Source organism: Athene noctua, chromosome 15 (genome assembly GCF_965140245.1).
Source record: "Athene noctua chromosome 15, bAthNoc1.hap1.1, whole genome shotgun sequence".
Taxonomy (NCBI): Eukaryota; Metazoa; Chordata; class Aves; order Strigiformes; family Strigidae; genus Athene; species Athene noctua.
Genome location: NC_134051.1, coordinates 19,002,047 through 19,224,874, shown reverse-complemented (window position 1 = coordinate 19,224,874; position 222,828 = coordinate 19,002,047). Strand labels below are relative to the sequence as shown.

General features: G+C 55.0%; 11 protein-coding genes and 1 long non-coding RNA gene across 29 annotated transcripts; 7 read left to right on the top strand and 5 right to left on the bottom strand.

Moving 5' to 3' along the window:
• Window positions 1–3,375: 3,375 nt before the first annotated feature.
• On the bottom strand, window positions 3,376–44,589 carry GRID2IP (Grid2 interacting protein). Of its 2 annotated transcripts, none has more exons than XM_074918747.1 (22): window positions 43,404–44,589; window positions 40,612–40,766; window positions 29,641–29,895; window positions 28,182–28,267; window positions 27,727–27,796; window positions 26,487–26,581; window positions 24,895–25,078; window positions 22,136–22,290; window positions 20,149–20,250; window positions 17,607–17,704; window positions 17,038–17,155; window positions 15,925–16,250; window positions 15,276–15,689; window positions 13,215–13,302; window positions 11,949–12,038; window positions 11,057–11,253; window positions 10,314–10,469; window positions 8,649–8,735; window positions 8,019–8,148; window positions 6,500–6,618; window positions 5,873–6,037; window positions 3,376–5,453 (listed from the first exon to the last, which is right to left on the bottom strand). In XM_074918747.1, exons 1-22 carry the CDS (start codon window positions 44,010–44,012, stop codon window positions 5,382–5,384), a joined length of 3,771 nt encoding a protein of 1,256 aa, XP_074774848.1. In that variant the 5' UTR covers window positions 44,013–44,589; the 3' UTR covers window positions 3,376–5,381. The 2 variants fall into 2 exon arrangements, with proteins under 2 accessions (XP_074774848.1, XP_074774849.1); XM_074918748.1 differs by having other exon boundaries at window positions 11,949–12,026; window positions 43,404–44,588.
• On the top strand, window positions 39,540–45,611 carry LOC141966286 (uncharacterized). Of its 2 annotated transcripts, none has more exons than XR_012634573.1 (4): window positions 39,540–39,715; window positions 43,087–43,284; window positions 44,634–44,775; window positions 44,955–45,611. It is a non-coding gene; the product is annotated as an uncharacterized LOC141966286 (long non-coding RNA). The 2 variants fall into 2 exon arrangements; XR_012634574.1 differs by lacking the exon at window positions 39,540–39,715 and adding an exon at window positions 42,251–42,347.
• A 3,651-nt stretch (window positions 45,612–49,262) lies between these two features.
• ECI1 (enoyl-CoA delta isomerase 1) lies at window positions 49,263–55,940 on the bottom strand. Its single transcript, XM_074919602.1, has 7 exons — window positions 55,836–55,940; window positions 55,453–55,581; window positions 54,351–54,478; window positions 53,551–53,697; window positions 52,126–52,247; window positions 51,287–51,465; window positions 49,263–49,788 (listed from the first exon to the last, which is right to left on the bottom strand). The coding sequence occupies exons 1-7, from the start codon at window positions 55,876–55,878 to the stop codon at window positions 49,622–49,624; spliced, it is 915 nt and encodes a 304-aa protein (XP_074775703.1). The 5' UTR covers window positions 55,879–55,940; the 3' UTR covers window positions 49,263–49,621.
• A 528-nt stretch (window positions 55,941–56,468) lies between these two features.
• On the top strand, window positions 56,469–58,450 carry PTX4 (pentraxin 4). 2 transcript variants are annotated; one of them, XR_012634599.1, is made up of 3 exons: window positions 56,469–56,685; window positions 56,832–58,242; window positions 58,382–58,450. XR_012634599.1 is itself a non-coding variant. In XM_074919433.1 (2 exons), exons 1-2 carry the CDS (start codon window positions 56,557–56,559, stop codon window positions 58,074–58,076), a joined length of 1,374 nt encoding a protein of 457 aa, XP_074775534.1. In that variant the 5' UTR covers window positions 56,469–56,556; the 3' UTR covers window positions 58,077–58,328. The 2 variants fall into 2 exon arrangements, 1 of the variants encoding a protein (XP_074775534.1); XM_074919433.1 differs by lacking the exon at window positions 58,382–58,450 and having other exon boundaries at window positions 56,832–58,328.
• A 545-nt stretch (window positions 58,451–58,995) lies between these two features.
• CLCN7 (chloride voltage-gated channel 7) lies at window positions 58,996–80,155 on the top strand. 3 transcript variants are annotated; one of them, XM_074918751.1, is made up of 26 exons: window positions 58,996–59,189; window positions 59,505–59,513; window positions 66,628–66,699; window positions 67,905–67,976; window positions 68,205–68,270; window positions 68,879–69,011; window positions 69,356–69,465; window positions 70,226–70,306; window positions 70,720–70,782; window positions 71,335–71,418; window positions 71,570–71,663; window positions 72,077–72,141; window positions 72,614–72,730; window positions 73,059–73,113; window positions 73,670–73,730; window positions 74,507–74,645; window positions 74,913–75,006; window positions 76,340–76,509; window positions 76,841–76,892; window positions 77,214–77,341; window positions 77,520–77,605; window positions 77,896–78,028; window positions 78,147–78,206; window positions 78,569–78,745; window positions 78,850–78,930; window positions 79,051–80,155. In XM_074918751.1, the coding sequence occupies exons 1-26, from the start codon at window positions 59,043–59,045 to the stop codon at window positions 79,135–79,137; spliced, it is 2,436 nt and encodes an 811-aa protein (XP_074774852.1). In that variant the 5' UTR covers window positions 58,996–59,042; the 3' UTR covers window positions 79,138–80,155. The 3 variants fall into 3 exon arrangements, with proteins under 3 accessions (XP_074774852.1, XP_074774851.1, XP_074774853.1); XM_074918750.1 differs by lacking the exon at window positions 59,505–59,513 and having other exon boundaries at window positions 58,996–59,177; XM_074918752.1 differs by lacking the exons at window positions 59,505–59,513; window positions 66,628–66,699 and having other exon boundaries at window positions 58,996–59,177.
• A 656-nt stretch (window positions 80,156–80,811) lies between these two features.
• Window positions 80,812–82,883, bottom strand: PERCC1 (proline and glutamate rich with coiled coil 1). The gene is made up of 2 exons (XM_074919529.1): window positions 82,720–82,883; window positions 80,812–81,660 (listed from the first exon to the last, which is right to left on the bottom strand). Exons 1-2 carry the CDS (start codon window positions 82,743–82,745, stop codon window positions 80,919–80,921), a joined length of 768 nt encoding a protein of 255 aa, XP_074775630.1. The 5' UTR covers window positions 82,746–82,883; the 3' UTR covers window positions 80,812–80,918.
• A 1,909-nt stretch (window positions 82,884–84,792) lies between these two features.
• Window positions 84,793–104,880, top strand: LUC7L (LUC7 like). 4 transcript variants are annotated; one of them, XM_074919015.1, is made up of 11 exons: window positions 84,793–84,940; window positions 85,719–85,789; window positions 86,892–86,986; window positions 91,932–92,030; window positions 92,736–92,846; window positions 93,517–93,660; window positions 94,096–94,272; window positions 95,137–95,225; window positions 99,666–99,695; window positions 100,642–100,806; window positions 103,230–104,880. In XM_074919015.1, the coding sequence occupies exons 4-11, from the start codon at window positions 91,935–91,937 to the stop codon at window positions 103,369–103,371; spliced, it is 954 nt and encodes a 317-aa protein (XP_074775116.1). In that variant the 5' UTR covers window positions 84,793–84,940; window positions 85,719–85,789; window positions 86,892–86,986; window positions 91,932–91,934; the 3' UTR covers window positions 103,372–104,880. The 4 variants fall into 4 exon arrangements, with proteins under 4 accessions (XP_074775116.1, XP_074775115.1, XP_074775113.1 ...); XM_074919014.1 differs by lacking the exon at window positions 85,719–85,789 and adding an exon at window positions 101,821–101,882 and having other exon boundaries at window positions 103,230–103,366; XM_074919012.1 differs by lacking the exon at window positions 85,719–85,789.
• A 141-nt stretch (window positions 104,881–105,021) lies between these two features.
• On the top strand, window positions 105,022–125,287 carry FAM234A (family with sequence similarity 234 member A). 5 transcript variants are annotated; one of them, XM_074919134.1, is made up of 13 exons: window positions 105,022–105,072; window positions 108,047–108,201; window positions 111,235–111,543; window positions 112,613–112,729; window positions 112,927–113,115; window positions 116,639–116,769; window positions 119,146–119,275; window positions 119,720–119,858; window positions 120,142–120,282; window positions 120,661–120,739; window positions 121,168–121,320; window positions 122,183–122,285; window positions 122,443–125,287. In XM_074919134.1, the coding sequence occupies exons 3-13, from the start codon at window positions 111,279–111,281 to the stop codon at window positions 122,652–122,654; spliced, it is 1,659 nt and encodes a 552-aa protein (XP_074775235.1). In that variant the 5' UTR covers window positions 105,022–105,072; window positions 108,047–108,201; window positions 111,235–111,278; the 3' UTR covers window positions 122,655–125,287. The 5 variants fall into 5 exon arrangements, with proteins under 5 accessions (XP_074775235.1, XP_074775239.1, XP_074775237.1 ...); XM_074919136.1 differs by having other exon boundaries at window positions 105,034–105,072; window positions 108,092–108,201; XM_074919135.1 differs by having other exon boundaries at window positions 105,036–105,072; window positions 108,051–108,201.
• A 1,156-nt stretch (window positions 125,288–126,443) lies between these two features.
• Window positions 126,444–131,351, bottom strand: RGS11 (regulator of G protein signaling 11). Of its 4 annotated transcripts, none has more exons than XM_074919099.1 (17): window positions 131,250–131,351; window positions 130,644–130,740; window positions 130,263–130,313; window positions 130,075–130,181; window positions 129,913–129,964; window positions 129,770–129,828; window positions 129,523–129,599; window positions 129,324–129,405; window positions 129,146–129,214; window positions 128,465–128,494; window positions 128,320–128,381; window positions 127,959–128,072; window positions 127,728–127,843; window positions 127,285–127,372; window positions 127,025–127,163; window positions 126,879–126,961; window positions 126,444–126,805 (listed from the first exon to the last, which is right to left on the bottom strand). In XM_074919099.1, the coding sequence occupies exons 1-17, from the start codon at window positions 131,307–131,309 to the stop codon at window positions 126,679–126,681; spliced, it is 1,413 nt and encodes a 470-aa protein (XP_074775200.1). In that variant the 5' UTR covers window positions 131,310–131,351; the 3' UTR covers window positions 126,444–126,678. The 4 variants fall into 4 exon arrangements, with proteins under 4 accessions (XP_074775200.1, XP_074775202.1, XP_074775203.1 ...); XM_074919101.1 differs by having other exon boundaries at window positions 128,465–128,488; XM_074919102.1 differs by having other exon boundaries at window positions 130,644–130,713; window positions 131,250–131,297.
• Window positions 131,352–132,027: 676 nt separating this feature from the next.
• On the top strand, window positions 132,028–135,943 carry ARHGDIG (Rho GDP dissociation inhibitor gamma). Its single transcript, XM_074919051.1, has 6 exons — window positions 132,028–132,180; window positions 133,266–133,451; window positions 134,389–134,472; window positions 134,549–134,625; window positions 135,251–135,314; window positions 135,404–135,943. Exons 1-6 carry the CDS (start codon window positions 132,108–132,110, stop codon window positions 135,601–135,603), a joined length of 684 nt encoding a protein of 227 aa, XP_074775152.1. The 5' UTR covers window positions 132,028–132,107; the 3' UTR covers window positions 135,604–135,943.
• A 244-nt stretch (window positions 135,944–136,187) lies between these two features.
• On the top strand, window positions 136,188–139,509 carry PDIA2 (protein disulfide isomerase family A member 2). Of its 2 annotated transcripts, none has more exons than XM_074919355.1 (11): window positions 136,188–136,407; window positions 136,779–136,985; window positions 137,258–137,391; window positions 137,469–137,606; window positions 137,680–137,796; window positions 137,873–137,998; window positions 138,081–138,275; window positions 138,627–138,747; window positions 138,918–139,099; window positions 139,190–139,273; window positions 139,429–139,509. In XM_074919355.1, exons 1-11 carry the CDS (start codon window positions 136,188–136,190, stop codon window positions 139,507–139,509), a joined length of 1,605 nt encoding a protein of 534 aa, XP_074775456.1. The 2 variants fall into 2 exon arrangements, with proteins under 2 accessions (XP_074775456.1, XP_074775455.1); XM_074919354.1 differs by having other exon boundaries at window positions 139,190–139,276.
• A 733-nt stretch (window positions 139,510–140,242) lies between these two features.
• On the bottom strand, window positions 140,243–217,036 carry AXIN1 (axin 1). 2 transcript variants are annotated; one of them, XM_074919404.1, is made up of 10 exons: window positions 216,981–217,036; window positions 213,911–214,882; window positions 174,083–174,223; window positions 167,125–167,221; window positions 159,173–159,310; window positions 151,796–152,349; window positions 149,318–149,494; window positions 147,879–148,124; window positions 142,866–143,036; window positions 140,243–142,047 (listed from the first exon to the last, which is right to left on the bottom strand). In XM_074919404.1, exons 2-10 carry the CDS (start codon window positions 214,786–214,788, stop codon window positions 141,921–141,923), a joined length of 2,529 nt encoding a protein of 842 aa, XP_074775505.1. In that variant the 5' UTR covers window positions 214,789–214,882; window positions 216,981–217,036; the 3' UTR covers window positions 140,243–141,920. The 2 variants fall into 2 exon arrangements, with proteins under 2 accessions (XP_074775505.1, XP_074775506.1); XM_074919405.1 differs by having other exon boundaries at window positions 142,866–143,033.
• Between the last annotated feature and the right edge of the window lie 5,792 nt (window positions 217,037–222,828).

The window sequence follows — 222,828 nt, the reverse complement described above, 5'->3', positions numbered from 1 at the left end:
TGCGCTGGGGGGTTCCCAGAGCCACTATCAGCTACACGGGCTGGGTCTCACTTGGGATTCAGCCACGTGTGTGAGACCCCCCGAATGTGTGCGGGTCTGGGGCAGAGCCCTGCAGGCATTTGTCCTGCCTGTCAGTAAAGCAAGAAAATGTGGGATTCACTCCAGGGGAAATTCCCAGAGCCTGGTTAAAGCTCCTCTTGCGGCTCCCGGAGCCGGGGGTGAGGCTGGGCATTAGAAAAATGCAGTAGGCTCAGTTGCTCTGATTTCAGATCTTAACTCTGCCACAGCCCAGTGGAAATTTTGCCCGTTTTGTGAATTCAGCTCACAGCCTGGTCTCCCTCGGTTCCTGGCACAGGCGGCTGCACTTTCCTCGCCAGAGATTGTGAGGAAGGAACACCCGTGGCATTGAAATGAAGCCGCTGAAGCCAGCCCTTTATCAATGGTGCCGGGAGAGACGCAGCCCACGTGGGTCTCGAGTAACCCATCGGGACCGTACTGCTCTAAATGCCTCCACAACGGGATTTTTTTAAAGCATTCTCAGGTCCATCCACCTCCTAAAGACACGCTGCTCACCGGGGCTGACACGCAGCCCAGCAGCAGCCCCAAACCCACGCGCCGACCGGAGCTCCCCGGCTCGAGGTAGAAGCTGAAAGAGAACTTACTGCGCTCAGCTGGGTCTCATTCTGTTCCCTGCGCCGGGCACCACCAAGCCTCTGCCAACGGACAGGCAGCTTAAATATTGCCAGAGAATCGGGGTTTGCCAGCGGAGCTGTTAACGGTGTCACAAGGAATGAGAAGGAATATTTATAGTCAAAGTTAAACTAATTGCCCAGAGTTACTCTTTCAGTCTCCCATGGCTCTGGTGAGAAGTGTATTATTTTCACTATCAGGGCTCATGGGTCAAACTCCACAGAGTGCCATTCTCTTAAGCAATCTGCACAGCTAGAGAAGGGACAAGTGACAATAAAAAAAAATCTGTGCTGATGTCCTCTCAAGCTGACAGCCCATGACACAGGGGGGAGCTGACAGCTAGTCCTGCCTCTAAGTTTATGCCTACACCTTACAGAGAGCAGAGTTCATCCGAGGGCTGGAGCTCACAACTCATTTCTGTCTGTAGGTCAATCCCAGAACCGGGTCCTCTTCTGGGACCAGGCTGGAGGTTTTGGCTTCGGCACCATCTGTCCGAAAAACCTGGTGAACACTTACAGTGAAATACCGCTCAGAGAGTGATGCTGAAGAGCTCCCGGCACAGCGAGAGACCTGGCAGGAGGCAGCTCATACCCCCCCCAGAAATCGGGGTGCCCAGAGCCCGGGGCAGCACTGCCGAGAAGCCCCGTGTCTCTTGCCAGGCAGGTAGCCCAGGGCTGGGAGGGCAGATGGAGCGTGGGCACTGGCCTAATCCACGTCCCGACGGTGGAGTTATCAACTCGAGTTCTCCTCTGTGGCATCCCCTAAGGGCTTGTTTTACTGGTGGATCCTCAGCTCTCCTGCAGTGCCCGGGTGAAGGGCTCACCCAAGCAGGGCAGCCCCCGGGCAGCGCCGGTCCCGCATCGCTGGCCGCGCGTGAGCAGCATCTCTTGAGCCCAGGTGCTGCTTTCGTCTCTCTCGCTCACTGCTTTTACCAAAGGGTTTCTGCAACTTGCCCCTTCCCTGACAATCTCAGCTGCTAGAACCAGAAATTCAGCTCTCACCTTCGCTTTTGGGCTTTTGAGATTGACAATGGAGACAAGTTTTAAAAAAAAAAAACCAACACCAAAATCAAAAGACACCTCAGAGTCTAAGAAACCAGAAAGCAAAGTGGGAAAAACCCAGTATCTGTATTTTATCTCATTGTTTCACACTCAGCTACAATTCTGATGAACATGAAGGCCTTTGGATCTTGTGATTGGGGACACTTTAATTTGATCTGCCAGAATTTAGAAAACCCAGATTTTCCTAAATTGTGTTAGAACAAGGTGGATCCTCAAGGGCTTCAAATTCAGCATCCAGGTGCCCTGTGCTGGCTCCCAGTCTGTGCCACTTGGTCCCGACTTGCAGTACTTCCAGTCTGAAGCTGAGACCTCTCTTTGTCTCTTTGGCATCATTCATGGCACCTGGAAAATAATTACAGACCGTGGCCCTTCAAACCACTATCAAAATACTTAGAGGGAGGGTTCATTCGTGGTTCCACTTTGGCCTGGAGGTGCCAGCCTGGTGCTGGTTTATCCCAGCCAGTGAAGCTGCCATCGTGTCTTCACCCCAACTTCACTAACGCTGCTCATTTCCTCTTTGAGGTCTTTTTTTCCCGATTTCTTGCAGGAAAAAGTGAAAATCTTTAAATAATCCGAGGTTTGGAATGTAACCTGGGATTTTCAGGGTCACTGTTTCCCTGCCTCTGTCAGAGGACGGACGTGGCACCCCGTGGAGCAGGAGCCACGCCATGGCTGTGCTCCCCGCACTGACCCCGGGCTGCTGCCTGAGTTATTATTTCCTTTCTAAGGACAGGCTTTCCTGAGAAGACAATCCCATGCTCGAGGCTGATTCAGGTACTCTGTCCAGCCTAAAAGGAGAGTGTCCAGCCAGTGCACTGATTCCGGGGAAAAATTACCTAATGCTTGCAGTTATCAAGAAAGAGCAAACCCAGCGTGAGCAGTGAGTGATGCCGAGTGCCGTAGGTACCGTGCTCCAGGTTATCGTTTCTGTAGCGGTGTCTGGCCGCGCTGGTGGGAGCTCGACATCCCCGGGGCTGCAGAAGAGCCAGGCTTGATCAGCCAGGAGGGCTAAAGGAACATCAGGAGGGGTTCGAGGGCTTAAAATGTGTCTGCTCAGTGAGGAACTTCTACCGTAACGTTCTTGTTAACTCTGTTCGGAGCCGTTTCAGAGTTGCGGTGCCGTGGCCTCCAGGCAGGGCCCAGTGATTGAGCAGGTGCTGTAAACAAGCTAAACTACAACCAGGAAATCTGATACGGAGCCCGTCCCTATCTATCTGCTGTAGTGTAAAGGGAGATAAATTGCTCCGGGGATATAAGCTCAACCTCAGCCAAGAATTCCTTTTCAGAGGGAAACAATTCACTGGCTCGTACGCTCATTAGATGTTTTCTTCTGAAGGTTGCAGAAAAAATCCATACTATTTTAAGAATTTGCTGCTCATATTCATCACACTAGCCTGCACGCTGGCACGCAAGCAGGTCTTTTCACAATTATGCAGTTATTTTCCTCATGCCAGCCCAAACCCGGCAAGGTCAGATCCTGCATCTCTCTCCCGTAGGCATGAGGGGCCAACACTGAGAAGCGCAGCCACAGAAGTGCCCGATGCAGAATTCCTCACACCTCCACCTGCAGCTGTCGTACAAAGCGATTTATGACAGAACACAGAGGGACGCGCAGTCAGGAGGCAGAAGGCAGCAGCTTTATTTTAGGAATAGCACATAGGCATTGGGTAGAGACTGAACTGTGAATATACATAGTCCCATTATCAAATAATATAACCATATGTCAGAAGTTCTGGCTCTCTGAAAATATTCACATAAAAATACCAAAGGAATTGGAGTTCTAACTATTTTGGAAAGGTACAACATGTAGCAAAATCTATGTACAGCATTTTCACATTTGTAATGACAGTTTCAAGTGGTTGAGTATTGAGTATGTTTTTAGAAAAGAGGAAAAAAAAAAAAAAAAAAAAGAGAAAATCAGCTGAATGCAGTGTGCAGCATCCAAAGTGGAAAGAGGAGCTGAGTGAGCATTGCCCTGTCCCCAGGCAGAGACAGACAGGGCTGGACCTCTGGGAACACGACGCTAGAAACTACCTGGCACTTGAAGCTGTACAAACAGAGAACTCTCGTGAAAATACGCTTCACGTTCTACAGCGGGGTTTAAAAAAAATACTGAAAACCAAAGGTTTGATGGTCACAAGGTCTCCCGTAAATAATGCACCGGTTGGTGATTGTGGAGGTGAGCAGAGGCTGCGGTGAGAGCTCTTGCTCTGGCAACGGGCTGGGGGGAGGTTTCCTATGCTACGGCTCGCTGGGGCGCTTCCGCGGGGCAGGAGGCTGCAGGTTCGAAAGGCAACGGGTGCGTTTTGCAGGGAGCAGCGCCCGGCACTGGGGGGTTGCCGCCCTAAAGCTCTCGGGGCACGGCGGCGCCCGGAGAACGCGTGCACTGCCCACGGGATGCTGCTAGCCCTTTTGTCCCAGGGGACGTCTCAGAGGGAGGTAAGTCATCCAAATTACAACCAGACGTTGCCGAAGGAAGGATTTGCACGCTTGGAGAGTTCCCTGGGTGTACGGTAAAGGGACTCTCAGGACTCCAGCCCTCGGAGTCGCTAAAGGAGGGCAGGGGCTCTATTTCTTGCTGGTCTCTGCTGTGCCCCGGAGGCAGTGCTCAGGGCTGCAGAGGACTCCCACTCATTTTCAGGCTACCAGGGGCTCTGTACTTTCCAAGGAGGCACCAAAACGCTCAGGGATTTATGTCTCATGGCAAGTTCAAATAAGCCTAGAGCTGATGATGTTAAACTCTTGGGAAGACTTCAAGACCTGCCAGTCTCTGCCACAGCTTTAAGCAAAGCTGAAGGCTAGGAAGGACTCCGGGCTTTCCTTCCTCTCCCACGCAGCTGGGTAGAACCAGACTGGATCCGTATTTGGGACCACGTGGACGTGCCGGAAGGGTTCTGCAAGGTTGTGTTGCTTTCCGTTGCCACTGGCCAGCAGCGGTGGGGGATTAAAGCCTCCGGGCCACCTCTGTTGTTACAGTCTCTTCGGGTGGAGCCCCAGCCCCTTGGTGCACCCCTCAGGGGCAGGAGGGCTTGGAGAGGGGCTTGAGAGGAGCTCAGCAGAGTCGCTCCTCAGGGTCCTGGGGCAGCAGGCGCTGGTGGCATCCCTCCTTCTCATCCCCCCTGCGCTCCCTTCCCTGCCCGAGCTACAGGGAACCTGCAGCTGGGCTCTATCCCCGGCCCCGAGGCTGGCGGGGAGGAGCCGGCCTGGGAAAGTTGTATCCTGCGGGGGCAGACTCCTGGCACAGCCGTGCTCGGGCACTGCCCGTGGGGACGTGGGGAAAGTGTCCAACTTCTGGTGCCAGTTGTACGTGTTCTGGAAGTGCAGGACAGCAGGGTTTTACCCAGATGCATCTGAAATCCTTGACTCGGTAATACACCAGAAATGGAGGACGCTAAGAAAGCTGTCGTCAAGACCAGCACGGTGTTCACCTTCAAGTCCCTGTGCCTCCCCCTCGCATCCATCCACTACCACCTACGGTGCCTTTCCAGCGTCCAAACTGCCCCAACCCCTCGGCCCGTGGTTCTGCTTGGTGGCAGCAGGTGACAGCAGCGTATTTACAACCAAACTCAACAGGAGCAAATTGCACTTTGTTGGCAATAAATTGTTGCACCTTGCATTGCCGCAGGCCCATCACCAGGCAAGGGGGGAGGTCATCCTGGGGCTGCGCTGGCTCTCGCCGACCTGCACATCGCTGAGCGCCCGCTGCGGGAGAGAGAGCAAAGGAGCTGAGGATCAGACACGGGCAGCGGGTGTGGACAGGGAGATGTTTCAATGGGACTGGCCACTACAGACTTAATTCTTCCCTGGCTTCCTACTGGACAAGCCCTGACAGTCCTTGCACCTGCTTTGTGGTGCCACAACCCAGCCTTCACTAACCAAGAACATCAGACCGTGACAACTTCTGCTTTACCTTCCACGGGGCTGGTGCACCAGCCCTCACCTCAGCCTCCCGCCCCGGCCAGCCAACTTGTACGTGAGAAAAACTGCACTTTACAGCCACTCAGGTACACACGTGCTCACAAAAAGCTCGTCTCGTTCCCACAGCTCACACGCAAGTGAAACGCTTCACTGACACTTAACAGGAAACCGCTCCCTGGCTGGTTTTGCAAAGCGCGACTCACCTCAAACTTGCTCATGAATTCTGCAAAAATGCCGAAGAAAGCTTCAGAAGTTGTCATTTTCGAGTCTTCCCCAAAGAAGGACAACACCTTGCTGAATTCTTCCATGGCCTTGTGCTGCAGGTCGTCCAGGGATCGCATGGCAGGCTGGGCGCTCTCCAGGAAGGACTGAGAGAACCGGCTTAAGGAAAACCAGCCGCACTGTGGGCCTGGCACAGGTCAGAATCACTTCTCAAATGCCTGGGTTTCCTCTCAGGTCTAAGAAGGGACCTGCTGCAAACGCAGGCTGCGGCCACATGCGAAGGGAGCCCGCTGGCACGCTCAGCTGTCCCTAACAGCACCTCTCTGGAAGGAAAGACAACTCAGAGAGCTTTCTGGCCTCATGGCACAGGGTTTCTGCCACACAGAGGCATGTGCACCAGGGGTCACCGCAAAAGCTGTTTCCCCTGCTGGCTGAGCGAGTGGAGGGTGGAGATTTCCACCACGCTCCCACCAAGTGCTGAGGTGGTGCTTTCTTACCAGCTGGACACAGCCCTGCTGCTTACCAAGGAGACATAGAGACAACAAAATGGTTTTACTGGGAGAGGAGTTAAGTCCCACGGATGGTTTTCCCCTTTTACAGAAGGATACAGTCATCACAACTGCAAACCTGTCCTCTGCGGTAGCTGGCATGTTGTGGCAGGCCAGCTGTATGTCACTGACGGTGGTGTGCAGGTCCTTCAGGTCAGCCGTTAGTGTCCTCTGGTTCACTGCAGAAGAGAGAAGTCAACAGCGTTAGGAGACTTGGGCTGGCTCGTTTCCCGTCGCAGAGCGAGGGCAGCGAGCGGGGCCGTGGGGCAGGGTGGCTCAGTCTGTCTGTCGTCACGGCTCTGCACGACCTGTCCGCGCTGTGGTGGACCACCAGAGGTTCCTGCTGGCCGCCAGCAGCCCGTGCTGGGTGCTCGGGCCAAGAGATGCCAAGAACCTTTAAAGGAGCCTGGGACGTGCCAAGTTCAAGGGGCGTGCAGGGCTCAGCAGCACGAGGGCAGGGATGGATGCGCAGGGACCTGACTTGGGAGGGAGGGTACAGGATGGTGGGACACGGGCCGACATCCCGGCTGCCCTCGTGGCATCTCATCACAGCACCAGCGCTCCAGGGAGTGAGGAGCACTTCAGAATCCTTCCTGCCTCGGGCAGCCAAGCCGTGGCTCTTCTGCAGGCAAGGGAGAAGGTGAGCTGCAGCACGTCAAGAGGGTCGGGGCTGCGGGCGGCACCTGCCTCGCTCTGTGGCCTGTACGAGAGCAAAGCTGGGCAGCCCTGGATGGCACGCGGTCTGAAACTAGGTGCAAAGAGGAATGAGTTTGGGCAGCAGGGAGCTGTTATCTAAGGTTATCAGAGTGTTATCTAACAGGCCAGATACAAAATCCAGCTAGGAAAGCTACAGGTCCAGACCTTCATCAAGCAGAAATTTACATCTCCAGGCCTGAACTTTCTCCTTTGTTTCTCAGTTGCAGCACTAATTCCCAAGGGAATTACTCACAAACAACCGGGGACGGCGTGCAAGGAGACCGCAGCCCACGCTTTGCCTGCTGTGACACCACCAACACCAGCGGACGGATGATAACCCCCCCAGCACCTACAGGACTGTTTTTTAATCACAACCAGTGAAGCTGAGTGATCTTCGTGTGTCAGCACGACGTCCCTGTGACTGGACTGTGAACTCCTAACACGGAGGGTGCTCTACACCCCGTACCACCCACGATTGCAGGCAGTGATAACGCCGGCAGCCACGCCACGGAGGATCACGCTGGGGGTGGGAGGGGGCAGAGCCTGGGTGGAGCAGACCCGCTCCTGGCACTTCCCTCTCCTCTGCCTCGTTTGCACTTCCAAGACACCTCTGAACTCGGGAAGTGCTTTTCCAAGTCAGAAGGAAGGTTCAGGTCAAGGACAGAGCCTTGTCTAGGCACTCCCATGTGTGGTGGGAGCACGGGACGGGTGGGACCTCCCCTGTCACTAAGCTCGTCCCTTCCTAACCCCATCCCTCACTCAGGACCACCCCTCACTTGTTTCGGGTGCCAACGCTGCGCAGCTCATGGCTGATTCCAGACCTGTACAAAACCGAGAGAAGTGCAAGGAGACACGAAGCCTGCAGATGCTTTTGTTCCTTTACCTTTGGCAGCAAGCGGCACTGTAGGAAGATCCTTGGCAAAGCCCAGGAGCTCTGGGAAGTGTTGGCTTAGTGATTTGGCAAGAATGTGCAGGAAAGTGGATTTCCCATCCACAGTCTTGGTCGTGTTCAGCTGCGGAGAAGCAAAACAAGGAAGGAAGTTCCTCTGCAGAGGGTTTTGCCAAGCACCCGAATACACGGGGGCTCCTCCGTCCTGCTCAGCTCACCCCGCGTGCACGTGCCTGGCAATTCCCAGCCATGCTACGTGGATTAATGTTTAAATAGGACATTTAATGTTTACACGGCACGTTACGCCCAGATTAGCGGCATCCAGATGCTAAGCAATGCCTCCCTCCCACAGGTCAGGCCTCTTACCCCGTCCCCCACCCCTCAGGAGTCCCACAGTGACCCACGTGGGATAAAAACCTTCGTCTCCTCCCACCCCACAGCCAGAAGGGCTGGAGCTCAGGTCCCCACGCACTGAAGCACCAGCCCACTGTTAGAGCCTCTCTGAAACCAACCCTGCACACCCGTCCCTGCCCTCCCTCGGGTCCCCCAGGTCCGAGGACGGGCACCCTGAACCGGGCACTTGGAGCTCCTGCACGGGAACAGAACAAGGATGCTTCCCCTTACCTCGGTGAGAAAGTTGATTTTGAAGCCTGTTGTTTTGCTGGTCTTGGGTTGCCCATTGTTCAGATAATTTCCCATCGCCAGCACAAACTGCAAAGAGAAACCTCAGTAGCGACTGGCCAGAGACCTCCCGCACTTACATCGTCCCTTCGCCTTCCGTCCCCGCTTGTGGGTCACAGAGACCTCCCGACGGTGGGGTAGGAGCAGAGGGAAAAGGCCTCCCTCGCTCTACAGGACGGTGGGAAAGCACCTTTTTTTGGGTCAGGTCACTTCTGCTAAGTGCTCATAAAGCGCCATTAATAAAAGCTTCTCCGTTCGTTCGCGGGGTTAGACGAGGCGGATGAAGGCACGTTACAGGCAGAATCTCACCCCATCACCCACACCGGCCAGGTCCGCAGGGAGCCCACGGCACCCCCTCGGCTGCTTTGCCACTTCCAGACTGACGATGCAGGTGCCCAAGCTTTGTTAATGTTTAAGGGGGAGGGATTTTGTCACCTCTTACAGCCTCAGGCTTTAGGCCGGCACAGTTTGGTGTTGCCTTTTTATTTCAGTCATCTTTTCTTGCAGGACCAGGGCTAAGTCTGGAGGTGAACCCTGAGAGCTCCTGGCTGTGGGACAAGGACTCTTGCTGACTGGTGAGTGCCTGAACTCTCCTCTCCCCAAAGCCTCTTGTAGCCATTATCTGCAGGTCCTTAGGGGGACATTTTACAGGGAACAGTGACCCAGCTTTCCCCTCCAGAACGCTCCAATTCCTTGTGCTGTGGCTCTGCAGCCCTGGGGGCACAGCAGGACCCCAGACTGAGTCCTCACATCCCTCCTAGGGCTTGGCAAGGAGCGGGGAGCTCAGGGCTGCCCAGATTTCAGCCTGGGGCTCTCCAAATTTCTGTTCACCACCCATTAATGTGCAACCAGCCATTGCCCCTCAAGGACTTAACGAGATGTTGGGGCTTACTGGCCAGGAACCACTCATTTCTAATCTGGAACTGCCTTTTGTCACATCATGTCCTCATTTATCCCACCTGCTTTTTTAAAAAGCAAACCTGAATGAATTAACATTAATTTGGGGCAGCTCAGCAGGGTCAAGGAGGAGCTGTAGAGGGATTCCTTCTCTCCTGCAAGTGCAGTGCCCCTCTGCCAGGCACAGCCTGTCCTCAGGACCCCAAAAGCCCCAACTCAGAGGGACAGGGGCATGTTGGGACCCCTGTCTGCACCACAGCAGGGCTGGTAAAAGCCCATGGGCTAGCACAAGCCCACAGCATGCAGAGGGACCAGCCTGCAGTGCTCCCTGCACGAAACACGCACACAGTGACTGCCTGGGCAAACCCCGCATCCCCCAGTGCCACAAACCCACATCCCCCAGCTCCATCTCAGCCGAGGGACGACCTCTGGGCTCTGCTGTGTTACCGGGCGGGTTCCTGGCTCCTGCAGCCCTGCTGCGGGTGGGTGCGGGTGGGTGCAAGGCCGTCTGTGACCTGCCCCCCTGCATCCTCCCCGTGCCAGGACCCCCCCATGCCAATACCAGTGGGAGATGCCCGGGGATGGAGCCTAGCCAGGCCAGGAGCCCAGGGCACAGCCGTGGGGCTGGCGTTGCGCCCGGCTGCCTGCGGGCACGCCTGCAGACGCGGGGGACCCCCGGTGGCCGTTACCAGGAGGAAGGACTGTTCTGACCTCCAAAATCTTGGCCAACTTCTTGCTGCTTTTCAGCTCTAGAGAGGCCTTGCAGATGCACTCATAGCTGGCTTTGATCTCCTCTGTCTTCTCCTGCAGAGTGGTCTTAAAATGCAGGCTGCGGAGCCGGATCTTGTACTCTGGTACTGACAGCATCTGAGAGCAAAAGGAGAAAATTACTGCTACCGCCATCAGCCATAATCCCTCCCGTACGGCGTTTTTCCTGACATATCTCCCTGCACGTGAAAGCAGGATGCACGTGTTAGCGCCAGCGATGCCACGGAGCCGCTGGGACGGCGGCTGGAACCCGCAGACGGGCAGATCGCTGCCACGGGAGAGGAAGGTTTTGTGCCAATAACTACGGGGACTTTATCAACAGAAAGTAAGTCAGAGGTGGGCAAAGTCACTCTTACCGTGGGGTAAACATTCTGGTATGGTTTGACTGTAAAACAGCCGCTGTGGGAGCTGCAGACGCCCCGAGCATCGCTCGCCAGCAGTCCTTGTGACCAGGGCCACCAGCTCTGCCCACCCACCGTTTTGAGAACAGTCAGGTAATGGTTGGACGAGATGATCTTCAAGGTCTTTTCCAACCGAGATGATTCTGTGATTCTGCATGCATCAGCAGAGCAGCGTCCTGCTGTTCTCCTCCCTGCTGTGTGTTTTCCTCCCCCCCGGCTCGCAACGGGACATCCCAGGGACGCATGCAGAGCCCTCGCTCCCAGAGCACGGCCCTGCCCAGTTACCTGCAGCACAAACTGGTCGGGCTCGCTCAGCTTGCCGGGGTTCTCCTTGTAGCTCTGGAAGCGCTGGACTTCCTCCCCGTCCGGGGCGTACAGCAAGAGCTGCTTGATGTGGGAAGGCTCCAGGCGGTCGGTCTCCATCGTCATGAGGATCTGGCGCAGCTCGATGTGTGAGAGCTTGAGGTGGGCTATCAGGATGGCTGGGGGCAAGGGAGGTGTGTCACTTGGGAGGGGAGGGCGACCCGATCCCAGGGGCTGGGGTGGACAGGCAGCCCGGCAGGATGGGGCTGGGAGGCGAAGCTCCATCTCTCCACGGCGTGAGGGTGACGTGGACTTCTCCACGTGCCCACGCTGGCGCAGGGTCAGCGCTGAGGAGGGGAAGGACTTTCTGCTCCCCAAGGCCCACGGGGACCCGAGGAGTCACTCTGGTCCTGCAGACCCCCCTCGGGCATTACACACACATCAGGCTGGAAACCACCCCCAGCGCCTCCTCCTCTCCCACGTCCCCCGTGGCCAGGAGCCCAGGGGCTCGCAGGGTCCCGCCAAGCCCTCCCACTCTCCGTCCTACCAGAAGCACGTCCTGGAGAAGCAACACAGAGCCTTCCCCGGCGGGCGGCAGGGCAGGATGGCCCCCCACATCCTCACTGCCCCAATCCCTCCCCAGGCCAATGAGTCACATCCCACCTCCGTCCTTTTTTATAAAGCCACTTTCTCGCCCCTGCCCAGCGCTGAGCCCAGCCTGGAGGAACAGCCCAGCCCAGCAGAGCTGTGCTGGCATTGCGCTCGTGGGATTGTGCTCATGTAGCCGCCTTCCTTTTACCTTTCCAGTTCTCTACATCCCCGGCCCCATCTCTGGGCCTGTTTTGGGGGTACATTCACCATGATGTTTACTTACATGTGTTGTAGGCCTTTTTGTGGGACAAAATTTCAACCACGTCTTTCTTTTTAAAGTTTTCAGGCATGAGAGTTGGCTCTGGAAGAGAAACTGAAAGATTTAATCACAGGTAAGGACAGGCTCAGCCAGCTCCAGCAGGAAGAAAACTGTCCTGAAAACAGTGAAACCATGAATGAAAGGGAGGAGAACTGATGCTTTGCACACAGCAATGGCTCCGGGAATCCTTGAATTCTGCGATTCAAAGATCTCCTCAATGGAGGACTCAGCTGGAGCTGAAAAAGGTAAAACAAGAGATGAAACACACAGAAAATCCCAGACTGCCCAGAAACATCCCGATAAAGACAGCCCCTGCGAAGAATCCTGCTTCACCCCACTTCCACTGCCAGTCCCCTGTGTATCAGCCTGCTCTAGCTTGGCTCTGCCCACGCTGCCACCGTGCATCACGTCCCTTGCGGGAGAGCTCAGACGTCCCACTGGCATTTCACTTTTCCCCATTGGCAGCGCCCAGAGACCCCGGTGGGTGGGAGAGCCCCGTCGCTGGGGCTGCAGGCGGCCCCGGTTCACGAGCGATGGGGGAGGCTGCACGGCAGGCAGCTACAGACCCCACACGTAGGTCTTGGGGGGAGCTCACTGCTTACAGATGTAAAAAGACAAGTGTTGCTTGTGACAGGCTCTATGGACAGAGAAATGTTTTTGTGGCTGTTTCAGGGCTCAAAGCAGCCGAGCTGCCATCGGGGCTTGCAGCCGTTCCTGCGGCTGCAGCACGAGGCGGTGCCCGTGCACGCCGGGGCCCGCCGACGGCTGCACTGCACGGACCGTAGCGAGCAGGGGCCCTGCACGGGTCCTTATAACGTGTGGGGCAGCTTCGGGCTCTGCCATGCTGCCGAGCAGGGCCCCCGTGGCACCGGGGAGCGGAGCCGGCGCCCCGCGTTCCCCTGGCACTGGCGGTGGTCGGGCGGGTGCAGCAGGAGCTGGGAAGCAGCATCGAGCGCAACAGGGAGCGAAACCCTGCGGCTGAGTTTCGTTGCCCCGATCGACTGCAATGCGGAGAGAAAACAGATAATGGCAGCGAAGAAAATTAAGGGAGATTGTGAGACAATCTCTGCCTTAATGATCTGCTGTGCCACCAGTCACAGGATCCTGAGTATGAATGAATGGTGTGATGCCAGGACCAGGCACTGCCTTGCTGCCCATCTCGCCCCGTGTCCTCCCAGCACCCCGACCTCCAGCCAGTACCAGGACCTGCCCTGGGGCTCAGGTACTTACTCGTAGGCTTCTGCGTCCCAAAGTGCAGCTCCAGGTCGAGATATTTGACCATATCACTCAGCTTGTCGTAATCCGAGTCCTCCCCGAGCTGCAGGAGGAGGAGAAGTCAGGAGCCGCGCTGGTGCAGGGGACAGCCCGACACTGCCCGCCTGCCCCGGGCCACCTTCCCTCCACCCTACACTAGGCTCTGCGTCCCTAGAGGAAACCAGGACAGGCTGATGCACTGTCCTGTAACTGGAGACTCGGGCATCATAAACCCCACACAGAAACCAGAGCCTGGTGAACCGCTCACCTCTGGAGAGACAGTTCCTACACAAGTTCCTAAGCTCACCCGGTGGGACCTGTTCTCATTTCAGAGGAAGGAAGAAACGCAGAGGTTTACCCCATCAGCATTTCCTTACACCCTGCAGCTGGCAGCGCTGTGCCCCGGATCCATTCAGCTTCTGAGACGGCTGGAATCCCACAGAGCACTACTGTGTGCTTGCTGCTTGGGCACATAGCTTTATGGAAGGATAAAGTGGGAATTCCAGAAACTTCGGGAATTTTTTGCATATGAAAAAAAATCACTACGAGGAAGCATCTTGTTCTCTGGGGAGAGGGACCTGCAGGATTTCAGGTCTTTGCTATGAGGTGGGTGCCTGTGGGACTGGAAGATGATCCCAGCACTCCCCTCCAGCTGCTCAGGACATGAAGAACAGCACACCCGAACACATTCATCACCGTGAGACACCAGGGTGGGAAGTTACACAGAATCCCAGAACCATCTGGGTTGGAAAAGCCCCTGAAGCTCCTCCAGCCCAACCATGACCCTCCCCCTGACCGTTCCCAACTCCCCCAGATCCCTCAGCGCTGGCTCAGCCCGACTCTTCAGCCCCTCCAGGGATCCCGGGGACTCCCCCCTGCCCTGGGCAGCCCATTCCAACGCCCAACAGCCCCTTCTGCACAGAAATCCTTCCTAAGTTGAGTTAAGCTCCAGGGAGGCCAGATTCCCCCCACAGGGACTCGAATCTACCTTTAGGGTTCTTCATCTCTTCGAGTCTATGACGCAGAAGATTATCACATCTAGCCTCACTCCTCGCCTCTGCTTTCCCCCTCCAGTGGCCTCCCCTGCCTCGGTGCTCTCCTCCTCACTCCGCTTTCAACCATCCTCACTGTTTCCCACCGATAAACCTCCTACAGCTGCAGAATGCATCTGAAGACACTCCTGCCTATGTCAACCCAGAGGGCTGGAAAGCAAATGCTGCCCAGGACACTGCCACCAAAACCGGCATCTCAGATGCTTTCCAGAGCCTCTTCTCATCCCAGCAGTTTTGGACCAAACATTTGAAAGGGTGAAAAGAAATACGAGACTTTCTGTAACATGGCATCTTCAGAGTTCTCAGAGTCATCAAATGTTTTAGGTTGGAAGGGACCATGATGACCATCCAGTTCCAATTCCTTGCCCCGGGCAGGGCCACCTTCCACCAGCCCAGGGTGCCCAAAGCCCCGTCCAACCTGGCCTGGAACCCTTCCAGGGAGGGGGCAGCCACAGCTGCTCTGGGCAGCCTGTGCCAGGGCCTCACCCCCCTCACAGGGGAGAATTTCTGCCTCAGATCTGATCTAAATGTCCCCTCTGTCAGTTTAAAACCCTTACCCCTCATCCTACCCCTACACCCCCCAATCAAGAGTCCCTCCCCCCTTTCCCGCAGCCCCTTTCGGCCCTGGGGGGCGGCTCTAAGGTCTCCCCGGAGCCTTCTCTCCTCCAGCTGAACCCCCCAACTCTCCCAGCCTGTCCTCACAGGGGGGCTCCAGCCCCCCCAGCATCTCCGTGGCCTCCTCTGGCCCCGCTGGAGCAGGTCCGTGTCCTTCTGCTGTTGGTGCCCCAGAGCCAGGGACAGTTCATTCCCTTGGCCAAGGCACTGAGTGGAAGAGGTCAGGACACGCTGCTCCGGGGAGGGGACAGCCCCCGCAGCGCTCAGGGCAGGGGGGAGGGCAGTGCCCACGGATGTTCCCGCTGACCTGCGCAGCCTCGGCGCCAGCAAGGTTCAGACCCTCACCCCCTGCCCCACTCCCCGGCCGTACCTGCCCCCAGATTGTCCCCTCCGAGTTCTCCACTTGCTCCCACCGCAGCCTCTTGACGCTCATGTGGTTGGACTCGCTCCTGCGGTGCAGCAGCCCCCGGTGCAGGGGGGGTGCGCAGGGCACCGGCGGGGGGGGCGGGGGGGGCGGCGGGGGTGGGATGGGGTGCAGGTGGCTGACGAGGGACTTGGGGGCAGGCGTCGTGCTGGCCTTCGTGGCCTCTGCTTTGGTGGGGATGGTCTGGGGGTCGTGGAAGGGCAGGGGGGGCGGTGGCGGCGGGGGGCTGAGCGGCGGCGGGGGGATGTGGTCCGAGAGCGTGGAGTAGGTCAGGGAGCTGCCCTCGTCGCTGCTGCTGATGTACTCGCTGCTGCTGACGTCGTTGGTGACGTAGCTGCCCTGGTCATCGTGGAAACTCATCTAGGCGAGGGAGAGAGGGGAGGCCGAAGGTGGCACCTCATCCTCCACCCACCCAGCCAGCCCTCGGGGGGGTCCTGCCCCAGCCATGCAGCCCTCGCCCCCTCCGCCACCCGCAGAGCCCCGGGACGTGGCCCCAGCGGCTCCGTGCCCGTCCCGCTGCGGCGCAGCTGCCCCGGCCTGGCTCCACAGCCAGGGCAGGCAAAGGCCGTGTGAGGCAGCCCTGTGCCACGCTCACCTCCTCGTAGTCGTTCTCAGGGGTGAGGAAATCATCCACGATGGTGACCCGGTGTCCCAGCTGCTCACTGAGGGCATCCAGGAATCGGTCGGTGTCGCGGCTGCGCGGGGGCCTGGAGAAGGTGAAGAGCTTCTTCCGTCGCGACAGAGGGCTGAGCGGGTAGTCCCGGTGCTTGGGGGACGGGGCTGGGCTGCTGTCGAGGCTGACGTAGGGGTTGGACTCGGTGCTGCTCGGGGAGGCCACGCTGCTGTGCAGGCGGTAGTAGCACTGCTGGGAGGCCAGAGGGTCGCTGGGCCACGAGATCCCCATCCCCGGCTTGCGAGCACCTGTGGGGGACAGAGAGGGTCCTGCGCCGGGCGCTCCCCGCAGCCCCCCACCACCCATGGGCTGCGGTGAGCCCCAGCCAGCGGAGAGGAGAGGGAGAGGGAGAGCGAGAGGAGAGGGAGAGGAGAGGGAGAGGAGAGGGAGACGGAGACGGAGACGGAGAGGGAGAGGGAGAGGGAGAGGGAGAGGGAGAGGGAGATGGAGACGGAGACGGAGACGGAGACGGAGATGGAGAGGGAGAGGGAGAGGGAGAGGGAGATGGAGACGGAGACGGAGAGGGAGAGGGAGAGGGAGAGGGAGAGGGAGAGGGAGAGGGAGAGGGAGAGGGAGATGGAGACGGAGACGGAGATGGAGACGGAGATGGAGAGGGAGAGGGAGAGGGAGAGGGAGAGGGAGAGGGAGAGGGAGAGGAGAGGGAGATGGAGACCGAGATGGAGAGGGAGAGGGAGAGGGAGAGGGAGAGGGAGAGGAGAGGGAGAGGAGAGGGAGATGGAGACGGAGATGGAGAGGGAGAGGGAGAGGGAGAGGGAGAGGGAGAGGGAGAGGAGAGGGAGATGGAGACGGAGACGGAGAGGGAAGATCCCCCTGTGCAGGGGATTCACCACCCTGCAGACGCAGCTTCGCAGGAGCCATCGCTGGGCTCACACGTGGCAGCCTCACCGCTTCCTTATAAAAGAAGGGCCCCAAGGGCAGGATGTCTTCTCCTCCACCTGCCCGGCCAGCACCACCCAGCACCACCCACGGTGGCCTGAGACCCCCCAGACCCCGCCGTGGGAAGCCGGACGCTACCTGCGGCGTGCGCCAGCTCTGGGGCGGGAGGAGAGGCTCTGTGCCGGGCAGCGGGGCCCATCTTGCTGGCAAAGCTGCCGATCAGGCGGTTTTCTAATTCCGCGTAGACAGCCGACATCTGCAAAAAAGGGCAAAGAGCTGCTGTCGTGCCCGAATCTAGACGGGGCTTGTGGAGCCCCCAGAGACTGCCATGTCCCGGGGACAGGACCGCCACCGCAGACCCTTCAGCCCCCAGTCTCTTGGTGCTTCACCCCAACCCAACACTACTCTGCTTTTCTGAAGCTCCCCAAGAGCCTCCCACCCCCAAGGAAGATGCTGACAGACACCAGCCTTGTTAAAGCTGACCAGTTACCCAGGGAAGTGATCCCGGAGCTGGGCTCTGAGGCAGGGATGTTGTCAGCCACCAGCAGGTATTTATGTGCAGACACATCCTTCCCTGTTCCCTTTTTTCTGCTTTCCTGTGTTAACATGAATCAAACTCGACCCTCCCTGTGAACGCAACGGTCCCGCAGACGTTGTTAAAGCCCTTCCCAGAGGCATCCCCCCGCCCCAGCCCCACGAGGTCGCACCATCTTGGGGTTGGGCGTCTCCGGGAGGGATGTGCCATCGCCAGCCTGTCTCTCTCCGGGGATCAGGCGAACTGGGACCTCCACAGTGTCACTCTGGCCTGCGGGGGAAGGCAGAGACAAACCCATCAGGATCCCCCCCTTCTGCCTCAGCGCCCCAGGGCTCCCGGCAGTCCCGGCCCATCTGGTCCTGCTGGGACCGGAGCCGCCAGCGCACAGCGAAGCGCCGGGAGCTCCGGGTCTGGGATCCCGAGGGATGGGTACAGGGCGGGCACGGCCCCACGCAGGGGCTGCCTGGGGTACAGGGACCTCTCGCCACCAGCTTCCCCAGACGGCAGCATAAAGCACCCAGAGAGGAAGCATGACACGTGCTAAAAACCAGGCACAGCCAAGGAGGAAAAAAATCCCCCTACACCTTGCCCTCTACCTCTCCATATTGAGCTTCTTTCTCTCTAAAATGAGGATATTATTCATCTCGCAGTCTACCCGGTTGGTAGGTTTGGAAGCTGCCTGTAAATCCTCAGCAGCCGAGCAGGGCTGTGACTGCAGCACGGGCAGCGTGTTCCTCCCTGGAGCCGCCCGCGGGGGACAGAGCCCAGCGAGGGGGTTCCAGCACAGTATTTCAGGGGAAGAGACGTTACCCAGGGACCCGCGGGAGTTTGTACACTGAGAACTCTCCAGATATCAAGGGGCTGCAGTGCCATGGGTGGGGTTTTTTTCTGGGTTTCTTTTCCTTCAGCCTCCCTGGTAGGTGCTGGATGCCAGGACAGGGTCACCACACGTGGCAGCCAAGGTCACAGTTTCCAAAATCGGGTCCTTTTGGTCGCAGATGCCTGTGCAGCACCAGCCGCCCCAGCAGTGTCCCCTGAGATGGGGCTCTGCAGGGGACGCGAGGAGGGAGGGAGGTCTGAAGGCACAAGGGAGATCACTTCGAGTGACAGTATTTGACCAGCTCCAAATTAAACTCGTTTTTTCCATTATGTCCTTGGAGAGCTTCTGTTTGGAGGTTACAGAGTACAAGCTCTCAGAGAGGTTCCAGATCCCCGACTTATCTCCAAGGGGGTGTGATGAGCTGCTGGGAGGAAGCAGTTTGCTGTCCTTGCCTTTCCCCCGCTGCTGGAGGGCAGCTCGAACAAGTCACATTCCCTTTCAGCCACGATATTTCCACCCAGCACCCAGGGCCGGGCCGAGCACTGGGGTGGGCAGGCAGAGCTGCGGAGAGCCCGGCGGAGAGCTCTGCTCACACCAGCGTCAAACCAGACCCGAGTGCTCAGAGTCTGGTGTTTAAGGGCAACAAATAAATTAAAACCCGGGATGGACATAGCTGGCTGTAAGGAGAAAGGGATCTGGAGTGGGGCTTTCATCAGGAACAGGAGGTGTAGCCCCCGGCCCTGCATCACCCCCTCTCCAGGACTGAGGAACTTTGTGTGCTTTCGATAAATAAATAGTCTGTGCAGGGAGGTGAACTAGGAGCACCCGGGGTAGGATGTGCCCCAGAGCCCGCTCGGGTGAGGTCAGCACAGCGGGTCAGAGGCTGCTCTGCTCTTTCCGCAGGGCAGGTGAGGACGAGGCTGCTCCCCCAGAGCTGGCGAACATCTGCCCGGGTGAGCGGCTTCCCTCTGGCACCCGGAGCCGTCGGCCGCTCTCCGTGCTGAGATCACGACCAGAAATGCTCCTCGGGGGCAGGGTAGAGGATATTCCCTGAGAAAATGTCTTTTGAGTTGGCTGCTCTGGCAGGAGCCCTCCCCGACAGCTGAGGAGCACCGCGCTCCCGGTGAGAGGTGATGGGAGGGAGCCTGGCTGGTCGGGATGGGGGGACATCGTGCTCAGAAGCCGTAAGCACAGGTCAAGGGCCCTTCGCAATCAGCTACGAGCGAGAGAGGAGCAGGCAGGATGCCTTGTCCTGCCATCGGGGAGAGGAGGGCAAAGACCCAAAGGACTGGAAACACAACCAGTGATCTGGAGCGGTGCCGGGGGAGAGGGTTAGAGCCCCGGGGGCTGGGGGAGAGCCTGCAGCAGTCCCGGGAGGACGGGATTTTCAGAGGAATGGGGAGATATGGGGCTTGTCTCTGAAAGGAGGGAGGGTTTGTGCCGTGAGGGTAGTTCATCAAGAGTCTCAAAGTGGTGCTGAACTGTGATCTTCTCCCTCACATGGATTTCACAAATGCTGTTTTCCCTGCGCATTTGACAGCGTCCGAGAAAGTTCGCAGAGAAGCTAGAAACGGTGCACCCCCGAAGGGAGGGCTCAGACCGGCAGGATCAGTTCACACCTGAGCAGGGCAAGGGATTGGAAGCAAGGTTCAGCCTCAGCCCAAGTGGCCTCTTACTGAATTGCTTTTTTCAACTGCTCCTGAAAACACGGATTTCCTGCCAAAGCCCCTGTGCTGGCTCTGTGCTGCCCTCCAACTTTTCCCACCGTTCATGCTTAGGGATAGGTCAGCATTTTGGCTTGGGGCAGAGCAGAAGGACACTACAGGCACAGTCAGCAGGACCCAGCTCCCTCCTCCCCACAGCGGGAACCCCGGCGCAGCCCCCTATCACCCACCTGCTGCCCCCCCATCTTCGGGGCGGGGGGTTCGGAGGCTGCCCCGGCACAAGGAGGCCCCTCGGACGGAGCTGCGGTAGCGGTCCTCCGCTTCTGGCTCAGCTGCAGCAGAGAACACCCTTCGTCAGGCATGGCCGGTGCGTGCCAGCCCCCGCAGCTCCCCCATTCCTCCTCGCCACGACACGGGAGCAGCTCCCCCAGGCCCGTCGGACTCGCAGCTGCTCTCTGAGCCCTGTCCTTGACCGTGACCCCGGGCGCAGCCTGGCTGGCCCTGCGGCTGCCTGTTCCCCCCTCCCTGGTCGCTGCTCGCCCCGTTGCGCTGTCCCGGGGAGTGGAGCCGGTTACAAATGCTCCCGCCAGCACAGGGCAGGGGGGTGGATGCCCAAAGATGATGGGACATGCAATTGCCTTTTCTAGCAGGATCGGCATCCACCAGCTCCTGGCGCACATGAAACTCCAGCCCTGAGCTCAGCCGGTCCAGCGGGACCCAGCTCATTCCTTCCTGCCCTCAAGGGACAAGATGGGAGCGGGGGCCAGCACTGAAATGCTGCCTGGAAGAACCCCGTTGTCTGATGGATGGGACTGTGTGCTCAGAGAGGCTCAGACTTACAGCAGGATGGAGATACCAGAGCATCGGTCTCCGTGGGATCTGACAGACCAATGCTCGGACACACACAAACATCAGAGATCGCTGCCGAGTTTGGAAGAAGCCCAGATGAAGGACTAGCCCAAATTCAGAGATCTCTGGCCATCGCGTGGACACGCACGGCACGCACCGGAACAACCAGAACTTCACAGGGTCAGAGATCTCCCCCTTAGCCTGAGAAGCTGAAAGGACCCAGGGACCAGCCTGCAAACCGGGGACAAGTCTGAAGCAGCCTGGTCCTGGGAGATTTCCTCCTGTCCAGTGCCTGGGGATACCTGCCTTGTATTCCCAAAATACAGCTGCAAGCTGCAGTATATCCACTTCCCTCTGAGATCTAAAGTTTATAAACTAATTCTAAGGTCTACACTCCTGAGAGTATACAACACATCAGGTAGGGCAGGCCATGATTCTGCACACACAAAAGCAACGATAATTTAAAGTGCAAATTAGGTGAGCAAATACCCAGCAGGTTTCCATGCAGAGCGGGGGGTATTTGCACCAGGACTTGGAGCTGTTTCTCCCTGCAAGGCTGTGCTAAAATAACTGTGTTCCTCCAAAAGTCTCTCTTCAAGCAACACCTTTTACCTAAGTTGAGTCTAAAATAAACACATCAACACAAAGCAAATAGCTTCGAATAGAAGAATCTGAAAGCCATTAAGAAGCTTAAATCCAAAGATTAAGGCATTTCCCTCCAAATTTGCCGTCACTTTTCTGCTGTCTGACTGCAAACCCGTCATCCTCAGCAAACCACAGCTGGGTTTTGTGTCAGGGCAGCCCCAGGTGACGGCGAGGGGAGAGGGGGAGAATCACCAACCACCTTCCAAGACTTTCTGGGAGCCGCCTCCCCACGTCCTCTGACCACGGGTGCCTGCGCCCGTCTGGCTGCTGGAGCTGCCCCCAGGGACGCTGCCCTCACCGGTTATTTTGCCTCGCTGATCTGAACACTGCCCCTAAACCAGCATTTTCCTTTCCTAACCTGTAACAACCCAAGCAGCCTCCAAAAGCCTTTGCTCCCAAAGACACCTCTCAGGTGCCACCTCTCCTCTCCGCGCAGAGTTTCCTTCCAAAACTACACAGCTCCGTGGTGCGGAAAAGGCAACCTCCCGCCAGACATTTACAGATCGACCTCATCGGTAACGGGAGCTGGGAATTCCTCCGTGCTGCTCTACATCCCACACGGCCACCGGCTCCGTGCAGGCAGCGTGTGGGCAGGAGCCGGGCAGGGCAGAGCTGGCGGCTCCCTCGCCACCCCAGCCGGCTCCCAGCGCGATGCACCGAGGTTCCCGGGGACCCGGCGGGACCCGGCGTGTCCGTGCCGGAGCGTGGGGCCTTTCCTCTCACCTGCCAAGGACTTGTAACCAAGAAACCTGGCAATCTTTTGCTGGCAATGCTCCTGCTCTTCGTACGTCAGCAGCTGGTAGATAAACTGCCAAATGACTTGCTTGGCCGGTGTGTCCAGCACCGGGTACACATCCACAATGAGAGTGTCAATATTCCTGCAAAATGGGAAAGAGAGGGCCGGGCAGTGAGCGCGTCCCCCGGCACAGCCCCCCACGCCGCTGCCCGGGTTCCGGCACCTCCCCGCCTGCCGCCGCCGGGCCTCGGCTGCCGGGTTTGCCTCGCAGTCTTCGGCACAACCGGAGGAATTTCCAAGCAGAGGTGCCGGGCTCCTGGTGCGGGACAGAGCGCTTTGGGCAGGGCGCTTGGGCAGCTGGTGCTAACGGGGCGAGCAAACTCCCGGGGAGTGGCGGCACCTGACAGCCAGGTATAAAACCTGGTTCGTGAGTCAGCTGGGGGGAAGTGAGAAAGGTGGAGGAGCAGCAGAAAGAAGCCTTGGAAGAAGCTGGATTTTGGCCAGCAGCAGGTAAGCAGGCTCAGGGAGGGGTGGCTGGGCTGGAGGCTTGGTCTCGCGTCGGCTCTGTGGTGTGCAGAGATGGTGAAGGGGTTGTTGAGGGTAGCAGGGCTGAGCACCTGATTCCGGGAGGAGGATAAAGCAGCCTGGGGGAGGAGGGCTGTCCTGGGTCAGAGAGCAAAGGTCAGGCTGCTTTTTGCTCTGAGAAACTGAGGCAGAGATGGTGGGTTAAAGCTCACAGCAACTATTGCATCCTTAATGTAGAATAGTAAGAACTTCTTAAAGAACTGAAGGAGATGGCATATCTAGGAACAAATCTGTTGTCTTGAACAGCCCCTTGCTGCCTTCCAAGGAGCAGGGACCAGGCACACAGGGGAGAGCTGAAGGGGGAAGAGGTTTGGATCTGAAAGGACTTTATCAGTGAAGTGTCTGGGGGGCCCTCGTGGGGGTGAGGAGCGGTGGGAGCCTGCCACAAGTCACCTGCGAAGCTTCTCCCTAGGTTGGGGCTCATATGCCTCTTCTGTGGAGCTGGACACAGCTCTTGGCTGTCAGAAGCCTCTTTCCCATTCTGAAAAGTTAAAAGTGCGGTGGAGGAGCCGCCGAGGCAGGCGGCTCTGCCCTGAGCAGCCTCTGCTCCTCCTGGGCCGTGGCTGGGGCCGGCTGGTTTGTCATGTGCGAACTGGCCAGGGGTCAAAGCCCAGCCCAGGGGTGTCCTGACTCCATCCCCTGTGCCTGCTGCTGGGAAACGCTGGGGTCTGCGTGTCGTGGTGGCGAGCAGACTTAACGTTTGGGGATTTCCCTCCCTGTCGGAGCAGTTAGAGGCCACAGCTGCCCATCTGGGACAGGCGTGCAATTAGGTCATGAGGAATTATTGTTAAATGGAGCAGCAGCATCTGCATCGAGCCTGTCGGGTGGCTACGGGCAAAATGAGATGGCTGGAGGAGGGGGTGGGTGTGCCATGCTCCTGCTGTGCCTCGCTCCCTGCAGCCAGCAGCTGGGGGGGCAGTGACAGCCCCCGGTGGATCACGGCTGGCGAACGGAGCTGCCCCGCGCTGGGAGGGGAGCCTGGCGGCCTGATTCGTGGGACTGGGGTTCCCCATCCTTGTGCCGCTGAGCAAGAGCAAATACCCTGCCAAGATCGAGTCAGTGTGAGGCTCGTGGTCGCACTGGATGATCTTCAAGGTCTTTTCCAAGCGAGATGATTCTGTGAGGCTGCGTGTCCCAGGTGCGGACCCCAGGGACCAGCTCTGCCCCCACAGCTGCCGCTCCTCGGCTGGGGAACCCTGTGGAAGCTGTGCAGCCTCAGGAGAGCACAAAGCAAAGACTTCTGCTTTACCCGGGCAGTGTCGGTGATCGCTGGGCCTCATGAGGGTTCACCCAGCTGGTGCTGGGGGGATTTACACCTCCGTGCCTCCCCCAGCACCTGCAGGCACAGAGGCAGCCTGACCTCGCTGCAGGATGCTGCAGCCCTCAGCTAGAGCCACGGCTTTGTACTTGGTAGTTTCTGTCCTCCTGCCTTAAATACTGAGGGATTTATTGCATTTTCTCTTCGAACTGAGTATTTGGATCCTCTGGTCTTTACACCAGCAGGCTGCTGCACCATTGCAGCCACTTGCCTAGCCGTGGGGGTCCTGGGGGCAGCCCGGTCGGCTCGGCCGCTGCGGGAAGAGGCAGCGAGTATCTCCCTCGCCCCCAGGGATGGCTTATTCACTGTGGTGCAGAGAGGTTAAAGATCGAGGGCAGAAAACAACGTCACTGCTGCAAGTCTGGAGTCTGCCAGGGAATGTGTTTCGCCCCTCGCAGCGGGGCGGGGAGGATGGGCTCCACGGCAGGACGAGGGCTCTGCCAGCCGCTGCTGCCCGGGGAGTGCTGAGCCAAGGCGCTGGGAAAAGGGAAGGGAAGGGTGAAAGGCTGTGAGATTTGGTGAAAGAAGTGGGACAGGATCTGCGGCTGTCAGGGACAGCCAAACAGCAAGAGAGCCCGCCCTGCGGGGAACCAAGGTCACTTTATGAGGGATTAAGGGGTGACTGAATTAACCTCAAAAGCTCAAGAGGCTGCCCTGCCCTCAGGCAGGAAACCTGGCGATGGGTGGGCTTGTGCCCTGCGGACACACACGGGGAAATACCCAGCTGGGGACACCGAGGACATGCTGGCAGCCTCGCAGCCAGGGCCTGCCTTCTGCTCGGAGACCGACTCTGACACGGGCATGGGTACCAGCATTAGGGGGATGGAGCTGCTAACAAGTTACCGATGTTGGAAGAAGCCTTCCAGGGCTTTGCAGGTGGTATAGCGCTCGGGCGGGGTCAGCAGGTGCTCCAGCTGCTGGGTGAAGGTCCTTCCTTGGATCCTGATGCTAGAGGGGAGTATCTCTGCGACCCACTGCAGGGAGGTGAGGGCAGAGGAGGTGCTCGGGGAGTCAGCAGAGTCAGAGTCTGCAAGGTGCAGGTAGAAACAAAAAATAAAATTCAACAGACAAAGGGTCTTAACCACAGGTTTAAAGGCTTGTCCTGACACCAGGGGTCCATTGTGGGGACAGCCGGGGCAGCTGCACAACAGGTGCTCCACAGAAACACAAACCCTGATGTGCCAACACAGACATTTTTCACCCCAGCAAAACCAGATCCCGGTCACTGGAAGCCACGGGGACAAGGTGAAACGGGTCATCTGGAGCTGTGCCTGCCCCTGCCTTCCTCCCACGCTCTGCACCAGCTGCTCTGGAGCTCGTGGCTGTTCCAGTGGGTCCATGGACCTGCTGGAGGGGGGCGGGGGTGCTTGGGATGCTCTCTGGGATCTACCTCTTCAACCAGGCCGCCTGCAAGTCCTTTCTGTGAACACACACGGATGGTGTTCCTTCTCTGGCTCCCTAAAGCCTCTCCTCAGGTTTCAAAGCTCTTTATGATAATGACTGACCTCAAAAGCAGCGTCAGTCAGGGGTCACCTGTGAGGGGACTGAGGCACGGGAGGTCATTTGCTTTGCTGTGTGGTCCCTGTGCTGCCTCCGCAGTGAGTGCAGGGCGATGCACCCAGCTGGGAGAAGGGACCTGACTGAGACCATGGGATGCACTTATCCACGTAGGAATATGGCCAAGGTAGTGGGAGCAAAGAATTCCATCTTTTCCTGGTTCCTTTTGGGGGCAGTGAAGCAGTTTGAGTGCCGCTGGCTCTGTGCCGTGAAGCAGTGAGGTGCTCGGTTTCACTTCTAGTGCACGTGCAAGAGCGTTGGTATCACAGGACTCCTAATGTGAAGCTCAGGAGAACCCATCGCTGCTCTGGAGGGAAGAGCCAGTCCCTAATTCCACTGCAGAGCAGCACCCCAATACCACACCGACCCTCCTGCCTTTGCCCAGCTTTGGAAACACAGCAGCGACCGCGCTCTGCCCCGGGCTGCGGTCCTGCCCCTGCTGAAATCGTGCTGACAAGCTCCCGCATCGCCCCAGACACCCTCGTCCCCTGCTGACTCGCTCACCGGCAGCAAGCTAAATTATTCATCACAGCAGCAGTTATTGTGAACAGCACAGTCCATACACAACCGTGGGATTTGCACAGCGACCGCGGAGGCACAGGCTTGGATTACTTCGGTCAAGTACATGGCACAGCCCGCACGTAAAGGACACCGGCAAGGACGATCACACAGTAGGATGAATTCTTCTGGAGAGCAGCCAAGCCAGAGCTTAAGCCTGATCCCAGAACGCGTGCCCCGGTGGGAGGAGCAGCCCCCCGGCAGCGCGTTAAACCTGCTGAGCCTACGGACGGTGTTTGGCAATTCCCTCCTGCCAGGGGGACTGGGGAGCGGGCGGGGGGTTCCTGCCGCTCCAGGCCCTCTCCTCCCCGCGCTCTTACCGTTGGAGAAGTTGACGATCCCCTCTTCCACCACCAAGGTGGGCATCGCCCCGCTGCCCTGCAGCATCGACACCACCTTGTCGTGGGAACAGTTCCTGCGGGGCACAGGAGAGCGGGGTCAGGGCTGCCAGGCGGGAGAGCGGCCGTGAGACGGGGTTGGCAGCTTGCAAAAAGCCTCATCTCGCTGCTCAGAGCCAGCGTTGGGCCCTGCTGCGATTCCCCTGGAATCTTTGCGTGGTTTTTATCTGCTGCGCAGAAAAGAGCCTCCCTGAGGGAGAGCCCCAGTCCCCCCCGGGAGCGGGCGCTCGCCTGTGCCCGCAGCACGGAGCAGCCCCGGGGCGGCCCCGCCAGCGCAGCTGCGCTCAGACCCAGAACTTCCAATCTAAATAACAGTGCTGCAGGTCTCTCCTTGCCTGTCCTAATTCTGCATGGAAAGAAGACCCAAGGTGGATGTAAAATGCTTTTTTTTTTTTTTTTTTGTGGGAAAAAAAAATAAATCTTGGAGTGCCCTTGAAGAAGGGTACAGGCCGGCCTGGACCAGTGCCTGCCAAAACGTGGGCTCGGAGGACAATCTTCAACCCGGTCTCCTCTATGTTCTGGGAACGCTGCATCAGGCAGCAGTTTGCTGGATCAGCTGAAACAGGAGAACCTGAGCGCTGACAGAAGCAGCATCAGATGTTTAACCTTTAAATATTCATCACTCTTTTACCTCCTCTAACCCTTTGCTCTTGCTTTTTGTGCAGAACACGCTCTGGTTTGGTGGCTTTTGTTGTGCACAAATAACATAGAGAAGAATTAAATTCTGGGTGGAAACGCGATTGCCCGTGTGGTTTTAAGCTTAGGATCCCATCCTGGGAGTGATTCGTGGGCCGGCTGGTGCTCTGCTCCTCCCAAAAGCAGAGCCCTGGGTGCTCAACATATAAAACTTAACTGAACTGGGGTCTGGGGGGGGTTGCAGTCAGGACACCAGTTATATACAGTGTGTTGTGCATTATATGTGGTTATTTGCACAGAGAAGTCAAAGGAGGAGCAGGGACGGAGCTGAAATACTACTCTTGGAGCCAGTTTTTTTGAAAAGCACAGTAAAGGAGATGTCTGTGGGGCAGAACCCGTTGTGCACCTCAGCACACAGCTCTCGAGGAGAAGCAGCTCTTGTTTTTCTTGCACAAGAGTGAACAAACGAACACGTGTGTCTCAGCTGCCCAGCACCCCCCGGGACCCCCTCTAAAGAGCCTCTTACCTCATGTCCAGGCCATTGAGGAACAGGATCCGGTCTCCGGCTTTCAGAGCAGCCTTCTCAGCCGGGCTCCCTAGTGCAGAGGGGAGGAGAGGGGCTTTAGCGGGCGGGCCCCTGCTCACAGCGATGGGGTCCCAGGGGCAGCCCCTGCAGCTGGAGGGGCTGGGGGACAAGGGCTGTTGACGGGGCACAGTGATGCCAGTGCCCAGCTTGCACTGGAAACGTGGGGGTGATTGCAGGCTATTCACTGAACACGGGCGTTTTCCACATTTCAGAACGGGGAGTGCATAAAGTCGAACTAAATAGTACCAAAGTCACTAGTTATTCAACTCAGGGAAACTGTCACTGAACCTTGTAAAAGTTCCTTTTGCTATTTTCTGACAAACAGCGGGTACTTAAAGGTTTGAGTTCAGAGATAAATAAGTGTCTTTGGATCTTGTGGCTGGAGGTTTCCTTACCTGGGAGAACAGACTCGATCCACACCGGGGCATGGCCACGTAGCGTGAAGCCAAAGCTTCTGTTGCCTTTATAGACTCGCACGGTTCTGCAGGTGAAAAAAGCAAATGGAAAACCAGAGCCTGATATTTGGTTCTTGTTTCCTTGCCCAGCCCCTCCAAAGCCCCGTGAGCCCGGGTGTCCCCTGAGTGCCCAAGCCCGCGACACTCCCTGTGTCCCCAGCAAGGTCCCTTTTGATACCAAAGTGTCGCTCAAACGGGAGCCCCTGAGACGTCCTTAGGGATGGAGGAAGATGTGGGAGGGTTTGGTGGCCCTGCCCGTCCTGCCAGCTCTGCCTGCCTGCAGCCCGCCTATGCCGGGGAGCAGAGGGAGCCCGTGGTGCTGAGCCAGTGTGGGGTGGGGAGCGATCTGGAGGGGCTAGAAATGGCCCAGGCAAAACCTCGGGGAGGGCTGGGGGGAGGCAGGAAGAGATGCCACTCTTCTAGGGGCAGAGCTCTTGAGCATGGCCTCTTGCTCTGCATTAATTGCCAAATTCATAAAACCACTGCCCCATCCTTCAAATCCATGTTATTAAAGTAGAACATGGGATGTAGCTTATATATTACATAGAATAAGAGCGACGATGTGTTTCAGAGGGCAAAGGTCTCACAGGCTGATGAGAGAAATTAAATTCAGCTGGGAAATTTTGGAAGGAGCATTAGGAAATTTCCCTACTGGGAGTTGTTCCCTGCAGGGAGCTGGGGGAAGGCAACATCACCGAGATCGTTTACAACTAGAAAGATTCTTGCAGGGACCGATTCTACGCTGGCAGGGAGGGAAACTGCTGGAAGTGAGTTTTGGACAAGTCACACCCAAAATTACCCTGGCGGGAAGGTGGGCTGCAGCCAGATCCCTTGGAGATAGCAGCTGGAGGCAGGGGAAGAGCTCGGGGCGTGCCTGTGACAGCACAGTCCCCCCCAGGAGGGTTCCCCGCCCGCGCTGACGGAGCAGACCCTGCTCCCTTGTTTGTGAGACGGGGCTGGGGCAGGACCCCCCGTACGGGCAGTGGGAAATGGGTTAATCCCCCGTGCACCAGGGATTGCCCGTCCTTCCTCCGGCCGCCTCGGCCCCGGACACAGCCTGCTCCGTGCCCAGGCTCCCCCCATCCCGCTGGCAGGGCCGGGGACCCTCCGTCCCTCCGGCACAGGAGCCAACCCCCCCTCCCAGCCTGTAAGTGCCACCTCAGCTCCTCACACGGCTCGTCCCAGCAAGGGGGCAGAAAGGGCGGCCCAGAGCTGGGACAAGGGGCACAAACACACCCAGGCTCTGAGACGGAGAGGTCTTTGTTCATCCTCAGCCCAGGAGGATTTCACCCGCTCTGCACACCCCGTTTCCTAGTGCCTCTCCATCCCTCCCGCTGCCATCCGCACCAGAGCAGAGGCTGCCGCCCGTGAACTCGAGGGCATCCGGGAGAGGTGTTACCTGCGGGCAGCCCCCGAGGCCACATTGCTGGTGATGAGCGAGGTGGTTTTCCGGAGGCTTTTGCTGGTCTCCTCGTGGCTGCGGGGCACGGAGCTGGCGCGGGTGGAGACGAGGAGCCGCTCCTGGTGGTCCTCGCTCCGGCTGCGCCGCAGCCGGTTGCTGTGCTGCTCGCTCTTGGAGCGGCAGAGCTTGCTGATCAGGCTCTGCGACACCACCTCGTCAAACCGCTGCCGGTGCTTCTTGGGGATGAAAATCCTGGAAAAATGAGACGAGGGAGGGGACTGAGGAGCAGGACCAAGGTAGCTGTGATGCCGAGCTCTGCATCCAGCCATACCTGGGAAACAAAAGGTCACAGAGCGGCCCTAGCCCCTCGTGTGCCCTTGGCCTCGGTCCTCCCAGAGCTGCAAATGCCAGGGCTGGGGACACCAGGGATGCTGGGGACGCCAGGGACACTGGCTGCATCTCTTGCCCCATCCCCTGCACAGCTCCATCGGGGTGAGGATGTTGGACCCCTCCACAGCGCTCACAGACTGGTTCAAACAGCTCACTTTCTCCTCACGTGTCCCATCCCAGACCCCTTCAGCTGGTGATCCCGGTAATCTGGACATCCAGTCCCAGATTAATTGCCTCCCCCGAGCTGACAGCCAGTGAGCCAGCTGGGCAGGGAGGACCCTCGGTGCCCCCACAGTGCCCTTCCCGCTGTGACCCCGCTCCTCCCTGCCAGGGATCCCAACATGCAAGTGCTCCCCGTGTTGCCGGTGTCAAACCACCTCCGCCAAACCTGCTTCTTCCCCAGATGTTCTGGGACCCCCAAAATGCTGCTCCCCATCTCCTGCCCCAGCCCCTGCACTGGGAGTGCTGGACTCTGCTCTCCTGTGCTCCAGCCTCGGCTTCTGCCACCCGCCAGCTCCCGCCATGGCCAGGCAGGAGCCTCGTGCCCCTTGGGATGAGGACGGGCACGGTGATGCCTCAGGCAAGGGGACACCACTGGGAACTTTCTCCATTGCAGGTCACCTCCCCTCTGCTCTGCCACAGCCAAGTGGCCTTTGTGCCCCCCAGACGGACCCCCCAGGACCCTCGGGGATGCACAGTGAGCGCAAAGCAGGATCCTGGGAGGGAGCAAGGAGGGTGCATCTGAGCTGCTCCCACCCTGGCTGAGGGTTCACCCCTGTAACAGCGAGAGACAAATTTTCTTTTCCTTCTGCCATCGCAACAGTGAGACGCTGACACTCCGCTCACCTACTCCTACCCTTCCATTTGCACGTTCAGGGGCTTCTGGAGGAGCTGTTATCTCCCTGTGTTTCTATAGCAACTTCTCCCTGCACCCATACTGGGCTGCCTGTCGCAGCTGCATTCGCTCATTAGACACCACCATCCTGTGGGGTTCATTAGTGCTCTTCACCTCGTGGCGCGTGAGAACACGCTCCCTACATTAACACAGACTCCGATGGTTGTGGCGGAGGAGGGCTGCCAGCATCACTTCCAAACCGCCCAGGGACCCCGTCTCCCGGGGGGGCACTAACTGGGCCAAACCCACCGCTGGTGTCGGAGTGCCCGGTGGTGACGGGCGGCTGGTAACGGAGCGCGGCTGGAGAGGCCGAGGCTGGCGGGGGGCTCCCGTGGGTCTCCCCACTCCCTTGGGCAACTTCTCCAAAGGAACGTGAAAGCCTGGGTGAAGCCAGAGGAGAAGGAAGGCGAGGCTTCAGATCCCAAATCTACCAGAACCAGGACATCTGTATTTCCCCCCAACAAATGGCAGAACTCAAAATAAGAGCCGAGGCTCACGCTGAGCAGGAGCAGACAGATCACAAGCCGTCCCGAGGCCGACATATGCTCACGCGAAGCATTTGGTGACGATTTAAAATAAGTAACACGTTGGTACCGCTCACGGTCAACCTGTGATTAAGCAGCAACTGGAAAAGAGTGAAATCGTGCTAATAAATAGTTCCCGCAGGTGTAAGCAGGCTCCTGTGGGACCGCGGGCTGCCGCAGCCCTGCGGCAGGGGAGGACGTGGCGCCGCAGCAGCGAGCCCCGGCGGGACCCCTGCCCCGCTGGGCTCCTGCCAGGGATCGTCCGGGCGCCTCGCCGGCAGAAGGAGCCCGCTCCCGTTTCAGGTGACCAGATTTAAGTTGGCTGCTCGTGGCGGCGGGGCTGTCCCACTTAGCGTGGGCCGGCAAACATCGGGGCTGAGGAGCCAAGTACGGCTGGCCCGATAGCCCAGCACAAGGACGGGCTCAAGGGGCTTCTTTACTTTTAGACTCAGCACTAGAAGTAAAACGGTGTCTTAGCACGGAGAGGAACCAAGTGACTGGTAAAAATAATCGGTTAAAGCATGCAAAATAGTTTCCTTCTGTAGAAACCTTTGAGAGAATTTGCAGCATGACCTCGGGGAGCCTGGGATGGCCCCGTGCCGCGGTGCTGCTGGGGCTGGAGCCCCCCAGCTCCCTGACACCCTGCGGGTCAGGGGGTGCCGGCCTCCAGGCTGTGTGTGCTGGGGCTGGTCCTCGAGGAGGGACACACCGCAGGTGCAGGTGGCGTGTCGTTACGCAGCACTGAGGCCTCAGCCTGTCCTCTGCCGCCCGGGCAGCACCACCGGGGCCAGGCAGTGGGAAAACTGTGGCTCTTTTGGCAGGTCCCTGTGGATAAACCCGGCTCTGCCCATCGCCGTGGCACTGAGGAGCAGCACCCGGCCGGGGTTGCCCTCTCCCAGCAAATCCCACTGGGGCGCAGGGAGCACGGATGCTCCCACCCTGTTTGCAGCCGTCGGCCTGCGCCCAGGGGCAGCCCCCCTGCCCCAGCAGCCCCTCAGGCTGTTCGTGGCCCTGGGAGGGCTTGGGAGGTGTGCAGTGCTGACCTCGCCTTCAGCTTCCTCCTCCTCCTCGAGTGTTCCAGGGCAGCCCTGACTCTGCTCCCTGTTGAAGAGGGGATGGGAAAGGCGTCCCCAGCCCAGGCACTGCTGAGCCCGGCTGCCCTCACCCTCCTCTGCGGCAGTGCCGGGAGGATTCTGTCCACTCTAACGCAGAAATTCAGGGTGTTTTCCAGGCCAGGAGAGGCCCCGGAAGCCACAAGATGCTTTGCCTTCACACCCTCTCCAAAGCAATCCGGCCGGGACACTGCTGTGGGGTGGGAAACCTCCCGGCAGGAGCCCGTCTGCCAGCACGCCCGTCCCCAGCCGCTCGGCCCCCTGCTCCAGGGCTCGCTTCGACAGAACATTTTCGTCTTTGTCACACTGACTCATTTTAAAGCTCCCAGACAGGTCACCCGCAGCTCACCTCTGGGCAGCCAGTCGCATTTCTGGCTGACAGCTGCCTCTCCCCAGCCCAGCGCCCTGGAAAACCACCTTTGCTGAGTGCACCCATCCTGCGGCGGGCGCTGAGCTCGCCCAGAAGGTCCCACCCCGGGATGCTGAATGCTGAGACTCTCCAGTGCAGGATGAGTCCCCCTTGAGCAGGGTAGTGGTGGCAGCTCTGGCCCAGCTAAAACCAGCCTCAAGTTTGCTCAGAGCTCACGCTCAGCCAGGGCTGGGAGCGAGAGGTCCCCAGTCCTCGCTCCATCACACCCCCTGCACCGTGCAGCACCCCCAGATCCCCGTCCTCACCGCCCATCCCTCCGCTGGACTATAGTCATGGAGACAAAGCAGACCCAGATGGGCTCTTCCCACCTCTCCCCCAGCCTCCCACCCCAATTTTTCATCTGAGCTTCGCTCGACTCCCCCCAGCAGCTCTCGCCGCCGCTGCGTTGGGCACGGGCCGGTGCCCGCAGCTCAGAGAGGCAGGAGAGGCCCCGCGGGGTCGTCTGCCAGGGCGCGAGGCTTTCCCCGCTCACCCGCCGCCACACGCGCCGAGAAGCGGAGCGGAGAGACGTACCGAAAATGCCGAGAGAAACTCCGGTCCTTTCCCATTTGTCAGGGTGCGGCGGGAACAAAAGGGAGACGCTTCAGATCCTCATGCAGCTGAGTCCCAGCCTCGGCTCACGCCCACGACGCGGCCGGATCCAACAACCAAACCGCGCGCCAGCCGGTGCCCCGCTGCCACTTGGCACCCCCGCGGTGCGTGGGGACCGTGGCCAGATGGGCCGGCTGGCTGACAAACCCTACCTGGGCTGAGCCCCTGCCTCCCTTCACCCTCACCTCCCCGCCGCGCTCTCAGTCCCAGGCGGAGGTTTACCATCTACCCAGCACCTCCTTTTATCAACCGGGGCTTTAGCGCCTGCTCTGCCCTCCCTGCTCCGGCTCTGCCCCGGCTCGCAGCGCCGAAGCCTCTCTCTTTCCCTAAAAACTGCAGTCGCTGTAATTTCCAGCTGGAACGATCTCGTAACAGAAAGGAGGGCACGGCTCCGCGCCGAACTCCGGGGGGATGCCTCCCTGGTGCTAATTAGTTGACTTCTAAAGTGCTTCTGTTTAAATTACATGCTGCTGTAATGGGTGAGAAACCTTAAAGGCAAACGGCAGCGGCGGCGGGTGTGTGGTGCTGAGCGTGCAGGTGGAGCCGCCCCGGCCGGACCAGGACCAGGACCACGGGCCCAAACCTCCCCCCGAGCCTCAGAGCATCATTTACCCCCAGGGTAACACAGCGGAGCTTTGCATTAGGGATAGAAGATAAAAAACCCCACATCTTTAATTTAAATAACGCCATTTTTAAACACAGCGCTCGCGTCTGATGACGAGGATGTGAAGCTTTCCAGAGCTGCCAACATCAGATACAATCTCCAGGTCGCAAAGGAAGGAAAAATGAAAAAGGGATGGTTTATCCCCAAAACAGCTTGTAAAGATCCGACCTTGAGTCTGTCGGTTGTGCAGAAAAATGCATCCCAGGGTGGATTCACTTGGATTATGCCTGAACTGTGCTGTGCAAACAGCTACCAGTCTGGAAACGCACTGCTGCCCCAGCAGCATTCCACAGCGCTAAAATTCACTCACTTTTGGGGAGAGAAAACCCTTGTGCGGCTTTACCCACATAACAAGACTTCTGCTCGTCAACCCGGACGGATTTTTCTCAAACCTGATCTACCTGCGTGCATGGGGGATTGTGTCGGCAGCCTCCAGCCCCGGCAGCCCCGGCGGCTGCGGGGGGTCGCGGCCCCTCCGAACCCTCGGGTGCGAGCGGGACTCGCTCCAGCCCGGCAGACCTGGGGTTGCCCCAGGGGCTGTTATCCCGCCATCTCCAGTAACGGGAGGCTCTGTAATCACCCAAATGGCTGCAGATGTTTTGCAGATGTGACCCTTATCATTAAATAGGCATGAAGGTGTTTTCCCACCCGAGAGTGCAGACACGGTGGGGTGCAGTGGCCGTGCACCGGGGCCGGGAGCCCCTCGCAGCCCTTCCCCAGCCACCCCACTCATCCTTGGGGCTGGCCCACAACCCCCAGCTCCACACAGCAGCTTTTGGGGAGGGTCACCCTCTCATGACACATCCCTGCACCAGCTCCAGTAACGACTGCTGCATTATCTGCAATAATAGAGCCCTCCCGGAGCAGCTCCACAGCCTGTGTCTGCCTGGGGCCACCTTCCCCGTCAGCAGCCGGGGCCCTGGGGTGCTCTCTCCTCTCCCAAACCCAGTGTCCCTGTGCCCAAACCACACTGCGCGCCAAGAGCCAGTGGCTTTGTCCTTCCCCTGGCTGGGTCAGGCAGCCCCACAGCTGCCAGGGACACAGCGACCTTCAAAAAACCCCGCAGAAAGGCTTTTTTCTGGAGCTTCCGTCCTGCAGGGCATCACCTGCCGGGTATTGGGGATGGGGGCCAGGTCAGTGGGTGCGAACGATGCAGCCCCGGCCTCATGGGCTGCGCACCCCATGTTTGGTTTCAGATACTGGAAAACTCAGACCAAGTGGCCGCTTCCCAAAACAAAAGTTGTGACTCGGAGGTGGGGCGCAAGCGGGCCAGGCGGATCTCATCTGCCTTACAGCCGTAGTTGGATTTGTCAGGAGAAATTAATCCCCTAACAGGAGATTTTGCACCGAGGCATTTTGGTCATGACCTATTTGAACTCAGCCAATAAAAAAGGAACTTCGCTGCCGATTGTTTTCACTGGTGGCACGTTTTTTTCCTGCTGCCCTAATTCCCTTTTCTGGGCAGTTGAACATATGTTGGGCTATCAGATCAAGGATTTTTTTAAAACGGAAGCAAACAAGAGCTGCTTTTCCTTCCCCGTTCTCGTCCCGCTGCCGGCGCGGTCTCCGGGCGGCTCTGCCCAGGCTCGGGCAGCAGGACAGTGGCTGTGTGCGGGTCGAAGCGCTGCGTCAGGCAGCAGCCGGAGCGATGCGGGTCTGGGGGGGGTCACCCCCGCTGCAAACCTGCATCAGCACCCGAGAGAGCCGGGAAGCTCCCCCCCAGCCTTGGAGGAGCGGGTACGTGACGGGGGGAACACGCAGGGAAGCAGCACAATCCGTAATATGTAAATCCTGGTGGTTAAAATGAAATTTCTTATCCAGAGACAGTCACAGATGGCTGGAGTATTTTAATACGGGACCATGCCAAGCGATTTTATTGCCGTGCAAAACAAGCCGAGGCAAATAGATTGTGTTGAGGGCATTATTAAAATGAACGCGGTGGAATTTCTCCCGTGATAAGGGAACCCCCGATGGGCAGCGGGTTTATCTTTGTCAGGGATCAGAAGTGACTGCAACCAGCAGCGCTCGCCTCGGCCCAGCAGCCTCGGCTGCTTCGGTTCTCCCCCAGGAGCTGAGACTGTTCGGGATGCAAACGGACCGTAACCAAAGCAGCGAAGTCTCAAACTACCCCGAACTATTCTCCCTGCGGCAGAGGGAAGCGCAACACGGCTCGAAGGGGATCCGTGACAACACAGAGCAGCCTAGAGAGTGATCACCTGAGGAATTAACGCGGCCAGGGGCAGGGGGTGGGGGTGCTCCGGAGCACACGCGCCTCCCGCTCCCCAAATCCAGGTTAATGGGACGTTGTTCCTGTAAGAATCAACGCCCGTGTTTGATGCCCCAGCTTTGGTGACACCGAGGGGCAGTGGCGAGGAGGGGATCTGCGCTTCCAGTGCTCCCCAATTCTCCTGCAAAGAAATGTTTCGAACCGAAACGCCGCGGCCGGGAGCTGGTGCAACGCTGGTACCGCCGGTGGGGAAACGCACGGGGCAAAGGGAGATGGCGCCCGGTGCGTGGTGGGGGGCAGGTGCTAAACCCCTGCGCCACGGGGGTGAGGATCCTCCCGGATCGCCTGGCCCGGGGGGAGGCTTTGGCCCCCCGAGTCCAGGGAAAACGCGGTGCCGTTGCGGCAGCGCTGCGGAGCGCTTGGGTGCAGAGCTGGCACCGCTGCGCTGCCGGAATCGCGGCTCTGCCCTGGTTTGAAAACAGCTCAGAAATAAGAGCAGCGCCGAGAGGCGAACACCCCTGGGACCCCGACCTGCCCGAAATAACCCAACTGCCCTCCCGACACCGGCGCGAGGCACACGCAGCCCCTGCACACAGGCCGGGCACGGCCGCGGGGAGCGGAGCGCAGACACCCCCCTGCTCCCCAAGGGCCAGACCCAGGCTCCGGCGTTGGCGGGTGATGGAGAAACACGAAAGAGCTGCGATGCCTGCAGAGTCCCTGACAAGAGCAGTTCTGATGCAATACGGATGCTAAGAGTTAATTAACTTTTAGCAGATCTCCTTTTTGCGGTGCCAGGAGTTGCTAGATTTGAGAATTATCCTGGTTTAAACCCATTCCCCTCCCAGCCCCCTCAGCTCCCAGGAAAGGTCCGTTTGCTACTCACCCGAGACAGCTCATCTTTCCCCCTCGCTGCCGTATTTCATCATTCCCGAGCAGAACTACAATTGTGCACTTTTACTACACACACCAGCCATATGGGCAGGGGATGGGAGCGGGGAGGACCCGGCGCAGCACGTGCGTTATCGCTGCTATCCACAACCAAACGGATGAAGAAAATGTCAGCAAATTAAAATCTGCAGGAGCTTAATTCCGGGCAAATGGGATGAAATCCATTTGAGCTAAAAACGAAAGGGAAAAAAAAAAAAAAAAAGAAAAACCACAAAAAAAGACAAGACTGGAAAAAGCCCAGCTTGAGGACAGGCGAGGTGTCTGCAGCCCTGGGGGGGATCGGTGTGCTGAGTCCGGGGGGGGGGTTCTTGGGTTACGTGGCGCCACAGCACTTTGCAGGGAGCCCGTTAAAACCCGGGGGGAGCCCGGGGAGGGAGGACAGTCGGCAGCAGCAACAGCCAGAAAATAAATATAGCCAGTGCAGAGGGAAGATCCAATCAGGCCAGCGCGAGGGTCAGCGGCAGACGGGGATGTACTGGCCGCCTGGCTCTGCCTGGTCACCCACGGCCCAGGGCCACCAGCAAGGCCAGTGTTGGGGACACTTGTCAGCATCACTCTGGCATCTCCCCCAGCGATGGGGCTGGGGCTCGCCCCTTCCCTCCCCAGTCCCTGGGCGATGGGCACGGCCGTGCCCATCGCCCAGGGACTGGGGAGGGAAGGGGGCTCGCCCCAGCCCCTTGTCTCTCCTCCAGGTTTGCAGGGCAGGAGGCACGGGTGGGTTTGGGGTGTGCAGGATTGTCCCCCGCATCTTGGGTGGCCCCCGGGGAGCTGGGCACAGCCTCGCAGGGATGCCCGGGCTGGCTGATGGGTACCCACATGGTTTCAAGCCCATCCTCACACAGCTCCACAGGGTTGGTCCCTCAGGATGCTCCATGGGCCAGCTCAGGGGGGGGCTGTGGTCGCCCAAATTACCCCAAGGTGCCATTTGGGCCACAGACCTCAGATCCCTCCTTAGCCAGCAACAGACCGAGCGGGCTCGAGCCGCGTGGAAATCAGTCACACAACCTCACAGCATTCCCCCCCCCCTAAACCCAGAGCACCCCGGAGCCGCTCACCACCTTCCAGGGAGTTATTAAAAGCATTAAAATCTCTGACTCGGCAGCAAACCGAGGGGACAGCCCGGGATGAGCACTCAGGGCAGCACACACGGCTCTGCCCCCGCCTCCCCAGCACCCCCGCAGCTGGGGAACCCGCTCTCCGAAGCACCTTTTCCTTTTTTATTTTCTTGACTTCATTTCATTAAGATTAGATGGTAAATCTTTTCCCTAAGCTAAATATTTCGTTTTCGTTAAACCGAGATTAGCTGCCTGACTCACAGCTCCTCTTGCCCCTGCCCTGGCATTAACCTTTCACTCAGGGGCGCGGGGTGGCTGTGGGGGTTCACCCCATTCTCGGGGTGCTGAAACACGGCGCGGCATCGCGGGGCCGGGCACGGGGAGAGCTCTGCACCACGCTCTCCTCCACTGACATGGGGGCCACAGGGATGGGGACAGCCTGGGGGGGGGACACCTGCTCTGCCGCTTGGGTCGGGAGGAAAATTTGGACACTTATTCAAATCCCCTCTGTGGGGAAAATAATCCCCTGTAACTCCCCAGGGATGAAGAAAAAGTGGGTCTGCAAGATGTTTGAGGCATTTCCACGGGGAAAAGATTATTCCTGAGCTGTGGGTGGTGGGTTTGAGGGGTTTTTTTGATGGGGACTAGTTGAGGGTGACGGCTCAGGCAGGGCTTGGTGCCATCCGTCCCTGCCCCCAGCTGCAGCCGTTTGCGGGACGGGTCCCTCCGGGATGTTCGGGGAGTTGTCGGTCCCCTCCGCGCCCTGGGTCTGTGCTCACCCCACTGAGGTTTGGGGGGGCCCCGGGTGGTCCCTGTGCAGCCGCAGCAGAGCAGGAGGACGCTGCATGACAAGGGCCACCGACCCACTCCCCCCATCCTCCCCACTGCTGGATGCGACGGAGACCCCGGCACGGGGGACGTTGTTATGGTAACTGTAATATCCTGCAATTCCACTGATTAAAGCAGGAATTGGAAAGCCGGGCCCGGAGCAGGGCCAGATGGAGACCTGATTCCCTAATGGCCACCGTCTCAGCCTGGCCGTAATCCCCACCACGTGTCCCTGCGCCAGCGCTGGCCACGCTGCCAGAAGTGCCACCGACCGGCTACGCCGGCCGCACCCCCGCGGCACGACGGGGGCTCCGGAGGTGCCGGGGACCCCGAGCCCAAGCGGAGCTTTGCCAGAGCACCCCGGGATGTGTGACCAGAGCCCCAGCACCCCGGGGGGCTGGAGCACAGGTCTGCTGGGGAGCGGCTGGGGGAACTGGGGGGGTTCAGTCTGGAGAAGAGGAGGCTGAGGGGAGACCTCCTGGCCCTCTGCAACTCCCTGCCAGGAGGGGGCAGAGAGGGGGGATGAGTCTCTGGAGCCAAGGCCCCAGCGCCAGGCCCCGAGGGAATGGCCTCAAGCTGCCCAGGGCAGGGTCAGGCTGGCTCTGAGGAAGGATTTCTGTGCAGAAGGGGCTGTTGGGCGTTGGAATGGGCTGCCCAGGGCAGGGGGGAGTCCCCGGGATCCCTGGGGGGGTTGAAGAGTCGGGCTGAGCCAGCGCTGAGGGATCTGGGGGAGTTGGGAACGGTCAGGGGGAGGGTCATGGCTGGGCTGGAGGAGCTGCAGGGGCTTTTCCAGTCCAGATGATTCTGTCATTCTGTGATGCTGAGGGCAGTGCTGGCCTGGAGGCAGCCCATGGCCCTGACAAAGACCCCCGCAGCCACCCCTGCTGCTGGCAGCCCTGGCCGACCCCTCGCCTGCCACCAGCTGTCACCTTGCAGAGCTCGGTTTATTTCCTAGCCAGGCTCTTGGAGAATCACCAGCCGCTGGCAGCTAATCCCATCCCACAGAGCCACGGCCCGTGCTGCAGGCGGAGGTGGTGGCTCCGCGGGCCGGTGACCACCCCTTCCTGCAGGGATGGGGACGGCAGCAGTCGGTGCGGTGCAGCTCCCCCTGTCCCCCCCCGGGCAGGAGAGTCACGCAGGCTGGCAGGCCCAGGGGTGCCGGGCTGAGATCTCACCAAGCTCAGCTCCTGTGCCCCTGGGAAAGGGGGTCGGCATCTCCCCGGCAGGAACCTCCCGCACTGCTGAGCCCCCGCAGGCAGGCGGATGGTTCGGGGACCAGCACGGAGGTTACTGGCACCCAGTACCTGATGTTCTCAAGGAGGTGCTGGTGGGACTCGTGGGTGAGAACCATGCAGAGGGCGTAGGCCAAGTACTCGACCTTCCGCTCCGCCGCGTACTGCTTCAGCACGGTGAACACCTTCTCCCTGACCTCTGGCTGGTCACCGAGGATGTCGTCCACCTGCAGCACGGGAGCCAGGAGAGAAAAGGGAAGGGGCGGTGAGTGGCAGAGCAGTGACCTGCGCTACAGAGGCACTGACGCTGCGGAAAACCTGTCTGTCGCGTTGCAGCACACGAAGGGGGAACCTGCACGAGAGGGAAAGAGAAACTCCAGGCCTCGGCTCATCACACAGCACGGCTGGGGCCTCACACTCATTGTGTGTTATAAACATTGCACCGGCCCCACGGCGTGACCCCAAACCCCGAAACTCCGCTGGCTCACAAGTGGCCCCGCAGGAGAGGCTCTGGCGTGGCTGGGCTGGGACCCGGCCCTTTGGTCTGGAGTCTGCCTGGCACAGGGCACCGTGAGGGGTTTGGGGAGGTATTTACGCCTCTAATCATGCCCTGATCCAGCACTGTCCTGCCACTGACCCTGGGAGGCTGCAGGGAAGTGGGACAGGGAGCACGAACATGAGCACCAGCCCTGGAAACAGCATCAGCAGCTGCAGCCACTGCTCTCTCCTCCACCTGTGACAGCCGTGACAGGCAGAGTAATTAGCTAATTACCATCGAGCCAATTACCCTGCATGGAACCCTCCTTATTAGCCTCTTCCCGGGCCAGGGGGCTGTGCTGGGCAGTTGCTGCCATGCCTGCAGCCTGGCCACATGCAGTAAATGTGTGGGATGCAGAAAGCTCCCTGCGGCCGCTCCGCAGCCCCTGTGCGTTGGGTTTTCCTGCCGGGTGCTGGTTCTGTGCCGGCAGCAGGTTCAGCTGCTCCCTGCCAGCTCTGTGAGGACGAGGGGGAAGCAGCAGTGAGGGGGAGCAGAGGCCCTCACCCTTCCCTGGGGTGTGGGGGTGCCCCCCTGCACCAGCCCGGTGAGTCCCTTGCCCAGGGAAGGGGAAGAACCGTTTCTTCTGGGTGCTCTGGGTCCCCCTTGGCAGCTCCCCGGGGAGGGCCGGTGCTGTGACCCCCCCCGGCACAACCCTCCAGGTGCCGCTGGGTTTGCGCAGCCGCCAGGCGAGCGCCGCGGGGCTCCCGGCAGCCACGCTTCAAGGTGACTGGATCTGGGGCAGCCCAGGCAGCCGCCTCCCCCGGGCAGACTCGTGTGCTTCACAGCCCCGAGGCCCAGCACAGAAACGACCGACCAGGGTGTTCCCGGCGGGCCGAATCCCAGGATGCTGCGGTTAAATTTTCGCCCAGGTTGGGACCGCTGGGCTTGACGGTGGGGATGGGGGTGCTGCCACCCCTGTGTCAGCGCAGTCGGTCCCTGAGCACATGGGGGATGGGAGGAGGTGTTGCCCTGGAAGTCAGGCCGTGGGCATCTCCGTCGCTTTGGGGTGACGCCCCGAGGCTGCCGGGGTGCCCGGCTGGCACAGCCCAGCCCTGGCCCCGCTGCCACGGATGCAGCCACGGCTCTGCCCGGCCATCGCCGCTCCCACAGCGTGGGATGCACGCGGGTGGGAAAAGCCTCCGCAGCTCCGGTTTGTGAGGGCAGCACAGGCGTAAAACGGACATCACCAGCACCCCTGACCTCCCAGCCTTGCAGCGGGCGGGCGGGAGCACCCGGGTGCTTGCAGCACCTACCAGAGCCGAGCTTTCAGGTAAGCGAGGGGGCAAAGCACCCTGCTGGGTTTTACTATTTTCTGCATCATGTAAAAATAAATGAAGTCACTTAAAATCTGCGCCATTAACTCCCTCTGGAGAGGCGTTTGCCAGCCGAGCTGCGCTCCAGCACCTGGGAGCCAGCAGCACACGCGCTCCTCAAACCTGATTCTGCCCAGGCTGGCCGGGGTGACGTGGGCAGCTTTGCTGGGCGGGGAAGGGAGGTGGCACGAGGTGCTGCTGCGGGAGCTCTCCGCATCGCCATCAGCTTCCTCGCTTCAAAACCGCTCCCTTGTGACCATCCAGGAAACCTTTACTTGGTTTAATGTGACCTCGCGAGATGGAGGCAGCGTGGAACAACCTCTCATCCCCTTGTTAATCTCCCGTAATCAGCAGGTAGCTGTTCCACTGCGATGCTCTGCCTTATGAATCCAAACCTCAGCGCGTGTTTGTGAATCTTTAATGTAGAGGCGGACTGAGGGGATTCGGCTGATAGCCACGAATCTCTTTATGAATGTCTTGTTCCTCTATTAAGTCAGGATCAAAAAACCACAAGCCTGGTTATTTTCATAACAGCATTTTAAAAGGCTACTTCGAAATGGAAATTAGAAAGATTAAAAAAACCAACCATGACCAAATTTATAATTAGCACGAGGCGATGTGTTTGGTAAACTGCCCACTAGGCAGCCTTCAGGAGCACAATGAAGATGTAATCACATCGATGTTTTCCCTTTGCAGCAAAATAAGAGTGGAAATGTCTGTGGGATGACATGCTCCAACTCTGAAGGGACGTCCAGACACGCAGGAGGGAGGGATCTGCCCCCGTGGGTTTCTGCACGCCCTTGTAGTGCCAAGGAGTAAGGACTTGGAGTCGTCCCCAGAGGATCTCCAAACTCTTCACAGCGTCAATCCATTCTCCCAATGATTTTTGACCAGGTAATTATCAGACCCTTCCCTCGGGCACTGAAGCCCCAAATCCATGTGGGGATTCCCCAGACCGCTGGGTGCAGGGGGTGCCCAGATCCCCAGACGCTCCCCCCACACCCCGGCCTTACCTTTTTGCTGAATTCCTGCGCTTTCTGCTTCCTCTCCTGGCGCACGGCATCGGGGCGAGGGAGGGGGTCCCACGTGCTGGCCCCGCGCCGCGGCCGCAGCAGCCCCAGCCGCAGGGAGCGCCCGTGGCAGGACCCCACCAGGGCGGCCGCCGCCTCCTGCACCAGCACCGGCACGCCGCTGACTTCCAGCACGTAATCCCCCGGCTCCATCCCGCAGGCTGCGGCGGGCGACTCCGGGCTGACGCTGGCCACTCGGGGGGGGCTGCCGCTCGCCAGCTCGAAGCCGAAGCATCCCCGGGGACCGGGGGGGATGACGACGTGCTGCAGGCGGGAGACCACCCCGATGCTGGGGGGCACGTTGCCACAGCGCCTGGCCAGCCCGAGCAGCGCCTCGCAGCCCAGGGAGGAGACGGGCTGCCCCTCGATCTCCAGCACCTCGTCACCCGGGCGCAGCCCCGCCGCCGCCGCGCTGCTGCCCTCCTGCACCCAGAGGATGTAGCACGGACCCGTCCCGCTTATCTTGAACCCGAAGGCCTCGGGCCAGCCCTGGTTGGTTGCCGGCATGGCTGCAACTGGAAAAGGAGAGGAAAAAAATGAGTTGTGATGCATTTTCCATCCTCACCGTTAGCTCCTGTAGGTGCCACGAGGATCTGAGCAGGTGTGGGGGCTCTAGTCTGTGCTGCACCTGCCCGCCATGGGGAGAAATGCCCCAAGAAGGACACTCTTCCTCTATATTTCCCTAAAAAACAGCGTTTGTTCTTCTATCACCAAGCTGCTGGCAGTGCCAGTGCTGTTAGCGGTGAGGAAGCTGTGTTGGCTGAAGAGGTCGGGGCTACCTGGGGCACCCGGACCGTGGCCCTGCATGACCCTTGTCTCGCCCATGGGTGGCACCTACCTGACCCCCCTGTTCCTGGGAGATGCGTTTAGGCCCCTGCTTGTATTTATTTGTCTAGCAAAATGATTATTTCATTCTCCTGGCATGCCATATTATTGAACAAATAATCTAATGACTTAAGACAGTCTTATTTCAACCATCCCTTGTCAATACTCGGTATTTTAGCAGCTTGCAAACTGCAAAATTGCTGCAAATACATCAGCATTCACCAGAGCCTCTCAGCTCTCCCAGGAGCATTTCTTTGTGCCCTCCCCATCCTGTGTAGAGCATTAACCTGCGTCCTGAAAGGCAAGGATGAGGATTTCCAAAAGGACTTGTTTGTGGTTCATTTCAAGGGTTAGGACCGGCTCCGTGGATGCTCAAGGAGAAATCGGGCACGTCAGCCCTAAACATCTGCAGAAGGCATCCTTGCCAGAGGTAAATCGGGCCAGCTGATCTACGCAGCTCACTTGGATGCCCTTTTGATGCCCCTGATGTGTAAGTGTCTGCATCGTCCGCTGACACTTGCTAAAATAATTTCCACGTAGATTTTTCTCTTTGTTTGACCTTAGCTGTCTGTGAAAATGCTTTTTACTCCCATCTGTGTTACTTAACACGCACTAAGCACTTACAAAAATGAAACACAGGCTATTTCACCTGGGCAAATTATCTTACAGAACCCGCGAGGACTCGGAAGCGCTCAAGAAATCATCCTCACAAACACACCCTGAGGTTTGTGCCCTGCGGATCAAAAAGTCTCAAGCACAGGCGCAGAGCTCGGCAGCTCTTGGTGCGTCCCCCCCAGCAGCTGCTCCCCCCGCCTGGGCAGCCCAGAGGGTCCCAGTTTGTTCCAGTCTGTGCTCCTGCCAGCACAGCAAAGGCATCGCTTCCCGCCTCCACCTCGCTGCTGTCGGGGCAGCTTGGCTCTCCAGGCTCTGAATGACAGAAAAATATTTCTGCTGCTCCTTTGAGACCCGGGAGATCTTGGTCAAAATCCAGTAGCACTGAAAACATTGTTTAATACCCCATTATCGGCCAGAGAGATGAAAGGAACTCTTCTCATGTCCATTTTCAGCAGAGATAATAGGGATCAGCTTGCTGTGGGAGCCGAATGGTGGGGATGGGCAGGGAACAGAGCATTACTGCAGAAATCTGTGTTAATAACCTGAGCCTGCCCTGCTGTGGCGAACAGCTGCTCGAGGCTGTGTTACACGAGGCACTAGAAGTGCTGCCCTCATAAGGAAATATTAAAAAGGACCAAGCAATATGCTGTCACTAACATTATAAGTGTAATAATCTTGTCCTCCGTACAGCAGTGCTGATTAAAATGCTACATAAAGATGAGGAATGTTGTTATTTAAAGAGGAAACCAAGCTGTTGCCCGTGTTCACAGGTAGAGATGCCCAGGACCGGAGGGTGAAGCACGGGGCACGTCTGGCAACAGCAGGGTGGGATCCATCTGCGACCGCGCCGCAGGGCTGCGGGGCACCAGCTTTGAGGGCTTCGGCGAGAGCCCGCTAAGCGCCAGGACGGCCCCAGCACCGCTGCTCTGGGCTGAGCTCTGCAGCAAAGCCACCGCCTTGTGCGGGGAGCTGCATCACCCCCTTCCACCTCCTCAGCCCAGGGCTCAAGCACTTACAGAAGCCTGCAGCCAGCCAGGGGAGCTCTCAACAGCCACGGGTTTGTCCCGTTAAGGGGTTGAAGCTTTCTTAATTCTCCATCGCCCCTGGAAGCGGGTCCCACCTACCTGCCAGGCTCCCGAGGGCATGTCCCCGTCCTCGCTGCAGCCCCCCTGGCTGCCGTGCCCTGGTGCTGGGACAGAGCAGGGGCAGAGGGTGATTGTCCCTTCCTGGGCTTCTTAATCGAGCCTTGTGTCCTTCCAGCCACCCTGAGCCAGTGCCAGGCACTCAGAAAGGTCTTCCTCGCCTTTTCCTGTCTTAATTAACTTTATTTCCATTGCGAACTGGAGCACAGGCAGACTAATTGCTGGCTGAGGCTGGTGCTGACCTGAACCTGTGGATGTGGGGGAACTAGGAGCTTGGAGGAGGTAAAACAGATTAGTGCCTGTGGAGGGAAATCCCTTAACCACCGGGAAAATCCTGAGCAGCAGCACTCTGCAAAGCAGCAGAGGTGCAGCACACGGTCGCCGCTCCCCAACGGCAGCTCGTGGGCCGAGACCTCGCTGGCTCTGCCGCCGATTTGAGTAGGAAACCAGAGATTTTGGGAGCACACGTCCGCCAGACAACGCCCGGTTTGCTGCGGGGAGTTGGGAATCTGGGCTGACTTCTCCAGGGCTTGCCCGGGGAGCTCTCCCCAGGCCGGGGAGCGGGGGCCCTCGCAGCGGGGAGCCTGGGAGCGTTTCACAGCAGAGACCCCCATCCTGTCACTGCCTGTTTGTTAAGCTGCTATTTCTGATTTTCTCCTCTGCTTCCTCGGCACTTAGGGATCTCAGGGCTTAGCACACTAAGAGGTTTTAGGGTATTACACGTCCTGCTGTGGCACCATCGGGGGGGCCGTCTGGATCCCATCAGAGAGCACACAGCAGTCCCTGGGCACAGGCTGAGCTGTCAGCAGCGCTGGGCTGGACGGGGAACAACCTCCCCAGGAAACCCAGAGACCTGACCTGGGATCGGGTAAAGCCCCACGCAGGTGAGCTGCAGGGTCTGCTCTGCCCGAGCTGAGCGCGATGCGGTGGAGGGTCTGCCGCTCGCTCGTGCCCTTCATGTTCCTACATGTCACTGCTGCGAGGGACTTGGAGACCCCCTCCTCCTCCTCCTCCTCCTCCTCCTGGCCTCTCCAGCCCTGGTGGTGGTGGTGCTCTGCTGGAGACAGGGCATGGCTCCTTTCTTGCAGGTTCTGCACAGCACAAATCTCCTCCTCAGCAGCTGAGACCCACAGGAACACGCTGGGGGGAGCGTGCCCTGCCCTCCCGTGTTGACACAGAAATGCACGCGCCTTCCTACAAAACATCAGGGCATCTTCTTCACTATTCACCGCCCAAACAGGCAGGCAAAACTGCAGTGGATATTCTTTTTTTTTTTTTTTTTTTTTCAGTAAGTGAAGTCATTGCTTCTTTTCCCTCCAGTTTTAAGTGACTTGAGTACTTTAAAGCACTGACAGTGAATTTTAATCCTTGCAGGGCCATAGTTATGGGATTCCAAGCTAACGAAAAGATTGTTTCCTTGAAGACCTTCTGCTAGACTTTGATCAGACAAGACTTTTTCACTGATTTTCACAGCACTTGGCTTGAACGCGCTTCATCTCTCTCAGCCTCAACCTGCTGTTGAAGTCTTTGCTGGCTGCTTTGACCTCAAGCACAGCCTGGAAGGCCACTCGGAGCGGTCGTTGCTCCTCGCTGGTGCCGGTGCCCTGCTCGGCAGCCCGGGCTGCAGCTCCTGCCAGAGGCGCAGGCGGCCCCGCACTGTGCGCAGGGACTGCACTACACAAACCCTGCCCACCTGCCCGCAGCCAAATAAACCAGCCCCTGGTCCCAGGGCCACTTCTACGCTGCCGAACTTGCCAGGTTACACCCGGTGTCCCAAACAAACCCACTGTGGTACCTGGAGCAGCGCAGAAATTTTGCTGGATCAGTAGGAAGGGGAAAAAAATTACTTTTTCACTATGTCCTCTCTCAGGAGGTAGGTGCCTCGGGCTGCACTCTAGGGTAGCTGTGCCCTGGTGATATTTTGGCCACATTCCTCTCTCACAAGTTCTGGTTTGGTGTGTTGGGAGCCAAGAACTTACCGTGGCAAAAAAAAAAGGTTCCCTTCCTGAAACTCAACCTCATCTCCTGCCACTGCCTTTCGACCAAGCCAATTAATTTCCTCTCGGTGCCAACGCGGCCCGAGCCCCCCTCGGAGGGCTTACCTGTGGTGCCCGAGATCCAGCCAGCGCCCGACGGGGACCCAGAGCTGGCAAAATCATCACAGCAGCTTCGCAGCTTTTGGATCAGTTACCCGGCGGCAGCAACTGGCTGAGTTTCTATGGCAAATTCTACCCCGGCACCGTAACCCAATCAGCCGCTCATTAGCGGCGTGCTGGAGAGCGCGGACCCGCCGGCTGCGGGGAGGGTTTCAGTTGACAGCCACCGCGTAAGGAACCAGCACAGGACTTTTATTTCCTGCAGCTTTAGTTCGCCTCGGCCCGGCACTAGACAAGATCCCTGCGGGTACTCGAGCAAACTCACCCCGACTTCTTACAGCACCTGGGACACGGTGGTGTGAGCGGCTCCGTGTTCAAAGGGAATGTAAGTGCTCTGAGCGTAGGAGACAAGAGGATTTTGCTTTAGAGTTCAACAAAGGCAACAAACCTGAAGAAATTTTTGCAGCTTCCTAAGAAATTACTCGAGATGCACCATGGCAGTTGGCCGTGTTACACAGACCCTCTGGAAACAGAAGGAAACTGCACGTCAACTCGTACAGTAACGGGCTGCCCAGGGCGGTGAGGACCCCACACACAACTCCGGGTTTGTAAAAACAACTTTATTTCTACTGCTTTAATCTTCGTTTTCTGCAGCCAAGGATGGACTAAGGCCATGAGGCACGGCTCTCCCCACGAGCCTCAGCTCCTTCAGGAGGCAACGGCTGATTTCTCGCTCGGTTTGGAGGCACTTCCCAGCGAGCCCCATCCCACCACCACCCCCCAGCTCCCCTCAGCCCGGGGTGGGCCCAGGCGGGTGCTGGCCCCCTTCCGCTCCCAGGGGCAGCCGCCAGCCCCGAGCCGACCCCGCTCAGGCGCCACCTTCCCACCGTGGCGCCCGCTCCCGCGTGGCACCAGGCACAGCAGCCCCGGCCACGAGCCCTGTGCAGGGGGTGCTCCAGGCCCCCGTCTGGAGAAGGCTCACAGCCAGCCGTGCCCACACTCCCCAGTCCGCATGGCTCACGGCAGAGCCCCCCCAGCCCACCACGAACCAGAGCCCGGGGACAGGCCACCAGCCAGCAAGTGGTGACCACAGACAGGCTGGGGAATGAAGCATCCATCTCCTACCTCATCAAAGACTTTATTGACAATCTCATTTCATAATTTGCTGCTGGACAGGAGGGAAGACAGCCAAGGAGGATATGCAAGGAGGATATCCAAGGCTTGAGCCACAGTAGTGTCAAGACCCTCTCCCTGTCCGTTCCTCGGGGGAGGTGAGCAGGCAGCTCTCCCTGCTCTCAGGAAAGGCAGTGGTGGTGTCAGGCACTCTGCGGGGACTAAGGGGAAGGGGTGGTGGGGGCAGCCATGGGGGCAGGCAGCACAACTGCTGGCGCTGCAAACGGCTTCACCGTGAAAGTCTACAGCAACTGCAGTGTTCCAGAGGGTCACTCGAGCTCCTGGGACCGGGCCCCGGGCAGCGGGCTCCTTAGCTTTTCTTCTTCTTCAGCATCTCCATGTACATGCGAAGTGACTTCTGGATGGACTCTTTTGAAATGAAGTTGACGAAGTTCTGAACATCTTCCTCCCGGTGAGCAACCAGGCGGTCCAACACTGCCTTCCTCATCATGGACTTGGTGAGCTGACGGGCATGGTCTGCGGAGAGGAGAGCAAGGATGGGGAATGTGCACCATCCTCACCCCTGACCGGCTCTCAGCCACGGCCACCGTGCGCAGGTGCCTCCAAAACAGGAGGTACCACACGCCGAAGGGCTCTTTAAACCAGCAGGGAAAGGTGTAAGGAAAAACCCGCCAGCTGGGAGCTGAACTGGATAAATTCTCATATGCTAAATTATGATCTGTACCGCTCAGGAGGGAAACAACTGATCTACTGGGATGGATGACAAGTTGTGCATCTCCTTCTTTTTGCCCCCTCCAGAGCTCAGCCCCCACCCCAATCCACACTGCTGGGCTCAGGACAGCAGTAACTGAACAAAATTCTCTGCTATTTGTTCTATCTCTAAGCTCCCCCAGCCCAATCCCTTTGGCCTCTGGCAAGACAGTCTGCTCATGCCAAAGACGCCGTCCAAAAGCCAGCAGCACTGTCCCCTCGAGCTCACCCCGACAGCAGGCTCTGGGCCTGGGCCGGGGCTCACCCACACATCTGCTCACACACGGAGCCACGCGCAGGCGTGTGGCAGCACAGATGTTGCACAGATGTTGCACGCGCGCTCTCAGCGCGCTTCCACTGCGACGGCGAAATGGTGACCAACCCCTGCACTGGGAACCCCGAATCGCTCCAGCACCCCAGTGCTACAGACACCTTCACCCCGACAGGCTCCTCCGGGCTCTGATTTAGGGCTCTGGGGAAGGATCTGCACGGTGCCTCCTGGAAGCCAGGAGAGAACACAGCTGAGATGTGCTGCCCACGCTGGGGGGCTGAGGTGTCACCCTGACACCAGGACAGCAGGGCAGGGAACTGTTTAGGGCCCCTTTTCCAAGGCTGACAGTCCTGGGACCCCTCCATTTCTGTGCAGTTTCGTTCAGATTTCTACAGAAAGAGCAGCCAAAGGGCAATATGCAGTTGCACCTTCCTGCACCGCTCAGGAGGTGGCACGGGATGGGATAGCTCAGATCTGGCCCTGGCCGGCAGAGAGCCCTCTCTATGAGCAGCCCAAACACGCATGGGATGTCTGCTGCCTGTCCTCACACCCCCATCGCCACCCCCAGCTCAGCAGAGTGCTGTGAGCTGATCCAGACCACAAAGGCGGACTGGCAGCCACCCAGACACTGTCACCCAGCCTGTTCCCTCAACTCCACGACAGCTTTCCTGGGGTAACACCTCCACTGACAGACACAGAGATTCAGTCTGTATCTGGAGCTCAGGCACCTCCGGATTGACTCAGCAGGACTGGCAGAGCGAGTCCAGCTGGAGCCACATGCCCTGCACACCCAGCACGGTGTCCTCCAACACGGGGGCACTGGCAAGCCCATCTCTGGTAGCCCAAGGCTGCCTGGACCCCTGTGCTGAGCTTTCCTACCTCCCAGGCATCCACACCTTCCCTTTCCAAGGAAACTGTTACGTAGCTCCCAGGTACCAGTCCTTCCCACCCAGACCAGATCCCCTCTTCCTCTGCCAGTGGTGCCCCCCTTACCGGGAAGGGCCAGCCACTGTGCCATAACGGCCGCGGCCTTCTCCTGGAGCTTCACCTCTGGCACCAGCTCATCCACGAGGCCAAGCCTGTGGGCCTCGGATGCAGAGTGAAGGGAGCCCAGCTGGAGGGAGCGTTCAGCAACACGATGTCCCACAGTGTTCACAAATGTGTCCTTAAACCTAGAAGAGACGGGAGGAAAAGCCACAGTCAGGGAAAGAAACACCCAGACATCAAAGCTAAGAGGACACTTGGTCCCACCCTCAGGCACGGGGCTCTAAACAGCAGCTACGGGCTCAGCCACGCTGTGCTAAGCCAGGCGAGCAGAGCCATTTTCAGTAACACCCCAACAGTTTCCCCTCCTCTCCACGAGAGCTGCTCAGTGCACGGGTTCCAGCTGCGTCCACCCGCTGTGAGACGAAAGCTCCTTTCCAACAGTCCATCTACACGTTCTTAGGGCAACCAGGGGCCTGTGTCTTAGTATAATAGTTTCTCTACACTTTCAGAGATCTCCACAGCTATGGGATTTTGCAGGTACACAGTGTGTATCCAGAGAAAAACAAATTCCCAGACTGAGCCTGACCAGGGAGACCTTCCAGCACGTTTTGGAACTGACTGCAGAGCCAGAGCTGAGGCCCTCCCTGGCGAAGGATGTGAGGACGTTCTGCAGCCTCAAAGCCTTTCAGATACCTGCAGGATAGGACAGAGAAATGAGGTGCTGTCTCCTGCAGCTGCCCAATCACTGACACATAAAACTACATCTCAGCAGCCAAACTGATGAATAAACTACCTGGAGATTAACTGTTTTTAGAGACCTACACAAGTGGGAAGCACCGGCCTACCAGAAGGGAGCCACAATGCCCAGCTGGGCCTCGTTCAGGCCGATGATGAATTTGGGGTTCTCCACCATGATCCTGTAGTCACAGGTCAAGGCAATGAGACAGCCTCCTGCTGGGCTGGACCCCTGGCAAAGAGAAGGAAGGAGTGAGTCTAGGTCATGGTTACAAATGGCCCTGTGCCCCCAGCCTCACTGCTCCCCCCAGAGCGGGGAAGACACAGGGTGACAGAGCAGATGTCCCTCAAGTCTCTGATTACCTGACTCAAAACAGCCCTAAAGATTTCTGATGGGTTTACCAGGGTTTATCCTTTCATTTTTCAACGCTCTTTGTTTTTTTGTGTTTTCCAGCATCTAGTTAACTGACCTGTGTTACTCAGGTTGCAAACCCTGCAGTGGAGATTTGATATAACATTTTCTTGCAACCCTACATGAGCTTTTAACCCTACCTGAGTTTGTAACCCTAAATGCCACAGAAACAGTTCTGTCCAGGGGCTTTTTAACACCTTCTGCCTGTAGAACTTCCATTTGTGACCATCTTTGCCACAAGTTGGTGCTTGCTTAGCCCTGCACAGGACGCCTGCAGGAAGCCACTCAGAGACCCAGCTGCCTTCAAAGAGTCTATGGCAGACACAGAACTGTGAGCTGCCAAACTGGCACTGCGCTGAGAAATGAAAACAAGACAGTAAGCAGGTAACAACCCACCTACGGACACTGAGGTTCAGACAGCACTCCCCTGCTGGGCAGGGACCACGGCTGGAGGAGCAGAACCCGGTGAAGAAAGGGCTCACGACAAACCGCGCTGCCCGGAGCACCGCTGCCCACGGGGCCGAGGACAAGCCCATGCCGCTGGGCAGGGCTGCTCCCATCCCCTCCCCTCCAGCAAAGCAGCACAAGGGCCAAGCAAGCGACCCTGGGTGACTCCTACAAGTCTCGTCAGTGCGGAAGCAGCCAGCGGGCATGCGACAGGCATCCTCTGGGCTCCTCTGCGCCCAGTGCTCGGCTTCTCCAGTCCTCGTCTGCCATCAGTGCCCCTCTGGGCTTTACCACAGGCCTACAGCCCTCCTTCGGGTCCTCCAGCCTAGAGGCCAGACTCCCAGTCGAGTTCTTGAGGCGGGGTATGGCTTTGCTGCCCCTCAGCCCCCATCGGCGGGACGCGTGCCGTGCAAGCTGTCCCCTGCCCCTGCAATGCTGCTCTGCCCACCAGCGCCTGCAGCTTACGTGGGCCCTGCACCACCCCACGCCTCCACACCTCCCCAGCCCCGACGCGCTGAACCCACTCACGCGGACTTTGTCCAGACATCCCAACAGACACATCCCTGTATTTGTTTCAGCACTGACAAGCCTGACTTTTTTGCCCGTCCCTTCCCATGCTCTGCAGCAGGTGACAGACCGCGCGGGGTGACGAGGAGGGCGGATACAAAGGACATACGTTGACGGCAGCGACTGTCACCATGTTGGAGCCGTACAGCCGGAGCCACATCTCCTGCACGGCTCTCCAGAACTCGGCGTAGTGCTCCATGCTCTTACCACACATCTCGGTGATGTCCAGGCCAGATGAGAAGATGTTGGGGACAGCCTGTAATCGGGAAAACGCAAACGTCACTGAGAGTCGCTGCTCAGGGATAACCCGTCACCCCTCTAACACACTCGGCCTGGCAGCCTGAGGAAAGGGAAAGCAATAATTAAATATGACATAAACCAGGGTCCTTTGGAGTTCTGAAACAATCTCCCCAGTGCTCCCACAGCCTGGATCACCACAACACCACAGCCTGCAGGGCTGAGACTCTTTGCTTGCAGCATGATTTCTCATTATCAGGGTCCCTGTGCGGGTACATCCGCCACGAACCACAAAACCTGTCCTGTCCCATCCCCAAGCACCACCTCAGACCCACATAATGTGTGAAAATAAACACTGGCGTTTCCTCTCAGCTCCCTCTGAGCAGTTCAAGAGATCTCAAGGGATGTGTCAGGTTTGCAGATAAGCAGCTTAGATTTTAATGACAAATGACAATACATGGTTATTATTCTTCTGCTAGAAAAGGGCACAGAAGAGCAAGCAGAGCCCTTCCAAGAACCCCCTCCTCTCCTTCCAGAGACAACCAAAGCTGCCTCTCGGCCCTTCCATGCCAGTGACAAGGAAACCAAGAGACCACACACGAGCAAGGGAGAGGCACCTGTGCCTGCCAAATTGCCCCACAGCTCGCACCCCGAGCTCAGGACAACACGTACAGATGTGATGATCACGCCCCGGCATTCCCGGTTATTCTCCAGCTTCTCCAGGCTTATGCAAAACTCAGTGATAAAGTCCAGGCTGAGGCTGTTGACCGGGGGGCTCTTGAACTTCATCGTGGCGACCCCTGTGCCATGGTAAACACAAAGACATCAGAGCCTCCTGCCACAGCAGCATGCACTGCCTTGCGCGAGGGAGCTTCACCCACCTCCACCGCTGGCTCTTCAAAAATTCCCCAGAGCAGCAGGACCAAGAGTAGGGCCCTGCCTTTGCCCAGCTCTGCCTGCAAGCCAGGCGCAGTCCGTCAGTGGCAAACCTGAAGCATGAGCGAGCACACATGCAGTGGTGTGCCACATGTCCCAAAGTCCAGCCACCTTCAGGGTCAGGCTGCCCAGCAGTTCCCTTCTCTCTGGGCTCACTGGATAAGGTTGAGCCTCCAGCTTCTATCACAGCAAACCCCTGCCAGGGGATCACACACCTTTCTGAGCCTGTCAGCAGCACTGCCATGCTGGCCAGCACCGCAGGAAGAGCTCTGGGCCCTTGTTCTCTCCCAAACACCATCCTACCCCAAAAGGTCCTCATGGAGCGCTTCGTGTGGGTGCTGCAGCTGTGCCCAGGCTGGGGGCACTGTGAGGACGTACCCAGGGGCCTGGGAGCTGACAGCAGGTCCTGGGAAGCCTCCAGAAGAGGCTCTCTTTGTTCAGCGTGGGGACGTGGCCCTGTGAGTTATTCCTGGCAGCCAGGACAGAGAAATCCCCAACAGCTGCTCCCTGGAGGAGCACCTGCCACTCCACCGGGTCCCCAAAGCAGGGATCCCGCAGAGGGGATGACACGCAGGCAGGGGACAGGGCACGAGGTCTGTCCACGGCGACACCCCAGCAGCACCCAGCCACCTGAAGTGCCCACGACCGGCGTGACTCCCGAGCCCAAACATTTCTCTCCGAGGGCCCTAAGCAGCTGAAGCTGGAACATCTGGGGCTTTGGTGGCTCTCCATGCCCAGGGCCACACGTGCCATGGGGCAGGCTCGGGAGGGGCCCTGCCTGCGCCCCACAACACCCCGTGGGTTGAGGGTGACACCGCAGAGGTGCCACCAGCCCTACCTGAGCTCTCGTCCAGCTCCACCAGGATCTTGTTGTTGCTGAAGGGACGACACAGGGCGAGCGGGAGGCCGGGGGGCCGCGGGGCCGCTCCGCCCCACGCCGGGGGCCGGCGGCAGAGGGGCTGCACAGCTGGGGGGACAGAAGCGTGTCAGGCTGGGCAGGGCACAGCCCCGCGCGGGTGGGGTGCGCCCCCCAAAACGGCTCTGCACGGACCGGGCGGGGACACGGGGACAGCCCGACCCGCTGCGGGGCGACAGGGGGACAGCCCGACACACAGCGGGGTCACCCTGACCACGGACACACCGGGAGGGACCGCGGGGCCGCCCCCACTCGCGCCGGGGGGACGGGGACAGGGTGACCGCCAGGCGCGGGACCGGGCGCACCTGACCGGGCGATCCGGAAGCCGCGGGCCCGCAGCGCCGCCATCTTGTGCCGCCGGGTCACAGGTACCGGGGGGCCCCGGCGCGCGTCAAGGACCCGCCCCCCGCGCCAAGCCCCGCCCCGGCCTCAAGCCACGCCCTGAGGTCCTAAAGCTCCGCCTACGGCCGGCGCTGCAGCGCGCGCGTGCTGCCGCCCCGTGGTGGCTCTGCCCTGCCCGACCCTGCCCCTGCCCCTGCCTGCCCCTGCCCACCCTGCTCCTGCCCCTGCTCCTGCCCCTGCCCCTGCCCACCCTGCCTGCCCCTGCCCACCCTGCTCCTGCCCCTGCTCCTGCCCCTGCCCCTGCCCACCCTGCCTGCCCCTGCCCACCCTGCCCCTGCCCCTGCCCCTGCCCACCCTGCCCGCCTGCCCCACATCCCACGCGTTATTCTGAGGCTCCCCACCGCTCCGAGCACCCGCAGGCCGGGCCCACAGTGGCCATGTCCCCACACCTTCCCCCAGCCCCTGCCTGGCCCCTGACCCGCGCAGCCGGAGCTCCAGGGCCGGGGCCAACCGCCCCCACAGAGCACCTGGCCCGGGGCCGCGGGGCTGGGAGCCCCGGTGCTGGCAGCTGCTGGGGCATGCCGGCGGTGGCTGTGGATCTCATCATGGGGGAGGCCACCCCGGGGGACACCGCAGGGGCCAGGACTGGCCCTGCTGTGCAGGCAGAAGGCATCCGGCAGCAGCATGGCGGGGACGGCGCTGCCCCTCTGCCTGCTCCTCGCTGCTGCCCTGCAGGGTGGCCTGAGCCAGGCACCGCGGCCCAGGGCCCGCCCCAGCCTCTTGCTCCTGCGACTGCAGCGGCTGGAGGAGCAGGTGGGTGCCCAGGGCGGGGAAGGGGCACAGCCCGGCCTGTGCCAGGGGAGCACTTGGCATTTTGGGCTGCGCCGGGGTTCAGTGGCGCCAGCACAGGCCCAGCACGGGGATGTGGGTTCATCCTACCTCATCCTGCTTCCTTGCAGCTTCACCGGCTCCAGGAGGTGACCCTGAGCCATCTCCAGAGCATCGCTGGGAACTACAACATCTCCTACAATATCGATGGACGCTTCCAGGTGCTGGCAGAGCAGGCAGAGGTGGCCGCTGCTGCCCAGGCTGCCCTGAGCACCGAGCTGGCCCGTTTGGCCACTGCCAGCCGTCGGCTGCGCCGCAGGCTGAAGCGGCTGGAGGGGACAGTGGGTGCCCTGAGCCTGGTCACACACCCACCAGGTGCGCCAGTGGAGGCTGGCACCAAGCTGCATAGCCTGCTGGATGCTGCCCAGAGCTGGGGCACTCAGATGGAGCAGAAGCCGCAGGGCTGGGTGGCCCCCAGCACCCTCAGCCCTTGGCGCCCAAAGACAAGGTGGTGGCAGCAACGCCGGCAGGAGAAAGGGCGTGGGCTGACAGTTGATGCTGAGGCTGGTGGAGTGCCCAGGGAAGACGTGAAGCCCCCTCGCAACACAGCACCAGGAGCCCAAGCCATGGCACTGGTGCTCCCCACCATGACCACGGTGTCCCAGGAGCAGCCGCTGGCCCCCCAGCAGCCAGGAGAGGGTAGGTCCAGGCCCCCTGCCCCGGCGCCCTCCTCCCCAGCCTGCCGCACCGGCACTGTCCTGCTCTTCCCCAACACCGCTGCCGAGCGCGGGGCTGTCCTGGGGCCGGGGCTGCACCGGGGGCTGCGGGCGCTGTCGCTCTGCACCTGGCTGGCCACCCCAGCCCCCCACCTCGGTGTCTTCCTCTCCTACAACACCCAGGACGGCAGCAGCGAGCTGGCTATGCGTGGCCATGGCGGGAACCTCACCAGCTCTGCGCGCGTCATCATTGGGGACAGGCAGTTCCGGGAGCTCCCGGTGATGCCGCTCCTGGATGGCAAGTGGCACCACCTCTGCCTCACCTGGTCCTCCAGCCAGGGCCAGTTCCGCTTCTACGTGGACAGGCGGCTGCTGGCTGCCGGCTCCAGCTTCCAGCAGGGCTATGAAATTCCTGCTGGTGGCTCGCTGATGCTGGGCCGGGAGCAGGGCTCCCCTGGCAGGGGCTTCAGCGCTGCAGAAGCCTTTGTGGGTCACCTGGCTGGCTTTGCTCTCTGGAGCCGGGCTCTCCTGCCTGGGGAGGTGGCCAACATGGCAACTGGCCAGGGGCTGCCTCATGGCCCCCTCCTCACACTGGCCGACGCCTCCCTGCAGGGCGGGGTGCGCAGGCTGGCGTGCCCCTGCCTCCAGCACTGCCTCTGAGGAGCCTGGCAGGGGGCACGGTGCCCAGCTGTCAGGGCGGGCTCGGTGCCGATGCCGGGACGAGCTGTACCCTCCTGCGGCGATGGGACGGTCAGCAGAGAGGGCGACTCAGGACCGGGACCACCAGAGCTGGGGAAAAGAGGTTTTGGCAGCCGGGATGGCAGAGGTGGGACTCGGTCCTGGGGCCTGTCCCAGGACGGGAGGTTGTCAGCTCTTGCTCCCAGAGGACGTACAGCCCAGTCGTTCCTATTAAAATGCTCCAGGCAGAGAAGAAAATTTATTTCTGGCCTTGTTCTTCACTGCAGTGCTTGGTGCCACTTAGAGCCGGGCAGGAGCCCCAGGCTGGGTCACGCGTGGGTGACCGCTGCCAGTCCCCTGCCACCGCCAGCATCTGCCACTGAGTCAGAGCCGGGGGAAGCTGTAGCACGGAAAAGCCCGTGACCGCGGTGAGCCAGAGGGGCCCGAGCAGATCCCGCCGGGAATCCCAGCCCCCTGCCCCAGGGGCTCCTCGCTCGGCGGGAGGGTTGGGCCTGGCCGTGCTGCTCCGGCAAAGCTCACAAAACGCTCCCAGACGGCTGCCCCGCGAAATTCTCTGCCTGGAGAGCGGAAGCAGCGCCGGCTCCGGCCGCTCCCCAAGGGCGCCGCGTTCCCCGGGGCCGGCGGGGCCTCACCGCCCGGCCGTGGCTGACAGCCGGGGGCTGTGCGCGGGGCAGGGCCTTGCGGCGGCCCCGCTGCCTCCCGGCCGCTCCTCGGCGCCGCCACGCCCGCGGCAGAGCCCGGTGCCGGCGGGGGCAGCCCGGGGCCCGGCCCGGCCCTTTCCCCGGGGACCACAACTCCCATGATGCCGCGGGGCGGGGCGGCCCCCGCCGGCCGCCGTAGCGCTCACGTGAGGGCGGCGGCCCGGCGGTCACATGACCGGCCGGTGCGGCACGGGCCGGCGGAGTGTGTGTGCGGCCGCCGCCCCGCATGGCCAACGTCGCCAAGAAGGTGTCCTGGTCCGGCCGCGACCGCGACGACGACGACGACGAGGACGGGCGCGCGGGCGAGACCACCCCGCTGCTCAACGGCACCGGCCCCGGCGCGGCGGCGGCCGCCCGGCAGGTGGGTACCGGCGCCGGGAGCGGGATACCGGCCCGCGGTGCGCGGGGGATTTGCCTCGTCCCAGGCCCCCCTGCGCCGAAAGGCCGCCGGAGGGGTGGGGGTTGAGGTCGTGTCCGCGCCCCCCTCCCCTGTAGCTGTTAACCGTGTTTGTTGTCCCGGGGCTGGGCAGGGGCTGCCGGCGGGGAGCCGCGGGGTGCTGGGGCTCTGCTCCCTGCGCAGCCCCGGCGGGGCTGGGGGCCTGTCTGGGCTTCCCCAGGCCGTGGAAAGCAGAACCTGGCAGGGGCCGGCGCGGGGAGAGGCTGGGATGGAGCCATGGCCGGGGCACAGGGCCCTCGGGTCACTTGTGAGGGAAGATCTGAGCGTGGGGTCTGACTCACCGTGCAGCGGGGCGCTCCAGCCACAGCCGCCTCCCGTCACGAGGTGCCGGTGCCTCACCAGGACCCCACTGCAGCTCCGTGGGCCTGGCTCCTGCCCACTCCTCAGCTGCGGGTGCAGCCGAGCAGCTGAGATGTTCCCTGTCCTTGCTGGACCTCGCTCCTGCCTCCTGGGGCTGCCCCCTTCGTTTCTACTAAAAATGGCGTTCTGTGACAGAGCGCGTTGCCTGGCACACTGCTGCTGCCCAAACCAACGCGTTGGGCTCAAATACAAGAGCTTCTAATGCCGGCGAGGTGGTGGATGGTGTGTGCTGTATGTGTGGAACTGCACTGGCAAAAAGCAAGTCCAGGGTGGGCCACGTTACAAGCACAGGGAGACCAATTCCTTCTTGCAAATTAATTTGGGGTAATTAAGCAAAGAGAGACTTCTCTCCAGTGTACCTGGAGGCTGTGACTCAGGTAGCCTGCCTAGCAGCCTCTCCTCCACATGCAGTGTGGTTAACTGAAGCACACCATGGCTCTGGCCCAGTCACTCAGCGCCTGTTAGAGAGCGGAGCTGTGGCTGGGCGAGGGCTGGGGTCTGGGCAGGATGTCAAGCCGGGTCCACAGGGCGCTTCTGTGCCAGCACAAGGTGGGAGAGGAGCTGCCTCCAGATGATGTCCTCAAATTTCCGATGAAGAGTTTGCTGGGACACTTGCACTTAGACGGGGAGGAGCAGTGCCAGCCTTTGGCAGCTGTTAGCAGGGACATCTTGCCAAGCATGATTCTGTGCTGCCCTGCTTCTGGGCGAGTCAGAACAGCAGACTAATTAGAGTGAAATACAGGGTTCGTTAGGCTGGAAGTGCCTAGCGTGGTACTGTGGGAGTGGGGCATGGCAGCTGGGAAGAGTTGCCTGTGCCATTGTAGCTGTTCTGGTGTGAAAATAAAAATAATCTTCCTAGCTGGTGTAACAGGACCCCTGTGTGTTTACAGCGTAGGTTATCTTTAAAAAACCACGTGGTGAGTTCTGCAGGTCTGAAGGGTGTTAAAATAGGGATTAGCCAGGTCTCGTGGCTGTAGGTCAGGAACAGGTTTTCTTGGTGGCTTGGAAGAAATGCCTGAGCCCTGCCACAGCAGGGGCAGTTGGTGGTGGAGACCCAGCTCTGCCAGTCTGATTTATTGTCACTTTGTCCCTTCACAGCGCAGACAGCTCAGGTCCCAGCTGCTGACAAGGCGCTATGTGCCATTTTCCTTAGCAAAGGAGGAGAGTGCCTTGCCAGAGCTCTGAACTTGTGACTGCTCAGACCATGCATGCCCTGGGCAGTGGCACTGACCTGGCAGCGGCACCTGGGTTGTCACAATAGTGCTGGGGTTGCCTTTTGGTGTAGGGCAACTGCTTCTCCCCCTCGGACGGTCCCTTGACCTAGATGTCATATAGTTGTATAGATTGAAGCAGGAAGGCAGGACAGCTTTGGCAGAGAAACAAAGACAGTCTGGAGCTGCTTAGCTCACTGGAGACTTAAACGTGGGTTGTGGTAATACAATAAAAATGTCCCCAGCGGAGCTTCTTCCCTTTTTCACGTGCTTGTTTAATGGAAATGAAAGCGATCTTAAAGTGATAAAAGGAAACACGGGTCTGCAGTTTCCCGGCTGACTGGGGCAACAGACTGAGATTGAGGGCTTGTGGGCGGGAGGTGAGGAGGGGCTGGATAAACACACCCGTGACCATAGAGGAGATGCTACAGGGCTGTGTTTCTTCCTTCTATCTAATCTAAATCCCCCCTCTTTCAGTTTAAAACCCTTACCCCTCATTCTATCCCTACCCCCCAATCAAGAGTCCCTCCCCCGGTTCCCGCAGCCCCTTTCAGCCCTGGGGGGCCGCTCTAAGGTCTCCCCAGAGCCTTCTCTCCTCCAGCTGAACCCCCCAACTCTCCCAGCCTGTCCTCACAGGGGGGCTCCAGCCCCCCCAGCATCTCCGTGGCCTCCTCTGGCCCCGCTGGAGCAGGTCCGTGTCCTTGTGCTGTTGGTGCCCCAGAGCTGGACCCAGCCCTGCAGGGGGGTCTCCCAGAGCGGAGCAGAGGGGGAGAATCCCCCCCCCTTGCCCTGCTGCCCACACTGCTCTGGGTGCAGCCCAGCACCTCTAAATGTTATTGGTCTTGGTTTTTTTAACTTCAAGTAACAGGGTGCAAGATGTAGCCTTTGTGGCCGGGTGGCGATGCCGGGGGGCTGCTGCGCCTGCTGCAGTCAGAAAGTCTTGGCAGGGGGCGGGGCAGGGAGAAAAAGAGAAGTCTGCTGGGTGAGCCCCGATTCCTGGCAAAGGGGCTGCAGGTTTTGCCTCCCTTGGGTACCGGCAGAGAGGCTGCTTGTCCCTGCCTGCCCGCTGCCGGGGGCCTGGAGCTGGCATCCTCAGAAAGCCCCTGCCCTCGGGTGGGGGCAGGAGCTTCCCCAGGCAGAAGGGTTTTAGCAAGTCCAGACCCTTCTGCTGGGTGCTCGCAACGTCGGGGACTGTGGTGACGCTTTAGCCTGGAGAAAGGCAGGTGGGCCGAGACAAAAACAGCATCTCCCAGCCTCGTGCAGGTGAGGGGCAAGGAGCAGCTGTGTCCTGGAGTGCCAGTGGGAAGCTGGAAGCAAAATCGTAGCTGAGTGGTGACGCCACGGCGAGAGTCTGGCCGCTTTCTCTCCCATTATGGGCCTGGAGGTGAGGAGCCTCATTCTCTGCTGGTGTGGTGCGCTTTGGGGATGATGGCTGTGTTGGTTTGAAGCCTGGCACAGCTGTGGTTGTGTGGCAGAGGAGGGGGGTTTCAGAAGCTCCCAGCTCATCTCCCCCGTATGCTGCCATGGCCGCTGACACAGCCTTGCAGCCTGGAGCCTTCCCACCCAAGCAGGTATCGGGGGGCTCCTCAGCAGAGTGCACTGGGGCCAAAAGGGCCCTGGGGGCTGGAAATCCTCTTCCTTCCCTCCCACTGCTTCTGCAATACCCCAGTGGACTCCTGATGTGGTCTGTGCAGCGCTTTATCTCGTTGATAACGGAAAGCCACGTGCTTCTAGTTCGTTAGTGAGCAGCAGGCTGGTGATAAGGGGCAGTGTATAAGAGATGTCTCCATGCCAGGCGGTGATCTCTGGGGGTGGGTGATGTCCTGCAGGGAGCAGCCTTGCTGGCTTGTCCCTGTGGAAATGGGCTGTGCAGCAGTCAGATGCTTCCTATTTATGGGTTGGTTTCTGCGGTGCTTTAGCCTCAGCTGAAGTTATTCTGCTATTCGCAAACAGGGATTATGCTCGGACTGCTCTGCTCAGAGGTAAAACACTGCTGTGGCATCACGTATAGCAGTGTGGCTTCTTGTCACCTTTGCCAAATGGAGGTGCTGGCAGCAGTGCTGCTGTCTCCCACCCTGACGGGCGATGCTCCGGGCTGGTGCTGGTGTGTGCATTCAGCTGCTGCTGTCTGACCTGGGAGATGATCCTTTCAGGGCATGAGGTGGTGGTTGAGATCTTCTGCCAGATTTTTTTTCTTGTTGAGACCGATCCTGAATTTGCTGTCACCCTTCTTGCAGCAGTGCTGGCGCGGGTGGCAGTATGGTGAAGGGGGAAGGGGCCTCGGGCAGTCTCTAGCCCAACCCCTGCTAGGAGTGGATCCCTTAGACCAGGTTGCTCAGGGCTACACCCAGTGGAGGTTTGGGTATCTAACAGGGACGGAGACTCTCCACCCTCTCTGGCCCCAGGTTCAGCGGGTCGCCATCCTCAGGGTGAACGTTTGTCTCTGATATTGAAGCAGAAGTTCCCTTGCTGCAGCTTGTCTGCTGCTTCTTGTCCTGTCAGTGTGAGTCTTCAAGGAAAGTCTGGCTCTGTCTTCTCTGTAACCTCTTGTTAGGTGTCTGGGGATGGCAAGAACATCTCCATGAGAAGCACCAGCTTCTCCTTGTACGTTTTACCACATGCTCCAGGCCCCGAGTGTGTTGCTGGACTCACTTCTGTGTCTCCGTGCCTTTCTTGTCCCAGGGACCCCAAACTGGCCACCAAGTCCCAGGTGTGCTATCGCAGGTGCCAGGTGGAGGCGTGGGATCCCTTCCCCGTACCTCCTGGCTGGGGTCTTGCACCACCCAGGAAGTAGTCGACCACCTCCACTGCAGGTTTGTGCCACCAACTCCTCTTCAACTCATCCACCAGCTCGCTATAAGACTCTTTCAGCAAAGCTGCTTTCTAACCACTGGGGCACGTCCATCCCAGGTGCAGGGCTTTGTATTTGCCTCTTTTGAACTCTGGGGGCTTCCCTGCAGACTGGTGAGGTCCCTCAGTGGAGCAGCCCTGCCCACCAGTGTACCAACTGCCCCACTGACAAAGATGTTAAGCAGTTTTGGTCCGGGTCAAGGCTCTTTGCAGAGCTTTTGCATCTCTTTGCAGAGCTCAAAATGGGTAAGGAATTAGCTTTACCACCCAAATGGGGCGAGTGCTGGGTGCCATTGCTGTTTGTCAGAGGCAGCTCAGCTAGCCCAAAAGCCTCTCCTGAGACAGGAGAGCTGTTAACCCATCTGTATCCTCTGGGTTTTAGCAACAGCACGTGTTATGTGGAGATAATCTTACCACAGTCACACCAACATCATATGTACCCGGGATCAGCAGCTGTCTTGGCCTGAGTTTGAAAAACATCCAAAGGAGGGGAGTGCTGTCCATGTGCTCAGAGAATCTTTGAGCTGTGCACAAATAACCTTCTGTCTTGGCTCCTGGTTGCCTGAATTCCTCCCTGTCCCTCTTATAAAAGTTGGGTGCCACTGGAAGTAGCTTTTTCCTGTCCTCCTGACATGTGACCCCTGTGCTGGGTGAGACGGGAGCCAGCCCTCCATTCACAGAGCAGCTCGGCCCATCTGGATGCTGAAGGGATGCCAGGACCTGGGAAGAGGAGGGGCAGATTAAAAATGTGCTGCTTGTCTAACACAGTTCAGCTTCAGATTCAACTGCAGCTTCTTTCTCTTTATCTGCACCTGGGCCCTGCTGTTACCCAGTCCATCGGGAGCGGAGCTGCCATGCCCTGGCCGCTTGCTCCATGGGGAAGGGGTGTAGGGGAGGGTGCCACTGGTTCAGCCACGTTTGGTCTCTGAGGACTCCCATGGCTAGCAGAAGGACAATTTCTCCAAAGGGCTGGTCCTGTCTGAGGTCCTGGTGCCTGAAGTCTGAGCCCAGGCATGAGCAGGGAACATGGCATGAGTGATCATTTCCATCTTGTTGTCTTGATCTTGCCCTGGACGCGTGGCATCTAACAGGAGCCTTAAATCTTGGTGCTTCCAGAAGCCAGGTGGAGGTGGGTTCCCTTGCACGGTCTCACCTTTGTCCCTCCCAGGGTTCCAGGGCAAGGACTGTGTCCTCTCCCCCTCCCCAGGGTGGCAGGGGCCCAGCTGGGTACCAGCGGGCACCGCAAGGGGCAGTTCCTGCATCCAGCTCATAACTCTGTGTAAGTTCCCATCCCTCCCCCGGGGAGGTGACAGCTCTGGGTGCACCCAGCTTGTAGGAGCCAGTGGTGATCCGCTCCGACTGCCAGGAAGAGGGTCCGCATGGATCCTTTCCACAGGGATTGTGGAGTCATCACGGACCAGAACCAAAGCCCAGGCTGGCCTCACCAAACCAGTGTCTGAAAATGGCTGATGGAGCACTTGGCTCAGCCCCTCCTGTGGGCTCAGGCTGCTGGGGCCAGCAGGACACCGGAGAGGGTTTGCGAAGCTGGGGCAAAGCCCGCCTGCAGGTCAGGAAGTGGATGAGAACCTGCAACAGACGGAGAAATGGGAAAATAGGTCAGGCTGCAAACACAAAGGGATATTCTTCATCTGCAGTGACGTGTGTGGCTCCCAGCCGCTCCGGCCTGCACGTTCTGGGCAGGATCGGTGGGGATTAGAGCACCAGGGGCTCGATCTGGGATCTGCTGGCTTGTCAGCAGAGAGGGACTGATGTGCCGGGGCCGCGCTGTTGCTCGCCATCCCTCTTCTTCTCCAGTCCTTTACCCTGCTAGCTGGGGACGGATGAGACTCTGGAGTGGAATATCTTAATGTTGAGAAATAGTGTTTGGGCTGTGTGTAGTGACAGTGCTGCTCACACCCTTGTGCATCCCCGTGTTTTACAACGGGAGGGGTGACGGCAGCTCGCCTGCTTCTGCTGGCTCCTCTTGCCGCGCTGCCCAGCGGGAGGCCGGCTTGGCTGCAGCCCCAGCCCTTGCCTGCATCAGCCAGGAGACAAGAGGGGTCCCAAATAGTCCAGAAACTCCTGTTACACAGTTGTGCTGCCAGTAACAAGCCTGAGTGGTCACCAGCAAAAGGAGAACCTGCTGCCCAGAGAAAGATGCAAATGCTTCTTCCCAGCATTGCCCTGGGGCCAGCTCGGAGAGGCACCAGTGTCCCCAAGACTGTGTGGGAGCAACGTGCCCCCTTTCTCTTGTGTGTGCTGGCTGGCAGCCGGCCCGGCCATCGCTCTGCTCTTGGCTGCTTGGAGGGAGACGAATACGCCGACGTGCTCGTGTCCCTGGCTGGGAGCTGCTCCCGTGGAGCAGATGGCAGAGCCAAACGTGCCTTCAGCCACCCCTTAGTGCTGGCTGGGTGTGCGAGCCGAGGGATGGCCCCAGCACGTCTTGGTGTGCTTGTGACTGTGGAAATGGCACTTTCTGTTCAGGGGGGTCTGTCCCTCCCCAGCTCCAGGGGGTGTGGAACGTGCTGCTCAGCACGGGTTTGCTGGCTGCATGGCTGCAGTGTTGGGATACCACGCTCGTTGGCTGGAGGCTGTTGGTAACTCGTGCCAGCTCTTGGGGCGCGGATGAGCCGCTGCTGGCTGGCACCTTCCCCAGGTGAGCCGGCTCTGCCAGCCAACAGGTTGGAGCAGCTTGCCCAAACCTCAGCAGACAGCTGCTGCCTTGTGCTCCCTCCAGGGTGGTGGGTCCCCCTCCTCAGTGTGTCCTTCGAGAGCAGTCTTCTGTGGGTGCTGCACTTCGAGGGGCTCTGGCAGTGGGCAGGTGGTGGAGCTCAGCGAGGGGGCAGAGCACAAGCACCTACATGCCAGTTCCTTCCTTCTGCCAAGGCTTGCAGCACGCTCAGGAAATGACCCATTTTCCCTTCTCTCCTCAGCTCACTTCTTCCTCCTTCCTGCGCATTGGGCAGCTGAGCAATGTGGACCTCAATGAGGACATCCGTGAGCTGGTGAGTGGCACAGAAAGGGGCCCACCATTACCGAGACCCCTTCTACTAACAGCTGCTTTTATTCCCCTCCCTCACATCCCTCGCATCACAAGGTCTCTGGTGCTTCCCCCTGGGCTGGGTGACCTTCATGGCATGGGCAGCTGCCTGCTGCTCTGCCTCGACCCTCACTGCTTGCCCTTAGCCGCAGCACTGGCCCAAGGACACTGCAGTCCCTGCACCTCTCTGGGTGGCAGCACCAGCCCACCAGCACAGGTTCCCTCCCCCCCTCCCCTCCCCTGCAGCAGGAGCACAAGCGGGTGGGCTGGGAAGGGTTTTCTTCCTTGTCGCCATGAGAGGTCCTTAAAGCTGCTTCTCTTGCCTCTTGCCCAGCTTGGTGTGAGGGCAGGGGAGGGGACGTGCGGTGTGACAGCAGCTGGGGACAGGGCTGGCAGCAGAGGGGGCATCTTGCAAAAACTCTCAGGTTCCAAGTTATACCCCCACTCCATGCACACCTGAAAAGCTTTTCTTCCCCAGGCGCTCCTGCCTCAGCTCCAGAGCTGTAGGAAAACAAATTACTTTTGCTGAATATTTCTTGCAGAATTCTTAAATTGGATGGAACATGTCTTAATCCTGCGCCCCGGAGGAGAGGCTGGGCCTGCTTTGGCTGTAGCTGTCATGTGGGGCCAGGGAGGGGTGTGGGGTGCTGCTGCCCCAGGGGCCCCTCCAGCATCCTCAGTAAATGCCCTAATTCGGAGCTGGGAACAGCTTGCACAGTCAAAGGCTTTTGGGAAACAGAATCTGGTTTCTGCCAAAAAACGTGGGCCTGCTTGAAATAACTCCTTGCTTTCAGCCAAAGGAATTTCCTGCCGAGGTGAGAGGTTGCCCTCGGCCGGAGCACGGAGCTGCTCGGAGGCAGGGCCAGATCAACATGGCAGTGTGGCACCCAGCTGGGCCAACTCTCCGTCTGCTCCGGGAAAGGTCCTGCCCTGGGGGGGAGGCGGTGGGTGAGGGTGCACACCTGACAGCCCGTTCCAGCTGCCTCCGATCCCGTGCGTCCACCAGCCGGGGGAAATCATTGCAGATCCCGGCCTGCCAGGCAGCTTGCATTCTGCAGTCCTCCCTGCCTCTCCCGAGCGTAAAAACTAGTGTTAAACCAGCAGCTACGTGGCAGAGAGGAGGGTTGGACTTGGATGTGGCCGTCCTGACTTGTGCATTGCATCCTACAGGAGACCGAGCTCCCTCGGCAGCATCCTAACGAGATCCCCCATAATGAGAAGCTCCTGTCACTCAAGTATGAGGTAAGCACCAATCTCCCCTGATCTCAGCTCTGCCCGCTGGGATGCAGCAGGTGAGGTACGTGGGGTGCCCAGCTAGGGAGTTTTCAGCGAGGAAGGAGTGGGATTGAGGGAGAAAAATGATTGAGGGGTGTGGAGGGGCAGGGGTGATGGTCTGAGGGCAGCCCTCTCCAGCACGGGCATCTCCTCCCCTGCACTAGACAATAACAGCATCTCCCTTTCCTGCACTAGAGCCTGGACTATGACAACAGTGAAAACCAGCTGTTCCTGGAGGAGGAGAGGAGGATAAACCACACAGTGAGTCTCACTGGGACCTGGCTGCCCACTGTCCCCTGTAGCTGGGCTGGCCCAGGGAAGCTGTTCCCCCTGCCTGGCTGCTGGGGGGCTTTTCCATCCGAGGGAGGTTGTGCTCAAAGCAGTGCTTGAGTCAGGGTGGGTTTATGGGCACTGACCAGCTTGTGATGAGCTGTAAAACCTCAGGAGCAAGGACCCAGTGTAGGATGGTTGCAAAGGGAGCTCACCTGGGTGCGCCCGGTGGCGTTGCTGGGGGGCAGGTCCCTGAGCAGAGGGACTCCTGGAGCCATGCAAAGCATCTGGCCTGGGGGCTTGGGCAGTCAGTGCTGCAGCAAGAAGCCAAACAGGAGGGGCGTGACAGAGGCAGGCAAGCGGGAAAAGAATGTCTGCTGTTAGGGATCCCACAGAGCAGCAAGGGCACTGACTTAAAATAAGTGAATTGTGGCCAGGCTTTGCAGTCATGGGTCAGCTGGCATTGGTTTTCCCTGGGCAGCTCTCCTTAGAGAGCTTGGGGCTGTGTTGGAGAAGGCGGCCAGGTGGGTTGGAGTCCCCCTGGTGCTGGTGGGGACCAGGTTGGGGACAGTGGGCTCTGATGCCTGGCTGTCCCTCAGGCTTTCCGGACGGTGGAGATCAAGCGCTGGGTCATCTGTGCCATGATTGGCATCCTCACCGGCCTCGTCGCCTGCTTCATCGACATCGTGGTGGAGAACCTGGCTGGGCTGAAGTACCGGGTGGTGAAGGGCAGTATCCTCCCACAGAGCTGTGGCTGCCAGCCAGCCGGGACCTGCGGGTTTCTGCTCCCGGTAGCCATGAGGGATGCTGGGGGAGAGGGCAGCGCTTCCTCGCCTGGCTTGGGTGGCACAGACCCTGCCACCCAAGGTGCTGCCGAGTGCCCAGCTGCTCTGCAGGGCCGAGCTGTGGCTGGGCACTGCCCTAACGGAGGAGGCTCCTTGCAGCAGCCCTGCCTACCCCAAGTGCACAGGATCTGCTGCGCTGCCACAGCCCAAGAAGCATTTTAGCAATGAGTTATCACGGTGGGAGGGATGGTACCCAACCAACGCTGGCCTTTCCTTGAGCTGCTTCCTCAGACATTGACAAGTTCACCGAGAAAGGGGGCCTGTCTTTCTCCCTGTTACTCTGGGCCACCCTGAACGCCAGCGTGGTGATGGTGGGCTCAGTGATTGTTGCTTTCATAGAGGTAAGAGTTTGGAACTGGTCTGGGTTGGGGTTTCTCTGTGCCTCCTGCCCTGGCTCTTTACATGGGGGAAACAAGATCATGTCTCCCAAAACCATGCAAATTTATGTAATAGCAAATGTTTTTCTGCCCAGTTGGCTCTTGTAGCCCCAGTTCCTCAGCGCTGGCTCCAGCTATGCTGTCAAGTTTCTCTGGGGTTGTCAGACTGATGGGATGTGCTGCCCTTCGCTGGCAGCCTGGGGCAGAGGGTGTGCCCCAGCCTTGGGTGTGGGTGCAGCTCTCACAAGCCTTAGCCTTGGCTCGGCCTCTCCACGTCGGGCATGTGTGAGCACTGGCAGGTCGGGTGCCTCGGGGACACGCTCTGGAGGACAAGCCAGAAACTGGGGCTGGTTATGGCTAGGAGGGAGCCACAGCTCCCTATGGGCCACTCTGAGTCAGCGGTGTCTTCCCTGTGGCTTTGCCCCTGCTCTCCCTGGCCACCAAGTGTGAGCACAGGGCCTCTTGCCATGGCACCATGGTGGAAACACAATCGTGTCCCCCAAGAACCCAGCCAGCTCCTTCTCCCTGGCCCATTTGCCCTTAGGGGCAGTGGGTGGGTGCCTCCCTCAAGCCCACCTCCAAAGCCTTTAGAGACTTTGGCCTCATCTCTGAGCCTCCTCAAGGGTGTGCTCAGTGTGCCCTGTGCTGAGAGACAGGGGTGAGGTGGCCAGTGTGTCCCCATCCTGTATGTGGCAGCCACTCACATTCTCCCTGCTCCCTGCAGCCCGTCGCGGCCGGCAGTGGCATTCCCCAGATCAAATGCTATCTCAACGGTGTGAAGATCCCACACGTTGTCCGTCTGAAGGTAGGAAGCGGGAGGTGGTGGGATGAAGGCCTTCTGCTCGTGATGGGCCTGTTGTGTCCTCCTGGGATGGTCCCTGCCCGTGCTGCGGCAGGGGAGGAGCTGGCACCAGCTCCTGGCCGCTCTGCTGCGCTGCCTGGCTCTGCAGCTGTTCCCTCTGGTGTCGAGAGTTAAACCTCCTGCCCTGGGATCGGCAGCAGGTGCTGGGAAGAGCAGCTTTGGGTAGTTCTTTGCTCTGGCCAAGAAGAAAATTGGCCAACCCCATTGCCACAACGCGGGGCTGAGAATCACGAGTTCTCCGGGGTCTCTGGCTCCTGCCCCTGCGGCTGGCTGGGTCTATGTCCCCTGTGGCTGCTGCGGGCGTGCTCCTCGTGCCACCCGTGTGCTGTGTTGTGCCTGTTGTCTCTGTTTTACAGACCCTGGTGATCAAAGTCTGCGGGGTCATCCTCTCGGTGGTTGGCGGCCTGGCTGTTGGGAAGGTGATGTGCACAAAGCGCTCTCTGGCACGCTGCTGCCCTGTTGTTTTCCACTGCTGGCACATGTGCTGCAGCCCGTCACCAGCCCTGTGCTGGCCAAGGTGACCTGTGCCGTGGCCAGTCCTGGGGAGCCCCTGGGGCGCACGATGCCAGCCCCCAGGGTGTTTGGTGGCGCTGAGCCAGCCTGTGCGTGGCTCGGCTGAGGGCAGGAGAGCAGCAGCCTCCATCCGTTGGTAGTGGTCCCTGCAGACGTGAGATGGGGGAGACCTGGGTGCCCCGTTGGGACCTTTCCAGCTTGCTGGGATCCAAGGCAGGCAAGGGAAGCCCCTGTCTGCTTGGCAGGAGGGAGTGCTGGTGGGAACAGGAGGTGGCCGCAAGAGCCACTTGCTAGAACGAGGATTTAAGGGGTAAAAAATGTCAAGGTCTGTGTTTCCTGGAAAGAAATCCTCCCAGCCAGCTTCATCAGGGCTGCAGCATGGTGAGCAGCATTCAGCCATCCCTCACTGTCCCTGGGCTGCTTCCTCCTCTGACCGGACTCTGCTCTGCTGCCCGTAGGAAGGGCCCATGATTCACTCCGGAGCGGTGATTGCTGCTGGGATCTCGCAGGGAAGATCCACGTCTTTAAAGCGAGACTTTAAGGTTGGTGTGGCACTGAGGGGGGCTGTGCTACAGGTGTCCCTCCTCTGCCCAAACTGGGCTGTTCCTCGGGCTCGTGTATGACATACCCCGTGTCTCCCCTAAACTCATGCCTGTGGCCAGCCCTAAGCCTGCCTTTGCTTTGTGGCTTCAGATCTTCGAGTACTTCCGCAGAGACACGGAAAAGAGGGACTTTGTCTCGGCTGGAGCTGCTGCTGGCGTCTCGGCTGCGTTTGGTGCCCCCGTGGGTATGTGTCTTGGCGCTCTGACGCTGGGTGGTACCTGCACGTGGATCTCATCAGGACGTTGCTCCCACATGCAGGACACAGCTGTCGTGATCTGCTTCGGGCACTGTAGGAGCCCTCTCGCAAAATGCCCAGCCCTGCTCCAAGCTGTCCTGCCACGCCACGCAAGTCTTGGCAAGAGAGGAGAGGGGGGAGTCATCTGTCTTGGATTCCAAATGTTGCCTCCCTGGGGTGGAGGAGGGCAGTGGAGGGGCTTCACTGCTGTCGGTACATCACTGATGGCTTGCTGGAGCCTGTGAAGTCTGGGGCATGTGGGCTGTGATGAATTTGGGCACCTTGGCTGGTGCTGTGAGCCAAGGGTCTGCGGCATGCCCCCCCCCCCCCCCCCTGAAGGTGTTTGTGTCTCGCATTTGCAGGGGGTGTCCTCTTCAGCTTGGAGGAAGGGGCTTCCTTCTGGAACCAGTTCCTGACGTGGAGAATTGTAAGTGCTGGAAAGCAGGAGCAGTAAATTGAGCGCTGCTGGCTCCAGCATGAGGCGTTGCCTTTTCCTGATGCCCTGCAGCCTCAGGCCTCCTGCCATCCCTGGCCCAGCTGGGCAGCCATGTATAACACATCCCAGGGAACAGCCTCCCAGCTCCCCTTCTGTGCCCTGCTCCTCAGGAGCTGAATTTGGACCTGGCTGAGCTCCATCTTGCTGCCAACTCCTTTCCAAGGGAGCTGCCTTGGGCTGTGCCCGAGGGCAATGGCGAGACAAAAGGAGGAGCGAGCCCCTGGTCAGTGTAAGCTGCACAGGGTGCTGCCACAGGGAACGTGGCCTCTTGTCCCCACCACACCGTGGGTACCAAGCCCTACCCCAGGGCCTCACAGGGGTGGTTCGGGGTAGTGCGGGGTGCACATGGTGAGGGAGTGGAGCTGGAGGCATCTGGCAGTGACTGGGCTGCGTCTCCTTCCAGTTCTTTGCCTCCATGATCTCTACGTTCACTCTGAACTCTGTCCTGAGTGTTTACCATGGCAATGCTTGGGATCTCTCCAGCCCTGGGCTCATCAACTTCGGCAGGTTTGATAACGAGGTACGGCACAGGTATTGCCCATGCAGGGCTCTCTGTGGGGGTTAGAAGCAGCTCACAGCAGCTTGGGGCCACCAGTCTGTCTTAAAACATCCCCCAGGGGCTGAGGCAGACTGTGGGGTCTGGCCAGATCCCAGCTCCACTCACCCCAGCAGGAGCTTTTCTGCAGCCACTGCTGGGTCTGGGGGCTGCGAGGTGTCCAGGGGAGACTTTAGAGCAGCTCTGGGAGCTGCTCACCAGCGCGGGCTTGTGCTGTTCCAGCAGACAGTGACGAGCTGCCAGGCTGCAAATGGGCCAGGAGATCTGAAACCCGTTTCTTTTTTGCTTGCAGAAAATGGGATACACGATACAGGAAATTCCTATCTTCATCTTCATGGGAGTGGTTGGTAAGAAAGTGCTGCTCTTTCAATTTGATTAGTCTGAATAATTTCCTCTGTTCTCTGTCTGGGTATAAAAAGCTTTGGGATCCAGTTTCCTGGGGAGAATGGGAAATCCATTAAACTCTGGAGGAGAGGCTGCCTGTGGGGCTTAGTCGGGGGTGAGAGCTGGATCCTGGCCCAACCCTTACCCTTGTAGCAAAGGCCAGCCCCTTTAGACCACGTACTGCAAAGGCGTGGTGTGGGGTCAGTGCGTTGCAGTCGTGGGCAGCCCCTTGCTTTCAAACAAGTTGCCCTTATCGCCGCAGAGTCAGCCTGTCCCTCGCTTGCCTAGTGCCAGCGCTGTGACACTGGTCCCTGGCCACCCCGCTGCTGGTGCTGGGCTCCTCTTGGTGTCAGGTCCTGGCTGTCTCTGCAGGGACAGCGTCCACGTGTCCCAGGGCTGCCGGTCACGCTGGATGGGTTGTTGATGCCTCCTTGAGCTTTGTGGGTTCCTTGTGTCCTGGGCAGCCATAAGGAGAGCCTGGGACCTTTGTGCTGAGCTTTTCCTCTTCTGCATTTGCAGGCGGGATCCTCGGGGCCCTGTTCAATGCCCTCAATTACTGGTTAACGATGTTCCGGATCAGGTAAGAGCTGGTGGGTGACGAAGGTGATTGACGTGGGTTGGCTGGCGCCTTCTGCACTCCCTCAAAGTGGCATTCCCAGCCAGAGCCAGGCTGTGATCTCACACTTAGCGTAAGCAAAAGCAGCCCCTGGAAGCTGGGAGCCGAGGTGCCACCTCCCTCTCACTGCTTGTGGTTGAGGCTGTGGTGTGCAGCATCCCACCGTTCCTCTGACCCTGCTGAGTGTTTCTCTTCAGTGACTGGAGGGCCCAAAGAAGGGCAAACACTGTGCAGACCTGACTGTTACGTGCTTCTGAGAGTAACGGGAGAACAGAGCAAGCTGCTAAAGCTATCCGAGCCCAGACTGGCACAGCCAATACTTGTCACCAGCTTTTCAAACACCAAGACCAGCCTCATGGCCTCAGGGAGGGACGTCCTGTGGCGGTGGAGCGGTGAGGGGCCTGCAGCAGCTTCCAGGGCATCGCTCCTCATGGGCCTTCGTAGGCTGCAGCTTTCTGGGCTTGGCTCTGCACTGTCCCCCAGCCAGATCACATCAGCTTTTCCGTGGGGGCTGTGCCCAGCCCTGTGCAGGGGAGGCAGGTGGCTCTGCTGGAGCCGGCTGGGCAGAGCTGCTCCTGCCACTGCCTCCCGCCCCAGGTCCCCAGGACAGCTTTACCAGAGGACAGAGTGCGGGACAGCCTGGCAGGGCCTGGGTGCCCGATGTGACGTGCCAAGCCAGGCTGCGGGTGATCCTGCCCGTGCCCCTGGGTGCCACCCTCACTCCTCCCCTCCCTTTGCAGGTACATCCACCGGCCCTGCCTCCAGGTGGTCGAGGCCATGCTGGTGGCAGCTGTGACAGCAACTGTGGGGTTTGTTATGATTTACTGCTCGAGAGACTGCCAGCCCATCCAGGGGAGCACGGTGGCATATCCCCTGCAGGTAGGAGATGCTGGAGAACAGCCTTCTGGAGTGGGGGGGGTACCCCGAGCCTGGGCAGTGGCTGAGGGCTGAGCAGGGAGACAAGACCCTGCTGGGTTTTGTGGCACTGGACCTCACAGTCAGTGCCCTCCGCTGCAGGCAGAGCTGGAGACCCAAGCGTGGTGTTGGTGTGCTTGCTGCCCAGAGCTGCCTCCTCCGTGCCACGCGTCCCCTGAGCCTGGCAGCCTGGATCTGCCACTTGTAATTCTCTCTTCTCTTCCCCCTCAGCTTTTCTGTGCTGATGGAGAGTACAACTCCATGGCCACTGCCTTCTTCAATACACCTGAGAAGAGCGTTGTCAACCTCTTCCATGACCCTCCAGGTCTGTACCCAGTGAGCGGGTGCTGGAACATGAGCAGAGAGGGGCTGGGCTCATGCGAGAGGGCTGACCTGTTCCCTGGCCACTCGTGAGGGGAGACGAGGTGATCAGCACAGCCCTGTGAGGGCAGGATGGGATCCAGCCAAGCACCGGGCCTGCTCTTTTCCTGCGGTGGTGGAAGGAGGAAGGAGGGGTGCTGTGCCTGGTGGCACCTAGGAGCTCAGCCGAAGGGCTGTGGTCAGGAGCCTGTGGATGAGGACCTGGTGGTGTTTGTGCATGTTTGCAAGCTGTCGCTTCTGAGTTGCGTGGGAACGTGTCTGACCCTCGCTGGCTGTCTGAAGTCCATCCTGGAAATGTCCCTGGCTGTTTTCTTAATTAGCGCTGCCTTTTGCCCCAAAATGACTTTACCTTCTGGGCAGGTTGCGGAGGTGGATCTTGGGGGTTGGATTTGCTTGAGAAACACAATTTGGTTTCCAGGTTCCAGCTCCCATTTCCCTCAGACTTATGTAATAACAGCTTGCCCTCTGTCTGCTGCTCTGTGTTTTGTGCCCAGCTGCATGTGGGCAGGGAGCAGACAGCTCTGAATTTCTAGACCCTCATCCCAGAGAGCGTAGCTTGGCCACCTAAAGCCCAAGGGATGACTGTCCTGTGTCTTGGGGCCGCTCCCTGCAGTGCTGGATCCTCCCTGGCTCAGGGCTTTGGTCTGTTGACCTCTCTGTGAAGGAGAAGTTGCAAAGTACCTGCTTAAACTAGACTGAGCTGCTCAGCAATCCTGAAATAGTAGTCGGCCGAGTCCTGGGGACAGCAGGGTCTTGCTGTGATGGCACAGCCCATGCTGTGGGGCAGCTTGGAACTGGCCAGAGCAGCCGGGACGGGAAGGGGTTTGCAGAACCTGCTGAGCTGATCCCGAAGCTGGCGGCAGGACCCCTGCCAGCTCCCCAGCACCTCTGTCCTCCCGACCCTGTCCTGCAGCACTGGCAGTCCCTTGGGCTCTGAAGTTCGTCACGCTGCCTGGAGGGAGGCTGGGAACGGCAGGGCTGGGAGGGGATGGGTCATCACGAGTCGCGAGATGGAGGAAAGGCGCGTGCTGGACTCGGTGGGGTGGGAGGGCTTGGGATGGCACCGGCCGGCTGGCCCTTGATGGGGCAGAAACAACCTAAAGAGCTGTTTGGAAAGGCTCGTGCTGCCAGGGGGGAAGGTGCGCCCAGTGAGAGGGGCTTTCACTGCTGGGAGTGGAAGTCATGGGACTGCTGCTCTGTTCCCCTGAGGCCGCAGCCCATCGCGGTATCCTCTGGGCCGCAGGACCAGCACCGACTCTCCATTCTCTCCACCTCAGGTTCCTACAACCCCATGACACTGGGCATGTTCACGCTGATGTATTTCTTCCTGGCCTGCTGGACCTACGGCCTCACGGTGTCTGCAGGGGTCTTCATCCCCTCCCTGCTGATCGGCGCTGCCTGGGGGAGGCTCTTTGGCATCTCCCTGTCCTACCTGACCAAAGGCTCGGTGAGTCCTTGGTGGGAAGGGGTGTTGGGCAGTGGGAGCCACGGTACCCAGCCCCCTCCCTCACTGCTGGGCAGGCAGCATGTGCATGGAGCTGGCTGAGAGCTTGGCACAGCTGTCTGGAGTGGGTTGGCTCCTCACTTGATGTCTTCCTGAGCTGGGGTCTGAGCTTTCCCATGTCCCGGTGGAGCCCTGCCAGCAGCTGGGCTGCGCAGGCAGCCTCGGGCACTCCTCCCCGCTTTGGAGGGGGGTTTGGGGGCCAGGGCACTGCTCACTGTCTTTGGATGCCCTGGAGCCAGCAGCTGACTCGTCCCCTTCTCTCTCCTGTGCTCAGATCTGGGCTGACCCCGGGAAGTACGCCCTGATGGGAGCCGCTGCACAGCTGGGTGAGTTCCCCATGGCACGGTTTTGGCCACCTCCCGCTCATGTCGCGGTGAAGGTGGCATGGGAAAAAGCAATCCCTGCTTCCCTGGCACAGCTTCTTCCCCAGCTGAAGCCCAGCCTGGCTGTCAGCTCCCTAACGGCCCTGCCACACACAGGCAGTGCTGGGGCACTAGCGAGGGCTGGGCTCATCCAGGGCAGCCCTGCCTGTGCGGGCAGGCCTGGACTGCTGTGCAGAGACTTGGGGGCCTCGAGTGTTCTGCTATCCCCTCACCCCATGTTCCCCTTTGCCCTCCCACCCCAAACCCCTTGGGTCTCTCTCGCAGGCGGGATAGTGCGGATGACACTGAGTCTCACAGTCATCATGATGGAGGCAACGGGCAACGTCACCTATGGCTTCCCCATCATGCTGGTGCTGATGACAGCAAAGATTGTGGGAGATTACTTTGTGGAGGTGAGGGCTGGTGTGCTCACAAGCACATCGTGAGAGGCTGTGGGTCAGGGTTGGTGATGCTGGGGAGCTGTGGGAGGGCCAGGGCAGGAATGTGCTCCCTCTCGGAGGTGAGCTGCTGCCTGGCTGTACCTGTCGGCATCTCGCCAGGCTTCTCCTGATGGCTTGGCTCTCGTTTCAGGGGCTCTACGACATGCACATCCAGCTGCAGAGTGTGCCCTTCCTGCACTGGGAGGCCCCGGTGACGTCCCACTCCCTTACGGCCAGGTAGGTGGGCTGGGGGCTGCTCGTCACTCCTGGGGTGGCAGCTTTTGGACCACATTGTTGGCTTGAGCTGATGGTGTAGGTGGTGGCACACTTTGGTCCCAGGAGCCTGCTGTCCCTTGGTGCCACCAGCCCAGCTCCTTCCCCAGCAGGGCCTGTGGCCTGCAGTACATTCCCTTCCCATGTCCCTGGCAGGTTTTGGGGACAGAGGAGGTATCAGGGCTGTGGAGGCGTGGGTATTGGGAGGATATTTGGGGCGTGGGGCTGTGTTTCACACTGAGCCTTCCCTGCAGGGAGGTCATGAGCGCTCCTGTCACCTGCCTGCGGAGGATCGAGCGAGTGGGCACAGTTGTGGACATCCTCAGCGACACCTCCTCCAACCACAACGGCTTCCCGGTGGTGGAGAGCAACCCCGACGCCTCGCAGGTGGGCTGGGTGCTGCCTGTGAGGGGTCAGCCGTGCAGGGGCTGGCGGTGGCGTGGGCCCCTCGCCCTTGTCCCCCCGCCCTTCCCAGCCCCGTCTCACGCACAGTGCTCTGTCGCAGGTGGCAGGACTGCGGGGTTTGATCCTGCGTTCCCAGCTCATCGTCCTGCTGAAGCACAAGGTGGGTGACGCTGCGTGGAGGCCGGTGGGGCTGTGTCTGAGCCCCGGTGCCCTGTCCCACTGCTGCCTCAGGCCCCTTGCTGCCTGCCCTGCTGGGGAGATGCTGGCAGAGGGTCCCTGTCATCTCAGGGGACAAGCTTAGCTGAGGAGATGGTGGGGGCTGCTGTGCTGGGGTTACCCCAGCATCATCCTGCACCCCACTGGGCTCACAAACCCCGAGTGAATGGGAAACACGCCGTTCTTCTGCAGATGGTCCCTCTGCCCGTGCTCCTGCCCTCTTCTCTCCCTGCTGCTGTGTGTTGCCCTGGCCCCAGTGCCTGTCGGTGCTGTGGGATGGTCCCTGACAGTCTCTTTCCTCACAAGGTTTTTGTGGAAAGGGCCAACCTGAGCCTGGTGCAGCGGCGACTGAAGCTGAAGGATTTTCGGGACGCCTACCCACGTTTCCCCCCCATCCAGTCCATCCACGTCTCCCAGGATGAGCGTGAGTGCATGATCGACCTCAGCGAGTTCATGAACCCCTCGCCCTACACCGTGCCTCAGGTAATGGCCAGGGACCCCTCCGCACCCCAGCATCCCGGGGTCGAGGGTGGGCGATGGGTGCTGGTGGGGGTGCTGCAGCCCACGAGCCCCGCTCTGCCTTGCAGGAGGCATCTCTGCCACGTGTCTTCAAGCTCTTCCGAGCCCTGGGGCTGCGGCACTTGGTGGTGGTGGACAATCGCAATGAGGTGAGTCCCCGCCCGTGCGGGCAGCCTGGGCTCCTTGGGGCGGTGGGGGGACAACATGCTGCCCTTACCCTCCGGCTCTGCCTGCCAGCGTGGGGCTGTAGCCTGTCCCTCTCCTGGCAGGTGGTGGGCATGGTCACCCGCAAGGACCTCGCCAGGTACCGCCTGGGGAAGGAAGGCCTGGAGGAGCTCTCGCTAGCCCAGACGTGACGCGGGGCAGCGCTGCCCACCAGAGACACGCCCTGGCCCCTGGGAGCCGGGGCCCCCCTTTCGCGGGAGGCAGGGAGAGGCCTGGGCCAGCCTGTGCAGGCATCGCGGTGCCCGGGACACTGGCATGGCCGTGCTGCCCCGGCTCTGCTGCCCGTCACTGCCTTCCCACCTCTACTCTCTCCTCTTCTCACCCCTTTCTTTGCTTCACCGAGGGATCAAAACACACCCTTGGCTCTGTTAGCTCCTGGCATAGGCTCTCCCTGAGGATTGGGTGAAGGCTGGAGGGTGCCAGAGGCAGCAGAAGCGCCCTGCTGCGTTGGGCACAGTCCTCTGCCGTGGCACGTGGCCTCCATCACCTCCTGCACCCAGCCTGGGCTGTCTGGGACCTGGGCCTGTGTGGGGAGCGGGAGGGGACATGGTGGTGGGGCTCCCTCCTGCTCCCAGGGCCCCCTGCCCTGTGCTCCTGCTGGGTCAGGCTGAGCCCTGGGGCAGACACTTGCATCTCTGGCTGGAAGAGGGGGCTGTGCCCTGCTTGGCTGTGCAATAAAAGGGTTCCCATGGTTCAGCAGCTGCTGCCTCTTGCTCTTTCTTGGCTCCCTTGGCCCCTCTGACCCCAACCTGCCTCTGGGGAGACACCTCTGGGCTTTGGGGCAGGGATGGGGAGGGGAAAGCTGCCTGCTCTGGGGCAGTGTTGGTCCTGTAGCCTGTGCCCCTCCTGCCCTCCTCTCACCATTGCTGCTGCCTCTCCCCTTGGCCTGTGCCAGGTACCCCAAAACCCACCACCAGCCCTGAATCTGGCTGGGGGGAGGCAGCAGAGCCTGCACTCCCCTGGGTGCTGAGGAGAGCTACAGCCCTGGCCCATCAGCTCCCTCCTCTCCCACCATCCCTGCTCCTCACCTTGGCATTGCTCCCTGCCCTTGGGGCTGCTCCCTCCTCGCTTGGGCAGGGGCAACCTGGTGCCTGCAGGGGCTTTTGACTGCGGAATACTGTGCTGAAATAAAGCCTGTTTGTACTTTTATTGGGGTGCTGCCTATTTCTTGCTTCCCCTCTTCCCCCAGTGCCACTGCCCAGGCTCAGAGCCGTGTCTCTCGGGGTCCCCCTCGGGCTGAGCTGAGCCCCATCCCCACTGTTGGTGCTGGGGGGATGCAGCTGCCCCTTCCTGGGTGCTTTTCCTTTTCAAGGCCAACAAAGAGCCACCACAAAGGGGAGAATGCCTCAGCTGGGCCCTGGGAGCAGCCAGGTCGAGCGGCGGGGGCTGTGGGGAAGGGCCAGCCGCTCTCCCAGCACCCCGGGCTGGCCCCGCTCTCTCCTGTGTGGGTCCGGTTCCTCAGCGCTGCCCTAGGGCAGGGGACCCACGGGGTGCAGCGGGTCCTCGCGGCAGTGATGGGTCCCCGCTGGGTGATGGCAGCCGGGTGCTTTATGAGGCCCTATGTCGCCCTTTGCCCCGGTGCAGCTGAGATAAGGGGATGGGATCCACCAACTTGGGCCGCAGAGTAAACACGGGCTGCTGGCTCCTGCCGGCACCGCGCTTCCCTCCTTCCTGCTGCCAGGGTGGCCCGTGGCCCCCCAAGGGCCACGCCAAGCAGCAGGGACACCGCAGTGGTGGGTGGCAAAGGACACGGCACGCTCCGGTGCCTGGCGGGAGTCATTTATTCACTCATCCCATCACCGGTTCTGACCCAGCAGCTCCAGGTACCCCGGCGCTGGCACTGGGGCTGCCAGGTTTATCATTAACTGGACGGCACGTGGTGGGGCCGGGGGCCCCCAGGGCCGTGGTGGGGTCACAGCCCAGCAAAGGGCTCGGCCTCCAGCTCTGGGTGGCCCGGCTCAGGTGGCAGCTCCCGCCCGGTGCCTGGCAGCTCCAGCCCCGGCTCCACCGTCCAGTTGGCCAGGAGGTCGCTGAAGTCGGGGGTGCTGGTGTGGAGGAGGCCGACAGCGCCGGGGCCCGGCTCCCTCCAGAAGGAGGGCGGCAGCTTCCTCCGGTGCATGGGAGTGATGTGGCCATATTTCCTCTCCAGCCGCTGCGTCTTGCCGCCGGCTGCCCGGGACGGCAGGCACCGGTGCACGCCGTACTCAAAGAGCTCGGCCAGTGGCCCCAGCCTGTGCACAGCCCCGGGTCCGCCCCGCGGTGCCACGGCCTCGGGCTGGGCCTCGCTGTGCCGGGGCGAGCCGCAGTCCTCGGGCACGCCACGGCTGCCAGCGGCCTCCTCCCGGCCGCGCCGCCCGAAGTACCGCTGGATGTCGTAGCTGATCAGCTCTGAAAACTTGAGGAGCTGCAGGGTGGTCTCGGCGTCGCTGGGGATGGCCAGCTCTGGCCTCACACTCTCCTCTGCTGTCTCCTCTTCCTCCTCCTCCTCCTCTTCCTCCTCCTCCTCTTCAGAGAGGTCAGGGAAGCTGGGCTCGGCGTGCGCGGGCAGCAGCAGGCCAGGCGGGAAGGGTGAGGGCAGCCGCAGCTCGGCCAGGGGCCGGATGACGCCCGCAGCCATGTCAGCGCGCAGGGGCACCCCGGGGCCCAGACTCACCCTGCAGGCAGTGATAGCGGGGTGAGGGTGGCACACACCCCGGCACCGTCCCCGACCCACCACCCTGCAGCGGCACTTGGTCCTGAGGCAGCAGGGGGACTCTGTCATGCTGTGCTGTGGCCAGGGTGGGGCTGCAGGGCAGCAGGGACATGCCCTGCAAGCCATGGGACATGGGGCAGTGGGGACATCCGCACTGAGCCCTGGGACACTGGGCAGCAGGGACGTCCCCACCAAGCCATGAGATGTGGGACAGCAGGGGTGTCTACCCGAATCCATGGATGTGGGACAATGGGAACATCCCCAAGTCACGGTGTGTAGGGCAGCAGGGATGTCCCCGCCAAGTCATGGGAAGTAGGGCTATGGGGACCTCCCCGTGAGCCATGGGGCAGCAGGGACATCTCCCAGAGCTGTGGGGCAGCAGAATGTTCCCCTTCACCCCGGGGCTGTGTGTAGAGGTGAATGGGGCTCAGCACCCACCCTGCCACCCTGGGCTGAGCACCTGGGACGCTGAGCCCCGTGCCCTGCCCACACGATGGCCCCGCAGGTTTCCCTCTGACGGGGCAAACCTGGCCACCTCCCCGCACCGCCACAGCTGGGCTGGATGAGGCCCCTCTTAGTGCTACCTGTGCCCCAGGGTCCCCAGCCCTGCCTGCTGCAGGGCCCCCCTGGCCACGTGCCGGGGACTGCCATTGCCCCAGCCCCGGCCCTGAGAGGGTCTTGGGGCACGGAACAAATCCTGGGGGACAAATCCTGCTCCTGCCATGCCAAACACAGTGCTGGGCCCAGCACCCAGCCTGAGACAGCACCGTGGCCATCTCTGCCGTCACCGTGCGTCCCTCTTTGTGCTGTCCTCACCGAGGGACCCCCGGTCCTGCCTCTGTGCTGCCCCTGGGCGGGTGGTGAGGGGCTCAGCCTCCCGAGGCACCACACAGCTCTGGGTGCAGGGAGAGAGAAGCGGGGCCTCCCCAGCGACAGAGCCAGCCTGCCCCGCTGCCACCCTCAGCCGGAGAAACGCCCGGGTGCGGGAGGGCATCGCCCGGGGCCGCGGCTCGGCACTCACCTTGGCGCTGCCGCCCGGCCATGCATAGGCTCCCGCGCCGCTCCCCCTTCCCGTCCCTCCACCTGGGCCTGAAGTATTTATAGCGGAGCAGCAAGCTGACGGCTGGCAAATATTTGGTAGCTGTATTGTAATAGTAGACTTGGTAAACAGAGCTGGGGTTTGCTTTAGCGCCCAGCAACGGGAGAGCGGCGCGGGGAGGGACGCGGCGACGGAAGGCAGGGCTCACCTTAATGGTTCACTAGCCAGGGGATTTTCAAGTGTTGTTCCTGTAAATTCACCTATTAAATCGGCAGCCCCAGCTGCCAAACTGCCCGCACACTTGTGCCGAGGGCTCTTATCTCCCCGCTGATTGGAGGCGAAATCAAGCTTTGTCAAATAGGCGTAAAATTAAATTTCATGCTATTTTGACTCCTGGAGTAGGGATCTTCTGAAGAACATACTGCGTATCGAGCGATGCCTCTGCAAACAGGCGCTGCCGCCGTGGCTGCAGCGGGCAAAGCCTCTCATGGGGTCCCTCCAGGTGTTGTGCAGCCCCTGTGTGGGTCCAGACCCCCATCTCCAGCCTCATGCCCCCCTGAGGTGGGCCTGAGGCCCCCTGACCAGCGCCAGGATAGGGTTTGGAACCTTTTGAGGTGGCAGGACACAGCCCTGATGGCACAGTTGGCAGGAGAGACACTTCAGGGTGCTGTGCTCCCCAGGGGGTGGTGGGCTGTGTGCCCGGGGCTGGTGGCTCTTGCCAAGCAGCGCCTGTGGGTGCAGAGATGGGGACATGCTGTGTGGAGAGCGGCTGGGCCAGCCCCACGGCAGGGACAGCACCTGGGATGGCAGCCTTGTCACCGTGGATGGGGTCTGGGGTGCCCCGTGTCTCCGCTATGGCCTGCGGTTGTGCTGGCCCACGCAGGGCACGAGGGACTGAGGTTGTTGATGATGGCGGGCAGCTTCAGTCCCAAGGTGGCTGCGGCCATGGGACATGCCAGCGGGGCCATGTGGGGCAGCACAGAGCACGGCCAGGGGACACAGATGGCTGGGGGACTGGAGATGGCTGGGGGATGCAGGGTGGCCGGGGACAGGCTGGAGGGCACAGGATGGCGGGGGCCTGACACAGCCCCCAGCCCCTGACACCGCCTCTGCTGGGGACGCTCAGGGACACCGGCCATCAGACAACCAGAGCCCTGCTCCAGAGCTGCCCCGTCCCCCTGCTCTCGGGGCGACCGCAGGTCCTGGTCTGCTCCCTCGGAGCCCTCCTGCCTTGAGCACCCTGCACCCTGTGCTGAGCCGTCCCCCAGCGCCCGGCACGGTGCAGCACTGGTGAGGAGAGCCAGCCCCAGCACAGCTGTCACTTCCCTCCGAGCTGGCAGCCCTGGGACACCCAGTGGGGGCCGAGCTGGGCACCGGCCCCGGCACCGGCCCCGGCGCGTTCCCTTTCCCTCTCCAAACACACCGGCAACGCCGCGGGGGGAGCAGCAGCCATCCTACCCCGGCACCGCTGGGCAAACATGGCGGGTGGGAGCTGATAAGCCATGGGCACCCTTCAGCCTGCTCCCTGACATCACCCGCCTGGCACGGCTCGGCTCGGCCCAGCGCAGCCTGGCACGGCTCGGCGCGGTTTGGCATCGCCTGGCACGGCCTGGCACGGCCTGGCACGGCCTGGCACGGCCCGGCAGCCGCTGCGGCCCAGCCACTGGGCCCACACTCGGCCAGCCCCGGGGACAGGTGCCGGGGCAGACGGGGGCAGCACCACTGATGGCGGCCGGGCCCACGGCCGCGGCCTGGCGAGGAGCCGGCCCGGGGAAAGCCCCGGCCCGGGGAAAGCCCCGGCCCGTCCTCCTGCCCGAGGCCCCCTCAGCCGCCGCTAACGAGGCGTCCCGCTGAGGCGAGGGGGCCGGCGGGGGCCGGAGCGGGCGGCCCGGCGCTCTCCCGCAGGCGGGGGCCCGTCGGCGCCAGGGCGGAGCGGCTGCAGGGCCCCGCCAGCCCCGGCCCCGCCCCGCCCCGCCGGCGGACTACCGGTCCCGGCATGCCGCGCGGCGGAGGGAGGGGCCGCTTCCGCCCAGCGCCCGCCGCGCGTCGCCGCCGCCGCCGAGGCCGGAGCCGCTGCCGCCGCCCAGGCCCAGGCCGGAGCCTCCCGCCCGCCGCGCCCCGCGGCCCGGCCCCGCGCCCGCCATGTCGGCCCAGGCCCAGATGCGGGCCCTGCTGGACCAGCTCATGGGCACGGCCCGGGACGGTGAGTAGGGGCGGGCGGGGCCTGCAGGAAACGCCGCGGCCTGGCGGCCGCCTCAGCCGCGCGCGGGGCCCGGCCCGGCCCGGCCCGGCCGCTGCCTCCGCTCCGGACCTGGGGCGCGATCGGCCTCCGCCCGCGCCGGGGGACGCGGCGGGCCAGAGCCGGAGCCCCAGCCCGACCCGCCGCGGCCCGGCCCCCGGCCCCCCGCCGAGCGGGCGGTGCGGGGCGGCCGCCTGGGCGGGCCGGCGGAGCGGGCCGGGGCCTCGCCGCGCCTCGGGGCCTCGCCGCGCCTCGGGGCGGCCTAGCGAGCTCGGCACAGGGAGCCCGGTAGGGGTAGGCCTGCCCGGCGGAGGAGCCCGCCTCGCCCCCGGCCCTAGAAAGCGCCCGGCGTGGCCCAGCCCCGGGAGGAGCCCGCCGCTCCGGGCCCGGCTGCCGCGGAGGTTTTAGGGAAAGCTCCGTGCCCAGGCCGCGCCGTACATACAGAGGCGTGTAGGTAGGTGTGCCTGCAGGAGCCGGCCGCTGTAGTTGTTGTCCAAGAAAAGAAATGTGGCAGCCTCTGCGAAATATGTACCCGCTGCGGTTTGTATCTCCCTTCTGCGACTTGCTGAGTACTTAAATTCCCTTTGGCACATTAGTAGGGCTGTTGAGGTACTTTGCACTTCGTTTCGTAAGTGAATAAGTGCTTTTCTTTCTTCGTGTATTGAGTTGCTATTGAATTGCTTCCCATATTTTTATTTCATACAAACTGAACAATTGTGGCCCCTCTATTTTATTTATAAAGGTTCAGTGTATCTTTGCCTGCCTACATCAATCTGCAAGGGAGTTGCAGAAAAGCCTCATGTTCATCGAGCCGTGAGTCACAACCAATTTTTAAAGCTGTTATAACAAAAAAAAAAAAAAGTGTTTGCTTTTTTTTCACAAGTAACTTTAAAAGTGTAGCTTAGAAAGAAAAAAAAAAATTAAAAAAAGAAAACAATTTTCAGTAGACACAACATTATTCCTGGATGCTTGTGAATCCTAAACTATATTCATACTTTAGTATTACACATACCTGTGTCATATACACAGATGAGCTTTAAAATTGTCACATACCATTACCACTTTGCCTTTACTTTTATGTATCATTCCCCTGACTTCCTTACTGCAGGTGTGGGCAAGAAAACTTTTCCTTTAAAACTTTTCAACAGTGGGCATAAAATTCTGCAGCTGAGGTCTTGAAGAATGCAGATGGGTATAGTATATGTTGGAGCTCGCAGTGTGTATTGACTAACTTTGTTTCTTTTTTTATTTTTTATTTTTTTGCTTTTCTGATATTGTCTTGTTTAAGTGGCTCCTGAGTGTAAAATGTCTCCTGAGGGTGGGACGTGGGTGGGAAGCACGCTTCGTGTTCCAGGCCAAGACCTACAAGATTCGTCTTTGCACGGCCTTGGAAAGCACACTGCATATTTGGTTTTCAAACCAAATGGACCGATATTTTAATTATCAGACGAGCAAATGGCAATTGCCTATAAAAACTGTCCAGCACAGCCTTGTTTTGTGATTCATGGCCTTTCGATAGCGTGGGTTTTGGTACCTCCTGCCCCTTCCTCAGTAAAAAAAAAGGGGGGGGGGGGGGGGGAAAGCTTTGGCTGCGAGCCAGACTGTCTGTCTCCTTTTTTCTCTTCTGGCTGTGCTGTCTCTTTATATGGATGACAGGCCTTGGACGTTACTTGGCTCGCCAACACTGTGTTTAACATGGTGTACTGGATGAATAAATGCTAAAATAGTGTTTGTTGCCAATTATAAGTGTTCCAGAATATCCTGTTACGCTCTAAGCTTTTTTTCAAGTAATTTTGGGGAGCAGGAACACCAAGTATTTTAATCTGCATATTGAGGCGAAATGATCATACCGACGTCTTTGTTCTCTTATCGGTATTCTAATGTCTCCTTATTTAAAACCACAAATGAATTTCAGGAGATGAAACCAGACAAAGGGTGAAGTTTACAGACGATCGTGTTTGCAAGAGCCACCTTCTGGATTGCTGTCCTCATGATATCCTGGCCGGAACAGTAAGTATATTCTCTGTAATAAGGAATTCTGGTGAGGCAGACATTGGAACAGCTCTTCAGGGCTTGTCTGTGCGTTGTAGGTAACTTTTAAGAGAGATCAGACTTGCTGTGCCCAGGAAGCAGTCACAGTTTTCATTTTGGTTTCTGTGACCTGTGTGTGGAACCTCAAAGGCAGGAGCACTCGGGATTTGCTTGAAATGTTTTTTTCTCTCACAATCCCACGTGAAGTTGCAGAATTATTTCTCTCTTACCTTTTTGAGATGGTTAGGGCCTGAAACTTGGCCTGTGGAGGTCACAAGATTGTAGCTAACCTGCTGTCCTGGGTGCTCTAGTTCACTGTTGCATCTTCAGGTGAGAAAGTTTCTTCTTACCAGCTGTAATAATCCTTAATCCTCAGAGATTTTTCAGTCTCCTCTCTCAACCCATGTGATGTTCTCGGGGTGGAACGGCAGCTTTTTCATCGTTACTGGTTGGCGTGCTAATGGCAGGTTACAGCTCGGGCTGACTTTGTCTTTGTTGTTGGTTGGTCTGAGCGGTGTGTCACGCTGCCTGACTGGTTTGAAACAGTTGGGTCGGCTCCTTTGCTGCTCTCCTCTGGGGACAGCTGGCCAATTTTCAAAGGTTTGGCTCACATGCTCTCTCCGAGAGCAAAAGGTGACGTAGGCTTTTAACAGTGAGATCTTGCGAAGTAGGCGTTCAGTTGAAGTGCCCAGAAGAAAGTTACAGTCTGACTTTCAAAAGAAAACAGCCCTTGTCTTCTGTAATTGTTGGTGTGTTACTGAGTTGCACGATGGAGATGAATATGGATGTTTGAAACCAATCTTTACCCTCGCTGTTTGACACTAAATACTGTGACGATTCATATTGTCCGTTCACTTAACCAGATTGTTTAAAGATACTGTAATTATTTATAGCCCTTCCTGCTGTCATTTCAAGAGCTGGGTTTGACGCAGTGGGTTGCCAACAAAGGGGAGGGCTGACACTCCTTCCTCTGTGCCGCCGTGATAGCAAGGCTCTGACAGCACTAGTAGAAAGAGCTTCAGCAAAATCTGCCTTGGCTCTGAATGCTCAAACTTTAGCTTCTCAGTGGCTGCTGTTACAGAATAAGATTGAAGGAGTTGATAACAACCTCTATATATCTCTATTTTTTATTAATTTGAAGCTCAGATGTATTTTCCAGCAATTGCTCCATCAGCCTCCGTATCGCCTCGCTTCCATTCCAGAATTTTAAAGCTGCTTAAATCACCTTCTGCCCACCTCCATCCTTCATGCAGGTCACTATGGTTAGGGTATATTATTTTAACACAAGATTCTACAACGTTTTTTGGGGGGGCCCAAACGATATTTTGTAGATGCGGGCTGCCTTCTACCTCCTCTGGCACGTTTTCAGGAAGAAGGTAAACGGTGAGCCGAAGGGGTTGAATTAAGTGCGTGACTGTTGGAGCTAGTGCCAAGGCACGGAGGAAGTTTAAGGTGTCCAGATGTGTTTGTTGTGAGCCTCCTGGGGTGGAGACACACTTTGAGAAATATGTTTCTCTTGCTTCTTTTGTTACTTGTCTGCAGTGAGTTGTGTCTTCCTTCTTGCTGTGGAGTTTATGCTCAGGAATCTCATGCGGGAGCAGTAGGGAAGGCTGCTTCTGTGAAGGTGATCTTGTGGATCACTCAGGTGATCTTGTGGTGGCCTTTAAGTGGCTGTGGAGCTCTACACTGCTGTCAGCAGCTCGGGGGCAAGAAAAAGTCTTGGTGCTACCGACCTGTGTTGAAAGAACATGTGGTGTCTGGAACGGGAGCAGCATTTCAGCTGTCAGCAGTACCAGCACAGAATGAAACTTAACTGGAAGGTGCAGGCTTTCCTCGTGATCTCGGTCAGGTTCACTGGCATCTTACGCTGCTCCGTTAAGGAAAGAGCTGTGAGGGTGAATCAGCCTCAGCTGGATCTGTCTCTAGGTGTGTATTACTGCAGAAATCAGGACCTTGGATCTTTTTGGAAACTTCCAACAGATGCTCCAAGCCTTCTGGTGCTGGTTATGTTGCATCCTCCCCCCGAAGGCGTTGTTATTGCTGCATCCTTCATGTGTGCAGATATCCCTTAGCGGGAGGCTGATTGGAGACGAGCAGAAAGCTGGATCCCTTGGGTAGCTGTGCTCCTTGAAGTGTGATGGAGACCCATTCACTGACCTTCAGGTGCAGAGTAAGAGGAGTCCAGACTGTAAGTAAAGCTCTGGAATATTCCTGAGAGTTGTAGCAGGCATGTTGATGTTTGCTTTGTTTGTGTGCTGGTGTTCCTGGTCATAGGAACCTTTGACCCCAGAAACTTGTCTAAACTTGTCACTAAATAAGCTACAGTGCTTCTCTTTGCTCTCCATGAGAAAGGAGGAAAATTCTGGGAGAACACAAGTTGGTTTAGTATGCTCATGTGCTGTTGTCAGGGGACTTGTCATCTCGATTGTTAGTGGCCAGCACTGAGTTAGCTCTGCAGCTAAGGGTAAGCATATTTCTGACAGTGGAAGTACTGCAGCACATTCAGAGATGGCACCAGCTAGTAATCCTGAATTTTAGCTCCACTAATAAGTGGACAGATGCTTCTGAAAGCTGCCCAGGTAGAACATAGCTTGGAAATTACGTTCAGGGAATTTACTGTGTTCCCCACTGGGAGTTAAGAGTGAGCTGAAGTTTGTAGGTTGAGGAGTTTTTTCGTGGGGGTCTGCACTTGCCTTTTCCACTTGGGTGAAATTCTGCAGCTCTGAATACTATCACAGAGCTGCCTTCACGGAAGTAGACTTTCTGGTGAGTTAGCAGTTTAGTGGCGGTCATAAGAGGTACCTCAGAATGTGGATTGCTCAGCAAATGTGAGCAGGAGTAATTGTCAGTGGCACGTACATGTATTGAATCTTTGTGTGTATGGGGGGTTAAAGCCTTCCTCAGGCTCTGCTGGTTACCTGTCTCAAATACCTGTATTATAAACCAGCCATGGGTGTTGACTGGAGCAAGCCATGATCACTGCTGGCAAGGGTGAGTACTCGGTGACAGGCCTCCCTGTGACGAGAGGATTCTTAGAGACCAAAGGGCTAGTGATCTTACCTGCAGTGAGCAATACCTGTGCAAATCTCCATGCACCTAGATCATCTCCAAGGACATGGAGGGAGACTTGAGGTTCGTATGCCGGTGAGACCTGAATGTTCTTTACCCAGAGGAAGAGGTTGAGGGATTTTTTTGCCTTTTAACAAAGAGGACAATGGAGCACACTGTCGGCTCTTCTGAAGCTGTGGGTTAGAGCCCCTTCTCTGAAGTGGAGCTAGTGGCTCAGCTTGCAAGAAGAGTTCAGATATTTTATGATCTGTGACAATCACATCTAATATTGCTATTTTCTCCCTATATTGGAAAGAGATCTCAGTAGAATAACTATAAAAGATTTAAGTCACATCATGGAAAGTTATTTTTGTGGTAAAATAACAATAGTTTGCTAGAATTCTTTGAAGAGGCTTGCCTCAAGATAAATGTGATTAAGCTCTGAGAGTACCAAATGCTTTTTTTTTGGTAGGCATTAGATTTCTACCATTAAGAGAGCACAGCAGGACTTATTCCTGGATACGGTGTCTGTTTCTGTAGCCTGCTGCCTATGGCCTTCTGTTTCTGATAAATCTGAGCAAAATGAGGAAGACTAAATAGTGGCAAGTCATCCGGAATTGTTTTCTTTGTTTAAAAAAGAAAAGCTAATAACGGGTAACTGCTGAAACCCAGAGCATTACCTGGTGGAGCTTGCTTTAGTTGCTTTGCTTCATTCTAAACACTTCCATTGCTGCTGTCCGAGTGCGGTGCTTCACACCAGGGACCTTGGCACCCCCAGCTCTAGTTGTGATGTTCCACAGGGATTCTGTGTTGATCCAGATTTAGCTGTATTTATTTTTTTCTGCACTTCAGTGAGTTGGCACCTGTTGTTCTGTGTTCAGGTTTGGGCTCCTTGGGAGTGGTAGTAACAGGAGAGAGGAGGTTGGGTGACGATGACATGTACCCTGCCATTTGTACTGTGGCTCAACACTTAGGCCTTCTATTAGTTTGGCTTTCAAAATGTCATATTCTTTTTCTGTTTTAAGAATAAGAGAAATGTTCTCTATTACATATTGATAATGTTGAAATGCAGTTTCCATGTTTCGAGAGCAATGTGGTGATTAACCACTACGTTGGAGAAAAATAAATTTAAATAGCATTGATGTCAATGAATGAAGGGCAGCATGCAAGTCAGAGCTTTCTGGGAAGGGAGATGCTCTCAAGAAGTCTCTCATTAGATAGGCTTATGCGTAGGCATCAGCTTTGCTGGGCAGGTTTTTAAAATTTCAGGCTGCAGCTGAATGTGGGAAGGGGCTAGCTGTAGGATATGAGTCTGTTGTTGCTGAGTATGGGTTTGTGCTTTTCTGCTGGCCATAGCCCTTATTCCCCCTAAGTCTGCTTGTTCTCGACAGGAAACATTCTGTCTGTGTTCTGTGATTTGGTTCTGTATGTTACTATAGAATACGCTACTAGGGCTAGTCCTGACACAGATGTGCTTTTCAGGTGGCTTTAAACAGGGTGCAGAGCTGTATGTTTTGCTGTGCTGTCACTCTGTAATAGGAGGCATTTGGGGTTGGTGCACGTTAAAGGAGTTGCTGCAGCGTGCTGCACCTGCCCAGCTCCCTCCCAGCAATTCCTAAGGCTGTGCTGTGACCTAAAGCAGAATTGGACTTGGACCATTTGGGGTGGTTTAATGTTGTTCCAGGAACACCTAAAAGAGGGATTCTAGCAAGCACGTTGTTCTTCTGGCTAGTTCTGTTACTGACAGGTTAAGATGAAGCTTTTCTTCCTGAAGAGGCTGTATTTTGATATGATATGGTTGACGAGAGTTAAGTATCTGCTGCTTATTGCCATAATGGAGGGTTCTTACATTGATTTTCCTTTTCCTTTTCAACAGCGAATGGACCTGGGAGAGTGTACAAAGATCCATGACTTGGCACTCCGAGCAGATTATGAGATTGCAAGTAAAGAGAGAGATCTGTTTTTTGAGCTGGATGTGAGTACAGAGAAATTCTAGTTACTTTTGTGAAAACTGCCTCTTGAAGTTATTTGGCTGAACAATAGAAGTCAGTGGGCATTTCAGCTAGCCATGTTACTTGATGTGTTATCTGACAAGAATGTGCAGCCTCTACCCGAATGCCAATGATTCCTGAATTGAAATTATAAAAGTAATTACGGCCCTTGCAACCCCATTAGTCCAGCCAGCTGGGAGGCTCCTCTGGCATTCCTTGCATCCCACACCTGCTGCTCTCTACCAGGTCATTGTAACCTGGTGGCCTGTCCCAGGAGAGCTGACATTAAAAGCTGGCAGCTCTGTGGTTTCACTTTTGCCAGATTTAGCTTTCTATTACGGAACACATCAAGTGAAAGAACAATCCCGTCTTCCCTTTTTATCTTATTCCAGTGCTTTTGTCTTTGCACCTGTTGCTTATGTGTTTTAAGTTCCAGTGCAAAGCAGTTTTCATGTGAGCATCCTGTTACATGTCAGAGTAAAGGAACTGTGTCAGGTTCCAGATGGATGACAGACTTAAGGGCAGGGATCAAACTTTTCTTTTTCTGCAGTGTGTCATATTTTTTCTCAAGGCATCTGTTCTTGAGGTAGTTTGTGCATTACACAGGGATGGCACCAGCTAGCTGTTGGCTGTCAGAGCTAGCTGGCACGGAGAGCACTTTATTCACAGTTCTTTGTCTGAACATGCAGGCGATGGATCACCTGGAATCCTTCATTGCAGAGTGTGATAGGAGAACAGAACTGGCCAAGAAACGCCTGGCGGAGACACAGGAAGAGATCAGTGCTGAAGTGTCTGCAAAGGTATTAAACGTCTGTTCTGAAAGTCTGTGTGAGAGCACTGGTGCTTTGTTGTCTCTGACGCTGTTGATACTGGGAAGTTAAGCTCCACAACGGCCTTGTGGATTCCAGCCATCCTCAAGTGCTGCTCTGGCTGTTCTTGTGACGAACTTACTGGTTCAGAGGGCCACGGTAGCTTAAAACGTGAACTCTAAAATAGCTTGCTTTAGCTTGGCAATAAAAGCATATTGGTTTCCCCCCCCACACGCTATTTGGTGTTAATGTAGTAGCTTAGAATAGTAAATCCATCCCATAAGTGTTGTCTTTTCACTTAGTAAATGCTCGTGGAGTTTCCCCTTTGGGAACTTGCTTCTTCAGGACCATACAGAGGATTTGTGAAGCTGGTTTTGTGGACTCTGTCCTGTCCTGCAGGCCAGAAACGTGCTGCTGTTTGCAGTAGAGCTGATGATGTCCTTTGTGTCCAGTTTCTCTCTTTGCTATGTGTCTGTGACTGCATTGCCAGTGCTTGGCCCACCAGTCCCTTCTTGTTGGAACTCCTTTGGCTTTTGGAGATTTATAGTCATCCTTCACTGACTGCTTTTTTTAAACAATATTTTTTAGAGAAAAATGGAAGAGTCATTCTGCAAGCTTTAGCAAGTCTTTTGTCTCATTAAAAAACCACTATTCTCTTTAGGCGGAGAAAGTACATGAGCTGAATGAAGACATTGGAAAACTCCTAGCTAAAGCTGAACAGCTGGGAGCTGAAGGAAATGTCGATGAGTCTCAAAAGATCCTGATGGAAGTGGAGAAAGTCCGAGCAAAAAAGAAAGAGGCAGAGGTATGTCACTGGTTTTCCTAGGAATTGTAATGGTGGACTGGGCTAGGCTGAGTACATGACAGATAGCTGGGCGGGTCCTACCTCTTTTCCAGTGTTGCCAGCACCTCCTTTTTCAGTGTCAGCCATGTGCCAGCAAGCAGTTGGCAGTGTAGTGTGGTAGTTGAAGAAAAGCTTTTTAGAAACTTCTGTTTAGTGAAGAGAGCCGTCTGGGTCAGGGAGGGATTTGTGCTGTGAAATATCTGGTCACTAGTCACTTGCAGGGATATAACAGATTAACTGTGCTTGCAAAGCATTGTGTTTGTCACCCCCTTTATACTGAGGGTGGGTTTTTTGATTCTTGAAAGCGGCAGTGCAATTCTTTGCAGGGGTTTCCCTGGAGGGTTGTGACTATATAAGGATTTCCTAACATTTGCGTGGCTTTTTGCCTGCCTTTAGGAAGAATACCGAAACTCAATGCCTGCATCCAGTTTCCAGCAGCAGAAGCTGCGTGTGTGTGAAGTCTGTTCAGCATATCTGGGTCTCCATGACAACGACCGGCGTCTCGCTGACCACTTTGGAGGCAAATTACACTTGGGTTTCATTCAGATCCGTGAGAAACTGGATCAGCTGAGGGTAATCATCTCTGTTTTAAACCTTCTTGTAGTTTAAAGACATTCAACTCTTCTATTAAATTAATAAAGAATTCTTTGTGCAGTGCTTGTAAAAGCCCAGAAATTTCTGATTGCAGAATCCCTGAAACTTCAAATGGAGGTTTGCTTAGCCTCATCATGGGTTCTGTTCTGTCACTTCTGGGTAACTGAATATGTACCCTTATAATTAGTCAAACCAGACAACTGTTGTCATTGATTCCTTAGAGCACTGGTACAGTCACCTGTATTTTTTCCAACTGATAAGGCTGCAGTTGGTCACTGTGGGTTTTTTGGCTGAGACCTCTTAACGAAATGCTTGAACTGAAGTTTCTCATCGTGCTGTCAGTGAAAAAGGCCTTCAGTAGCTGGAGCAATTAGAAGTTTTCTGAAATGGTTTGTAATGGAGTTGTGGTACTGGCCTTGCTTGCAAGCCGAGGCCTTTAGGGTGCTCGAGGAAGAGTTGTGGTTCCTGTGCCTTATTCCTTAGGCAGTATATTGAGGTCAGTGCCCCGATCGATCGGTGGCACAAGGCCAGGGCACTGTTTCATTGTGTTTTGTGTGCACTCATGCTGAAGTAATCCCTTGCCTCAAAGCTTACGGGCTTGTCTCTTAGAGCACAGGCACTCAGAGCAGAGTAGGGAGTGGCATTTATTGCCCTGATGTGTGTTAGTGAAGTTGTAAGGAAAATGAGAGCCTTGGTAGAGATCTTGACTAGCACATAAAATGCAATGAAATGGTTCTTTGTCTTGCTACCTTTGTCTTACTATCAGAATAGTCTCCTGCAGGTCTCTCTAACCTGTTACTGTATGGCTGAAATATGATGTGGACTTTTTTTTTTTTTCCCTAGAAAACAGTGGCAGAAAAGCAAGAGAAGAGAAACCAGGATCGTTTGAGACGGAGAGAGGAGAGAGAACGAGAGGAGAGAATGGGCAGACGGTAAGTGGAAGCTGATAACTGGTTCATTAAGTTAGTTTTGAAATAGTCTCATTTCTGTTGTCTGAGCATTGCAGGAAAGCAGCATCTGCTGCTGGAGTAGCTGTGGGACATGCTCCAGATGCTGTGTGAGCACCTTGGCATTCAGTTAAAGATGAAAACAAATGCACAAACCCCCTCCTTAGAGTGGTTGTGTGTATTGTTGTAACCTCTATTGTGTATCTGGAAGATGTGAGCTCCTTGTAGCCTTCAGGCTTATACTGGTCTAGCCCCTGTCTTTGGGAATCTGAATCTGGATAAAATGCCCTCACAGATCTGTTCAAAAGGCACTAGTCAGACAGCAATTCCCTGGAGAGCCCTCATCACTTCTGGGCTAGGAGGTGACAACAGAATGGTGCTGGTGTCTGTGAGCCAGACAGTGGGCTGCCTGTCTTGCTCCGAAGCTTTTCTACAATAACAGTGAGGTGCTTTTGGCACAGCTTTGGAAAACGTTTCCAAATCCAGGGATCCCAAAGAGTGGCTGCTTCTGGTGGTTGTGGCCGTATGTGTCACCTTCTGCTCATACATGTATAATCCTTGAGCAGTGGGAGTGGCTGCAACATTGGTATTCTCAGGACAAGCTCTTCTGCATCTTGCCAGCTGAACTGGACAAATGTTTCTTCTGTATTAGAACTGAACAGGCATCTTGTGTGTAAACAGCTCAGTTAAACAGCCTGGTGTGGAGAGGGTGGTTATTTGCAGTGGTCAGGCAGAGAAGGTGGATGCGTAGGAATGCTGTTCTCGTCACAGCATCTCCCCAGTTTCTTCATGTGTTTCTCCTCTTGTACTACTTGCATCAAAAAACCCCACCCTTGCTGCCTATGGAGAGCTCTTTTTGACCCTTAGTGTCAGCCGAAGAGTGAGTTTCAGCCACCCATGTGTGAGGCATATGAGATACATAACTCCAGCTCTAAGATGTGTGGCTTCTGGGTATATGTGCTGGAAATGCTAGCAAAGAAATACCAGAATCAAAGCTTGGTTTTCTGTGGTCTGCAGCTTGGTGATATTGTTGTACTGGGCAGATGCAAGCCCCAAACTGTTACACATTCTCCATTTAAGGTGCTTTATGTGGGTTCTCTCTCCCTGTGGATTGCCTGGTGTCTTGTGAAATGCCAGTTCATGCTGCAGCTTTCTCCTGAACTGCAACACTTCATGTAGAGCTCACACCTTCCTGGCACCATGCAAGACTGTCAATAATGCAGTTATATTTGGGAGCTGTAAAATCTGGAACTGGCTGATGAGTACAGGAGCTAATCAAAAGGCACTGGTGATGTTGTTGCTATGGACAGAAAGATGGAAATAAAACAGGAAGTGTCATGCCATGCAGCTGCCTCATGGCACGCTCGTTCTGACGCATGGTAGGACCATGTCTGACCTGGAGTCACTGTGTCTGGCTCCATGGTGCTTCTTCCTGGAAGTCATTTCATCGCTCAACAGAGTTGCCTTCAGGAAGAGTCCTCTGGATCTCTTAGTTGGTCTGCACCTCCCCAAAACACTGCCTTTCTTCCTCCTATGGCACGTCTGTGGTTTTGTTTTTGTCATTAAAAAAAAAAACAACAAACCACCACCAAGCCCTCAGTTCGTGAGAGTTAAGAAGCCTCTTGTGTTCACAGGTAGCCCATCGGTGGGTGCATCTGATGAGGGGATTTGAGGGCCACTTTAGAATTTATTTAATGCTTTAAATACGAAGGGTTTAAGAACTGCATTGAGTTGGCCTGAAGTCAGAGTTCTTGCTGGTTCCATATGTGGCACTACTTAGAGACTGTGGCCAGGCTTTGCTCTCGCTCTGTGTGGAGGCACCTGTATGCTCCTCTGTTCAGATACTGAAGAAAAGCGTGGTGTGAAGGAGCCAGGACTACCATGCAGAGGGGATCTAATTATTTGCCTCTCCAAAATGAGAACTTGATCCAAAGAAGGAAAATAGTTTTCCCAGTGGATACTCAGTGTCAGAACTGGGACCAGAGCCCAGATTTCTTGATTTCTCAGCACCTTCTCTGCTGGGAGCTGTACAGCACCATGCTTACAGGGCATTTTTTCATCAAAACCTATTTGGTGACTTCTACTGCCTTTCAGAGTACCTCTCTTAACCAGGGCTTGGTACTTTAAGGAACCATAGAAAACATGTTTCCTTCATAACTCTTCTTGTCATATCCTCACAGTGTTACTCAGTAAGAGGAGGAGTACCACTTGACTTCGAGAAGTCTTGGGTGACTTGCAGGCACTGTGACATACTATGGAAACCTGTAGAGTCACTTGTGAAACTCTAGCTCTCACAGACTTTATAGTAATTTTGCAACTAAACTGTGATTTCCACATAGGAATGAGTGAACTGGGTTGTCACCCCCAGTGGTAAATAAACATGAAGTCCTGTGTTGTTTGGTGTTGCTGGTGACTGCTGGCTACCCAGTGATCTTTTTAAGATTGAAATTCTGTGATAGCATGCTTGGAGTGCAGAGCTCAGTGTTTACTTCCAGAGTACGCCAGCAAACAAGTTTAGGTGGAGTTGCCAAAGGGATTTCCTTTGTAATAAGTTGCACAAAACACAGGTTATGAAACTTAGCACATAGGCTCTGTGATGCAGGGACAAAAAAGAGAGGGGGGGTGGGTATAAGAAATATACTCAGCCTCTCACTTCTCTGGACATCAGTCTTCTCCTGTCTCCTGCTGTATACTGATTCAGGCTAGTAAGGAAAGTGCTGTTTTGTTGGATGCTTCCTGAATTCTGAAGTCTAGCACTAGGAAGTGATTACTGGGAGTTTGTGTGAACTCCTGCTCAGGTCATAGGCATGGAAGGGCAGCCAGGTTTTTCAGGGGGATGTCGAATGGCTTTGTGTGGATGTGTGCGCTGGTGATTCAGAATAAAGTGATCAGGAGGAAAAGAACATTAAGAACTTGGAGTAATTACAGCCACCAAAAGAAACTCAGCTGCTTGCCAGGCATCTACAGGAGGTCCTGCTGCTCTGTCAGGTTCTGTTTCATGAAAAAGGAGGTGTGTGTTTATTGCCTTGCTCTCCTGGTTTATCAGCTTTTCCTTCATTTGGTCGTCTTGTGTGTTACCTCAGCGCATGGTTCATTTGCCTGACTCCAAGTTCAGCTCTACCTCTTTTATAGTCCTTCTACCTGAATTCCTTTCTAAATTGTGGGGGTGTGTTTTTCTTTCTACCGTGACTGAACAATCCCATTTCCTTGTGAAGGAATGTCAGTGCACACTGATTCTCTTAATCTTGTCTTACCCAGGTATGATTTTAAATGATATTATCAAAATAGATGTTTCTCTCTTGCTTTTTAAAGTTTTGCCTGTGTGTAACTTTCAGCTGCATCTCCTGTTACAGTGCCAGAACAGCTCTGTGGCTGTGTAACTGGAACGTGGCCTGTGGGTCTGTATGCAGTGGGGAGATGGGAGCAGTTACAAGAGTGAGTCTCTTAAGTTGCTAAACAAGGAGACTGCCTGCTGCTCAGTTAAAGCAGAAAGAGACCATTCAGACAGCATGTGAAGTTTTGGTGTAGGCTGCCTCTGAGACGTGGCCGTAGAGAAAGAGGGAGGGTGTATCTTTCACGTGGAGTAGTATTTTAAGTGGTGCTGAGGAATTTTGCTTCAGAAGTTGAAAGAATTGTGACAGTGTTATTTACAGACTGTCAAAAGCTAACGCTTGCAGTGTGAAGGTTAGAGTGCCTTACGTGAACTCTGAAGCCATGGAAATGTGAGAAAGAATAGTGAGGCTTGGATGATTGTTCTCAAGTTGCTTACACAGAAAATCCTTCATCCCAGACTTTGAATCTCGGTCACTTTTCTGTTGTGTTTGTGTCTCCTTTTTTCCTCTAGCTTATCTTTCCCAAACAAGAAAAAAAATAATCGATGCAAATTTCCATCTAATGTTTGTTAAATATGATGAGTGAGAAAATCCTGTATTTTCTCTTTATTAAAACCTTTTTAGTCTGCAACTACCTCAAAGGAATTGAAATCAGAAAACTGTCAAGTGTCTTTTTGACTGCAGAATGGTACTTTTTCTTGAAAATGTTAGTCGGGATCTAGTTGATAGTAGACAGCAGAGTGTAAAGTGTGCCTGTCAAATATGCACAGCAAACTTAACGTTGGAAAGGTTTGTTGTGGTGTTTTAACAGACTGAATTGGTTTGTAGACCTTTTCTGTTCTGACAAGAAGCTCTGCATGTAGAAACTAGTGTTTCTACAGAGTTCTTCAGTTTTTGAAAAATTCCCATTCCCGCCCTCCAAACTGAAGATAATTAAATGTTTTAATGGTTTTCTGACAAGCCTTTTTTTAATGGACATATTACTTGGGGTATTGTGTTGCTCAGAAGAGCTGCCAGGGTGAATGGGTGGTTTTATTGAAAACCCACTGACTATATCATACCTTCTCTTGCTTAACTTTCCTCTCCTTTCTAGGTCTGGATCAAGAAACAGAGATCGTCGAAGGTGAGTGTGCAGTTCTCTTACAGTTCTCCTAAAGGCCTATTTGTGTTTCTGTCTAGCTGCTGAGGTTTTTCCTGAGTCTCACAAATGGAGTTCACTCAGTGCCCCAGTCTGTTTTCCTCCCTGAAAGAAATGGGGACTACTGCTCAGGCAGCTCAGTGGTCCAGTGCAACTGAAGTTCACCCACTGGGGCTATCAGGCAGCTGGTGGCTAGCCCAGTCAGTGCAGGGGGGGCTGTGTGCCTCCAGAGTATGAGTTTAAGAATGCACTTGATGAATTTTTTCAATAAATACCTAATATACTTTTGTAGTTTTAAATGTCCAAAATATACTTGTTACATGTATAATGCCTCAGATGTAAAAATACGAAGATTCAAGATAAAAGCCCCCACATCTCTGTGAAGAGCTTGCCTTAGTGGTATGACAGCCTGCTCTCGGTGATAACATACCTGGAGATCCTCCTCTCTACTGCTTTCCATAAACATTGGCCTCCTTTGTTTTGTTTTTAGAGCAGATTGAAACAAGTCTGCTTCTAAAGTACAGTACTTTCACAAGGGAGGCTCTCTTTGGCAGACTGCCATACGGGTTGTGGTAATTTCACATGCCACTTACTTTGGCCTCTCTCCTACTTATACAGGCCTCACTTTGAGTGAGGCACGGGTGGCAAGCTCTGCTCTAGGCACTGGCACATGCTTACATTAATGATGGGAGCTTTTTATATAAGCTTCCCAGCAACTCAGATTTACCCACTGGCATTTTGTGGGCAGCATGAGGCCCAGGAGGGAGGTGCTCCCCCCGCGGGTGTTCTGCCGCAGGGATGAGCCTGGGGGGGCTGGGTGCTGGTGCTCTGGATGTTTGTTACTCGGGGATGTCTGAGAGATGAGCTCAGGTGTACAGATCAGACGTACTGGCCTGTGTCCTGAGTCTGAGGCAATCTGTGTCCTCTTCAGATCCCGGTCTCGGGAGAGGCGGCGGAGACGCTCGAGATCGGCTTCCCGTGAGCGGCGGAAGTCTCGCTCCCGGTCCCGAGACCGACACAGACGCCACCGGAGCCGTTCCCGCAGCCACAGCAGAGGTCACCGACGGGGGTCCAGAGACAGGAGTTCAAAACACAAGTATGTATTCCTGACAGGAGTGCTTCTGGAAAGGGGAGTCCTTGGAGTCGCAGTGGGCCTCCCCAGTCCCTTAGAGCCAGCAGGAGTATGACCGGTTTCTCGAGTTAGCTGTGTCCTGTACCAGCTCCTGGGCCAAAGCAGGATTTCCTGGTGGCCGTTCATAGATGGCCTCACATGAGAGCAGTAGGGCAAGATCCCAGCTTGAGAGGAGAGTCTAGGAGATAGAATTGGTTTCCTCATTTGCAGTACTGAGCCTTGAGAAATTGCTGGCTTGCTTGTATGAGAAGCAGCACCAAGGCCTGCTTGAGCTAACTGAGCCTCCCCAGTAAAAGCCAAGTACCTGGGAGGCCACTTCCCAGCTGCTTTCAGCGCTGGCATGGGGAAGGAAGTGTATGATTTGAGATCTGAGGGAAATTGTCTATTTAGGGTAAGAAGGCAGCTGGTCGAGAGATGGACATTTCTTTAGGAACCTGCACTGGAGGGAGGGGAAAAGTCAGCCAGGAGGAGGAGCATACCGTTCTGCTGTTGCTGAGGAGAAGCACTATAGTGCGAAGGAGGGCTCTAAGTCTCTTCTGAAACTTGGCAAAACACCCACTGTGTTGGACAAAGGATGAGGCAAGCATATGTAGGAGTATTAGAAAAATTGAAAGGAATCATTGTGTTTCCTTATAGCCCTTCTGAGCCTAGGAACAAGTCTATCACTGGGTGCTTGCTGAAGTTAGATCTGGCTTTTTTTTTTTTAACGCTCCTCCTAGGAGAGTGCTTTAGCACTGTCTCACCTGCTTAGGCAACACCACTCAAGTACAATTCTAGAAACAAACCTACAGTGTGTCTTGTGTCACTTCAGCTAAAGGGGTGAGAACAGGTTTTTAAAGATTCCTGATGAAGGGGAGGGAAATAATGTTCTAAAAAAGTCTGTTAATAATTGAAGGGGGGGTGTAAATACTGTTGATTCTCCAATGGCTGAGATACTAAAGTCCTTTTTTAAATCTGTCTTGAACATGAAAAATAAAGAAAAGAAGTTTGGACAATTAGGAAGTGAGGAAGACCCTGTAATAACTATTACTAAAGAGCAGGTAAGGGATTACTTCGAAAACCTTGAACACATTTAATTCAGCGCATTGAGATCGTAGGGGGATTGGCTAGGTGACATACTTTCACAAAATTACTGAGAACTGGGGAGAGACCAGGATCAGTTCAAGAAAATAAAACAAAAACAAGAGAACAAACAGAAAAAAAGCTGTTTCCTGAAAGAGCATAGCTTCTGTTTTCACCTCAGGAATTAATGATACTGCATTCAGGTTCTGCTGGTCTGAGGTCTCACTTGTAGAAGGAAATGGAGAGCCTGTGCCAGGATCTGGAGATCTTGGGGTAGGATGACTACGGGCAGGAGGCATTGTTGTGGGGACAGGAAAAGCGTTAACCTCATCAGACTCATGTTGTCCTCTGGTTAAAAGACACAATTTATTGAAAATGACATGGCTCACATGATACAGAGGGCTGTAAGGCTTTAATATATCAGTGGTGCGGTATTTCCAAACCTTAACATGAATAAAAACTGGAACCTCTAAGGTACCTGCCAGGTCCTTCTGTCCTGGCTCTATGCAGTTTGTGAAAGCCTCTGCCTAGTTCTGAAGGGGTGTAAGCCTCTAGAGCTCATTCAGGATCAGCACCTTTTGAAGGCTGCTAGTCGATAAGTTGGCGTGAATCATACAGAAAAACAGCCTCTTCAGATTGGCCCTAGTATGAAGCCTTCTGCTTAATTCTGTGTGGGCCGATACAGTGAAGCACTGCTGAAAATCTGTAGCTGTCATTCTGGCAGGCTGTGAAAAGATTAGCCCGTGCTGTAGGCTGTGAATATAAATCTGTGTCAGCCTGACTTTGAACCCAGGATGCTGCTGAGGACAGCGCTTGTCAGGATGCAAAGTAAAAAGCCCAGGGCTGAGCAAGCGTTGGAGTCCAAAGAATACAGTTGGTATTTAAAGCAGTTGAGCAGAAAGCCACTAGCTTAGAGCATAATGAAAAACCACTCCAGAAGACAGAAACAAAGCTGTGTGATAGACGAGGAAGAAATTGCAGACACTTTAGTATGGCCCAGTAAACTAATAAGTGGCCCAGGGAAGATCTTGGAGAGCCCCTGTGGCAGCAGTTTGAAAGGATCACTCCAAAGAGAGAGTAACAGAGCCTGCGCCCGGCACTCAGCGCTGCAAAACTGGCGTTCTCTTACATAAAGAGAACTCAGAGAGGGGCCAGAGTTGCTGTCTTGGGGGACACCACTCCCGACATCACAGTACTTAAGCACATTTCTGTAAGAAACTTGTGTTATGCCACAGCGCTCTTAGGGAAAGATGATGTCATTTTGTGTGTATTTGAAAATTCTTTTAGTTGTGAAGCTTATAGCGACGGTTTACTTTGTACTTCAGATCTTCTAGAGATCGATCTTCAAGAGAAAAGTCACGAGACAGAGAGAGAAAAGAGAAGAGCTCTTCTGAGAGGCGGCACGAGAGCACAAATGGCAAATCTCGTTCCAAGAGATCAGAAGAGAGAGAAGCTGGCGAGATCTGAACTCAAACGATCTGTGTTGCACTGTAAATAGTCTGATAAACATTCTACACAAAGCCTAAATTTCCCATTTATATTTACTGAATACAACTCATCTTTTGTAGTTTGGAATTTTTATTGTTTGGCAGATAGCTGTGAGTTTGTAGAGACACAGTTACGTACTGTTTAACAGGATTTTGTTTTAGTAGGAATAAATAAATCTGGACGGATCGTTTCCAATTCAGGCCAGTGGTTGACACACTGTGTTTGTCCTGACCCAGCGAACGCAGCAGTCGGGGCAGTGCTGGGGTCAGAGACCTGAGCTGCCGTGACGTTTGTAACGCTTCAGCCCTTTCCAGAAGATCTACCTGACCCTTTGTGAGCACACCAGTAACACTGGTTCTCACTTAATTACTTTTTCCTTCTGTTTATATATGTTAAAAGAAATTCAGAATGTTTTTTTTTTTCCTTTTAGCGCTTAGCCACTTCATTTTTATGTCTCCAGCATTTGAGAGTTGCCTCACTAGCCCAGCTAAGTCAAGACAGACAAAATTTGGCCCCGATCTGCCTATTTTGAAAGCTGTTCATCTTTGTGAGGATGACCAAGTCGGCTGGAGTACATCTCCAAGATGTGCTCAAGTCTGGTTTTAGTACCTTGACAGATCAGTTACCAGGTGTAAACATTTCTATGGAGGAATACAGCCACAGCTAGTCTGCCTGTTTACTGTGCGCTCCAGTCAGAGCTTCCTCTGTGGAGTTTTCTAACTTGCAAAAAAAGTGTTGCTGTATGTTTTTGAAGGCCAGTCAGGCAGGAGGTGGCCGAGGGGCAGAGGTGACTTGGGGTGAAGTCCAGGGGCAGGGCGAGGAAAGGAGTCACCCGCGTTGGTGTGTACTGCTTCTGGGACCGAGGCACCAGCTGTGTCCTAACACGTGTGGGAGGAATTTGCATATTGTAACTAGCTTATTTGTAACTAGGTTTATTTTACACTAGGGGAGGAAGGCCGCCTTGCTGTGCCAGCCACAGGCGAGACCCCGAGGATCGGTATTTTGTGAGAGTTGTGTGAGTAAAGCACTTGCTGCCCACCGAGCTGGGCGCTGGCAGGGCGTGAGCCTGGCCACTGCTCGTTAGCTCAGTGAGGCAGGTATCTTTAATTAAAGACAGCTCACTCCCAACGTTTCCACGCGGTGGAAGCAGGAGAGTGTCTGTAAATGCTGTAGAGGCGTGTGTGCGGTGGAGGGGGGGGTCCCGCGGGTGGTTTTCCCCTTCGAGGCTCCGATAAGCTGCTTAACGGTTTTGGTTTCCCGGCGGCCCCTCGGTGTTAGTCCTTAGTGCATGCGACCCCCCCCCCCCACTCCCCTTCCCTGTCCGTTTTTACAACTAATTCCGCGGTTTCACGTATTGTTTTTGTAACCTCCGTGTCGGGTGAGGGGAGAGCGGGGCCCGGGGGGCGGCGGGCGCGCTCTCGGGATGCCTGTACGTGACTGTGCTGTTCTCTCGCGGTCTGATCGCATTAAAGATCTGTGTTTGTGGCTCCTCGTGCTGCCCGGCCTTGTTCTTGCGGGTTCGCCGCCCGCGTCGCCGCCGCCACGCCCGGGACGCGCCTCCCGCCCTACTGCGCAGGCGCGGCTCTGCCGGGGCGGAAGCTGTCGCCTGCGTCGTGACGTCACTTCCGTCAGGAGGCGGCGGGGGTGGAGGCGGAAGTGACGGCGGTGGCGGCGCGCGGGGTGAGTGCGGAGCGGGGCGGGAAGGGGCTCGGTCCTGCCGGTGCCGCCCGGCCGAGACGAGGCCTCCCGGGGCTCGCGGTCTCCTGCGGCGGCTGGGGGGGGTTGGGCAGGGCGGGGGGCACAGCGAGCCGCCCCGAGCCGCGGCGGCAGTGCCCCCGCCGGTGCGGCCTCCCGGTGCGCTCCGGGAGCCCGGGTTTGGCTCCGGCACGCTCCTCCGGCGGGCTCCGGCCCTGCAGGGGTACCTTTCCGGGGAGGGGAACTGGCTGCCGGAGTGTCCGCGCTGCCCGGGCGCAGCCGCCGGCTCCGGCAAGGCGGGCACGGGGTGGTGCAAGCGGAGCTGCCGCGCACCAGCCGCTCCGCCGGCGGGACCCGCGTGCAGCCGGAGCGGGAGAAAGCAGCGAAGGGTTCGGTGAAGGTGGGGGCCGGCGGCAGAGCTGGTCCCCCGCGGCCTCTGCGCTGGCGGCAGCCTGAGCCGGGCGGGGGTGCAGCGCTGCTCGTACTTGGAACGCCGCAGCTGCTGTTCAACGCTGCTGCACTTCAGCCAGCCCTGATGCCCGTCCCCGTGATCGGAGGGCTCAAGAAGTTGCCCAAAACCATATCAAGAAGCCTGGGAAAGAATTTAATCCCTTGTGCAAAAGCCTGGGACTCTGCCGAGGTAGCTTGTTGCTCTAATCCTCCGTTTGATCCGAGCTCGTTTATCCCGTATGGTTGGCAGGCTGCGTAGGAGTCCTGGGGAGACGCTTACGCAGCACTTGTGAGTGCGGGTCTGTATCTCAGTCAAACAGAAATTCAAGAAATGCCTCACCTCTACAGAGCTTGTCACACAGCCTTCAGCACTCTTCCTGGAAAGGGTTCAAATTCATGTTTCTCTTCTCCTCAGCATGCCACAAGCCCAGTGTGCAGGCATAAATTAGAGCGTTTCTTAAAGAAAGAAAAATACGTAAATGTGTTAAATTGTCATCGCATTTCCACCCTTTTTTCCTTATTTTGGAAAGCAAAAACCTCATACCTAACTGCTAGGAGTTAGAGGGTCAGCCTGCTCTGGCAGGGAGGGAAGGTTCAGTGTGACTGGAGCAGTGCCGGGGCAGAACTGGGCCCCGTTTGAGGGGCTGCCTGTGGAGGCTGGCAGCCGAGAGGCTCCGCAAGGCTGGGTGTTGGCCGTGCGGGTGGAATGGCCTGTGAATGAGCTTTCTTCTGTGTACATGTGTAAGAGAGGAAAAGAAAAATTCTGTTTCTTGGGGGAGAAAAGAGGTTTCTCTTGGAGATAGCTGACAAGGGCAACAGCAGCTGGAGGAAGGCCGTGGCTTCAGTGCTGCTGTAAACCTTGCTGGGCTGAGCAGGAGGGACCCAGCAGGCAGCACGGAATTTGTGACCTGAGTGGTAAATGGAGATCTGTGGAACAGGTGCTTGGCTTAAAAAATGTACTTTCTTGTCATTTTAATAAACTTCTGTGAAATAAGCCTCTTCTACAGGGTTTTCATGTGCTGAGATCTCCCCAGAGTCCCTGTTGTGTTAAATGTCTGGCAGTGCAGAGGTGTTGCGGTGCTTCTGACACCAGCAGGGGAGCCCCGTGGATGAGGGATTCTCTGACAGGAGAAATTGAAACAGCTTGCTAACTACTACTCTTGGGGTTGATGCAAGGGATCTGCAACAGTCACTGAGGGTGAGTGGCTTGGATCCAGCGAAGCTTCTAAATTCTGGGATGATAAATGGCACGTGTTTCTGGTGCTCGGTTGTTATTACTGGCCTAACCTATAATCAGTTCCACACGGCTTTGCAGCTTTAATGCTGTTCTTCATCTTAGCCTTTTGCTCTTCCTAATGGTCTCGGGAAAAGTACTGCATCGTGTTTTGCTCTTTGCTAAACAGATGTGAGTTTCTCTGCTTGAATCCCTGACTGTAGAGAAAACTGAGAAAGAGGACTTCTCTCCTGCAGGTGACAGATGTATCACATTCTAAGGTGGTGTTTGATTGTGCTCTGGAGGAGCTTCTAATTCACTTGCTGTGAATGCTCTGCGGCACATGCTGTGTCTGCACCAGAGGGTTAAGTGTCATTTAAGAAGAACCTGATATTTTGAAGAGACCTGTATTAAGAGAGGCAAAATAGCAAGGGGGAGGGGAGGGGAAAGGGCAGCTGGAGCAGCAGATTGTGAGTGTTTCTCTGAGCTGGGTGTCTGTGTTTTCTTTGGTGTGATCTGGGTTACAAACGTGTCCTTACAAAGGCTGCAGGGACACGAGCAGGAGCAGAGCCTCCCCACCAGCCCGTGGCTGTGACTTTCTATCGAGAAAGAGTTATGAGCTGCAGATGACCCAGCAAAATTATGAGCTTGTGTACAGCGTGCAGTCTGAGTGTATTTGGAAAGGAAAATCTCATTGGGGGAAATCTTATGTGTTATTTCTTCTTGGCTGGCCCCAGACGTCAATGGGACTGCAGAAAAGGGAAAAGGTGACCCAGTAATCTCTTAACGTTGCAGCAGGTGACTGGCCGGCGAGTTTGCTGCAGTGCTGTGCTGCCCATGGGATCAAAACTGACCAGTCTGCTCGTGGCAGGCAGTCATGAAGGAAACATTGCCTCATACTCAGAGCAAAACTTGGAAGCTGTTTTGTCATTACGAATTGCAGCTTGGGGCTTCAGCAATTTCTGGCTGACAGGAAGGAAACCTGTAAGGTGCTTAAAACAAACAAACAAAAGAACCAAAACAGCCAAATGCTGTGTTTGGGTTCCTAAAATGGCCAATCAGAATGAGATTTTATTTTTCTGTGAAGGATATAAATGTGCTGAACATCAAATCTAAGTTACGAGATATTGCTAGAATTTTTCCAGGAAGAACTGATGTCTGGTGAGATTACAAATACTGTGGTTTGGTATTTTATGGGTGGAAAATGAGTTAAACCTTCCATCACACTGATAATTAAATGGATACTGTTACCAGTTTTCATACCTCTGACTGTATGCTGTTCTCTGTGCTTGTCAGGCAGTTCTAGGTGGCTGGTAGTGATAGTTTGTCTCTTGGATTTAGCTGTGACACGGCACTAACCTCCTGCTGCACAAGTTTCACTGCTTCGGTTCAGATCAGATCTGTACATCTGCGCTGTAGCTTCAGAAGAGGAAAGTCAGTCCCCCATGAAGGTGAGTAAAGCAGTGTTTGTCCCGAGTGCAGTGTTGTTACTGTGGGTCTGGAAAGAGTATTTGTTCCTCCTTGGCTTTGATCGGGGACTGCTCCTAGCTCACCCCGTTGCGGGGGGTAAGTAGCCCTTAAACCTTGGGGAGCCATAGACGTGTGCACACCAGCAAGTGAAGTTCCATGAGATGCAGATCCTGGCTGTACTGCAGCTCCCTGAGCTGTGTGGGTTCAGTTTGGGTCTGTCACATGGGATTTCTAATTATTTCCTTTTCTATGAAGCCTTTCTCCCATGTGTTCTCACAGTGAGGCCTCCCATCCCCAAGCAGAGAGCCGGTGCTACCTACAAGCTCTCGTGCATGCAGCGTGTGTTAATAATGCAGCAGCACGGGATCCTGTCGCTGCATATTTCCTTGCAAGGTGCCTGGATGTGTTAAACTTTCCAGTGAATTATTTTGTGTCCTCTACCAGCAGGAGACAAAACGCTGGCTGCTAGAGGACGGTAAAATCATCTGAAATGCACACTATCATTTTCTGCTTGTCTTCAATTAAACTGATTACCAGACTTCTTTGTTGTTCGGAGCTCAGACCGCTGCACATGCTGCCAGCATGTACTTTAGCAACCGTGGGCGATGGGATTTCCCGCATTGTTTGAGTCTTCGCCATTGACCTTTGTGGTCGTTGTTCTGGCACTGCTTCTGCTCTGGCAGGGGTGCAAAGGGCATTATTCAAACCCTGAAAGAAAAGGGAAAGAATTGCTTTAAAGGCATTGAGGACTCTTTGTAATCAGTGGCTCCTAGGGTCATTGCTGCAAAAGAGGGGGAATTGCTGGGGCTTTCAGGATAATTACCACTTTTTTTATTGTTCTCATCCCAGTCTAGATGACAGTGGTGTGATTTATAGTGAGTCATAAAAATACGCCTTCCATACAGCGTTAGGATGGTGTCCCTTTTGGACTAAGTGGGGAGAAGCTTGGTTCTGGTTCTTCTTGGGAAGTCTCAGAGGTGCTGGAAGCACTCGGCTGTGCCCGGCAGGTTTCCTGGCTCTGTACTGGGGGGCTGCAGAGGGCTCCACTGGAGAGGCCGGCGGGGTTGTGCTGGAGCCCTGCTGCAGCCCATGCCTGTTGGAGAAGATGCACCTCCCCGGTGCTGGAGACAGGCCTGCCAGAGAGACAGGAGCCATCTGCTCATCACAAGGGAGGTCGAGTTACCCATTCCTGCCGCCGTCCCCCATGGCTGCAGCAGTGGTTGCTCCGCTCTGGTAAATCATTTGCTCAGCCTGTGCCTGGAGCCTTGTACCTTGAACCTGCTGGAGGTCTGGTGCTCAGCCAGCTCCACTAACACAGCAGTGCTCGGCTCACCAGCGCCAAGGCCAGATCAGGGGGAAGGCTGAATGCATGACTCTTTCTTTTCTTCCCCTTTCCATCTGAGCCTTCCTACCCTTGTCAGGAAACAGCCGGCCTCGTGAGGGTGTCTCTCATGTTGCTGGTAGACTGATGTGAAGGGCAGATGAGGTCTTTGGAGTAAGATCTTTGGAATAAGATACAACTTCTACATTATTCATTGCATTTGCATGGCATTGTGCAGCTTGAATTAAATTGTCTGGAGCAAGATCTTGAACTCGATGTGCTGTCGTAGAGTAAGTGCCAGAGTGCTTGGGTTAGAGTAAGTGCTTCGTAACTGCAGCCTTGTAAGTCCAGCAGGCACTGAGGTTAGCTCGGGGGCTGACAGCGGCGAGCCAGGCTGACCCGCTCGCCCCACGTGCTCAGCCCCTGCCTTGCCGTAGGTCTGTCCTGCCTGTGATTTGCACCCAGAAGAGAAGGGGCCTCTGCAGCTCTTCCCTGCAGTGGGACAGAGACAACCCGGGGAGGTGAGGCCCCCAGTCAAGCCGCAGCTGCGGAAGGAGCCTGGCCTCCTGGGGGTGCCTCTGATCTTGTCTTCTTTTGAACCTGTAAATGAACTTGGGGATGAAACATAACGAGCCCTGTTGTTGGAGTTGAAAGCCCAAGCTCTCTGCATTGTGTGCTGGTGCAGAGTTTAAGCTATTTTCTGCTGGGGAAGTAAATTGCTCCAGTGGACAATCCAGGCACGTGACTACTGGGGCACAGTCATGGAAAATTGGCTCAGTTGTCATGTTTATTTGCTCTGATATAACTTTTTATGACACTGTCATGCAGCTTTTTCCAAGGCTACCGGAATGTGTTATTCTTCATTTCTTCCCTTCCACTACTTTTTTAAGGAAGCACTATCAGAGAAACTGTATATCACACTGATTTTTATTGTTGTTGTGGGTAGTGAGTTACCGGCTTCTGTAACGGACTAGAACATTTATTTTCCCCTTTTTATAACAAATTAGCACAGAACCCCCCTGTTATTGTAGCTGTAGCTCAAGCTTATGATTTATAGCAGAAGAAAATAAAATAGAAGTTGTTAGCTCTTCTTCCATTCTGATGAAATCAAATTTGCCTGATTTTAGTCTCAACTCATGCCTTCTTTTTCCTCCGGGGAGCTTTGGATTGTTCCTATACAGAATACACTGGTGTTTGTTTTTCTCTCTCTCTCCCTCCTGGGGAAGCTCAAGTGCTCATTACAGTAGGGAACAGCCTTACGTTGGGATATAAAGGTCACGAGTATTTCCTTTCACCTCTCCAGCCAGGAGTCAGACTGATGTACACGGGAGGTGGCAAGAAGTCTTTGCAGCAAAAGGAGCTTTTGTCATGTTTTTCATGAGTGAGACCTACAGACTGGTCAGTCCTTTCTGCACAGAGCCTGTAGCCTTCTTTGTCTGGGTCTAGGAGAGCTGATTTCCTCCTTCTCTGAAGAAATAGTGCTGTTCCCGCATCCCACGGTCTCTCCCTGTTGCTCCATGTGGGAGACCTCCGGTACCAACGGTGCTTTGTGTCCAGCTCTGTGACAATACACTGATTTGCTCACCTCCCATTAAATGTTTTCAGCGTAACTATCAGGTAGTAACAGAATATTTTGATGTTTTTTTTGGACAGATTCCAAAATCTGTTTTAACTGCTCTTTCCGTTGTTGCAGGTGAAGAGGGAGAAGGGCATCTGAATACGGATGAATGAGCTGCGATGGATAACAAAGACTCAGAAGCTGAGATCCACCCTCTGAAGACTGAGGACGTGAAAGCTCAGGAGAACCATGAAAACTCTGTGGAGAGAAGAATTATCAGCAAGCAGTCATCGCGACTGTCTCGGCTGTCCCGCTGGCGCACTGCTGCCTTCTTCATCTCGTTATTTCTGTGTTTGATAATTGTGTTTGCTTTCTCGTTTATCATTCCTTGCCCAGAAAGGCCAGTTTCAGAAAGAACATGGTTCCGAAACTACGACAATGCAGGTGAGCTTGTGTAGCAGAATAAATATTTACCAACAGTCCTTTTCCTTTATGTGCCATGAATTTGAATTGTGAACCTCTACCTACGCATGGTCTGGAGCCAGGCCTGCAGGGATGCTGCCCTTGGGAGTCAGAGCTGTGAATACCTGACCTGGATAAGCAGTGGCCCGTCATAATTGGAGTGGCCTTCCAGGAGGTGTTTACAGGATCTAATGGAGAAATTAGATGCTGCTCTGAAGCTCTAACAAGGTAGCAGGCTGGCCTCATTTGGAAAACAAATAAATGGGGAAGGGTGTCTGGGAATAAATCTTTGTTGAAACTTTGGTCTGTAAAATGTTCCTTTGAAGTTTAAGCTGAGGTTTGGGGACAGTTAGGCATTCTTTCTTTGTCAGTATGACTTTCTAACTTCTCCATGGAAAACAGGAAGGGGAAAAGAGGAATTGCATCTTGTTTCTTTTTATAAACTGCACAAATTTATAGTTGCTTTAGTCGGCTCTTTAGCCTGGGTACTGCTCCCTGGTGGCTCAGCATTCGCTTCTGTGAAAGCTCTTCTTTAATCTTACGTGCAGTGCATGTGTGCTGGTTGTGCTGTAAACACAGAGGTAGTGCTCACCAGCAAGGACTGAGCTTTGTGTGTTGATGCAGAAATCCCAAGTTCTGCTACTCTGAGCTGAAGAAGGCTGCTTTTAGCTGAGAATGGGAAAGGTGGAGTATCTGGGGCTGAGTTTTGTGGGGTTTGTTTGGGTTTTTTTATATTTCAGGAATAGCAACCCCACACCAAGACCAGAGTTGTTCTGTGTTAAAAATAGTTCAAATTCTGGCTGCTTGGCCTTAAAAAAAAGACAAATCCTCTAGGGGATAGCAAATTTTAAAAAATCCTTTGGCACTAACTTCCAGTCCTTGGTACTCATGTAGATGTTTTTTTTTAATACAAAAGACAATTTGTCCTGATGTTACGCTGTCAGAGATGGAAGCAGTGAGTAGGTCTCTAGGAATTTGTGTTTTGCTCCAGCTCGCTCTGCTGTTGTTGAGGCAGTCCTCACTGGCGCCTGGCTTGTGATCTCTTTTACAGTGGCCTACCAGTTTCTCGCTATAGAAGATGTGAATGAAGACAAAGTGCAAGATGTCGTCTTTGCTTTCAAAGCTAGCAACAGCAGCAGCAGCTTCAACAGATCCTGTCTGGATGAAGGTAGCTGATTCAGAAACAGGAAGCCTTGTAGTAAGGGCTGTTCTTTCTCTTTTAGTTCTAATTAGTGAGGCTGCTGCGGGTCTGGGAGAGAAAACCAAGTTAGTTGGGTGGGGAGAGAGGAACTGGGTGAGTCCCAGCTCATGGGTGGTGCAAAGGTAAGTGCAGGTAGTGCTCCCTCTGACATCTCTTCTCCTCAGGTCTGCCTTCTCCGTGTGCCTTTGTTGCTGCTGTGTCTGGCACGAACGGCAGAGCGCTCTGGGAGAGGCCTGCTGCCGAGGAGATTGAGTGGATGGAGTGTGACATCAGGCAGCTCGGGGAGGCGGAGGGCCCAGGCTGCCTGGTCGTGGGGAAGCCGGTGTCTCTTACGACAGTCGCCCTGCGGACAGGTGAGTGGGGAGCAGAGTGCTGCTGCCCTACAGCACTCCGTGCTACTTGCTTCCCTCACCTGGTGACCTTCAGACCTCAGAGCCTGGGGACGTCAGCGTGACATGACTTGCTGGTACATGAACAATGGGCACAGGGTATTTATTATCTGGAAAACCTTGCCAGGGCCATTCACTGGGCTGTTGAGAAGTGCCTGTTCTCTCAGCCTCTCTGTTCCAAAGCCTGGACTCTGTTGTGGTGGTTTGTGCCAGGCACTGTTACAAGACCAATGTTTCAACCGCTTTCGAAACAGGAGAAGCGGTCTCTAGCTGTGAATATTCCTTTATACTCGCAGGGGTTGGACATGAACCTGCAGTGGCAAGAGGATTGGGAGTTTTAGGGATTTACGATTTTAAAGTCGTCAGGGAGAGCATTTAGGATAAGTAATCACCAGTCTGTTTCAGTAGCCCAGGATGTTGCCTGGTTCCTCTAGAACGCCTTAATTTCTGAACCTATAGATTGAGAAATTCATCATCATCTTGCCAAACAGGAGCAGAGTCCATTGCACCTTGAACCTTCCTCAGTGATGAAGCCTGAAATACATTTCCATTTTGAGGGTCACTGTTTCAAAGGTTCTAAACAGTGCTTGTTCTCCCTTGGAAACATGCCTGGGACGTTATCCTCTATCTGATATTGAACCCCTCACACCCTATTTTCCAAAAACTGGGAGAGAGAAATATCAAGAGGTAAAGCTCTAAGGAATCTGAAAAAAATCTGGTGTAGCTTTTAATTTCCAGTGTAGATGGAAATGTAAACACACACAGAGCTGGAAAGCTTCTGTACAACTGAGGTATCTTAGCCCCATTTCCCTCATCAGTAGGCTTTAGCACAGGTTATTTATAGACTGTTAATGAAGTAGTTGCTTCCAGGTCAAAGTGTAGAAAGGTGGCTGCTGAGCCAAAGGCATGTAACTAAAGATAGCCATAAAGAAATAGCACGAGCAAGGAGAGAAGGAACCAGGCTAAGCCACAGGTCACAGCATAATACAGTAAAGAAAACATTTCATAGATAAATTCAAATGAAGATTTTATTATCTAAAATGAAGACATGAAAAATTCCTTCAGATCGAAAAGCTAATAAGCCAGAAGTTGACATATTTTATCCCTTTTTGCTATTAAGTAGGTTAAAAGGGGTTTCTTGGCACGGTTAACTTTTACTGGGGGTTAGGAGGGCAGATCAGAATAAAATGTATTCAAATAGGCTAAATGTATTTAAAGTGGCAAAGTCTGACTTATATCGGCATTGTGCTAAAAACAGTAGCCAGAACAATCTTCAGCTGTTAATGATTCATCATCACAGAGGATTGCTGAGATTCCAGGGCGCTCAGGCCGTCTAGCCTCTGCCTGTAGGAAGACTGAAGGAGAGGTAGGCAGATTGTCATCGGAAAGTGTCAGATGTGGTTTTGATCCTTCAATGCTGATAAAGTTAGTGCTTTTCTATCAGTTCAGGTTTTGTTAAGCCTTGCTTTCTTCATTGCAAACAAGAAGGAAAGTGTAGGATTGCATGCTTCTGTTTGTGTGGGATAGCTAACATTCCTGCATGTTTATCCTACAGCAAACTGGGACACAAGAGTTTAAGATTATCTGTTCCAGGTCAAAGCAAAAGTCTGTGTAGCTGTGTTCCGTCTCTGCCAGGGCCAGAAGCAGAGCCTCGAGGAAAAGGACAGGAGTAGTGCTGTGTTACACCTCCTCTCCTCACCTTGTCCTCCGGCAGCCTGCACTGTGAGCCCTGTGAGTAGTTCCGGTGTCTTAAGGGATATGGCAGAAAGGGGACCACGATGATCAGATGTATGAAATGGTGAGAAATCCCTAAACAAACCAGAACTCCAGCCTGGAGAATGTCTGACAGGAAGAAAAGTCTGCGTCCTCTGCAACTGCTTGACGTGAGGGCTGAACTCAGTCATCTATGTCCCAATTTTATTTTTCCTTCTGGGCCAGAAAACCCCCAACGCTTTCACCCAGGTTAGATTTGCTGTCTAAGCACTTGTCTAATTTCCATCTCGGCAGCTGTGACCTCGGGCTCTGAGGAAGCACCGTAGTGTTCTAGATGTCTGACAGGATAGTCCCATCTCCCGTTGGTGGAGCAGGATGGGACTGGTTTCACAGTTCGTGCTCTTTGGGGGGCTGTACTAGAGCATGAAAGCTTCTCAAGTCCTTTGTGTTGAATCCATCTTGCCGTTACCTGTTTCTATTAAGTCAGACTGCTCTTTTAAGAGAGTAAGATGCTTTTTCCAAAACTATGTCCACTGTCTTAACCAGCAAAGAACAGAGCCTTGTGCACTGAAATGTGAATTTCGTCAGCCTGTTGTAGCTTTGGACTGTGCTGAAGCCAAGATAGTTATTTAAAACTCAAATTCTCTCCTTCCTTTGCCTACTTGTTTTTTTCTGGGGTAAAATTCTTTGCCTTCCCATGATTTCCTCTGGGCTCTCTTCTGCTTCACATCTGTTGCCATAGTAACATATCCAAGTATTTTTTTCAGTGTTTCAGTAAAAGCTTTGGAAGAATTATGCTGGAAATACAGCCTGCCTTAAATTATTGCCGACAGCGGGTCAGGTAGTAATTCCTTGGCCTTCACTACAACTGCTGTCCTGACAAAGAACAGATGATTGATTGCTTTGCATTCCTGAAATGATAATTGGTGTGTGTGATGCTGTTTAAAGGAGAGGATAAGTATTTCCCCTCTGAGCACCTAGTTAGTCACTTAAGTCTTCCTTAAAAAGAAAAACCCCTGGCGGTCTCGCCCCCTCACCACATTTCACTGCGAATTCCAGTGGGCAGTGACTGGAGTAAAGTCACCCAGCTGGCCTGGAGCCATTGAGGAGAAACTCCACACACACACAAACACTTTTTTTTTAAAAAAAAGACCAAACAAACAAACAAACGAAAACCAAAAAAAACCCAAGCTCTGCTACCTCTATTTACAAACAAGTTTGAACATGCTGTGCGAGTTCTTTGAACAAGGGAGAGGTGGGATGTGAACTGAGTTGTGGCTGGTCACGTCCCTCTGGAACATCTGCAGGAACATCTGCAGGAAGCAAGTTGCAGCAGAAAAGGTTTTGTTGGGAATAGCTGCAGTGCTGTGATCAGAATTTAGCTGCTTTATGGTCTTAAAATGTCTCTGCGCATTTAAGTAAACAGCAGCAAGATTTTAGATCACAAAGAAGGATTTTCCATGCCATGAACATGCTGGGATGCTTGTTAACCTAAGGCCCGGAAAACCAAGCTGTCCTTTGTGCCCTGCGGATTGATTTGCACCTGGGATGTTTGGGTGCATTTGTGCAGGCGGCTAGAATGACTTTCCAATATAAATTGAAATTGTGAAATGCAGAAATGCAGAGAAGTACCCCACAATGAGCATAAATGTAACTGGTTTGTGGTGCTGATGGGCTGTAAATGGCTGGCTGCTGCAAAGGAGGAGCAGCTGTTAAAAGCCTTTCAACCTAAAGTGCCTTTTAGTGAGTGTTTCCCAATAACTGTGTCTTCCAGGGGAAGTTCTGTGGAGACAGTCCAGTGACTTTGGAGCTAATTATACTGTGCTGACTCCTGTGGCCGTGATTCCAGATGTGGATAGTGACGGAGTTCAGGACCTGATAATCTTTATTGCTACAGGAGATAAGGTATGTCACTCTGAAGCTATGATACACCCATGGCCAGACCACAGGGGTTGGCAGGAATGCTATTTATTTCGATCTTGTAGTCTAAGAGGAAGTGTCCAGAGGCTTCTGATATCTGTGGGTTTGGGGGAGGTTCTTTCTCACCCTGCAGAGATGTACTTCCAAATCAATGTGAGTGTTTGATGGTTTAAAAAAAAAACAAACAGAAGAAAAAAGCTGGCCAGGAATCCATCCCGCTTTTCAGTCTGCACTCCTCGCTGCCTGTTCCTGGGCTGTGTGTGGAGGGAGCCTAGGGGAGATGAGCTTGCAGTTTTCTGGGACTCTACTCGGAGAAGTGGAAGTGAACAAACCCTGACAGGTTTGGCTCTTAGATCAAAGCAGGGCTGACAGCCAGCACTTTTGTACCACCACTGCCCTTTTCTGATAGCTGTGGTAGTGCTGCCCGTGCTCTGCTTTGCACAGCTCTCTTAGTGTCGCTGCTGATTAATTCTGACTTGGGTTCATTTAGTTGTGTTAGCACCATTCCGATATTGCCTTTCCTGTTTCTTAGAGGGGGAAAGTCATATAGCTAAAAGTGGTTTTATACTCAGACGTCTTTATCTGTGACTGAGCGGTACAGCATCATCTGCATGCACAATCTGTCCTGCTTGAAGCATACAAAAGTTACAGTTCCCTGCAAGTCTGATGGTGGAGTGGGAGCCCTGTGTCCTCATCATACCAGAGTTCTCCATAAGCAAATAGGGTTTTGCTGTCCGGGGCATTGTTGTTGCCAGAGTCATCAGAAATTCTATCCTCTCCGACTCCTACGTTTCTCTTCTGTTTTCTTTCCTTGCTGCTTTTGCTATCCCAGATATCTCAAGACATTTTTTTTTTTTAATGTTATGCAGCCAAGAAATGTTTGAATGTGGTCTCTGTTCTGCAAGACTGCCTTTGATTTGTTTTCCATGTAACTTTTCTAGCTATCTAGGTATGAAATCCCTCCTTCCCTCAGGACTTGGCAAGCACTCTGTCAACTTAAGTAAAAGTACGTTCTTTTATAAGAAATCACGTAAAATTTAGAGAGCCTGAGTTGAGCTCTGCAGCTTGGCAAAAGGCAGTCTTGTCAGCAGGGAGATGCAGAACTTAAGCAAATCAGCTTTGTGGCTAACAAGGGCTGAAGCTGAATGTTATGTTACGCTGCTGCTTCCTGAAATGGCAGAGCTCTGAGCAGCCTGTGGGGAAGGGTCTGTGTGCAGGGGGTTTAGATGGCAGTTTTTTCTGAGAGTCTTACTGACCTTTAGCTGCTGCACGCTTCAGCACAAATACATCTGGGAAAAGAAGACCTTTTTCGGGACACATTGCTTGTAGCAGCGTGTAGAGATATTAGGCAATGCGGTGAGTGAGGTGGTGTGTATTCTCGCTCGCTGCGTGAGTACCTTTGGCTGTTACTGTCTCCAGGCAGCTGCTGAACCAGTGCTTCCCAGTAAAGGTGAAGCTGATCTACAAGAGCTGGTATGTGTCTCCTCCCAGTGCGGGAGGCTGGGAACAGCTGGTGGATATGGTGCTCTCCCTCTCCAGCTGTGTTCTTCCTTCTCCCCGGCAAACTATCCCTTATTCACCTGCCAGACTCTCCAGTTTCACTCTGAGAGCAGCAGATTTCCTTCTCTTTCCCAGTCCCTCCCTCTCAGAGAAGAGGGAAGGGTTCCTGCCTGACTCAGCATCTCTGATGGATGCCGTTTCTCTTGGTCTGATGTTTCTCTTCTCCCTAGACTGTGTTGCTCTCCCCAGATCATGACTGTTGCCCAGACTTTTGAATCTGATCCTTATTTTAGCCTTTATTCTCCCGAGTGAAATGTTTTTAGTGGATTCTGTTACACTGCACAAAGAATATAAAGAAACCTATCAGCTCTTTTATCTCCTTGGACTCATGTCAGCTTTAGGAGGAGTGGATTAGGGCACTTAAGATATTTAGCAGAGCTACCGTGTGAAGCCAAGTTTCCCCTGTGTCCATATGCTGCTTTGTTTCTGCCTTTAGGTCTCTCCATCATTTTCACTGCTCAGTAGGCTTGAATTGATCTTCGCTGTCCTTAGCAGAGCTGGAGTTTGCTGTTCAGCAGTCCCAGCCTGCAGGGGAGGTGGTTGGCAGAGGCAGTAAAATCTTGGGGCGAGTGGCTGTGCTGGACATGGTTTTCCAACTTGCAAAAGTGTTCCCAGCAGAGGGATCATCTAACTCCTGTGCACACCTCCAAAACCAGGGAGAGACTTTTCATCCGAGCCTGTGCTGTTCCCGTTCACCTGCTGTGCAGTACCAGCTGCTCAGAAGCTTTGGAAGTCACTCCAGTTGGAGCAGTAACAGTGTGATGCAGCTTTAACCTTTTTTTTAATCCCTTCCCTGCGTAGATTAAGACCTTCATCCATTCAGGAAAAGATGGCAGACAGATCGGCTCTGCTGGAAGCCTGAACGTGGATGGGAAAGCTCGCTATGTCAGGCTGAACCTCGACGACTCCTCTTACTTCCTTTTCTATACAGGTACAGTTCTGTTTGTGAATTCAGTCTGAAAGAGTGATTCTAACTGTGACATCAGGATTACTAGACAGTTGTCTGAAAGATCGTTTTGCATCCTTAAAAGCTGTGTTGTGCTTTCACCTAGTAAAAGAGCTATTCAAGGCCAAGAGAAAGGGGGGGGCTTCTGCTTAAACTAACGTTTGTTATATACTGTATTAATTCTATCTGAAAAATGTTGATAATGTAAGGTTTAAGTAGTCATTTATAGCAAATGATTACTGTGGAATATTTGGATTATGAACAGATAAGCAGTTAAAAGCATTCAAAAGCAGGCTTGAGTCTCAAAATACCACTACAACTCTATGATGCAAGCCCTAAAAATATAGTTGATCTGCCAGATCTGGAAAATCAGAGTTCAGAGCAAGGGCAGGATAACTTATCTCCCTCGTTATTGCTTTCTTTGTGCAGAAAACTCTCTCTATGCATATTCCCTGAAAGATCTCTACAGTGCAGCAACTGGGATGGAAATTAAGCTTCCCAGCCTTGGGCAAGATTCTCAGTGGGAGAAGAACATTGACCACACCACGCACCGATTATCCCTTCTCAGGTGTGAGATTATGTCTTGGTAGCCGGTGGAGTAGCGGGTACTGGTGTTCCTGACAGGGTGGCCAGTTCGGCTTTGTTCTTTCCTGCCTCTGTGGCTTTTGGATTAGGAGCATATCCAAAGCTCAGGGCTGGTGTTGATGGCCTGCTCAGGGTTTCAGAGGAAAGGAGGGAAAGCAGACTGGGGTTTCCTATTTGTATTTACTGTGCAGGGAAAAAAAACCAAAACCCCACAATAAAACCATCCACAGTCTGAAAACCGTAATCATTTCTCTGTCCTTGTTCAGCTCTGGAGACATTCGTTACCTGGCAAAAATTCCTGGGCGATCACGAGAGAACATTTTGGTTGTGAAGTCAGAGATGGCTACGCTGATCAATGCACAAAACCTTCAGACTTTGTGGACCCTCAACACCTCTCGTGTTGTGAGGTAGTGTTACTGATGTGGGATTTCCAAGTTCCCAGCAACAGCGGTGAACTGGCAGATGCTTTTTTTTTTCATTTGAAACACAGGAGCTTGCTCTGAGGTCATATCTGGATCATTTATTGTGTTACGTGTCCTCTGTTAGCAAACAGCAGGTGCTGCTTCAAAACAGAGGAGCCCAAAGCTTTGATTCTTCATTCTGTGCCTGCTGTGATCTGGCTGGTTTGGGTCTGGGCTCAGAGCTGGGAGCGGTACCAGGCTGACCTAATGTTGTAGCAGTCTCCCAGGGGAGCTGTGGGAGGGTAGAGCCTGCTCTGAAAGAACAAGGTGTGCCCTCGCCATCAGGATGTGTCATGAACTGTCCCGGCTCTTTCTCTCCCCTAGTGAACCGCTGCTTGGTTACTACAAACCTGATGTTCTTGGTATTGTCCTTGAGAGTGAAATTGGACCCAACATGAAGAAGGTTTGAAATCTCTTCCTTTTAATTTCCCTTTTCTCTGCATGTCACAGCTCAAGCAGACATTGAGTCGGGGACAGCTGGTGGGATGTGTTCTCTCTGGCTGATTTTAGGAAGCTTTAAGCTGGGAAAGGTTCTCTTTCAACAGGTTATTGAAGCCAGCTTAGGCACTTTAATTCTCTTCTCGGCAAGAGGCTTCAATGACAGAGCTTTGAACCCCTTGAAGTAGCTGCAAAACTTGTGACTTTATTCTAACGTGGCCCGCCCCAGGTCTCACAGCTCTGTGATGCTCAGCTTTAAGTATTTGCTCATCTTCCCATATGTCAGATTCTTGTTCCTGTAGACAGTGTAGGGTAGAGACAGCTGACTTGACTTCTCTCTGATGGCTTGTTGGAGCTCTTTGGTACGAGTTCTTTCTCTTTCTTCCCTGCTAGGTTATGATTGTTGAGAGTGGATCTGGAGCAGTCCAGTGGGACCTGAAACTGAACTCGAGAGCAGAGAGCCCTGGGCCTGCCACACTTTCTACTGCTGATCACCGGTCTGCCTTCCTCCTCTGGGGTGACTACCAGGTGCCAGGAAACGAAACGGTCAGTAGTGTTGCTGAATGGCTGGTGTTCTCGACTTCCAGCCCGACTTGGGTGGAGCTACCCCCTCTCCCAGTGTTCACATTCACCTCTCTCTGTGCCGCTGCAGCCTCCTGCCCTGGGTGTGTGGTCTCAGACCAGCCCGGCCTGCTAGAAGCAGGCAGAGCTCTGCATGAGGTCTGGTCTCCACTGGGTCCTCATGTCCCCACAGCACCCCTGCTAGGGGCTGGTGGTGGCACCAGCAGCTTTTGTCCTCAGCCTGCCCACATAGAGAAACGGGACTTAGTGGCTCTGTGGGCAAAGTGGGTGGCTTGCCCAGAGCCCTGCCTTGGCGTGGCACTGTAGGTGAGGCGAGGGGCTGCTGGCTGGTACCTCTGAAGTTGCTGCTGTTTGGCCTCTCCCGGCAGTGCTGCACGCAGTGATCTCCCGTGGCCACGTGAATGTCCTCTCTGTGTGCCAAGGCAGGCTCTGGCAGCCTCGATGCGCAGCTCAGCTGGGTCACAGCCCTCTGGGGCAGTGCCTGGCAGCGTTAGTGACAGGTTGTGTTTTGGAGGATGCCTGAGCACCAGCTGAGCTTCCTGTGCTTTCCTCGCTAACTCTACCAGCCCTAAGGCAAAAATCTGTCGCCTGCCTGCAGCAGACAGGCCTGCTATTCGCAGGAAGCTTGGGGTGGGGAGAGCACCGAGCAGTAAGCAAAATCCCAACACTAGTACTAGTGGCATCAGACAGGGTGAGCTGGGCACACACAGACGAGTATCTGACAGGATGTGTTCTGTCAAGCATGAGGACAAGCCGAGCCCGGTGCTGGCGTTGTCACTGGGATAACGTGTGGGTCCGTGTCCTCATAGTGTCCTGTTGGTTGCAGAGATCCAGAGCTCCTCTCCAGAAGCTGTATCTTTTCCATCCTTCCTACACTAATGTCCTGTTGGAGCTCCGCAACAGCACAGACCAAATAATTGCGTTCAATGGTAAGTCCTCTCCTTCCAGCCCTCCAGCGAGGAGCTGCAGGAGGACACTGGCCTTCTGGTACCTCCTGGGTGCCGTGGGCCTGTGGTGTTGGGTCTGGTGGCCAGTCTGAACGCAGAGACCTTAGGCTGGGCTCTTCCCTCTGCTCTGTGTTAACAGCCACGCTGTTTGAGCGGAGCCGTCACGCCTGCTACGTGCTGCTGAGGGGGCCTCGGCCCAGCGAGGAGGCAGGGCCGGTGTCGCTGATGAAGCGTAAGCTGAAGGAGGATGTCTCGGAGAGCAGGGTGGTGTGGCTGAGCCGGGGGGCTGCGGACAGCGAGCAGTACATCCGCGATCGCCTCTACAGGATGCGCTTCCAGAGCCGGGCGTGAGCTTGCCGAGGGAGAGGGAGAGGCTGCCCTGGGCCAGGCGCCTCCGAGCGGCCTCTCTACAGCCTGCCCTTAGCAAGCCCAGGTCACGGATCCAAGTGGGAAGCTGCCTCTCTCGATCCGCAAACCAAAGCGTGGCTGGCAGGGAAGCACCTCCCGTGTCTGGGGATGCCCAGGCTGCGGGGGCAGCGGCCAGTGCATCTGTCCTCGGAGCTGATGGGACTTCAGTGCTCGGCCAACACTGAAGTGTCGTCAGCTCGGGGGAAGAGGGCTTTCCCCTGGATCCTTCCGAGTCCACAGAACTGTGCTGACTCAGCCTGTGTCTGGAGGAAAACACATGCTTGCTGGGGATGCCGGAGTCGATTATTTCTTGGGTGCTTGCGTGAGACGTGGAGCTTTGATGTGTGGTGTTAGATTTCCTTTCTGAGTCAGCTCTCCTGGCTGTGGGAGAGGTGCCTGACTGCAGGTTGATTTGCAGTCACCCTCTCCTGGATTTGGGCCCCTGCTTTGGTAGTCGGGGGGGGTGTGTAGTGCTAGACCCCAGCCGTGGCTGATGATGCGGCTAGGTGTCACCTGGGCCAGCAAAAACACAGGTTAAAGTGTCATTCTACTTAGAAAATGGCCTTTTCTCCTAAGAACAGCCCCACGTGCCCCACTCTGCAGTCACAAGCCTACCTGTGTCTGTCTCCTCTGCCGCTTCCTTCCCAGCCAGGCTGTGCAGCGTTGGTGGCACAGAAAGGGAGCTGGTCTCCCAGATGCGTCAGTGTTCCTCCCTGTCCCCAATCTGGTTATAAGGGATACGAAAACTACCCTGAGCCCAGGCTGGCTGGTCCCTGCCAGTACAGACGCCACCTCTCCTGCTGGTTTTGAGGTGCCAGAGGATCTAGGACATTCTTTCAGAGTAGAATTGCACTTTAACCTTTCCTGGAAGCTGGGCTTGCTGCTCGGGGGAGCCCTGTGGCAGTGCCAGCTGCCCTGCAGATACTCGTTCAGCCTTGCAGCTGCTGAGAAGCCTTCTCCAAGCACCATCCCCTCTGCCAGGAGGTGGGCAGGCTGTAGGACAGGCACGAGCCACGCAGGGAAACAACACAAGCTCTCTTTGCAGCACAGCTCCAGCGAGAGCCCCGTGCTGCCTCCCTGCCATCCCTTGGGATCGGAGCGATGTTGGGTGAGGATCTGCAGGGGCTGTTCTCTGCCCAGCCTCGTAGCGCCAGGGACCGGGGCAGGTTGCTGCATGAAGACGACGTCTCCCCTGGAGGCTTCTGTGGCGTGGTGTGTTTGTTCTGCCCTGCTTCTTGGTGGGCACCAGTGCAGACTAAAAACGAGGTGCAGAGCCTGGGAAATGGGTTGAATATTGTGCTTAGTCCTGAAAGCTGCAGTCGCCACACCGGCCACTCTGAGACGCGAGCCCTGTGCGTACGCTGCTGGGCATCCATCTGACTGGTGAGAGGAAGGTGGACAGAAAACACCCTAAAAATAACCTCCATCAAGTTTTGTGGTGCTGGAGAGGGTTTGGCCGATGCCTCCCTCCCTTGCCTAGTCTCAGATCAGGGGGTGTGTAAAAATAACGTAGGGTGAGAACCTTACACCAGGTTGTGTAGGGTCAGGCATCGGTTCTTCTCTTGTGGCAACTGCTGAGCTTTAACCTGCTGCAGGGCAACTGCTGGCTCAGGCAGCTGGTGTCAGGCAGGCTTGTGCCCGCAGCTTCAGCTCGCCCACTCTCACAGCAAAATGAGCTGCAGCATCAGTGGTCTGCCTGCACGCTTGCCCCCTGCTTCCAGCTGGCCATGAGTTGCCCCGTGACCTGTAGCTGGGGCAGTCGGGGGAGCCGTGTAGGGTGAGTGCTGCAGAGCTGTGCTGCAGAGGGGGCATCCAGGCGGTGCAGGAAGCTGGGAATTCTCCCAGGAGAGCACTCCAGCACCCCCAAAGCACCCTGCACTCAAAATGGTGGGGTTACCCCTCTGTTCCTATCTCTCCGGGCTGTTTCCTGAGGGACTGGGGGGGTGCAGGGAGGCTCCCCTGCTGTTCCCCTAGCTTAAGTCACCTCAGCGTGATGAAGACCTGAAGCCCCACGAGCCCCCGTGCTGGTCTCACTGAGTGTTGGATGTGGATTGTATCCCACTGAAATTTCCCTGGCAGGGAGCGAGGTGCCCGGGCTGTATCGCGCTGCTGTCACGCTGTCTCAGCACTCCTCCTCCTCCGATCCCTACCCAGGCCTGACCTTTCCCACAGGCACACTGAATGTTCTTTCAGGAGAGCTGGATTTTTGGCTTTGGGGGGCTTTTCTGGCTTTAAGTTGTTCATTAACGTTTCCAGATACTTTGGAAACACAGGTTTTTCCCTGTGGCAGCTCAATTAAATGCGTCAGTGCCAAACCAGCACCTTCTTAACAAAACAAGTAATTTTTCCAGCTTATTTCTCTGTGTAATTGGTTTTTTTTGCAGTATTTAATGAATGACTTTGTGCCTTGATTCAATAACTCAGATGGGTGATGATGGCATATATCACTGTGTTATGTATTAGTGTGTTTTTTAACACTAAGACTGTTTGGTTTGGTTCTTTAACTTATTGCAAATTGTGCCCTCTAGGACTTGGTCTAACCGGAATGGTTTCAATAAATCCTCTTTTGCATTGTTTGTAAATGGTGCCCTGCTTTTGTTGTTGCAGCTGAAGGTTATGCAAGACTTCTTTGTCAGCCCTTTGTGTGACTTGCTGAAGGCAGAGACCCCCCTTTTTGGAGGGATCGGGTGTCCTGGTGATGCTCCGGCGGGCGCTGGCTCTGCCCTGCTGCCCTGGCCAGCTGCAGGCAGGTGCTGGGCCGGGAGAACGGAGGGTGCGGAGGGAGCCTCGGTTAGGTAACCAAGCCCCCGGCCCGGGGCTCTGTGACCTGGTTTTACACCCCGGATTCCTGCTGCAGTCCATCAGTATGAAAATCCCATGCCGGGGCTTGGATTTGGATCAAACCGGAGGGAGCCGCGTGGCAGGCGCTGCCTCCTGGAGCGTGGAACCATCTGTCGCTGCCCGGTGGCTGCCGGCGCCCAGGGCCCAGGCTCCATCCTGGGACTGAGGCTCCTGCAGCTTCCCCTGCCCCAGGGCCCCTCTGTCTGCCCCAGCGCTGAGCTGAGAAATGCCCCCAGCTCCGCGGGGGGGTCCCGAGCTCTGTGGTGGGGGAAGATGCTGCAGCCCCCAGCGCCTGAGGCAGCCACGCTGTTCCTCTTGGCTTGCCAGGCGCTCTGTGGGTCCCTGTTTGCGTGTGGGGTGTGCTGGGGTCCGAGGCTGAGCGCCGGCGGGCACCAGCCCCCCTCTCCTTTATGTAACCACCAGCGTTAATCCCCCACAGCTGGGGTTTGGCTCACGGGAAGAGAATAATCCTGCCGTGAGATCCTCAGCCTCTGCTCAGATTAACGGGCCGTGGGCAGGGAGAGCAGCTCAGCTGCCAGCCCCGCGCCCTGCGTGCCACTGCCAGCCCGCGGGGCCCTTGCAGCCGGGGTTTGCTGACCCGTGGCACCTCTGGCCACGCTCAAAAGGCCTTTCTGCCCTCCCTGGGGGCTGTTCGTGGGTGCAGCCAGGCCAGGGGGGCAGCTGGGGCTGCCGGCGGGGTCCGGTTTTGCCCCTCGGAGCAAGGGGGGCTGGTTCCCCTCGCTGGGTGTTGCAGGCAGGGGAGGGCGTTGCTGCCACTCTGGGGGGAGCAGGATACAACCCACCACCCTGTGCACTCCCCCACCCCGCAGCCACCTCCCTCGTCACCCCTCCCCAAAACCATGGGAGCCACAGCGCTTCCCCACGGGGGCTTTATTGTCCGGTGCCCGGGCTGGGGGGGCAGGAGGAGGGGGGCACCCTGCACCAGGCCGGCTGGGTGCGGGCTCCCCGAAGGAGATCAGGGTGTGGGGGTGTGAGCGGGCGCTGCAGCGGGGGCAGCCTGGCCCGGGGGGGCGGGAAGGGGGGTGTATGGCTTCTCTCCTTCAGTGCTACTGCCGGCAGCGTCCTGCGGCGGGGCCCGGGGGTGCTGGGCGGGGGGCCGGGGCCCTCAGCTCTCCTCCTCGGGGACGGGGGCAGCCGCGGGGCCTCTGCTCCTCTCCTCGGCGTCGCCCGCGGCCAGGAACAGGGCCGGGCTGGGGCTGGAGTGCCGCGGCTTGCGCATGAAGGGGAAGACCCTGCGGGCAGAGGGGGCTCAGCACCAGCCGCGACCACCCCAGCACCCCGGGGGGGGGCAGCCCCTGCCCTCACCGCTTCTTGGTCTCCGGGGGGATGACGGCCTCAGCCAGGAGGTTCTTGTAGAGCTCCGACTTGAGGAACCGTGGGTAGGAGTCCTGGGAGAGCAGAGGCGTCAGGCTCCTGCCCAGCCCTGCCCAGCCCTGCCTGCCCTCACCCACCTTCTTCATCAGCATGTAGATGTGCATCTGGGCATCGTCCATCACGTAGCGGTGGGGGGTCCTGATGCCCTCCAGCGTCCGCTCCATGGTCTTGCTGTCGATGTTCACCCAGCGCGTGGCCCCGGGAGCCAGGAACTGCCTGGGGAGTCGCAGGCGGTGGTGGGGAGCGCCGGCCCCGTGGCGGGATGTAGCACCGTGATGGCTCATCCTCCCCCCACCAAACCCTGGAGCCCCCAAACTCTCATCCTGCTGACGCTCACTGGTAGATGGAGTCCACGATCTCAGGGATGCGGGACTGCTCCCCGTAGCGCAGCTCCTCGCAGGCCTCCCAGAAGCTCAGGTTCTCGGCTGGGGAGGGGGACACGGCCTTGGGGATGGGGACATGGGCCCCGGGCCATCACTGCTGGGCTCATGGCCCAGCCAGCTGTGAGGCCAAACGTCCTGGGATGGAGCCAGCTGGTGTGATGTTGGGTGGTGGGTCCAGGGATGCTGGGGCATGGCAGTGGGTCAGGGGTGCAAGGATGTGGTGGGGGGTCAGGAGCTGCCAGGATGGGGCAGTGGGTTTGGCATTGCCAGGACAGGGCAGTGGATTAGGTGGTACTGGGACATGGCGGTGGGTCTGGGGGAGCTGGGACAGGCTGGTGAGTCTGGGAGTGCCAGGGTGGGACGATGGGTCAGGGGGTGTGGGGCAGGGGCCGCTCACCGCTGAACTCCTTCTTGAGGAAGTCAAGGAGCTGTGCCCGGCCCAGGGGGTCAGTGAGGAGCTCCCTGAAGTTGAAGCCCCAGCGCTCCACGCGCAGCTTCGTGGGGGTCGGCACCCTGCGGGCAACACCGCGGTGGGAGGGGGCAGCCCGGGGCTGCCTGCACAGCCCCGTCCCCGCTTTGCACCCTGTGTGTCGGGGTGGGGGGGTGGCAGGTGGCAGCGGGTTCTTACGTGGGGGCGTTCATGGCCCAGTACGTGGTGTCGTCCGTGATCCAGGGGTTGCTGGGCAGGCAGCCGGACATGATGGGGTCATGGGGCACGTACTGCTCGTTGAACTTGATGTACCTGCCACGGATGGCGGCTGGAGGCGGCCAGGGCCACCGTCCCGCCGCTGCCACCGGCCCCAGCCCCGCAGGGACACGGCAGGGACGTGCTCAGGCTCTGCGCTGACCACGGAGCCTCGGCTCCGCTCCCTGCCGAGGGTGCAGGCAGCGCGGGCGCTGCGGTGCCAGGAGCCAGCCACGGGGATGCGGGTGCCCCATCACCCCGACGGGGACCCTGCCCGTGGCCAGGGCACCTGCCAGCCACTCACCCCTCGAGGCAGATGGAGGACTTCACCCTGGTCCTGGCCATGGCCTTCCTGCAGTACTCGATCTGGGGCCGGGTGCAGGGGAGATGTCAGGGGTGCCCCGCAGCCCGTGTCCCCGGGAACTCCCCCCACCCCTCGCCCCGCTCACCTCCCGCTTGTAGTAATCCATGTTCTGGGTCTGCAAGAGATGTGGGGCTGCATGAGGGCACGGGGGGGCTGGGCCATCGTGCCCGCCAGCCCTGCCATCTCCATCCTGGGCAAGGCCCCAGGCATCCAGCCCCTCGCCTCGCCCCAGCACCCTGTGGCCATCCCGTGACCTCCAGCCTCGTCCCCACACCCCTTCTGGCTCATGGGGGCAAACCCCAGCGCCCACTCCCCACCCCAGCACGGGACCGGCCCTGGGTTAGTGACACTTACGTGGGCACAGGACACGGCACACGGCGCAGCGAAGAGAAAGCGGGCGGTTAGTGAGGACAAGCCGGGGGTGAGGGGGGGCTGCGGCAGAGTTAGTGGGGCCACGACACGGGGAAGGGCCCAGCGGTGGCTGTGGGTACCCTGGGGTGCCAGGGCTCCCAGCAGTGCAGCTGCCCCGCGGGGATTAGGGGTGCTGGGTGCACGGGTAAACACGCAGACCTCCCGGCTCAGCTGGGGGGGGTACAGGCTGGACACACGATGTTAGCAGAGCTGGGGCTCCCCCCCTGCCCCAGCTATGGGCACAGCCTCGGGGGGACAGCCAGGCACCCACCGGGGCAGCTCGGCACCCCAGCACATGTGGAGGCTGTGCCCTGTGCCCGCGGCAGCCCCGGGGGTGCCTGGCCCCCCCACTCACCAGCTGGACGCGGGTGATGTGGCAGTTCCTGCGCTCGGGGCCCTGCTCCAGCACGTTCGGGGCTCCCGGCTGCAAGGAGAGAGCGTCGTGCCGTGACCCCCAGCCCCGCTTCCTGGGCCGGGGCTGTGCCCCCGCCAGCCCAGCACCCCTCGTGTCCCCCCCCGCAGCCCGTCCTCACCGGGGGCCGGTTGACGAGCCAGTAGGCCTGCTCCTGGCAGTCGATGACGATGCGGTCGCCCTTCCGCCGCTGCTTGGCCGCCCTGCCCGAGCGAAGGCAGCGGAGAGGCGCTGGCACCCGGCCCGCCCTGGCACCCAGGCCTGCTCCCTTCCCAGTGGCTCCACTGGGTGCAGCGGTGCCGGGCTGTGCCCGCACTCACCGGAGCTGCTCCCGCGCCTGCATCACCACGAAGTCCCACGTGTGGTTGATCCGCTTGTGCAGGAGGTTGTAGTTGTCCTGGGGAATGACGGCAGCAGTGTCACCCGGGTGGGCACGGCCTGACACCCGTCCCCTCGCCTGGCTCCGGGGGCCATTGCTGCTCCAGCACCCCATGGGCGAGCCCTGGCTCCTGGGTGTGCTGAGACCCACCCGCAGCTCATCCCAGGTGTGGGGAGGGCACCGCTCACCTTCTCGTGCTCGACCAGGTCACCCTGCTTGCGGATGTTCTTCTTGGCCAGGTAAATGGCTGCAAGAGGAGCAGCAGCACCTCAGGGGGGGGCCGGGAAGGGGCCGCAGCCCGCGCTGGTGCCAGCGGCACCGTGGCACCTACCGTAGTCCAGCTCCGTGGCCGGCCATTTGGTGCTGGTCCAGAAATAGGGGGTCTGTGGGGGAAAGGGAGAGAAAGGCTGGGGGGCGCAGCGTGGGGAGCCGCGGGGCTGGGCCGGGGCAGCCCCGGGGCTGTGGCAGTGCCGGTGCCGTCACGGGGCCACACCTGGAAGCGGTAGGGCGACTCGTCCGCCCGCAGCACCAGGCTGCGGGGGTCCTTCAGGGGGTAGATGTAGCCGTGCTTCACGATGAGGTTGCCGAGGTGCAGCGACTCTGGGGGGGCGGGAGCGGGGGCTGCACGGCGGCTCGGCGGCCCCGGTGCCCCCGCGGTGCCGCCCGTGCCGGGGCACTCACCCTCCTCGGAGATGCCGTACTTCTGGATGAGCCACTCCACGATGTCGTTCCCTGGGCACCGAGGCAGCGTTAGAGGGGGGCGATGGGGGCCCCCAGGCCGGGCGTGGGGACGTTCCCAGGCTGGGGCACCCCAGCACGTCACGGCGGGTGCCGAGGGGTCACGTAGGGTGACGGGGGCTCTGCCAGGGACGCGCTGGGCCTCCCGCCCCCCGAGCGCCCGCCCCGCTCGGTGCATAATTGATCCCAGCTGCAGCGCGGAGCACCCGTGGGTGCGGGGAGGCGAGGGCGGGGGCCCCGCGGGGCCGGGGGCTGCGCCGGGGAGCACCCGCATGTCTCCCCCGCCCCGTGCGCCTCGCGGGGTGCCCCACCGCGGGGACCCACCTGTCATGGCGTGGGGGATGACGGTGATGAGCAAGCGCTGGTTCCTCATCTTGATGCCCATGTCGGGGTCCTGCATGCTGACGATCAGCCGCTCCATCTGCCGGGCAAGCGCTCGCCACGCTCAGCCCCCCCCGGCCGGGGGCACCGGGCCTGGGCACAGGCTGGCACCCCCCGCCCCGCCCCGGGGCACCCTGTGTGGCCGCTCCAGGGACGGCCAGGGGCACCCCGCAACCGGGCCAGGGTGCGATGCTGGAGGTGCGGGCACCGGCCGCCGGGCAGCCCCGGGCCGGGCAGCCCCGGTTTTGGGGAGCGAGCTCCGCGGGGGCCGCGGCAGCCCCCGGGGCTGGCGGGCAGGGGCTCAGCTCCGGGGCGCTGCCCGTGGGTGTCCCCGGGTGGGGCGGTGCCGGGGTAGTGCCCGCTGTCCCGCGGTACACCGGGTGGCGCCGGGACCCGTCCCCGGCGATCCCGACGCCCGCGCCGCCGGGGGTGCCCTGTCCCCGATGCCTGCGCTGTCCCGTGCGGTGCCGCTGCCCGCTCCCCGCGGTCCCCGCTCCCCGCGGTGCCAGCGCCCGGTCCGTGCCGGTGTCGGGGCCGGGGCGGTCTCACCTTGCGCAGACAGGGCATCTGGAGGCGGGGGTGCCGGCCGCGGGGGCCGCCGATGGTCATCGCGGGTGCGCGCCCCGCGCCGCTCCGCCGGCCCCGCCCGGCCCCGCCCCCGGCCCCGCCCTGCCCCGCGCTGCCCCCCCGACCCCCCCCCCCGGCGGCCGCCGCCGTCTGTGCCGGGAGCCCCGACGGGCACCCCGGGACGCGGCGCCCCCGAGCCCCGGCCCTGCCCACGGGCCCCACGGACCGTCCCGCTGGGGCGCGGCCCCCCCGCACCCACAGCGCGGCTCTGCCGGCCCGTCGGGGGGGCGCGGGGCTGGGCCCGCTCCCCCGGGGGGTGCAGCCGGGGTGGCTGTTGGAGCGGCGGCGCGGGCGGGGTGCGGGCGGGGTGCGGCCATACAGGCAGGGCACATGGCGGGTGTACGCGGGGTGAAGCGCGGGCAGGGCGCGGGCAGCGTGGACAAGGTGCGGGCAGGGCGCGGGCTGTGGGCAGGGCGCGGGCAGGGCTGCGCGGGCGCGCACGGCGGATGAGCTCACTGCAGTCTCGCCGCCCATGAGCGGCGGGGCTGGAGCCGCCCGGCGCCGAGGGGCGGGCGCGGGCGGGGGCGGGCAGCGGAGCCGCCGCGTCTGCGGGAGCCGCCGCCGCCGCCCCGCCGGGCCGCGCCGGGCAGCGCCGGGAGCGCAGCGGGGAGCGCCGGGGGAGCGCAGCGGAGCCGCCGGCACCGCCGAGCGCGGCGGCAGCGGGCGGGAGGAGCGCGGCCGCGGGCCCCGGCGGAGCCGCCGCCACCGGCAGAGCCGCGCCCCGGGCCCCCGGCAGCGGCCGCCCCGCCCGGCCCCGGGGGCGCCGGGCCCGGCCCGGCCATGCTCGGCCTGGATGTGTGCGAGGCCGGCGGGCAGCTGCTGGAGCTGCTCTGGCTGGCGCTGTGCTACCGAGGTGAGCGGAGCGGCCCGGGGGGGCATCGCCCCGGGGCCCCGGGGAGGGGGGGGGCGGCGGCGAGGCGGGAGCGTCGCCCCGGGGCCCCAACAGGTGAGCATCACCCCGGGCCCCCGGTGCGTGCGGGAGTGAGCATCACCCCAGGGCCCGGGGGACCGGAGCATCCCGCAGGGGCGGGGGAGCCCCCAGACGCCCCCCCGCCGCCCCCCGGCAGCCCGGCCCGGGGCACCCAGCGCTCCCCGCCCGGTCCTGCCGCCGGTGCGGCGCTGGGCGAGCCCCCGGCTGGGCGCCACATGCCGCCGCGACAGCCGGGCCGCAGCGGCCTTTGCTGGGGCCGGAGGTGCCGCGGGGCCACCGCTCCGTGCCCCGGCCACCGCCGCTGCCCCGGGGACCCGCACAGCTGGCCCGGTGCCCCGGGGGCTGAGCACAGTGGCCCCTGCCCCGGGCGCTGCCCCCCCGCGTCTCCCCAGGGAGTTTCCCGGGGCTCGGGGAGCTCAGGGCTTGCAGTCAGAAGGGCGGGGGGGGGATGCAGCGGGCAGGGGCTGCGGGGACATCGCCCACCCATGTGCCCCCCGGCAGCCGGGCACCCACCGGAGCCACCCTTTGCCCCCGAGCTGGCGTTTTCCCTGCAGCCGCCGGAGGTTTGGGGCTGGGGGGGGGAGATGGGGCTGGTGGCAGCCCAGAGGGGGCTGGAGGGGGCCGCGGCGCGGTGACAAGGACCTCTCGGGGTGACAGGGCACGAAGGGTGCCCGCGGGCCGTGGCGAGCTGCGAACACCCCCCGGACACTGCGCACACCGCGTAGGCACCGGCTCCTCTCGCTCCGTGACCGTGTGGAAACGCAGCCGGCGGCAACGCCTCGGGTCTCGGCTGTGCCACCGGGCCCTGGGGACACGGAGCCTGGTGGCATCCCCACAGCCCTGAGCAGGGGGGACAAGTCAGCTGTCCCTCAGGGGATTGCCCACAGCCATCCCTGGCATGTCCCGGCTCAGCCCCCCCCTGCCCACCAGTGCCTGCGTGTCGGGGGATGGGGGGAGTCCCCGGGGTGTCCCCGGGCGGCGGGACTGCCACTGCCTGTCCCCCGCAGACATCATGGCTGACAAGGAGGGGGTGACGCTGTCGCTGGAGGAGGAGGAGGAGGATGCCGACGTGGCCCTGGCGTACAAGACGCCGGAGAAGAAGAGCCTGCGGGAGATCCAGGAGCTGGACCCGGGGGACGAGAGCCTGCGGAAGTACAAGCGGGCGCTGCTGGGCGCCATCCCCGCCGCCGTGGGTAAGGCTGGGGGGTGCCCGCCGGGGCTGGGCACCCCGGCAGCCCAGCGCCCCGGCACCCTGGCTGGGTGACGCAGCCTCGGCGGGTGCAGGGAGCTCAGGCATCCCCAGCACCCGCGGGGCGTCCCCGGCAGGGAAGGCGCGTCCCCCCTGGCATCGCCCGTGGGTGCTGCCTGTGCCCCCCCACCTGTGCGGAGACCCCGGCATCCCCCTGCCGACAGGGTAACGGCTGCCGGGGGACCCCGGTTGCCTTGGTTACGAGATCACTGTGCAGTTTCCATAGGAACAGTTACAAGGGACTGGGAAATTCATCGGGATGACGGCGGCAGAGCGAGCAGCCGCGGGGGCCCGGGGTGGCACGGCCGTTGGTGCCCGGACGGTGCCCCCTGCTCCCCGTGGCACCCACAGCACCCTCCCCAGCCTGGCGCTGCCCTCGGTGTCTGCGGGGCCCGGGCCGGGCTGGGGTGCTCCATGGGCCCAACAAAGCAGTGGGGGCAGGAGGTGTGCACGATGGCCCGTGTGCAAGCTGCGTGGGGGGGTGTGCAGGCTGGTGGGGTGCAGGCTGCTGATGGGGTGTAGGTTGGGCTGGTGGGGAGAATTAGACCAGCTTGAGGGATGCCTCTGCCTGCAGTGATGCCCTTCTCCTTCCCACCCCTCCTTGGCCTGCTCCTGAACCGGGGAGCATCGCCCCCCCCCGAAATGGCTGGACCCTTTCAGCGTGGCCTTACCCCCAAAGGTGTTGATGCCAGTGCTGGCACTAGCCCGAGCTGCTCCTGCTCTCCTGCCCAGTACTCGCCGGTTCCTAACACCCCCACCACGGACACCGTGGGCCTTCATGCCATTCCAGGGGGCATGGGCACTCCCCGGCTGTGCGGGGATGGAGGTGCCGGTGGGCTGGCACGGGTGGGTAAGGTCTGCACCCTGCCACTTGTCCCTAGATGCCAGCGTGCCCAACGTGCAGGTGACAAGGCTCACCCTGATGTGCGAGCAGGCGCCGGGGCCCATCACCATGGACCTGACAGGTGAGCGGTGGGGGCACCCGTGGGGGGAGGAGGAGGAGGAAGGGGTGCCAGGCTGATGGGCCATCTCCCCGCGCAGGAGACCTGGAGGTGCTGCGGGGCCGGGCCTTTGTGCTGAAGGAGGGGGTGGACTACAGGGTGAAGGTGTCCTTCAAGGTGAGGCCCTGTGTCCACCGGCCGGGCATGGCCCCGCTGCCCCCACACCCCCGGTCCCTGCCCCAAGGGCTCCCTCCTGCCCTGGCTCCCTGCCCTCACACCCCAGGGTCCCTGTCCCGCGGGGTCCCTGCTCCCCATGGGTCTCTTTTCCCACGTGTCCCTGCCCCACAGGGTCCCTCCCACCACCTGGGGTCCCTGCTGCTTTGGGGCATCTGCCCCCCACCCCTCACCCCCGGGGTCTGCGCCCCTCTGGGGTCCCCTGCCCACTGGGGGGTCCCTGCCACCCTGGAAATCCTTGCTGCCCCCAACATCAGTGACACACCAGGGTGCCTGCCACCTCAGGGTCCCCGCTTCTGTCAGGGGTCCCAGCCATGTTGGGTCCCTCCTTTCTCAGGGGTCCCGGGGGGGGGGGATCCCTTCCCCTCTTGGGGGTCCCTCCCACCCTTGATGCTGCTCAGTGCCCAATCCTGACCAAGAGGCTGGAGCCTGGGGGGGGGGATTAGGATGATGGGGGGCTTCAGTGGTGGGTGCCCCACCCTGTCCCCAAGGCCAGGGGTCCGCAGGGCTGTGGTGGGGGCACCGTGCCGCGGGGCAGCACCCACGGCACCCTGCCTTCTGCCCGCAGGTGAACAGGGAGATCGTCTGCGGGCTGCGGTGCCTGCACCTCACCTACCGCCGGGGCCGGCCCGGTGAGCGGGGCGAGGGGCTGGGAGGGGACCGGGGGGGGCCGTGCCCCTCAGCCCCGCTCACCCGTCCCTCCTCTCCCCTTCTCGCCCAGTGGACCGCGACGTCTTCATGGTGGGCAGCTACGCGCCGCGGGCCGAGGAGTACGAGGTGGTGACGCCGGCGGAGGAGGCGCCGCGGGGCTGGCTGGCACGGGGCTCCTACCGCGTCCGCTCCCTCATCACCGACGATGACAAGATCGAGCATCTCTCCTGGGAGTGGGGCCTCTGCATAAAGAAGGCCTGGGAGGACTGACCCCCCCCCGCCCGCACCCCGGTTCCCCCCCGCCAGCTCGGGGGCGCGGTGCCTACCACCCCAGGGGACCCCTCGCTGGCAGCACCGCGCTTGCCCTGGTCGTGTGAAGGGTTGTGGGGGGGTCCCTTAGTGAGTGGGCGCCCGCGGTCGTGGTCTGCGCAACCAAAGTTATTTTTAATTGCTGTTTTTTTTTAAATACCGACGCCCGCCTGGTCCTCACGGCGTCCCCATCCCCAGGGCTGGGGCCGTGACTCTGCCGTGGCGGCACCGTGCCCGGCTCCCCGCCCGGTCGCAGGCTGTGCTCTTCCATCGCCATTAAACCCTACAGACTGGTCTCTTACTGGTGTGTCTGTGCCCCCATCACCTCTGCCCGGCGCCCCTGTCCCCATCCCTGTCCCGCTGGCAGGGCCAGGTCCCGCCGTGGGGACAGGCGGCTGGAAAACGGCCACCTGGTCCCGCTGCCTTATCGGCGGTGCTGGGCAGCCAGTAGCGGAGGGCCACGAGCCCCAGGGGACTGGCACCACCCGCCCCGGGGGCCTTATCTGCGTCCTCTCCCCCCGGGCGCTGGCTTTGGCACCGGCACCATGCGGGGCTGCGGGGCCCGGCTGGTTTGGCTGCTGGTGCTGTCGCTGGCCTGGCTGGGCCCGGCGGTGGGGGACGAGGAGGAGGATGGGGAGGTGGTGGAGGAGGAAGAGGCTGAAGTGCTCTCAGACGAGCTCAAGGAGGAGGCCAGCGTCCTGGTGCTCCATGAGCACAACTTTGACCGTGCCCTGAACGAGCACCGGCTGCTGCTGGTGGAGTTCTGTAAGTGCCCCCGCTGCGGGCAGGGGTAGAGGCCAGGGTGCGGGTAGAAGCAGCCGTAGGTGCAGAATGGGGCACAGGGTGGGGGCAAGGCTGTGGGTCAGAGGGGCAGGGGCACAGGGCATGGCATGGGACATGGGGCACGGGATGGGGACAGGGACATGGAGGAGGGACACAGGCAGAGGCAGGGAGACACGGTGGGGGTGTGGGCCGTGGGCCTGGGCTCAGAGGACGTGGGCAGGGGCACGAGCTGGAACCCAACGGGCTCACGCAGCCATTACCTGCCCCGGCCACCCGCTGAGCCCACCGTGGGGACCAGGAACACCCCAAAGCTGCCCTGGGGCTGTCCCACCAGCGCTGTCCCCTGCCCACAGACGCGCCATGGTGTGGGCACTGCCAGCGCCTGGCCCCCACCTTCGCCCGGGCGGCCGCCGTGCTGAGGAACGAGTCTAGCCTGGCGCGGCTGGGCAAGGTGGATGCCACGGCGCAGGTGGCCCTGGCCAACGAGTTTGGCATCACCTCCTACCCCACGCTCAAGCTCTTCCGTGACGGCAACCGCACCCACCCCCTCGCCTACACCGGTAGGGCTGCGGCACCGCGCGATGGCCACGGCACCCGGCGTGGGGACGCCGCGATGGGGCTGGGGTGCAAGGGACGGGTGGCAGAGGCGATGTCCGGAGGGGGGTGACAGGGCGGTGGCGGTGGGCAGGTGACAGCGTGGTGACGGTGCAGGGGGTGGTGGCAGGCAGTACCGCGGTGGCGGTGGCAGGAGGGTGGCTGGTGATGGCACAGGGGCGTGGCGGGGGGCAGCCCGGTGGACAGGGTGACGGCGGGGGCCCACTCCCCGTGGCAGGCCGCATGGATGTGGAGGGCATCGTGCGCTGGATGCAGCGCCGGGCCAGCCCCAGCGCCACGCTGCTGCAGGACGCCGACGCCGCCGACGCCTTTGTCAGCTCCCAGGATTTGGTGGTTGTCGGCTTCTTCAAGGTGGGCTGGGGTGGGCGGGGGGGTGTCAGATGGGGGCCGTGGCCGTGGCCGTGGCTGCTCACGGGGTGGCTGCGCAGGACCTGGAGGGCGAGGCGGCCCAGGTGTTCTACGAGGTGGCCAGCGAGATGGTGGACGTGCCATTCGGCGTGGCCAAGGCAGCTGAGCTCTTCCAGGCGTACGGGCTGTCGGCTGACACCGTCTGCCTCTTCAAGAAGGTGAGGGGGTGTCAGGGGGGTGGTGAGGCCACCCTGGCCCTCCCGCAGCCCTCACTGACCCCCACCCTGGCAGTCTGAAGAGGGACGGACAGACATCCCCATGGACCCTGCGCGGGGGCTGGATGCGGCCGAGCTCACCCGGCTGCTCCGTGTCCACAGCCTGGAGCTGGTGATGGAGTTCACCAATGAGGTACGGCCTGTCCCTGTCCCCTTCCCCATCCCTGCGAGGGCCACGGCTGCCCTGCCCTCCTCCTCCTCCTCCTCAGACCTCCGACGAGATCTTCAGTGCCAAGATCCCCCATCACATGCTGCTCTTCCTCAACAAGTCCTCGTCGGCGCAGCTGGCGCTGCGGGACGGCTTCCGGGCAGCTGCCGGCGCCTTCCGGGGCGAGGTGAGGCGGTGTCACGGCGGGGGTGTGGGGAGGTGGCCGCGGGGCACCCCCCCAGCCTCAGGGTCACCCATCCCCTGCCCAGGTGCTCTTCGTGGTAGTGGATGTGACTGGGTTTGGCGCTGACGTCCTGCCCTTCTTCGGCCTGACACCTGCCGACGCCCCCACCCTGCGCCTCGTCAAGATGGAGAACAACCGCAAGTACCGGATGGACCAGGACACCTTCTCGGAGGCAGCCATAGGCACCTTCATCCGGGCGGTGCTGGACGGCAAGGTGAAGGTGAGGGATGCGGCACCGTGCCAGCCAGCCCCAAGGATGCTTCCCTGTGGTGAGCAGTGGGTTAACTCTGAAGCCTAATGATGGCAGTTGTGCGGTGAACACCAGCCACCTGCTTGCTGATGCTTGTGCTGCCGGGCCTGAGGATTTGGGGGTTTGTGATGGGAAAGGAGGCAGGAGACTGTCGGTGTGGAGGCACACAGAGCTGGGATGGTGGCAGAGGGGAAGAGGCAGTCCAAAAGGCAGCACAGGAGCACCCCTGGCTGCACGCTGGGGGGCCCCTGCCCAGCCCACACTGTGCCCCATGGGGCCCTGGCACTGCTCAGCCCAGGCTGTGGCCGTGCCGCCCCACAGCCCCACCTGATGAGCGCGGAGCCCCCCGAGGACTGGGACACACGGCCCGTTAAAGTCCTGGTGGGAAAGACCTTTGAGCAGGTGGCATTCGATGAGACCAAGAACGTCTTCGTCAAGTTCTGTAAGTGCTGGGGCCGCCTGTGGCCCGCCCCAAGCTCTGCCCCACGGCTCAGCCCCCACCATGACGGCCCCGAGCCCTGTCACGGGCCCCTTGCCCGGGGGCCGCCGCCCCCTGACCCCGGCGGGGCCGCGGTGCCCGGCTCGTCCCCCCGCACTGCGCCCGTCCCGCAGACGCGCCGTGGTGCTCCCACTGCCAGGCCATGGCGGCCGCCTGGGAAGCGCTGGGCGAGCGCTACAAGGACCACGAGGACATCGTCATCGCTGAGCTGGACTCCACGGCCAACGAGCTGGAGAACATCACCATCAGTGGCTTCCCCACCCTCCACTACTTCCCCGCGGGGCCGGGCAGGAAGGTAGGTGGGGGCACTTGTGGGGCCACCCCAGCTCTGCCAGCCCCAGGGGATGGGGTCACCCCTCATGTCCCTTCCATCCCGTGGCCCCAGGTGATTGAGTACAAGAGTGCCCGAGACGTGGAGACCTTCTCCAAGTTCCTGGAAAATGGGGGGACGCTGCCTGAGGAGCCGCCTGCGGTGAGTGAGGCCCCCTACACCCAAGGGCCAGGGACCCCCCCCACCCCGGGGTGACCCCCAGACTCTGGTGGGCAGGGACAGATCCTGCGGGATGGGGACGGGGACAGGCAGGGGATGTCCATCCGTCCGTGCCTCACCGCTGCCTTCTCCAGGTGCCCGAGACCCCCCGGAACAGCACAGGCGGGGAGGAGCCGAGTCTGCTGGGGGCGGCGGAGTCCCGGGAGGAGCTGTGAGCCGTCCGGCTCGGCTCCGTGCTATAAATGTCCTGGAAACCATGCGGGCTCTGCTCTGTGTCTGCGGCTCCACAGCACCGCGGGGTGCCCGTCCTGGCAGTGCCCGTGTCGGGGCACACAGCAGGGCCGCCGATGGGCAGAGCCCCCGCTACCGCGGGGCAGCTCGGCCCTGGGCCCCCGTGGAGGGGTCCCCCTGCCTCCCCAGGGGTGCTGAGCCAGCAGGGCCCGTGTGCGCTGCGGTGCTTGTCCTGGCAGCCCTGCCATGACACGAGGTGGCCGTGGCTGCAGGGGACACGGCCCTGGGGGCAGCCCAGCGCTCTCCATGCTGGCCCTTGTGCCGGGCTGCCGGGGTGCAGGTGATGGGGAACCCGCCGGGGTCTCTCCCTCACGGCTCGCAGGCGGCCCCCCCATCGCAGGCCTGGGCTCCACAGCCACGCACCAGCCCGAGGCCAGAAGAGCCCAAACCAGGGCATCGCCTCCCAACCCCGGCACTGTCCCCTCTCCCTGGGCCTGCTGCTCCCACAGCCTGGGCCGTTCCTCCAGGGCCAACATTTTGGTGCCGTGGGGGCGGGAGGTGCCCGGCTGCCCCTCCGGGGAGCCCACAGCCGCCCCAGCCCCACCACGGGGCCAGGCCCTTCGCCTGACCTGCCCCATCCTCCAGCCGCCCCGGCTGGCTGCCAGGGCCCGGGCGAATGCTCCGCGGGGAAGGAAGAAAGCAGCAGGCGGTGGGCTGTGGGGTTTTATTTCATTTTATCCAAGTACCTTTGAAAAGATCATTGTACAAGTCAGCACATGAGAACGCAGAGGAGACGTCGCCGGGGCCGCACGGCCGCTGTACATATTTACAGGGGACCCCCTGAGAAAAAAAGGGGGAGACGGAAATCCCGGGCATGTTAACAACCTCACCAGACACACCACCATCAGAACTTAGAAACAGGGAGGAAGAAAGCTCGTAACGCTGTTCCCGGGCTGAAAACGACTGAAGATTTTGCTGGACGTCCCGTAGCGTTATAGACAAGTCACAGAACCGTGTTTGAAGGCACTCGGTGACACAGACAACGGGCTGTCGCCTCCCGGCGCGGCGCCCCAGGGTCCCCGGCAGCTCCAACGCGGCCGAGCGCAGCGCGGGGCAGGGCGATGGAAGCCCCCCCCGGCTCTGGGGGCTGCCCCGGTGTCTGTGGGTGGTCTCTGACAGAGCCTGCCCGGAGCAGGGCAGGGCGCGGGCTGGGGGCCGGGCAGGGCCGGGGGCAGGGTGGTGGGGGCACCGGCGCGAGCCCCAGCTTTCTTGCGTCCGAGTAAGCCCAGGAGGCTCCCCAGGGTGCCGGCTGCCTTGCTGCGTGACCTGGCCCGACATGAGCCCCACAAACTGGCATCGGGAACCCCCCCTGCTCTCGGGAGCAGGCTGCAGTGCCCTCCTGCTGCCTCCCCCGAGACACAGAAGCCGACAAAAGACGCAGGACTCATACAGAGACATTTTTTGTCTTCAGCTTTAGCATCTAATCAATTCCGTCCCCTCTATGTCTCTCCTAAAAAACCAGTCCCCTGGCCAAAGCTGGAGCTCAGCACCAGGGGACTGGGCAGGACTGTGCTGGGCACAGGGGTGCCAGCCCTCCGCAGAACTGCAGCCCCCTCCTGGCAAGTGAACCCTCGTCCAAGGGCACCCGGGGGGGACGCGAGCACGCGGGCCGTGGGGTGCCAGCACCCAGCCTGCCGCCCCGGGTCCCCAGCCCCGAGAGCTGGCCCCGGCCCTTCTATCCCTCAGGGATTTACTCGGTTGCAAGAAAGCTCAGGAGGAATAAAAACCATCCTACCATGTCCAGCAGCTGAGACTGCCAGGGAGGCGAGAGACCGACTCGTTGCAAATGGCTCAATAATCTTCCGTGGTGAGCTGGGGGCACGTCCCTCCGGAGCGGGGGGAGCGGCTCTGCCCCGCAGCGCTCCGGGGCCATCCACGCCGGGGGCTGGGGCAGGGCGCTGGGAAAGCGAGGAGCAGACGGAGTCTGACGGGTGGCTGTACACTTTGGGCGAGCTCTGCAGTACCTGTATGTTTTACATTTACATAAGAGCACTGTGACATTGGAAATATTTTCCTTTTATTACAATATATCAAAAATATGCAGCTTTAGTAAACAAGGTCATATTACACTTTCTAATGCACTGTACAATGCTACATTACACTTATATTCAGTATGGAGAGGGAGCCCAGGCTCCCACTGGCAGGTCCGTGAGGTGAAACGACGTCCACCAGCAACCCGGAGCTTGCCCAGGTCCGTGCCGGGGCAGGCTGTCGCCCTCGCCCTGGGCTCGCCCGGTGCCCGTGGCAGCAGCACCACCAGCATCCGCCCCAGGCCCTCTCCTCCGGTCCCAGAGCCTTTCACAGTCCTGTCCTCATGCCTCGGCAGCCCTGGAGCTTAGTCGATCTTTTCCACCTTCCCGACGATCTTCTCTTCGAAGATGGGCAGGATGGTGTCATCCTCCCGCACCTCCTCGAAGACCACACCACAGTCAAACTCGTCACTCACTTTCTTAAAGTAATACCTGAAAAACCAGAAACATGGGGGCAGAGAGGGAAAAAAAAAAAAAAGAAAAAAGAATGGTCATGGGGGAACCACAGTCCCCAACCTGGATACAGTCCTTCCAAGCCCCTGAGCTCATGGTGCATGGGGAGGAGCTCCCCCAGACATGGAAGCAACTGGGGCCACACTTTTTCCCCTGCCCTCACCCAGTGAGCAAAAAAGAGTGGTCAGGATCCCTGCTGGCATGTTCAGGAGCTCCAGCCCTGAAGCCAAGGCCGTTCAGAGCTTGCCCAAAAGGAGTGGATGCAGGCACCCATGTTGGTGGAGCATTTCTAGGCAGGCTTTCCCATGGCAGCTCCTACTTGGAATGGGGAACTTGGAGAGCCTCACATCTGACTACTCTGGGACTCCAGCAGGACCCAACCTCCCTGTCCTCACCGGAGGCAAGTTTGGGAAGAGCTGGAAGCTCTGGAAATTGGAGGGTTCCTCACAGCATCACTGAACACTGGCTGATGCTGCTCCTCACCAGCCCAGGACCTCGCAGCGTAGCTCAGAAGTTTCTGCTGAAGGTGTGAACTGTGATGCAGGCCATTTCTGGTACAAAACACAACCTGCCCTGTCCCTGTAACCTGCCTCTTCAATAGCCTTGGCTCTACTGCCATGTCCCCATGGCAGCACGCCCTCCTGGAAGGCTGTCGGGACCTCCAGGAGTCCCCAGCCTACCTCCACCACCCTCCTTCTCCTTGGTGGGGGCAACACTGCTGTGTCCTGGCAGCGGCACGTGCCAGGGATCGCTGCCAGTCTGCTGGCACCGTGCCACAGGCGGGGAGCAGCCCATACCTGTAGTTCCCTTTCTTGGTCAGCAGCTCCTTGAACTGTCCCAGCGTTACCACGCGCCCTTTGACGAGGGTGCGGTAAGGGATCGGCTCTCCGCAGAAGTAGTAAGCGACCACGATGTTCTCACACAGCTGGGGTGCGCCGCTGCCTGGTCTCTTCTGGGGCTTCAACCTGCTGTGCAAAAATACAAGCGACCTGCTGAGACTCAGCCTAGCTGCCAGCGCGGGCACAGCCTGCATGGAGGTGCTGAGGTAACGCCCAGAGCCCTCAGGAGCATCCTCTGCTCTGACCTCCAGGTGAAGGAGCAAACGGCGCTTGGAAGGGCTGGATGGGGCCAGGCTGCAGCTACAAGGAGGGCGCAGGCTCCAGCTCAGCCCCTTTGTGCTGAGGAAACCCCTCCCTGGGCTCCGAGAGGGGATGGCCCTTCCCGCTGGCCTGGGGAGTCACCCCTGAGCTCCGGGCGAGGCAGAGCACGCTCCTGGTGCGCACCCAGCACGCAGGGGGGTGGCAAGGCAAACAATGCTCAGGCTACTCAGGATTATTGCTGCTGTGGCCAAAAGAGCTCAGCACGGCTTTCTGCTGACCTGCATCTGCAGGGCTGTGCAGACAGGAGTTCTCCCACTCCCCACAGCTCCCCTGGGCACCTCTCCCAGTGTAGATGGAGGCCGGAGGGGATGGAGCTCCCAGCGGGACGTGCCCTGGAGGCTTTGCTGCCCATCCCATCCATGCAGAGTGGCAAGGCAGCCACCAACCCCAAAACCTCAGTGCCTTTAAATCTTCTGTGCTTTCCTGACTCTCAGGATGTTGGTCTGGTCTCTGCTTCCAGCCCACATAACTGGGGTTCTGCTACGTGGTGCCATCACTAGACTGAAAGCGTCAGCCCTGCCTTAACCCCATTTTCAGAGGTAGACAAAAGCAGCAATAATAAAAATCAGGGTACTTTGCCCTTCTGTAGAGCCTTTCATCCGGGGCGCTGTAAATGCTACACAAACACTGGAGCAGCCTACACAAATTGGTAACTTGGCATGTGTGGTCTAAGCCAGAGGCAGCCTTCTCTTTCAAAGTCACATAAACCAAATTTGGCAGCTTAAAAAAAATTATTTAAAAAGCACGCCGGATAAAAGAGATGATTTTGTATTTACACGATTGGAAAGTTGCTATAAAAAACAGAATTTGCCAAGCACATGAGGTAATCAGAGTTTTGGAAATGACTCTGACCCTAACCTTTAAACATTGGCTCGCGGGCAGAGCACCTTTTTAATGGCATGCCCACGTAAACACCGGCACTGCAAACCAAGGCCAGACACGATCTTTTCGCCTCTTTCTAAAGGCACAAGAGGTCTGGAGTTCAACCGAACAACCTTCCTGGTGCCTGCTCTGCCTGGGAGACCTCTGGAGAAGATGCAGCATCCAGAGAGGCAAGGGTCTGCTCCTGGTGCCAGCAGAGCTCTCGGAGCCTCTCCCATCCCCATATCAAAGCACAGGATGCCCTTTAGCTAGAAAAACATTAAGGAATTGAGTCATCCTTGGGGAAAAAAAAACAAAACACAACAAAAAACCCCAAGGCATTTAAAGGAAAAATGGGTCATAAATTCAGGCAAATTCTGTGAACCCTGTGAGCCAGAAGTTAATTGAAGGGGTTTGGAAAACCTCAAAGTCCCTAAATTTCTCTTAATCCTGCTAGAAACAAGTCATGACTAAGAGAGAGTTGCTGTGTGCCTGGGGACACAGCTACGTGCCCTGCGCAGGCTGCAAATCTGGTCCCCCCTGGGCTCCATTCTTTACCTGGGGAGACGGAGGGGACACCCCTGAGCTCTGCCAAGGTAGAAGCAAGAGGGGGATCGTGCTGGTGGCTGGGAGCCTCCTTCCTCCTCCTGCCACGTAATTCACCCCTGGAAGGCCATTTCTGAATGTGCTCAGCCTGGCTCCACTGCTCACCTCTTTCTAGAGCAGAGATGTGCCTGAAATGATGCCCGAAATGATGCCCAAAAGCAGAAACACTGCACTGCTTCACAGAGCTAGAGTGAGAAACAACCCCCGTGGCTTTGGATTACTCTTGCCATAAATCAAAGCAAGGGCAGATGGCTGCGGTGCCGCTGAGCTCCTGGGGCCGAACAAGGCCGTGCAGCAGGATGAGCTGGCCAGGAGCAGAAAACAGACACATACCCCAAACCACAGCCACTGATCTCTAGCAGGCTGAAGCAGAGCTGATGAATACGAAATCACTGAAAATGTAATTTTGGATGAGCTGCTCTCAGGAGGATGAGACAACACAACTGTCTCTGCTTTCATCATCGCCAAGAGATCTCCCGAGACCACAGCTTACCCAAACAGGCCACCAGACCATCTCCGAGCCCTGCCTCATTAAAGCTTCCACCTGCACCCGTCTCCTGGGTGGCAGCATGACCCAGAAACACAGCCAAGAACCACCACCCTGCCCCTTCTGGGATCACCAACCTTTGCTGCATTTGTCACCAACACAAAGTGTTATCCAGTAAGGAAACAGCAGCACTCACCTGACTGAGGGCATCTGCCTTTTAATCCTGATTCCTTACCCCTATAACCCAGTGGTGCTGTGACAGGGAAACTAAGTCTGCGTTACAGCACGAATCCAACCTCACTGCAAGGCAGAGGTGAGGGGCTCAGCTCGCTCCAACTCAGCCCCGGGGCTGGAGAGCTTTGGAAAGCCTGAAATGCACCCAGCAGATGCTACCTCGAGAGGGGTCCCAGCCACCACCTCTGCTCCTCTTCCAGGCTTGGCCCAAGCCAATTAATTCCAAACTGAGATCGTGCTAATGTTCTCACTGCTTGCAAAAATCTTTTCTCTGCAGAGCTGGTACTAATTACTTCATCCAGCTGCAACTGTAAGTGAACTGTGACACCGAGCTACAGAAAATGGCTCAAAACCTGGCTGTGCGTGGAGAAACCCGATGGTCACTGGGACACCAGCGCTGCGCACGCCGGAGCTGCAGGTCACTCTGCACCAGACACTTAATCCTGCGTTGCTGGCTAGCAGCAGCCAGGTAGCTATCTCAGAGATCACTGCTCCTCCAAGAACAGGGAGAAAAAGGCTTTTTCTGCAACAGAAGTCTGATTTCTGGATGAATATTTATGATTCCCAGTAGAGGCACTGCAGAAGCCTCCTTTATTTCTAGCAGGGCAGTGCTGGGGTGGGAGGGGGGCTGGTGGCACCCCCAGGGCTGCGGGCAGGGGCTGGGGGAGGCCACTGCTGGTGAGGGCTGTGCGGGAGGGCAGCGGCCGAGGAGAGGGTGGCCGTGCTGGCCAGGTCAGCCTGGCTGTGCCAAGCTGGCACAGGGCACTCTCCTCCCGGGGCCGCCCAAGCCGGGGCCTCAGGGACGCCTCCGGGCTCACCTCCACCTCTCCTGCCCCTGGCACTGAGCTTCCCCAGGGCTGCTGACAAACCTGGGACGCTGCCTCAAATTTCCCAGAGCCCTTCAAAGCTCCCGACTGATAAAAATGGTGTTTTCACATAAGTTCCCCTCTCTGTTTCTCCTTTGATCTCCAAACAGCCGCGGGGTCTATTTTCAGGCAGGCTCTGTGCTGACCATAGCAGGTGCTCTCTAAAAGGCTGCTAGCTCAGGTGTTCTTCACCTGGAGCTCCCAATCCTGCCGAAATCCAGCACAGAGAATTCAGCATCCAGAGATCCTGGGCTCCCTGGGGACCGTGGCATCCATTCCTGCCTGCTACAGGACACGGGCACATTTGCTTTTCATGGGCAGTTCCCCATCCGGGGCAGGTCAGGGGGATCCCTGCACCACCGGGACAAGAGCCAGACCTCACAGAGAGGCACCAGAAGCAAAGCAGCCCAGCACTGGGACTGCTCAGCCTGTCCTGCTGGTCTGTACAGCACTTACCACAATGCCATGGGGTTCCTACAAGAGCTACGCTTACAATACATGCCAAATTATTATTAGAATATTAATTGCATATGCATATAGCCCAGGCTTGTGTTTCCAAAGTGTGTATTTGCATCTGAACATTTCTGGGGAAGGTGTGTGAATTTAGTACGACTATAAACGGCTCTACTAATAAACCCTATATCCAATCACACCAACAGATCAAATAAACTTGGCTTAACCTGACTTGGGAGAGCCCTCTAATTACCCGGCCTTCAATCAATGCTCTAACATAAATACACAGAAGTCTGCTACATGGTCAGTGCAAGCAAAAATAATTGGAACTTGGCAATTAAAAGAGCTTTTTAGAATCACATTCATGTTTCTAAGACTCAGACTGCAAAGTTTCGAGTTCTCAGAAGGCAGCTATAAAGCTGTGAAAGGTTTTCAATGGACAAAGAGCTTTTAGCTGTTAACAGTAATTATCTAGCACTTCCAAAATGCTTTTCATCTGAGAGCTCCCTGTGCCTTGCAAACAGTGTTCCCTGAAAGATAACACAGGAGCAGAAGGAGCTCTGGAACAGGCATTAAGCTGAGTCACAAAAAGATGCAGTGCCTTGGATCCGGCCACGCAGCGCGGCAGTGCTGCTGCAGCAGGAATACAGGGCAGTGCTCTCATTCAGGTGCCACCAGCAGCCTTTGCCAGAAGCCTGCGGGCGATGTAAAGAGCAAATACATATTCTTCTATGCTTAATTCTGCTGCATCCTGATGAATTCTGCTCCTGCACCAACCTTTGAAATCATTGTGTGTGACTGAGCAGAAAGGCAGCAGGTGCCGGGGCAGAGCTCTGCCATACCATGTCCCTTCTAGACACGCTCCCCCGGCCCAGCTCCTCCTCAAGCTCTCAGCAGCCCCTTCCCCACCCTGCCAGGAGTGTTTCCAGCCTCTCCATCCACAAACCGTAAGTCCGTGGGCATTCACACCACCACGTCAGAGGGACTGAGGCAGATTTCTCAGACCTCTCTGCACGTGCCTCCACCCAGTTGGTGCTGGGAGCTGGAGACCAGAACAGAGGACCCGGACATCTCCCTCAGCTGCCCCCCTTCAGAGCAGTCTCCCCCTTCCCTCCCAAGCAGAGTCAGCCCCTATTGCCATACCTTTGTTTAAGGGGGAGTTTTCCAGCCCTTTTTTCCTCCTCCTCCAACCTCCTGCGAGCTTCTTCCAGCTGGGTGAGAGGGTTGGGGGCTGGATTGGGTGGCATGGTAGGATCTTGGATAAAGGGGTGAGAAGGCTGGACAACGTTCCGGAGCTGGGCACTGACCCAAGGATGCACTGCCACAGGTCGCTCGATGGACAGGGGTCGGACCATATCATGGGACATCTGCTTCTTAGCACCTGAAGAGCTACACACAAACACAAAGGTTTTCCACAGGCCACCGAGCCGCTCTGCACAGGCACACGCAGTCACTCCTAGATGGACCTACTGCTTCTGCAGCCGCACACGGGCACCACTGGGGAGAGGGGAGCACCATCCACCTCTAGAGGAGATTTCAGGGCAGCAAGCCCTGAGATATCAGGGTAAGCAACCCAACCCTGACACGAAGCCCACAGATCTGTTTAAGGGCTCTCAAGTGCACAATACATTAACACAAGCAAAAGGCAGCTCTACTGTTTGTGACTTTCCCCCAGAAGATGCCCTCCCACGTGCTGCCGATGTTCCCAGGCTGGGAGCCTCTCCATGAGCCGCTGTCGGCATCTCCAGGGAAAGGGCTGTTGCAGGGATGTGCTCGTCCTTCCCCAGCTCCAGCAGCAGAACCTGCTGCCTGATTTCACGGTGGCCTGGCACTGCCTGTGGCTCTGGCACTGCCCGTGGCTCTGGCACTGCCCGTGGCTCTGGCACTCAGTCCCAGCTGCCTGCAGTGCAACCTGCCCCAGCCTCTACCGTCCCACAAGAGAAGAAACCACCAGCAGTTTCACCACTCAGCCACCAGCACAACTGTGTCGGTGGGGATGAGACCCCAGATCCCTCTTGATGACACCTGGCAAGCACTGGTTTTCCCAGACTGACCAGACTGTGATTAAGGATCTGTGCTTGCAGATCTGCTTGACTCCAGAGAGATTCCTGACACAGCCACGTCCTTGGCTTCATTCTAGGCAGGTGAGACCATCCCAGAGGATGCTCCCAGCAAGCCGAAACACTGGGCAACCCTGAGCTGTGCTAAACCGCTTACTGAGGACTAAATGGCTCCAGTGCAGCAGGTCCTGCATCTCTATCAGCACCTTGCAGGGACTACCAGGCATTTACATACAGCAAATGCTTAAAGGAAAAATACTGCTGCTTTACCCACCTCGGAACCACAGCAGCAATTTGTGACTCTTCTGGGGCTGCAACCTCCCCCCCATGGCCACAAGTCATCCTTCAGAAAAAAACAGCCCTACAGCTCCCAAGCAATCCTCAGTCTCCAAAGGGTCTAAACCCTTGTGCCTGGTGAATTCTTGTCTTCCCAAGGTCTCCAGGAACAAGGCAGACTGCTGGACCGCATTGTGGGGGATGCACTACAACAGTGTGAAGACCCCTTGCTCTGCCAGCCCTTACCCATGGTTTGTTTTCTTATGCCTGCTGATCTCCTTCTCTCCTTCTATGATCCACTGAAGGATCTTCTGATTTCTCTCCACGTCTTCAGGAGATCCTGGCATCTCATAGTTGGCACCATCACTTTTCCCTGAATCGGTCTTCTTAACATTTCTTTTTGAGAGCAGACTTGCTTTCCCACTGCAAGAACAAAGCTTGAGACATTAGCGCTTTGCCTAAGCCCAACCACCGCAGGCTGTGGCAGGGGATGGCCATCCCTGTCTATCTCCACACACACCCAGCCCTGACGTGGCCCCGGCTGCCCTCCGCAGCCCCCTGGCTCTGCCATAGCTCAAACCAACCAGGCCGCTGTTGAGGCTCAGAGCAAGACTGGCCAGCCCTAGGCACAGCAGGCTCCTCCGTCCAGCCACCCGCGGGGAAAGGGAGCTTCTCCTCTGGCCAAACGAGCCACGGCAATGTGACAAAAAGACAGATCTTCTGCCACATGAAGGGTTGTGTTAAACCCCCGTCTCTTTGCTCAGAGCAGGAGGTTCATCCCGGTGCTGCAATCCACTGGCTGTCTCTCCATGTCCGACCGAGATCTGAGCCCTTCCCCTCACCCCCCAGATTCACTGATACCCCAACTGATGCTGCCCAGCATTCGCTTCTCACCCCGATTTGAACCCAGACTTCACGCCACGGTGGAAGTTCACATCCTGGCGGGGGGGGCTGCCTTCTCCAGGCTCTCGTGCACTGGGAAGCACAGCCATCCCAAACGCCGGAGCCAGATGGGCACCAGGCAGTAGCCGATGCTCTGGCTATGCGTATGGCTGCAGCAAAAGCTCCTACAGAAGCCCCACTGGCCTGCCCGTGTGCCCAGCCGGGCAGCCCCCATGCTCATGAGGCCACGCAGAATTCACCTGTGCTGGCCTGTCACTGCCACAACCTGTAATTTCATGGGACCCCCAGCATCCTCATCACCCCCCTGCTTTACTCCATAGGACCTCCCTACCTCTGCTTCTGCATGCTCACTAACACACAGGAAAAATAACCTTAACATCGCAGAGGAGTAACAGGCCCTCAGACAGCTTTGATGATTTTCTGGGGAAAAACACTTGAGAGGGGTTGCTGAAGATCTATAAAGGCAGGGCAAACTGACAACTTCTCTGTTTCTCCCCACACAAGGACTAGCAGGTCTCAAATAAAATTCTCCAGCAGCAGGTTCGGTGCAAACACAAAAAAAAAGCCTTTTTCTGCAGGTTGTAATCATCCTGCAGACGCACGGCCGGGTTCAACAAGGAGCCAGACAAACCACTGCAAGAGACTGCTGGCGGCCAGACAAGACCATTTGGATGCAAACTCTTGTCTTGCGAAGCTCCTAACCTGGGGACTGTCAGGACCTGTGATTTTGTGCCAGAGGAAGAACAGCTCTGAATGTGCCCTCAAATCTGTGCTGCAGTTGGTGCTGGAGAGAAGTCCTGTGTCTAGACGGGGCTTTGCACCGACCCAGCATGGCCGTGTTCATGCTCTGTTGAAGCGACAACCTTGGAAACAGGGCAGAGTTAACTGCTTCTCCCTCCCTGGGGACCAGCTAGCTTCGGCTGCCTCTGCCTCCCTCCTGCCACCCCAGAAAGCCGGTCCTGCCCGCTGCAGACCCAGCCACCTGCCTTCACTAAATATCTCAGCCCTGGTACGCTGCAAAGCATCACCCCAAAGCCAGAGCCTGGGGGAGCCAGCCGAGCTCGGGGGAGCACAGCTCTCCCCCGTGGCTGCTCCATCACCGGTCCCTTATCCCAGGCAGCCCCAAGCTCCGCTCTCACCTTTGCAGTCATCCAGTAACAGGACTAGCAAAACCCACAGTGGAGAAGGAACTTCACGGAGGGGACAGAGGAATTCAAACAGCCAAGATGGACAAAAGCCCGTAAGGCAGCAGTATGTGTTTCCTGGGCAGAGGGTCCCCTGCCCCAGAGAATGTCCCCTTGGCACAGGATGCCCCAGCAGCACTGCAGCATCCATCACTTTGTTAGGAAAAGAGCCCTTCTGGTGAATGGGTTAGGCCTTGCAATATGAGGGCTTTTTTATTCTCTCATAAACACTTCAGGAGACTGGTTTCTGCTATCCAGACCCTGAGACACAGCCCTGTACTTAGCAGTTCCTGATGCATGGGGAAGTAGACCAGCATTTGCAATTTCTAAGCACCTCTGCTGCTTTAAGGAGCAGAAAAACAAGTTTATAACCCAGGCCACTAAAAATCCTGGTTAGAAGGTGTCTTTCAGCACCATGTCTTAGAGGTGAAAAGGGGTCTGTAAGGGTTATCAGGAGACATACACATTTCTGGAGAAAGAGCAGTGGGAGGCCCTCAAACCATGTCCCAGCACAGGCTTTCAGGAGAAAACATTGTTCAACCACCCTGTTTCACCAGCACACCACGGCCCACTTATGAAAGAGCTTCCTAGAGAACCCATGGCTCTGGGACCCCTGTTGGGTGTTGCCTTGACTCACCTGTAGCCTAAAGAGTCCATGGGGACAGGGGCCATGCCCAAGTTTTCAGTGTAGTTTCGTGACTTCGTTGCATAGTTATGTGAATCTACATTCCAAGCAAAGCTGTTCTGCACTCGCTGCGTGGCCTCGGCCTCGATCTGCTCTTTTGGTTTCATTACGCTGTGGTGATGGATGTGGTGGTAGATGTGTTTGTGGTGGTATAAGTTAGCTGCATCCAGTTTCATTCCTGATTTTGTTGCGTGCTTGCCATGCCCTGGAGGAATTGTTCCTAGTGTCCCTGACAGCTTTCCTAAGTGGCCGCTTTCCGGGGACCGTGGCTTAGGAGAGTGACGGCCAGGTCCTGGAGACTGGCAGCCTGGTGTCTTCATCACGCGCTGTACGTGTTCATCAAGGATGCTTTCTGGGTTTTCTTCATGGGCATCTCTCATCTGCATCCCAGCACAGCCCATCTCAGAGTAACGAGGAGCAAAGTGATGAAAGGCTTGGGCGGAAGGCATCTTGTGGCTAATGACTGAGGGACCAGAAGAGATATCTGCATCCTCACCTTCTTCTTCCTGCAAGAAACAAGAAGACAATCAGTGAGTGACAGCGGGGTGGTGTAAGGGGTTAGGCATGGCTTTGTCCAGCCAGATCTTGAAAACCTTCAAGATGGAGATCCACCGCCCCTCTGGGGACCTGTCCCAGACTGTGCCACGCTCCTGTGGAGGATTTCCTAACGCTCAACCTGATCACCTCGCTGCCACCAAGCCAAGCTGCTCAGGTCTCTGTACCTGCCTTCTGAGCCACCATTAGCAAGGGTCTCCCAAAGAGACTGAGGCAACCTCTGACACACAGCACATCATAATCAGGATTTACAGATGCAGCTTTTTCTGGTAAGTCTTAACAACTCAATCAGATGTACAAGTGGGCAGAACCTTACTAAAAAGCTTCCTAAGTCCCTTGAAGGTGGTTCTCTAACAACCAGCAGCAGAAACACAACTTACTACACTGTATCTGTGACTTTCTACGAGCCTTCGGTGAGGGACTGCTTCAAAGCTCATCAGATAAAGCCCAAAGCTACAGGATATGTGGCAGAACAGTTCTCAAGTCAGGCAAGACCAGGGAGGTTTCTCACCCAAATGACTAATTCACATGGCAACGCAAACACCAGGCTTGTAACAGGAGGGATCAGCTGAAGGTTTGAGGAACCTGAAGGAGCACAAGTCCAGGGGACCTGATGAGATGCAGCCGCAGGTCCTGAGGGAACTGGTGTATGAAGTGGCTAAGCCACTACCCATCGTATTTGTGAAGTTGTGGCAGTCTGGTGAAGCTCCTGCTGACTGGAAAAGGGCAAACATAACCCACATTTTTAAAAAGGGAAAAAAAAGAAGATCCAGGGAACTACAAGACAGTCAGTCTTACCTCTGTGCTCAGCAAGATCACAGAGCAGATCCTCCTGGAAACTATGCTAGGTCCTGCCCATGGGTCGGGGCAATCCCCTGCACAAATCCAGGCTGGGCGAGGAGTGGATTGAGAGCAGCCCCAAGGAGGAGGACTTGGGCTGTTAGTGGATGGAAAACTGACTGTGAGCCAGCAATGTGTGCTCACAGCCCGGAAAGCCAACGGTGTGCTGGGCTGCACCCAGAGCAGGGTGGGCACAGGGCCAGGGGGGGATTCTCCCCCTCTGCTCCCCTCTGGGAGACCCCCCTGCAGGGCTGGGTCCAGCTCTGGGGCACCAACAGCAGAAGGACACGGACCTGCTCCAGCGGGGCCAGAGGAGCCACGGAGATGCTGGGGGGGCTGGAGCCCCCCCTGTGAGGACAGGCTGGGAGAGTTGGGGGGTTCAGCTGGAGGAGAGAAGGTTCTGGGGAGACCTTAGAGCGGCCCCCCAGGGCCGAAAGGGGCTGCAGGAACGGGGGGAGGGACTCAGGGGTGTAGGGGTAGGATGAGGGGTAAGGGTTTTAAACTGAAAGAGGGGAGACTGAGATTAGATCTGAGGCAGAAATTCTCCCCTGTGAGGGGGGTGAGGCCCTGGCACAGGCTGCCCAGAGCAGCTGTGGCTGCCCCCTCCCTGGAAGGGTTCCAGGCCAGGTTGGACGGGGCTTTGGGCAACCTGGGCTGGTGGAAGGTGGCCCTGCCCATGGCCTTTAAGGCCCCTTCCAATCCAAACCATTCTACGATTCTAAGGTCAACAGCAACATGAACAGTTTTGAAGATCACACACTGATTTCTCTCAGGCATGCTAAAGCTGGAGTTAAACACCATGCAGAGAGAAAAAGGGGTTGGAACTAACTTCTTGTTCTTGTAGCTCACAACAGTCTAGGACACACTGTTAGCAACTCTTGCCAGGAAGAATAAAACTCCTCCATGCTGACAGCCACAATTTTGATGCTGACAAACTACTTTACACTCCAACATAAACTCATATATTTATGAAGTTTCTTTATTGGAAATCAGGATTTCTTTTTTTTTTTTTTGTAATTACATAAGCTGGATTCCAGCGAGTCCTTTAGTCCCGCTCTGTTTTCCTCCTTTGGCACAGTAAAGAAATCAGTTGCAGCGTGGGATATCTCTGCCCTGCCAGATAAATGCATCTGCTAGAAAACACTGACTCCCATCAGCTTTGCCTGTCAGATGTCATCATCCATCACTTGCTAACCAGCTTCAAAGTCTCAGCTGCCAACCACAGAGCAAGAAAGCAAATAACAGACTTCCTTCCAGTGTCACACCTGGGGGTTCAAACCTGAACAGGGGACAATGCAAGGCTTTGAAAGTGCCAAAGGCGTGGGCGCTGCAAGCCTGGAGGTGTGACACGATGCCCACATCTGGAGGGGACACACCACTTCTTAACAAATTGCTTTGAAGCACTTCAGAGGCACCTTTCATCTACAGCCACGACGCTGCAGCCTGCCAACTGCCGTCCCTGGGCACCTAGCTCAGGGACAAGAAAAGATGAAGCATGTGCTGACTAAATCCCTACCACTGGGGTAAGCATTTATTAGCAGTTTATGAAAATGTAATGACGTGCTCAGCACTTGGGAGGCTTTTAGGGCTGGTACCTACTTTCTGGAAAACTCTTAGGTTTAAACACCAGCTAATGTGCAGGGCAAGATCTGACCCTGGCGCAGATCCCCGAGGACCAGCAGCATGTCCTTTCAGCTCAGAGTTCAGAGCTCCAGCTGTGTTGCCATGCTGGAGCAGGGTGGCGTGGGACTGACAATCCAGGGTGGTCCAGCCAAATGGCTCCCTGGAACTTCCATCTTGCCAATAAGTGGGACCTGGTCCTTTGCTTTGCTCTGAGACGGAGATCAGGGTGGGCTAAGGAGAGGGATGCATTGTCTCATTCTCCGTTTGCCTTGGCTCAGCTTATCTGTGTCACTGAGCAGGAGACCTGGACCCCAAGGAGGTCCTCGGGCAGGAGCAAATGCTGCCGGGGTGGGTGATGTGCAGGTAAGCCCTGGGGCAGCTGGCTTCCCACGCCCAGCTCTGGTCTCGGCCTCACGTCAGACAGGAAAGCCCCAACAGTGAGAAAATGGCAGCTAACAAAGGAATTGGGGTGCCTGTCCCAAGCTGTCCTCTCTCCTTGAGCAGGGCAGAGGCCAAAGGTTTGCCTCAAGGCTGCAGATACCAGTTCTGCTGAATCTTTTCATTGTGCTTAGTCTGCGGTGAAAAAAAAAATCCAACGTAGGGCACAAGGCTGGGGCAGCCCAAGCTGGGATTGCAACGCAGAACTTTGGATGCAAGCAAAGTCAACTGCGTGCGCTGGTGAAGTGCCAGGTGCTCCCATGCCTACGCCTGCAGTGCAGGAGGATAAACCTCAGCCTACGCCTGGCGAGGCAGCAGCAGCCCTCCGACCCCCCCAGGCCTGCCCGCGCCCCACTGCACAAGGCACTGCCCAACCTGCACCCCTGTGCCCAACCTGCACCCCTGTGCCCTACCTGCACCCCTGTGCCCAACCTGCACCCCTGTGCCCAACCTGCACCCCTGTGCCCTACCTGCACCCCTGTGCCCAACCTGCACCCCTCTGCCCTACCTGCACCCCTCTGCCCTACCTGCACCCCTGTGCCCAACCTGCACCCCTGTGCCCAACCTGCACCCCTCTGCCCAACCTGCACCCCTGTGCCCAACCTGCACCCCTCTGCCCTACCTGCACCCCTGTGCCCAACCTGCACCCCTGTGCCCAACCTGCACCACTCTGCCCTACCTGCACCCCTGTGCCCAACCTGCACCCCTGTGCCCAACCTGCACCCCTCTGCCCTACCTGCACCCCTGTGCCCAACCTGCACCCCTGTGCCCAACCTGCACCACTCTGCCCTACCTGCACCCCTCTGCCCAACCTGCACCCCTCTGCCCTACCTGCACCCCTCTGCCCTACCTGCACCCCTGTGCCCTACCTGCACTCCGCTGCCCACCCAGCACCCTCTCCCTGCCCGCAGCTGGCACGGGCAGATGAAAGGGAAGGCCAGACAATGACATGACCAAGGAGGCCCATGCTGGGGGCAGTCACTATTGCGTTTTACACCGAAGAAACCTGCGGGGCTGGGGGGGGCACAGCTTTCCTGGACACAGGGCTGGTGTGGGCTCCGGAGCCGTGTTTCGGCACCTTGCCCAGCCGTGGGTGAGCTGGGCACAGCTTGCCTCTGGGCGGGCGGGGAGGCCCTGGGTGCCATAACCACTAGATGGTGCTTTGTTGACATAATACCGCCAGAAACCTCTTCCATCCCCTCCCAAAGGCAGCGGCAGTTAAGAGAGATGCAGGCTTCAACTTTGCTGGCTGTCTGCTGAGCTATTTTTGCTTTCCAGCAAGGCCGGGGGTACCCTTCCCTTTGAATTAGGAGGCTGAGATCTGCACTGATGAGCTACGGGCAAACCTCCTCCTCTGCCTCCTCCCAGTCCCACCCATCAGGTTGCTGCTGGTCCGTGAGGCAAAGCAGCTCACCTAACCACGAGTGCGTTTTTGATCATCATGCAAACGATTTCCCTCTCTAGTTAGGCAATGTTTTATATTCAAATAGCAAGAATCTCAGCGGTGGTTTTGCTTCTCCTGGCTTACTTTCAATTTGCTCAGTTCAGACAAAGACAGAGTGGTCTGCATGACACGACACTGATCTGTAGGATACGACACTGCAGCTTCCACTCACGGGCATGAGGCTGAAGCGGCTCAAAAAGTAATAAGGGAACGCACATATCCTCTAATCCTCTCCCACGTTGTTCAGAATAATTAATGAATTCAGAGTTTGCTTTTTTTGAAAAACAGAAATCTTACAGTCTTTTCAGTAAAAGGCATTTGGCTTTAAATCAGATGCCTCTTCTCAATATTACTGATGCTGCTTTGAAAGGGAACCTGCAGGCAGCTCAGCATGGGGGAGAAAAATTCTTTTTTCCTAGCTTTCGCAAAATATTTCCAGCTCCTCTGCTAAGCTGATAACTGCCTAGTGTGACTAACGCTTGTGGTTTTTCCCTGTGCTGCTGTTCAGTGAGCCATGCAGACCCAGTAAGAGGTTACCCTGTAGTCCTGGTGTTCAGCCATAGAAAAAAGCCCTGTGATCTATCAGGATTCAAGCTCTCCTCTTGCTGATACCAGCAGCTCCTGCACCTTAAGTGCTGACCTAAAAAAGCTACAATTGCTTACTCTGAGTTTTTCCTGAATGGCTAATGCCAGATGCCAGCCAGTCAATGAAATACATTCTGGAGAGAGCAAAGAGGTTTAATATATAGCATTAGTGGGAGTCCTGGGCTTAAAAATAGATTAAGTCACACAAAAATGTGTTTAAACAGACTTAAATATATTCTCTGGCACATAGGTATTTGCTGATTTTATGGTATTGCTACTGGCAACTTCTTCAAGGAGGCAGAGGGCTGGGATAATGTAGTCTGGTACAGGTGGCTGCAACAGAGCCACGAGAGGAAGAGGAGGAGAGGGAGGAGGAGGAGGAATAAGAGTGCTCTAGAATGGTGTTAGCAGAAAATGCTGCTGGTTACCTTGGCTTTGTCTAGAAAGCAATAGATACCAGGCAGGAAAACAGAGCAATTCCAGAAGAACAGGAATCTAACCACAAAATAGCACTTCACTGGCCTTTTCTGGCTCGATGCTGGATGCAGAGGTGCAGGGAATTTGCTGGGCAAGGCATGGAGCTGGAAGGAACCTTAGAGATCCTTCTGCCTTCCTCACTTCTGTGCATTTGAAATGCAGATGAGACTTAAAGTGAATATGAGAACCTACACCTCTTTGCTGTTTGAAGAACTACTAGATGAACATTTACAAATACTCTAATGGGGCTGGAGGGTCTGCCCTGGAGGCTCAAGAGGCTCAGCTTCTCTGAAAGCACAGAGCTAGACCAGACAGGCACCTACACCTCTGCTTTAAGGGAGAGCTGCAGGTTACTAAGCACAGGGCCTTCGCCTCAGGGCCACAGCAGCTATTAACTGCAGAGACCCACAATTTCTTCAGGCAGGGCTGTAGTTATACTAACACTGGTGATGTACAGTAACACTGTGGTGTCCTCTGAAAGCCCTCCTGCATCCCCAGCACAAGATGTACAGGTACCCATGAGATGCAGTACCTCAGACACAAGGATATTGTGTGAATACTGCTGAACAGTGTGTCTCACACAGGTAATACTAGATGACCAATACCTCATTCTCTCCCTTTTGGAGCTTGTTGTGGAGCTAAAGGCCTTGCAGACTTCCCTTGGTTCATCTACCAAGTCCTTGAGCTCTGAAGGGCCCCAGCAGTACCAGGGGGTACCAAGGGGTACCAGGCAGGCAGTGCCATGGGCTGGGTTTCCCCAGTCCCCCATGTGGAGTCAGTGCATTTCTCTGCCCAGGAGATGGTTTTGGGATGCTACACTTGATCAGTTCTGAATTTTCTAGGGATGTACTAGGCACTGATGGGCAGAATCCTTTTGGTTGTGGTAGAAACAGTCTGATAGCAGACACAGACATCTCCAAGCGTAACACCACCTGTCATCTGGTCACCATTTGTGGGGAAATAAAGATCAAACAAAACCCCACAGGGGAAAATGAACCCCTGTTACACAGTCCCTGTCCTCACATGTAAGGGATTGCTTGCAAAGTCAGGAGAGCGAGTGTGCCAAAGCAGATGATGGAGAGCATCCACAACCCCTAACTGGCGGCAGAAGCGGGCAGTTCTGTGCCACTGTTGGCATCTTACAGCAGGGAGGGAGCGCTGGGGCTCACGGGGCATTGCACGGAGCCAGAAGCAGCACTGTGGGAGTCCCTGGGGCAGCGGGATGCTCCAGGAGCCCTGTGCAAGTGATGACCACGGCTAGTGGAGCAGGGAAGTGGTCACCCCAGTTGCTTCCACAGCAGCTGAAACCTCCCAGTGGTGCACAGACAGACTCCCAGGCTGGTAGAGCAGGCAAGGAGGTCACTAACCGCTCGGACACGTTTCAGGCGCTCCTCCAATTTCTCCTCTGCTTCACGTTCCTTCTGTACTTCCTCCAAACGATTGATCAGTTCTGCAGCAAACTTCTCTGGTTCAACGTGGATATCCTTTGGCATTCGGTATGTACGCTGGAGGAAAAACACACCAGGTGTTAGCAAAAGATGGATGAAAAATCACACGTTTACTACAGAGGCTTCGATAACTGGAAATGCCAGTCGTTGCTGTGGGAAGTTGAGGGGGGACAGGCTGGCAGGCGTGGAGGTGCAGCCTAGGAGTGGGGGACTGGAAGCTGAACCACCACCACAAGGTCCCTGGCTGGCACCAGCTCCACACACCGCCCCATGCAAGGGAAAGGTTTTCTGGAGCCACAGTTCAACAAGCTCTTTCAGCACCCAAACTCCACTTTGGAATGGATGCGTTTGCTTTTCTCCCAATGTACACACGGTCAACAGGAATATCCTGGTCTCAAAGGCTTGGAAAAAGATGTACAGATCAACCTCTTGAAAATCACGCTTAGAGTAGTGATGTTTTCATTTTGATAGAAAGGAGGACTCTTACACACTTTTTCAGCTTACCCCAGGTGGATCAGCATATGCCGGTCAATCTCTGCAAGTCTAGTCCGTAGGCACAGAAAAAAGTGGAAATCCTGTCACCTCCAAGACATCTTACTTCTCTTCATCTTCTGCTACAACCCAGCCCAGCCACAAAAGGCCACAATTCCCACAAAGCATCCTCCCTTACTAGAGGATCCTGCAGGACTGCGTCTCAGCTCTTCGGAGCCATGCAACAACCCTCTGCTTGCTTTATCAATACAATAACCTTACAAGTGCAGAGATACCATTTTCCTGCTTGCTCTGGGTGAACAAATGAATATTTATGGAAATTCAAGGGCATTCTTGGTTCCTTATGCTGAGTTACTTTGTCCCTAAATTCCTGAGCTCTGGGATAAGAAGTTTGTGTAGTGAAGTCTGAAGCTATCAGACACTGTATTTTTCCCATCATTTTTATCCCTTCTGCATTATTTTGTTAGAATAGAAGGAAAAAAAAAATTACACAGTGAGATAAAAATTTAATTTGGAGGAAAAATACATGGAAAATTCAACAGTATAAAAACCTGCATTCAAATATTTCAACAGTAACATGAGAGAACTATACACTCTATAGAACCAGAGATAAAATTAAATGTGAAGACATGAGATAATTCATAGCAAAAGAAGAAATGCAGCACCAGAAGCAGACATCGAGCTTGAAATCTTTGAAGGAGGATGAGAGACCCCATGAATTTATCCCAGACCAGCCAAAAGATCAATGTGGAAGACTAAAATAATGCTTTGCCTCAAAATCTGACAAGAGTATGCAAACCATACTCGTTTTTCTCTTTCTGACAGCTGCCGAGTGGAAGGCAGGGGAAGAAAAATAGAGGCAGTGGGTATCCTACTAATGGCACTGAGAGGCTGAAGACATCTTTTATGTCACCCAGGTTGGGTTGCAGAGGTCTCAGTTAAAGCACCACTCGTTTTGTTTGCCAAGAGCAAGAGCCAGCCCCTGCTGGGTTCCAGTGCTCACTGCCACACCAGGGGGCTGGGCTGCAGCGTCCCTGGGGACGTCTCCGGACACGATGGGCTTTGCAGGCAAAAGGACTGTTTGCTCTAGCATCCACTTTCTGTGACAAGCAGAGGGACCAACAGCTCCACCTGAAGCTGTCCCAGGAAGGACTGAGCCATCTGAGCCGGGAACAGCCCCAGCCAACCATCCCCTTCATCCAGGGATCCAGCTGCCGGACAGGGCAGAACACGTGTGAGCTACCAGGTGGCTCCCACCCTGGGATAACAAAGTCTTTGCTGCCTCCAGAACCTCCAGCCCTGCAAATCAATGGGCTGTATTAAAAAGAAACACCACAGAAAAAAGATTTTCATCAACAAAAATGATATTTAAGTCTTGAAATACTGGCACAAGGGCCAAAGTGTCATTCTTCACCCCAGTGCCTGGACCCTGTGTTGTCCAGAAATGGGCCCCAGATGTGCTCCATCATGGGAGAAGGATGTGGCAGAGCTGGTCCCTGCTCTGTTACTCCCTGGGGAGCTTCTAGGATCCAAGTGACATTTCCCCACTCCCCCCGCATGGCCCGGGGGAGCATTCTGGCTTTCATCAGAAACCCCAAACCCAGGACCACGACCATCCATCCCGTGAGCAGCACCAGCGAGTCCCAAGGAGGGAAATCACTCTCTCGCCTGACAAGTCGCAACCCGCCGGTGATGTGTTCACTCCCTCCTGCCACCTCAGACATGCCAACTCTCCCTGCGGTTGTTTATACGACAGCAGCACCAAGCCCTGCTCCGTTAGAGACTTAATGAGCCTAATGAGAGGCAGCTCAGCACTCAGCAGTTACAGTCTTGGGTCTCCCTGTTGCAGCTACCGCAGCAGCTTCCATAGAAAAGCAGAACCAGGAAAGTTTCCCGTTATTTTCACAGCCTTGGATGCAATGCAGCATCCCAAACCAAAGTCTCTCCTGGGTCCCCAACAGCAGTGGGTGCCAAGGCTGAAGTTCACTAACCTGCCTGTCTGAGCCCTCTTACAACAAGGTGGTTCCCTCCAGGCCCAGCAATGCGTAAGGACCACAGCTCCATCTCTGATGAAGATCTGAAGACATTCAGGGTCACTGCTGTGTCCAGGGAACTCAAGCGATGACTACTTTGGTCTTTTACAACTAATACTTCAGCATGTTTATCTGGAGACTCTCGAAGCCTGGAGGTGACTGAAGCTCGACTACAGAAATGAAAATAATCGAACTCAAGAATCTTTAGGGTGACCTTGTTTTCCTCTCTCTTTGATAAACCACTGCAGCTGCAAAACCCACTGCCCCATCCTTGGAGCTTTCCGCTCAGCACAACAGCGAGCAGAGGTCCTCAGGAGCCTCTCTAAGGGTGCAAGATGCAGTTCTCTCAGTGAAGCCACCTCTGCAAGGGCTTCCCTGACATCCAAGTTCAGCACAACTGAAATAAACCTCACTTCACCCCCCAGACACCGCTTGCATGTGCCCTGCGTTGCCCTGGTGGGTACCTGTAATGGTGACTCACACAAAGCTTTCAAGCAGGATGATGCTCTGAATGTTGCCATGGGTCTGACTTTACTCCTAGCTCAAAGGATGAGCTGCACAGACTTCCCCAAAACTAATAGTATTGCATAATGAATGCAAATTCCCTGTGCTGAAACAACACAGATAACTGATGAGGGCTCTCTCTGTTTCCCTGGACAGCAAACATGGGCTGCACTGACCTGGTTCAAAAGGCTTAAGACAACAAAGTGTTTGAAACTTTTATCAAATGATGGGCCTGACGCTGGAAGGGAGACACGTTCCATCAAAGACCAGCCAGGCTGAGCCTTGTGCCTGAACGAGGATCCTTCAGGGCTTCAGGATTTTGAACCTGCCCCCAGCATACAGAGCCCTGCCAAGGGAGTCAGTAAATAAACTGCTTATTATTCTGAAATCTGAGGGGCTCTGAATGCTTTTGTTTCAAGTAAAGGGTGCAGTACTCTCTGAGAGCTGGCTGGTTTTGGAGGATCCAGCCCTCCAGTCTGGACCAGAATGAGATCTCTGGATATCATGGGCCAACAATTCAGAAAGGAAGTGTTTCATTTTAAAGAACTGTTTTATCTATGGCTGCTTTATCTAATATTTTATTTAATTATCTATCAACTCTTATTTAATGCCACTACTTCAGATGGGTCTGTCCAGAACAAAATCCTGCTGAGTTGAGAGGTTGCAGAGGACAACAGATGGGAGGCTGAATGCCAGATGGGTTGGCAAGAAAGAAATTGCTTGAACTGCTCTGGCTGGAGCAATCTTTCCTAGTGACAGCTGTGAGGAAGGATTTCTTGGGGTACTATCACCAGAACATTGTCCTTGACATGTAAAGTGTCTGAAGCTCTTGTACCTTTGCGAAGAAGCAGCCTGCTAAGAAGACTCAAGATACACAAGCTCTCCAATAGTTCCACTTAGCACCTGCTATCATGCTTTCTCCTTCTTTTCTTGGAGCTAGTGGGAGTGGGAGTTGCATGGATTTTACTCCATGAGGCAGATGCAGGTCTTGGGTTTTGATGGATTTCACCCTTCCTGAGAAACTGAGGTTTGAGGACCAAGCTGCACACGAGAACACACCAGCATCCTAAATGGATGGCTTTACTGTATGTGAAAAGGCTGAAAGGGAAGAATCTCACTGTGGTTTGCAGGTTCCTCCTGCAAAGAATAAACCTCAACTACTCCGAGATGAAACAGCAAGTTTTCCAACGTGATGGCTGGGTAGAGCTCTCTCAGCAGCCCCAGGGATCCGGGGCTTGGGCTGAACAGATCTGATCTGACAGATCTAGCTGGGTGAATTCCGTGTTGGCAAATCTCCCTCTTCTACCGGAGGTTTGATGCCTCCATGATGCCTGAGTGGCCGATGTTAGATCACAAGTCAGTCTTGGAAATGAAAGGAAGATGCCAGGCTAGAGAAGCCAAGAGAAAAGAACTTTGGAACCTCCACATTTCCCAGATTAATGCATTCCTCTGTGACATACATTTCTGAAGGATAAATGGTGCTTCCATACCAGAAATACTTGTGGCTCATGGATAGCTGGATTTCAGCATCCACTTCAGCAGCATTTAGGGATTAGCAAGGAGTCCCACTGCTGCAAGGCCTTTAAGGAAAATGGCATAAAACAGCTGATGGGAATTCTGTGCAGATTCCCAACTTGCAGGAGCAGAAAGCTCATTCAGCTGTAGTTATCCAGGCAGCATGAGACCAGGGCTCCTCCTGTACACTCCTCACTTGCACAGCATAGCAGAGAGGTCACCCAAAAGTGGTTCCACTCAAGAGCACTATGGAAGCCACCTCGCAGCTTCCTTGATTGTGTGGTGGGACAGGAGAGCTCCCACCCAATGATCAAGCTACAGCAAATACACCATAAAATGGCTTCCTTATGCAGTTAAACAAACTTAACAGAAAAAGGAATCTCAAGTGTTAATGCTCGAGGTTGGATTTTTCTGAATCTGCTGGAGAAAAAGGAGCATCTCCCGCCCTCTCCTGGGAATGAATGAATGGCAAAGCCAGGGTAAATACAGGGCACAGGTACAGCCCTGCATTCTCTGAGCTTTCTGGGCTTTCACCCTTCCTTTGGGAACTTGCTTGCTCTTTTCTTCCTTGGTGCTCCAAGAGTCTGCTCAAATCCAGGAGAGAGAGATGGAAAACCACATGAAAAGCAACACTCACTCACCATGTAATGGGTTCCTGCCAGAGGCACAAAACAAAGGTCTCGTTGCTCGCTAGAGACCTTCACCCACTGCATTCCTGGGCAGAGTGCCATTTCACAAAACACAACTTTTCCAAACTTAAGAGCGCTGGTGAGTCTGTAAGTGTGGAAGATGCAGAACACAGCCATCCACGCACCAAGACGTGGTGCTGCAGAGGAGGGCATCCTACATAACCTGCACAAGCCTCTGTCATTTGGAGGCAGCGTGGCTGTTGAAGCTAGCGGGCAGCCTCCTATGAACATATAATCACTACAGTTTATAGCTTCTGGATCTAACTGAAAGTGCTGCTATTAGAAGCAATACAAGTTCTTTCAGAATTTTGCATAATAGCCCCATAACTGACTTGCAAGAGAAAGGGAAGTTCTCTAAAGGACTTCTGAAATGACTTCTCGGAAGTAGAAGGTTCTCCACTACCACCAGGAAAACACGCCAAGCATGCTGCAAGCACTGTCAGTATGGGCCCTGGCTGCACTGGTTAGATATGGCTCAAGACCTTCACTCAAAGGTTGCAATTTAGTCCCTGCCACACATTTAAAAGCACGTTAACCACCAGGTCCGGGTGGCTGACGGAGACTGCTTTAGCTAGGGGCTGTGAGATAGCCTAACCACTGGCTCTGGAAAGCAGCACTGGAAGAAACGTTTGCATGGCTCCTTGCTAATTGGGGATGTTTAATTCAGTAAGTGTGCAGTTAGAGGTGATTTTAAAAGACTAACTTTATAACATTTCACACTGGTGTTGTCAAAACATATTGTCTAATTACCTTCTCCTTTCTTGGCTGATTGATAAGCGAGGGCAGAGCAGTACCTCTCTGAAGTCGATGCCAATTCTGTGTCAGTAATTGGCTGGCAGGAGGTGCCAGAGTGTCTGAACTAAACTTCTATTCCCTGGAGAAAGACTAGAACTAACTCGACTTCTCAGTCCTCCGCTCCCATATAAATATGTGTCAAGATGCCTTTTTCCCTGGGACTTAAAATTACAGCACAGAACCCAATGGGAACAGTGGATGTTTCACAGAAAAATCCTTGTGAAGCATCTGTGTGTAGTTTAGGAAGAATATGTAACTCTAAAAGACTGTGTAGATAAGTAGGATAATATAAAAATTTATAAGCAGCAGGTGGCCAATTTAAACCTTGTTCCTCCTGCCCCCTCCCCCCCCCTCCTTTTTTTAACTGGTTTCCAAAAAGGTCGATAAAATTTAATGCTAAGTAAAACTAATTAGCCTGCAAGGAACTGCTGCTGGAATGACACTTATTCAGTTCAACAAAAGAAATGTTTGGCAGATGGAAGTTCGTTAAAGCAGAGCTCACTATACATATTTAATGCTCCATACTCTGAGTTTATAACCTGCAGTTCATCGAGGCATTGCCAGTGCACATGATCAACAGAAAGCCACTATTATTTTTATCCAAAAGGTAAAGCCACTGACAAGCTTTGAAGTCGGAGAATATTCACTCAGTAGTTCCCACTGTTGGGGGAACAGCATCAACAACAACAACAAAAAATAAAGGCCAAGCTTTCAAACTTCAACTCTAACAAAGCCATGCTTACAGTAAAAATGGCATCAAGTGAAATAAAAAGGCACCCAGCCAGCCTTTTCAACAGCGACCACACTGTGAAAGCAACTGTGTGAAAAGAGAGGTGACTGAGCAAGGATGGCTAGTGAGCGTCCTCAGCCAGGGCTTTTATTGTCAACCCAGTGATCAAAGCACAGGAGACCCTCTTAAATCTAAGGAAAATAATCTAATTTAAAAGGCAAAACAAAGAGTGGTGCTTTTTCTTTTTCTTTTTTTTTTTTAAAAATCAGATTAAAACAAGGGTGTATTTCTGCTGGTATTGTGCTGCTTTGAGCAGGCAGAATGAGAACAGCTGTGTCAAGTTTGAAGGCACTTCTGGAAAAAGCAGATGGAGGCTTTTTTTCTCTCTATTTGATTTGTGCTGGAGTCCAGCTGTCCAAAGGGGAAAGAAGCACCTTTATTCCCTGCTAGATATTAAATGTCACCTGTAACTCCTCACAAAAAGAAAATAATAATAAGCAGAGCTGCAGATGGTGCTGCAGAGCCCTAGCAGTTACGCTGATCTTCCAAAAGCTGTTTGCTTACCTGGAGCAACCGGGGAGACAGTATCAGCCAAATGAAACACTGACACCTGCACCTTTGCTCTCCTGCCTCGCATCCCCGGGCGGGCTTTGTCGAGTCCCTGAGAACAGGTTACAGCTCCCTTTGGCTCCCCAGTGCAGAAGCCCCGCTCGGGACAGCTGCATTTCTCCCCAGCTGACCTTGGCTGAGAGCTACATCAGCCTCTATGCCCAGTGGCCTCCTACACCTTCCACAAACACCTCCGGCTCACCTGAGGGCACATAATCTGCTTGCAGGTAGATGCCAGACAGCACTTCCATTCCCATCCGGGAGAAACAACTGGCTACTGACTGAACAGTTAAGAAAATATATGCATTCTGGGCAGCCCTGGATGATGAGTTTGGCAGAAGGCTACCAAGCCCTTTCTTAGCACAGTGGATTCCTGCCTTAAAACATCCCCCAAATGATACAGCACTAAGGGGGGGTTAAACTTGAGCAAGCAGAGCAACTGTATGCTAGAGATCTCACATATTTTGCATATTTACCTCTGGGGAAGGAGATAGTGCTACTTACAGGAATGTGAGGTAGTGGCACACGTCCATTTGCTTTGGCACTTTCTTGCATCTCTCTGCGATGCTGCTTGCGGAGTCTGTACGGTGGGATCCCATCTCTGCCGGAATAAAACAACAACATGCCCTGCTTTAGTGCCTTTCTCTGATACACCACGCTCATTTAAGTCTTACCAATGCAGAGTGGCAGGTAGGAAACCCCTTTATGTTTGAGAAAGGCTTTGCAAGCCCAGGGCAAGTGCAGCAGAGCAAGAGGGACCCACGTAGGGAATGATGCTTGCCCAGGTCCCCGTGCCAGCAGTGCTCCAGATTGGGGTGCAGGGGGGGACTTACATGGCATCGCCGGGAGCGGAGTGAGGCAGGGCTCTCCTGCGACCGCTGCCCTAGGCACAGGGTAGGGACAAGGACTTGGACCACATCCTGGTACCTTTTATAGTTGGTTGCTTTCTATAAAAGAGCCTGTAATGTACACAGTAAACCACAGGGCAGGCTAGGAGGGGGAGGAGGAGGAGGAGTGGGAGCTCACCGAGCATCTACACCAAGGGGAACTCGGTCAGTGAACAAGGTATGTATTTTTAAGAGAGCGTGACAACTTCTCAAATGGCTTATCAAAGTGAAGGGGTAGGCTCTGCTGCTCTTAAGACGATCTCTAGCTCAGTCAGAAATTACGGGCTTGGTACTGGAGTTACTGTGCGGAAGAACCGAGCCCCCTCCCCAGAGAAGGCTGGACAAGATCAGGGAGGGAAGCCATGGGCAGCAACACCCAAGTGAACCAGCTCCGCTCAGGTTTGTGCCTTTGCTGAGAAATCTGGTGACTGAGGTCCCTGCAGAGGGAAGTGACAGTGGTGGCAACGATCCCTAGTCCTGACAGATGGGGAACCAGGTCCGTGACCCTTCCGCGGGCTGGCGGAGGGTGCAGACCTGCCCTGCCCAGCCCCACACAGCCCTTGGGCAAGGACAGGGCCTGGGGGCGCATGGGCCCAGCAACAGGGGTCAGGGGGTCACCCCTAATGGTAAAGCATCACTGGCCGAGTATGACTTCAGGCAAAGAAAGGAAACACATTTTTGTTCTCACCATTCTGACCATCCTGCTTACACCTGGGGATGAGAAGAACGTGAGTGAAACAGAGCCCAGTTACAAGGTAAGGACACGGGCCCATCTCCTGGTGACATGAGGTTATTTTGAGAAAAAACAATGAATGCAAAACCAAATGCCAGCCTGGAGTTTGGCAATTTGGAGCTTTCCTTTTTTATTTTACACATTTCCCCGATTCAGTAAAAGCATCTGCTTGGGAAGGCTGTGCAGTGCCACAGAAACGGCTGGAAATGAATGGAGGGATTTGGTTTGTCCAAAGTACCAAATAACTTCCACGCACACACACACCATCTCCTTCCAGCCCCGCAAACGGGCCAGTCCCGAGGCATCTCACAAGGACAAGATGTTTGCACAAGCCAAATGTACTTAGCACCTACCCCCCTCCCCAACTGCCAAGCACAGCTGCTTCTCCAGAACGTAAACCAAACAGTTTAACCAGCAGATTTTTAAAGCCGAGATGCCATTTGGCGAGGGAAACACAATTTACTGAGGTGTTTTGCCTGCAAACCTCCCAAGTGACAAGCACCAGCTTGTGCAAGGATGGTCACCATCAGCTTTTCCCATTCCCATCGTGCCTGCTGCCCCGCTGGCTCCCTGGAAATGCGGGTGCAAGGCAGAATCGCCACCAAATTACATCAGAAGAATGCAATTTCATGCAGTAACCCGGGCATTCAAAATTAAACACCATTAAAAATAAAATAAAACCGGTGATTAATGATAAGTGCTTTTTAGTAGGAAGACAAATGAGAGAACAGAAAATTAGGCAGGGTAATTACAGCTCTGGCTAGTGGCTGCAGGTAATGCAGGAGGAGGAAGAGCACGTCTGGGAGCATCACCTCCGCTGCGCCGGCAGTGACACCTTACGGGAGCAGAGCAATTTCCCCAAGCGTTGCTATACCGACGGGCGGTTACGATAGCTTTCATTAGGTGCCTTCATTTTCTTTAATGACGAACCTCCATTTGAAAAATAATTTAAGAGTCGCAACGGTTAAAGAGTTTCATCGCATCGCAATGTGGCTTTTTTGCAGACTGGATGGCAACAAAACAACTGGCAATTTTTATATTAAAAAAATAATAATTTTAAAATCTAGGGGATTATTTTTGCCAACACTGGTCGGCATCAATAGACAACATTTCAGTTTAACTGCTGCACAAAACCCTGGTGCCAGAACACAACTCGCACACTAAAGCCGCATGGCCGTTCGCGGGAAAAACGGCATTATATTAGAAGGTGCAATTTTTCTTTCTTTCTCTCTCTCTCTTTTTTTTTTTTTCCTTAATTCTCCCCAGCAGCAGTCCCAGCGGAAAGAGCGACTTTTGTTCCCAGCACAGTAGCGAAAGGCTGATAATGGCCTCTAATCTATCCGGCTTCAAACACATGTTCAGCCCCGCTGTGCTGCCTTTGATGTCATTTTAACTAGATTCCCCAATGCCACCTCTGAACTTGGAACATTCCTTCGTTCAATGTACTGTGCCAACTCAACCAGAGGAAGCAAATTCAAAGATAAGCACTTTAATTTTATCCCAACAAAACCTTATTCAATAGATGGGGGAAAGCAAGGAAAACCAATACCATACTTTTGTTTTCCTTTTGTCAGGTAGCTTGCTTTGAGATATATTCAATAGATAGAGAAATAATATATATATATATATATATATATATATATATATATAAATCAAAACTTTTTTAGAGCACATCTACTTTTAAAATAAAACTTTCCCAAACTGTTTTTCCTTGTTTCATCACGTGTTTTTCTTTAGCACCATAAAGCTCTGCGCTGAAATGCAACGGCGGGAGAAAGAGTGTTTCTATTGTTTATTTAATTATAATGTGATTGGTTTGCTACTGGGGGGGGGACGGCTTCCGAACTGAACTGAACCGACCTGCAAGAGCCTCTGGTGAGCAGGGAGGTTTTGTTGTGGCTCTGCAGTTGTACAGGAGGGCTCATCCATAGACAGCCTTCAAACCTTTGCCTACCAAGTTGGAAATCACCATTTGGGATCTTTTAAATTAAAAAGCTGTTAAACTTGTTTAAATACAGCAGAACTCAAGGTCATTCTGGATCACAGGAAAGACAGGAAACAAATCCACAGCGAGACTGATATTTTCTACCAATTACTCTTATCAAAGCACCACCGTCACCGAGAGACCTTTCTCACATAAAGAAGCACGATGGGAAAACTGCCAGACATTTTGGCCAAAGGCCAGTCATCTGAGGAATAATATTTAATCTGCAAGGTTTTTTGAAGGAGTAACCACTGTCTTAAACCCCTTCGCTCCAGGGAATGGCCGTCCTTACTCTGGGGCAGGCTTGACTGCAACTGGGGAAGAAGGAGCATCCCTCCAGCCAAGCCCGTCATGCTCCAGCCAAGCCCACTGGAATCCAGGGCTTCCCAAGCGCCTGGGGGAAGGCAAAACTGTCTCTCAAACAAGATAAGCCAGGACACATGATGAGACCCAGAGGAAGGAGTATTTTTGTTTAGTTGGACCACAACACTGGGCTAAAGTGGAGACATTGCCTCTTGTTTACCCATGTAAGCTCTTGCAGAAATAAAGAAAAAAGGTATGGACCTAAGGCATTTCTGCATCTGAATGGGAATATCACATGGCAAGTTAAAGCATTTCAGCTTCTGCCTGTTGCCTTCCTATCTAGATTTGCCTTAATTTCCCTTGAGCATCTCTGTTGTGACAACCCCACCCACACAGAGGCTGTCTCCTCACTTGGGAAAGATGCTATCTGCATGCGGGAGTATCCCAGACATCAAGAGCAGTTCAGGACTGCACTGTAAATGCTGCTGCAAGCCTGGGGCAGGCTCTGAGCAGCCCGGGGGGGGCAGAGCCCCCAGGATCTGACCTACCATTCAACACCAGCACTGAGCAACTCAGCCCCACCTGTGGCCAGCAGCACGCTTGCCGGGCCAGCGCTCGCCAGAACCTTTCACTGTGTCCTCTCCGGACCTTGCCCCCACACAAACCAGCTAAAACAACACAGCTGCCACGCCGATTATAAAAACAGGTTTTAGCAGAGAGGACAGGAGCTGTTTTGCTTACAAAGGCAGAGGAATTCGTATGACACAGGAAGACTGAAAAATAATCAGCGGAGCACAGGCATGTAAGAGCAATGTTTTTAAGCCACTCAAAAAGCAAACTCCTCGAACAACAGGGACTGATAACATATTTGTTACATAAGTTCAGTCCATTACAATAATATTTACCAGTGCTTGGAAAGACATCCTGTTGCAAGTTTGTCTTTTAGGCAAGCGTGCTCGTAGCTGGTACCACAGACATGACTTTAAAACCACTTTGGTGAGCTGGGTGCTCCTGAAAAGCCTGTGCCTGCCTCCCTTTGCCCCAGCTCAGAGGCCAGATAGCCAGAGCATCGCCCAGGTCTTCACTAGTGGCTTTGAACAGCTGGGCTGTGCATGCAGGCACATCCAAACCCAGCTTTGCCGTGATCAATACAACATCAACGCTTGGAAGGGACCTGGTGACAACGCAATACACCCGAGCACAAGAGCGTCTGCCTTCTCCAACTGACGTGAGTTGGCCAGCACTGGAAGAACACGCCTTGCATCAAGTCATGCTCTCTGTGCCTGCTTTCCTGGTTTATTAGCACTCCTCAATACGCTATCCTGATTGTCTGGACACATTCTCCTCTGACAGAGGGTCACGGAGGTTTCCACCTTGGGATCACACCCCGTTCACGCGCTGCCTTGGAACAGAAGGCAGATTTCTTCATTATTGAGCTTGACTGCTGTATGTAAACAGTACACATAGGGAAGAACCTCGCTCATCAGCAAATGAGGCTTTTATTGCCATTTTCCTCAGAGGAGGCCTAAATTCAAAGCACCGAGACATGCAAGTCTTGTCAAGCAGCAGGAGTCCCTTCTTTAACTTGCGTCTGGTTGTTCTTCATTTTTGCTGCCTTGAGCAATTCTGCAAAAATTCCTTTGAAACTCAGGAGGCAGATAGGTTCAGCAATGCCATGTAAAAACTGAACAAAACCTAGTACTGGAGTTTTAAAGCATGTAATGAAGAGCAAGTGCTGAAAACAGACAAGTCTTTGTAAGCTAAAGGTCAAGGCTGTATGTCCAGAATCCCAATTTGGAGATCAATCTGCATGCATCCAGTTTGAGATGCACAGAAAGGAAGATCACTGGTTTACCCTTATGATTTTTAAGACCTAATTAAAACTAACTGCTGACATTGGGCTAGTTATTAGCACAAGACAGCACACATATCAGTAGTAATTAAAGTCCTAGAAGCAGCCTATGGTGGGCATCGGAGGGATAAAATGCCTAAAGGAAAAAGGAGCAAAGAAAAAAGAATGCACAGGATGGTCAAACTGAAATTATTCTGCCTAAGAAATAAATTATGGCTACTGAAATAAAAATCAGGAGGGTGAAGAACTCTGGCATAAATGATCACAACCTATCGCAGGTATAACCATCAGTGCAACCCCATGAGCCCACTGGACCTGTGGAAAAGGAAGTGCTAAAAGCTAATTAATTTTGAAGAGCTCTTACATCTGTCTCTCCTGATAAGAAGCTATGTGACCCCTGCTAGCTTCAGAGTACTCCTCCATATAAACTGATGAATATGAAGAATCACAGAAGGATGTGGCAAAGCAGCTGGATTTGTATCAAATGGAGCCTTTAATTAGTGGTCCTGCACAGCTTTCTGCCCCAGGGGCATCCTCCGCCTCCCATGCCCCTTTGGCCAGGGTCTGCCGCCTCCGTTTCGCAACATGGCATGGATAAGGCGTGAGGAGCTGGTGCCAGGGAGCAGAGCGCACTCAGTAGCTGCTCCTAAATGGCCCCAAACCCCTGCGGGGCCGCAGACAAGCAAGGTACCGGCTCCTGTAGAGCCACCACAGCCCACGCAGAAGCCCCCTTACCATGTCACACACTCACCAGCTCACTGCATGAACTGAGGGCAGGTGGGGAACTGCTGCAGCACCCATTAACAATATCCGTGACAGAGGCTGAAAAGTTTCTCCAACAAGGTCTGACAAGTCCTGACATTCACAGTGACATTAAACGAGCCACTTGGAGGACTGTGTGTTTACAGCACTGCTGTTAATAAAACCCTCTCCTAATTCTGTAAACCTGTCATCTTTCGCTTGAAAAATCAAAGGATTTCTGCTCTACAGAAAGACACTTTGCATTTGCACTACTAAAAAACAGACCAAACACTGAATATTTTCCCCCAAATCCTTGTTTTCCATCACAGAGATGCAGTCACAACAAAATCTCACAATTACTTTTTTCTCCCTTTGCAGACCCTCTTTAAGGAAGGTATCTCATGGGTGAGATACAGGGTACTGTCATGAGCTAGAAAAAAGCAGAAAATATTTGGTGGGAGCTTATTGGTACAAATTGTGTTAACGTGCAGTGGTCACCAGACAAACTAGAACTGGTCAGTCACCAATCCTACTGAAGAGCAATTGCAGACTGCACATGGTTTGGCAGCAAAAAAAAAATCAAGAGAAGTACCCAGGTAAGTAGAAAGCTCTGTCCGACATTCAGAAGTTACTGTATCTCAAATCACTTACTACAAAGCCATCCAGCATTTCCAATGCTTCTTGCATGTGGCAAGAAACATTGCAGGAACTGAGCATCATTTAGTTCACTCAAAGCATTTTTTGTTGCAAATGTTCCCAAGACCAGCAAGGCTGAGTGGCTTGCACAGTGACAAAACAACTCCGCTTGAAAAGAAAGCAAGAATGATCATGATCTAGTCAGATATTCCCCCCAACAAGGCTGTGGCGAAGCCTCCCCCGACCAACACAACAGCAGCACCACCACTGAGGAAGCCAATACACTATTGTCCCACTTATTGTCCCACCAGGTTGGAGCTACTTACACGCTGCTGTCCGTCAGCGACATCGTATCGGCATCACTGGACATGCTCTGCTGCTCGCTGTCGTTGGCACTGGTGGCTGGTGCCAAAGCGTAGCCTGTGTTGACATAGTAAGGGTTAACAGGCTCTCTCCACGATCCATGCCTGCGAGAAAAAATGAGAGTCAAATTAGAAGGACACAACCTTGACCACACTCTGCATCATTAGGCACGAGGACTCTGCCTGGAGCCCCAGCACCGGTGACAGGCCACGGAATAAGCTGTGTTCATACTAAGTTGCCCTGATAGATCCATGAACAATTTGACTCATAACTGGAAGCAAAAGGGAATTCATGGAGTAATGAAGATGATGGTGTTAGAGATGAAGGGAGGGAACAAGACTCCATGGAGAAAGTCCAGTTCCTGTCAGGATTTGGGGTGTCCATGGGTTAACTCCTCAGCATTGTCATTCTATGAGCAAGGCAGGACACCTAAAAGCAGTACCTAGATAATAAGACAGCACATTTCTCAGTCAAAACAGGCTTCTACTCGTCCAACGGCAAGGGATGTGTGGCATGGCTCATCCACTCCACGCTTGCTTTTACATCCCTCTTTACTTCACCATGTTTGCCAAGGGAGGGAGGTAAAGCAAGAAATGTCTGTTCCTCACAACACAGTACCTAAAGCCGATCTCAAATGTCACACCTGGGTACATCAAACACTTGTAAATGCCACCAGGAAGGACCATCTGATCACACCAGCTTTTCCAATGGACAATCTGTTTGTGGATCTACAGAAGCCAGTTTGTACACAACCACATGCCTTGTCCTGCAGACAGGTTATTCAAGTACACGTGCAAGCAGGCCAACCTCCTCCTCGGCAACAGAATGACAGGAGGAGAGACTGCCTGCCTGAGCTGACTTGGGAAGCGAGCTCCTTGGTCAGGGGGAGACCTGTGTCAATGGGGACCCGCCTGTCAAACGAGCAGGCGAGAGCCAGCTCCCTCACGCTGACTCTGCCACTGGCATAGAAAAACTGCCGCCGCCAACGCGCCTCCAGCCCTGCCCCGCCGCAGGACAGCCAGGCCACGCAGGCAACTTGTTGTCCCTGCAAGTTATTTTGCAATTTGCCAGAAGGAGGAACAAGCTGAAATGTTCACACCAACACGGCATCATTTAATCCTCTCTCCCTGCCTACCCCTCTGCATGCTGAATCCCTCTTGCCGCCTGAACAGGAGCCAGCAGTGTGCCCAGGGGGCCAAGGAGGGCAATGGCATCCTGGCTTGTGTCAGCACTGGCGTGGCCAGCAGGGACAGGGAAGGGATCTGAGCCCTGGGCTCGGCACTGGGGAGGCCGCCCCTCGCTGAGGGGGTTCAGTGTTGGGCCCCTCACCCCAAAAAGGCCATTGAATGACTCGAGCGTGGCCAGAGAAGGGCAACGGAGCTGGGGCAGGGTCTGGAGCACAGGTCTGCTGGGGAGCGGCTGGGGGAACTGGGGGGGTTCAGTCTGGAGAAGAGGAGGCTGAGGGGAGACCTCCTGGCCCTCTGCAACTCCCTGCCAGGAGGGGGCAGAGAGGGGGGATGAGTCTCTGGAGCCAAGGCCCCAGCGCCAGGCCCCGAGGGAATGGCCTCAAGCTGCCCAGGGCAGGGTCAGGCTGGCTCTGAGGAAGGATTTCTGTGCAGAAGGGGCTGTTGGGCCTTGGAATGGGCTGCCCAGGGCAGGGGGGAGTCCCCGGGATCCCTGGAGGGGTTGAAGAGTCGGGCTGAGCCAGCGCTGAGGGATCTGGGGGAGTTGGGAACGGTCAGGGGGAGGGTCATGGTTGGGCTGGAGGAGCTGCAGGGGCTTTTCCAACTGAGACAGTTCTGGGATTCTATAAAGAGCAGAATTTGTAAGATGAAGTTGATGAATTCCTGGGTTTTCCAAGCAGATATTGGCTCTGAAAATCAGAGTCCTGTTTTAATTCAAATCATGAAGCTCATCAGCATGATCTTTTATTTAGTAGTTCAGTAACCGGCACCTAGTTGATGTGGTTTGTAATGCACCTTGAGGAAACACCTCCAAGGAGGACTCATCACACAATTTCAGAATCACAGAACTGTCTCGGTTCTTCCCTGTTGTGCCATGAAAAGCCTTTCTGGCTGTGCTGCAGTGGTCAAAGTCCGACAGACAACAGAAAACAGTCCCTGCCCTTACATTTAGCTAAGACAAGGAAATCCATCAGAAATGCACAGCTGGAAGGACCAGAGGTGAGGAAGACACCAGCAAAGGGCAAAGTTGGCAGTTTCTGCATATTTGCACAAAGTATAAACGTGGGACAGCCACTACATGAACTGGGACTAGCAGACAACCCATTTAAGGTGGAGTTCTCCAGAATTATTTAGGTGTAACATGGTACTCGGTGTACAAGGATGGAAGCATGACCAAAGCACTGTAAAATCTGAATTCAAGAGGGCTATCCAGCCTTCAGCTAACCCGCTGCTCATACCGCTCCTTTTCACCCTGCCCTTCTGCTCCTAGACACAGAACTAATTTTCCTTGTAATACAAAGGGTCATGGATGTTCACTGTTCACTAAGAAAAATCATATTGTTTCAGGTCCATTGTGGGGTCAGTTACCAACAAATTGCCCTTCTATTTTCGCTAAGAGAAAACTAATATTTTGCTTGCCACAAACCAACAAAAACTCCAAGCTATTTCTCCTTGGATGACAAAGCTCAGTTTAGTTGCGGAGTGGTGTAAAGAGCATTCAAAACTGAGTCTGCTGAGGTTTTTCACGACTGTTTGAGGAAAAGGAAGCCTTGTGAAGTTTCTCCACACTTGGGTGCAATACAGTCAGTTGGGTACGAACGTTTACAGGCGCCCTGGGATGGCGAGTCACTACAGACATCTTCCAGCACACAAATGTTCCATCTGTCACTGTAAATGTGCACTGGAGCAACCTTATTTCTATATTCCATCAGATTTCAGAACAGCTTTCTAGGGCAAATATTTAAGCCTTAAAATAATTTGAAGAAGTTCACGCTAAAAAGCAAGGTATAATAAGTAATACCTTACCAGCCCCCCTTCAGCAGTTCTCCCCTTGCATAATGGTCAGTTCTGAACATGAAAGGAGCGCTGTGCAGTGCAACCCTTCTGTCAGATCTGATATGACAGTTGCGTGATGGAGCCTGATACAGCCTCTTAAATTGAGGCAGCAATGATGGATAGCTCAGGCCTTCCCTGTGGGCAAAGACAAGGATGCTTTTTGGATAACCCAATTAAATGATAGCACCAACTTCTAGTGGACCTTCTGCCAGGACTCTCTGGAAGAGGCATGGATTATTCTAGCAGTGTATTAAGAGAGCACTGTGACATATAGAATAAAATGCACAGACCAATCAATTTCTCCTTTTTATCTGCTGATACAAAGACAGAGCAGGAGAGAGCATCTGAAGAGTTTGTGGGGTGTGGATCTGAGATGGCTGAAGGAACCAATAACGAGCAGATGGCTGCTGGGTGGTCCCTGGCCCCTCCGGAGGAGTCGGGATGGATGGGCTCTCCTGCAGCCCTCCACGGCTGTGGGCTTCCCACTGAGGATGCAGGCAAGAGTTTGGTCACAACTGCTGTATTTAGCTAAAATTACACACTTAAGCATGTATACAACAGGGATTACTTCCATTTTAGCTCTGCCTCTAATACATCAATGCAAATGTAAACTTTTGGTGAGCGTAAGTAGATGGAAAGGGTATAGGATTTCAAAGCAATCATAACAGGTTAAATTACTTTTGAGGAATCCATCTGTATTCAATCCTTCTCCTAATGTTCCCTCTCCCTGACAACTCTCTTCAGCTGGCTCGTATCACTATTTGAATGTTTTGTGCCGTGCCTCTGAAGAACGCTTTCAACATCTATTAGGAGGAAAACATTAAAGGAACATGGAGTCTAACAAAAAAACCTGGTCACTTCTGATCCGGGAGGGGAGGCTGCTTTAAAGGGGATACAGGCACACTCAGAACGATTTGAAATGTCAGCTAAAAACCTCACATACTGAGCTCTATGTGCTGATAAGGGCGATAAAAGGAAAGGTGAGTATTTAAAGTTAGACTTCACAAAAATTCCTGCAGACTTCCGGAATTTTATTTTATTTTTTTAGACAGAAAGAGCAATGAACGTTTTTGAAATGAACACAGAACATTTCACACATCGTAGAAAGCAAGCTGCATGTCTCTTCTGCAGCTCTCAGTTGTTCAACCCTCAAAATAATCACATAGGGAACAATTATAATAGAGATCACAGCGACCCAAGTAAGTCAACCTGAGCAGCTGCCTTTCTTTGCATAAAGCCCTCCACTGATCACTGTAAATTCTGGTAATACTAACAAGGGCCAAAACTGTTGCAGAAAACCAGCAAGCATCTCCAGAGGGCTTCCTTCTACTTGTTCAGAGTTTATTTTGCACGTTGTCTAGCCTGTATCCTATCCTCAAATCTCCCACTCCTCCAACCAAGACCAGCATACGGCACTTTGGACATCAGCGCCGTCAGATCTTGGAGCTTCAGCGTGAGAAGAGAGGTGAGGTCCTCTGAGGTCCTCTTGCCCTAGCTAGAATTCCCACTGCATCACGAGTCCCTAAGGGTATCCTTTTCCTTCCAGCCTGGGATCCCCAGGCTCCTTCACACAACTTCACCTGATGGCTATTTCAGTTTTAAACCAAAGATGCGAAGTCCCCAGCTTTTGCCAAACATGCTACTCTTTGCTCTATGCAAAAAACATAGGGCTGGAATGCTCTGGGGAAGAACTGCATCACCTTCAGCATCCTCAGTGGGAGGAAGCACAAGTCAGAGGGACCTGGGGGGGGAGGATTGATAACGAGCCAGCAGTGTGCCCAGGGGGCCAAGGAGGGCAATGGCATCCTGGCTTGTGTCAGCACTGGCGTGGCCAGCAGGGACAGGGAAGGGATCTGAGCCCTGGGCTCGGCACTGGGGAGGCCGCCCCTCGCTGAGGGGGTTCAGTGTTGGGCCCCTCACCCCAAAAAGGCCATTGAATGACTCGAGCGTGGCCAGAGAAGGGCAACGGAGCTGGGGCAGGGTCTGGAGCACAGGTCTGCTGGGGAGCGGCTGGGGGAACTGGGGGGGTTCAGTCTGGAGCAGAGGAGGCTGAGGGGAGACCTCCTGGCCCTCTGCAACTCCCTGCCAGGAGGGGGCAGAGAGGGGGGATGAGTCTCTGGAGCCAAGGCCCCAGCGCCAGGCCCCGAGGGAATGGCCTCAAGCTGCCCAGGGCAGGGTCAGGCTGGCTCTGAGGAAGGATTTCTGTGCAGAAGGGGCTGTTGGGCGTTGGAATGGGCTGCCCAGGGCAGGGGGGAGTCCCCGGGATCCCTGGAGGGGTTGAAGAGTCGGGCTGAGCCAGCGCTGAGGGATCTGGGGGAGTTGGGAACGGTCAGGGGGAGGGTCATGGTTGGGCTGGAGGAGCTTCAGGGGCTTTTCCAACCAAGATGATTCTAGGGTTCTCTGAAGATCTCACAGATCCTGCCTGCAAAGCCAAATCCACACGGCACTCCCTTCAGTTCTCAGCAGTTATGTACCTCCTTCATTGATGTTCTTCATCAAGTGTGGTAGAAAAAAAAACAAACCTAAGGCAAGAAGGAAACTTCCTTGGAGATGAAAGGCCTTTAGGCAACTAATTTTTGTAAAATTTAAATTTTCACTAGAGGGAGTAATTTGCACAATGCTCTATTGGCAGGTCTGAGAGACATGGTCTTCCCAACTCTGCTGGCAGTTCCAGTGTGGCTGGAGCAGCTCCCAGTCTAACAAGGAAGCTGATCAGATCCATCAGTTTTCACTGCTACTATCTTCCCCAGCTCTAGCACTGAATTTTTATGATACTGACATTTTCTGGAAGAAAATTTTTACTCAAAAGAACTGATGTTGTGATAGAATCCAGACAGGCTGGCAGTTCTCCTCTTGTGAGAGACTCCCACTTGCCTGACCCCGAGAGAAGTGCCTCTCCAAACTCCCTGGTGGCACCTCCAAATCCCTGCACTATCAAGGAAGCAGCTGTTTGAGACACTAGATTGGTAAACCCAAGAGATAAAGATTCATAAAGCTGACAACCACAAAACCCCAATGCATTCTGCTTATGTTCCCCCTAAACAGCATTTCCAGATTTCCTCACATGACATACTACATACTCTTTGGACACTACGGTTTGGGTGAGGAAATAATTTTAATATGGGAAAAATCCCATTTTCTAGACAGCTTGAACCATGAGGCAGTTGATAATCACCCAAATTTCATGAGTTGCCTTGGAAAACTACGAGCTGCAGGAGGTGTGGGGATGTTGGCAAGTCCCAGGAAAAACACCCCAAAAGGGGCTCTGCAGAAACTCAAGACCTTTCACTACAGTCAATGGCAGGTCGAGCAGCTGCAATAGCCTTCCTCCTGCACCGCAGCGAGGAACCTCGCAGCAGGACACGATTCCTCCTTCCTTCTTTTGGTGGGTGGTGGTGGAGCTCAGGGCTGGTGCCCAGAGACCACAGACGGGGGCTGCGACCCGACGAGACCCAGTTACTGAGTCGCTGTGCTCCCACCCTGCTTCTTCACACCAACTTCTGACAACTCAGTTTCAAACTTTTGCAGTCCTGTGTTTTCGAAGATGACTACTTCTAGACCTAGATTTTCAGGAGGAAATCAGCACTAAGCATTACTCCTGTTTGGTGTTTCTGGTCACTCTGCCTTCGTGACTGGGAGGACACAGTCTAATGCTAAGGTATCTTTCCAGCTTATTATTTTGATATCTTCCACTTATTCAGTGTGAAAAATTATTTCTTTTCATGTAAAAAGTTACGTACTTCTAGCCAAGGGAAAAAAAAAAGCTTCCAAAATGACAGCTCACTGAGTCTCTAACTGGCCAGACACGATCAGAGCTCTCTTACTTCCCACCCTTACATCTACCAACAAGCGGGTGACTGTCTCATCCTTCACACAATACCCCATCGCATTATCACAACCAGTCAATCAAATTAAAAGGTGCACATGTTACATGTTAGCTTATGATGTACGAGCCGAAGCAAATCCCTTCAGCATATTTAAACAGCATGTGCTGACAAGGGTGTCCGAGTGGCAGGGTCACCTTTAACCAAGAGATTAGAACAGCATGCACCAAGGAGTCTGATTTACGAGATTACATCGATCTACCACCTGAACAGAAAAGTCTCCATTTCCAACCTATGGTAGCAACAATCATCACAGAAGTGCCACACTGGGTATAAAGCTATGAGAAATGTCCCAAAGCATTCACAGCACTCCCCAGTACATCCCCACGGGTACGTTTTGGAGCAAAGAACAAAATGTCTGTGAAGATGCAAAGCTCAGAACCTTTACTCCTGACTGGATTTAACCTGCGCTAAAGACGCAAAGTCTGCTCAAGAGGTTAAAATTGGGGATTTAGCTGATAATTTGATTGCAGATCCTCAGGGTTGCTTCACTTAAAACTCTTTCCAATTACTCCGGGTACTCAGACACTGCTGTGCATCTCAACTTTATCACTGCCAATGTCAAGCTAATCACATGTGTTCTAGGCAAGGGCAGCTTCTTCAAAGATCACATCAATTCTGGACAAGTTAATCTGTTCTTTGAGGTCTCCAGATGGCTCTTGCCAAGAAAGTTCACTTCCAGCCCTGCAGCCGGCGAGCACAGCAGCCCCAGCGCTCTGCAGAGCATTACAAAGGAACCAGATCAAAGTTGCTTCTTACAAAAAAATGAAATCTGAAGTTTGAAAAGCAACAGCAGCCTGTCACTTGTAGGCTTAAAGACGACTTCTGCATGCTCCAGCTATCAGGGAATTTATGATTACAGTCTGGCTTTTAAAAGCTGATGAAAAAAACGACGCTCTTTAGTGCTCCTTGCCTTTGCAAATCTGTATCTTCTTCTGTGCTTATTCATCCTCCCACGCTGGAGGAAGAAGGGAAATAAATAAAAACATAACTAAAAGTACAGATAAGGGCTGGTCTTCTCTTTTATTCTAAGGCATTCAATTCCATTTTAGGACTACGCAGAGATTATTTTATGGGGAGCTTCAGTAATTATTGTGAAGTATTAAAGTACAGTTACAAAAGCTAAATCCAAGATCTACCAGTCTGAGTTTGCAACTTCTCACTCCTTTGCATTTATCAAGGACATGCTGCTTCTCAGGCAGGACTAAGGTACAGAAGACACATTAATTAAACCCAGGAATTTAGGTCATAGGATAGAGCAAGGTGGGTCAGAAAAGTGGTTTAGAATTCGTCAGAATCTAGGAAGGAAGCTGAAATACAGGAAATAAATTGTTTGCCTTAGGAGGTAAATGAAGACTAGATAGGCTAAATATAGTGGCCGTATTGCCCTCTTGCCACCCTAACCTTCTTAGAAAAGGCTTTCACACAACAGGATGCAACCACCGTGTTCCAAGGAAACTGCAGAACAAGTCCCTCAAGATTTCATCTGACCGTGCATCTACAAGCCCTCCCAGCTCCTTCTTCTCAACAGAGGCAAGGCTGTCCTCATTCAACACCCCAATGTAATAGTATATTTTGTCCATTAGTTAAAATTTAATATCAAAACTGTAAAAATCCGATTTTGACACACAATGAAGTCAAGTCCTTCCTAAAAGCAACGTACATCTTCCTCCGAATAAGACCAAAAACCTAATTTATTTAATAGCTCAACGAACAAGAAACAAATTAAAATAAGAGAAAATATGAGCAACACAATGTCTGCACATCAATTAACAGGATGCTTGGATCATCTTCTTGAAATAAAGTGAATGTTGCAGAACATTTTGTTCCATATCTAACAATAACAGGTATCTGCTTAGATTAATTTCAACATATTAGACTGAATTTATACCATAATATAGTATGGTGGGGGTTTTTTTAAAAAATTAGGACACAGTTAATACAAATTCTTATCCATTATGAAAGGCTGACATTAAGAAGGGACATTTGCTGTAAAACATACAGGATATTTGGCTGCATTAACTGACTGAACAAGAGTCTTACTGCTTTGGAGAAGCCTGGCTCCATCAGTCAGTCCGTAGCCTCTGTAGTGACTGAAGAAGCTCTAAAACCAGGGCAAACTCAGCACCTACTGTGTGTTTTGGATATCCAGGGTACATTGCTCCCACCCATAAGCCACCCTGGCTTCAATGTCATGGCCTCTGTCAGACAATAAGCCACCGGAGAATAATTTTTAGTATTTTATTGGAATGGACAGAATCAAGCTTGCACAGGGATGTGCTGAACATCCACACCTTGCCAGAAAAAGTTGCCTTAATAACAAAGTTTGTGACTGACATCAAAACGCATCCTGAATGCAGTGAGAGGACTTTGAGCCTGAGGACAAAATCCTCCTGACACCTCCAGGACAGAAGGGTCCTGCCCAGGGTCACATGCATAAGGAGGAATTTCAGAGCAAAAGCTTTAAGTTCACCTTGTGCATTAAAATAAACACAAATCTTTACAAATTACAGGGCCTGTCTACACGATCCTTGCAGTGTGCCCAGGAGCTTGGGTCCCCATCCCCAGGCAGAGGATGTCATGCTCCCAGCACGCTCCCAGTGTGTTCCAGCTGCCCAAGGGTTCGGGTGAGAACAGCCCACAGCAAACACTCCTGAAACAAGTGGGAGACTCAAGTCCTCATCCCCACTCTTCGACCCTCCAAACGTGCTCTCCCTGGGTCACCGGGCTCGTAGTGTGGACGCAGGCACAGAGGGCTGATAATCAGTCTCCTTCCCTCTACATAAACTGAGAGCTGGGGAAAATTTGGCAACAGGCTGATAGGTGAGACCTTTCCACTCTGCTAACTGGCTTCTCAGACTGCAAGGACATCTACGTTTAATATGGCAAGTGATTGCCAGCTCCCAGCTCTCTGCTTTCCTGCGTGATTCTCCCAAGTAAATCTGAGCTGGTGGAGAGGGGGAATGCTCTGCAGAGAGCTACAGGGGTCTCTGTGTTGGCTCCTCTGCTTTTGCCCCATAGTTTCCCTTCACTGGGAAGGCAGGCAGGGCAGCTGGGAGGTATAAAGCAGTCGCAGAGGTAACAGTGCTTCCCAGAAGGAGCAACACAACTATCATGTCAAAGATGTAAAAACGCAACGCACCCCCCAACCATTCAGAGCTTTCCACATCACGCCAAGCAAGTGGCCATCCATCCCATTCTGCCCAGGATGCTGCTCCCTCTGTGGATGAAATAAACAGTCAGAAGCATGGCCCAGCTTTCCAGCCACCCATGCAACACAGCTTCCAGGCCAGAGCATCCCCCTCGCCTGTGTGGCGAGGGCCTTCGTCAAACAAATTACTTCCAAATGCCTGCCTCTGAGGTGTGGGGAGGAAGGCAAACCCAGGTTTATACCTGGGTCTGCTTATAACCTAAAGAAGGCAGCAGCTCCACGTAAAAACACCACTGCCTGCAAACTATCAAATTAATCCCAGGATTTCAACAGCTTTTCTTCATTATTTTTCAACTCAACCAAACCACAAATTTACTTAATGACTAAACCAGGCAAGTACGTACTTTGTTTTCCAGACAGCAGGAACCTTTCTAACGGGATCCAGGTTTCCAGAAATCACGTTTACCTAACGTCAGGCAAGGGAGAGGGTCCATTTCCGAGATAGGTTTGATGCTTTTTTTAACTTCCCCAAACCTGCCAGCATTGTGGTCGGGGTATCTCCGAGTGCTGAGCCCGAGGAGAGGCGCTGAGCGGGGTGAGGAGGAATACAATAAGAACACTGTGTTCCAGGAATGATTGAATAAAGGCAAGAGCATGCTTTTGGCTAGCAGGATTCAGCACTGGAACTCCGTCTGCTGCTTTTCTTCTCCGTCTGAAGCAACGTTGTTTGCCCATGCTTCTCTGAAATGGAAAGTATTTCCTCTTGCCTGCTTGTTCCAAGGAAAGATCTGAGGAGGCTTGGTATAACCAGGCAGAACCAGGGATTCTCCAGCGCCTCGACTCTTCTTCGCCAAATTTTCTGCTCAACAACAAAGGGCTTACAAGAAAGAAATTATGAGCAGATTTCTCTGCAAACTCAGTAACTTAAGACCAGAGCTTGTAGGATGAGTAAGTTTTTGGACGGCAACAAAGCATCCAGTTTTGGCCAATGACTCCAGACCATTCCCCTCCCTCCTACATTATCTAGAGAGCCTCTGGAGTGTTCACAAACATGGGACAGGGCAGGGACATCTACAGGTAGGTGGGCCAGACTGCGGAATGGGAGCCGTTGGAATCAAAGGGCACATAAAGCCACCTGGGCTCAGTCCTTCCTTAGATTACTGAACCTTAGCCGGAGGGCATAAACCCCAGCACTGCAATCTGTTGTCTGTATTGCTTTCAGGGATAAGTTCCCCGATTCTTAAATCACAGCAGTGGTATTGCTGATGGCTGAGTGAAAGGCAAAGATATGCAACTCAAGGGGGTTACATTTTACAAAGACTAGTCGCAGCTTTGACATTAAACTGCCTGCTTGTATCACTGGGCCATGTAATGTAAGCTGAGCTGCACAACCACAGACTCGCTAGCCTCACTCAAATCCTCATCAAAACAATGGCATGAAACTCAATACTCATAACCAATTTATTGCAAACAAACTTGGCATTTTAATGAAATTACAAATTTCGATGTCAGGAGAAACCAGTTGATATAATCGTTTGAACATCTAAGAGGCACCTGACTTAGCGCCTCAAAACCACACAGGTTTGTTCCTGAAAACTTTGAGGAAGCCCTACCAATGATGAGGTGGGTAGGATTAGCAATAATCCTGCACAGAAAAAAGATTTTATTTCACTGAATAAGGTCTGGCTCACCAACACACATGAAACGAAGAGGTCTGCCTCCAAGCAGAGTCACTCACTAGTGTCTTAACTCCTACAGAAAGGATCCAAGAAACTGCCCCAATTGAACAAGAACCTTTGAGGTGACCGAACTCTGACCTCAGCTGGTAACAAAACCAAAAACACGGAGGGCTGGCAAGACCTGGCAGAGATAAAGCTGAGAGTCAGGATTTAATAGTGCTCCCAGAGGGGAGATTCAGCTGATTAGAAACATCCTAATCTTCTCTTTCAGTGTATATTAAAGGTCAAGAAGTGGGCTAAGATATTGGCAGCACATGAAAAAACAACTCAGTTGAGCAAAAGACCTTCATGAAGGTGTTTCATACCTTCGCATTAAAAATTCCTGCAAAGCCTTATTTAACTTCACTTCTATCCGGGGAACACATTTAAGTTTAAAGTCAAGAGACCATTAGATTGGGACAGAAAAGAAGATCCCCCCCATAAGACTCCTGCCTCCCATCAGGATTTTATAATGAGCAGGAGTTCATAAGCATCACTTGGCAGCAACCGTGACAGATAAATAGGTCTCAGAAGTACAGCACCACGAAACAGAGCTTCTCTAGCAGTCCTCTGGAGCCTCACAAGCTCCCCAAATGGGGTCGTTAAAGGATACTTGTTGGATCATGTTAACAAACAGCAAGCTGTATCAACAACAAAGTACTGGCAAGCTACAAAAAGCTTTTAGACTTGCTCTGTCATTTACTGCTCAGCTCTAAAGAGATGTCAGCATCACAGCAAATGTATAAATCCAAACTCGGTCTCCTGGTCTCTTGGGAGCTTGTAATCTGACGTTCCCTTCTCATCTCAAGCAGACCTGGCCAATCTAAGGCAATGGTTGGGGCACGCTGAGGGTGGACTGAGTCATGCTATCCTTCTGACAAGGTCTGTTAGAGGTTGACAGCACTGACAAATCCCCTGAAGAACTGTAATAACAACAACCAGAAGGAATGAACCACGCAGAAACTGTGTCTGAGGGAGACAGATGGTGTTAAAAAGGATCTTTCCTTTTCTAGAGATACTTAGTTCTTTCCTCTTTTACGAGTTTAGCAGACTAACAGCAAATAACTTGCTGCTGTCCACAGAAAATAGGCACAGAGAGGGAAGTCAGTCCTGTGAAGATGCTACAGCCAGCCTTCCTTTTAAATAAGAACTAGAAGTAACTTTCCCTTAGATGGTACAGAATGAAGTCTTCTTCCACAGTGCTAGTTTTGGGACAGTCACCAAACCTTGCATCTCCAGCCAGACCTGGAAGCCAAACACCATCAATCGCTGCAACAAGGTCACAAAAAGTCACGTTTAAAAATGATGAATGAAAGCAGCGGATTCAGTTTCTCATTTCTTGTGGCTCTACTTTTACAATGGATCTAAGTTGGCTAACTGGCAAACCAAGAACAAAGAACTCAGCAGTGAGAAAGATGGAGATGAGCATCTGAAGCCAGCCAGCACAGGTTGGTTAGCAATGCTTATTTACTGCATATACCTTGACCTTTTAGTGAAGGACCCCACTGAGCATGCTCCACTCCTGAAGGTGACAACATCTCCAGAGGTATTCACTAAATAGTTCAAGGTTGAAGAACCAGTTCACCTCATTTAAATGGATATTAAAATGTAGTGAAAACAGCTAAAGGAGGCAGGGAAGGGAAAAAAAAAAGAAAAAAAAAAAAGAAAAAAAAGACTTGCTCACAGACAAATCGCACAGGAGCTCACAAGTAGCTCCTGGGACACTGCAATACCAGAAGGCCCAGCTAAACTCCAGACCAGAGGGGAGATGAAAAACTGTAGCAGAGGAGTGTTGGGGCAGCCACTGGGTGGTTTATGTATGCAGTCCATCCTGTTACCCTGTTTGGGCACTGCTCAGGGAACTCCCGTGCTTGTTTTTTCTCAGTGCACTTCACAGCCCGTGAAACTTGACTTCAAGCATGTTGGGGTTTGTTGTTATTTCTGCCTTACAGAATTTTTCTGTTTTGGTTTAAAACAGGCAGATATATGGGCTTTTACCTTTATTACGCAAATTCCACAGTATTGTTTCATCTGGTATGCATTATTGTGGGGATATATATGAAGTACCAGGTCCATTTCAAGTGCTGTAGAAGAGTTGCTTGAATTCTTCTTCCATTCCTATGAATCTTTATACAATTAAACTCATTTGACGGCTTGATTTAGGAAAAATAAGTGACAATGCAAACAATGTGCTTTTTGTTCTAAATAAATTAGCCACTGTTCAGATAAAAGACAGCTGTATTTATTTTTTTTTTTACCTTGGTTTCTTAAAGACAGAAGGCTAGGTGATGAAACTCTGTGTGCTTCTGCTGATCTCTTTTAACTCCCTCCAGAAATTCTGAGTACAAGCTATTTGCTGACACCCAACCAGATCCAACAGGGGAGGGAGGCCCCAAAGACGCTGCTATAATTAGTGAAAACGGGGAGGCACAGAGAGACTCTTCAGTACTCTGAATAACGATGAGGCTACAGCCAGACCTCAGCAGAAAACCTACATGGAGAAAAGATCTTATAACTGCCTCGAATGCTCCAGCTTCAGCTGACGCCTTCCCAGACACCGAAGTCAGCACAGGCCCATTCAAAAAGCCACATTTTGGGAGCCCCGGGGCTGAAATCTGGTTTAATTCTGCATTTTGGATGGCAGCAGATGGGCCCCAAATCCCCTCCAGTTGACATGATGTGTTGCTGCTGTTTTCTTCTATAGCAAGTGGAGCCCAGAGCAGAGCACCACGGCTAGTCTGACCCACTGCCACGTGCTGCAATCATCCCAGCTGCCGTAATTAAAAATGAAATCCTGTGGATGAAGGGAAAGGCTGTTTTCTGTGTAGGGCCTGAAGCACAAGAGCTGTGAAACACTGGAGCCCATCTGTGTGACACAAACATGCCATACCTGTTACAGAATGCGTATGTGCCATACCATACGTACAGGATTTCACTGACTAAGGAGGTGACACAAAAATGCCTCATTGCTTTAGATGTTTTCTCCTTAAGACAGCAGGGAAAAGCAATCCACAGTTTTGAAAAAAAATATCTTCTACTCACCTCTCTTGTGCCCCTGTATCACACTCTCTGTTACTGACCCCGCACTACTCTCTGCAGAACTTCACCTGCTCAGGGCACAGGATAAATGGATCGCTATCCTTCTTTTCCCCCTCTTTGTTCTTTTACATCACCCGAATCTTCACGCTGAATGCAGCATTATTCACCTTGTTGGAGATTCTTCTGTGGCAATTTTCATGAGTGAATCTCGTATTTATGTTTGCTGCTATTCTGGAGGAAGGAAAAGCTGTCATCCTCTTATGTACAAAAAGCCAACTGCAATGCTGAAATTGTCAAAATTTTCTCAAAATGTTGACGCTCAATTTGAAATGCTCTGGGCCTAATACTCAGCATTTTTGTAAGACTTGATGCATGCTCAGCACATCAGTGAGTCTGATCTGGGTCTTAGGTTGCATACGGAAAGCTAAGCATGCACGATGACTCTGTCCCAGGAAGAAGAGCTGTCTCTCAGGATGTCTCTGGCAGAAACCACCACAGAAGCACCTGTGTTTTCCTGCCTGCATCTTCTGCCTCTTCAAGTGCCAGGACTTTTGATGATGCAAGAGGTAATGCAGGTGCCCCGTGCACTTTCCTCCTGCCTGCCCTGTCAGTTCTGCTGGCACTAGCCATCCCATGCACTGAACAAGCAAGAGGCCTAAAGAAAAAGACTCTGATCACACATCAACAAGTAGCTACAAGAGTAGAGAAAGTTATGAAACACCATGTGATAGTACCGTGCATCAGACTTACACCATCCTACGTATATACACGGGGCAAACACCCTCAGCCCCTTTCTGCCATTTGCCTATGTGCGTTCAGTTATCCAGGTCACAGCCCTCCCCTTGGATGTGAACAGGGTTTCTCTCCTCTAACCTGCCATTCATTTGTGCAAAAGCAAACTCCACCCCATTACCGAAACTGGCTGCTGAGTGGGTCAGCACTATCTTCCTCCTGCATTAGGGACCTGAACTAAGGCTGAACAGGCAGCTTCAGCTACAGCGCCTGGGAACACTGGGAACCACTGGAAAACCCCCTTCCCGTTTCAGTACCCTGTACAGCCTCGTCTTGTGATGCTCCCAGCATTACCTGCTCACCACTGGAAGATCTCACCTTCCTCACCTCCTCCCTGTCACTGCCCAAAACCCCTTTCTTTTGTTGAGTGCCTTTTCTGGAGGATGTGAGAGGACAGCCAGCTCACCTAAGGACGAGTGTGGGGGATTCCAGAATCAGCAGCACCTGCAACAGAACTGCAGTCTCCAGTCTCTGAAGTCTTAGCCATGAGCATTGTCAGAGTAAATACACTTTTCAGTAGATATTCTGGCTGCCAAAATTTTAAACCATCTACAATTGTCACAAACTTATAATTCAATCAAATTGAACGGATTGTCACAGACAGCAAAAGGTACGCTCAAGCTGCCAGCACCGCTCCCACCTCCAGCAACCCACTTGCCAAACGATACACCCATGCTTCAAAGTAGGAAAGCTGGAAGGTTATCAATGAAAAGTAAATTGTAAGACTCTGACATGAGCAAAACAATGTAATTTCCTCCCCCTGTGTTTTTGCTAAAATTTGCCAAAATAATTCAGCCTTAGGCAGAATCTCAGCATGGAAGAATACCAAACAACACAGTCTGATGAAGATATGAGCAACTACAACAAAGTTTTATATAATGGGAAATGTTAGGCAACCATGACTACAGCCATCGCCGCCAGCTCTGCCTATACAGTAAATGAGTGATATTTTAACATTGCCATTACCCCCCCCCCAAACTACAAGCGAGTCTGTAATGAGTCATAATATCCTTGGCATACTTTTTGAGCGCAAAGTTGATGAAAGCACCCGTCCCCAAACCTGTGTGTGAAAACCTTAGATGAATTAATCAAAACATGCAGGAGCTTGTGACACCGAGGTCTGAGCCTGCACATTTGCATCTGCAGCTGTGAGACTCCTGCATGACGCGACGCGACAGCAGAGAGACTTGGCTGCCAACTTTTGCTGCCAGTGCCTTGTCACATCCAGGGAATAGAGAATATTTGCCAGCGGTTCTTATTCTAGGTCTGATCTTTCTGGACTATGCGTATGTCCACAGCACAATGCAAAATTCACACTGTCAAGTGAGCAAAGAGAAGCTCTTCTGTTTCGCATGTGCATGTTGCTAACAGAGCAACTGCTCAATGGCATCATCTTCTCTGCTCAAGATGATAACAGATGTCTGTGTATGCTGCAGACATGCATTTGTTGTGCAGCTTTAAGCAAATAATAAATTAGTTTATGAATTCCACTGCTGGCGACTTACGTGCAAGGATCACTTTGATGCTTGCCTGCGGGCAGCAGGTTGACTGCCTGGTGGGATTGCCTGCTGAAGGGCTGTAATTTCTGACCTCCAAATCTTCAACTTCACAGCTGCTCTCAGTCTCACCACTGGAAGTCTACCTCAGTCCAGACAAGCAATCAGAACAATTAATCAGGCTGCTTTATCCAGTAACAAGCAATAGGGCTTTCCCAAGCAGCTATTTCCCCGACATTAACCTTGCAGATCTCCCCCCAGGGTGACCTGTCCTCTGGGAACAGGTTGGGACAAAGAAATATCTGCACATTTCCTTGACTGGGGCCAAGCCCAGGATATCTGGAGGCCATGCATGTCTGTGAGTGACTGCCCCTGGGATCAGGAAGAAGAATCTTCATTCAGTTAGAAATGCAGTTGCACCCAAAAATACAGTTGGGGATTTTAATTCGTTGCTGCAGTCAGAGGGGATATGGGGCCACAACAGCTCTCAGGACACTGCTCACAAAGACTTGGGCTTATTTTCTGGGAAAAATGCCGTTGCTGAGTAAGACTTTTGTCTCCCTAGTAGTTTAGGGCAAGGTGACGAAGTGACAGAACTCTTGACAGTGACCTTCACTGGAAATGTGGTAAGAATCCAGAACAGTGAACATCCACCCCAGAGCAGCGTCTGCTCAGCTGCTCGTCTTAGAGATGTTTCCATCAGTCCTGAAGAGGACCAAGCACCATAATTTGATCAGCAGGAGAGGATGTGTTGGTGATCAACAGACCCCAGAAAATCTTTTCTGGTCCTGGTCAATGCCACCCTCCCCAAGTGATGAGAACTAGCAGGCCAAGGTCACCTGCCTGGCTGAAATTCAGCCCAGGGGGGCTGGCTGAGCAGCGATAAGAAAGAGCTCTCTTCAAACACAAGTCTGAAACATGTGGAACTTTTAGTTCTAGAGCAAGAAAAGATTTTGACCCAGTTTCAGATTTTAAGTCCATCTCCTAAACAAAAGCAGCTGAAGTTTAAATGAGCCAATTCTGTAGATCATTATGCTGCTATTACACAATTCCTTCTAATCCCTGAAGTGTGGAAGATGTGCCAACGCCAACCCAGGCACATCTTTGTCATTTCAGCTGGACTTCCATCCTTTCCACTAAAGATTTCATTCTGCTAAACCATTCTTGACAAATGCCAAACACTAAAATCTCCCAAATATTTATTGTAATTTCTTTGGCCACACTATCACAAGTGTCTAAATTCCCCTTCTCAGTTGGAGAGCTATCTAGACCAGAGGTCTCCAAATCTTGCAGCCTAATAAACATCACAAAGGCTCATGAGCCCCTACCAGTAGTAAGGGAGAGATTGTTTGTGCCACAAAAGGAACAAAAATGACCAGCCATCCCCTGCTGGCTATTCTCCTCCCCTAAGAACTTGGTCTAATCCCCTCCACCCTACAGCCCTTAAAAAACAATGTGCCAAGGAAAGGGAGCAACTGCTATGCATACTGATTGCCCCCCCAGCTTGGACGTGGCTCCTGGAGGACCACTGCCAGCCAACTGCTAAGAGCAGCCTCCTCTGAGATGCCGTGCTAAGGCAGAAGTTGATTTTCATCCCTCTGTCTTAGGGACTGCCCAAAGAAACCATCAGACTGGTTGCAGCTCTCCTGGGCTCATGCAGGAGCAGAGCTCTTCCCACATCCTCTTTGGGTCTCCGAAGCTCAGCAGATAAAAGCGCTGTGACACCTGCAGCCACTCTCGGACCCTCCCCGAGCCAGGCCAAGAAGCAACTCGGGCTCATCCAGGCATTCTGGGGAGAAGGCAGAGGATGCAGTGTCCAAGGAGCACGTTTCTGTTTCTTTTCCAACGATCAACATGCTAACACAGCACCCTTTAGGTGAGGGGGTACGCAGGCTCACTGACAAGGCATGCGGGGAGCAAGAGCCTAAGGTACCAAGGGAAAGGAGGAAGATTTACCAAAGATATGGGGTTATGGCAGCTCTCAGAGCCACCCCTGCGTGCTCAAGCGTACCAAGGCCAAGCCTGGAAGTACTGCTGTCTCTAAAAGAAGCCACAGTTGAGGAGGTAACATTATAAAGCTATAAAATCAGGTTTTACTGCTGCTGACTAGCTGGGACATGCAGACCATGTGTTGCAGGGAACATAACATGATTTTATTAGCAAACACAAAGCCATTCATGCAGAGTGGCCCAAATGGGGTGGGCTGAATTAAGAGAACAATAGCAGTTCATCAGATGGCCCTTTCTTTCACATATGTCTTCAACTTACTATGCTAGCAAATACTTAAAGCAACTTGGAAATGCATTTTCATCTGAAGAGCCTGATGTTATTAACACATTAGATTAAAATCAAAATAATTGAGAATGTAACGTATTCCTGATGCTGTTTCTTAACTGACTAAATCTAAACCATCAGCCCTCAGCCAGCCTCCCCCTTTTGGAAACTCACTTGCAATCAAGTGACTATTTGCCCGATTTAGCCCAAGCCAGCACCCTGCAGCTCTGCTGAGACTGAACAGGATGGTCTTTCGGCACTGAACACAGTGCTGCCTCACTGCCCGAGCGGGCGGGTCACAGGAGAGCTGTGGACCCCTCGAGTAGTCCAGGGGAAGATGTGCTCAGGCCAAGACCAGTCTGAAAGGAAAAAAATCCCAACCCGTTGCGTCAGAGACTAATGCTAACCACGTTTCAAATTTGATCATGGATTCCAGTTCCCCAAATAACAAAACAATAGACACCAAAGAGGAAAAGTGGAAACTGCTGCTTGGGGAAGCTTGCCACGGCATGCTGGCTGGAAGTGTGCTGGGACTAAATCCTGCTGCAGCTGGGCTGGGGCTCAGCATGCCACGGCAGTCCGCAGGAAAGGCAAGGCTGGTTTCCCCTCTCGGAGCTGCCTGCTGGTCTGTCTGCCTCCCTGCCCGTTTCATCTCCAGCTCTCCTTGCAGCACCTGGTATTATTTATGCTGCCTGCTCACCCCAGGGTGGGATGGATGAGAAGAGATGAGCAGAAGAGTCAGGGGACAGCACGGAGCTGGGCTTGGGAAGGAGAGACATCACACAGCAGGCTCCAGCTCTGAATGTCTTTGCAATGGGCACCCCTGCGGTGACCTCGGGATCTAGAGTCGCCTTGGTCTTGTTTTATGCCTAACCATTTTTAAGACTTTGCTTTGCAAAACAACCAGGTAGGCGAGCAGAGATGCTGCTGCTTTAAAGCTAGCGTGAGGAACAGCCTGCCTACTGCTGATGGCTTAAATTACAGATTTGCCACGGGACACCAGTACAAATGGTAAGGCGGCAGGGCCTTGGCTTAACCTTTGTCAAAGAATTCCTCATCTTCTCCAAGATTAGACTTTTGTTCTTCTTAACTGCCAGCCCAACACACCACCTAGACTGCAGGGGGCCAGGCCCACAAACACAAATTAATTACATCAGCTGTAATTCACACCTCTGGATGCTTTTGAAGCAACTCGTTAAGTGCTTTTGCATAAAACAATTGAGGGGAAAAAAAGCCGAGTAGTGTATCACATTGAAATACAGATTTCTGTTGTGGAAGGAAGGCTGCACAGATTAAACCCGAATACCCCAACCGGTGAGCTGAAGCAGATGCAGTCCGTGTCAGCGCTGCTGTGTCTGTCAGCTCGCAGAGTCCAACCCGACGCCTCTAAGAGCTGCAAAAGCAGCGATGAAACGGCCATAAAGCAAGCTCAGCTCATCATTTCATCAGCCTGCACCCCAGAAGTCAGTCCCTTTCCCCCACAAGGGCTCAGAGACAGAGGAGCTTCCCAGGTGCTGCAGACAGACACCCCTGTCCACCATCCAGCCACGCCGGACGGATGCCGAGATGTCACTAAGGAAGGTGCTGCTCCTCGAGGGCTGGAAAATCCCCTGTCCTAATGCTTCCCATAACGTTCCCCCCTACAACCAAGCAAGTGGTGGCCCCCAAAAACCACGACTGTGCAAACAATAAACAAGAAGCGTTCCAGCTATGGCAACCTTTGCCATACGGCCTTGAGGTGAGCAACGTGGCACTGGCAGCGAGTCTCCGGAGCGAGCTGAGCGTCGCGGCCGGCAGCCGCGGACCTGGGGCAGGACCTGCCAGGTGACCCTGCCGCCATTCCCACTGCTCGGCCCCCCAGGGAAACCACGGGGCACGGAGTCAAGCCCATGTTGGTGCTGCACAGTTTTCAAGGAAGAAGGACAAGCTCATTTTCCTCTAATTCACCGGAAAAATTGCAGAGCGGCTCGGTTTGCTCAGACAAAGACAATTCCCCGTGGCACCGGGTGGTGGCTGCAGCAAGGAGACCTGGCCGTGCCTCAACGGCTGGCACTGCTGAAGCCATGCACGTCCCGACCCCAACCCAAATCACAACACCACCCAAAGGGAAATCTCCATGCTTCGCTTGGGTTCTCTCTCCGCTTGCTTCCTGCTCCTTCAACCTGGGGACTACAGACAGAGAAAACCACCAGCAGCGTAATTATGGGTGGGCAAAGGCCTTACAAGTATCAGATGATCACTACCTGGAGGCTGATGGGGAGATAGTGGCCCTAAGCTCATCCTGCTGGAATGGCACGTCGAAAATGCCAGTGGCTTTCTGCTTCTCAGCAGGCTGCGTGGCAGGGGCAGGATGGGATGGAGGAAACGAGTTTTAGCCATTTTTGCAAGTTTAATATTCCTACAGCGACCACATGCTGCAAAAGAACAACTTCCAAACCAATTAGAAAATTTAAAAAAAAAACAAACAAAACAACAAACCAACAATAAGGACTAATTGCTTAAGATAAAAACACCACTTATCTCCCAAATGATTTTCCCTGACCCTTTGGCGCATGGCAGTTCTCCGCTGAATAAAAACGTGAGCTATTTACCCAGGGTGGGATTTTCATGAGGGCCTGTAGGTATGTCAAGGCAAGGTCAGTAAGGAGAGAAGGTTTTTTTAATTTTGTTTTTACTTTTTTTTAAAGCCAACAGCAGCCACAGGTTGGAAAAGCAAGCAAGCTTTCAGGCCCTCAGATTACCCTTCGGTCTGCAAGAGAAGCAAGAAACTGAAAGTCAAACACAGGCTGAGAACAAATGTTCCAAGTTAAATACGTTAATCAGTTAGATAATTGGAGTGAAAATGCTGTTCAGTGCCCCCAAAGCACTGGGAGAGGTTAGCAGGGTGAGACATGGCAAAGCTGCAGAGGACAACCGTCCTCCCCGAAGCGCTGGTGGCGGTGAAGCATTAAGACATGTCAGAAAATAATTTACTGAATTTGAGATCTTTAGGATCAAGGAGAGTAACGCAGCTCCTCAGTGCTTATCCCCCAGAAATGCACAGTTTGCACCCTGGAGCAACAGTCAGGTGGGTCCCTGTGGTCTACCTCCTCCAGACCTTCCAAAAACAAGCTGCTTTTGACAGAGGGGTTATTTTGGGATGGCAAAGCCCTCCACACGCGCGGGGCTCCTGCAGCACCAAGCCTGGGCAAGGACGGCGACCACCTCTCCCCACAGACCCTGCCTGTGGACCATCGCAGCTAGGACAACACCAGGATGCCACGCAAAGCCCAACTCTTTCTTTGCATAGCCTGGAAAGAATTCCAGCAATTTCAACGACAGCAGTCTCCCTGCCTGCCATCTCCCGCAGATTTTCAGTGCGGCTCCTCCACGCTGCCGCATGCCGGCTGGACCCCACAGGGGCAAGTTATTTCAAACATTTTCAGCCCGTGTTGTTGTGTGCCGAGGTAGAGTTGGGCGTGAAGAAAGCATTCGTTGAGTTAACTCTGTTTTACTCGGCAAGTGGAACAAATTTCATCACCCCCTACAAGTCCATTCTGTTTTCTATTTATACCGCAGCCATTTGGTGCAGGACTTGGGAGCAGCAGGAACAGGTGATGTAATGCACTGTACAAACAGCATTCTGTTCATACAGTGGGAAAATAAAGTGCATTCTCTTGGTTTCTTTGATCATGCTTAAAACAATCAGATTAGAAGTCACAGATAACCCAATACATGCTGGAGATGAAAGGACTCTGGAGAAATAAATCACCCAAAGTTAGATATTAAGCAAGATTTCTCTCTCAACAATCAACTTATCTGCAGAGAGAGGAGGAATGACCATGTGGTTTCAAAATCCTGCCAGGCATTTTATTTATTTTTATAATACCATAAATCTACTCCACCCACTTTTTCAGAATGAACGTTGCATTACACAACACATCAAAGGGACTTTATGGCCTAAATTAAGCAATAAAATAGTTGAGATTGTGCGTTATGCTGAAAATTGGCTGGCTCCTGGTGCCTGGTGAGATGGGAGGTGAACACCACGTGTTCAGAGCACCTGAAGAAAGCTCGGGGCAGCATGGCCTGAGGTATCAAAGTGTGTGGCACTTGCATTTAATAGACCAAAGTGAAGTTTAAGGCCTTCAGTGCCCGCTGTAACCCTCTCTTACCCAGCAGATGGTACCAACCCAAGGCATGGCATGGGATACTGGTGCTGGCAACAGGATAATAGGATATGGTCCTTCATGCCCATGACTTTCAAGGTTTGGTTTATAGGCAAGGCTCTGTTGGAAGCTGTGGGCTTCATGGATGTGGTTGCCCACCTTTTACAGCAAGCCGTGCCTTGGGAAAAGGAGATGGGAGAACCCAGCCAGTGCACAGCTGCACTCCCCACCACTGGCCATCCCCTACCTCTCCTACCTTGACCAAAATTATACAAAAAATCCAGAATTAATTAAAGCCCCTCTTGACATGTTTTCTGGCTTGTATGCATTTTTAATTGAAAAATAATCAGAAGATGGGATACATAGGTGTGCTGGTGCTAAGAGTTTATTTTCCAGCTCTGCCTTGTTCCTTACACAGAAAAGTGAGAAATGAGATGATATCAAGAGAGGAGAAAGTTGGCAGGTCCCTCGCTTTGGAGCAGAGCAGGGACTAGGCAGAGTTTCCACTGGAGAAGCTTGGGAGGCACAAGAAAAGTCAACTTGCAATGACACATGAGCTGGTGGGTCCCACACAGCCTGGTGCGTGCGTGTCCTTTCCTTCTCCCTCTCAAAACAGTGTTTAAAAAAAAAAAAAGTTTAATTAATTTGGGCCCTATCATGATTTTCTGTGCCTGACTCATAGCGTTTGATCTCCCAAGGCTGGCGAGAGGTGTTTGAGCCTGCCCTCGGAGCCCCCGGCGCTCCAGCCAAGCACCAACAATGACTAGACAGACTTCAGTGCCACTCCTTCCATCTATCAATAGAGTCACTGTTGGGCGAGCTGACTCACTGCTTTCCCTGAGAACTGTTCGGCACCGGTTCTCCATCAAAAGAGTAAAAATAAAACTAAATAATCCTATGTTTGCGGAGAGTTAGTTTAGCAAGAGGGTTTTAATTTTAAGGTTTTGTTTTTAGGAGGTGCCTCCAAAGGAAGCTTGTGCTGCTGCTTTTGGGTGGTAGAATTGGCCAGGAGCTCCTGGAGGACACTCTCAAGTGGCTCTTACTTCTCAATCATGCTCTAAAGGCACAGTGGGGAGGATATTTAAACCTACAGAGTGCATGCAAGGAAAATACACATACACAGAAGTTCTGGAAACCCGCAGGTATGGGACCAGAGCCGTTCATAAACCAGCCTGCCTTGGCACAGAACCTCTCAGGGCTGCAGAGGGCAATGAAAGGGCTCTTAATTTTCTCTTTATGTCTCTCCACCCCCTTACGCCAAACGTAAAACCCCAGACTGGCCGCATCAATCTATGTTACATGTTCCCCCACCGCTCCCCAGAGCTGTGCTTGGGCTCAGCACAGCCAAGCCTGGGTGGAGATGAAGGAGGAGTGAACATACCTAGCCTGATGATTCTATTGCTGCTCTAAAACATGAAAACCACCCAGAACTACAACAAAGAACTTCCCAGTAACGTCTCAGTTCGATTACGTAATAACATTTAATGTCCCACCTAGGACAGATGCAGCTTGGGAGGATGATGACAATGAAAGCTTCAGCAAAAGCAAGCACGACATGAACCCAGGGAGACAGAAGTTTATAGACAGACCTTGGCCATGCAAAATACCCCCCAACCAAGTCGCCTGAGCGTCCCAGACCCTCATTCTCACACATGCCCTGGTCCTAGAGGAAGGCCAGCACGGCTGGGTCAAGGGCAGCTGAGTAGCAGTAACAAATGGGACATGAGGACCAACCCCCTGTGCAGACATGTCGGACTGGGACAAGACATGCTTTTGGTCCACAGCAGATCCACGCGCAGTATGGCCCTATTCTGTCTGCTCTACGTCCGGGTACCATCATACACCAATGAAAACTGGGATTCTCTGTGTATCGGCTTCCTTCAGGCTGCTAACCTTTAATTAACTGACTTCTCATGAACGTCAGCAAGCTCTACCACATCTTCTGATTAACTGCATTTAAGCAATTAATTCCAATCCAGCCTATTCCTCCTGAAACTTCACGCAATATGTCAGAATAAAGAGATGCCACTACCTTGCTAACGAGACGGTAGCTGTCTGAAGTGTTTTAGGAAAGTACAGCCAGACTTCTGCACAACAACACATAACGATGGTATTTAAGGCTGCTAGGTTCTTTGAAGGCCTCCAGAACTTTACAGGAGAGACCAGTCCCAGTACAAACAACCTACCTGGTGCAATTACAAGTCATGGTGGAGTCCCCAAACTTATCTCAATCAGACACTCTTGATTTCCTGTTTGTGGCATTGACAAATAAAAAGCTCTACATTACAGGTAATTATACTTCACAGAGGACAACAATTAAGAAATAGCCAATTACATTTTACAAGCTCAGGATAATCAAAAGCTTCCTCAAATATCTACAGTTGCAATAAGCGCTTAGAAATGGCAACTCCCAACAAATTGCAGGTAATTTAGAGCAATTTACACAGATGACATATTTCCCTATCTGTGTTTAAAACTTTCAAACTCAGTTCTGAAAAACACTGCAGGAGTTCCTGGAACGTATCACTGCTGATTTCTAAAAATAGGGAATTGCCCATTTCCACCTTAGCTGGCCTCAGACGCAAGATGCAGGACCTCTGGTCACCACGGTGCAAGGAGAAATCCACCATCAGGAGAACAGATTTTAGATCAGATATTTTAAAAATGGAAGGATCATAATGTGCCCACCAGGTCTAAACAACAACAAAACCAAAATCCATTCCTTCTATTTCTGTTATTTGAAAAATATGCTCGATTTTAATACAGCCCTACAGTTGTTAAAGGAACACTCACCTGCTTTATTTGTAAGCCAGTGCTGTAGCTCCCATGCAGTCAATGCATGAGAACTAAGATCAAACAGCAAACTAAAAATCATTAAATGATTGACAGGAAGGGGAACATACCTTTCTCCCTTTTAAAGCCTAACCTTTCAGACAGTAGATGGCTGTTAGAGTATAGCAGTCTCATCCATCACTTTTGATGCATTATTTTTGAGGGGAAAAAAATGCTTTTCTTTGCTCTTGTGGCTTGGGTTGCTGGAACTGCACTTTCACCTCAGAGCAGGGCTCTCATATTCTATTCTCACTGTTCTTTGCAGTAATGGCTCCCTGTCTCCTGGTCACCAATCCAGCTCTCAGTGCCATTACTGCAACTATATGAGCATATAAATTTCTGCAGGGCTCGTTGTTGCATAAAAGCTGATGGAGTCCTTCAGACATGCACGTGACAGAGGATGATCTGCTTGGCAGTTAATTAAAAACTAAAATCACAGAGGTGTTGGTTGGAAGGTCCTCTGGAGGAGCGGAGTAGTCCAACTTCCAGCTTGAAGCGGGACTACTGTCAGCACCAGGTAGGGTGGTCATGGCTGATGTACCTACTGACAGCATGAGTGTTTTAAGAAATCCAGTGAGAGGTAAAATCATGATCAGCTATGGTGAGATACTGAGATAGTTTTTTCTGATCTTGCATCACAGGAACCATGGAAAGAGCAAGGAGGAAGGATTAACCCAAGGAAAGCCAACAACATGCTCAAAAGAGCCTGGGACAAGGTTTAACACACTTCTCTCGGAGAAGTGACGCACACCTGTGTTGTCTATAAGGGGAGCAGGAGATAGGAAGAAGAGCAAAGCCCTCCTGAGGCACTCCTCCAGGCCTTGGAGGGCACTCTGACCTCGCACAGCTGCTGACGGCTCGCACATCAGCAGGTCCCCGGCCAGCGCAGGGCCACACCATCCACACTCCTCTCTATTCCAGCAAATCGTGCCTGGATCACTGCAGGTGGCAGAGTGCAGGCGATACTTGCCCATCACCCTCCCCTCCTCAGCACTGCCACTCCGTGCTCCCCCCTCACCCGAGAAGGATTTCCCACCCCTGAGGTCCCAACCACTGAAATCCTGCTCTCTGTTTCCAAATTCACGCTCGAAACAGGGTAACACAGAGGGAACTGATGCATGGAGCCCTAAGAGAGTAAAGGTGAAATCCAGCAGCCTAGCACAAACATAAACCACGGCTGCAGCTCAGCTGGGGAGGGGACTTGGTACAGAAGGGTCCCTGTATGGAACAGAGAGGTTGTGAAAACCTTTTTAAGGCCTGAAGAGGTTGACTGTTTAATACAGAGTTTAGATCTGCAACATTAGAAAAGGAGGAAAAAATGATTTTCAAACTATCTCCACCATAACTGCATTGGTAACGGTATGTTAGAAAAGACCTCTCTACCATATTCCAGGACTGGTTTACTTGTCCTCTGTGAAAAAAGGCAGAGTAAACCCAATGTCATAGATCCTATTCATACTCAGCTATCACTCAGGACTAAATACAATCCTGTTTGACACATCTGCCTGTTTTTTAAGTTGCAAACTACATGATAGATAATTTCTGATGCTTGCTCTTACAATCCTGATTTTGCCTACTTGACATATCAATGTGTGTACACTCAATTTAAAAAGAAAAACTATTTTTAAAATTCAAATTTTAAAGGAAACACATTTTTCTTCCCTGCTAATTGCGTTCTGTGGCTTGGCAACACTTTTGTGGACAATAGGTGTTCCTGCCACTACTGTCCCATCTGGAAGGAGAGGTTTGGCTCCAGTCCCACCCTCTTTCTTCAGCTCAGGCTTCCAGGATGATTTCCAAAGCAGGGAAGTGAGAGCATTAGGCTACTCCACACCACCCGAGGCAACACACTACACCCAAGTCCACAGCCCAAGATGGGCTACCTGGGAGGGTTTCTGACACGGCTGGTGCCAAGCCACAGGCAGCAATTAAAGAAAAAGGGTTGCTCGTAGCTTGACTGCTGGCAATGTGGTTGATGGCTCCAGACAGAAGAACCTCCATGAGGTGAGAAAGAGAGCAATCCATGCAGAGCTGACTCAGGGCGTCTCGTCAGGGACCAAAACCCAGATGACCTTGTGGAGTCCAAGCAACTGCTGCCTCTCAAGCATATCCTACCATCGGTGAGGCAAATCCAGCGAGCTGTAGGATGCATCTACCCTTCTGAGCATATGGAAGAGCTGCGGGCAGGCGCTGGAGGACTGCAAGGCCAGCATCTTCACTCTAAAACCAGTGGGACATCAGCTTACTTGCTACAGCTCTAACAAGCCACCTTTCCCAGGCTGGGAGTGCCCAAGTCAATGACACATGCAAGGGATAGCTGGCTCTCAAGGAGAGGAGCTCCAACACTGCAGCAAGAAAGAAAACAGATCAACATGGGGCCAGCTGACTTTCCTGCCACGGCTGTTGCAAGATCAAAAAAGCCTCCTTGAGCTCTTGACTAAAGCTGCAGCTGCAGGCAGCGGGGCTCAGCAGGAGAGGGGCTAGAACAAGCACCCGGGTTTCTGCTTTCCTTAAATTTGCTCGTCTCTTCCAGCCAAGCAGCACGCTGGAGCAGTGGAGCTTGACTGGTGAGCTGTCCCCGGGGACCGAGGGCACCCTCCTGATGTCTGGATCAGCTCGAGATGTCAGGTCTCGGAAATCCTTCCCCTCCTCTCCCCGCTCTGCTGCAGCGGGGACAGGCGAGAGGCGGCGCAGGCTGCGGCAGGCACCCGCGCCTCTCGCTGCAGGAACATCGCTCCCAGAACCTGACGAAACTGCAAGGCGTTGGTTGCTGGCAGTGACACCCACTGCTGTGCCGGCTGCCCTCCCGGCCACGTGGGCCAGAGCCCTACCCTGCGCGGATGCTTATCTAGGCCGGTGAGTCGGGCCAGTGCTATGTTAGCATAAAAACAACAACAACCCCCAACAATTTTCAGCCAGTTGTGTAGCACATTTCCAACTTCTTGGCAATCACCGAGAGAGAAGCATGTGAAAAATGCCCCTCTCTCAGCGCAGGCTACCTTCTCCTGAATACCACAGAGTTGAAAATAAAAACACTGCGTTTTGCCCAGTTGGGCAAAAAAAGCACCAGCACATGGAATGACACGCCAGAAGGAAAAGCGCTGTACCTTCCAACACCCCTAAAATCAGATGTGGCCAGCCATTCAAGAGGGACCATCCAAAGGAACTTCCCTCCCTTCCTCCCCAGAGCGCTCCAGTCCATACAACAGACCCTGTGGAAGGACGTAAAGAGAGGAGCACAGATACAGCCCACAGCTTGGCTGTCGCGGCTGTGGGCACACGAAGCTGCTCCCCAACCACTTCTACACCAGTCCTATCAGTGTATTTGTGTCATCTAGCTGCTACAGCCTTTGCCACCTGAACCTACAGAGAGCAAATCTGCATGAAACAGTTATTAAAATGGTGTGAGCCCCAGCACCCTGCCTATGCTAGTGCCAGCCACTGCTAGGACTGGTTCTACCTCACCAGTGAAAACTCTGGAGACAGAAAGGCCAGCAGAGACAAAGGTGTGCTGGGTTTACCTTTGAAGGGATTTAGATCTGGAGCACTCAACACCAACAAACTGCTGAGACAGACATTTACTCAGGTGTATAAACATCACGGACAGCAAACGCCAGCCTTGCAAGAATTCTCCTCCAAAGCTTAAGAATAAATTCAACATGTTTTTAAATAATTATGGATGAATCATTCAAGAAAACTTTCTACATTTTATCTTCAGCTGCTGACACTGATCGTGCAGCTATTTTGTTTTTAATATAATTATATATTCCCACCTACTTGCACTCTTAGTGTGTAGCAGAGCACCTCGGGTAGCAGAAAACCTAAAACACAGGCTGACATTTCTTTTGCCCTTTGGAAGTGACAGAACAGTTAACACAAAATTTATTTGAGGTGGGAGGGGGAAAGAGAGGCCACAAGTTAATTTCCCTTAGAAGCCCGATGGTCCCCACCCAGAAACCTGCACACAAAAGAATACTGCCTTTTAAACTGGTAGGTTAGGTCTGAGACCAGAACGAAGGTTTGTCAACCATGACAAGCTACAGCTTGTTTAACAGTCGACCGGAGCGTTGAAAAGTCTAATAAAACCAAAGGGCCTTCCATAACAAGGCTGCTGCCACTTAAGGAGAACATTCACACCCATTCAGTAGGTTGGTTGTTTTTTTTTTTTTCAAACATGCAAAGGTATTTGGGGCTCCTAAAGCCAGCAAAGACACACCAAAACCAAGGAGCAAGAAACTGAAGCTAGAAAAAACTCAAGTGAGCAATAAGGAACACACTGGAACAGTGAGAGTAACTAACCAGCCACGAGAAGAGATAACAAAAATGCTGCGTGACCTCCCATCACTTGGATGCCTTTCTAAAATAGACACTTCAGCCTGACCACAAGTTATTGTGCAAGAATCACTGGGTGAAGCTGCGTGACCTGTTATCTCCAGGATTACCAAAGGAAAGTTTTTCCCATGCCCATTTGGAAAGCCTCCTCTCTTCAGAAGGAGGAAGGTTTATGGATCAATTTTTGCAGGCTCCTCCAGCCACTTCTGGGAAAGACCCAAAACCACTGCTCAGGGACAGCAGGATAAACCACTGCCCAGGGCAAGCGGGATGTCCTGCCCTCCCAAATGCTTCCAGTTGGGCTAATTTCCCCAGTCAGCATCACTCAAATCACCCCGGGGTCACAAACTTCACTGCATATATCTGGAGGGGAAAACCACAGCGCTGTTTTACAATGTGACAAATCCTAGCTGCAGTGACACATCCACACGTCCTTCACTGCCCATTCCCATCTCATTTCAAGCTCATCTGTTTTGGCCAGCACTGGTCCATCTTGAAGAAAAGAAGGTCAAGTGAGCCTTTTGGAAGTAGCTTTTCCCAAGAGAGGAAAACAAAGTTTCCCTGAACGTGCAGATGTTCAAAGTCACATTAAATATAAATACTTCCACAATAAAGAAGGCAGCTTCTGCTCTTTCTTTTCATGGCAGAACCGTGGACCAAGGCCAGAGGACTCGGGGTGACGGTCTCAGCCAAGCGCTGGCAGATCAGCGGACGACACATGCTGCACACACCTGAGGCTGCCAGCGTACCCGACAGTTTGCTTCTGTGGCTTTGCTCAAGAAGGAACATTTTTCATTTCCTAAGAAATAAATGTTATGACAGTCACATGGACTGAATTAAAAGTACAAAGACAAGGCTTCTTAGCCAAAGACCCCGGCTTTCTATTAAAAAAATAAAAAATACATGGCCTGTGGAAATCCAATCTGGATAGGGCCATAAGGAGAGCAAGAAGGTTCCAAGGTCATGTTTTATAATCTTTTGAAGCAGGAATAAAGCTGATGTCCAAAGGAGGCATTTCGTGCTGCAATCTGTACAGAGCTTCCCTTTCTTCAGCATGCTGCAAATGGTACAGTGCAAGAACTTGCTGTCTTTGCTCGGGCACTCTCTTATTTATACACAATAAAGCCCTTGTGCAGCAGATCAAGGCTGTATTTCATTGATTTGACACGATGGTTAACCTGTGAACTTTGCCCCTGCTAATAGAATAATTTCTATTTGTTGATTCCTCTTTTGGGATCCTCGAGGGTAACAGTCACTTCATCTCGGCTCTCATTTGCATGTCTGGTGCCAAATGGTTTTACAACTCTTACTTCCGTGGGGCAAAGCCAGGACAGAGTTAATCAAACCCAGTAGCTACAGCTGGATACAGAGTCCCCACACCACACAAGCTCTGGATCCTACCTGTAATTCCCAGGAGCTCTCCTGCCACTTGGCTCCGATTTGTACTTTGCTTGTGAAAGCCGGGAGAGATCCTCAGCTACAAAATGATCGATCTCACGTGAATACATGTGCTTGAGGGAGGTCCCAAAGCAACCGCCTGGACCAGGCTGGCAGCAGTGGCAGAACAGAGCAGCTCCTCTTCCAGATAAATCTCACCTAGTCTGAAATCCCGATTGCCAGACAAGGAAAAGACGGAAATTCATGATTGAATAGGGTAAATCTGTTGAACACGGAGGGCATGGTTTTCCGGCAGAGCTAACCCACCCTAAACATGGACTGCTGGAAAGAAGGCAATCCCAACTCCTACCACTCTCCTCCTTCCAGCACCAGCATTTCTCTGAACACTGGAGATAAATAACAAAAAACTAAACCTGCAGAAAAAAGGAACATGAAAATGGAGAGAGGGAGAGGACCAAGACTCTCCAGTCTACAACAGGACAGGTAGTATGTGGGGGGTCAAAGGAAGAACAAAACCCTGCAGCTTCTGGTTATTAGCTCTGGAGGTAGGTCCAGGGACTATCATAAGGTCTAATCGGGGTATTTCAAAGAGTTTTTCTCCACTAGCTATAGTTTCCCCTCCCTCCACTGTTTTTCATCAGGACAGATGAAAGCTGTTCATCTATTAGCTATTTAGATCAGCTAAAGACCTTCTAAAAGCTGCTGCTTTAAGGACAGGTTGTATCTTGGGGGCCACAGGACCAAAACAATTCCAGGTCTTACCACAAAGGTGTACTCTGGAGTCTTCAAAGGTAAAAATCCAATTTCCACGTGGGTTTTATAGAATTTGGATAATCTGACTTAAAACTGCAACGGTTCTGCTTAAATTCATTGGACTTACCTTACAACAATGAAGGACCCAGACCAGGGCTGCCAGGAACGATGGTTTTGCTTTTACACGCAAGCGTGACCTGCTACAATTTAATTTCTGAGCGTGACTTCAGGCAAAGCAGCTTGCTCTGGCACACGGCGGAGGGGGACAAGAAGATGCGTGTCTCCAGAAGAGTCAGACCTGTCCTGAAGTGCCCGGAGCTGGGTATACAGGGCTGCACCAGCAGAGCGGCAGCTCTGCCCCTGAGGAGCAGAGACGGAGCAGTTCACACCTGAGCCATGTGTGTCCTGCAGTGGCAGGAAAACACGGAGCCTTTTAACAAACAAATCACCCCCAAACCAGTGACTGCTGTGGGATGGTGTATTTCCAAGAGCTTCGTCTTCTTTGTAGAGTCTGAAGCTGCACTTCCAAGCAAAGCAGGCAGTAATTAGCTAATTACTGGCGTTAGGATGGATGGTGTCAGACTCGTTTTACATATCGTACAAAGGCACAGCTCTCCTCTGGTACGGTACCTCCGCTGACCTAGAGCAGAGCTTTGACATCCCACAGCCATGGAAGAGGTTGATAAAGATGCCCCAAGGACACGTGGCACAACACTGGCTGCCCCACGCTGCCCAGCAGAGCCAACCCCTGCTCTCAACCAAGTGTCAAATCTTTCCAGAAAGATGCTCAGAATCATATTCACCAGCAATTTGACTTTTTAATCATTTCAATTACTGTGACTAAAACCCTTCAATCAGAACAAAACTGGGAAAAATAACCCCTCTCTGCCTGAAACAGTCTGCCTAGCTTAACAGACCATATCAAATTGTGAAGGTTTTTGCTTTTGTGATCTTCACATATTTCGTTTAATGCAGATAATTAACCTCAGTTTCTAATTTCAAATCCTCCACATAAGGAAGCGAAGTGATTGAATACATTCACTGACAGATGGAAAATTAAAATATTACTACAGCTTCTGCATGTGGCTCAAAAGACGGGGCCTTGCAAAAGATCTCTCTTCTTTTATTTGACTGATTAACTGTAATTTGCTTAATGGATTTAAGGATGAGCCTAATAATCCAATGATATTTCCAGGAACTGATTTAGGGTATCAGCACCTCCGTTCTGAGATTTTTTTAGAAAACAGCAGTTTTCTGCACTACACACAGCGAAACCAGATCTTTTCACCCATTTAATAAAACCAGGTCCGTGATTTGTTTCAAATGCCTGGCCTTGCACCATGCAGCCACAGTGCTGTAACTTCCTGGAGCACCTTCTGAAGCCCCAAACCTAGGGATGACCCCCAGCCAGGGTGTGCTCCGGCAGCCCCCGACCCAGCCCAGCGGGCAGGGAGGGCTTCTTCACGGCTCGGGAAGGTGGGGAGGTCAACAGCTCTACCCTAACATGAGGCCAGCGTGTGTTCACCCAGCAGCCTCACACCCTCCTCAGTCCCTTTTCCACCAAGAAAGCCTGGCGTAACAGGATTTCACAGTCTGTCTCAATAAATCCAGGATCTAACAGACTATTAAAGAAAAAACATCCAAGAGACAGTCATTTTTGAAACATCGAATGGTAGCTAATTATTCAAGGGATTAGTCTATTATAGCAACAACAAAGAAACTCTTAAAAACATAAAGCCAAGTTGAAGAGCAGATCAAAACCAAGGTGTACCACATCATGGCCCACCTCCTGGAGGCACTTCTCAGCATCCTGGGATCTTCAGCTCCCATTCAGCCTTTTAGCACCCAATTCTTTCGAAACCAGGCAGCACCCAAACCAGCCCACCTTCCAATCTGGTTCTCAAAACACAGTATTTCCTGATTTGTGCCACCGCTGTGAGCGCACATCACAACAGGACCGTTACCAACACTGGACCAGACAGACCGCGGCTCTGGCTAAGCCAGCCGTGAAGCCCCCCAAGGATGGAGATCCCCTCCCCTCTGGTGACATATTCCTGGGCTGCACTATACTCCTCATGAAGATTTTTTTTTTCTGCCATGTCCAACCTGAACCTCCCCAGCTCCAAAAAAGAGGGTGATATAACTCTCCTTTTGTCCTTTTAAGAGAAAAGATTCTGTAACCCAAATAAAACCTGATCACAACAAAGTAAGGTAGTTGTTTGCTGGAGGAGGGGAGAAAACGCTATTCATTTATCAAAAGAGAGTGCTAAAAGCTTAACTACCTGTCTTTAAAAAGAAGCCAAAGCACTGATCCATAACCAAACAACAAATACACTTCTTCATCTTGATTTGTGTAGAGGCAAAGCTATGGGCACAAAAGGTATTCTTCTTCAAATAAAACCCATTTTAAAACTTGGCAACCGCCAGCATAAATACTTTACACTGTTAATATAAGCACTTCTACGCAGAAGTTTCATCAGCTTAACACTGTATTTAAAAAAGCTGGCGTAACTTCTGTGCAAAACCATCATCAGTCTTTGTCTTGTATATTTTACAGTGCTCCAGTCACTAAATTACCACTTACCGCTACTGGCATCAGACCCCACCTCCCCGTTAGACTAACTTCACTCGAGCAATGCAGAACGAAAACTATTCTTCTATAACTTATTTTCTTTAAAATTGGAAATAGCCACTGCGCTACACAGACTCCAATTAGGGTTGTATTGATTACAAGTGATGTTATGGGCCCAGCTATTTTAATTCAAGCTAAGCACCCAAAACTTTCCGCATCTCCATATGGGTGTAACATTCGGTAGCTCCTTTTTTTCCATCAAACAAAGTCTCATGAAGCTTCAGTAGCCTAACTCCAAGGTGCACATGCTGCCTTCTCCAGTTAAAAGAAGCGTCAGTAAGGCAGTAACACACGACTTAAACTTTCTAAGCACAGACTGCTCCTGCATCAGCGCTTGTGATTTGGCACCCCCAGTTTTTCAGCCGCTCGGTACAATTACCACCGATGCCTTCACCACGCAGTCTTGAGTCAGAAGCGTGCAATTTAATATTTAATTACGAACGAAGCAGCAAATCTCAAAATTAGGTCTGCCAGCTAAATTTCAGCTTCTTCCTGACGCAGGCCCAGCTTCTGACCGCTGGACCGTTTATGCTGCTTAAACAGGGGAGAGATCCTGCAACTTCCCTGAACCTGCCTACACCACTCCTCTCCGTGTGACTACCTGTCATCGCCTTGTCTCAGACCAGAGGTTGTCACATCCCATTTAATGCACCTTCAGCTTTTCTCCACTTGCTTTCTCTGCATACCCCGACAGGAAGAAGCGCTGGCTGTATGTGCTGGGGAGAGCTGCCCTCACACGTGTCCAGAGAGGCTGCCAGTGCGCGGGGACAAGCATAAGGGCTCTCCTGGTGGTTTCTGCCAGCCCTGGTGGAGAACACATCATCAATCCTTTTCATCTGAACCACCAACACTTGTGAAACGCCATCAGCTGAGCACTGTGGAAATTAAAGCTTGGATCATGCAGTCACCTTCCTTTAAAAAAAACAAACCCATGGGTATATTAAAGCCCTCTTTGCAAAATTTCTCCACCTGTGCATAGCAGCTCCACCACAACACTCCTCAATATCCAACAACTGGACACTGCACCCACCACCGTGCGTCCTCTCATCACCATCACCCAGGGTTCCCTTTCCTCACGCTGTGCACTTCAGGACACGGGTCAAAACCCAAGAGGATGGGCAGAACTAACCCGAATCTCCCAGTTTGCTCGGCTTTCCAAGAGACGCAGGCAGAGCTGCTCGCAGGTAACACCATATGTTCTTCTCACTTCCCACCACGCGGAGAAAGCGAAGGCAAGGGCTGTGAGTGCTGCTCTCCCATGCTTTGGGAGCAGGAGGGGAGCCCCTCCCGACGCCGAGCTAAAGAGGCAGCAGAGGAAACCCCGACAAAAGACACGACTGTGATCTTCCCCCATCAAACACCAAATTCCCGATTTTTTTAAGATGTGGGCGTTTTTCTGGAGCGCTCGAAAACCAAGCTGCAGGGTGGTTCTCAGGCACGGGTTTAATTTCTGCTCATGGGACCCGAGGAACGCCGTCGCAGCGCGTCAGAAGGTTAATGAACGATTTAGCCGCCCTCACAACCACGTTAGTGTCACTTTCGGAAGCTGCGAGTTAATGCCGGAGATCTTCGGGGGTTGCCCTCTTTGAAGTTCACTGATCCATGACCAATGTCCAATTAATTTGCAGGAGCCTAACTATAATGACTATTGGCCTTTTCCTATGCATACAAAAACACAGTGGGTAACAGCGATGCTTTTGGCTTCAGGACATTCTCAAACACGCACGCACGTTTGCACACCTTCAAAATATCCAACACTAATAACGGGTTGTCTTCTGCCATTTGAGGAATTTTTTATGTTTGCTCTCCCGAGAGCAGAGCTACTGCATCAAGATTTATGAACTTTCCGTTGGAAAAAAAAAAATTTGGAGCTGATTCAAGATGCTCATTTGCTAACAGAGAAACACTTCCATTGCATTTGCTCAGATTCCTCTTTATTTAGGGTTTCCATGGAAGTCAAGGAATGGAAGTTCAATCTTGGGAAGATTAAACAGGCCCTCAGATATAATGCAAAACAGCTTATTTCAACATTCCCTCAAGAACAGAAATAAGAAATTCTCCCACACATGCGCAAAAATAAAAAAAGGTTTGTGGAAATTTTGAAAGTAAATTGGGACCCAGCCTTTGAAATGCTGCACGCAGCTATTGCTTCTTGCTGCAAGCAGTTCCACCAGCTTCCAGCACAGTTACTCAGGTGAAAGTACACGAACAAAAAAGTCTGCAGGATAAAGATGATACAGCTTAAGAAACAACTTATTCAAGACAGCTATTGCTGTAAAACATCCATGAATAAGTTAATTCAACCACAAGGTCTGGCACAAAGAGTAATGATCACCTCATAAATTAGCATCTCAGCAGAATTTTTAGAATAAAAAAAATGCAGAGATTACGCAGCTCAGCATCATCTTCCACAGCGATGCTCTGGACGCTACTAGAGATGACATACCAACGTTCAAAAAAATAAATCACTTATCTTCAGCTACTCCAGGCTGAGAAATGACTCCTGCTCTAGTGACAACGGTGAACGTTTCTGTGCCTCCCTAACCCACAGGTCAACGGCGCGTCAGTAGCCACAATGACAGGCTGCTGGTCACTACAAATTAACAGCAATGCATTGCTTCTGACCTCCATCCCCCAGGTAAAGAGTTATTTCAGGTTGTTCCAATCTGGTATGAAAACGCCCAAGACAGAGGAACTCCACTCCAAAATGCTTCTATTTCACAGCACATTTCTTAAAGCGCCTTAAAATCTGGCCCAGATATATTCAGATCATGGGTAAAGTGTATTTTTTTCTGAAGCTGGAGATGAGAAGTGTAGTCTTGCGTTCAGGTTTTTGCTAACTGCTCTAGGAAGGAAACTAAACACATCTGAACCTCAAATAAGCTATCTGCAATCTTAAAGTCATTATCGCTTAAATAAAAAGATACTTAAACCATAGACTTTTCCAATCCTTTGCTTATGGTGAGTGCCCGACTGCCCAGTGAAAACGCACTTCAAGAGACATTCAAGGTTTTTATTAACTCCACGGGTAAGTCCCAAGACCCTGGGATTTTTTTTTTTTTCCCCAACTCCTGATTAAAACAGTGGGAGTCCACATGAATTCCCACCCCCCCCCACTTTTTTTTTTTATCCCTGCAAGAGTTTCACATGCAACAAACACCCCCTCCTCAAAATCTATAAGAAAGCAAGAATCAAACCGAAAACATTTTGCCAGCTGAAAGGCGCCGAGACCTTGCACGGGGCGGGATGCGTTTCCAGCTGCCAGCCTAAAGGGACGGCCGGGGACGATTAAACACAGAAATGCTTTTCATGAGGCAGGCGGCTTTGAAGAGGACAGTTCAGCTACTTCATTTCGTAATCTTCACAAAGCGTCAGATTTTAGTCTAAGCAGGTCTTAAAACAAGGAGATTTTATTTAAAAAAAAAAAAAAAAAAAGTAGGAATGTGTTCTGGCCGGGTTCTGTTGATTCAGCAAGGGTTAGACACACACACGCTTATTGATCCCAGAGAGCTCCCTGCTAAGTTAATTGTCTGGAATTTTAACTGAGCTCTCAGCAAGTTTCAAAATCCATGTTGGCTGGAAGTGGGTGGGGGACCCAGAAAAAAAACAGGCTGCAAAACTGTGCAATTCCTCCAGTTCAGAAAAACAGCAATTACTTTGATGAAGGGAAAAGCTGCAGCGGGGAATGGTTTGAACTGGATTCGGTGATTCTGACTTTGACACCGCCACGATTCAGCGCCGGGAATCTCGTGTAAAGCAGCACCATTATCAGGGAGCACTGTGAACCCCATTTCACTCGTATATCGAGGTGAGAGCATCTCCTGCACGTTCCCTGCAGCTTCTAGTTGTGGCTCATCACAACAATTTCCCGGGGCATTTACAATTTACGGAGAGAAGTCTAACGACAAGCTGTACTCGCCCGCATCACCGTAACTGAGTGTGGACCTTCTGCTGGTGTGGGCTACGGCCAACCTCAAACTGCAGCTTGCTCAGCGGCCTGGGCGAGCACGAGGGCTGCCCATGGCCCCGCGCTGCCCACCGAGCCCTACCTGCCTCCGGCCCACGTCCAGTGAGGAACACGCTGCGGGGATGATTCCGAGCAATCACCGGGAACGGCCCAAGACACCCTTACAACCACCCGCGACTACCTTCAAATAAAGCTCTGCATTCCACCGAAGCACGCGCGACGCCATCCCGTACGGACGTGGATGCTCCCCACCCCCAAGGTCCTCCAAGGCTTCCCATCACCCCCATGCCCCCGGCGGCTCCCCGATGCCCCCCGGGACACGCCGCAGAGGGGACGCTGCCCCGCGCTCACCTACCTGAACTCCCTCCCCTCGCTGTAGCGCCGAGCCGAGGCGGCGCGCTGGGTGGCCGTCTCCAGAAGCAGCTTCTGCGTGAGCCTGCTGGCAGGCGCCGAGTCCCTGTTGGCCTCGGGCTCGGCCTCTTGGTCACACTTCCACTCCTCATCCTCGTTCAGAGTCGGCAGATAACCGGGTAGCCCTTTACCTGTCCCAGAGCCTGAGCTCGGATCGCTATAAATTTTTGGACTTTCCCCACCTGTCCTCGTGTATTCCAAATAAATATCCGACTTAAGGAACAAAGGGTAGGTATTGTCTTCTATCATGCACTGAATCTCCGTTTGGGCCTGGTCAAACATGTCGGGGTCAATCTGCAGTTTCGTGACGCAGTCTTTGATGAAGCTTTTCGTGGCCGGTTTGATCTGCCGGGACACAATGCCGTTGTTGTCAAGGATGTATTTTTTGTAAATAGCTTTTGCCAGCTTGAGTCTTTTCTCCTCATTAGACGCGCACGGCTCCAGCTTCCTGAAGCCGCTGCAGGCAAACCAGAAGTCCAGCAGATCCGCACAGTCCTCCTGTTTCAGGAAAGTCCTGAAGAGGTTGATACCGTCTTGATCATCCAGCAAGGAGTGCAGCGACTCGGCCCACTTCAGGTAGGGTGGAGTTGGCGAAGCACTCCCCTCGGGCTCGTACCCCAAATCCAAATCGGAGCGCCTCGGTGTTGCTGTGGACGTCTCATTTCTAACCACATCGCTTTTACCGGAGTAGAAACCATGGCTAACTGGCCTTGGATCCGTGGACACGAGTTCTCCCTCCTCACCAGGAACCGGTGGCCTTGGAGCATCTTCGGTGAAGCTTCCTCCAAGGTCCAGGGGGAAGCCTTTCCCCTGGATATTCATTTTTCTGGCCCTTGCTTGCACAGGAACAGCAGCCGATGAGCTCAGATCTCAAATCACCAATATTTGTAGCTCCAAGGTGAACAAGTTTGTTTGGCTGAAAGAGATGGGAAAAAAATAAGCGAGTATCACCGTAAATAAACACTCTAAGAATACAAAGCACCGATTTTGCTCTGCACCGTTACTGTATTAACGTCTCTTTTTCACCAGAATCAATGGCAAAGCTCTCGGCGACTTCAGAGAGTGCAGAACCGGGCTCAAATCAGGAACGGTCTAAAAACGAGTTACAGAATATCCCAAAACTTCACATTCAACATTCAGCATTGCCGATACAGCTGGCGCTACGCTAAAACAGTGGCAAATTTCCCCAACACCGGTGGTTTTACAGGGCCTTTGGATCTGGCAGTCCCCACATCCAAGATGCTCAGGTACCACGGGGTGCCACGGGACACGTGCCACCTTCTGCACAGCCCACCTGGACAGCACACGTCATGCTAAGGTCAGCGTGATATTATCTGGCTACTGATCTAGGAAATTTTCATCCCAAACAGGAATTTAAGGCTTGAGAAAAATATTTTGAAAGAATATCCAGTTAGTCCTGAAAGCCAGACTGCACCTTAATCAAACACAGGTGGCTTTCGTACACTCAAGTGACATACCAGCGCCACATTCCTCGCAAATCTCTGCGTTTCAGAAATACGCTGCGTCGCCTCATCTAGCTCTAGGGGAATCCAGATGCATTGCTGACCCCAATATTTTGGGCATCTGGACAGCATTCTTGCTTCAGATGAGCACGTTAGCACAGGAGCTGAGTTCTGGCACTGCTTACTGTAGACAGGCCATTGAGAAAAGGTTCATTCGCGCTAACAACGCTGCGCGCTGCGAGCCTGGGAAAATTTCAGGTCATCAAAGGAAGATGAGAAAACCACCTCGAGAAGGAAATCTGATCGCGTACAGCGTTTTTAAAGGAGAGCAACGAGTCAATATGGAGGATGGGAGGTGTGGGGAAGGAGGGGAAGGCAGAGAACGGCAATCCCCGGGTTGCTACTTCTGCCGCTCGACAAGACAACTTCATCATTTCCAGGCAGCAGCAGAAGTCTTGTTCCACAGAACGGCATCAGCCTCGAAGCCCCGAGTGCTGCAGAGCACCAGCCGCCTGACGACTTACTCCTTGCGCTGGATTAACTCAGTTGCATGTGAAAAACGCACCAGGCAAGATATTTCAGCTCGGCCTCCCTGTCCAAGCTCACCCCACCCCAACCTGCACGTCTTTGGGATGCTTTGCCCTTTCTCTCCCCGGCTGAGCCCAGAACCGCCGCCCCGGCCGTGCCCGGCCTCGCAGCCCCCCGCTCACCGCCCCGGCAGGGCCAGGGGGGGCCGGCGGGCAGGGCCAGGCCCCGTGTGCTCGGCCCGGGGCCGGGACCGCCGGAGCCAGCGGGGGCCTCGCCCCCAGCCCCCCGCAGCGGGCGGCCCCTGCCCCGGCACCGCGGGACGCGGCCGCTTTTTCGCCCCGTGCTGCGTTTTTCGGTCGTTTCCAGCCCGGTTCCGGACGCGAGCGCTGGAGCCGCTCCCAGCTCCCCGGGGAGGGTCCCCGCTCACCGCTGCCTGGGCGCTGGGGACCCCCCGGGGCAGCGGCCCCGCGCCCGGGTCCGGTCATTGTTGCGGCGAGGCGGCGCTCGCTGCTCGCCCCGGCCGGGGGGAGCCCCGCGGGGGCCCCGCCGAGAGCGGCCGGGCGCGGGCGAGCAGCCCGCCCGAGGGACGCCGGCGCCCGGCCGCCCCTCTCCCCCGGAGGGGGGTCGACCCCCCCCGCCCCGCTCCGCCGCCCCCCGGCCCGGCCGGGCCCCCGCCGCCCCGAGCTGCCCCGCGGGAGGCGCCGGGCCGGGGCAGAGCTCCGCGGGCAGCCCCGGCGCTGACAGGACGCCGCGCGGGGCCCCCCGCCGCCCCCGGGCAACTTCGGGGAACGGCGACCCAGGCGCCCCCCCCCCCCCGCGCCGCCGCCCCCGGCCCCGCTCGCCCTCCGCGGCGCGGCCCGGCCCGCGGCCGCCCGCCCCCCCCCGCCCCTCCGCGCCCAGGGCGGCCTAGTGCCGGCTCGGCGGCGCCCGGCGCGGCCCCGCGCCTCCCGCCCGCCGGCGGCCTCCGGCGCGGCCTCGGCGCAGGGCCTGGGCTCGGGGCCGCCTCCCCGCCCGCTCACTCACCCGCACGGAGCAGCGGCGGCGGCGGCGCGGGGCCCGGCCCATGCGGCTCAGCAGCGGCGGCCCGGGGCGGCGGGCGGCGGCGGGGCGGCGGCGGCACAAAGCGGGCGGCCCGGGACGCCCATGGCCGCGGCCGCTGGCTTGTGGCGGCGACAGGGAGAGAGCAGCAGCGAGCCCCGCACCGCTCCGCTCCGCCTGCGCCGCTGCCTCCCAGCGCCGGGCAGAGCGGCTCAGCCGCGCCCCCCGCGCCCCCGGCCGGTACTGCGGGCCCGGCAGCCCGCGCCGGCAGCCGGCCGCGGGGGCGGAGCGGGCCCGGCCCGGCCCGGGGGAAGGCGGCGCTCGGGGCCCGGGGACGCGGCGGCGGCGCCTCCCGCGCTCGCTGCCGGGCCGGCGCGGAGGCCTGGCCCGGGGAGGCCGCCGGCCCCGGTCAGGGCGCGGGGGGAGCCGCGGCGGAGCCCCGGCCGGGCCGGCGCCTCGCTCAGGGGCCGAGCAGCGCCAGGGCTCCGGCCCGCCCCGGCCAGGAGGAGCCGGCGGAGCGGCCCCCGGGGCAGGACGGCGCGGGAGCGGGGCGCGGCCGGGGACCTGCGGGGCCCGGCGGGGGGCAGAGGCAGCACCCGCAAAGCCACCGGCGGCCTCTGCGGCGTCTTGAGCCGGAGGCGGCGGGCCGGGGGCTGGCGGGGCGCGGTGGCCGCCCCGCAGCGGCTCCTGCCCCCGGCACCCGGCGGAGCTGCTGTGGAACCGCAGCGGGCGGCCCGCGGGGCGGCCCCAGGAACTCGCCAGGAGGCGGCCCTGCGCGGGCTGGAGGGGCCACACAACATGGAGACTCCGGGAGAGGCGGCGAGTCCCAGCCGAGGCGGTCGGTTACCGGGAGAGGCCGCGGCGCCGCCCGCCCCGGGGGTGACCGGCCGCAGGGCCCGAAGGAGCGTGGCGCGGCGGGGAAGGGCGAAGCTTCTCCCCTGGGGAGCGGCGACGTGCCCCGAGCCCGGGGCCCGGGCCGGGCAGAGCTCGGGACCATCCCGAAAGCTGAACGTGCCAACAAGCCACAGGGCAGCGCTCCCCAGAATCACGAACTACTCTGAAAGGTTCCTCGTAGGGCTGCTGCCCGGGCCTCGATGCAGTCAGTCTGCTGCACGTGCCTGTTGCCCTGCATTTAGGGAACGCTTTCACAAACGGACAGCATTTTTTTTTTTCCAGCTTTCTGAAACGCACAGAATTCCAGCCCGGGCAGCGGGTCCTTGTGCTCCTTCATGTGAATGATGCTCGGAGCTGATTTACATGTAGCACCGCAACACAGATCTTGGGCATAATAATAGAAAAGCTGATGTGGGATTCAGCTGGTAAAGAATTAAAGGATGGGAATATAATTAATGCAATCAGCCTAGTTTCTGGAAAATAGCTCTTGTCAAAACTCTGATGTCATCCTTTGAAGAGATTACAAGTTTGGCTGATAAAGGTTATGGCACAGAAATAATAGACCTGGACTCTGTTCGGGCATGTGACTTAATCCATATAGTATTCTGATTAAAAATTAGCACAATACAGCATCAAGAGAGACACCTTAAAGGGACTGGGAGCTGGCAAACCAGCAGACATCAATGGGGAATCCCTGCAGAATGGGAGTGCTCTCAGTGGGTGTCCGGGGCTTGGATGGGAAGCCCGGTGCTATTCAGCATCTCCATCAATGGTCTAGAAATAGATTAAAAAGCCCTGCTGAGAAAAACGGCGGGACCGGGGAAATGAGAGGGGCAGGAGACATGGACGAGGTCAAGACAGCTGTAGAAAACTTCATAAACTGAGTCCAGGCAAATAAAACGTGGTTGAATGTAAGCAGCTGTGAAAGGATCAAGGATCCCTCCTCAGCGCAGGGCCGTGCTGCTGGAACCCCGCGCTCCGCCGAGGAGGGACTCGGGAGGGGTTTAGGGGGCAGGAGGGACAGTGCGGAGCAGCAGGCTCCCCGCGGGGGATATCCTGGCCGGGACGGGGCTGGGTGCTGCAGCAGGAGAGGTTCCAACATCTGTGTTGCAGAAAGGACGCTGAGAAATTAGAGAGAAGGTGGAGAAGAGTTAAAACTGACCCCTGCTTCGCAGGGGGATGCCTGGGAACTGCAGCCTCCTCAGCTAGTTCAAAGGAACCCCAGAGGTGCCTTGATTACAGCGCTTACGCAACTTCATGGGTGAGAGACGATGAGGTGTGAGAGAGCTTTTCATCTCCCAGAGAAAGGCCCAGCAAGATCTCACGGCCCGCACTGAGCTTGCGTGAGAAACCGGAGACAGACTTGGCCATGGCAAGGGGGGGATTGAGGGGGCAGGGGTGAGGAGTTCGGGTGCACCAGGTGGCTGAAGTGCCGGGGCTCGGCGTGCCCTGGGGCCGCTCACTGCTCCTCGGGGACAGCTTCTCTTGCACCCACCAGCTCCTGGCCACCACCCCTGGCTCCAGGGACACAGCCCGGGGTGAGGAGTCAGCACCCATCCCACTTAGGGCTTCAGGGAGGCACGGAGGGCTCCAGCCCAGCCAGCAGGTCCCTTCCAGCAGCACAGGGTCACTGTGTGCGTGCTCCGGCCTCCTGCCCCGAGAAAGCGGAGCCGGCGCTGCCCTGCTCCAGCAAATGCAGCCAGGCAGCTGCCCCTTTGGAGGTTGGAAGAGGTGAATTCCCCACAGGCTGATGCTGAGCTGTCCCAGTGCCTCACCATTTTCTGCTCCTCTAGCAGGGCTGGGAGAGCCATGGGCTCCCTCTGGAGCCCCCTCTCTGCCTTTTATACCGTGGTTCATCCCTGCACTTTGCCAGGGGCCAACAGCTACTTCCAGATTTGTCTGGGGATGTCAAATAGGTAAAAAACCAAACCCAGCGTCCCTGGCTATGCAGGGGAGGACTCAGCTTACAAGGTCTTTAAACAAACGGCAGAGGCCAGTGAACCAGACGGGGTCATTTCTCCCTTCTTCATCAGCTGATGGTGTGTCCCTGCCTTATACCTCCCTAAAACTGCCACAGCCGAGACGCCAGCGGTGCTCTGGGGCACAGCTGGTGTGAGCCTGCAGCCGAGGCTGGTCCCCGCGCAAGCCTGGGGTGCTGTACCCTTCCCAGCTCCCCGCGCACACATTCACCTCTGCCGGGAAGAGCCAGCAAATGCCAGTGACACAGGAATTGCTCTCAGCCTGTGGGCTAAAGGGTGTGGGGCTGTGTCCGAGCAGCCCGGCACTGTGCACGCATCTCTTCTGCGGTGCAATTTGTCCCTGTAAGCCCTTCACTCCCATCTCAGAGCTGCAAAGGGATGTTTTCTGGTTGCACCATTAGTTCCCTGCCAGGTTGGCTTGGGGACCGCGAGCCTTTCAAGCATCACTGCTGCAGAGGCTGAGAGCGTGTGGTTCAGCTTCAGCGCTGACAATATTAATTTCAAATTAATTCTCCTTGTTGTAGTGACTCACCAGCTCCCCCAGAGCAAGGCGGGCCAGCCCTGGCGCTGATGTCTGCGGCTGGTGGGCTGTAGCCCCCAGCGTACCCTCCCAACGGCGGAGATGCGTGTGGGTGAGAGCCGGTGTCCCTCCGGCCTGGGCAGTTTCGGGATGAAGCGCACTAGATGGTGCTGTTCAACCTTTGGCTGCGATTTAAAAGGACCCTGCAAGGTCATCGGTGGTGCCTAATTTCGGTTTTATTAAAAAAAAAACCTTTTCGAAACTGGAGGACAGATAGAAATACCCTGAAGTATGAGGCCCTACACCGATTGCTGGTGGAGGCAAAGGGCAGCTCACCCCTAGACGGACTCGTACTGCCCCCCCCGCGCCTGGAGCGCCCTCGTTTCCGAGGCAGGAGTCGGGGTTTGGCTACATGAGCAGGGATGGTAGAAGCAGCTGCCAAGAAAAAAAACCAAAACATCCTGGGGTGGAAGAGGAGGCTGATAGCTCTCTCCTGGACTGCTGCCAAGATGACACTTGCAGAGCAGGAGGAAGAAAATGTATTAGCAGTCAAGATAAAAGTATTGGCGTTGCGGCACCAGGAACCTAGAGCACCCTGACGAGCCCAGCTGAACCAAGGCAACTGCAGCCCAGCGGCACTGCCGTGGAGGGGACGGGCGAGCGGGGCCACAGGACGTGGCTGCCAGGAGAACAAAGCAGAGATGCTGCCACAGATGCAGCCAGGCTGGGAGCTGGAAGTCAGCTCCTGTCCCGCCGGGCTGGAGGGATGAAGCACCTCCCTGCATGGGCAGTGAGGATGCCCACGGGCAGACGAGCTGAAGCAGTGTCACAACCCTCACAGCATCCCTTCTCGCAGACGGTGCTGGTCTAAAGGTCCCTCCCCACCCTGGCGACGTCAGCCCCCCAAAGCACCCATGGCCCAGCAGAAGCAGCTTTCTGGTCCCTGTGGTGCAGGTCCCACAGGCAGCCTGAGATACCTCCTCCTTTAGATTCCCCACCTCAGGAGAGGCAAACGCACCCCAGTTTGCCAGCTTGCCTTGGATTTGCTTCCAGTGCTGGGCAAAAAGGATGGAATGCCTTTTGGACACCAAGCTTATGCCTTTTTGCTCAGATTCCGCTCTCTTATAAAGCCCACGCCTGATGCTGTTCCAGGCAGGTCAGAAGGCTGCAGGGCTCAGCTGCTCTGAGCGCTCGGGTCCTTCCCTTCCAGCAAAATCATCCCAGTTTCCCAGTTCACTCCTGTTCCCACCAACTGGGTGCTCGCTTGCAAATCCCCAGGGTGTGCCGGTGGTCCTCAGGCCATCGCCTCTCAGGTACAGGGCTGCAGTGGGTAGATGGGGCAAAGGTTTTACTGCTCACATCAAAAATAAGAAAAACTCCAGCCCTCCAGCTGGGGTGGCCTCCTTCCAGCAATGCAAGGGCAGGAGGGCCTGGATCAGCTCAGGCAGAGTCTGAAATGATTTTTGCAGCTGCTGGTGCTTGACCATGGAGGTGCAGGTGCCTGTAAGGCAGAGGGAAGCCCCCGCAGCGTCCCAGCACTCTGGCCTGTTCTCCCCAGGGTCTCATTCTGCCTTCAGCTCCGGGAGCATCCCTGCTTGGTGACTCCCCTCGTGCCTGCCCTGGCATCAGCCTCCTCCCCCCAGCTCTGCTTCATCTGCTTCACCTTTCCCTGCTGGATTACAGAGCCCTCAGACTTGGTGTTTTCAAAAAAAAAAACCCCACCCCATTACTGATGAACTCATGAACTCATGCTGTGCCTTGGGAAGCTGCTCAGGATCAGCTGATCACCCTGTGGCTCTCCTGCCACCAGCCCTCAGACCACCCCCAGCTCTTCTGGCTACCAGCCACCTCTAATGATGCCAGATACATTTTGGGCTTAGTACTGGAGTTTTGGTCAAAGCTTTCCCCATCCTTCTTCCCCTTCCTTCTGACTGGCCAGGGAGAGTCACAGCAGCTCGCGGCTGCTCTCCTCTGCACCTTCCATGATGCCATCGAGTTAATATCAGTAACAGCTTTCGTTCCTCCACCCCTGGCTGCATCAGTTTGTTCGCTCGGGCTTCTCCTCTCACCTCTTCTGTACCAGCTGCCCTAGAAAACCTCTGGGCTTCTGCCCCAGCTTTCTGCTTAGAAATTTCGCTCTCCCAGTTTTTGCTCAGGTCTGGAAACGCAGTCCACGTGCAGCAGCACGTTATGGGTTACCTGCCCACTGACAGGAGGTTGATGGCTGCCCCTGATCACTGATCAGCTCTTTCTCTTACACAGTGATACCTTGGGGAAGCTACAACCTCCTGCCAGAAAATCATCTGTAATTGATGAACGGTCCAATGATGCTCTAGGGGCTGCATAAAACCTGTGGCAAAAGCTATGGGACTGAGGCTACAAGGGAGATTTAAAGTTGAAATTCAAGTCCTTAAACCTTGAAATCTCCTGGGCAGGGACC

Bases quoted from the DNA above. Each gene is read 5' to 3' on its own strand.
- GRID2IP (XM_074918747.1), bottom strand. From the start codon at position 44,012: ATGCATCACAACTCATTTTTTTCCTCTCCTTTTCCAGTTGCAGCCATG. The intron at 20,251-22,135 runs GTGAGAGGAAAG...TCTCTGCTGCAG, and splicing joins TGGTTACAAGTCCTTGGCAG to CTGAGCCAGAAGCGGAGGAC. The intron at 5,454-5,872 runs GTGAGTCGCGCT...TCTCTCCCGCAG, and splicing joins AATTCATGAGCAAGTTTGAG to CGGGCGCTCAGCGATGTGCA.
- ECI1 (XM_074919602.1), bottom strand. From the start codon at position 55,878: ATGGCGGCGCTGCGGGCCCGCGGCTTCCGGATCGCCCGGTCAG. The intron at 55,582-55,835 runs GTGCGCCCGGTC...CTGTCCCCCCAG, and splicing joins CTTCCGGATCGCCCGGTCAG to CTGTGCAGCCCCTCTGCCGC. The intron at 49,789-51,286 runs GTAAGGGGGGCA...TCCTCTCCGCAG, and splicing joins ACAGTGGCTGGCCCTTCCCG to ACCATGCCCGTCAGCTCACC.
- PTX4 (XM_074919433.1), top strand. From the start codon at position 56,557: ATGGCGGGGACGGCGCTGCCCCTCTGCCTGCTCCTCGCTGCTGCCCTG. The intron at 56,686-56,831 runs GTGGGTGCCCAG...GCTTCCTTGCAG, and splicing joins TGCAGCGGCTGGAGGAGCAG to CTTCACCGGCTCCAGGAGGT.
- CLCN7 (XM_074918751.1), top strand. From the start codon at position 59,043: ATGGCCAACGTCGCCAAGAAGGTGTCCTGGTCCGGCCGCGACCGCGAC. The intron at 70,307-70,719 runs GTAGGAAGCGGG...TCTGTTTTACAG, and splicing joins CACACGTTGTCCGTCTGAAG to ACCCTGGTGATCAAAGTCTG. The intron at 76,510-76,840 runs GTGAGTCCTTGG...TCCTGTGCTCAG, and splicing joins CCTACCTGACCAAAGGCTCG to ATCTGGGCTGACCCCGGGAA.
- PERCC1 (XM_074919529.1), bottom strand. From the start codon at position 82,745: ATGCATGGCCGGGCGGCAGCGCCAAG. The intron at 81,661-82,719 runs GTGAGTGCCGAG...CACTGCCTGCAG, and splicing joins GGCCGGGCGGCAGCGCCAAG to GGTGAGTCTGGGCCCCGGGG.
- LUC7L (XM_074919012.1), top strand. From the start codon at position 84,880: ATGTCGGCCCAGGCCCAGATGCGGGCCCTGCTGGACCAGCTCATGGGC. The intron at 94,273-95,136 runs GTAATCATCTCT...TTTTTTCCCTAG, and splicing joins AGAAACTGGATCAGCTGAGG to AAAACAGTGGCAGAAAAGCA. The intron at 95,226-99,665 runs GTAAGTGGAAGC...TCTCCTTTCTAG, and splicing joins GAGGAGAGAATGGGCAGACG to GTCTGGATCAAGAAACAGAG.
- FAM234A (XM_074919134.1), top strand. From the start codon at position 111,279: ATGGATAACAAAGACTCAGAAGCTGAGATCCACCCTCTGAAGACTGAG. The intron at 111,544-112,612 runs GTGAGCTTGTGT...TCTCTTTTACAG, and splicing joins CCGAAACTACGACAATGCAG to TGGCCTACCAGTTTCTCGCT. The intron at 112,730-112,926 runs GTAGCTGATTCA...TCTTCTCCTCAG, and splicing joins CAGATCCTGTCTGGATGAAG to GTCTGCCTTCTCCGTGTGCC.
- RGS11 (XM_074919099.1), bottom strand. From the start codon at position 131,309: ATGACCATCGGCGGCCCCCGCGGCCGGCACCCCCGCCTCCAGATGCCC. The intron at 130,314-130,643 runs GTGGGTCCCCGC...CTCGGTGCCCAG, and splicing joins CATCCCCCACGCCATGACAG to GGAACGACATCGTGGAGTGG. The intron at 127,373-127,727 runs GTGAGCGGCCCC...CCCCCTCCCCAG, and splicing joins CCTCAAGAAGGAGTTCAGCG to CCGAGAACCTGAGCTTCTGG.
- ARHGDIG (XM_074919051.1), top strand. From the start codon at position 132,108: ATGCTCGGCCTGGATGTGTGCGAGGCCGGCGGGCAGCTGCTGGAGCTG. The intron at 134,473-134,548 runs GTGAGCGGTGGG...CTCCCCGCGCAG, and splicing joins CATCACCATGGACCTGACAG to GAGACCTGGAGGTGCTGCGG. The intron at 134,626-135,250 runs GTGAGGCCCTGT...TTCTGCCCGCAG, and splicing joins GGGTGAAGGTGTCCTTCAAG to GTGAACAGGGAGATCGTCTG.
- PDIA2 (XM_074919354.1), top strand. From the start codon at position 136,188: ATGCGGGGCTGCGGGGCCCGGCTGGTTTGGCTGCTGGTGCTGTCGCTG. The intron at 138,276-138,626 runs GTGAGGGATGCG...GCCGCCCCACAG, and splicing joins TGCTGGACGGCAAGGTGAAG to CCCCACCTGATGAGCGCGGA. The intron at 138,748-138,917 runs GTAAGTGCTGGG...CCCGTCCCGCAG, and splicing joins GAACGTCTTCGTCAAGTTCT to ACGCGCCGTGGTGCTCCCAC.
- AXIN1 (XM_074919404.1), bottom strand. From the start codon at position 214,788: ATGAATATCCAGGGGAAAGGCTTCCCCCTGGACCTTGGAGGAAGCTTC. The intron at 152,350-159,172 runs GTTAGTGACCTC...TGTTTCTTGCAG, and splicing joins GCCTGAAACGTGTCCGAGCG to GAAGAAGAAGGTGAGGATGC. The intron at 149,495-151,795 runs GTGAGTCAAGGC...TTGTTCTTGCAG, and splicing joins ATGGACTCTTTAGGCTACAG to TGGGAAAGCAAGTCTGCTCT.